At 38.6% G+C, this 218,452-nt stretch overlaps 4 protein-coding genes and 2 long non-coding RNA genes across 27 annotated transcripts; 3 read left to right on the forward strand and 3 right to left on the reverse strand.

Moving 5' to 3' along the window:
- Positions 1-4,899: 4,899 nt before the first annotated feature.
- LOC131831399 (uncharacterized) lies at positions 4,900-14,863 on the reverse strand. 2 transcript variants are annotated; one of them, XR_009353634.1, is made up of 4 exons: positions 14,675-14,863; positions 8,572-8,671; positions 7,867-7,947; positions 4,900-5,658 (listed from the first exon to the last, which is right to left on the reverse strand). It is a non-coding gene; the product is annotated as an uncharacterized LOC131831399 (long non-coding RNA). The 2 variants fall into 2 exon arrangements; XR_009353635.1 differs by lacking the exon at positions 8,572-8,671 and having other exon boundaries at positions 7,867-7,969.
- Positions 14,864-35,071: 20,208 nt separating this feature from the next.
- On the forward strand, positions 35,072-36,834 carry SPZ1 (spermatogenic leucine zipper 1). The gene has a single exon (XM_059173484.1). It carries the CDS (start codon positions 35,366-35,368, stop codon positions 36,473-36,475), a length of 1,110 nt encoding a protein of 369 aa, XP_059029467.1. The 5' UTR covers positions 35,072-35,365; the 3' UTR covers positions 36,476-36,834.
- A 40,429-nt stretch (positions 36,835-77,263) lies between these two features.
- ZFYVE16 (zinc finger FYVE-type containing 16) lies at positions 77,264-129,528 on the forward strand. Of its 6 annotated transcripts, none has more exons than XM_059175345.1 (19): positions 77,264-77,609; positions 80,772-80,821; positions 92,104-92,212; positions 93,052-95,294; positions 96,195-96,291; positions 99,258-99,419; positions 102,893-103,035; positions 105,011-105,389; positions 107,114-107,236; positions 107,913-108,068; positions 108,657-108,881; positions 113,139-113,221; positions 113,974-114,078; positions 114,449-114,596; positions 116,450-116,530; positions 121,206-121,368; positions 122,177-122,282; positions 124,203-124,370; positions 127,383-129,528. In XM_059175345.1, exons 3-19 carry the CDS (start codon positions 92,143-92,145, stop codon positions 127,542-127,544), a joined length of 4,614 nt encoding a protein of 1,537 aa, XP_059031328.1. In that variant the 5' UTR covers positions 77,264-77,609; positions 80,772-80,821; positions 92,104-92,142; the 3' UTR covers positions 127,545-129,528. The 6 variants fall into 6 exon arrangements, 5 of the variants coding, with proteins under 5 accessions (XP_059031328.1, XP_059031329.1, XP_059031327.1 ...); XM_059175343.1 differs by lacking the exon at positions 77,264-77,609 and adding an exon at positions 77,762-77,896; XM_059175346.1 differs by lacking the exon at positions 80,772-80,821.
- On the reverse strand, positions 103,071-141,387 carry LOC131832407 (uncharacterized). 2 transcript variants are annotated; one of them, XR_009354040.1, is made up of 6 exons: positions 141,258-141,387; positions 127,344-127,499; positions 123,415-123,585; positions 121,195-121,258; positions 112,417-112,470; positions 103,071-103,432 (listed from the first exon to the last, which is right to left on the reverse strand). It is a non-coding gene; the product is annotated as an uncharacterized LOC131832407 (long non-coding RNA). The 2 variants fall into 2 exon arrangements; XR_009354039.1 differs by lacking the exon at positions 123,415-123,585 and having other exon boundaries at positions 103,081-103,432.
- Positions 141,388-141,510: 123 nt separating this feature from the next.
- Positions 141,511-174,435, forward strand: FAM151B (family with sequence similarity 151 member B). Its single transcript, XM_059175348.1, has 6 exons — positions 141,511-141,646; positions 147,582-147,707; positions 150,576-150,741; positions 162,082-162,299; positions 165,891-166,026; positions 171,539-174,435. The coding sequence occupies exons 1-6, from the start codon at positions 141,622-141,624 to the stop codon at positions 171,696-171,698; spliced, it is 831 nt and encodes a 276-aa protein (XP_059031331.1). The 5' UTR covers positions 141,511-141,621; the 3' UTR covers positions 171,699-174,435.
- A 7,866-nt stretch (positions 174,436-182,301) lies between these two features.
- ANKRD34B (ankyrin repeat domain 34B) lies at positions 182,302-197,408 on the reverse strand. Of its 15 annotated transcripts, XM_059175353.1 has the most exons (7): positions 196,873-197,408; positions 195,756-195,897; positions 193,886-193,972; positions 192,758-192,832; positions 190,656-190,744; positions 187,558-187,714; positions 182,302-185,544 (listed from the first exon to the last, which is right to left on the reverse strand). In XM_059175353.1, exon 7 carries the CDS (start codon positions 185,520-185,522, stop codon positions 183,978-183,980), a length of 1,545 nt encoding a protein of 514 aa, XP_059031336.1. In that variant the 5' UTR covers positions 185,523-185,544; positions 187,558-187,714; positions 190,656-190,744; positions 192,758-192,832; positions 193,886-193,972; positions 195,756-195,897; positions 196,873-197,408; the 3' UTR covers positions 182,302-183,977. The 15 variants fall into 15 exon arrangements, with proteins under 15 accessions (XP_059031336.1, XP_059031335.1, XP_059031343.1 ...); XM_059175352.1 differs by lacking the exon at positions 187,558-187,714 and having other exon boundaries at positions 193,886-193,969; XM_059175360.1 differs by lacking the exon at positions 192,758-192,832.
- Positions 197,409-218,452: the final 21,044 nt, after the last annotated feature.

Here is a 218,452-nt window from a genome sequence, read left to right on the forward strand (position 1 = left end):
GCATCCCTGCTGCCTTCCTCCCCGACCTCACTTGAAAAAGGGTCCCCAATTGCTCGCTACATACAGAAAATAGCGCCCCTAGTTCTCCCTACCCAAATCTGCTCTCCTCACAGCCACTTGAAGAAGAGGAGTTAGTACGAACTTTGCGTCAAGCCCTTTTACTTAAAACATGTCAGTACCCATTTAGAAATGAGGCACTGAAGCCCAGATACCTTGCCCAAAGCTTCACAGCAAAGCTGAAGAAGCAAAATTCAGACGGAGTTCACTTGCCTGATCCTCTTGCACTCCATGCAAGTCTTGCCCTTAAATGAACTCGCTTCCAAGACAGAGCCTTTGGCCAAGGAGTGTATTGTTGGGCAGGATAGAGGCTCACGCCTGGGTGGTTCAGTGCGTTAAAACCTATGCCTTCAGCTCAGGTCATGATCCCAGGGTCCTGGGATGGAGCCCTGCATCCGGCTCTCTGCTCAGCTGGGAGCCTGCTTCCTCCTCTCTCTCGGCCTGCCTCTCTGCCTACTTGTCATCTCTGTCAAATAAACAAATAAAATCTTAAAAAAAAAAAAAAAGTATATACGCTCAGAGTGGAAGGAAAGTCAGATGGGAACTGGTCCTGAGGTTTTATGAGCTGTGCAGGGTCTCCTTGAATCTCAAACCCTAGAGTTTAGAGGAAGAAAGGTAGAGCAGGACCTACTCAGAGCCACGGAAAGTAATGAGAATTGGCTTTAAAATTCGGAAATAATAACAAAATAGAAAAAAAAAAATTTAAAACAGCAAAAATAGCAGCAGACCAGCCCAGCACCCTGCTCCCTCATGGCCCCGGACTCATCCAAAGCCAAGACCACTCTGGCCCCATTTTGCACCTGGGGAGACTGGTTGGACACCTAGAGTTTCTGTCCAGGTGGGAAGAGCCAGGCAGCTTCTGGGAAAGGGGAGGTGTGACATTTATATGTGTTTGAGCAGTCTGGGATCTAGGCCTCCTATCCAGTTAGAGAAACTGGGGCTCAAGAAGGCAGAGAATTCTCACCAGCAACCTCTGTGATAGAGGCAGAACTGGTAGAAGGATCAGGCCTTCTGACCCTGAATCCCGCGCTCTTTTTGCCAAAGCGATGCCAACATGGGAGGGTTCTGTGACTATATCAATACCAGCCTCCCAGAGAGTTAACGCAAGAATTAATAATAACCCAGGGATTTGGGGCGCCTAGGTGGCTCAGTCAGTTAAGTGGCTGTCTTAGGCTCAGGTCATGATCCCAGGGTCCTGGGATTGAGTCCTGCGTCTGGCTCCTTGCTTTGCAGAGAGCCTGCTTCTCTCTCTCCTTCTGCCTGCCACTCTGCCTGCTTGTGTTCTCTCTCCCTCTGTGTCAAATAAATAAGTAAAATCAAATAATAATAATAACAACCCAGGGATTTGTCAACCCTGCCCTAAGGTATGGAAAAGCAGAGGGGAAGCCTGAGCTTCCAGAGTCACGAAGTTGCAAAATTTAACTCTACAGAAAACTGGCTGGGCCACTTAGTTTCAGTGTTACCATCTGCAAAACAAAGCTAATACACTCTCCACAGATTAGATCAACTCACCGCTACAGACCTTGCTGAACAGGGGCCAGCCTTCTTAAGCACTGACTAAATAACAGCCCCGACTGGTATTAATAAACAAGTTTAAAGGATAAGAAATAATCTATGCAAGCTGATTCCCCCCTCCTTGCTGGAAGATCTCACAAGAATGTGGCCTTGTGTGGAGCTGTACCACCTGCCTTGCTCTGAGCTTGAGCAGTTACTATTTAAGGTCTGGTTGGTACCATCTTTTGCATCTGTGCTCAGTTAACAAGAATAGAGGTAATGTCAGCAGACATAACATAAAACAGTGGCACCGTAATTTTATTTTAAGTGCTCTGAAGACTTCTCCAAGGAAGACAGATGTACATGGTGTTCCTAATGTGTAGATACCTTTACAGTACGTCTCTTTTGATTTGGATTTTTCAGGAACAAGCAGTAATAGGCCTGTTTTAATAAGACTAGCTCTTGGCAGACCATGTAAAATATTTCAACCACAAAAATTTTCTTAAATTAACTAAATTAGCTCCTTTTATGCCATATAATTAGATATGTATAGATGACACATTAAAAATAACCAGTTATAATTTGCTTTTCTTTCCTCCTGAATTTGAAGTGCTTTTTTTGGTTTTTCTTTTTTAGGAAATAGAAGTCAATGTTGAGTTTTAAAACACCACTCACTGAACTGAAAACAGTGGTATACACATATTATTAAAGAAAAAAGCTAGTCATAGACACCCACAAAACTTCTTAATAAATTTAACATCCAGTTCAAATAATGGCTTAAATACAAATAAAATTAATTATTCCAATTCCCTCAAATTTTCTCAACTTTGGGGAAAAAAAAAACCCTAGTGGTGCACACTCTGTTAATTTCGGAGTTTTTTAAGTATTTTTAAAATTTATTTTTATTTATTTTTATTTAAATTCAATTAATGTATTATTGGTTTCAGAGGTAAAGGTCAGTGATTCATCAGTCTTATATAATATCCAGTGCTTATTACGTCACGTGCACTCCTTAATGTGCATCACGCAGTTACCCCATCCCCCACCCCCTTCCCCTCCATAGGAAACAACCTTCGGTTTGTTTCCTATGCTTAAGAGCCTCTTATGGGGGGCGCCTGGGTGGCTCAGCGGGTTAAAGCCTCTGCCTTCGGCCCAGGTCATGATTCCAGGGTGCTGGGATCGAGCCCCGCATCAGGCCCTCTGCTCAGTGCAGAGCCTGCTTCTCTCTCTCTCTGCCTGCCTTTCTGCCTACTTGTGTTCTCTGTCAAATAAATAAATAAAATCTTAAAAAAAAAAAAAAAAGAGCCTCTTATGGTTTATCTCCCTGTGTTAGTTTTTATTTTTAATTACTTTTAAATAATTTTTAAATGAATTTTTAAATTATTCTTAAAGATTTTATTTATCAATTTGTCTATTTGTCAGAGAGAGAGAAGGAGAGCACAAGTGAGGGGTGGGCAGAGGGAGAAGCAGGGTCCCCACTGAGGACGCGGGACTCAATCCCAAGACCCTAGGAACATGACCTGAGCCAAAGGCAGATGCTTAACCCACTGAGCCACCCAGGCGGCCCCTTTCCTCAATTAGTTTTTAAATATAAAAGAAGAGATCTCTCTAATCTTAACTTATAAACTCTCCAGGGACCTCAAAGTAGTACTGGAAGTTTCATTAATTTCAATTACAGTGAACAACAAAGTATTCATTTAGAAATAAAGAGCTATAGGGCGCCTGGGTGGCTCAGTGGGTTAAGCCGCTGCCTTCGGCTCAGGTCATGATCTCAGGGTCCTGGGATCGAGGCCCGCATCGGGCTCTCTGCTCAGCAGGGAGCCTGCTTCCCTCTCTCTCTCTCTGCCTGCCTCTCCATCTACTTGTGATTTCTCTCTGTCAAATAAATAAATAAAATCTTTTTAAAAAAAAAATAAAATAAAGAGCTATAAATTCAGGACCCCAAGCAAAAACTAATCAGAGCCCTGTAGTGCCTCCACCCCACACCTTCTGGGAAGTGCGTGCTCCTTGATTTCTGCTAAATTAACATGTGCCAGTGTTTTTTTTAAATGTCAAAAATATGACAAAATAGAATGAAAAGCAGTATCTCCCTTCTACACACCCTACCTTTCAATCCCCTCTCCAAAGGCAACCACTTTCAATAAGGTTAGTGGTTTTCTCCTATTCACCCCCATATTTTCATTTGTTTAAAAGATTTTTATTTATTTGAGAGAGAGAATGAGAGAGAGAGAGAATGAGAGTGAGCGCACTCACACAAGCAGGGAGAGGAGTGGATGGACAATCAGACTTCCTGATGAGCACAGAGCCTACTGCTGGGATCAGTCCAAGGTCAACCTGAGCCAAAGGCAGACACTTAACCAACTGAGCCACCCAGCCCCCAGGCACCCCTGGAAGGATTTTTTTTTTTTTATGTACTTTTATTTTTCCAAATTTAAGTAATGACTGTAAAGAAATTAACAGTGTGTTGCCTGGTCAAGATTCTTTGTTTAGATGCTTTAGAGAACTGAAGAAATTTTTTGTAATTATCAGTTAGTTTGTCAGTATGGAAAGCTAATGATTCTTTACCACTCGACTGGTGCCTTAAGTGTTTTTCCTCAGTGTTTTAAAGATTCTCCCAGGAACTCATTTTACATTACTAATTTCCTTGGAAAGTCCTGTGAGTATATCTAATACAAAGGAAAATACTCCTTTGAACATCCCAGGGAAACTAAACTCCAAATTAATGAAGAGGGTAGAGGGTTGTTCAATGGGTTTTTCAAAGTTGCTCAACCCTTCTGGGAACAAATTAATTTTTTTCTAAATCCTCAGGTTAATAGCCTAGACTTAGTATCAGTGGGGAGAGAACATATATATGTATCATATATGTGTATATATTTCTGTACCCATCTCTGATTTGTGTGTAGGGGCCAAGGACAGACTGTCCCAAGATGGACCATTTGGCATAAAGATTTTTTGAGTTAACTGGAAAAGAAACCCTCTACCAGGAAGAGAACAATTAACAGAGATCTCTTTCACTAAGGAAAAATCTCCCTGACAGGGCAACCTTTGTTTCCAAACATCTCCTCTCACCTTCTTAGTAGTAGTCTTCCTCCCCTCCCTAACCTCAGGTCCCACACCCTCTCCTTAGCTCAGCATAAGACTCAAGTTGCATGTGTTGGGAATGTGTCTATGTGGATTCCCGGTAGGAAACTACACAGTACATAGGAAACTAAATCTGATTTTCTCCTGTTAACCTGTCTCATGTCAGTTTGATTCTTAGTCCAGCTGGAAGGACCTTGAAGGGCAGTGGAAATTTTTTGGTATCCATTTTCCTCTCTTAAATATTTACGTAAACCAGGCAAATCAACATTGCAGTTACTATTCAACTTTATTATGAACTTTAAAAAACATTTCTGCAAACAGTTCATTTCTGTTCTTCTGCATACCAAGGGAAATTATTCTGACTTCTTTGGTTTTAAAACTCAATCCAAAAATCCTGATTTCAAGTACACACATTCAGAGAGGCTTGAGGTGTAGGGGAGGAGCGGAAGACAAAAGAGAGAGAGCAGGCAACCTTTTCAGTTTTCCTGGTTAATCTTTTCTAATTAATTTTCTGAGGGGAAGAACGAGAGGTGAACCCACTTCTTCAAATAAGAGTACTCTGGGGGTTCCGGGTGCTCAGTCAGTGGAGCATAGGAACCTTCATCTCAGAGTTGTATGTTTGAGACCCATGTTGGGTGTAGAGATTATTTAAACATAAAATCTTAAAAAAAAAAAAAAAAGCACCTTGTATTGTATTGTCTTTTTAATGTGTATTTAAGGAGACTACTCCTGTTGGTTTCTTTTAAATCCCCTTGATATGATGCTTCCTTTGAAGTTAGCCTCTTAGGAGGTGATTGGTTTTAAAAGAGCCACAGAGTGTTGCCTGTGAAACCATCTAGTTTCTTGAAAATCATTAAAAGGCTTTCATTGAGGGTTTCACTTGAAATCTGTTTACTTTGTTCTGTGAAGGATGGAAAAGTGGAAGGAGCTTCCTGAGGTTTCACAGAAAGACAACGTAGCTTATTTATTTGTAATCACATTTCAGTTAGAGAAGAATGTTTAAGATTCAACAATAGAATTTTAAACCTGTAAGAAAAAAATGGTAAGAAAATATTTAAAAACTACTTATTTTTGTTCCCTTTTCAACATAAAAGAGTACACCCAATGAAGAAAGTTAGTGACTCTAAAACTCATGAGAAATTTAAAAATGGCTGCGTTAAGATTTTTTAAAGTATGCATTTATTTTAAAAAGTATGCATTTACTGAACTGACATCAATCAATCATTTTGAGTATTTTCTTTTTGTGTTTTTTTCCCATGACATTTCTACAAATTGAGAGAAAGAGTGAACATTCTTATTTTTTGTTTTATTTTATTTTTTAAGATTTCACTTATTTATTTGAGAGAAAGAGAGAGCACAAGCAGGGGAAGGAGCAGAGGGAGAGGGAGAAGCAGGCTCCCCCCTGAGCAGGAGTCTGATGTGGGGCTCAATCCCAGGGTCCTGGATTCAGGACATGAACATAAGGCAGACACCCAACTGACAGAGCTATCCCGGAGCCCCCGTTTTATTTTTTAAAAGCGGTGGTGTTCTGTTCCATAACCTGACTACATTTTCTGAAGAAACAAATGGAACCTTAGCCCTTTTCATTTCTGACCCATCAGCCAAAGTATAAAATCTGAAATGAGGATGTGTGATCTGAGCCACAGTAAACTGAGATAAGACACAGACACCAAATTTTTGTTTGCTTATTTTGGCCAGGATATGGGACCAAGTAGTAGGAATCGTAGAGTTAAAGCAATGTTATAGTCTTGGGGGTGGAGGAAGAGAGACAAGGGAAGTAGGAGGGAAGGAAAAGATGGGCCATTTAGTGGAGAGAAGGCTGAACAGAAATCTCGCCCCCAGGAAAACCTTAGATACAAGTTTGTGAAAGGCTCCAGCTGTTGTCAAACTGCAGATTCACCATCTTATTCCGGAGAGCCTAATGGTGGTGACTTCATCAAGGAGATAATTTGGGAGGCTTCTCTTTTAGAAATACAAGTTTTTCTGGTGCTGTTATTTTTAAATTCCTTTGAAACACAGAGACTAGGGGGGCATCTGGGTGGCTCTCAGTCACTTAAGCGTCTGCCTTCAACTCAGGTCATGATCCCAGGGTCCTGGGATTGAGCCCCGCATCGGGTTTCCTGCTCAGGGTAGAGTCTTCTTCTCCCTGTCCTTCTATCCCTCCCACCCTGCTCATTCGCTTGTGTGTGCGTGCGCGCTCTCCCTCTCTCTCTCTCTCTCTCTCTCTCTTTGTGTCAAATAAATGTATAAATAAAAATCTAAAAAAAAAAAAAGAAAAGAAAAACAGAATCTTTTGGGAAAATAGGAGACATTTCGATGTCTTAGCTTCTACAACAGGAATAAATGAGGTTTAGTGCTTGGGCAGAAGAAATACCAATAGGTGTAAAGTCTTCTTAGCTTTTATGTTTTAAAAATGTCAAATGGTACCTCTACCTATGTGCCTACTGCAGTCAGATGGGCCCTCATCTTCTATACATAGTTGACCTCTGTCTACCCTCAAGACTTGCCCTGTGGGAATCCCCAAGGGGAAACAACACCTTAATCTGATCAGAGTTCTCTAACTCTGGGGGATCTTTCACACTGGAAGTGCTAGGAGGCAAACAGGTCTTTGAACATCTATTAGTTCACAAAAGATCAAAATTTCAGGATGTGGACCCTGTGGCATCTATTTTACCATAGATATTGGGGACACTGGATTTCAAGGAAGAGCTTGAGTAAAAAACCACCACCTTTTGTATGACAGGAAGCTGGAGCAAGAGAACCAACTACATTGTGTCGCACTGATTTCCAAATCTCCCCAGATTCATCCATTTTAATAAAGCTGGCTATTTTCATTCATTTTCATCAATGTGTATAACATTATACAAATACACCACAATCCACTTATCTATTCTACTTACACTGTATACTGAACTGAAGTCCATACCTGGTGAGTTACAGATACATTACACCAGGTGGTGGTATCACACAAAGAAAACATTTTGAAGCAACTAAGGACTTCAGGGGAACAACTTGCAAAGCCATGACTCCCCAAGTGGAGGTGAATGGGTTTCTTTTACTTAAGCATTAGGATGAATATTCAGAAAAGGAAGTTTAGTCATCGCTTATGAAGGCCAGCATGTGGTTGTGCAGACTTACTTAGAAAATATGCCTATACGTGTATCCTAGGTGTATTAATGATGTTTGTCCTCCTCCTTGGGCAGAGATTTTAACATTATAATGAGGTGGAGGTACCTGTTGTACATTCCAAGGTCTATCTGTGCAGGTGTGTGTCCGTGGTCCCGCTCAAACTGGAGCTCTTCCTGTTGTCTGCCTCTGAAAGATAAGGTTAACATTCCTGTGAAGAAAAGGTTGGGGGGAGGTAGTCAGTGGAGGTCTTGCTGGTGATAGGTTTTTTGTTTGTTTGTTTTAAGATTTTTACTCATTTGTCAGAAAGAGAGAAAGAGCACAAGCAGAGGGAGAAGCAGGCTCCCCACCTAGCAAGGAGCCAGAAGGCAGACACTTAATAGACTGAGCCATCCAGGCATCCTGTTGGTGACAGTTTTAATGTCATTTATCCTATGGGGCATGGTTTCAATATTGGGTATGTCTTGCTTCAGCTTTTCGTTGTTTAAAACAATGGTGCTATAAAAATTCATGTCCATAAGATATGTATATGTTTTCTGGTGCACATGTACAAATATTGTTCTACGTCAGTAGTTCTAAAATGTGGTCTGAGGGCCCATGGTAGTCCTTCTGGGAGATACTTTCTTTTCCAAATATGTTTTTTATGTGAGTCCAAATTTTCTTCATATCCTTTAACCAAAACAATACTTCACAACATATTGAAAGCAGAAGCAGATATGAGAATCTAGCTGTCTTCTATTAAGCAAACATTAAAAAGATTTTTAAAAATATAAAATAGGGGCATGTGGGTCATTTGTTTGGTTAAGCCTCTACCTTCAGCTTGGGTTGTGGTCCCCAGGTCCTGGGATTGAGCTCTGCAGCAGGGAGTCTGTTTCTCACTCTTCCTCTGCCCTTCTACTCCTGCTCTCTCTCTCTTTCAAACAAATGAATAAAGTCATTAAAAAATAGTAATTATTTTGTAGAATATAGTTAGCATACATAAACATATATATTTTAAAACAATAGCCAAGTTATGTATCAGACACATGAAAAAATGTTCATCATCACTAGCCATCAGGGAGGTTCAAATTAAAACCACATTGAGATACCACCTTACACCAGTTAACTGCAAGATAGGAAACAACTTGTGTTGGAAAGGATGTGGAGAAAGGGGAACCCTCTTCCACTGTTGGTGGGAATGCAAGTTGGTACAGCCACTTTGGAGAACAGTGTGGAGATTCCTCAAGACATTAAAAATAGGGACGCCTGGGTGGCTCAGTTGGTTAAGCAGCTGCCTTCGGCTCAGGTCATGATCCCAGCATCCTGGGATCGAGTCCCACATCGGGCTCCTTGCTCGGCGGGGAGCCTGCTTCTCCCTCTGCCTCTGCCTGCCATTCTGTCTGCCTGTGCTCACTCTCTCCCCTCTCTCTCTCTGATAAATAAATAAAATCTTTAAAAAAAAAAAGGAAATTAAAAATAGAGCTTCCCTATGACCCTGCCATTGCACTACTGGGTATTTACCCCAAAGATACAGATGTAGTGAAAAGAAGGGCCATCTGTTTATAGCAGCAATGGCCACAGTCGCCAAACTGTGGAAAGAACCAAGATGCCCTTCAACAGATGAATAGATAAGGAAGATGTGGTCCATATACATTATGGAGTATTATGCCTCCATCAGAAAGGATGAATACCCAGCTTTTGTAGCAACATGGATGGGACTGGAAGAGATTATGCTGAGTGAAATAAGTCAAGCAGAGAGAATCAAGTATCATATGGTTTCACTTATTTGTAGAGCATAACAACATGGAGGACGTAGGGAGATGAAGAGGAGATGGGAGTTGAGGGAAACTGGAAGGGGAGGTGAACCATGAGAGACTATGGACTCTGAAAAACAATCTGAGGGTTTTGAAGGGGCGGGGGGTGGGTGGGAGGTTGGGGGAGCCAGGTAAGGGTATTAAGGAGGGCACGTATTGCATGGAGCACTGCGTGTGGTGCAAAAACAATGAATTCTGTTATGCTGAAAAGGAATAAAAAAATTTTTAAAAATAGCCAAGTTATGGAAGCAATCTAATGCCTATTGATAGATGAATGGATAAGGAAGATATCTTTTATATATATATATGAATATGTATAAATATATATATATATTACACAACCATAAAAAAGGATGAGATCATGCCATTACAACTTGGATAGACCTAGAGGGTATTACGCTAAGTAAAACAAGTCAGAATACCATATGATCTCATTTATATGTTAATTATTTAAAAAGCAGATGAATGAACAAACAAAATGCAGGATCAGACCAATAAATACAGAGAACAAATTAATGGTTGCCATGAGGGGAGAGGGGTAGGGAGATAGCAAGATGGATGAAGATGAGTAGAAGATACAGACTTCCAGTTATGGAATGAAGAAGTCACAGGAACAAAAGGCACAGCATAAGGAAAATAGTCAATGGTACTATAATAGTGTTGTATGGTGACTAATAGCTACAGTTGGGGTGAGCATAGCATAACATACAAATAAGTTGAATTACTATGTTGTATACCTGAAGCTAATATAACATTGTATGTCAACTATACTCAAATTTTAAAAATTTTAAATATCATTTTTGTTAATATGCAATACGTTTATTATTTTTATTTTTAAAATTTTTTGCAATAGGTTTATTATTTTAAAAATGTGTTACATAAATATTTATTTTTTTCTTTTTTCTTTTTTAAGATTTTCTTATTTTTAAGTAACTTCTACATCCAACCTGGGGCTCAAACTTACAACCCAAGATCGAGGGACACATGCACCACTGACTAAATGAGCTGGGCACCCCTAAATTTTTTCTGTTTTAATTACTGATACTATTTCCTGTCAAGAATTCCTATCCCTTTGGGGTGCCTGAGTGGCTCAGTGGGTTAAAGCCTCTGCCTTCAGCTCAGGTGATGATCCCAGGGTCCTGGGATTGAGCGCTGCATCAGGCTCTCTGCTCAGGGGTGAGCCTGCTTCCCCTTCTCTCTCTGCCTGCCTCTCTGCCTACTTGTGATTTCTCTCTCTGTCAAATAAATAAATAAAATATTAAAAAAAAAAAAAAGAATTCCTATCCCCTTAAGAGTCTTTCTTGGTGGACTAAGAGAGATTAATAGGAGAAAATAAAATTTTAATATTTATGGGGAATCCACATAGACATGGAAATTCCAAAGACAGTCAGGCAAAAATATACTTATCTCATTCTGAACTAGAGATTGGGGATAGTGGTCTGGGACTTCTGAGTAAGGGAATGCACTTCCCAGAGCAGTAAGAAGAGCAAATGTCTGGTAATTATATATTTGCCCTACCACACAGTTGGGTCTTTCAGGTAAAATTTATCTCTATCAATAATCCTTATTCTTGGAAATTCTGGGAAAGACTCCCCAATTTAGATTCTTTCGTGTGGTTAAGGGTAGTCAAATTTTTCTCTTGAGCCCAGAAGGTCTCATGCCTTCAGCTCAAAATAATCCACATGCTAAAGTGGGGCATTTGGGCAGCACAGAGGCCCTATTCTGGACCCCTTCACTATAAATAGATTTAACCCATATAAACAAATGCTATTTGGTGTCCTCAATTATCTGTAAGATATTGTAAGGGTCCTGAGACCAAAAAGTTTAAGAATTGATCCTTTAGGTCATGGTCTTCAAAGTAAGTGGACTATCCAGGGAGAAAAAATGTACAGAGAAAATTAAAAGGAGTCTGTTTCCAGATCCCTAATGTCCCTCTGTACTCCATCCCAGCTTCCTTCAATTCTCCTTTCCTGCCTTCCCATTCGCAGTACTACCCCCTCATTGATTCTAAGGCATTCTTTTCCCCCTCCACATGGTAAATTGGTGAATGTTACCATCTATAGCCACCAAGTGGCAGTCTTGTCATAGTTGTCTTTGCCTGGCACCTTCTGGTCAAAATGAGAAAGTGCTAGCATCAAAAGTTGAGTAGATGATGGTGACCTAGAGGAATACCCTCCTGAGACCAGAGTGAAGGGGGGTTTTGGTAGGAACTGCTGCTTCACCAATGTTTTTGATGCCCCCGAGACAACATGTGGGAAAAAGTAAGACATTGACTCTGAGTGGAAGAGCGACTCACATGAGTCACCCTGACACGAAGACAGTTTAAAAATACTTTAGCCTATTTATTTCACAAGGTTAAAAAAAAAAAAAAAATCTGTGTCATAAAGTTTTCTTAAATCTCCTTCCATAAATATAACATTTCAATTTTGTATTACTAATAATTGTCATGTATAAGACAGAGTTTTAAGTTCATAAGAAATTAAATAAAATGAAAATATACACATTTATGTTGCAAAGAATTATGAGAAGTAATATAACAATTTTTAAGCATCAGTACATATTACAGTAGGATAAAATTCTGGGGGAGGAATGTATTGGAAACAACAGTTCAAGGAGAAGAAGTGATATAAAATTTCTCGTTGTTAAAGAGGAGATTGTATATTTTTAAAAGGATGCTGGTGCATTTCAAATCATTACAGTATTTATTTTTTTATTTTTATTTTTTTTAAAGATTTTATTTATTTGACAGAGATCACAAGCAGGCAGAGAGGCAGGCAGAGAGAGGGGGAAGGCTCCCTGCTGAGCAGAGAGCCCGATGCGGGGCTCGATCCCAGGACCCCGAGATCATGACCTGAGCCGAAGGCAGAGGCCTACCTTGCTGAGCCACCCAGGCGCCCCTCATTACAGTATTTAGATGTTATTGGATACATTTGAAAGAACGATGTAGCATATTTATGTCAAAATGCCAATATGTGGGAATTATATTCTATGTACCTAAATGAAATTTGCTGAGAACATTTATCCAAGTAGAAATGTGTGAGGGAGTACATACTTTTCAAAAACTTTTATGTGGAGTATACAAACAAAAAGATTTGAAAAATGCTAATCTAGAACACTTGCAAGCAGGTAAATGTTCACAGAATTCAAACCAGTGCTAAGAAAAAGGGGCATATATCTGAAACTGTGGAATTTATGGGGTTGGAAGGGCTCCATGACTATTTTATCTTTTGTTTTTTACTGGAGCTAGAATTGAGTCCTTAATTCAACAGTTACCTCCCAGATAAAGGAACACTTTAAACCACTGCAACTAGGGCTCAGACTAGCCCTGCGTCCTTGAGCCGGACTGATTGTGAACAGGGAAGGCAGGCAAGGCCCTGATTCGTAGGTAATATGAGACTCCTTTTAGGACAAAAAAGAAGAGGAATTGAGGAATGCAGAAGGCTGGATTGAGGTTGAACTGAGGCCCATTTGAAATAAGAGCTCTGACAAGCACATGCAGGAGGAGAGATAATTCAAGAAATATTTTAAATTTCACTGGACCTTTCTTATAAACACATAAAAACACGCAATTTTTTTCTCCTTTCTGAGTAATGCAACCCAAAACTCTCCCCATTTTCAGCCCATAGAATGTTCCAGATTACTTTGGGATGAAGACAAAAATAATTCACTTCATGTCCCTCCACATTCAATCATTAATTATAGCTTATTTTTCAAGGCACTTATCTTGGCTGAGACTTAGAAGATCCTAGGGCTGGGATCTTATGCTTTTAGGAATAAAAATCCCTCTGGGGACTCCTGGCTGGCTCAGTTGGTAAAGCATGTCTCTCTCTCTCTTTTTTTTTTTTTTTTAAATTTTAATTATTCATTTGAGAGAAAGGGACAAAGACAGCACAAGTAGGGGGAGAGGCAGAGGGAGAGAGAGAAGCAGACTCCCCACCAAGCTGAGAGCCTGATGTGGGGCTTGATCCCCTGAGATCATAACCTGAGCTGAAGGCAGATGTTTAACCATCTGAGCCACCCAGGTGCCCCATGTGACTCTTGATCTCGGGGTTGTAAGTTTGAAATCCACTTTGGGTGTACAGATTACTTAAAAACAAAATCTTAAAAAGAAAGAAAGAATAAGAATCCCCTTTGTTCATGTGAACCTTCTATTTCTGTGACACCCCTTTCCATGTCTCATTCACTCCTTGCACCAGGATGGCAGTGATGCAAGTCATCTATAGCAATAACTTTCACCTTTAAAGAGCTCTCAAATCAGACAAAATCAACACAAGAAAAGAACTTTAAAATTCTATCCCATTGGGAAATCTGGACGGCTCAGTCAGTTAAGTGTCTGCATTTGGCTCAGGTCATGATCTCAGGGTCCTGGAATTGAGCCCCACATTGGACTCCCTGCTCAGTGGGGAGTCTGCTTCTCCCTCTCCCTCTAACTCCCACTTGTGCTCTGTCTCTCTCTCAAATAAAAAAATAAATAAAATCTTTAAAAAGTAATAAAATAAAATTCCATCTCATTTATGAACATACATTGAAAATTCCTTAATGAAGTGCAAGCATCACTTCCACTTGCATTTCACCGGCCAGAACATGTAGTCACATGACCACACCTAGGTGCAGAGAAGGCTGGGAGTTACAGTCTTTACTCCAGGCAGCCTTGTGCCCAAATAAAAATTGATTTCAAATTCCCAAGGAAGGGGTGCATGGATGACTCAGTGGGTTAATGTCTCCCTTTGGCTCAAGTCATGATCCGAGTCCTGGGATCACGCACCACACCCTCACCCCAATTGGGCTCCCCATTCAGCAGGGAGTCGTCTTCTCCCTCTGCCCCTCCCCCTCCCCTGCTCATGCTCTATCTCTTAAATAAATAAATAAAATCTTTAAAAAAATAAAAAATAAATTCCCAAGGAAGTCATTTCCCCTCCTTTCAGTTAGCAAAAAGGTCAAGACAAGCAAGTTTCCCTACTGTGCCCTCTGTGATGTGCATTACTTCTATTCACCCTTATATAAAGCGCTTACCATTTTGCAGACCTAGCTTTACAGAGAAATCTTCCATTAGATTCTGAGAGGGTTTTGTCGCCTCCTCTCCTCTATTATCCTCAAATGTCAAAACTGAAATTCAAACTTACCAGGTTTGGAGATGCCCTGAGGGAGCAATCTGGTTTCTTGCTTCCTCTGAATGTCCACATAGCTGTTTTACTGGGAAATTTGTCCTGGGTATCTGGACACCATCCTGACCAAGTGGAAGTTCACTCTGATATTTTTAGAGGTTTGTTTAATAAAACTTCAAAGGACAGCTAATCTTCATCTTATACAAACTATTTCAAAGAAGAAAAAAAAGAAAGTTACACAACTCATTTTTAAGACTCATGTAATCCTCACACCCAAACCAGGCAAGGTCAACACAAAAAAAGAAAATTAAAAATCATTGTCACTTATAAACATAGATAGAATTGCTGCTGGAATTTTCAGTCAAATGAACCAATAAACTCTCTTTCGTGCTTAAAACATTGTTTATAGGGGCACCTGGCTGGCTCACTTGGTAGAGCCTGTCCATGATTCTTGATCTTAGGATTGTGGGTTCGAGCCCCATGGTAGGTATAGAGATGACTTTAAAAGAGAATCTTTAAAAATAAATAAATAAATATGGGGTTCCTGGGTGGCTCAGTGGGTTAAGCCTCTGCCTTTGGCTCAGGTCATGATCTCAGGGTCCTAGTATCCAGCCCTGCATCGGGCTCTCTGCTCAGCAGGAAGTCAGCTTTCCCCCTCTCTGCCTGCCTCTCTGCCTACTTGTCATCTCTCTCTCTGTCAATAAGTAAATAAAAATCTTTAAATAAATATATAATTAAATATCTAACTAACTAACTAAATAAATAAAACAAAACATTATTTATAAACATAGATGGAAAAGACCTGAATAAAATACAAGCAAATCCAATTCGACAGTATATTTAAAAACCCATGATTTCAAAATAATTCAAGGATGTCTTAATATTAGAAAATCTATCTATATAATTTACCAGATCAACATATTTAAGGATAAAACCACATGATCCTTTCTACTGATGCAGAAAACACATTTGATGAAAGTCAACACTCATTTCCGACAGACTAGAAGTAGAAGAAAACTTCCTTAAGCAACAAATGGACTCCACGTAAGACTTTCAACACTCATTCCTACTGTGGTCAAAATCTGCATAATTAGAGGAACTGGAAGTAGTTCTTGTGGTGTCTAAATGGGGTATCTATCCCGATTGGATGGAGGCCCTGAAATGTGGGGGGAAGATCAGGTGGAAGCCACATGGAAGGTGAAAGAATTCTCCTGAAGCAGAACAAAGGAGATAGAAGTTTATCAAATTTACCAGGAAGGAGCAGCACTGCAGCACAAGAGAGGTTGTCTGCAATGAGGAAGTGGGTAGGGGCAGTTTTTAAGGGGGGAAGTTGAGGAGGTATGGCGACTATGGAATTCTCCCCTTTTGGGGAACTGTGCCTGGTTGTAAGTAGCCCACTGGTCAGTTAGGCCTCTGGCTATTTTGAGGTGGGTCACCTGATGTGCCTGTCCGTATTCAGCCATGTAGTTGCTGGGGGCCCTTTCTACATTCCATGGCTCGAGACCTATTTGCCTAAAAGCGTTCTCTACAGCTCTGACCTTGACATGAAAGCAATGCCAGGAAAGTGCCAAGTTGCTTGTCCAGGTCTAGGTAGTATGGCATGATTCATTCCTCCCACGTGAGCAATTTCTCCCAAGTTATGTCATCCCAGAAAGGCAGTGAACCTGTTTTCAGGTTTCTCACTGTTCCTCAAGTCTGGCCACTAAACCCCGATCACTGGATTCCCACAGAAGGCCACACGTAGAAGCAGCCCTCGTGATCATCCAGCTCAGCATCTTATCCTATAGGGACCTCTCGGAAACTCAGAGTAGAATGCTCAAAGTAAAATGCCAGAGAGCCACATGCTCAGCTAATGGCACATGTGGGACTGGGACCAGGCCTGACACCCAGCCCCATTCTCTTCACACTTCCCTCTCATGAGCAAAAAGAAATTCTTCTCTTTTAAATATCTTGGGTTTCTGGGGTGCCTAGATGGCTCTACCATAGAGCATGCAACTCTTGATCCTAAGATTTTGAGTTCAAGCCCTATATTGGGCATGGAGTCCATTAAGAAATTTATATATATAGAAATTAATATATATATTATATATAGAAATTAATTATATATAGAAATTAATATATAATTTATATATTATATAATATATTATATATTTTATATATCAAATATTTATATAAATATTTAATTTATAAAATATTTATATGTTAAATATTATATATATTAGAGAGAGAGAGAGAGATTTGCTGAATATCCACGATGATGGAGATTTTGCGATCCATCTTGAATAGCAATATGGAAGGGGCTGGAGGAAAGAAAAGGCCAATGGGATTAGATAAACTGAAATCTTTCCCAGAAGGAAGGCAATGTCTACCTCTAGGATCATTCTAGGGCCGGGAGTTCACACTGCAGTGGGCAGGAGGTACCGGTCACTGTGTCTGATTGTACATGTTGTAAATGGCATGTCTTTAGGGAGCACTAGTCACATCATACTCACCATAGATTTGTGCACGTATTATAAAGCCTCGTGGAAGGAGAAACTTGGTATTTTTTAAATTTTTTAGTTATTTTTAAGTAACCTCTATGCCCAGTGTGGGGCTTGAACTCACAACCTCAAGATCAAGAGTCACATGCTCTACGGACTGAGCCAGCCAGGAGCCCTAGAAGTGCCTGTTTTCCCACACTGGTGCTACTGAGTTACTGCGCTGCTGAGGTGGGGGTCTGACTGTAGCAGGGCTAGAGTACAATCCGTGGATGGACCAGCCCTGCCTGACTCCACAGTTAAGATCTGGGTGGCAGGCCGTGTTACAGAACTATAGGGAAGTCTTGGGAGACCAATGGATCTTGAGCTCTAGCTCTTCGTTCTCCTGGACTTTTCATCTCACCTGGTTCTGGTAGGAAATTAGCTTCAACAAGTATACCCACTGCCTGTTCCCAGGCTGGGGCTCCTTTCTCTGGTGCCTGCTGACCTCCGCCTTCTATCTTCTCTGCCACATCACTGTTCCACTCTACAGTCATAGCCTGATACTCTTCCTTCCTTCTTTTCTTTTTTTTCATTTTTTTCTTTCTTTCACATAAACTCTACCCTCAATATGGGCTCAAACTCATGACCCTGAGACTTAGAGTTGTACACTCTACCACCTGAACCAGCCAGATGCCCCTCCACAACCTAATTTTCAAGTGCCTTGGGAATCTATAACCACCATACTGAGAAGTAATTACTTTAGCATTTTCTTTAGGAGCAATGTTTCTGACCATAATGGGAAAAAGATATGAAGCACATTAAAAGAAATTTTAAAACCTCATGGGAGAAAAAAGAAATTCTCAGAGAGTTGTCAAATTATCAATAGATCATGAAAGCTCCAAAGAAGTTTTCTAAGGAACCCGGGATACAAATAAGAATTACCTTGAGGAAGTTGGTTTAAAGATGCAGTTAAATCAAATGCCAGTGATAAATCCATTTGTTATTTTAGGCCCCCCAAAACAGGAAAGTAAGGAACCAGGATAAAATATTACAATGCAAAATCTCAGTGAAAATATCACTGGTTTTTACAAGGGCTTTGGCAAATTGACAGAGATAAGAGGAACTTTTAATGAAGTTAGTCTAAGTAAAGGCACAAGACCTAAATTCCAAAGGGTTAAAAAGAATACACTGGATTTCAGAGACTTGGATACTTGCATCTAGAAGCAAAAGATTGAAATGAGCTCAGTGATCTCATCCAACACTGTCAGGAGTTTCCAAAAGACATAGCAAGTGCGCTTGCTTGCAAATAAAATGAAATTCAAGGTTTGAGTAATGGCATTGTGCAGCTGAAATAGCTGGCAGGTGACCAGACTGAGAAGTTAAAAAATAGATGATAGATGGCCCACGAAGGGCACTTTTGTTAACCATAGTTGAAAAAGATAAAGGCCATTTCCAATCCAAACTGATTGCTGAATTGCTAGCTTGGCAAGGGCTGGAAAACAGAGAACTTGGAACACAAATCTTACTCACTGCTTTAAGCCAAAACTCTACAGGAAAATGAATACAAAACTTTGCATCAGCAAGTTGATATACTTAATAAACTCTTGAACAGAAAGGCAGCATTCTTCCAAAGATTTTTCAGGAAGGTTAAGAATGGGAAGAGAGAAAACAGAAATATCAGCTATAAAGTAGGTAAAATTCTATAGGTGGGAAAAAGCAGGAGATGGAGGATGAAACAAAGAAAACACAGATCTTATGAAACCCAGATTTCTCTTCATGACAACAAAGATCATGGCAGTCGACTGATTGCATGTACTGCAGACTGAGCTGTAGGGAGAAGATGCAAGTGCCTAGTTCCAGACATATATTAATGTGTGTGTATCAAAAGATGATAATTTTTTGACAGCCAGGAAACGTCCAACCAGGACAACCATAAACCAACCCAGGAAGACCATAAAGATAGAAACCTTCTAAGAGAGATTTACTAATTCTAGATAGGTCTTTTAGTTCATCTTTTAAAACTAGTGAAAACCTTTACTGTTACTGATACCAATTCCACCTGGAATTTCTTTCTCTTGTCTTAACCGAATAGATGTGTTTAAGTAAGCCTGGGTCTGTCACTGGTCCCCTATCTGATCCCAGGAGCCATTTCAAGTATCTAAAATAATATCTATTTCTTATCTGCATCTCAGTATATCTTCATCAAAATACCTTACCAGGGAAACTCACCAAGATCTCACATTTATTCATACATTCCACAAACATTTGTAAGTGTCTTTCATGTGCCAGGGATTTATAAGTGCTAAAAATACAAGGAACAAGACAAAATTCTTGGCTTTGCAGACCTTACATTTGAACAAAAAAAACAGGTAAGTAATAAAGAAATGATCATTTAACACAAGGCAGGAGTTACAAAGGACAGTAATCCAGAGAACACCACTTTCATATGGTGATCAGCAAGGCTACACTAAGGATATAACATGTAGGTAGAGAGATGTGAGTGAAGCAAGGAAATGATGATCTAAGAAAGATCCTCTCAGACAGAGGAAATAGCCAGTGCAAAGGCCCTGAGCCAGAATCATGTGTGGTATATTGGAGAAACTACAGATGTTTCAGGTGGAGAACAATATGTTTGAAGGCTGAGACCTGAGACCTGAGACCTGAGAATGGACATAGTAAATGAAATTTCTAATGGCTCCAAGATTGGTAGAAGCTGTTGAAAGGTAAACCCCTGGGAGATGCTCTTGTGCATATAAGTCATGTTAAAGGGTTGGGACTTTACTATATTACTATCATATGTTGAATCCTTACTACATGTCAGACAATGTAATAAAACCTTCACTAGGATTTTTTTACTTGATCCTCATGAATATCCTATGAGTTAAGAACTAATGTGATTTCAATTTTATAGATGAGAAAATTGAGTCACAGAGGGAATAAGTAATTTGAACAAGGACCCAGAGCTAGTATATAGCAAAGCTGACATAGTACTCTATGTACTCATATTACTATGTCAGCTTGGGTCTCAAGCCTGAACTCTTAATCCTCCACTAGTCTGCATTTTTTAATGATCCTAATGACTGAGTGTAATGGAGGATATAGAGAAGAAGGAAACCCTTTAGAGACAGGGATTAAAGGGAGAGATGATGGTAATGGGACCTTGGTAAATGAGAAAGGGACTGAGAAGAAAGAGATGGAAGATTGAGATTTAGGAAGTGGAATGGTTAGGATTTCGTATTTGATTGAATCCAAAGAAGGAGGGAGAGAGGAAGAGAAGAGTCAAAGATTATTTCCAGATTGCTGGTTCATGGAGCTCTGCGGGTACCATTTAAGGAGCCAAGAAACAAAACAGGAAGAGGAGTTTGGGGCTTAGGGAGAAGATGAGTGGTTTGCTAGTGGTTTGCTAGGTTTGCTAGTATATAAGATTAAGAATGGCAGAATAAGGACCTCTGCAAATCCACTCTTTTATGTAAGCAACAAGATTACTTGCAAAGAATTGCCAAATTCTGAAAGTTAACCAAAGGCTTGTGAGAACACAAAGAGCATTCATTCAAGGAAAACAACTGAAACTTTTTTTTTTTTTTTTTTTTTTTTTTGCATTTTAAGTTTTTGTTTAACTCCAATTAGTTGACATAAAGTAGAATAGTAGATTCTGGTATATAATATAGTGATTGAACCATTCCATACATCACCCGGTGCTCTTCATGGTAAGTGCACTCCTTAATCCCCATCACTTACTTTTTTTTTTTTTTTTTTAAAGATTTTATTTATTTATTTGACAGAGAGAGTTCACAGTAGACAGAGAGAGAGAGAGAGGGAAACAGGATCCCTGCTGAGCAGAGATCCCGATGCGGGACTCGATCCCAGAATCCTGAGATCATGACCTGAGCCGAAGGCAGCGGCTTAACCCACTGAGCCACCCAGGCGCCCCCCATCACTTACTTAACTTATCCCCCACCACCCTCCCTGTGGTAACCACCAGTTTGTTCTCTATAATTAAGAATCTGTTTCTTGAGTTGTCTCTCTCTTTTGTTCCCTTTGCTCTGTTTTATTTCTTAAATTCCACATGTGAGTGAAATCAAAAGATACTTGTCTTTCTCTGATTCATTTTGCTTAGTATTATTCTCTTGAGCTCTATCCATGTTGTTGCAAATGGCGAGATTTCATTCTTTTTTGTGAATGAATAATATTCCATTGGGTATACATACACCATGCCTTCTTTATCCATTCATTAATCAACGGACACTTGGATGGCTCCCATGTCTTAGCTATTGTAAATAATGCTGCTGTAAACAAAGGGGTGCATGTATCCTTTTGAATTAGTGTTTTTGTATTTTTGGAGTGGATACCCATAAGTACAATGACTGGATCATAGGGTAATTCTATTTTTAACTTTCTGAGGAACCTCCATACTGTTTTCCACAGTGGTTGCTTGTCATTGCATTCCAGGGCACAGCAGTGTTCCAGTTCTCCACATCCTCACCAACACATATTGTTTCTTGTGGTGTTGATTTTAGCCATTCTGACAGGTATGAGGTGATATCTCATTGTAGTTTTGATTTACATTTCCCTGATGGTAAATGATGATCAATATCTTTTCATGTGTCTGTTGGCCATCTCTGTGTTTTCTCTGGAGAAACATCTATTTGTGCTTTCTGTCCATTTTTAAATTGGGTTATTTGGGTTTTGGATGTTGAGTTTTTAAGTTTTTTATAGATTTGGATACTAACCCTTTATCACATATGTCATTTGCAAATATATTCTCCCATACTGTAGGTTGCCTTTTATTTTTGTTGATTGTTTCCTTTGTTGTGCAGAAGCTTTTTATTTTGATGTATTCCCAGTAGTTTATTTTTGCTTTTGTTTACCCTGCATCAAGAGACATATATAGAAAGAAGTTGCTATGGCTGATGTCAAAAAGTTACTGCCTGTGTTCTCTTCTAGGGTTTTTATGGTTTCAGGTCTCACATTTTGAATTTACTTTTGTGTATGGTGTAAGAAAGTGGTCCAGGGGCTATCTGGCTGGCTCAGTCAGAGGACCATGAGACTCTTGATCTTGGAGTTGTGAATTTGAGCCTCATGTTGGGCACAGAGATTACTTTAAAAAAAATTTTTTTAAATAAAAAATTAAAAAAAATAAAAAAACAAGACAATTCCTTTCATGAAGATGGCACTGAAGGGAAGAAGGAAGCCACCAGACCCCCAAAGCCAAAGCCAAAGCCAAGCCTTTGAAGGCCAAGAAAGTGGTGCTGAAAGACATCCAAAGTCACTAAAAAAAAAAAAGAAGATTCACATGTCACCTACATCGTGATGACACAAGATATTACTTCTCCAAAGGCAGCCCAAGTATCCTGGAAAGAGCACCTTCAGGAGAAACAAGCTTAATCATTATGCCGTCATCAGGTTCCCCCTGACCAATAAGTCAGCCATGAAGAAAACAGAAGACAACAACACACTTGTGTTCATTGTGGATGTCAAGGCCAACAAGCACCAGACCAAACAGGCTGTGAAGAAGCTCTATGATATTGACATGGCCACGGTCAACTTCTTAATCAGGCCTGATGGAGAGAAGAAGGCATATGTTTGATTGGCTCCTGACTATGATGTTTTGGATGTTTACAACAAAATTGGGATCATCTAAACTAAGTCCTACTGGCTAAACGTAAATATAAATTTTTTCACCAAAAAACCAAGAAAGTGGTCTGGTTTCTTTCTTTCACATGTGCTATCCAGTTTTTCCAATACCATTTGTTGAAAAAACATTCTTTTTCCCATTGGATATTCTTTCTTGCTTTGTCTAAGATTAATTCACCATATTTGTGGGTTTATTTCTGGGTTTTTAAGAAAAACAACTCAGGGTCCCCGGGTGGCTCAACTGGTTAATCATCTGACTCTTGATTTTGGCTTGAGTCATGATCTCAGGCTTGTGGAATGGAGCTCCCCACCAGGCTCTGTACTTAGCACAGAACCTGCTTGTCCCTCTCCCTTTGCTCCTCCCCCTGCTCTTTCTCTCTCTTTAAAATAAATAAATAAAACAAAATAAAATTTAAAAAGAGAACAACTGACTCTTAGTAAGAACAGTGAGATTTGTGGTGTGTTAAGTTGCTCCACTCTCATCATCCTCTCCCCAGCTGAGGAGTAGCCTCACAGCTTGAGCAGCTATGAAAACCAGTAATCGAGGAGGAACCATGAGGGGCAGAATAGGTTTGGAGCTCCCAAAAAAGCCCTAGCCCCAGTAGAATTGCCACTATTTATCTATCTAGAAGTTTCCAAAATGCTGCATTCTCAATACCTGTCTTTGCTTCACCTAAAAGCTCACAGTGTGAGGACAGCCCTATCCCCAAGGCATTTATCATAAAACTATTAGCAGCAAGTGTTTGATATTGCAGCTGCCTAAGGGGCTATACCAGCTGAAGCTAATGAGAAACGGGACCAAGAAATTTAAATGGAAAAACTGGGGAATGAGATTTCAGTGGTGGCTTTGAAAAGATAAGACATATTCCTGGGAATCTAGACAGCCATGCATGTAGAAAGGACTGAGTAAGCAACAAGAATAAAGCAGAAAATCCCGGAAGTTGGGGCCATGGAAGAACAAAAAGGAAAATTAAGTCGCAATTTACTGAATGCTTATTGAGTGCCAGCCAGATGCTGTGGTCAGATGCTTACAATTTCCTGTGTCATGGGCACATATAATCACAATTCCCATGGAGCAGTTGAGGAAACCGGGGCTTTATAAGATTAGGTCACTAGCCAAGCTTGCAGGGCTGGTATGTGGCTAAGCCGAGTTTTGAACTCAAGGCTCTCTGACTTCAGAGATTGTTCTGGGCCTGGATGTCTAGAATGTCCAAGGGTGTAAAATGTTGCCGAGGGGACTAGTCAATAAAGATGTAAACTCGTCTTTTGGATTTCTTCAAGGAGGTCTTTGAGGAACTTCTTGATGTTCTGGGGCAAGAAAGAAGATAGAATCTAGTAGTTTGAAGGGGGAGCAGGGATAAGGAAATGCATGTGGTGTTCAGCTGTCTGCTTAGAAAGAGAAAAGAGGTAGGGCCTCACTTGGAGGATGGGTGAGGCTGCGATGTTCTTTTTTATTTTTTGGAGATTCAGCATATGTATACAGTACAATGTAGCCAGTTAAAAAAAGCCTGGTCTTTCAGGGGATAAAAGTCCTGGCATCCTAGGCCCAGAGGAGATAACGGAGAAAGGAGAGTGAAGATGTGAGGCCCAGTAGGGAAGAGAAATCTCACATCTAGAGACAAGCTGCTTGGGTTCTTCTTATTCTCCAGTCGATTTCAAGGCTTGCCCTTTTTACTTTAGAGCTAGAAGCTTGTCTTTAGTAATTAATAAACAAGGCAGAATTTATGACCAAAAAACATCATAGTGAAGGAAGATTAATTATTTACATCATTCAAGTGCCCTGCAATTCTTCTAATGCTGTTACATCATCATTAGTCTTATTAATTACCATAAAAGCATGCCAATGTTAGGTTTATAGCATGTCATCTTGACAATCTGTCTGTCTTCAGAGGTTCCTAGAGACCCTCAGACGCTATGCAGGAGTTGGAAACTGCTTGATCTTACTGAGCAAGCAGTGAGCTCTAACTGAAAACCAGGATGAAGAAGTCTAGAGACTTAATGTACAGGCATGATGACCATACTTAATAATACTGTATTGAACCCCGAAAACATGCTAAAAGAATACATTTCAGGTGCACCAATCATGCACACAAAATGCTAACTATATTAGCTTGACTAGTAAACATTTCATAGTAATAAGTTCATTAAGTGTATATATATAAAATTATTATGTTGTACACCTTAAATAGATACAGTTTTTACTTAAAACATATAAACAAATGAAAACAAATCTATTAAAAGTTAAAAAAAAAAAAACAACAGAGGAAGGACCCTACTGGTTCTTAAACTTGACTGCACATGGACATCTAATGAGGAGCTTTAAAAATTACCTACGTCTGGGTCCCAATCTACAGACTGTATTCAAGTTTAATTGTCCCAATAATGCCTTTCAAAGGTAATTAAAAAAAAAATTAAGGATCACACATTGCACTTAGTTGTCATACTTTTTTGATGCCCTTTGAACAGGTTCTCAGTCCTTTTTCGCTTTTATGATCTTACATTTCTGAAGAGTAAATCCAGTTATAGAATGCCCCACAATTTTTGTTTTTCTGATATTTCTCATGTTTAGTTTCAAAAGATGCATTTCTGGCCATGAATGCTACACAAGCGATGTTGTGTCCTTCTCAGTCCATCCTGGAGGGTAGGAAATTTTATTTGTCCTATTACTGGTGATACTAACTTTAATCACTTGGTTATGGTGGTGGCTGGCTTTTTCCTCCACTGTAAAGTTACTCTTTGTCCTCTTGCTATTAATACCTATCTTTAGGAAGATGCATGGAGATTATGTCAATATTGGGTTTCTACTCAAATTTTCACCCATTAGTTGTTTTTTTTTTTAAAGAAGGATTTTTTTTTTTTTAAGATTTTATTTATTTATTTGACAGACAGAGATGACAAGTAGGCAGAGAGGCAGGCAGAGGGAGAGGAGGGGAAGCAAGCTCCCTGATGAGCAGAGAGCCTGATTCAAGGCTCCATCCCAGGACCAAGAGAGCATGACCTGAGCAGAAGGCAGAGGCTTTAATCCGCTGAGCCACTCAGATGCCCCCACCCATTAGTGTTAATCACACATTGATGATCTTTGTTTGAAGCAACTGTTACTATAGTGATTGCTAAATGGTGATTTTCTTTTTTTTTCTTTTTTGTTCTTTTTAAGGATTTTATTTGTTTATTTGACAGACAGAGATCACAAGTAGACAGAGAAGCAGGCACAGAGAGGAGGAAGCAGGCTTCCCGCTGAGCAGAGAGCCCGATGCTGGACTCGATCCCAGCACTCTGGAATCATGACCTGAACCGAAGGCAGAGGCTTTAACCCACTGAGCCACCCAGGCACCCCCTAAATGGTGATTTTCTAATCCCATCATTACTTTTGCATTTACAGTTGCCATTCTATCATAAGACTTTGTTCTTTATTTACACTTAACTATATATACCACTTACCTATCATCTATCTATATTTGTATGAACTCATGGATTCTTATTTTAGTCTTTGGGTCATTTCTGTTAATACCATTATTTATATTGCACTCAACATCCCATATTTGACAGTGGGAACTCCTTCAAGCCAGCTCTGTGTCCTTTTGACATCTACAACTTTCAGTTACATAGGGCTGAGAAGAAGACATACAAATCAAGCGACACAAAAATTTCAATTTCATAATTAATTGAAATCACATTCTACCATATATCTCAGTGTTGCCAAGTAAGGAATTTGACTAACTTTTTAAAAATAACCTTTTTAATTATTATTTTTATTTTTTTTTTTATTTGACAGAGAGAGATCACAAGTAGGCAGAGAGGCAGGCAGAGACAGAGGGGGAAGCAGGCTCCCCGCTGAGCGGAGAGCCCAATGCAGGGCTCGATCCCAGGACACTGAGATCATGACCTGAGCCCAGGCGCCCCAACCTTTTTTATTTTTGAGTGAAATTTCAGATTTAGAGAAAAGTTGCAGGACGCCTGGGTGGCTCAGTCAGTTAAATGTCTGACTCTTGATTTTGGCTCAGTTTATAATCTCAGGGTCTTGACATTGAGTCCTATGTTGGTCTCTTCCCTGGATGTGGACCCTGATTAAGATTTCCTGTCTCCCTCTACCTCTGCCCCTCCTTGCGTACGCCCCTCCTCTCTCTCTCTCTCTCTCTGAAGAAAGAAAAAAAAGAAAAAAGAAAGGTTGCAAAGACAGTTCAGAGAGTTCTCGTATATCCCTCATCCAGAGTCCTCTGTTGTTAACATCTTATGTCACTATGGCACTTTTACCACAACTGAGAACCAACAATAGTGCATCACTGTTAACTAAAATTACCACTTCATTCCGATCTCACCATTTTCCCCTTGATGTCCTTCTTTCCAGAGTCACATTCGGAATACTACATTACATTTAGTTACCATGTCTCCTAAGGCTACTCTGGTCTGTAACAGTTTCTCAGGTTTTCCTTGCATTTTATGACTGTGATAGTTTTGAAGAACTAGTCAGATAGTTTGTGAATGTGCCTTGATTTGTTTTTTGTCTAATGTTTTCTCATGGTTAGACTAGGGATGATGGGTTTGCAGGAGGAAGACCATAGAGATGAAGGTCCGTTCTCAGTACATCAGGGGTACATGTTAGTACCAGGACTCAGCACTGATGGTAACAGCCCAGAGAGTGTTTACCAGGTTTCTTCAAAGTAAAGTTACTTTATTATTTTTTAAGATTTTATTTATTTATTTGACAGACAGAAATTACAAGTAGGCAGGGAGGCAGGCAGAGAGAGGCAGGAAGTAGGCTCCCCACTGACCAGAGAGCCTGATGTGGGGCTCCATCCCAGGATGGCGAGATCATGACCTGAGCCGAAGGCAGAGGCCTTAACCCACTGAGCTACCCAGGCACCCTGTAAAGTTACTTTCATTCCCTCTGCCCATACTTAACTTTTGGGGGGCAAGTCATTAAGCTTTGTCACAATCTGAATTTCATCCCTGTGTTCTTTGACCTTGTGATTGATTTTTAAAACTTTTTCATACATTGGGGCACCTGGGTGGCTCAGTGGGTTAAAGCCTCTGCCTTCAGCTCAGGAGGGTCCTGGGAACGAGCCCCGCATCGGGCTCTCTGCTCCTCGGGGAGCCTGCTTCCTCCTCTCTGCTTGCCTCTCTGCCTACTTGTGATCTCTATCTGTCAAATAAATAAATAAAATCTTTAAAAAAATTTTTTTTATACATTATTGTTGGCATTTTCTGCTATAGGTTCTATGGGTTATGACAAATCCATAGAATCATGTATTTACTCCCATACAGTTCAATTCTATTACCTAAAGAATATCCTGTGCTTTCCCTAGTTAACCCCTTCTTCTAATCCCTGGAATCCACTGATCTGTTTTCCACCCTACAGTTTTGCCTTTTCCATAATATCTTATGAGCAGAACGATTCAATATATAGTCTTTCCAGACTGGTTTTTTTTTTTTTTCCTTTTCTCAATTAACAAAATACATTTAAGATTCATCTATGTTATTGTGTGAATGAGTAGGGTGCTCCTTCTCCTCTTACTGAGTAGTTTCCCATCATGTATACCAGAGTTTATCCATTTGCTTATTCAAGGACATTTTGGTTGCTTCCAATTTTGGGTGATTATGAATAAAGATGCTATAAACATTCACATGCAGGTTTTTGTGTAGACATAAATGTTCAAATCAGTTGGGTAAACACCTAAGAGTTTGATTGCTCTGTCATTTTGATAAGTCTATGCTAACACTGTAAGAAACTGGGAAATTGTCTTCCAAAGTGTCTGTATCATTTTTGCATTCTCACCAGCAATGGTGAGACAGTACCCTTGTTCCAAATTCTTGACAGCATTTGGTATTGTCATGTTGTGTGTGTGTGTGCGTGTGTGTGTGTGGTGTTTTAATATTCTAATGTTATGTCATGGCATCTCTATTATTTTGCAGTTTGTCTTCCCTAATTACAAATGATGTTCAGCATCTTTTTATATCCTTGTCTTATTTGCCATCCTTATTCTCTTCTTTGCTAAAGTGCTTTGTTCAGATATTTTGTGCAGTTTTTAAATTGGGTTGTTTGTTTTCTTATTGCTGAGCTTTTAAATATAAATAGTGGCTATAGGTCTTTCCTTGCATAAATGATTTACAAATACTTTCTCCCAGTTGGTGGCTTGTCATTTCATTCACTTCACAGTGTCTTTCACTGAATGAAAAGTTTAAATTTCTGAAATTCCAATTCATCAAACTTCAATTTCATGCATTATGTGTTAAGACCAAGTTTTCACGTCCAAGAGACCACCAAGGAGCCAGCACCGATGCAATCACACAAGGGTTTATTTGACAAGCCCAAGTATACCCGACACAGCAGAGTAGGGACTTGGACCCCGAACCAGATTACCGTCAGAGTTTTTAAAGGCAGAGTAGGGGTGGACTCTGTGGTGGGTGAGGACAAAGGGGATATTCAGAAGGGCTATCAGGGTAAAGAAGACTGTCAGGATATTGGAGGCCTGGTTATTATCAAGCCAAGGCCGTTTTCCCCTCTAATGAGGCACTAACATGAAGACTATTGGGAGTTTCCTGGTGGAATGTCACCTTCCTCCTATCAAGCCTCCTTGTTAGTGAGATTTAGCACTGGGACATTTGTAAACCGAGGGAGACTCCTGTCTTGCAGGATTGTGATTTCTGCAAGTTAAGTATTTGTTTTCCTTTTAGGGTAGCTAGGAGTGCCTGAGGAATGCCACGCATGATGCCGAGGGGAGCGGGTGGAGAGGGGGTGCAAGGTGCCAGCTTTTGCTTTGTCAAGATAGCTGTACTTATGTCAGGGCTAGACTCAAGGTGGGTACAGCCTTGTTTTTCTTGGCCTCCAGATATGCTTTGGTATTGTATCTAAAAATTCATCACCAAACACAGGGTACACAGATTTTTTTGTTTTCCTCCAGAAATTTTAGTTTTTACTTTTAAGTATGGGATCCATTTAGAATTAAATTTTATAGGTTTTAATTTAAATTCCAGTTAATTAACATACAGTGTGATACTTGCTTCAGGTATGTAACACAGTGATTTGGCATTTCCCTTCAACAGCCAGTGCTCATCATCACAAGTGCATTCCTTAATCCCCAAAGAGTTACATTTTTTTTGGTGAGATGTCAGGTATGTGTCAAAGTTTGTTTTTTGCACACGGATATCCAATCTGTCCAGCACTATTTGTTCAATTGCCTTTGTATTTTTGATAACCATCAGTTGGCTGTATTTGTGTGGGTCTACTTCAGTGTTCTCTGTTGTGTTCTATTGATCTATGTGTCTATCCCTTCACCAATACCACACTCTTTTGACTACTGTATCTGTAGAGTAAGTCTTAAAATCAGGTCATGTGATGGCACTTGGGTGACTCGGTTCCTTAAGTGTCTGCCTTTGGCTCAGGTCATGATCTTGGAGTCCTGGGATAGAGCCGGCCATGGAGCTCCCTGCTCAGCGGGGAGCCTGCTTCTTCCTCTGCCCTCACCCCATGTCCCACCCCCACTTGTGCTCTTTCTCTCTCTCTCTCAAATAAATAAAATCTTTTTAAAAAATCAGGTCATGTGAATCTTCCTACTGTGTTTTTCTTTTTCATAATTGTTTTGGCTATTTTGGATCCCTTGAATTTCTGTATGAATTTTAGGATCTGCTTGTCAATCTCTGCCAAACAGGGAGCTGGGGTTTTGAAAGAGATTGTACTGACTTTGTAGATCAGTTTGGGAAGTATTGCTATCTTAACAATGTCAAGTCTTCAAATCCATGAACGTGAGATTTTTTTCTATTTATTTGGATCTTCTTTTTTTTAGGATTTTATTTACTTGAGAGAGAGAGAATGAGAAAGAGAAAGAGCATGAGAAGGCGGAAGGTCAGAGGAAGAAGCAGGCTCCCTACCTAGCAGGGAGCCTGACACAGGACTCAGGACCTGATCCCGGGACTCCAGGATCATGACCTGAGCCAAAGGCAGTCGCTTAATCAACTGAGCCACCTAGGTGCCCTATTTGGATCTTTAACTTCTTTCAACAATACTTTGTAGTTTTCAGAATGTAAGTTTTTCACTTTTTTGTTGTTATTTCTATATATAGTCAAATCTTATCCTTTGCAGTAATGTTCTATAAAGTCACTGCCAACATTGAATTAGCAAATACTAAATTATTGCTTTTGTGGGAAATACAAGGTTAGATTGTTGTGAGTCTCTGGTCACATTTTTGTCCATCTGAAATGTCATTCTTGTTACACAGGTTTGTTTGCCAAAATCTTGTAAAACAAGCCAGTCTCATCAGCTTTGAAAACCTGCTTTTCCACATAACCTCTTTCTCATGTAACACTTAGATATTTAAAAATTCTTCCACAGCCTCTTAATCTGCAGAACCTGCTTTCCCTTCTTGTTTAACTCTAATCCCAGGTCTCATCAAAACTAGCTATAACTCAGGGCAAATCACGTAGAATCACCACTCTCAAATTGGGGAGAAAAAAAAAGAAAACTGTGGATGAGACTATTTCTGCAGTATCATTAATTCTGAGTTGGATCTTGAAAAGACAAAAAACAAACAACACCCCCCCCACCAAGCGATTTCTGTGATGTTGGAAGCCAACAGCACCACCTGGTGGTCCAAGAAAAGAGCCCGTGCAGAAGAGCACGACTATACCTATCCAGTTATATCTGTGTTTAGCATGTTTGAATAAAAATTCCACACTTTCAGATAATTTTTCCTCTGACTAGATGCAAGTACACTACTACATATAAAAGCAATCATACAAGTCATTATATTTAAAATCAAACCCTGCCTAGATTCTCCTGTGAGTATAAAGATCTGTAATAGTCCGAATTATTCAGCTGTTGCTTTGGGTTCAAAACAAAATGCAAGGGGCGCCTGGGTGGCTCAGTGGGTTAAAGCCTCTGCCTTCAACTCAGGTCATGATCCCAGGGTCCTGGAATCGAGCCCCACATCGGGCTCTCTGCTCCGTGGGGAGCCTGCTTCCTCCTCTCTCTCTCTGCCTGCCTCTCTGCCTACTTGTGATCTCTGTCAAATAAATAAATAAAATCTTTAAAAAAAAAATGCAACTACTGAACAACTAGAACAATTAGGTAAAGCAAAAATATAGTTTATTATACCACAAATTTTTCATCAAATTAAAATTAATCTTATGTATTTGAGCAAGAAAATAAATTATAGTATTCAATTTTAAGCCCCCAAATAAAATAAATATCTATGAGTCCATATGTATATAAATACGTATTTGAATGAATGAATGAATAAGTAAATACAGGAAAAGAGACAGTTCTTCTTTACAAAATAATTCATAATTCAAAATAATTCAATCAACACATATGAAAGGAATGACAGAAATAGAAAATCACCATTAAATAGATCACCACTGTAATAATTGTTGCAGGAAAAAATATCCACCTCTGCACACTAAAATTATGTTGTATGGGCAAAAGTTTTAGAAGAAACAGAACACTTTCATAGTGTCAAAAAACCTCTCTGTGATATTTGTTAATTACAAAGGGAAAGAGTAACTTTATGGCGGATAAATCCAGCAGATACCACTTAATGAAGTGACCAAGGTTAACATTGCCAGGAGTAAGACCTATTGACAGCATGCATACGGAGATATGAGTTATGCTTTTGTTAAGATAAACTGATTTTATTTTATTTTTTATTAATCACTGTAACCATTTTTTAAAAAGATTTTATTCATTTATTCATGAGAGAGAGAGAGAGATAGAGGGAGAAGCCGTCTTCCAGCAGAGCAGGGAGTCAGCCGCACAGCTCAGTCTCAGGATCCTGTGAGCTGACTGAACCACCAAGCTGCCCTAAGGCAAACTGGTTTTAAAGAGAGAGAAAATTCTATACAAGTTTTCTTCTAATATTTTAGGAACAGCTTTTTGCATTTTAAAAAATGTTTTACTTTAATTCAAGTAGAGTTAACATACATGTAATATTAGCTTCAGGTGTATGTTATGATAATTCAGTACTTCCATACAACACCCAGTGCTCATCTAATCCCCATCACCTGTTTCACCCATGCCCCCACTCACCTCCCCCTCTGGCAATAATTTGTTCTCTATAGTTAAGAGTCTGTTTCTTGGCTTCTCTCTCTCTCTCTCTCTCTCTCTTTCTCTCTCTCTCTTATTTTTTCCCCCTTGCTCGTTTGTTTTGTTTCTTAAATTCCACACATAAGTGAAATCATATGGTATTTGTCTTTCTCTGACAGACTCATTGCAGCATTTCTTTTTTATAAGTCATTAAACTATTGGAAACTTAGTGGACAACAATTGTAAGACAATCTAAATCTGTTTAATATGCATAGTTACCCACTGAGAATATTGGTCAATAAAAAAAAAGAAAGAAAGAAGAAACTTCTCCAGATATCTTTTTTCCTAAGGTTTTATTTATTTATTTGTCAGAGAGGCAGGAAGGGTGAGAGAGAGCACAAGCTGGGGACAGGGAGAAGGAGAAGTCTCCCTACTGAGCAAGGAGCTCAATCCCAGGACTGTGGGATCATGACCTGAGCCAAAGGCAGGTCTTAACTGACTGAGCCACCCAGGCATCCCACTCCAGATATCTCTCAGCATCTACAGTAAACTCAAATTACAATAAAATTAATAGAAACATTATTTGAAATTCATTTAACTTATAAGGAGAAAGGAAATATTTAAATCCTCTTTTGAGGGGAAAAAATTATGTCAGTCTCTTGAGCGAGCCATCTTTAAACCAGTTTCCATAAAAATTAAAAGCTAAGGTAGTATTAGATTTAGGTCCAAAAGCATCGAAAGCCACAAGCACAATAATAAAAAAATACATTAATTTTCAAGTAGCCATGAAACACAAATGAACACTGATAATTAAGCTAAAGAGAAAAGATCAATTTCAAAAGGTAGAAATTCTTTATTTTCTGATTACAATGCAATAAAGCTGGAAATTAATTACCAAATCAGGGGGAAAAATAGCCCTTCCCTTGTTTGTTTGTTTGTTTTTAAAGACTTTATTTATTTATTTGACAGACAGAGGTCACAAGTAGGCAGAAAGGAAGGCAGAGAGAGAGGAGGAAGCAGGCTCCCTGCTGAGCAGAGAGTCTGATTCAGGGCTCGATCCCAGGGCCCTGGGATCCCTGGGATTATGACCTGAGCCAAAGGCAGAGGCTTTAACCTGCTGAGCCACCTAGGAGCCCCCGTTCCCTTGTTTTGAAGGTTAAAGCATTATCTTAAAGGATGGTTTGTATCAAAGGGGAAATAGCAACAAAAGTTGGAACTTAAGACATAGAATGAAAGCATAAGGGCAATTGCCAGTCTCTATGGTATTAACTCGTGAATTAGAAAATGTGCTCCTAGTTCAAGTAGAAGAGAAAGACCTGCACGACTCTCTCCATGGCTCTGAGCCCAGCTGGCTGGAAGACGAGCATGAAGCTCAGGGACATTTAAGACAGAGTGAGTCGGTAGCAATGAAAGAAAAAAAGCATACATTTCTTTTCTTTAAGGCAACACCCCCCCTCCCCCGCGCCGCAAAACCTACTAGAGTATGAGTTTTCCCTTAAGATTGGAAGCAAGCTTGTAGTTAGTGAAGTGCTTGCTGGCAAGATTTTGAAGGCCAAGAAATAGTCTCACTTAAGAAATGTTTTCTTTGAATTTAATATTCTCAAGGTCCTGACTCCTAAGGCAAAAAAGACATAGCCCACTATAGGATTTAGTTGTTTCAGATGCTTTAGATAAATGATGCTACCTTTGGCCAATTCTTGTGAAAAATTATGATTAAAATTTTATACACCTGTAAATGAGTCAGGAGCAAGATTATAAGCCTGTCTTCAAAGATGCCTCTATTGAAGCCAAGAAAATTCCCACTTTGTAATTGTGTTAAGGAAGCATTCATATATTCTCTTTTTACTGCAGTGAAATATTTTCAAATGGAGTGATTTGACATTGTTTCTCTAAACTCAAAAAAACATGAAGCTCTTTTTGGGTTCTATTTTGTAAGGACAACTTTCTTTTATGGCAACATCTCTTCTAGAATGGGAGCAATAAGGTTTCATCTGCTATGGAAAGTCCAGGGAGGATTTCTCACACCATGCACTTTGGTGGTAGAAAGAACATACTGCTGTTAAGTTTGGGGTTGTAAGTAGTGGAGAGGTAGGGAAGTCATCAAATACAGTTAAAATGAGTTGAGTAAAAACCTAGAAAAGTAGGGAGGGAAAGGACTGGCATAAAGATATTTCTGGGGTGAAGAGTAGAAGTCAGTCAATGTTGGTTTTGATTCATGAGTCACTGGGCAGGGGTTTAAGAGGCTTCCATTGTGACAAAAAGAAACAGAAGCTTGGAGATAGGCTACAAGAGTTCAGTGACAGAATAAAGACCTGGTTGCTAGGGTCAGGAATAAACACCAGAAGCTTGGAGAAGGAGAGATGGAGTCCTAGCTCCTGGTCCCCTTTCTCACCACCCCCAATCCTCTAGGTCATCTGAGATGTCACCTTCTACCTAAACATCATCTCCTTGGTTTCAGACCTTAACTGTGGTCTCTGACTTCTGCTTAGTTCCACATTCACTACCCATTTGCACGGAGGACCACCACCTTCTCTTCCTGGAATCTCTGAGGTGTTGCTGCTTGCCACATGCTCTAATCACCAGTCCTGTAACTCAACTGAGATGGATGCATCTACCCTCTCCAAAACTTTTAAGCCTACTCCTGATCTCAATCAAGAGTCTTCGAACTCTAGGATTATCTTCGCCTTATTTGAGATTGAATCACCTTCCTTTGTCTCCTGGGGTTCTTTCCCTTCCCTAAACAATAGTGGCCGTCAAGCAGCTCAACAACAGACTACACAGAAATTTGAAAATCTCTTAAAAGAAATTAAAGAGCTAATTAAAAATGTGACAAGTTGTGAGGAGATCACAGAAGCAAAAGATTCATCTGAGGAAATCAGTATTTCTGAGAATGTATCAGAACTGAAAGAACAAATCAGAGAACTTGAGAAGGTAAACAAAGTATTATTGAACAACTTACTTGGTAGTTCAGACCTAGAGGAAGAACAGAACACAAAAAACGAGGAGATGACCCTGGGACATCAGAACTGCAGCTACATGGTACCAGTTTTTAGAAGGGATTTGGTAAATTGTCCAGAAGAAAATAGAGCCCTTAAAGAAACTCGACTAAGTGAGGAAAAAGCAACATACAGATTCCCTCCTGTTCAAGAAGAAAACATCAAACTTAGGAACAACATGGAGCAGTTACTGCAGGAAGCAGAACACTGGAATATGCAACACACTGAGCTCAGTGAACTGATAAGATCCTATCAGAAATCTCAGAAAGATATACAAGAAACTCTTAGAGATAATGGAGTGCATTTCCAAACTCAACCAAATCACATGTCAGCTAAGCACGACCTGGAGGAACAAGTGAAGAAACTGGAACATGACACTCATTCATTGCATTTGATTGCAGCTTTGCTGGAAAATGAATGTCAGATCTTGCAGCAGAGACTAGAGCTTCTCAAGGAACTTCATGATCAGCAAGAGGGAACTCTGCAAGAGAAGCCAATTCAGATAAACTCTGAACAGGACAAGAAAAACCAGACGCTATCAGAAGTAGAGCATAAACCAAAAATGCAAGAAAGAGAGGGTACATTGCAGAAAAAAGATAACTTCTACAGAGGCCTGGATGCTTCTAGTAAGAAAGCACTTAACAACCACCTCAATACTCATATTGCAAGAGGAGCTCTTGTGGAAAAAAAGAGACCAACCAGCAGCCTATCTTAGAAAATACGAAAGGTAGAAGAGAAGGGAAGTCTTCAAAAACTTAATACCTCAACTCCAGGCATACTCAATTATGAAACCTATGACAGAGCTATTGGTTCAACCAAGAGGGAGCTACAGAGCAAGAAGATTAATGCTTAACATTATTCATTAGTTCAGTAGTTATGTAAGTTTGGTGTTTCATGACCATTAGTGTCAATATCCACTTCAGAACCTGTCATACAATTTCCTTCTTTTGGTAGTTATTAGAGATCCTATGACACTGTAACCAAGAGGGAGAAGTTACAGGTCCAATTAATAAAGATCTAAGTAAAAACTAGAATGAACAATGAAAAGTTTTTTTTTTTCTTCAATCATTTACTGCATATGGGGAGTTCTGGGAAGAAAATGTATTTAATACATTAATTGTGAACCTTTAAAGCTCATGTTTTTTTTTTTTTTTTAAAGATTTTATTTATTTATATTTGACAGAGAGAAATCACAAGTAGATGGAGAGGCAGGCAGAGAGAGAGAGAGGGAAGCAGGCTCCCAGAGAGCCCGATGCGGGACTCGATCCCAGGACCCTGAGATCATGACCTGAGCCGAAGGCAGCGGCTTAACCCACTGAGCCACCCAGGCGCCCTAAAGCTCATGTTTTAAATGCATGTTTCTTTTTCCCTTTTTTTGGTAAGATTTTATTTATTTATTTGGGAGAGAGAGCACCAGCAGGGGCAGAGGCAGAGGGAGAGGGAGAGGCAGAGGGAGAGGGAGAAGCAGCTTCTCACTGAGCAGGGTCAGGGATAGTTCAGAGGACCCTGGGATCATGACCTAAGTTGAAGCCAGACACTTGATGACTGAGCCACCCAGACGCCCCTCCTTTTCCTATTTACTGAAATGTGGGAAGTAGTGATGTAAAGAAGTAAAAAGAAAGAAAGAAAGAAAGAAAGAAAATGCTGATAAATAACCGCAGAACAGGTTTTCTCTTCCCCATTCCTTAGCACTACTTTTCATAATACTTCTTCCTTGCTCCTGTAGTGAACAGTGGGCATATCAAGCAGCAGAGGTCCTTGGGGAAGGATACTTCTGCGGGTTTAGAAGAATAGAGGTAAATTTTGTTCTGTGTTGGCAAAATTCCTCCCTTTCCTCCAGGTGGGGGCAGTAGAGCTGCCCACGGGAAAGAGCCGTGTATCTTCCATTAAGAACTGGACTCCTGATTCCAGAAAAAATAGGCAGATGCATTTCTTCTTATTCCTCCCATTAGGTATGATCAAGACCCCAGACCTTATATATAAAATGAGTATACAAAGACCCTTATAGAGAGAATGAGATAGACTATCCAGAGAGCCTGAGACTTAAGGAAGAGCATGGTGTTGAATTCCTTGGGTTTTCTTCCCTCCCCCCTTTTTAAAAATATTTCATTTATTTGACAGAGAGACAGCAAAAAATGGAATACAAGCAGGGGGAGTGGAAGAATGAGAGGGAGAAGCAGGTATCCTGCTGAGCAGGGAGTTGGATGCAGAGCTCGATCCCAGGACCCTGAGATCATGACCCAAGCCAAGGGCAGACACCCAAGGACTGAGCCATCCAGGCATCCCTCCCCGGGTTTTCTTTTTGTGTCATGTATCCTGGATGGAATGTTGGAGGAGCCCACGACCCAGAAATGCCAATGCACTTAGACCAAAAAAAAAAAAAAAATTGTTCCCCTCCCTTGCTCTCCCTTGGCAACGAATGAGGAAAGAGATAGACAGGAAGAGGACAACTCTAGCCAAACTGCATGGAAAATGCCATGCCTCCACACTCACCCCCACCAGCAAACACTGAGTGCCAAGCCTAGATTTTCGCCTTTGCCTGGTGGTAATGAGGTACTCCTCCCCCTGTCTTTTGGAATGGTACAGAAGAAGCAGAGTGGGGACTCTGAAGTCCCACTCCCACCTGATGGTAACAAGGTGGTCCTCCCTGACCCCCTTCTCTGGTGGATTGTAATGACTTGGAAGACTTAAAAGCCACCTAGATTTTTATACCCTTTTCCTACTGGCACAGCATCAGAGGAGGCCTGCAAAAACAAAAGAGTTAATAAGATCCAGGGTCTCATTACATAATGCTAAAATATCCAGGATACATAGAAAAATCATATATCATACCAAGAACTTTTCTCTTAAATGAGAAAAGACATCAGATGTCAACAATGGGATGACATAGATGTTAGAATTATCAGATAAGGATTTTAAAGCTGTTGTTATAAAAAATATGTCACTGAGCAATTACAAACACATTTGAAACAAATGAAAAAAAAGTCTCAGCAAATAAATAGAAAATATAAAGAAGAAACAAATAGAAATTGTTGCAAAATAAATCCACTCGGTGTGCTCAAAAGTAGAATGTTGATGTCAGAGGAAAAATTCCATGAAATTGAGGATAAAACAATAGATATTACCCACTCTGAACAATAGAGAAAATAAGCTGGGGAAAAAAGATTCGCAAGAACCTGTAGAACATTAACAGAAGATCTAACATTGGTGTCATTGGAGATATCCCCCAAAATGGGTAGAATGTAGCCTGAAAAATAGTCAATGAACATAAGACTGAAAATTCTCCAAATTTAGTGAAAGGCATAAAGATACAGATTCAAGAAATTGAGTGAACTCCAGATATATAAACTCAAATAAGTCTGAGACACTCAAATGAAATTTCTGAAACCTGGGGCCCCTGGGTGGCTCAGTTCGTTAAGTGGCTGCCTTTGGCTCAGATCATGATCTCAGGGCCCTGGGACTGAGCCCCACATTGGGCTCCCTGCTCAGTGGGGTGCCAGCCTGCTTCTGCCTCTCCTTTGCCTTCCATTCCCCCTGCTTGTACTTTCTTTTCTGTCAAATAAATAAAATCTTAAAAAATTTTTTTTTCTGAAGCTTACAGATAAAGTAAAAGTCTTGAAAGTAGAAAAAACTCATTAGACATAAGGGAACAATTATCCAAATGGCAGCAAATTTCTCATCAGAAACCACAGAGGACAGGGGCACCTGGGGGCTGAGTTGGTTAGTCAGTTAATCATCTGTCTTCAGCTCTGGTCCAGATCCTGGAGTTGAGGATCCTGGGCCCCCTGCTCAGCAGGCAGTCTGCTCCTCACCCAGCCCCTCACCCTGCTCATGCATTCTCCCAAACGCGTAATTTTTTTTTTAATCCTAAAAAAAAAAAAAAAAAAAAAAAAAAGGAAAAGGGAAAAAGAAACCACGGAGGCCAGAAGGAAATAACCATTTGTCAAGAACTGAAAGAAATGTGAACCTAGAATTATTTACCCAGTGAAAATATCCTTTAGGAATAAAGGTGAAATCAATACATTCCCAGCTAGAGGGTAACTGAAAGAATTTACCCTAAGGCCACATCTATCTGAAAGCAATTGGGGAAATGTGATTTTTAGCTGGGCAACCATGTTGCCCAGGCAGAAGGAAGAATTAGTTTTGGAACACTGTGAGGTGTTGAGAAAATATTTTTGTGTTTCTGCACAGTTAGGGCTTCCTCAGAAAGTTCCATAGAACCTTGAGATCTTGGACTAAAAGCAAGCTACAGAGATAATTTAGAACTGCATAAATAATTAGAGCTCAAAAGATAAACCTAAATTCGCAGATGTGTGTTTTCATTTCGATTTGGTGTGAGGCCTGGGACTCTGGAGATATCTCTAAGTTATAAAGCTGGAAATATGGGCTTCTCTGGCTCCGGAGAGATTTATTTACATTACAAAAGAGTTAGAGAGAGAACAAGGATTCTTTACATCTTGTCTTCAAGGAGCAAAGTATTTTTTTCTCCCTACTTTTAGAAGGGGAGGACAGCTTTATTTCCTACAAAAATATGATCTCCCTGATATGAGGAAGTGGTGATGCAACATGGAGGCTTAAGTGGGTAGAAGAATAAATGAAACAAGATGGGATTGGGAGGGAGACAAACCATAAGTGACTCTTAATCTCACAAAACAAACTGAGGGTTGCCGGGGGGAGGGGGTTGGGGAGAAGGGGGTGGGATTATGGACATTGGGGAGGGTATGTGATTTGGTGAGTGCTGTGAAGTGTGTAAACCTGGTGATTCACAGACCTGGGGATAAAAATATATGTATATAAAAAATATATGTTTATAAAAAATAAAAAATAAAAAAAAAAAATGCCTAGACTCATTTTCTCACTTACAGTACAGACCCTGTTGTATGTAGGGCTCTCTTTGCATCTCTCCAGAGATAGGAACTGAAGCAAGAGGAACCAGCACAATTAGTTTATGTAAGTAATAATAATCTGTCTCTGATCCAAAAATCTCATGTCTGTGTTCAGGATAAAATAAATATGAATATGAAAAACCCACAAAGACAATCACAATCTGCACCACATATTCTATTACGAATAAAGCATAAGGCATAAGAATTTTTCATATGTTGGAAGTACTGAATATACAATCTGAAACACTGCTTCCTACTCAAAAATTTATGGTTTTAGATACTAAATCATATTTCTTTCCATTTGACTTTCCTTCAAATGGAAACTACCATGTACACTATTCTGTTTTCCAGCCATCTTGATTAATAAAACATGCAGTTCCTTTTTATACTTTACCAGATATATGGTTCATATAGCCAAGAAAGAAATTATTGTTGAAATGAATTACAGCTTTTTAATTAAGCTTCAAATACAGCAAGTCATCTCTGTTATCCCAGACCATCTAGATTTGGCATTACCTTTAACATTTTGTATGTGTAAATACAATTGTTTCCCTACCATGAAAAGCATACACACACACACACACACACACACAATTACACAACATTCAAGTGAGAATTTCTAAAAGCAAGGCATTATTAAAAGTGTTTCATGTGGGTTGCTGTGGGTAATTACCTATTATATTCCTTCAGTCGATGTTAAATGTATTTGGAGATGTATCATGGCATTTTATATGTGGAAATAACTTTAAGGCATCCCTTGTTGGCAGTGAAAAGCCAAGGTGTGACATCATTGAAAATCTGGAACATGAATCAGTACTGATCTAGTCCAGGTTTATTTAACACTATATTCTCTCATACCGGAGATTCAAATTCCAATGAACATCAAACTACATTTTCAGAACTTTCAGATGTCTATTCCTATCATCAGTATACTTATATTCAACAGCAACTTTAAAGATATATTTTATATATCTTATATATAATTCTATATAATGTATTTTATGTATCATAATTTTATATAATTTTTGATACATTTTTGGATAATCTTTCTTAGGAAAAAGGGAAAATCCTTGTCAAATAAACTTTTTCCAATAATTTAATGAGCCTAGAGATTCTTGATTTTAAATTATTTGGATCTCTATAAAATTTTTCCCATCAAGCCATAGGAGTTCCATAGACTTAAAAAAAAAAAAAAAACAACTGTACTTGATAATACTAATATTTTAGCAGTAATAAACATCTTGTTTGCTCTTTAAAATACATTTCATGAGGGGTGCCTGGGTGGCTCAGTGGGTTAAAGCCTCTGCCTTCAGCTCAGGTCATGATCTCGGGGTCCTGGGATCAAGTCCCACATCAGGCTCTCTGCTCAGCGGGGAACCTGCTTCCCCTCTCTGTCTCAGCCTGCCTCTCTGACTACTTGTGATGTCTGTCGAATAAATAAATAAGTAAAATTTTTTAAAAATAGATTTCATGAACTAAAATATTTTTTTAATTTTAGGTCAGGGGCACCTGGGTGGCTCAGTTGATTAAATGTCCCCCTCTTGATTTCAGCTCAGGTTATGATCCCAGGATCATGGGATCGAGTCCTGAGTCAGGCTCCCCACTCAGTGCAGAGTCTGCTAGAGATATTCTTTCTCTCTCTCCCTCTGCTCCTCACCCCTACCTGCTCGCTTGCTTGCTTTCTCCCTCTCTCTCTCAAATAAATAAATTGTAAAAAAGAAATTTAGGTCATAGTAAGGGTTTCCATTTAGGTCAAAGTAAAGGTTTATTTAGTACCTTTTTAACTGAACAAAAATTATGAGGGTCCCCTGGGTGGTGCAGTCGGTTAAGCCTCCAACTTGTGGTTTCAGCTCAGATTGTAATCTTGGAATCAGGAAATCATGAGATCAAGTCCCACCTTGGGCTCCACGCTCAGTGTTCACACTGCCTCTCTGCCCCTTCCTGCTCTTGTGCCCTCTCTCTCTCTCTAAAATAAATAAATCTTTAAAAAAATTATGAAAGATGACAAATATACATTAAAATACATAAAACTTATATGTACAGCTTAACAAATAATTAAAAACTCATTTAACCACCACTTGGGTCATGTCAAACCAATTTACAGCCACCTATCACTGTAAGAGTGTTTCTATTGCCCTGCATTCTCACTAAAATTTGGTACTGTCAGATTGTGTGTGTGTGTGTGTGTGTGTGTGTGTGTGTCTTCTATTATGCCTCTCTGGTTCAGTCCATACAGCATGCAACTCTTGATCTCAGGGTCATGAGTTCAAGCCCCATGTTGGGTATAGAGCCTACTTTAAAAATATATTTTTAAGTTTTCAATTATTTTGTGGGACACATTCCTGGGGGGTGGTCAGACTGTTTAATTTGGTGATTGTGTAATAATATCTCATGGTAGCTTTAATTTGTATTTCCTTAATTATATACTTTTTTTTAAAAAAAAGAATTTTATTTATTTGAGAGAGAGAGAGAGACAGAGAGCACAAGAGTGGGGAGGAGAGGGAGAAGTAGGCTTCCCACTGAGCAGGGAGCCAGATGCAGGACTCCATCCCAGGACCCTGAGATGAAGGCAGAGGCTCAACCCACTGAACCACCCAGATTCCCCTCTATCTATCTATTTAAAGTAGGCTCCACACCCAATGTGGGGCTTAAACTCATGACCTGGAGGTCAAGATTTGGACACTCTACCAATGGAGCCATCCAGGCACCCGCCTAGTCTTCCATCTACAAGCAAATACAATAACCTCTAATCTTAAAACAAAACGAACTGTAGCTCCTTTATCCCATCTCCCACTTCAGCTTGAGTCTAGAGAAAGCAATTTATATTCAGCATCTCTAACTCCTCAGCTTTTACATTTTTTTATCAAACTAATATACACAAAGGCTTAAAAATTATTGCATTAATTGAATGCTTACTATGTGCCTAGTGCTACTTTTAGGCCTTCCTATGTATTATCCTAGTTAATCCTGACACCAGTCTGCAAGGCAGATAAGTTTATCTCCATTTTAGAGATAAAGAAACCAATGTACAAATGCATTTATGAAGAAAAGCACTATTTTCCTCACACCTCTTTTTTTTTTTTTCTCATCAGTTCTGCAGTCTGCAGGCCCCTAATTAAAACTGTTTTCGTAATTTGTTCTTCTTTTGGTTGCCTCCATTTTTGTAAATATGCTTACATTGCTATTAATTGAGTGAACAAATTTAGATATTTTCCTTTGACTTCCCAATGTAAAAGATGAAGATTTAACTCCATTATGTATATTCCCCTTGAAGAAATTTACATCGCCCTTCTCAGTTCCTTCTCTGATCAACTACTATAGCTCTAAGCATCACACTTAACTCTCTTTTGCTCTGTTAGTTATAAGCAACAGTTCTTGACTTTGTTAGATGAAAACATCAGTTCACCCCACCTTACACAGACTCCTCATCTTCTACTTCACAGTGTTACCTCTCTTCCTTGCACTGGAATTCTTGCTGATGTGACTTTCCTATTCTTGAATCCATTGACATTTTGCAATCATTTTTCTCATTTGATCTCTCTGTGGTGTTTGACACCTATTCACTCAACATACTTTTTCCATAGCATTTTGTTCTTAGTTCTCATCTCTTCTTAGATGATCTCATTAGTATATAATCCAGACACCTCACCATACTTTGCCCCCAAAAATTACCTAAAGAATAGACAAATTGGGGTGCCTGGGTGGCTCAGTGGGTTAAGCTGCTGCCTTCGGCTCAGGTCATGATCTCAGAGTCCTGGGATCGAGTCCCGCATCGGGCTCTCTGCTCAGCAGAGAGGCTGCTTCCCTCTCTCTCTCTCTACCTGCCTCTCATCTACATGTGATTTCTCTCTGTCGAATAAATAAATAAAAAAATCTTAAAAAAAAAAAGAATAGACAAATTGGGGAGGGGGGTACCTGGGCGGTTCAGTGGGTTAAGCCACTACCTTCAGCTCAGGTCATGATCTTGGGGTCTTGGGATCGAGCCCTGCATCGGGTTCTCTACTCAACATGGAGTCTGCTTCCCCCTCTCTCTCTGTCTGCCTCTCTGCCTACTTATGATCTGTGTCTGTCAAATAAATAAAATTAAAAAAAAAAAAAGAAGAATAGACAGATTGGGACTGAAAAATAGGGTTGGATATGAATCCCATATCTCACAGGCTATCTATTCTGTGTGACGTGGTGAGGGAGCAAATGTGTACCTCTGGAAAAGTAAGTCAAAGAAAAAAGAAGTTGAAGATAAGACCTAAGTCTTCAACTTCAGCACTGTGTTCCATTCACCACTGCAGGAGGTGAAACAGGTGATGTGGTTTGGAAGGAAATTTAATAAAATCAATTTTGGGGTATGTAATTTCTATGTCTTTATTGTTTTCCACAATGTACAAACTACTGAGAGCATATATTTGAAAACAAAATAGTTCCATAAATGTGGGGTGCCTGGTTGACTCAGTTGGTAGATCATGTGGCTCTTGATCTCAGCATTGTGAGGTCAAACCCTATGTTGGAGCTTATTTCAAAAAAATAATAATTCCCTAAATGAAAGGAAATCTATTGGTTCAACATGTCCACCCTTTTAACAAAAATATGTAGTCATATAGTCAACAAATTTTTATTAAGCACCTATTTTATACCAGACCTTGGGCAGGGTAAATATTAAAGAAACAGAGAAACGTATCATTTGGGAGACAGTTCTTTATGGATTTTTGAAGACTTATGGCAACTTTTACTGACTTGTCTTTTCAGGGATATTTGTATAACAAATAGCCTTAGAAGACTAAGATAGTGTCTTCCTCAAGGTCAGAGAGCAATGTATTTGCTGTCTAGGGCAATAAAGATAATGTTTCCCTCTGTGGGAAAGGTTGGGTAGGTTTTCTAAAAAAACTCCTGGGTGGCTCAGTTGGTTAAACTTCTGACTCTTGCTTTTGGCTCAGGTCATGATCTCAGGGTCATGAGACTGAGTCCTGCATTGGGCTCTGCGCTCAACATGGAGTCTGTTTGAAATCCTCTCACTCCCTCTCCCTTTACCCCTCCCTCTGCTCATGCTTAAACTCTCTCTCAACTAAATAAATTAAATCTTAAAAAAAAAAAAAAAAGATTGGAATTTCATAAATTCAGAGCTCCTTAGTAGGGACACAAACCCATTACATGCACAGCATCCTTTAGGGCTCTTCTCTCTTTCACTCCTGTGGGATCTTGGGGGGCAAGGAAACAGATGCAAGCCTGAAGCTCATGCTGCCTCTGCTATGAATATTAAGGCCTTTTTTGTTGTTATTTCCTGACCTAGGAGTTTCACATCTTTGGTCAGCCCCTCTAAAACTATCAGGTTAACTAGCTTTCTTAGAAGTAGGTCAAAATCTCAAACCATTTATAGTTCTTGACAATGGCCAGCAGATAGTTGGATACATGATCCTGAGTTCAGAAGAAAAATCTGGGTTAAAGATGGCTTTGGGTGTCATCAGCACATACGTGGTAATTAAACCATGGTAGTGGATACCACCATCTAAGCTTGTGTTATCTGGAAAGAGAACTTCTTTCAGAGCTTTGTGAAACTCCAGTATTTAATAATCTCCTAAAAGACGGGAAGTTCAAAGGGGACTTGAAGAAGACTTCAGGTCAGTGTGGTACGAGAGAGCCAAAGGGGAAGAAGGCTTGAAGGAGAAGGGAATGGATTAGTAGATCAATGCTGAGACCATATAAGAACTGGAAACGTCTATTGAACTTAGCAATTTGGAAGTCACTGTGACTTGGCAAGAACAGTAAGGAAACTTTAGTGAACTAATTGGGTAGTGTCTGTCTATTGGATATGGTTGAAGTGAGGAAATGGAGGCATTGAGGGAGGCCCCTCAAGGTTGGCTCTTTTCTACAGAAGAGGAAGAGAAAGAAAGAGGGTCAAGGAAGAGCTTCGGCTTTCAGTTTTATCAACAAAGACTATGCAAATAACACTATCAAAACTCTTCATGGGTGACTGAAAATATTTTCTCTGCTTTCAAAAACATGTTGATTTAGAGAAAGCCCTTTGGTTTGGGGATGAATAGCTACAGAGTCTGCTCGGCTTGTGTGTTCCAAATCAAAAGAGTAATTCCTATTCCATGAGATCTACTGATGCCTTTAGTGTCAAGTTAGAAACAATAAGAAAAACTCAGAAATAGGCTTAATGGAGATATAGGCCATCAACAAAACAGATAAAAACCTAAGAATGAAAGTCCCATTTGGGAAAAATTGGATGAGAAAAATTATTGTTATCAAGATAACTGAAGCCCAGAGGGACTGCTTTGGAGCTCTTAACCTTAGTAGGACACACATAAAGAGATACTCACAAATAAGGAGAAAATACTGTGAAGGGAATGAAGTCCCAAATGAGCCAAATCCCTCCGTGAACTGAGCACCCATTGCAATCACCCTGTAAGGAGCTTTATCTAAAGAGAAGTCTGGACACAAAGTTTCTTTTTTTCCATTTAATGCATAATTTTCTTTAACCTGTCTGCTGTAAATTTTTGTTTAATTTATATAATTAGGGCCTGAAAAGCCAGGTGTTTCTATTCATATTTATTCATTCAATGAAGGTACGGTAAAATCAATATTAAGTTAAATGATACAAAATGGAGGGAAAAAATACATCTTGCATCCTTTAGAATCTATTCTTGACCCAAAAGAATAAACCAAAGATTTACTAACTACTCCACCCCAGGAATGGAATGGAAAATACTACTAAAGTTTGTTGGAAACGCTCTTAGAGAGGTTGGGAATCCTACTCGATTCCAATCTTTACTGAGAGATTAAAAATCATACTTAATACGTACTAAACAGTCAGATACAAAAAGTCACAGACCCTTCTTTCCCTAGATCACATTTAATCTGCTTTGCATTGTTGTGTGTGTGGGGGGGGTGGTAGTCAACCTCAGTAATTTGAGGGCTCCTTCTTCCCCTCCATGGGATTTCACAAGAATTCTGGATTCCTATGTCTCAGAAAGCAGGGTTAGGGCTAGAACTTTGCCTTCAGCAGTTGCATTTTTGCTATTGCTTTGAAGACTTCACAGCCTGGTCCCAGATACTGTCTTTGGGCTCTGAGGTTCCAAGGCATTTTCATGCATGCATTTTGGCTGATTCTCCCCCTACTGACTTTAGATCATGCCCACGTTCTCTGGTTCTCTGCTACCAGATGGTCTCTGTAGTTTCCTGTTGCCTTCCCAGGCCTCAAAGAAGCTTAAAAACTCTCAAAAGCTTTGAGAAACATGATTGATCTCTGCAATGGTGAGTATGAGTAAACAATATGCTAACTCTAGTTTATTTTTTTCTTTTCTTTTGTTTTTAGGGAGCCCTACATCAAGTGTGGGACTTGAATTCATGACCCTGAAACCAAGAGTCACATGCTCTACCAAGTGAGCCAGCCAGGTGCCCCATCCAGTTGATTTTTTTAAATAACCTATCCAGTATAATTTGTATAACTCAAGATTTAGTCATTAGTTTCAACATTCTTTCTCACAAAGTATATTTTCAAGAAAAATAAAAAATAAAAACTGAAGGGCACCTAGCTGGTTCTATCAGAAGAGCATGCGATTGTTGATCTCAGGATGGTGCTTTCCTTGGGTGTAGAGATTAGTGGGGGGAAGGGGAAGGAGAAGGACAGAGTAAATACCCAGTAGTGCAATTGCTGGGTCATAGGGTAGCTCTATTTTCAACTTTTTGAGGAACCTCCATGCTGTTTTCCAGAGTGGCTGCAGCAGCTTGCATTCCCACCAACAGTGTAGGAGGGTTTCTCTTTCTCCGCATCCTCGCCAGCATCTGTTATTTCCTGACTTGTTAATTTTAGCCATTCTGACTGATGTGAGGTGGTATCTCACTGTGGTTTTGATTTGTATTTCCCTGATGCCGAGTGATGTGGAGCACTTTTTCATGTGTCTGTTGATCATCTGGATGTCTTCTTTGCAGAAATGTCTGTTCATGTCCTCTGCCCATTTCTTGATTGGATTATTTGTTCTCTGGGTAGTGAGCTTGATAAGTTCTTTATAGATTTTGGATACTAGCCCTTTATCTGATATGTCGTTTGCAAATATCTTCTCCCATTCTTTCAGTTGTCTTTTGGTTTTGTTAACTGTTTCCTTTGCTGTGCAAAAGCTTTTGATCTTGATGAAGCCCCAATAGCTCATTTTTGCCCTTGCTTCCCTTGTCTTTGATGATTTTTTTTTTAAAGATTTTATTTATTTATTTGACAGAGAGAGATCACAAGTAGGCAGAGAGGCAGGCAGAGAGAGAGAGAGAGAGAGAGGGAAACAGGCTCCCCGCCGAGCAGAGAGCCCGATGCGGGACTCGATCCCAGGACCCTGAGATCACGACCTGAGCCGAAGGCAGAGGCTTAACCCACTGAGCCACCCAGGCGCCCCTTTGATGATGTTTTTAAGAAGAAATTGCTGTAGCTGAGGCCGAAGAGGTTGTTGCCTGTGTTCTTCTCAAGGATTTTGATGGATTCCTGTCTCACATTGAGGTCTTTTATCTATTTTGAGTCTATTTTTGTGTGTGGTGTAAGGAAATGGTCCAGTTCCATTTTTCTGCATGTGGCTGTCCAATTTTCCCAATACCATTTGTTGAAGAGACTGTCTTTTTTCCAGTGAACATTCTTTCCTGCTTTGTCAAAAATTAGTTGACCATGGAGTTGAGGGTCTATTTCTGGGCTCTCTATTCTGTTCCATTGATCTATGTGTCTGTTTTTGTGCCTGTACCATATTGCCTTGATGATGACAGCTTTGTAATAGAGTTTGAAGTCTGGAATTGTGATGCCACCAACTTTGGCTTTGTTTTTCAACATTCCTCTGGCTATTCGGGGTCTTTTCTGGTTCCATATAAATTTTAGGATTATTTCTTCCATTTCTTTGGAAAAAATGGATGGGATTTTGATAGGGATTGCATTAAATGTGTAGATTGCTTTAGGTAGCATAGACATTTTCCCAATATTTGTTCTTCCAGTCCATGAGCATGGAACATTTTTCCGTTTCTTTGTGTCTTCCTCTATTTCTTTCATGAGTACTTTATAGTTTTCTGAGTATAGATTCTTTGCCTCTTTGGTTAGGTTTATTCCTAGGTATCTTATGGTCTTTGGGTTCAATTGTAAATGGATTGACTCCTTAATTTCTCTTTCTTCTGTCTTGCTGTTGGTGTAAAGAAATGCAACTTATTTCTGTGCATTGATTTTATATCCTGACACTTTACTGAATTCCTGTACAAGTTACAGCAGATTTGGAGTGGAGTCTTTTGGGTTTTCCACATATAGTATCATATCATCTGCAAAGAGTGATAGTTTGACTACAAACCTAACAAATTTATAACCAGACTCTTCTGAGATTTGAATTTTACTGACTTTACTTATGGTAATCACAACTTTGAATTGGGATCATGGCAATGGATACTCCTTGTAATTAGTATAGGCAATAGACTTTTGGACAAAGACTTGAAAAATGCCTAGATATACTGAAGATGCAAAATTAGGTCAGATGTCTGATACCATGGAGAACTGAATTAGAATTTAGTGTGACCCTAAAAAATGGTACAAGTGGGGAGAAATTTATGTAATATATATACTTACTAGAAAACTGTAACAAAAGTAATTTAATTTACTTGAGAATGCTTTAGAGAAAGATAATGAGGAAAGATGTGCTTTCATCATGTTACTTGAAATAACGTTATGGGTGACTCACAGAACTTACATAATGATATTGAAGTAGTATATATGAAAACTTTGCTAGAAATATAGCTATCTCCCATTCCAGATTTTATAAACTTAAGCCCAGCAATATATTCATCATTCAAGGCAACTGTAGTTAATAATACAGTGTATTTTTCCCCAATCTTTTTGTCTGTTGATTTTGTTTTACATAGTGTAATCATACTATATATTCAACTTTTGGTTACCTATGTACGATTGTGTAATTTATGGATTATCTACAGAAAAATTCTTTATCACAGTTTAGCTTTTCTTTTATAAAAAGCCATAGTCTTAGCCTCTAGCATTAATTAATATTTGCCAAGAAATAGAAATAGTTTTAATATAAGGAAGTAACTATGCTACCAAAAATTTAAGTGTCCTCACAAAACAAGTGAAATTGCTCTTTAAATTATTCATTCATTATTTCACCACTTCATGAGTACCTGCTGTGTAAGACACTGTGATTGAGCCAGTGAGAATGAGATAGATAATAAATAGATATTTTTGCCCTGAAGGAATAAAGGATTCAAGGAGTTCTTATATCATGGCAATCATTTGGAATTAATGATTATTTTTCTCACCCACATGCTTAGGAAATGACTTCAGATTCTTTGGGGGAGATTTAGAAGAATCTTTCTTCTGTGAAAGAAATTTAAATTTCTATTATTTCATGTGATGATTGAAATGAACTTTGTACATCAGATATAGTACTAAATCAAACATTAATGAAAAAGAATTCTTTGGTGTAATTTGAGAAATAACTGCTAAAAATCATTCCAGGGAAGATCTCATGTATTTCTAACTGCGTATTTGGAGCCCTTGAGGAATTCCTGCTAGTTCTAAAGTATTTGACCAGTTTTTTCTCTCTCAAAACTAGTCATCACTTTATTCATCAACAGCTTCATTATTTTTTTTTAAAGATTTTATTTATTTGACAGAGGTCACAAGTAGGCAGAGAGGCAGGCAGAGAGAGAGGAGGAAGCAGGCTCCCTGCAGAGCAGAGAGCCTGATGCGGGGCTGAATCCCACAACCCTGGGATCATGACCTGAGCCGAAGGCAGAGGCTTTAACCCATTGAGCAACCCAGGTACCCCAACAGCTTCATTATTTTGACTGGTAATCAAATCTTGTTGATGGTTTTAAGAAGCTTAAATTAATAGTGGCATGTTTTTTCCAAATTTCCAAATATTTTACACTGAACACCATATTATTTATGAACTAACTATTTCCTTCATATGTTGCATGAAGAAAATACCAGAAGTATGTAACAGTGAATTATTTGTAGTTTTCCTCTCAATGTTTATTGTTGCTTTCTCTCTTTCTTTCTTTCTTTTTTTTTAAGATTTTAAGTAATCTCCTCACCCAGTGTGGGACTCGAACTCAAAACCTTGAGATCAAGAGTCACATGCTCTATCAACCAAGCCATTCAGGAACCCCTGTTTAGTGTTTTTTTAACTGATCTTCTATAATAAACACTTTTTTAAAAGTAAGCTTTACGCCCAATGTGGGACTTGAACTCATCCCCTAAGATCAAGAGTTGTATGCTCTACTGACTGAGCCAGCCAGACGCCCCTATGATAAACATTTTTAAACAAGGAATTCAAAACACTTCTTGGGTTTGTAGTTGACTATAGGTTTCAATAGTACTTTTGTGTAAGTAGTATGTGTTTCTTTTCTCTTCTTTTTAAAAAAGATTTATTAACTTATTTGTGAGAGATAGAGAGCACATATGACAGCAGGCAGAGGGGCAGAGGGAGGGAGAGAGAAAGAATCCTTGAGTAGACTCCCCCATGAGTGTGGAGCCTGACTCAGAGCTCAATCTCAGGACCCTGAGATCATGACCTGAGCTGAAATCAAGAGTCAGCCATTTAACCAACTGAGCTACCCAAGCACCCCTCGTGGTTCTCTTAAAACAGCTATATTTCAAGAGAAAGAGCTAAAATTATTTTCTGAGAAGAAAGCACCTTTGTTACAAATTATCTTCTGGCCTAAAGCCAGTTCCGTTGGTTAGAATAGAGATACTGAGGAAAAGTAGCCGTGGTTCTAATGATCATAAGAACTTGATTAACTTTGTTCAGTCTCAAAGCAAGAGACTGTAATTCTAACTACATTTTCTTAAACAAGTGTGTTACATGGTAATGCGAGATAAATGAAAAAGCCACTATTCATTTATTTATTTACTTCTAACTGAATCTGCATTTTGTTAATATTTTCTTGGTTTTTAATCTGACTTCCTTTTTTCTGTTCCAGGGTCCCACATTACATCTAGTTGTCCTGTCTCCTTTGATTCCTCTTGTGCCAATTTCTCAGTCTTTGTATGTTTTTGATGACTGACAGTTTTGAAGGGTACTGGTCAGTTGTAATATAGGATGCCTCACTCACAATAGGACTCGCTCTGCATATGTTCCTATGATTAGACTGGGTTATGGGTTTATGAGAGGAAGATCACAGAGGTAAAGTGCCTTTTTCATCACATCATATCAAGCGTACATACTATCAACATAATTTGTGGCTGTTGATATGGACCTTGATCACCTGGCTCAAGTAGTTTTCTCAGGTTTCTCCACAGGAAATTTATTCTCCTCTGCCCCCTTCTCATACTATATGTTCTTTAGGAGGAAGTCACTATGCGCAGGCTGTACTTATCACCATTTACTTTTGGAAAACAATTCAGCGTGCAAGCCTTTCTAACTATTGATTAGTAACAGGTTTTGTTTTCAGTTGTCAAATTATGTGCACTTTGTTGGAAAACTATAACTGAATACTAAAGTAGACTTTGAAAAAAAGATTTATTCACTTATTTTAGAGAGAGAGAGACCACAAGTGGGGGGGCAGAGGGAGAGGGGGAGGAGAGAATATCTCAAGCACACACCACACTGAGCATGAAGCTCAGGGCTCAAACCCATGACCCCCAAATCAAGACCTGAGCCAAAACCAACTGTGTGATGCAGTTGCCCCATTACTAGGGTGGATTTGGGAAAAGTCTCCAATTTTTCTAAAATACCTGAGGAGTGAGCCACAACATATAATTTGTATGAATTATGAATTTTCAAAAATAAAATATAATAAAATATCTTTGCCCCTAAAATTGCACACACTGTTTATCTATTTCTTTGTTTTTATGATTTACAAGATACTTCAGGACCTTACAGTGCATGTACCAGGATCATCAACAGAAACAATTAGATTTAGCTCAACGAGCAATAGATATTTGTTGACTTGGATAACAGATATTCCCAAATTTTACTGAACATGTAGGAAGTATAAAAGTATTGGGGCACCTGGGTGGCTCAGTCATTAAGCGTCTGCCTTCAGCTCAGGTCATGATTCCAGACTCCTGAGATGGAGCCCCGCATCTAGCTTCCTGCTCCACGGGAAGCCTGCTTTTCCCTCTTCCACTCCCCCTGCTTGTGCTCCCTCTCTTGCTGTGTCTCTGTCTGTCAAATAAATAAATGAAATCTTTAAAAAACAAACAAACAAAAGGAAGTATGAAAGGTTTGCATAACATCTGCACTAAATTTTATAACCAGGAAGCCAATAAAATAATTAGCTTATCTTATATTATCTAATTTGTTGCCCCCAACCCCTGGTTATTTGCCTTTTTAATCTTTGGAATATTCCATGTACAAGGGCTTTATCACTCTTCTCAAGGAACTTCAGTGATTATATTGTGGACATTACAAATGTAAACTGTCCTCAGAGAATTGAAAAGTCTCTTACAAGAACCAATACTAAATAACAGGGTTTGGTATAAGGGAACAAGGTGCTATTAGCTCTGTGTTCTTGCATGACTATTTTTCTACTTAACAAACAACTAAACACCATGAAAAATTAGTGATATGTCGGCTTGGGTTACAGCTAAAGACCAAGATTGTTCACAGTCAGGAAGAGTGCAATGAATTGACTCTTGGTATGAGTAATTTTGCATATAAAGCTGATGACTGTAATCAATGGGTAGGAATTGTTTTAGCTCTATTTTGGAATATTGCTGTTCTCAGAGATTTATAGTTTATGATTAAACGTTGTGTGAGCTAACCTGGAAGAAAAGCCTATTTGATTGCAATAGGATTGTCATTTCATTTCTGTGAAAGGACTAAAATTCAAAATCTGAGTTCCTGAATGTAACTTTTTCTGCTTGTTTTGTGAAAGTGAAAGTGAAATGTCTAATAGAAATTAGTAAATTTATTTTAAATATAACTATGTTGATGCCTTTCAGCCAAAACCACCAGGAATACACTTACAGTTAGATTTATTCCTCATTGCTATGAGGGAGAACAGATTATTACAGGAAACTATGGGATGTCACAGGAAAGGGATGTTAGAAAAAACTTACAGGATCTGGCTTATGTTTAGCGATATGAGGGGTTACATGGGTAAGGAAGCCAGGATTTGTTCTGAATTGAAGACTGTTAGGAAGAAGGGTAATTCAATGATTAAGTATCTTTTTTTTTTTTTTTAAGATTTTATTTGTTTATTTGTCAGGGAGAGAGAGAGAACAAGCAGGGGGAGCGGCAGGCAGAGGGAGAAGCAGGCTCCCCACTGAGCAAGGAGCCCAATGTGGGACTCCATCCCAGGACCGGGGGATCATGACCTGAGCTGAAGACAGACACTTGATAGACTGAGCCATCCAGGGATCCCTCAGTGTTTAGGTATCTTAAAAATTCTTATTTAGGAGAAGAGAACATTAGACCCATGCTAACGCTTTCATTGCTAAAAAAGCAGCAGTCACTCATATTAGCCAGGATAGGAGATGTTTGGCATTTTAAGGTTTGGACAATTTCATGTTTTTGTTTATGTTTAGACGTGATCAAGAAAAGGTCTTGTTTCTGTCTAGATCCATCACATCATGGTGTGGCCTTATATAATGTCAGTGTTTTGTGAAATTGTTTATGTTCAACAAGAGAACAAGACCATGGTCTAACTGAGCACCAGGCCAAATCCCATATGTCAGGGGCTGCTTGTTTCTTTCTCAACTATTATGTCATTAATTGGTTAAGTAATCATTGGTTATTTAAATCAAAGATTTTTTCCCCATTATTCTACATGTTTAACAAAATTCAAATATAACTCCTACTCAAAATATGAAGCAGATATCTCAACTATTATGTCATTAATTGGTTAAATAATCATTGATTATTTAAATCAAAGATTTTTTCCCCATTATTCTACATGTTTAACAAAATTCAAATATAACTCCTACTCAAAATATGAAGCAGATATCATTACACTTCTGAAGATCTACTAAATTGTTATAGGTTTTTGTTTTGTTTTGTTTTGTCAACTTCAGAATTACATCCTGTCATTAAGATCTTTGGCACTAAATTTAAGAATGGAGGAGTGGAGTGCCTGGATTGTTCAATCGATTGAGTATTCAACTCTTAATTTCAGCTCAAGTCATGATCTTAGGACCATGAGATCAAGCCCCATATCAGGCTCTGTGCTGGACTTGGAGCCTGCATGGGATTCCCTCTGCCTCTGCCCCTACCTAGCCCTTCTCTTTCCCTCTTTCTAAAAAAGAAAAGAAAAGAATAGAGGAGTGCAAATTTTGTATTTACTCATTTTTTGTTTCTCATTTTATAAAATTTTTATTTGCATACTGCAACAGCCATCTAGTGGTGCATCATTATGGCCCAGTATGTTGTCCTTAGTATTAAAGACTCAGAAACTCAGTATATTAGAATATTCGGATGAGATTGGGTTGTAGGGCGCCAATGCACACTTATCTGAATTATAAGACATTAATGTATCGTAGGAACGCCAGTGCATTGTCACAATAAGAAATATAACCATCAATAGTAATAATAGTTAATTCTCATTGAGTGTCTAGTATGGTAAGCATGTGATGTGAATTTATTCATAAAAACTTTGTAACAGCCTTATGTGAGTTACTGGTTATTTGGAAAACACTGGATTCACCAACTGTTTGTCCCTCCCCTTCCAACAGGAGCCTCCTAACTTGTTTTTAAGTTTATTTATTTATCCAAGCATCTCTACACCCAGCCTGAGGCTCAAACTCATGACCCTGAAATCAAGAGTCATAGATTCCTTGGACTGAGCTAGCCAGGCAACCCTAACTTTTCTAACTCCTCTCTCTCTTACCCCCAAATCTCATTCCCAAGAGTTCTTGCATCTGTACTACTGTCACCTCCACATTCCTGCAATATGTATTCCCTTTTCCCACTGGTGTATTTTCTCATCATTTAGACCAACTGAGGTGGTGGTCTCAAAAACTGAGGGGTTTCCTCCCATCCCGTTTCTTTAAAAAATATGAGATGACCAGAATTTGACAAATACATAATGAGATATATCTATCATGCCATTATTATCCATACTATAATATCTTATAGAGTACTTTCATTTACAGCGCACAGAATTTTGTGTTCTCTGCCTCTTCACTGTTTCTCTCCACCCCCCCCAAAAATCCTGGCAACCAATGATCTTTTTATTATTTTCATAGTTTTGCTCTTTCCAGAACATCATATAGTTGTATTTATACAGTTTGTAGCTTTTTTCAGATTGCCTTCTTGTAATTAGTAATATGTATTTAAGATTTCTCCATGTCTTGTCATGGCTTGCTAGCTTATTTCTTTTTGGCACTGAATAGTATTCCATTGTTTCAATGTACCACTATTTGTTTACCTGTTCACCTACTGAAGCACATCTTCACTGTTTCAGTGGTTTCACAATTATGAATAAAACTGCTATAAATATCTCTGTTAAGCGTTTTTGTTTCGTTTTGTTTTATTTCATGGACATGGATTTTCAACTCCTTCAAGTAAACACCAAGGAGCACAATTGCTGCCTCATATGGTAAGAGTTTGCTTATTTTTGTAAGAAAAAGCCAAAATGCCTTCCAAAGGGGCTGTACCATTTGGTGTTTCTATCACCAATGGATGAGAGTTCCTATTGCTCTACATTCACAACACCACTTGGTGGTATAAAAAATCTTTAAAAATAAATAAATAAATAAATAAAATAAAATATTTTATTTAATTATCTCCACACCCAACTTAGCTCTCAAACTTATGACCCAGAGATCAAGAGTCACATGCTCTACTGACTGAGCCAGACACACATCACTTAAGGCATGTCTTTTTATTGTTTTGTTTTTAAACCCTGTATTAATATGCAAAAATATTTCAAAATACTATATTGTGAATGTATTATCTTTAAAGAAACTCTAAATTAAGGAGTGCTAAATTCTGAAAATGCAAGCAAGTGGAAAGAATGTATATGTAAAATGACTTTTAAAATAGTAGTATTTTTTTAAAGATTTTTATTTACTTATTTGACAGACAGAAATCACAAGCAGGCAGAGAGAGAGGAAGGGAAGCAGGCTCCCTGCTGAGCAGAGAGCCAGATGCAGCCAGATCCCAGGACCCTGGGATCATGACCCGCCCGAGCTGAAGCAGAGGTTTTAACCCACGGAGCCACCCAAGCGCCCCTAAAATAATAGTATTTTTTAAATTGGTTTTATGTGCAGTGTCAGAATACAGTGGATGCATCTTTTAGACGTTGGGAAGGAACATTTACAAAGAGAGACAGTATGAGAATTTGGTAGTAATGTAAAATGATGGAAGACTAAAATGCATCATTTAGTTTGTACAAAATGTAAAGCTATCTGGCAGAGGAAATGATGTTTAAGAAACGTGGACACCTCGGTGACTCAATCTGTTAAGCATCTGCCTTTGGCTCAGGTCATGATCCCCAGGGTCCTGGGATCGAGTCCTGCCTCAGGCTCATGGCTGGTTGGGGAGCCTGCTTCTCTCTCTGCCTGCCGCTCTGCCTGCCTGTGCTTGCTCTCTCTCTCTCAAATAAATCTTTTTAAAAAAGAGAGAAACATATGGACCAAAGGAGCATTTATTCTATAGCTAACTATTCGCCACCATCCAGGCAAGTCTCTTTTAAGTACTCTTTCTAATGCTCAGTAAATTATGAGGTTTTCCAGCCTGACTGGTAGAAATAGGTCCTACTCCTGGCCCTGTGTCAGCTCTGGCTTCTGTTCTGTTGAATCCTATCTGCCCACTACAGGTAGCTGCATCAAATACCCACTCTTGTCAGTCTTTGCCTGAATCTTTGAGGGGACCCCCTCAACTGATCTCTAAGGTTCTCTTCTAAGCAGTTCTGTCCTCTCTGGTATTCTGACCTACGTGTTCCAGCTGCCTTGTGCTCCCCACACTCTCAGCTCTGTCTCTGTAACTTGCGGATTCCACGAGGCTCCATATGGGTGCTCCTTGTCTACATTGTGGCCTAGAAACTTTCTCAAGTCAGGGGTCTGGGAAAACATAGGGCTTGCTTTATCATTTGCCATCTCTAAGGGATCACTGGCTTTCATCACTTGATATCCAAGCTCTTGAACATTGTTTGGTCATTGACGACTACTTTTTGCTAGACTTTTCAGTTGCTTAGAATAAGAGAATAAATCTAGTCCCTTATACTGTGTCTCAGAAACTTTGATCATTAATCCTCTCTCCTTTTCTTTACTTTCTTACTCTCCATAAAAAAAGCAGAGTGTTTGCTATCCAAAAGACAATTTGCCTCAAGAATTAAAAGCTTGGCTTGAGGAATCCCCGTGAAATTTCTTAGTTATTAATTTTCCATCATCCTGAAATTCTCTAAGTAACTTGTCCTTTTTTTCTTGAGAGAGACAGCAGGAGTGAGCAGTGGGGGAAGAACAGAGACTTCCAAGCAGACTCTGAGCTGAGTGCGAACCTTGACACAGGGCTTGATCCCATGACCTTAAGATCATGATCTGAGCCGAAATCAGAGTCGTACATCCAACTAACTGAGCCACCCAGGTCCCTCAATAGCTTGTCTTTTAATATTTCCCCTTTTATTTTTAAAGCCCAGCATTTCACATTATTTCATTTGATACAACTTAAAAAAAAAAAAAAACACTTAATTCCAGTATAGTGATCATACAGTGTTACATTAGTTTCTGGTGTACAATGTAGTGATTCAACAATTCTACACATTACTCAGAGTTCTCATTTGATACAAATTTTAAGATGTAATTCTAGGGTGCAAGATCTGGTTGATGATAAATGATGTGTGCATTTCCTATCAGAAATTATTCTTCATTGGAGCAGCTAAGCTAGATAACACCACTTAGAAACTATTTAACTGAGGTGCGTGGGTGGCTCAGTTGGTTAAGTGACCGACTCTTGATTTTGGCTCAGGTCGTGATCTCAGGGTCGTGAAATCAAGCCCTGCATTTGGCTTCACACTCACTGTGGGGTCTCCTTGAGAATCTTTCTCCCTCTCCCTTTGCCTCTCCGGCCCCACCTGTGTGCATGCTTTCTCTTTCTCTCAGATAAATAAGTAAATATTAAAAAAAGAAAAGAAAAGAAATTTGGGACTGAGGGCATTGGTGAGTACTTCCTCCTTCACTGGTGCATGTTAGTCATGCATAAGGTTCTCAAGCATTAGAGAGAGAATGGGTAGATTCTGTAAGTATTCTAATATACATTTCATTATTTCACATGAAGCCTGTGGACGACATGTAGCTGTGATCATTATTCCATTGCACAGATGTGGAAACTTAAGCTCAGAGAAGTTAAAACACTTTCTCAAGGTGACATGGCTTAGTGGTAGAGCCAGATCTTAAACCCATGTCTGCTGACTCCGGACCAAATGCTGGATCTTTAAAGAATTCATTGTTAACTCCTGCCTGGAATGCTAAGTGCCTTAATACTATGGCCCTCTGAAAAGAAAGTAAATGTCAGCAAAAAAAAAAAAAAAAAAAAAAAAGTCCTAGAGTAAATAAAAAAGGTTTAGCTACTTTTTTAGAGGCAATGCTCAATCATGAGAAATTATGGAAAGTCTTCCCTAGAAGTATCTAAAAATAAGATATAAAATAAGTCCATCTATTTTATAACAAATATATTTTATAGCCAGTAAAAGTCTAGAAAATAATTTTATAATAAGTTCTACATGAAAGTACTTGAAACTTTATAAGCATAGCCTAAAAGGGTGGACAGAAAGTCCCCCATTAAATGGTAGAAATCAGAATTTCTTTCAAGTAAAAATGTATTATGGTTGTTAAGTGAGTATCAAATGAAGGATCCTTTTTTTTTTTTAAGGATCTTTTATTTTTATCACATTTTTGGTGAGTTAGAACTAAATTCCATGTACCTTTATTTTTCACTGGGGTAAAAGAATTACCTTCTGACCTCCTGCGCTAATATAAGGAATTAGGGGCACAAGCATTTTTAGAAGAGGAGATCATCCAAGAAATCTTTTCTTTTTATCTTAAAACGTATGGTAGAACTGTGGACTGTGAGGTGTTTTCTTACCCCCTGGGGTGTGGAATCATAGCAGTTTCCTGCCATTGGTAAATTCCAGGGTGTTGTAATCAACTGTGTATTATAATTCATTTGTCATTTCTTAACATATAGCAGCCAGCACTGGAAGGAATTGGCAACAGTGAATGCCAGGCAGCAGCAAAAAACTGGTATGGAATGTTAATTTGTCACAGAAAATCCTGCAAAGTACAAATCTACATACAGATTATACCCAAATGTTATCTGTGAAATTGGGCCAAATTCTCTCTGAGGATTTGTAACTACTGAAGGTGAATGCCAGGGCTCAAGGACTTGAGATTTAACAGCAAAAGAGGAAAGGTAGGATTGTGTTTCTCTTTCATCTTTCTTTCTTCTTTCTTTTCTTTCTTTCTTTCAAGATCTTATTTAATTATTTATTTATCAGAGAGAGTGCACACAAACAGGGAGGAGAGAGAAAAGCAGGCCCTTTACTGAGCAGGGAGCCTCCGTTTGGGGCTTGATCCCAGGACCCAGAGATCATGACCTGAGCCAAAGACAGCCACTTAACCAGTTAAGCCACCCAGGTGCCCCCTTTCAAAGGTTTTATTTATTTGAGAGAGAGAGAGAACGAGAGAGCAAAGAGAGAGCATGAGTGGGGAAGGGAGATGTTGGGGGACATAGGAAGAGGAAGAAAGCAGACTCCTAACTGAGCAGGGAGCCAGGGATCACGACCGACCGGACTCAAAGGCAGCGAGGCGCCCTCACTTTCTATTTCGAGTAAAATCTATTCTTTCCTCAGTTGTTAACTCTCGCTTGAAATCCTGGCCTCAGCACTCCTTTGTGTCATACTTTCCTTTCCCGTTTCTTTGGACATGATGCTTGAAAAATATTATACAGACTTGTGTGTGCACGCCCTCAAGATTGTAAGCCAATAAAGAAATAGGATTTTTTTTTTTTTTTGAATTAAATCTTGCAGTGCTTAAGAAGTGGCTCCATTATATCCTCTGCTTCTTTGTTAAATGTGGCAGCTTCTTAGGAAGTAGCTTCCTCCATTCAAAACAGGGGTTCAGTAATTAGGTAAAACAGACATTTTGGTTTTGTTTTTCCATTTTTTGTAAAATGAAAGAAAGTACCTGTTCTGGGGGCACCTGGGTGGCCCAGTCATTAAGCATCTGTCTTCGGCTCAGTTTATGATCCCAGGGTCCTGGGATCGAGTCTAGCATCGGGCTCCCTGCTCTGCGGGGAGCCTGCTTCTCCCACTCCGACTTCCCCTGCTTGTGTTCCCTCTCTCTCTCTCTCTGTCAAATAAAGAAATAAAATCTTTAAAAAAAAAAAAAAAGTACCTGGTCTGGACTAACTTCTTTATGGAGCTCAATGGATCCTGAAACATATAATTAGTTTTACATGATAGAATTAACTCATTGATTGAATATTGTTTCCATGGTTCAAGGGAGAAATAGTAGTTGGAATGATGTTTGAAGCCGTGTACAATTGCTGACCTAATCAAGACACAATTAGTTTCCTATGCTTGTATTTGATATTTTCTAAATTCATGTCTCTTTCATGTGGTCCTAAAATTGCTATATAAGTACATAATAAAATCTATTTGTACTTTAACATCACGAGGATGAGCAAACACTGGTTAACTTGAAGGTGGGCATGGAGCGTATTGGAAAAGTAGAGTGGGACAGTTTTTGTTTGTATTAGGCAGATACGTGTGAAGTCAACCTTTACTAAGTATGAGCTATATAATCTAGATCAAGTAGCTTCATTTCTTTTTCTCTGCGCCTCAGTTTTCTCCTTTCATAAACAGGGAGTAGTAACCACTTTACAGGTGATCATGAAGATCTGAGAAAACATTTGTGAAGTCTCTAGCTCAGTATCCAACACGTGATAGGGATTTACCAAAACGAACACTGCTATCCCTGGTCTTGAGAACTAATGCTTAGACTGTGATTCTAAACCTATTTCAGTTTTAAGGAAGGTAGAAAATTTTGTTTTGAACCTTCAGAGTAGTTATGAAAGCAAACAAATATTAGCAATGCATGGGGTGGGGGGGGGGTCTGGTTATAAACATAAAACTAGAGCAGGTATTAGCAGAATATGGCAAGAATTTGAAAGGTGGAGGTATTAGTCAGGGCCCGGGCAGAAAAACAGAACCAAGGTATTTTAGCAGAGAAAATTTAAAGATTTTTCAAAAGTTTTATTTATTTGACAGAGATCACAAGAGAGGCAGGCAGAGAGAAAGGGGGAAGCAGGCTTCCTGCTGAGCAGAGAGCCCAATGCAGGGCTCGATCCCAAGACCCTGAGATCAGGGCCCAAGCTGAAGACAGAGGCTTTAACCCACTGAGCCACCCAGGTTCCCTAGCAGAGAAAATTTAATGTGGGGATCTAGTCACAAAAATGATGGGAGAACTGAGAAGGCAATCAAAGGTCAGTGAGGCAATACTCTGGAATTTACCAATGGCAGGAAACTACTATTGCCCCCACAACCAGAGGGACAAAGGAGAAGGAGTAGAACCAGAAGTTAAGGAGCCTGGAGAGAGATGGAACCATGGTGGAGACGGAGTCCTGCCTGAGATATTATACAGAGCAGAGAGAGAAAGGAGAAATATTCTGGTTTTCCAACTTGTCACTCTCCAATCTCTAGTCATTGTCTCCTCAGCGGTTCCTCTTAACTCAAAACCAGTTGACCAAGAGCCTGGGAATGAAAGTTTGCAGGGGTCAGGGCCTGGCAATACAGAGTAGAATGGGGAAAGGGAAAAAAAATCAGAGGAAAAATAGACAAATGACCAGCACAGTAACAGTCACAGCTATTTTCTGAGGAGTTGTTTGCACAGCCTGCAACAGAATTACAAGGCAGATACTTTAGTGTTTTTTTTTTCCTTACCTTGCCATCAGTGCCCTTCTTCCCTAGATTTGGTATAGGGTAGGCCTAAGGTAGTGAGCTTCAAAATTGTGATTAGATTGGAAGGAGTTGTATAAACCAGAGTATCAATGGTCACATCCAGAGTAGAAGACTATAGCAGGAAAAAACAAAGGCAAGTGGGACTTATTCATCTGAGAAGATAACATACATTCTTTGTTGGCAGACCAAAAATAATGTTAGTAGAACAATCCGCGACAGACTAGAGATTGTGGTGGCTTGCATCAGATCGTGAGACAAGGATATATTTTGAGGGTGGAGGTAAGGAGACTGACTGATAAGTGTAAATGTGAGGGAAAAGAAAAAAAAATGAGTTAATGATGACACCCAAGTTTAGCCTGAGCAAGGAGGATAAAGTCACTGTTTGTCAAAATGGGCAAACTGTGAGAAGAGAAGGATTGGATAGAATAGCCAGAATTTGTGGGTTTTGTTTTTTTTTAATTTATTAATTTATTTTAGAGAAAAAGTGAGAAAGTGTGAGGGAGGGACGGAGGAAGGGACAGAGAAAAAGGGAGAGAGAGAGCCTTCAGCAGACTCTCCGCTGAGTGCAGAAATGGATCTCATGATCTGAGCCGAAACCAAGAGTCTGTTGCTTAACCTATTGAGCCACCCAGGTGCACCTCAGAATTAGGTTTTTATTATTTTTAATTTTTTTTTCATTTTATTTTCTATTTTCAGAATTTGGTTTTTAATATGCTAAATTTCAGAACTTTTTTTGTTTTCTTTTTTTTCCTGAAGATTTTATTTATTTGAGAGAGAGAGAAGGAGCAGGGAGAGGAGGTGGGGGAGAGGCAGAGGGTGATGGAGAAGCAGACTGCCTTCTCTCTGAGCAGGAAGCCTGATGTGGGGCTTAACCCCAGGACCTGATCTGAATCATGACCTGATCATGACCTGAGCTGAAGGCAGACACTTAACTCACTAAGCCACCCAGGTATCCCCCAATTTTTTATTTTCAAAAGTCCTTTTAAAAAACTGCTTTTTGTAATTTTTTACATAATGCAGGAGGCTCAGGAGTGAAACTAGGAAAATTATTAAGTGAAAGTCTGCACATCTAATAATAAAACCCCATCTTTCTTCCCTCCTTTGATTCTGAGAAAGCTGGCAGCAAAGATTTACCCACTCCCTGTCCTTCAATTTTTCCACCAACCCCAGGAAATTGGCATATTACTCTTTGGGATAAATGACTAGCTCAAAAGAAAATTCTTACAGATACCAATAATTAGGATTTCCCACAGGAATTTCTGAGTCCACAATCACCCCAAAGCAATTCCTCATAAATCCCAAGCTCTAATGTCCTTCATATTATTAATTTCACACATTGTATATGAATGGACAAAGATCACAGACTTCCCTAAGCACAGTGTTAGACCCTGAGCCTGCAGGCCAGGAGACCACATCTGCTTATCAGTCTCAGAATTTAGGCAAGGATTATTCTGCGTTTGTCCCTGACACCTGATAAGCATTCTTTCAAAAACAGTTGGAGTATACTCATGTTCATAGCAACATTACTCACAATAGCTAAAACATGGAAGCAATACCATGTCCATTGATAGATGAATGGATAAGCAAAATGTGGAACATTCATGCAATGGAATATTATTCAACCTTAAAAAGGAAGAAAATGGTGACATAAATACTACAATATAGATTAAACTTGAGGACATCATGCTAAGTAAAACAAGCCAGTCATAAGGAAACAAATACTTGGGGCACCTGGGTGGCTCAGTCAGTTAACCATCTACCTTTGGCTTAGGTCATGATCCCCGGGTTCTGGGATCCAGGCCTGCGAGAGGCTCTTGTGCTCCCTGCTCACCGGAGAATCTGCTTCTCCCTCTGCCTCTCACCCACTCATGATTTCTCTCACTCTCTCTCCCTCAAATAAATAAATACAAACTTTTTAAAAAATTAAAAACAGAATACAAATACTGTATGATTCTATATAAAAGAAAAACTTAGAATAGTTAAACTTGTAAAGACACAAAGTATAATGGTGGTTGCCAGGAGCTGGGAGAGCGGAGAATGGGGAGTTAGGATTTAATGGATATAGAGTTTGTTTTACAAGATGAAAAGAGTTATGGTGATGGATAGTGGTGATGGTGGCACAACAATGTGAATGTACTTAGTACCACTGAATTGTACACTTAGACGTGGTTACGATGGTAGGAAATACAGTTGGGAAAAATAAAACACTCTGAAGAAGAGTAAAGAGGAGTTAATATAATGGCAGATATTCTCCAAATTGCCTTTGAACAACAATTCATCAAGAAAAAGAACTATGGGTGCACCTGAATGGCTCAGTTAGTAGATCATAAGACTCTTAATCTTGGGGTTGTGAGTTCCAGTCCCATGTTGGGTATAGAGATTACTTTAAAATGAAATCTTTAAAAAAAGAGAGAGAGAGAGAGAGAGAGAGAGAGAGAATTCTCCAGAAGGAAATGATATTGGTAATATTGACAAAACCCATAGCTGAATTTATCTATCTAATTTATTTAGCCAATACTGAAAATACGTGATTGTGGAGGGAACATTTAAGGGTGACATAAAGTAATCTTGGCTTAACATTTTTTTAACTCTTCTTACTAAAAATGAAATATTGCTGTAGGTAAGAGAAGAGGGAGTATACAGGAATATATATAATATGAACTCTGTACTTTTTTGCTCAATTTTTCTGTAAATCTAAAAACTGCTTTAAAATGTATGGTCTAGGGGCACCTGGGTGGCTCAGTGGGTTAAAGCCTCTGCCTTCAGCTCGGGTCATGATCCCAGGATCCTGGGATCGAGCCCGCATCGGGCTCTCTGCTCCGCGGGGAGCCTGCTTCCTCCTTTCTCTCTCTCTCCCTACCTGTGATCTCTGTCTGTCAAATAAATAAAATCTTAAAAAAAAAAAAGCTTTAAAATGTATGGTCTAATTAATTTAAGACATTTTTAATGCAATGACCCTTTAAAAAATGCTTTTAGCTTTATAAACCCATGAAAATTTTATGGGAATTTGAGCTTTTTTGCATTTCCTAGGAAAAATAAAAAACAGCCTGAGAGAAGAAAATTACAGTTGAAAAGATCTTGCAATTTAAAGAAAGCAGTTCAGGGACGCCTGGGTGGCTCAGTTGGTTAAGCGGCTGCCTTCAGCTCAGGTCATGATCCCAGCGTCCTGGGATCGAGTCCCACATCGGGCTCCTTGCTTGGTGGGGAGCCTGCTTCTCCCTCTGCCTCTGCCTGCCACTCTGTCTGCCTGTGCTTTCTCTCGCTTCTCTCTCTATGACAAATAAATAAATAAAATCTTTAAAAAAAAAATAAAGAAAGAAAGCAGTTCATATTCTTTAGAGATTGTGTCTTTGCTAAGTCTTCAATATATAAAACCATTCTAATCTACCCTATTCAGTAGAATTCATGATGTGTAAATTAGTAATGGAAATCAAATCACACTTTAAATCTATTTGTTGATCATTTTCTAAGAAGATTAAATGGAAATTTAGAATACTTTAAATATTTGTTATTGCAGTATTCACATTCCAAGAGAGTAATCTTAAGTATCTTATTAAATTTCTTAAACCTTTTATCCTCATTCCCATATTTACAATGACTCTCTGAAATGAGAAATTTCTATAAACATTAAAAAACATATACAACACAGGAGAAGAAAAGAAAATCTTTCCTTAACAGATTTTTTATGTGGCTTATCCTAAGGGAGATCTATCTGTTATCTATCATGTATCTGTTTATATACAATAAAATAGAAACAAAAAATCAATCATGAAAGAAAGTAGAAAGTATTATAATGGTGATGGACTTAGTGTGATTGATCATTTGATTTGCCTTTTAACTTCCTGGCAGCCAGTATCAAACTCAAACAGGACCAAAATAAGTCAGATTTCATAACTTTCAGATAGGAAGAAGCATTCCTATTCCTCAATACATATATCACTCAGGTTTTAAGTTTCTAATAGCAATTTCTGACAAAAGACATAAAGAACAATAAAATGACCTCATTGAGGAATGAAATGGCCTAGTTTTACTTAATAACAAAAACAAGATACAATTTTTTATGACTGTTATAGTAATTTTAATAAAAGCTGGGAATTTAAAATTAAAACTCAATGTCATGTTGGTGATTTTGCAAGGGGCTAAGTAATTTAGTTGAAGCGTGCCTTCTCAAAATGTGGTTTAATCCAAGGGAAAAAAAATTACCATACATGATTTCTCAAGAACTACTTCTCTCAACTAAATCTAAGATATGAAGAGTTCACCAGCAGAAAATTCAAATGTAAAATCTGAGGAAGACCTAGGAATATAGGTATTCAGTAGCTGATGATGGGTTCTGATTGGTAGAACATGGTATGCATGGTAGCATAGAAGATCTTCAACTCTGCATGTAAGTAGGTCATATGAGTAGGTATTAGTAGACAAAATCAGTGATATTCTTTTCCTTAGGAAGTAGATTTGGATTTCCTCTAACACTTGAATAGCTACTCACATGCTATGCCTAGGGGAATCCTCAACACACAGTGACTATTGAAGGCTGCAGTGGATAAATTCATTTATGTCTAAGAGCAGAAAAGAGAAGAACTTGGAACTGGACTTTAGAGATCCATTATTTTGTGTTGTGATCAAGGAAAAGCTCACAAAAGGTATTTACAAGGAGACTCTGGAAGAGATTTGTGTCATGGAATTCAACAGAAGAGAGGATTTCTAGAAAAAGAAAACACCAGCATTGCTAGACTCTGAGGAGCCAAGGAAGATGACAGAAAAACACCTGATTAATTTAGTTTTATGGGTTTACTGTTGGCCTTATCAAGAATAGTGGATTAATTAGGGAGAATCCATTCTGAATAAGGTTGAAGATAAATAAAAGAGGTGAAGAAGTGAGTCAGCAAGAGCAGTTACTCCTAAAGATGTGATGAGAGGAAGAAAGAGAAGGGTGGAGGAAAGGTTTTTGTATTTAACATTGTAGGTGAAGATTAAATGCTGACAATGTAATCATTAATAATGTGCTCCAGTGTGACTGAAAAGTTGGCCTTTATTCTGGAGTTACAATAATCATTCCAATCCTGCACAGATCCATGCTGTTTGATAAAATATTACTGTGTTCTTGCAGCAAGGGAGCTCTCAATGGCACCATGGTTCAAATAGAGGGTGGCAGAAACTGCTAATTCCTTCCAATAGCCATTCTTCCATTAGATTTTCCAGCTGGGCACAGGCGTTCCCAAAATGAAGACAATTCCCCATTCTTCCCTTGCAACTGTATGTGGCCAAGAGAGTAAGTTCTGATCAATGGATCTGAGAAAGAATATCCTGTTGCAGCTTCAGAGACCTTTCCTTAAGAAACAGCTTACATGAACCCTTTGACCCACCATGCCTTCTTGCTGGAGCTGAAGATCCATTTTGGACCATGAGGTGACCTTGAGGATAGTGGCCACAGATGATAGAGTGACAAACTAGAAGTATCCAAGGTCTGCATTGACTTCATAGAAGAGAATTCCATGGCAGCTCTAGACCACTGGTATCTGGATGTTAATGCAAAAGAAAAATAAGCATCTAGTTTAAGTCATTAATATGTTGAAGGCTACTAATATCCTTAGCCAAATCTAAATCTAACTATATATAAAAGGAGAGCAAGACAAGCCCAGACTGCAATAGAAATGACAAACCATCATTCAGATGGATTAGAAGTCATTGAAGAAAAAAATAATAGGGTTAATTTAAGACCAGGTATCCTGTCCAGGAGTCCTTGAGGTTAAGAAGGAAATGGGCATGGAAATGACCATGATAGAGAGAAAATGCCACATGAGGAAATGTGGTCCTGTGTTATCCAGTCTCCTTGTGTATCACTGGTTAATCATAGCAGACAATTTTTAAATTAAATTTTTAGTTTTTTTATTAACACATAATGTATTATTAGCCCCAGGGGTACAGGTCTGTGAATCATCAGATTTACACTCTCCACAGTACTCACCTTAGCACATACCCTCCCTAATGTCCATAACCCAACCACCCTCTCCTTATCCCTCTCCCTGCAGCAACCCTGTATGTTTTGTGAGATTAAGAGTCTCTTATGGTTTGTCTCCCTCCCAATCCCATCTTGTTTCATTTTTTTCCTTGCCTACCCCCAAACCCTGCACTCTGCCTAAATTCTTCATATCAGAGAGATCATATGATAATTGTCTTTCTCTGATTGACTTATTTTGCTCTGCATAATACCCTCTAGTTCCATCCATGTCATTGCCAAAGGCAAGATTTCATTTCTTTTGAGGCTGCATAGTATTCCATTGTGTGTGTGTGTGTGTGTGTGTGTGTGTGTATACCGCATCTTCTTTATCCATTCATCTGTTGATAGACATCTAGGTTCTTTCCATAGTTTGGCTATTGTGGACATTGCTGCTATAAACATTCAGGTATACGTGACCCTTCAGATCACTACATTTGTGTCTTTACAGTAAATACCCAGGAGTGCGATTCATAGTAGACAATCTTGGAAAACCTTACTTTAAGAGGGAATATGAAGCTGATGATGATTTCCTCTTCGTATTTAATGCATACTTTCATACTTTGTTTTAAGCTATTTAACTGTGTGTATATATTTTAACCTGTTTAACTATACATATATATCTAACTTGCTTAACTATATATATAAACACACATTATATGTGTATATATGCATGCAGTTTAATTTGTGTTGTAAAAGTCTGCATCCATAATTCTTTTTTTTTTTTTTTTGAGGGAAGGTGCAGAGGGAGAGGAAGAGAATTTTTTTTTTAAGATTTTATTTGTTGAGCTGGAGCAAATAATCTAAAAATTTGTATGGAATCAGAAGAGACCCTGAATCGCTAAGGAAATGTTGAAAAACAAAAACAAAACTGGGGGCATCACGTTACCTGATTTCAAGCTTTATTACAAAGCTGCAATCACCCAGACAGCATGGTACTGGCATAAAAACAGACACATAGACCAGTGGAACAGAGTAGAGAGCCCAGATATGAACCCTCAACTCTATGGGCAAATAATCTTTGACAAAATAGAAAAAATATACAGTGGAAAAAAGACAGTCTTTTCAATAAATGGTGCTGGGAAAACTGGACAGCTATAGGTAGAAGAATGAAACTCGACCATTCTCTTACACCGTACACAAAAATAAACTCAAAATGGATAAAAGACCTCAACGTGAGACAGGAATCCATCAGAATCCTAGAGGAGAATATAGGCAGTAACCTCTTCAATATCAGCCTCAGCAACTTCTTTCAAGATATGTCTCCAAAGGCAAAGGAAACAAAAGCGAAAATGAACTTTTGGGACTTCACCAAAATCAAAAGCTTCTGCACAGCAAAGGAAACAGTCAACCAAACGAAGAGGCAACCCACGAAATGGGAGAAGATATTTGCAAATGACAGTGCAGACAAAAGGTTGATATCCAGGATCTGTAAAGAACTCCTCAAACTCAACACACACAAAACAATCATATCAAAAAACGGGCAGAAGATATGAACAGACACTTCTCCAAAGAAGACATACAAATGGCTATCAGACACATGAAAAAATGTTCATCATCACTAGCCATCAAGGAGATTCAAATTAAAACCACATTGAGATACCACCTTACACCAGTCAGAATGGCCCAAATTAGCAAGACAGGAAACAACATGTGTTGGAGGGGATGTGGAGAAAGGGGAACCCTCTTACACTGTTGGTGGGAATGCAAGTTGGTACAGCCATTTTGGAGAACAGTGTGGAGATTCCTCAAGAAATTAAAAATAGAGCTTCCCTATGACCCTGCCATTGCACTACTGTGCATTTACCCCAAAGATACAGATGTAGTGAAAAGAAGGGCCATCTGTACCCCAATGTTTATAGCAGCAATGGCTATGGTCGCCAAACTGTGGAAAGAACCAAGATGCCCTTCAAAGGACAAATGGATAAGGAAGATGTGGTCCATATATACTATGGAGTATTATGCCTCCATCAGAAAGGATGAATACCCAACTTTTGTAGCAACATGGACGGGACTGGAAGAGATTATGCTGAGTGAGATAAATCAAGCAGAGAGAGTCAATTATCATATGGTTTCACTTATTTGTGGAGCATAACAAATAGCATGGAGGACAAGCGGAGTTAGAGAGGAGAAGGGAGTTGAGGGATATTGGAAGGGGAGGTGAACCATGAGAGACTATGGACTCTAAAAATAATCTGAGGGTTTTGAAGGGGTGGCAGGGGGTGGGAGGTTGGGGGAACCAGGTGGTGGGTATTAGAGAGAGCACGGATTGCATGGAACACTGGGTGTGGTGCAAAAATAATGAATACTGTTACGCTGAAAATAAATTTTAAAAATTTAAAAAAATAAAAAATAAAATTTTAAAAAGATTTTATTTGTTTATTTGACAGACAGAAATCACAAGCAGACAGAGAGGCAGGCAAGGGGTTGGAGGGGGGAAGCAATCTCCCTGCTGAGCCGAGCCCGATATGGGGTTTGATCCCAGGACCCTGGGATCACGACCTGAGCTGAAGGCAGAGGCCTTAACCCACTGAGCCACCCAGGTGCCCCAAGGAAGAGAATCTTAAACAGGCTCCATACCCCACGCAGAGCCTGACACAGGGCTTAATCTCACAACCCTGAGATAACTTGAGCCAAAATCAAGAGTTGGATGCTTAACTGACTAAGCCACCCACGTACCCCATAATTCTATTTTTTTTTTTAATAGTAAGGCACACTGCAAAGTGTGCAGAAAAGATTTTTCTGGTTTTCACTATTTCTTTCTTGATTTGAAGAAGTCAAAAAAAGTATATATAAAAGTTCACTTTGAACTAACTACCCAATCTGTTTGCAAAAAAAGGGGGGGAAAACCTGAAGAAAACATTATTACCTCTCATAATAAGGGCTAGGATTCCTATTCTGCTTATACACCTTTTTTTTTTTTTTTTTTTTTTTTTTAAACCAAGAGATCACTATTAGAGGGGTATCTGGCTGGGTGGGTCAGTACAGCATGCAATTCTTGATCTCGGTGTTGTGAGTTTGAGCCCCACAGTAAGTGTAGAGGTCACTTTAAAAAAAGAGAGAGAGAGAGAGAGAGATCAATATTATAAAATTACATACACTGGGCACGAATTTTATTCCACAATGCCAGGATAAAAGAAATACTACATTCTCTTATTCCCTAAATCAAATATAATCTGTTCTGAAGTTGGAAGGAAAATTCAACCAATCATTTTTGAAACTCCCTTCCCTTTCTTGGGTAGGTCCTACAATAATCCTGGACTTCTGTATCATCAAAATAAGGTGGTCGTGCTTCCTTTTTCTTCAGAATTTAGCCATCTTTGCCTTTGCTCTGTTGCCTGCGAGATGCTGCTGTAGAGCCCCAGAGCCTGCCTCTTGGCTCAGAGATGGATCTCACAGGGGATTTCTCATTCACTTCAGATCCTGCTTCTCATCACCAAGTTCCTGAGAGGGTCATTATATGCCTGCAAGATTTGTTTTCTGCCACCAAGAGTGGGTTCCTTGTCTTTTCTCCAGCTAAAGGAAGCTAAAATTCTCCCAATGTTTGGAAATGTGATCTCTTTTCTCAAATATTCATAAGGAGAGAAGATGATAACCACAATTCATTTTTTTCCTCCTCATTATGGCACAGCGTTAAACTTATGTAACTCAAAAAGCACATTAACATTTGTTTTGAACTTATTCTCAAAAAATATTGTTCAAGCAACTGACAAGGAGAATAATTAATTTCACTTATTTGATTTGAATTTCAGTTCTCTTTCTGCCTCCAGTTTACATGCTAACTGGCGGTGGATTTGGATCATCAACAGTTATTTCCTCTCTCTTTTGAGGGCCTGAAACTGTTGATTCCATCTGAACACATTTGAAACTCTCGCAAGTTTCCTTATGCCAGCTTCAAAATATAAAATCAGTGTAACTGTGTACTAATAATGATATGTCTCAATCTTTAAAATATTTGCAGATGAATTCTGATGTGACTATCCTTAGATATATAAAAGCAACTAATAGTTTGAAAATCTTTTCTTATTGACATGTTTTATGACTCGATAGAAAATATAGAAACATGTCATGTGCCATGACAGGCTAAGCTATGCTGCAGTAACAAATCATCCCCCATAATCTCAGTGGCATATAACCAAGTTTACTTCTTATTCTTTTTTTTTTTTTTTAAGATTTTATTTATTTATTTGACAGAGAGAGAGAGAGAGATCACGAGTAGGCAGAGAGAAAGGAGGAAGCAGGCTCACTGCTGAGCAGAAAGCCCGATGTGGGGCTCGATTCCAGGACGCTGAGACCATTACCTGAGCCGAAGGCAGAGGCTTAACCCACTGAGCCACCCAGGCGCCCCCTACTTCTTATTCTAAAAGTGATCTGTTCACTGGAGTCTCTCAAACACTCACACTGATGGAGAAGCCACAGTATTGTTTGTTGCTGTGCCAGAGGGGAAGTGAGTTCTAGAATATCTTACACTGGTGGGTAAAAAGAACCCAGTCTAGAAAGACACATGTCACTCACTTTTCACAGTTCACTTGCCTGAATCAGTCACATGGCTCTATTCAACCACAAGGGGCCCAGAAATACATTGCCATCATTTGCCCAGAGGAGACAATTAAAAATACTTGGCAAAGAATTCTGACTTCCTTGCTAAGAGAACCTGTGTCATTACGCTGAAGCTGTATCATATATGAGTCCTGGGGATAACTGTATCTTGTTGCCACCTCTAAGACAGTATCTAGACATTTAACATCCTTTTGGGTCATTTCACTCTTAATGACCCATAGTCATGCAGTAGACTGTATCCAGTATGCAATGTATTGATTGCATAAGGAATGTGAAATAATTGGTTGACTCAATTATAAATTTAGAAATACTTTTTTTTATTTTATTTTATTTTTTTTTTAAAGATTTTATTTATTTATTTGACAGAGAGAGATTACAAGTAGGCAGAGAGGCAGGCAGAGAGAGAGAGAGGAGAAAGCAGGCTCCCTGCCGAGCAGAGAGCCCGATGCGGGACTCGATCCCAGGACCCTGAGATCATGACCTGAGCCGAAGGCAGCGGCTTAACCCACTGAGCCACCCAGGCACCCTAGAAATACTTTTTTTAAAGTGTTCTAGTTTCTCCTTGGATTATTAAAGTAATATGTTCTCATTGTAAACACTTGGAAAATATAAAAAAACTAGAAAGAAAGAGGAGAAATCACTCATAATTTCACCTTCCAAAGATAATCAGTATTTTAGTGGATTTCCTTCCAAACTTTTTCTATGCATTTAAAAAAATTGATTCTCATAATCACCAAAACTATAACCATTTCTTCATTAGTGATGTTGCTCCAAATAGCTAATCTAAGTGGCCCTAAGCAGATAATTTTTTTAAAAAAGTTATTTTCCTAATAACATTTAATGCTATCTAACATGTTTAGATAGCATTAAATCCTAATGGTTAACAGTTCCATGTCGCTTTCTGTGTTTGGGAGCAATGAACCCCTAGTTCTAAAATTGCTTGTTAGTATAAGACCAGCCATGAAACAAATGAATAATTGTAACTGTTATTCTCATTTGTTTCTGGTATTTTCGCCATCCAGATTACTAATGGAAAGGGAAGAGCTTTGTAAGTTCACATTACTGTAGAATTTAAGCCTCTTAAAATAATCAAGATTCTGGTTACCTTTCAAAATAATAAAAAATGCTATGGTCTAAGCGATGATTAGTTAAAGTCTAAGGAATAAATTGGCCAAAAAAGTTACAACTAGAATGATTTCCTGAAGTCGAAACCATTTAGTTATAAATTGGGATCTTTAGAGGTCAAATATGACACATGGAGTTTTCCAGTAAGTATTACTCAAACTTTGCAAGGACTCTTTTTCATTAATATTTTTAGTTGACATTGCATTCCATGTGCAGATTTCTTCTTCATTTCAATCAACGAAAGAAATCATAGGAAATTTAATTGACAAAGAAGCTACAAGAAGAGCTTGCAATTTTATTATATTGCAGCAACCTCTCAACTATTTATGTTAGTAAATAAGAGAATGACATGGAATTGTGAACTTCTTAGGGCAAATTTCATGAATTATCCATTTTTGTAATCCTTACAACTCCCAGCACAATGCACTGCACAGAGGAAATACCCATAAACAAATGTGATACAAAGTATAATTGCATTCTTATATGAAAGGCATTCTAGGGGCGCCTGGGTGGCTCAGCGGGTTAAAGCCTCTGCCTTCGGCCCAGGTCATGATCCCAGGACCCTGGGATCGAGCCCCGCATCGGGCTCTCTGCTCAGTGCAGAGCCTGCTTCTCTCTCATTCTCTCTCTGCCTGCCTCTCTGCCTACTTGTGTTCTCTGTCAAATAAATAAATAAAATCTTAAAAAAAAAAAAAAGAAAGGCATTCTAGTTTGGGGGAGTTTGCTTACTTTATTGTTATTTCATATAAATCTTTGTATTCTGCAATATGTTCTTAAAATTTCTAGAAGGGAAATTATTAATTTAGATCATGTGAACATTTCTTGCTCTGATTTGACAAATAACTTTCCAAAATCTTTGTCCTAATTTATATCCCCAAAAGGATGAGTGCTCATTTCACTCTACCTTCACCAGTGGAATATATGCACATTTTAAATGAACTGGCTAATTAGATCCACTGGAAATAATATCTCTTTTGTCTTCATTTCATTATTAATGAGTTTGAACATTAGTAAAATATACAGTAGGCACTGAAATTTCCTGCTTTGTGAACCGACCATTCATGTGTATATTTTTCCTATTAATCTCTAAGATCTCACTGTTTTGTTTCAATTCTTTGTCCTCACACTACATATGTAAGTATGTATTATACTATATGAATAGTTCTATATAAATCCTTCTATCCCAAATAAACATTTGTATATATGAGTCTCTGGTATATATGGTGATTCCATAATGGCAGTTACCCCATTTTATTTCTCTGTAAATAACCCCTAACACATACAGAAAATGCATACTGTACTTGTAGACTTGCTTAGGAATAAATGAGATAATGTAAGCAAAGCATCTAATGCAGTGACTGTCACATAGTAGATGCTCAATTATTTTACGCTATCAATAAGTTTTACTGTTAGACTAAAACAACACAATTCCATTTTAGTAAAATCAAGGCTAGAGAAAAAAAAATCAAGATTTAGTATTTCTGAACAATCACAAACTGTAATTGCAAATTGCAGATTTAGAATTTGAACTGAATCTTAAATCCTTCACCATAAATCACATCTGAATGGAATTCTACTGATATAACTGAAATTTTTTAAAAGAGCTGAGAGAGAGAGAGCTCAAGCACAAACCGGAGGATCACAGGGAGAGGGAAAGACAATGTCAAGCCCATGCTGCACTCAGCTAGGAGCCCCAAACGGGTCTCCATCTCAGGATCCTGGGGATCAGGTCCCCGAAATCATGACCTCCCTGGATTAATTGGGTACCCCGTTCTCCCTAACTCTTGAAATTTTTTTTAAAGACTAGTATGAATTATGAGCTGGTAAAACTTTTTGGCAACAGATGGATTATTCTTACCATAGAGATTATCTCTTCTTCCCTCATTTAAATTTATAGAAAACTTGTAAAAATAGTAAAGCTTAACAAGCACAAACATACATCGCATGAGTAGCATTTATTTCTCCAGTTGGCTAGCTTTTGTTCTTAGACGCGGGGAGGCAGCTGTCCTTGTGGTCACTGTTAGAAAAGCAGAACTAAAGCAACGAGAGGGAAGGGCAGCAGCGCTGGGAACAGGCAGTCAGCTGAAAGGCTTGCAGCTCAGGGGTGGGTGGGAGCATTTTTGTTGCCGCCGAGAAGAAGAGGAGGGTGGCCAGTGTGAAGCAAAAAGGCTTTCAGGGGAGCAGGCCTGGTTAGCTGCCCGGCGGCAGGCGTGTCCGGTACAGGCCGGTGCGCCGCGCCAGCTGCGGAGGGGGGCGGGGGAAGCTGAGTCTAGGTCAACGAAGGGCAAAGGAAGCCGGACACTGACGCAGTCTGCCTCCCGATTCCGGCTTCCAGGCGTCTAGTGGGAAACCGAGTCCTCGTCTAAAGCCGGTCTTCAAGCTGCCTCATCATCCCACAACCTTCCCAGGCACTTCCGGTAAGAAGCTCGGCACCCACAGCCGGGACTCCGCAGAGCAGCGCGCAGGCGCTTCGGGACCTGGCGGAGGCCGTGGACGCAGAGGGAGGAGGGCTGTGAGCCGTAGGAAAGCCTCTTGTGCGCCTGCGCTCTCAGCTCTTCTCCCCCCCCCCGCCCCAACAGGTCGGGGGGAAAAACAAACCCTGAGCCGACGTAGCGCACCCCGGGGTTCCCGGCCGGGGTCGCTCTTCATTCCTCTGCCCCGCGTCGCTTCGAGTCCCCAGAGAGCTCCTCTGGGGTGTGGGGAGGTAAGAGCCCCATTAACAGGCAACTTGGCCTCTCCTCACTCCTGCTGCACTCACGGAGGGGGCGGGGTGGCCGCTGGACCCGTCGACCTGGGTGCCGGCTCTGGCCCTCCTTTTCCTCCAAGGGCCGAGCCTGGGCCCCCGACTTGTTCTCTTTCCCAGGCCGCAGAGTTGAACAGGGAATCACGACCCTCAAACCTCGCGTCCGCTCTGTAGAGCATGGAGGGCCGGACCGGGCAGGGAGGGCAATCTCAGCGGCTTTTTGCCGGGTCCCACCCACCCCGACAGCCTCGAGTCGCCCCGAGTGGTCGGCTACAGGGGAGCGTCCAGGGGGCCGCGGCGGGTGCAGGGAGAAGGGTGTCCCGCCAGGGGAGGGGCTGTGCCTACCTGAAGGGACTGTGGTTCCCGCGGAGAGGTAGTTTCTGCACTGGGAGGACTCGACTTTAGCAGAATCTGTCATCACTGCCCTTGCTCTTTCGCAAACCCTATTCTCGCACCGATGCATTTTCTCATCATTTTGTACAGAAGGATGCGGCGGTGTTCTTCTTTCTCCCCTTTCTTTGGTACCTCTGAAAAATTCTGAAAGATGACCTAACTTTTAAACTATTAACGTACTTGTACTACCGTGATAGCAAATTATTCCAGACTGAGTGTTCTTGTTTGACTCGTATGGAAACCAGTCAGTCCATACACTTGATAAGTTCATCTTTTTCATTTAACAAAATAGGAAATTGGTTCGTCGATTTAGCTTCCTTAAATTATTATTTTGAGCCTGTTGTCTTCTGAATTGGCGGAAGTGTAATGGTTTTTGACCCAGGAAAACTATGTACTTTTTTCACCCCATTTCTCCCTTTTTTCCCCCTCCCGTAGATATTAAACTGCATGCTTAGGGTCCAGAACAAAATCTTAACATAATAAAGATTATGAAAAAATAATAAGCCATAATTTCACCATTTAAAGATAATCAGCCACAGTTAATATTTTGACTTTTTACCTTCCAGGTTTTTTTCTCGTGGCATTTTCTTAATTACAATGATTTTATAGAGTTGGATCACGTGCTTTTCTTGCTTAAATTTAAGTGTTTCCTATGTTTTTAAAAGTCTTAATAAGTATAACTTGATGTTTGATTATACAAGTAATGCATGAGCAAAATATCTTTTGAAACAGTTACATTACAGATAAAGCTCCGTTCCCACTTAATTATAATCCCAATGTTACATAATATGGTAGTATCACAGTTTCTTAACCCAGTGAGTCTCAGTATCCCTTTACAAATTTAAAAATTGAGAACTAAAAGAGTGTCTCTATAATGCAATATATTTAGTATTTTATAAATTAAAACTCAGAAAGTTTCCAAAAATTATGCATTAAAAGCCCTTCACATGTTTAATTAAATAATATTTCTGAAAAATGTATTTAAAATTTAGTGAGACGGGTGGCATTGTTTTTTATTTTTGCAGATCACTAATGTCTGGCTTTGTAGAAGACATTCTCTTATTCTCTTATTTGCTTCTCCCTTTAATCTGGTGGGTTATCTTGTCTGCTAAAGCACATTAGCAAAATCCAGCCATACATAGATAGGTGTTTGGAAAAGGAAGGACCCCACTGACCCCCTAAAAAGTTCTGAGGTCTTCCAGGGGTCCTCAGATCAGTTTGAGAAAGATGATTTAATTATTGTATTAATACGCTGTTAGGTTCTTCTGCAATTTTGCACTATTAGGAACATTTCAAGTTGAAAGTTATTTGTGATGTGTTCCCCCACACAATTGCTACTGTTTCTCTAAAAGTAGAATTACTTTGGATGCCTGGGTAATTTTCTTTTGTGTCCTAATATTGGGGTTTAGATGGTTTCAGTTAATGATTTGATGAAATATCTTTGCATGTTTTCAGTTGCTTTGGATTATTTTCTTAAATTTTTAAAAAGAATTGTTAATATCAAATGGAATCTCTTTGGAACTGTAGATACATGTTGTCACATTGTTTTAATGAGAGGGTATACCCATTTACTTCCTATCCGTAGTATCTGAGATGTTCTTTTTATTGTACTCTTAAAAACACTGAGCACTTTTACTATTAAAAATAAATTATGGGGGTGGCTGACTGGCTCAGTTGATCATGCAACTTTTGATTGTGAGTTTGAGCCTCATGTTGGGTTTAGAGATTGCTAAAAAGAAAAATTGTGTTCTGATTTAGTAGGCAACAAATGATACGTGTTCTAACTCATATTACATTGATACTACCAATTGTGCTTTGAATATTTTTTCATAATTTTATTAGTTGTACTATTTGCCCATTTATAGTCCAGTGTCAATGTGTTTTTCTAACAGATTTTCATTATTTTTTTTAATATTTTAAGGATATGCACTATACTTTCTTTAGGAAAGGAACAAAATTATCTTTTCTCCTTTTACAGAAGTAGTGCATTTAGTGAGAGTGCATTTTGTTTTTGTTTACAAAAACAAAACAAAACTAAAATACTGTAGAGATACATAATGAGGATGTGAAAGACATGCATAATCACAGATACCATCGTTAACAGTTTGGTGTTGGCCCTCCATATTTTTCTTCTGTGTCTTTGCTAATACCTTTTTTTTTTTAACAACTTATTTGTAAAAATGGGTTTGTACTGTGCATGATGTTTTGCAGTTTGGTTTTTTTTTTGTCATTTAGCATTATATATTGGCTATTATCCTATAGAAGTACATATAACTCTGGGAAAGTTTTATCCAGAAGGACATTTATTGTAATCTTTAGTTACCTGATGTCAGGCTCCTGTCCTTTTCTATATTCTCTTCCTAGGTGATCTCATCCGTTAACAGGTATGTGTTGCCAGTTCCCAAATCTTTTATCTATCTCAAACTTTTCTCCTGCATTCCAGATCCTTATATTCAACTGCCTATTGGACATCTCCCCCAGGATGTTCTCAAGGTACTGCAAACAGTAGTCCAAATGTGAACTCATGTTTTCCCTCAGTCCTGCTCTTCTCTGTATCGCCTGTCATGGTCAGTGGTACCACTGTCTACCTAGTCACCCATGATGGAAACCTGGCAGTAATGCTAGCTTTCTCCCTTGCTTTCACCCTCGAGAATTTCCCACTCCTTAGCCACTTTGCTATAATCTCCTTTCCTTCTGCTTTGCCCTCATCATCTCTCATCTGAACCATTTTAGTAGTCTCCTTCCTATTGGTTTTGTTGGTTTTCTGGTTAATCTTCTATGTTGCTGCCACTTTTTTTTTTTTTTTTTTAAATCATGAAGAGATGCTTTAAAACCATTTTTGGTAAAATGCTGTAAATTTTTTATTGTAAATCTGAGAGTACATAAATGGTCAGGTGAGTAGAAATATTACCTAAATAAAATAGGTTATCATATGTACACATAAATAAACTTCTTCAGAATAGGGAGTATATTTTATATTCCTTTTGTATTCTTAGTGTATGTGGTAGATTATTGGCACACTAAGTACATCTTAGTTGAATGAAATGGGAAGTATGTGTAGCTTCAAATTTCATGTTAAAAGGTTTCATATACAGTACTTATATCTTATATAAATTGTTGAATTCTGTTATTATTTATCTTACCTTTTCTGTACCTTTTTAGGCATCTCAGATGACATAAAGCTTAGTAGTACAGTGCTGTATAGAGATAACTCTGTAAATAGGTATTTCATGAATTCCATACTTTTTTAGAAAAATTGTTTTTTTCCTAATGAGAGACTATTTCTAGATTCCTATGATTCTCATTTCTGTGCTTTATGTTTTTAATATGTTCTATATTCAGAGTTCCTTTACTACTTTTTGCTATTTTATTTCTTAATGTAATGTTAATGTTTATCAAAGGGATACTTGTATGTAATTTAAAGAGTAAAATAAGACTACAGGGCTTAAAATGAAAAGTAATAATCTTTTGCCCCAGTCCTCTCTCCTGAATCCCACTCTGCAGAAGCAGCCTTTTTCAATCAGTGTTCCTCATCTGGAACATAAGTTGCAGTGCTGTTTCCTTAACTCCCCCCTTGATGGTTTAAAACTAGTAACACTTTCAAGCATTGGAAAGAAGGTAGTTCCTTACCTAAAATGGATGCCTTAGGGTATTAAGGCTTCATTCTCTTAAAGAACCATTGCTGAGAAAGGCTCCTGCAGAGTGAATAGACTATTCAGCTCTTTATTTTTTGTTCAACTCTTTTTCACCTCTAGGTTTTTAAATAACCTGCTTACTTACACAGCTATCTCCCCATCCTACTGCAGTTTTAAGTATTATTTACCAATTTCCTATTATAGGAGATGAGAATTTAGGTTTGTTACACAAGCCTCCACCTTTAAACACTGCACTTTTCATCACCTCTTATTTGCAGATTAGTTCCATGCTAATTTTTAGTTAAATGACTATTTAGTGTTTACATCATTTAACCATGTGTATAATGTGTACAGGTAAGCCAGGTATATTGTACTATTTGTTTGTAATATAATATTTTGGGTTTTTTCCCTAGAGTTTATAATTACCTTAGTTTTGTTTTGTTTTTTTCTAAGATTTTATTTATTTATTTGTGAGAGAGTGCACAAGCAGGGGGAATGGCAGGCAGAAGGAGAAGCAGGCTCCCTGTTGAGCAAGGAGCCCATGTTGGACTCCATCCCAGGTCATGACCTGAGCTGAAGATAGACGCTTAACTGATTGAGCCACCCGGCTGTCCCTACCTTAGTTCTTCTGTATTATCTACCTCTTATGTATCTTTATGAATGTATGTTTTATATCTTTTTAATGTATCCTATATATTTTAAGATGTTATTTAAGTAATCTCTACCCCCAGTGTGAGGCTCAAACCTGCAACCCCAAGATCAAGACCTTCCACTGACTGAGCCAGCCAGGCACCCTTCCTTTTTAACTTTAATTAATTACTTAATTAATTTTTAAATTTTTAAAAAAAAGATTATATTTATTTATTTGAGAGAGAGACAGTGAGAAAGAGTATAAGGGAGGAGAAGGTCAGAGGGAGCAGCAGACTCCCCATGGAGCTGGGAGCCCAATGCGGAACTCTATCCCGGGACTCTGGAATCTTGACCTGAGCTGGAGGCAGTCGCTTAACCAGCTGAGCCAGCCAGGCACCCATAACTTTATTAACAACCCTTCAGACAAGATATGTAAATCTCCTTTTGGTAGATTCAAAATGTCTGTTGTTTGTTTTGTAACATCTTTCCTGTAATTGCCTACCACTCTGCATCTGTCTTCTTGCCTTGCTCTCTAGGCCTGTTGTTGCACGGCTGTCTTTGAGGTATGTCCTTTTATGATCTTTGCATTGCATTTGTCTCTCCCTGTGTTGAATAGCCTGTTTCCGACTTCAGCCCTTCCTCTTTCTTGTTGTCTCCCTCATGTTGATAGAGTACATATTTTAGTAGGTCCCTGAGAAGGACTGAAGGGGAGGCAGCGTTTTTAGATTCTTTTCTTTCTAAACATGTTTTTAAAAATTCTACCCTCATATTAGCTGAATATAGAATTCTAGGTTGTAAATAATTTACTTTTAGAATTTTGGATGCATGGTTCCATTGTTTTCTACCTTTTAATGTTGCTACTGAGAAGTCCATTGCCAGATATGATAACCATTCCTTTATATGTGACCTGCTGTTGCTCTCTGGAAGCTTTTATATTTATTCACTAGGTTTGTAGTAAGCATAATTTTTGTGGCAGTCATTGCTCAAGATACTTTGAATATATTGGTGAACAAAAATACAAGATATCTACCTTCATGCAGCGTAATTTCTTGGAGGGACGAGTTGTTCCAGATGGTAAACAATATAATAAATATATTATACAAAAAGTTAGAAGGTTGCAAAGTTAATTGAATGCTTTAGAACAGAGACAAAGGTGAGCAGGATGGGATGGGGAGGTCAAGAGTGTAGGGGAAAGGTGGGGGATGCTGTTACAGCCTGAAATGGGCTGATCTTTCTGTAAACCACTCAGGTATTCTGAAATTTCATAATGATGAGGCTCTATAAGGATTTTTCATTCATTGTGTTGGGCCTTGACTGGGCTTTTTCCACCTGGAGATCATATCCTTCAGTTCTGAGGTATTGTATTTGACAATTTCTTCCTTTGTTTATTCCTATACTTTTTTTTCCCCTGGACTTCTTGTTACTTGAGTATCAGACCTCATTAGATTAAATTTCTAATCTTTGTTCTTATTTTCTTTCCCTTTCTTTTTGTTTTACTCTCTAGGATATTTTCTCAAGTTTATTTTCCAATGCCTTCACTTCATTTAAAAAAAATCTTTTTATTTTAGAACAGTTTTAGATTTATAGGATTATTGGGACGATAGTCCAGAGAGTTACCATTTACCCCCCTACCCAGTTTCCCTATTATTACATATTACATTAATATGGTACACTTATCATGATGAATGAACCAGTATTGATACCTTAGTATTAACCAAAGTCCATACTTTATTCACATTTCTTCAATTTTTCCCTAATATGTTCTGATCTAGGAGTTTCCCCAAGATACCACATTATCCTGATTAGTTTTGTCTCCTTTGGTTCCTCTTTGTTGTGACAGTTTCTCAGATGTTCTGTTTTTTATTTTATTGAGAGTTTTGATACTAGTCCACTATTGAGAAGAATGTCACATGTGGTTTCTCTGAGATTTTTCTCATAATTAGATTGGGGTACTGTGTTTTAGGAAGAAGACAACAAGATAAAATGCCATTGTCATCACATCATATCAAGGGTACATTTTGTCAACATGACTTAACACTGTTGATGTTTTCTTTGATCCAATAGCTTGAGGTAGAGTTGGTCAGGTTTCTCCACTGTAAAGTTATTTTTTCTCCCTTTCTGTACTGTACTCTTAAGAAGAAAATATGTGCAGCACACTTAAGGAGCAGGGAGTTATGTTGCACTTCCTTGAGAGCAAAGTATCTATGCAAATTATTTAGAACTTTTCTGTGTGGGAGATTTATCTTGTTCCCTGTTTATTTATCTCAGTATGAGATAATTTTTTTAATGATATGGATAAAAAGCCTGTACTGGTTTATATGTTTATATGTTTTATTGTTCAGATATCTAGCTTTGGCCTTTGGGAGCTCTTCCAGTTGACTCCTGTATCTTTTTGACATACCTCCTTCATTGTATGCATGTATACATCCATGCATGCATGTGTACATGCACTTTATTTCTGGGATTACAAGATTCTCCATGCTCATCTTGTATATTTTCTGCCCCAGTCATAGAATCAGCCATTTCTCCAAAGAGCCTTGGCTCCTTTTGTTGGAGAAACCATGTTCTGGGTGCTAAGTATGATGTCTTGGTTCTAGGCCCTGTCAGCTAACAGAGCAAGAGATATACATGTTTATACTAATATCTGTAAGTATTTCAAGTAAAAAATTAGGACAGATATGTAACCATCTCTATCTATATAAAGCTAGCTATGAGTTTATACCAATGTCTCCAGTTCAAATCCATTACCATGTGGATCATTTTAGGTTCCTTCTCTTTGGCTTATCTAACCTTCCCTTCCAACAGTGAGAAACCTGGCTCCTGTCATCAGCCATCCAGTTCCTTTTAAATCCAGTATATGTGTGTAGTGGTTCAGAATTGTTAACCCATACCCTTTGGGAAACAGCTTTATGAACTAGAGCACAATGCTTGTGTTCCTTTTATCTTCAGCTTTACAGACTCACTCATTTCCAAAGGTAGCACTGTATTCCTCCACCCCTTTCAGGAAGGTTGTTTTATATGTTTGTAATAAATTTGGCCCTTTTCTCACATTCTCCATTCCATTCTGAGATCACCCAGTCTTCTTCTAAATAATTTTTTAATATTTGAGTATGTTAAGGTTTATTCTTTGTGCTATAACCTGACAAATGCTTAATGTCTTATTTTCATCACTATAGTATCGTACAAAATAGTTTCACCACCCTAAAAAAATCCACTATGCTTTACCTGTTCATCCTATCCCTTACCCCAAACCACTAGCAATCACTTACATGTTTTACTTACTCTCTTTGTAGTTTTGACTTTTCCAGAATGTCATACAACTAGAATGGTATGGTATGTAGATGTTTTTTGGTTTTTGGTTTTTGTTGTAGAGAGAATGAGCAAGCAGCTGGGGAAGAGCTGAGGGAATCTTAAGCAGGCTCCCACCCAGCATGGCACCCAGTTCAGGGCTCAAGCTCATGACCCTGAGATCCTGACCTGAGCCAAGAGATCAGATGCTTAACCAACTGAGCGACTCAGGAGTCCTACGTACAGTGTGTAGATTTTAAAAAAAATTTTTTTTTAAGATTTTTATTTATTTGACAGAGGGCAAGCATAAGCAGTGGGGAAGGGGCAAAGGGAGAAGCAGACTCTGCTGAGCAGGGAGCCCAACTCGGGGCTCAGTTCCAGGACCCTGAAATCATGACCTGAGCCAAAGGCAGATGCTTAACTGACTGAGCCACCCAGATGGCCCCAGGGTGTAGATTTTTTAAAATGGGCTTCTTTTACGTAGCAATACATAATTAAAACTATCTATGTCTTTCTGTGGCTTGTTAGCTCATTTCTTTATATCCCTGAATAGTATCCCATTGCATGAATGTAACATAGTTTATTTATCAATTACTTACTGGAGGTCATTTTGAATACTTCGAAATTTTGGCCCTTATAAATAAAGCCATTATAAACAATCACACCTAAGTTCATGTGTGGACGTAAATCTTTATAAACCAGTTGGGTAAATATCTAGTAGTATGAATGCTGGATCATATAGTAAGACTATAGTTTTGTAAGAGACAAACTGTTTTCCAAAGTGGGTGTACCATTTTGCATTCCCACCAGAAGTAAATAGAGTTCCTGCTGATTGGCACCCTTGCAGCATTTGGTATTGTCAGTTGTTTGGATTTTAGCCATTGCAATTGATGTAAAATGGTATCATTGTTTTAATCTGTAGTCCCTAAAGACAAATGATGTGGAGCGTTTTATCATAGGTTTCTTTGATAACTGTGTATCTTCTTTGGTGAGGTGTCTATTTGGAACTTTTGCCCATTTAATTGGATCGTTGGTTTTCTAATTATTTAACATGAGGTGTTTTTTTGTAGACTGGATTCAAGTCCTTTATCAGATAGGTGTCTTGTAAATATTATCTTCCACGATGTGGCTTTTCCTCTCATTCTCTTAACAGTGCCCTTTTCAGAGCAGATGTTTTTAATTTTAAGAAGGTCCAGCTTAATCATTTTTTTTCATGGATCATGCCATTTTTACATTTAAAAACTCATCACCAAACCCAAGCTAATGTAGATTTTCTCTTATGTTTTCCTCAAGAAGTGTTACAATATTGCACTTTACATTTAGGTCTATTATCCATTTTAAAAACATTCAGGTGTAAGGTCTGTTTCTAGGCTCATATTTTTGCATAGGGATGTCCAGTTTTCTCAGCACCATTTGTTGAAAAGACTACCCTTTCTCCTTTGAATGCCTTTGCCCCTTTGGCAAAGATGCATTGACTGTAGTTGTGTGGGTCTATTTCCCAGCTCTCTATTCTTTTCCATTGATGTATATGTCTATTCTTTTGCCAGTCATATATTACCTTGATTATTGTAGCCTTCTAAATCTAAAATCAGAGTGAGTTGTCCCAATATGCTCTTCTTTTTCAGCATTATGTTGGCTATTCTGTCTTCTTTTCCATATACACTTGAGAATTTTTAGTTTCCTAAGTCATACAAAATAGCTTGCTAGCGTCTTGATTGGGTTGCACTGAGAACTGACATCTTGACAATATTGAGTCTACCTCTCCCTGACAATAGAATATATCTCGACCATTTATTTAGATCTTTGATTTTTTTATCAGTATTTTATAGCTTTCCACATATAGGTCCTTTATATATTTTATTAAGTTTATACCTAAGTATTTAATTTTTTTCAGGTGATATCATAAATGGCATTTTTTTAAAAATTCCAAATTCCAGTTGTTACTTGCTCATATATAGGAATGCATTTGATATTTGTTATTAACTTGGTATCCATGCTCTATTCATTACTCTATTTCAGGGGGTGAGTTTTGAGGATTTTCTACATTGAAAATCATGTCATTGCAAATAGAGACAATTTTATTTCTTCCTTTCCAAATGGTGTACTTTTTATTCTCTTTTCCTGTTGCACTGTGTGTGTGGGGGGGTATTTGATTTCAGTACTGTGTTGAATAGGATTTGTGAGAGAAAATATCCTTTCCTTGATCCCAGTCTTTGGTGGAAGGGCATCCAGTTTCTCATCATAATGTATAATGCTAGCAGTAGGTTCTTTCTAAATACTCTTCATCAAATTGAAGAAGTTCCCCTCTGCTCATAATTTTCCGAGAGTTTTTATCATGAGCAGATGTTAGGTTGTCAGATGCCTTTTTTCATTTTTTTTGCATCCATCAATATGATTATATAACTCTTCTTATCCTGTTGATATGGTAGATTATATTAATTAATTTTCAAAGGTTGAACCAACCTTGCATACCTGGATAAATCCCACTTGATTGTCATATATAATTCTTTTTATACATTGTTGGATTCTACTTGCTAATATTTTGTTGAGGATTTTTATGTCTGTGTTCATGAGCAATATTGGTCTGTAGTTTGCCTTTCTTTTTCTTTCTTTCTTTTTTTTTTTTTAAAGATTTTATTTATTTATTTGACAGAGATCACAAGTAGGCGGAGAGGCAGGCAGAGAGAAATGGGGAAGCAGGCTCCCTGCCGAGCAGAGAGCCCGATGCGGGGCTTGATCCCAGAACCTGAGATCATGATCTGAGCTGAAGGCAGAGGCTTTAACCCACTGAGCCACCCAGGAACCCCTGTAGTTTGCCTTTCTTGTAATGTTTTTATTTGGTTTTGGTATTAGAGTAATGCTGGTCTTACAAGTGAATTAGGAAGGGTTCCCTCTTCTTCCTTTTTCTGAAAGAGATTATGAAATATATTTTTCTTCCTTCTTTCAGTGTTTGGTAAAATTCACCAGTGAAGCCACCTGGATCTGGTTATTTGTTTTATGGAAGGTTACTAATTATTGGTTCTGTTTCATTAAGAGATACAGAGCTGTTTGGGTTATCTGTTTCTTTTTCTTTTTCTTTTTCTTTTTTTTTAAGGTTTTATTTATTTATTTGTCAGACAGAGAGTGCATAAGCAAGGAGAGCAGGAGTCAGAGAGAGAGGGAAAAGTAGGCCCCTTGCAGTGTAGGATCATGACCCAAGTGGAAGGCAGACGTTAAACTGACTGAGCCACCCAGGCAGCCCATGGGTTATCTGTTTCTTCCTGTGTGAGTTTTGGTAGCTTATGTCTCCCAAGGAATTGGTTCATTTCATGTGATTATCGAGTTTGTGGGCATAGAGTTGTTAATAATATTCCTTTATTTTCCTTTAAGTGTCCATAGCATCAGTAGTTATATCCCCTCTTTCTTTCTGATACTGGTAACTTGTGTTTCTCTCTTTTCTTGATTAGCCTAGTTTATTAATTTTACTGATTTTTTTCAAAGAAAAAAGTTTTCGGTTTCAGTATTTTTGTTTTTTGGGTTTTTTTTTTTCTGTTTGTCTACTGGTTTCTCTTCTGTTCTTTGTCATCTTTGTTTCTACTTGTTTAGTTCTCCTTGCTCTCCTTTTTCTAGTTTTCCAAGGTGGAAACTTGGACAGTTGATTTTTAGATCTTTCTTTTTTTAACCTGTGCACTTATGTTATAAATGTTTCTCTAAGCACTGCTTTCACTGCATCGAACAGCTCCACTTTGAATTTTAAGATTTTTGCTATCACTTTCCATGATCACTTTTCCCCCCTCCATATATTCTTTATTTGTGGCTTACCATCCTTGTGTCATAGTTGCATTGTTATGTTTCTGAGAATATTAATTAGTTTCTTTGAAGTTTTCTTCTGTTTCATGCATTGTCTTTTTCTCCAAGTTCCTTTTGTTTGTTTTGGTGTCTGCGTTTTTGTATACTATTATATAAGGTATAACCACAATTTAAAAATAGAGGTAAAATAAGTAATGTGCTTTGTTAAATCAGGATGACATACCATTGTTACTGAAAATTCTTCTGAAGTTTACCTGTTGCCAGCATAATTATTGTTCCTTTTAAGGTAAACTTTTCCTAAGGGCACTCAATCTTTGGAGTACAAAAGTTTCACTACAGAGTGGCCACTTGTGAATTTCTCTTTATTTAAATTGCTTGGTATGAGTTACCTGTATCTGTTGAGTTGTGTTTTTCATCAAGTCTAGAAAAATTCCTAGGATTATCTTTTCAAGCATCCTTGTTTCATGCTCTGTAGTTTCTGTACGGGACTCCATTCCCATGATGGATGACTTCTACATCCATGTCTCTTCACCTGTTATATTTTCCTTTTTCTTGTCTTTCTGGGCTCCATTTTAGGTCATTTCTTCAGTTAGGTTTTCCAGTTCTTTCAGGTTTCTCTTAAGCTATTGTTACATCTATTTAACTCACTTTAAAGTATCCTTATTTTTTCTGGACCTCAGGTATTTTCAGTTTATGGCAACTATCTTGTAAAACACTCTCATTTGTTTGTTTTTCTTACTTCTTTTTTTTTTAATTTTTTAAAAATATTTTATTTATTTGACAGACAGAGATCACAAGTAGTCAGGCAGGTAGAGAGAGAGGAAGGGAAGCAGGCTCCCCGCTGATTAGAGAGCCCCATGCGGGGCTTGATGCCAGGACCCTGGGATCATGACCTGAGCTGAAGGCAGAGGCTTTAACCCACTGAGCCACCCAGGCACCCCTATTTCTCACTTCTTACTATTCCTCATCCCAGGCAACTGTTCACATGTGCTTCATAATGTCTGTTTTTCTGTTTGTATGTATTACTGCAAAATTTCTATTGTTTTTATTGAGCTTTACAAAGGTAACAGTATGGAACAGATTGGAAAAAAAATTTTTTTTAAAGGTCATTCGCCAGAGACCATGTAAGGGACATTGCTGTAGAGTCTTTCACTTTCTGGGTTTAGCTGATAGCTTTATTTTGATATCACCTAACTTGTCCCTCTATGCTTGGATTTCCTATAAATACACAGTTCTAAATGCTTGATTAGATTCAGGTTCAGTTTTTTGGGACAGGAATACATTACATGTGATGTTGTATCTTCCACACCAGGCACATAATGTTTGGGTCTTCCACATTTATTGATTGTAAAATTGATTAGTGGAAGTCAGATGTCTTTGCCTATTCCCACCATTATAAAGTTACCCTCCAACCTTTCATCTCACACTTCTAGAATATATTGATAACCATTGCCTAGTATGTTAGTTGCATTAAGGATTTCCAAGAGATAATTTTTAAAATTTTAATACCCATCTGTATTTATTGATTGGAATTCTCATCTAAAGAAATTTCCCTCAGCAGCTACTTTATTAGTCTAAAGTACATTTTGTAAATAAAGAGGTGGATAAATTATTGCTCTTTTCCCTTAATATATGAACTCTCAGAGTAATGAGTTTGTGCCCTGGCAACCCTCTAATGAATGGTGTTACTTGTTTTTGTTTTTAGTATCATTGTGATCTCTTGGTTTTTTATCTATTTGATTTGTGTTCAGTACTTTGTAGCCTTCATTCATTTGATGTTTGGTTGTCCCATTTAAGATGGTAAGAGCCCCCTATCAATTAGGCTCCTTGCCCTTTTGATTTTATCCCTTTAGTCATTGATAGATTCCTTTAAGGTGTCAGGCTCATTTGTGGAGTTGGTTTATCTACTTTATTTGTAAAACTAATTTATTTGTACCTCTTTCGTATGTTCATTTTCTATTTCCTTAACTCCTGCTCTTAGTTTATTAGTCTTTAATCTTTTTTCTGTTCTGATATAAGCATCTAAAGCTCTAAGCATTTGAAGTACCACTTCTGTTGAATCAAACAAGTTTTTGTGTGAAGTATTTTTATTTGTATGTAGTATGTTTTATATTTTTGTCTTATATTTGGCATATGGTACTTATAACTATTTTAAACTTTCAATTATGAATTCTTTGACTTATGTAACTTATATAACATGAGTTACTTAGATAAGTCTTTTAAAATTTACAATAGTGTATTGTATGTTATGTTGTATGTTATGTTGTTACAGTTGGTTTTCATGTCATTTGTATATAAGGAGGCAATTTCCCCAACTAAATTATAGATTACTCAAAGCAATTTGTATCTTTTTCTTATGTTTCTTGGTATTCAGTAGATGGCATAATATTTATATGTTAGAGAATTAAACTTTCATAACTTTTTATTTTCTAGGCATATAAGGATTAAATTCTGAATAAGTGTACAAGAAGGATGGATAGTTATTTTAAAGCAGCAGTCAGTGACTTGGACAAACTCCTTGATGACTTTGAACAGAATCCAGGTTTGTTGGTTTTTAATTTTTGATACTAAAGAAATTTTAAGTGTCTGTGATTCAGTTATCCAGATATAGAGTACTCTTAGCAAAATTTGGTTTCAGTTTTGGTCACATGGTTATATTGTGTAAGTTCACATTTCATTATAACATACTAGTCTGTTCTTACACTGAATAGAACCAATAGCCAAAAATAGAAATAAAGAAAGTAAAACTTTTTTCTACAGACACAAATTTAACCAAAAGACCTTTAAAATCAACATATGAGGGGCCTGGGTGGTTCAGTGGGTTAAGCCTCTGCCTTTGGCTCAGGTCATGATCTCAGGGTTCTGGGATTGAGCCTCATGTGGGCTTTCTGCTCAGAGGGGAGCCTGCTTCCCCCTCCTCTCTGCCTGGCTCTCTGCCCACTTATGATTCCTCTCTGTCAAATAAATAAATAAAATCTTAAAAAAATCAACATATGAGCCAGCTAAAAGCAGCTTAAAAACTATATATAAACTGGCATTTCATTAATATGAGATATTTTACTCATCTAATAATGAAGACTAGGAAACCAGAGAGAGAACCAAGAGGTTGGATTGTTTTTGAGCTCTTCTTCAGTCTGGTTTTTATATTGCAACTGAGTTATTTTGAGTGGAACTTCTATCACACTGTGACATCTACACTGAAAAGTAAAAGCCCCAAGTAGTTTAAATAAAACTACTTTTGGAAGTTATTATAATTTTGTAAGAGAGTAATCTATTTCTGATCTAAACAAAAGTTTAGTTAGTTTAGGAGTCTTAAAAAACGTATTTGTGATAATTTTGCTTTGGCTTTTCTGAATAACATTATATCTCTATTTTAATTAGATGAACAAGATTATCACCAAGATGAGCAAAACGCCTATGATTCTAACCACTGTTCAGTTTCTTCAGAGTTGGCTTCCTCACAGCTGACTTCAGTGCTACCAAAGGATCAACAGTGCATTAATTGTTGTGCCTCATCAGAAACATGCTATGAAACAAATAAGATTTCCCTTAACAAAACACTTGAGGGACTAGCTTCCATACAAAATGAAAAAAATGTAACAGGACTTGATCTCCTTTCTTCTGTTGATGGTGGCACTTCACATGAAATCCAGCCTCTCTATATGGGACGATGTAGTAAACCTGTCTGTGATCTGATAAGTGACATGGGTAACTTAGTTCATGTAACTAATAGTGAAGAAGATATTAAACAGTTATTGCCAGATGATTTTAAGTCTAGTGCAGATTCTTTGATTGGATTGGATTTATCTTCAGCGCCAGAAACTCTTTGTGCTGCTTCAGCGGACCGTGTCAGAGAGGAACAGAATGATGTCAACTCTGAATTACAAAACAGAGAAATTAGTGAGGCTGAAGAATTGGGTACAAAAGTAGATACAGCAACTTCAGATTCATGTAATTACAGTGTGAAAGAGAATTTAAAGGATAAAAAGATCTTTAATCAGTTAGAACCAGTTGTTGATTTTAACATGCCATCTGCTTTGACTCAACAAAGTTCCAAAATGTTTGATGCCAAAGACAGTCTACAGCACAAGGACCAGCCATGTGAATTACTGAAAGCCAATAATGGTTTGGTAAAAGAGGAAGTAGATGTGGCAGTCATAGCTGCCACAGAATGTTTAGTAGAAGGAGACCGCACAAGTGCTTTGCCTTGCAGTTTTCCAAAAAATGAAGATTTATACTTAAATGATTCAAATGCAAAAGATGAAAGTTTGAAATTACCAGACTTTGCCTTTCAGGAAGATAGGACTACTATAGTTATAAAACAGTCTGCAAAAGAAGGCTCAAGAGATGCGGATCTTAAAGATGATAATCAAGATGTAACTCAAGATTCCTCTCCAGCTCTACATGTTTCAGGTGAAGAAATATACTCCTCACTGACCTGTCTTCCAGTACCTGGGTCTTTGTGTGGATCATTAATTGAAAGCAAAGCACATGGTGATTGTTTACCACAGAATGAACACAAAGACAACATACAAGATGCAGTGCCAGTACATGAAGAAATACAGAAGAGTGTTATTCTGGGTGGGGAACCATTGGAGGAGACTAATCTTTTGAAACAAGAAAAATGTAAAAGCATAATGGAACAGGGAAATAGAAAGGTAGAGTCCAACCCGATGATAATCAGAGTTGAGTCTTTGGATCACCCTGGTAATGCAAATCCTTCTACAGCTACAGAATCTCAGATGGAGCCTTCTGGTGCTAATGCCCCAGAGTTTCCTGATCATTGTGATAGTCTCCCTTTTTCAGGCAATGATATTGATGGGCAAGATTTAGATTATTTTAATATTGATGAAGGCATGAAAAGTGGTGCACTAATTAGTGATGCTGAACTTGATGCCTTTCTGACTGAACAGTATCTTCAGACCAGTAACGTAAAATCGTTTGAAGAAAGTGTGAATGACTCAAAATCTCAAATGATTCAGATAGACATGAAAGGCCCAGATGATAGGAACATCAGTAATACATATTTCAATGCTGAAACAGGCGCTACTGGAGAAAGTCCTGGCATTAATATGATTTGTGAAACAGTTGATAAACAGAATACTACAGAAAATGGTGGCCTTTCTTTAGGGGAAAAAAGTACAGTTCCAGTTGAACAAGGGCTATCTAACAGTAAACCTGAGATTACAAATGAATTATCAGTCTCTGATACTAACAGTCAATCTGTTCATGTTGGAGGGGCCAGACCAAAGCAGTTGTTTAACATTCCATCAAGACCAAGGGGTTCAAAAGAACCAAATAAACCAGATGTTCCAAATACGCCTGAAAGTGAGCCCAGCATAGCAAATATGATTGTTCCAACCACTTGTACTACCGATTCTACAACTGATCCTCAGGTTAGCTTCAACTCTAATTACATCGATATGGAGAGTAATTTTGAAGGTGGATCCACTTTTGTAACTGTGAATGAAGAATCTCTACCTGTAAACACTTGCAAAGAAGGCATGGTTTTGGGCCAGAAACAACCTACTTGGGTTCCTGATTCAGAAGCTCCAAACTGTATGAACTGTCAAGTCAAATTTACATTTACAAAACGGCGACACCACTGCCGAGCATGTGGGAAAGTGAGTTATAAAAATCTTTGTCTTTTATTCTTTTCAGACATTTTAAATGAAATTTAATGTGACAGAAAAGCTGATTAAGAGATGATTAAAAGTTTTGGCTAGTTTAAAATCATTTTTCACCTACGTGGAAATATATAAACCACTGTCATTTTATAGATTGCTTGAGGGTGAATGAATGTTACCTTGTCTTGAATATAATGTACTTGGAAATGAGGAATGCTAATTACTAGTTTTTGTGATATCTAAGAATATGTTTTTATCCCTCTAACATTAACACAAGATGTCCCAAATTCAGTCATATCCCCCTGTGTCATTGGATTAATTTCAAGACCACTCTGCAGTTAGTGCTATAGTCTATATCTAGGGAAACATAGAGGGGGAAAAAGCAAATTGGCTGCCACAGCTTCAGAATGTTGAAGCTGACCTGTTTGCATTCTGACTGCTTTGTCTGTAAACTCTAAGGGCTGCCTATAGAAATAACATTGCATTTTTTTATTCAGCAATTTCCAGTATTATATTGGTCTCAGATCAACTCTCCTCTCTTTTAGAATAATAATAATACTCTGCTTTTAAAAGTTTTAAATAAAGGACCACAGAAAGCTTTTTAAATTTACAAACTTATTCATTAAAGAAAATTTTTGTTCTTTTCTAATTAACAGAATTGATTTAAAGCAATTCTTCTTGTCAGAGACACAATTTTAAATTGCAGGAATCTCACTGAAGTAAAACAAAAAAGAACCATTTTAATAACTACCTGTGATTATAGTGATTAGAAAAATTATTTATGTAATCAGAAAAATGGTGTTTGGTTAATTAGATTTTGGACTGCCTCTTCCCCTGCCTTCCATAGGTATAAATATGGTTCACACAAAACCAAATTTGATATTTTATTCTTTATAGGTATTTTGTGGTGTCTGTTGTAATAGGAAATGTAAACTACAATATCTGGAAAAGGAAGCAAGAGTATGTGTAGTCTGCTTTGAGACTATTAGTAAAGGTGAGTATTAACCTGACATATTTTCTTCCAGTAATTGAATATATCATAAAAACAATTGGATTGTGACAAAGATAAACTTCTTTATTTTCTTAAGGCGAGGACCTAGTGTTGACTTATCTGGCTTAGGTGGGACATCCCATGGCTTGGTTTCTCTTCTTTTTGTTCTACTCTCACAATTAATACTACCAGTCTGGAAAGGAAGCATTCAGTTTCTGGAGTGGCAGTTCATTAACTTTTAACAGGTACCAAGTCCCTAAATGCTGCATTTCATCTTCCTATTTGTTTTGTCATCATCATTGCCATTTTTATCATCTTAATCTAAAAATTTACAGAATACTTAACAATAAGTAGAATTCAGTGTTATAAATTAATAGCATAAAGCAAGGTAATATTTCCCACCTTTTTGGAAATTATACCCTAAATGGGAATGCAAAATAAGTTAATAATATTTATGATTTTATAGATAAGTTCATAGGACTGTTACAGTATTGGCACATTTTGTCTCATATATTTTTTTCCCTTCTCAATTTTGGAATTTTGTTTGTATGTATTTCCCATTGTTTTTGGCTCCCTAGCTTAGCTACCATTATCAGCAATAATCTTGGTGGTCTTACTTGTGTTCTCACAGAGTGTGTGTGTATGTGTGTGTATGCATCATATTGTGGGTTTTTTCCCTCAAAGACACATTTGGCCATTGGAGTACTTGGCATTTTCAAAGATTTGTTGACAGTTTAATTCCCAGCAAATAGTACTTGGGACTTTTCAATACCAGACCTGTATAGTAGCTCAGGTACTGCTTCCTGTTAGCTAGGAGAATAAATACCTGATAATAATTTGTTTTTCTCTTTTGAATGAAGATAAATTTTTTCAGCAATTCTCCAAAAAGCTCTGATGTGAGTCTATTAGCCTGAGGTAAGCTGCTTTTCTCCCTGCTGTTGACCTCTGCTCTGGAAGATAATAGAGTGTAAACTTTTTATATTTCCATCTTACCAACCTTGTTTATGAAGAGATTAGTTTAAGACTTTATAGTTGTTTTTTTTTTTTTTCCTGTGCTATTCCAGTAGTCTAGAAGCCTGCTGGGGCTATTAGCCAGACAACCTGCTGGAATTCAGAAATATGAGAGCAAGTTCCCACATAATTCTCCCTCCCCACTTGAAAATAATTAGCCATTAAGATTTGAAACATTACTTGAGTTGACAGTTCAGATTTTTGGGTGAGCATTAAAACATTTTAACTGTAAGGGTCCAGGAGAGGAAAAAGTATAGCCATTAAAGAGACGCAGTAGGATATTGAGATCATGCTTTGGTTTATCAAAGAAAATATCTTGAAATGAATTTGGTTATCTAGTTGTCTGTTTTATTTATTGTGTTATGATATCTTATAGTGTGTATTTTCACTTAGGGTTCTATTTAACACTAATTTCTATACTACAAAAAAACAAATACCAGTTATTTTAATATCAACCTTAAGGTGGAAGATGGTAGAAGTGATCATTTAAAATAATGTTATTAAATAAGTTGAGAAAGATGGCTCAAGGTTTGTAAGACAAATTCCATGAAGGATTAAAAGAAAGATAGTTTAATTAGAGCTTATGGATAATGAGGAAGTTGTGCTGAGACTGTATAAGTTTCAGGGAATCTTGCATGTGAGTGCCATTAGGTAGATTTGGGGCAAGTTGGACATTACTCAAAACCCAGGGTAAGGTATATGGATTTTATTTTGTGAGTTGAAGCCATTTCATGACAGTGCTATCATTCAGGGGTACTCAAGGAGGATTACTTTAGCAATGGTGACATTTATAGCAGATTGGTTTGGAGAAATAATGAGGGGAAAGCTACCAGTGCTGTTCCATGTCATTTGGATGAAAAATCATTCAGCAGTATTCAAGCACTATTTTGCATTTTGGAGTTCCAGCTGTGAACAGAATATAGTCCTGTTCTCATGGAGCTATTTCATGAAGCTTAGGTATGTGGGGAGAGATGGACAGTAAGCAAAGACAATATCAGATGGTGATAATATCCTAAATTAGAGTATAAGAGGGATAGATAGTAACAGATTGGTGGCAAGAGTTGTATTTTTTTTTAAAGATTTTATTTATTTATTTGACAGACAGAGACCACAGTAGTTAGAGAGGCAGGCAGAGAGAGAGAGAAGGAAGGAGGCTCCCCACAGAGCAGATAGCCTGATGCAAGGGCTTGATCTTAGGACTCTGAGATCATGACCCAAGCTGAAGGCCTAGGCCTAACCCACTGAGCCACCCAGGTGCCCCAAGAGGTAGTATTTTTTAATGATAGGCAGAGTTAGGCTTTATGATAATATGACATGTGAGCAGAGACCTGAAGGGAGAAAATAAAGCTATGTGAGTTTTTATGGGAAGAACAGTCCAAATAGAACAGCAAGAGCAAAGACTAGGTGAGTGCTTGCTTGACTTGTTGAAGAACCAGAAGGCCTGGATGGCTGGATCCTAATGAATAATGGGATAGTAGTGACAGATGAGGTCAGAGAGAGAGCTAAGTGGGAAGGCAGAGGAGATAGGGATATAGACTATGTAGGGTTTTGAGAGCCACTGTAACAACTGAAATCTTCACTCCACTTGAGGGCCATTAAAAGATTTTAAACAGAGGAATGATGTGAGAGGGTTTATGTCTTAAAGAAATCACTGTGAACTGTATTGTAAATAAACTATAGGGGTACAAGGACAAAAATAGAGACAGTCATATTAAATAAAGGTTACTTTCTTTAGTAGATAAACGTTTGCCAAATATAATATTGAAGCAATTAATTGGTAGCTTATACTGAAGTGGAGTGCTGCCAACTGGAGAAAAGACATTATTTTTGCCAAGTACTACTTTTTCTTGCTTAGCCATTGATTTCTTTCTCTTCACAACTTGAAAAATAGATAATTTATCATAATTTACTTTGAAGTTCAAAAGTATTTCAATATTTTAATATTTTTCCCTTTCTAGCTCAAGCATTTGAAAGGATGATGAGTCCAACTGGTTCTAATCTTAAATCTAATCATTCTGATGAATGTGCCACCATCCAGCCTCTTCAGGAGACCCAAACATCCAGTGTATCTTCACCTACAACTTTACCGATCTCAGCACTTAAACAACCAAATGTTGAAGGTAACTAGAAGAAAATGATGTGCCTTTGATTAAAGATAATTTTTTTTTAAAGATTTTATTTATTTATTTGACAGATCACAAGTAGGCAGAAAGGCAGGCAGAGAGAGAGGAAGCAGGCTCCCTGCTGAGCAGAGAGCCCGATGCGGGGCTCGATCCCAGGACCCTGGAATCAGGACCTGAGCTGAAGGCAGAGGCTTTAACCCACTGAGCCACCCAGGCACCCCCTAAAGATAATTTTTTAATGGAATTTCTAGTCTGATAAGGTTTAGTGAAGACAGAGAGACCAGACTAGATATCAGAAAAATTTGGCTAACAGATAAATGAAAAAATGTTCATCATCATTAGCCATCAGGGAGATTTAAATCAAAACCACATTAAGATACCACCTTACACCAGTTAGGATGGCCAAAATTAACAAGAGAGGAAACAACAAGTGTTGGAGAAGATGTGGAGAAAGGGGAACCCTCTTACACTGTTGGTGGGAATGCAAATTGGTACAGCTACTTTGGAAAACAGTGTGGAGATTCCTTAAGAAATTAAAAATAGAGCTTTTATGACCCAGCAATTGCACTATTGGGTATTTACCTCGAAGATACAGATGTCATGCAAAGAAGGGCCATTTACACCCCAATGTCATAGCAGCAATGGCCACAATTGCCAAATTTTGGAAAGAGCCAAGATGCCCTTCAACAGACGAGTGGATAAAGAAGATATGGTCCATATATACGATGGAATATTATGCCTCCATCAGAGAGGATGAATAGCCAACTTTTGTATCAACACGGATGGGACTAGAGGAGATTATGCTGAGTGAAATAAGCCAAGAAGAGAGAGTCAGTTATCATATGGTTTCACTTACTTGTAAAGCATAGGGAATAACGTGGAGGACATTAGGAGAAAGAAAGGAAAAGTGAACTGGTGGAAATTGGGGGGTAGATGAAGCATGAGAGACTGTGGACTCTGAGAAACAAAATGAGGGTTTTGGAGGGGAGAGGGATGAGGAATTAGGTGAGCCTGGTGGTGGGTACAGGGAACTGGTACGTATGTGTGTTAGAAGGTTGGAAGAGCAACTCAGAGAGTGAGTCAGAGACTAACTATTGGAAGCAACCACTGCTCCTAGGGTTGGAGTAATGAAAGGTGGAAGGCAATATTCTAGAACTCAGTTCCAGAGTACTAAGAGGTGTTTGGTTCTCAGACCTGGGATTCAGGGTATGCCTGGTGTTATGATTTCTGGAAGAACACCAAATAGCAAATGCTGGAACCATCAAGGGGCTTCATAGGATTGGTGTTCAGTTGAATGAAGGAGTATTCCAGCCTTGATGTATGGAGTACTGCAAATCACAGGGCATGCACCTATATCTGGTGGTACCGCTGCTGCAAGGATCCTGGCAGGAGCTAGAAACAGAATTATTTCTCTTCCCACCTTCCAGTCTCCCACCAGTGCTCTTGGCAGAACGTGACCAGAGCCAGCCAACAAGGGGGTCTGGGAGTTGTACTTTTCCAGACTTCGACCTGGCATCAAAGAGCACCTTATGAAAGGGTGGGCTTGGGTTTGAGAGACAATAGGTAAATAACTGGCATACCTCCCTTTCTTTAAAAATCTGTTTTTAAAATTATATTTTACCACAATAAATATGTTTTCTTTAATCTATTTAAAATTTTTTGGGCTCTCTGTTCTTTTTATATAATCTGTTGTAATTTAGGACCTTGAGTAATGCCTATATACTTTTTTAAAAGAATTTATTTATTTATTTTAGAGAGCGAGAAAATGAGCAAGTTGGGGGAGGGCCAGAGGGAGACAGAGAATCCACTCTCTCAGTGGTGCCCTGATCTCTCAGGATGCCCCACTGAGTGTGGAGCCCAAAGTGGGTTTAATCTCAGGACCCTGAGACTGTGATCTGAGCTAAAACCAAGAGTTGGCTGCTTAAGTGACTGAGCCACACAGGCTCCCCAACCAAGCCTGTGTACATTTTAAAATACAAACTATTAGTCTCTGACTTGCCAGAAAATAACTGTAAATGTCAGTTAAAAACAAATTCAGATACTTCTGATAATTACTTTGGATTTCATTTTATCTAATGTAGCTGTATTCTGTCATTATAACTTAGATAAGGAGATTCAGTATATATGGTTATATGTTACAACTCTAAAATGAATAAATATGCTTTAAAAATATTTACTTGTCCTTGGGACATATGAGTGGCTCAGTCAGTTTTAAGCTTCTGCCTTTGGCTCAGGTCATGATCCCTGGGGCCCTGGGATCAAGTCCCGCATCAGGCTCCTTGCTCAGTGGGGAGCCTGCTTCTCCCTCTCCCTCCGCTCCCCCTGCTTGTACGCTCTCTCTCTCTCTCGACAAATAAATGAATAAAATCTTAAAAAATAAAACAACCAGGGCACATGGGTGGCTCAGTGGGTTAAGCCTCTGCCTTTGGCTCAGGTCACAGTCTCAGGGTCCTGAGATTGAGTCCCCGCATTGGGCTCTCTGCTCAGTGAAGAGCCTGCTCGCCCTCTCTCTTTGCCTGCCTCTGTACCTACTTGTGATCTCTCTCTGTGTCAAATAAATACATTTAAAAAAAAAACCAACAACCAAAAAAAATTTTTTTAAATTTACATGTTCTTTCATATTGACATCCTAAATTACTAAATTATAAAAGGATTGCAAATATCTGAAAGATACCATATTTAGTATGTCTACCCATATTGCAAAAATTGTATGTAATTCCAGTTTTCTCAGTGTTATCTGTATTGTGTTCTGGAAGGCAGATGTTGATCCTTTGATTTTTATATTGTCCTAAAACCATCTGGCAGCTATTTTGATAACCTTCCTCTGTGGTGGATGGATGCTTAGTAACAAAAGAGAACACACATTTATTCTGATACCTACTTACTTCCTCCAAATTTGGGAGGAAAATATTAAAGTTCTGTATCCACATTATAAAAACAAAAAATAACATGTTTCTCTTATTAAATACATTAAAAAGAAATGATCTAATTTAAATAAAGAATTTTAAGAAAATGACCTCTGATGCACAAGTGATCCTATATCTTTTTAAGTCTTTTTATACTTTTTTCTGTTCTTCCTATGTTTTTCTTCGCTTATCTGTCATCTTCCAGTCTACATTTTTTTTACCTTGTGTCTTCGTCTTTAAATTTTATTCATTCTTCACTCATTACCTAGTCATATGGGCTTTAAGTCTGCCCCCAGTGTTTTAAGATATAACCTTTCCGATCCACTCTATTTCTGAATATGTGATTCCTTGGGTTACTCTTGCCTTTTGTATAAAAAAAGGAAAAGACTTCCATTCCAGCTAGATGAATCACAAAAGGCCATTTCTCTAGGCCTTTGCAGCCCTGAGAAGGCAGGTCTTCCCAGTGGATAGCAAAAAGGTTTTGAAAACATTTCCCAATTGATTTAGTATTAAACCATTGCAGTATACCAAATTAAAGTGCTTTACTTTTTAAACTGATTCTAGGATTATGCTCCAAAGAACAGAAGAGAGTATGGTTTGCGGATGGTATACTGCCCAATGGTGAAGTTGCAGATACAACAAAATTATCATCTGGAAATAAAAGATGTTCTGAAGACATGAGCCCTCTCTTACCTGATATGCCCTTGGTAAGGAATCTAAAGAATGACTTGTTAATTTAATAACATTTTATTTTAAATATATTTCGTGTGTGATTATTAGAGTACTTGTTTTAATACCTTCCTAAAATGACAAACATACAATGTAGTAGTATATTATAGATTTTACCTTTTTTAATGTCAGTTTAAGGTAATGATTCTCAAACTTACTGATCTGAAGATCCGTTTATGCTCCTAGAAGCATAAAGGGATAAGAGCATAAAGTTATTAAGAACTTCAAAGAGCTATAGATTATGTGGGTCATACCTAGTGATAATTACCATATTAAAATTAAAATTGTGTGGGGGTGCCTAGATTGCTCAGTCAGTTAAGTGTCCAACTCTTCATCTCAGCTCAGGTCTTGATCTCAGGGTCGTGAGTTCAAGCCCTGCATTGGGCTCCATGCATGGAGCCCATTTAAAAAATAAATAAATTTATTTATCTAATTAAATTAAAATTGGAAAAATTAATTTAAAAATTAGTTATATTAATAGAAATAATATTTTTATGAGCCATATTTTAAACCAGAGTTTAGTGAAAGGAATAACACTGTTTTATATTTTTGCAAAATTCTTTGATGCCTGACGTAATAAAAAGATCCTCACATCTGCTTCTACACTCTGTCTATTGTGATATGTTGTTTGGTTAATTATATGAAGAAAATCCTAGGACCCCACTGACTCCCTGAAAGGGTCTTGGGGACCTCAGAGAACCCTGACCCATATTTTAAGAACCCCTGGTGTAGGGAAATAGAACTTAGATTTAGTAATTTAATTTAGACTAATATTTGTGGAGTTTTTTAATTTTTTAAGATTTTATTTATTTATTTGAGAGAAAGAGCAAGTACGAGCAGGGGGATCAACAGAGGGAGAAGGAGAAGCAGGCTCCCCACTGAGCAGGGAACCCATTGGGGACAGGGGTTCAATCCCAGGACCCTGGGATCATGATCTGAGCTGAAGACAGATGCTTTAACCAACTGAGCCACCCAGATGCCCAGATAATATTTGTTTAATGATTTTAAACATTCACTAAAGGATCTGATAGTGTATTTATGTTTGCATTTACACAAATGTGATAGGTGTTAAAGATATGTAATACAGAATCCCAGCCCACTAAGAACTTTCATTGTAAAGTAGCAAAATACTCATAGAGCGAGTATTCATACATGAAATAGGAATGTATTTATTCAGTAAGCAGATATTTATTGAGCGTCTACTCTGTGCCAGTTGCCTGGTTTATCCTGTGTGTATATATTAGACAAGATAGGTATGTATCCTGCTCTGCTTCACATACCATATAAACCTATGCTGTTTGTCAGGTTTCATGAGCTAGAATTTATAAAATAGCCCTAATTACCATAAGCACCTGTCCTCAATTGATATTTTAACAAAATGAAAGTTCTAAACAGCCTAATAAATTTTACTTGAGTTCATAAATGCTTTTTATTTAATACTAACTCAAGTTTGCCCAGTTTAAAAAGAAAGGGGCTTAACTGAAGCCGGCTTGAAGTGTTTGTGGTTACTGTTGAGGAATACACCTACCACTTTGCTTCCTAACCATTCCCCTTCCTGCCTTCCCCCCACCCCGATCTGTCCCTTTCTACCTATCTCCACTCCAGGCTTTTTGGCTGGTATCTGAAGGAGAGTTGTGTTCAACTAAGTTTGTTTACTGTGTGATACAGTACAGGATACTGAGGTTCTCCTTGCCTCCTCCTCCTAGTCTATAAAATTAAAATCATTAATATCTACATAAGTATATGATATGGTAAAGCTAAACCTTACTTTTCTGAATTTAAAGGAGCAAAGTGGTACTGTTTGTTAGCAAATTTGGCTTCTGAAGAGTTTCTGAGCCCATTTTGGTTTTAGTTATTCTTATTAAAAAGGTATCTTTGGCTATAGAGATCAACATTTCATAGTTGAATAGATAACATGAACTGATGGTTTTTTAAAAATTCCATATTTTACAGACAGTAAACACAGTGGATCATGCCCATTCTACTACAGTGGAAAAAGCAAACAATGAGATAGGAGATATTACAAGAAATGAGATAATTCGGAGTCCTATTTCTCAGGTTCCATCTATGGAAAAACTGCCTAGAAGCACAGGCACTGAAGGATTACCTACTTCTTGTTCTTTTACACTAAGTGATGATGTTTTTGCGGAAGTTGAGGGACCACCTAGTCCTACTGGTGTCTTAGTTCACAGCCATTTACCTGTTGCTAGTACTTCAGATTATAGGTTACTGTGTGGTATTGACAAGAATGTTTGCAATAAGATTAGTCTTCTCCCTAATGATGAGGACAGTTTGCCGCCTCTTCTGGTTGCATCTGGAGAAAAGGGATCAGGTAGGTTAATAGTTATTTAAATTTTAAAGAGGGTCTTCTTTCTTTCTTTCTTTCTTTCTTTTTTCAAAGAATGTACTGGTAAATTTTGTGACATGTGAAATTCATGTTTTTTAAGCTGAGATAGTTTGGTTGAAATATGTACTATTGCTTGGTATCTTTAGTTTACAAAAAGTCTGGTGTGAAACCAAATTCTAAAAAGATCTGAACTTTTAAGTTGAATATGACTCATTTATCTCATTTTGAGTCCCTAATTTAGAATGAGGCAAAAGTTTAGTTTGACAGGGAAACTCATACACTTTAAACCTGAAAATGTTTCCATTTATTAGAGTTTTAACTCCATATCATTTTTTTCTCAGGCTCCCGCTCCATAGCACCTTCTTTTTTTTTTTTTTTTTTAAATAAAGAAAGGAGCATAGTGCCTAAAGAGCGTATTGGATTGGACAGCAAAGCTAGGAATTTTCGTTTCTCATCTGCTACTTAATACATCAATGACCTGAAGCATGTTAATTTCTTTGGGCTTCAGTTTCCTATGTAAAGGAAGAGCACCTATTTGATCTCTATGATCCTTTCCAAGCTGGAGGTTCTCTGACTAGCTCCCATCTCAGAGTAGTTCCCTACGGATACATCCTTGTCACCCCAGGCATTATGCTGCATTGTGCAACACGAAACGATTGTGTTCTGTGCATGATAATATAGGGGAATGAAGTTGAGGATTCTCTGTTCCATCACTGGGAGCCATTTCATGAACGTAGCTATAGTGACAGAAAAACCTTAAGCCCTGTATTTCTCATGGCATACATATTTTCCTGTTATTTTCAAGATCCTTTTGATTCTTGGTCAGTGACAGGGCACATGGCAGCAAGCAGTATGTACAACCTGAGTCTAGACTACTTCAAGAGTTGTAAATTTCAGAATTAATTTATGTATTTATTTTTGTTTTTGTTTTTAAAGATTTTATTTATTTGACAGACAGAGATCACAAGTAGGCAGAGAGACAGGCAGAGAGAGAGAGGAGGAAGCAGGCTCCCCGCTGAGCAGAGCCCAATGCAGGGCTCGATCCCAGTACCTCAGGATCATGACCTGGGCCGAAGGCTGAGGCTTTAATCCACTGAGCCACCCAGGCGCCCCAAATTTCAGAATTTATAATTGGAGTGGCTAGCAGTCTCAAATCCACTTTATAAAAATGTTTATCTTAAAATTGTACAGGGGCGGGGCGCCTGGGTGGCTCAGTGGGTTGGACCGCTGCCTTCGGCTCAGGTCATGATCTCGGGGTCCTGGGATCGAGTCCCGCGTCGGGCTCTTGGGATCGAGTCCCGCGTCGGGCTCTCTGCTCGGCAGGGAGCCTGCTTCCCTCTTTCTCTCTCTCTGCCTGCCTCTCCATCTACTTGTGATTTCTCTCTGTCAAATAAATAAATAAAATCTTTAAAAAAAATTGTACAGGGGCTAAAATTATATAAATATACTATTTAATCAATATATTTGCATATATGTCATATATGTAATTTAATATATCAGGATTTATATGTATTACAATAGTAATATCTTTAAGTAGAAAAGTAAAAATGAGTATATATTAATTGTCTAGGTATTAACTGATTTTTATGAAATGGATTTGCTTTTGTTATTAAGTTTGATCAAGCCATTAGTGAATTTATAATTTTTTTATTGCAAGCATATTTAACAGGAAGTCATATTCTAACTAATACGTTACTTTCATGATTTAGTGCCTGTAGTAGAGGAACACCCATCTCATGAGCGGATCATTTTGCTTCTTGAAGGCAAAAGTTCTCATCCTGTTACATTTGTCCTAAATGCTAATCTACTGGTGAATGTCAAGTTAGTATTTTGTAAGTAATGATTGATCTTTCTTTGCCTAATTGGTATGTGGGATTTCTGAAATTAATTAAATTTTGACTGGCAATCATGAAAAGTAGTCACCTATGGATATTGGTTTGTCAGCCACCTGTGAATATATTTTGCAAATTTATATGCAGTGGGACTTAAAACCAACTTAAAGATTTTTATTAGTGCCCATTCATTCATGGGCTCCTAGCTGTACCTGGTGCTCACGATACAACTGACTATATGAAATATAGCTATATGAAATATAACTTTTTGATAAACTGGAACTTAAGCAAGAATCTTGATTTAGTAACAATAAAGACAATTTTAAAGAAAGCATTTTTTTTATTAAAAATAAGGAAGTAAATAATCCTCAGTACTCATCAATGAATCTCTCAGCTTTTCATTGTCTGAAACAAACTTGATTCTTATCCACACTACATTTCAGCATCTTATTACATCTTTTATTTTTATTTTGGTGTTATTTACTAATTGACTCCAAAGATCCTTTCTCTTTTTTACATTAATCTTAAAACAATTAAGTTGTAAAGGTTTTTTTGTGAGGAGAACTTTGGGAAAATAAGGAATTTGAAAAGTTGTGCTTCATGGAAAATACAACTGTATTAGTTTCTTCAGCTAAGAGAAGTTGGTATTTATAGTTGTATGCCTTTATCGCTTAAGATTCCTCAGACAAATATTGGTACTTCTCGACCAATGGACTGCATGGCTTGGGACAGGCAGAAATTATGATTCTTTTATTATGTTTGCCAAATGAAGATACTATTCCAAAGGACATCTTCAAATTATTTATCACCATCTATAAGGATGCTCTAAAAGGTATAGCGTTTTATTTTGAACTGTTCAGAATGGGGGGATGGATTAATTACAGGCATTTATGTTTTTGGCTAGGCTAACTATACTAAAGATTTATTTTGTGAAGAGACTGATTTCTTAAAAGATCTTAGTTATCATTTTCAGTCTCCTTAAATGTAGCATTTTATGTGATTAGTGTCTTTATACTGATTTTATTTTTTTTAATTTTAGAAATGGAAAGTTAAAATTTTTTTTAATTTTTTTAATGTTAAAGATGGAAATATATTTGCCTTCTTGATTTTTTTTTAATACGTTCTGTATACTTATCTAAGATTGGGAGAGATGATGAATTTTCACATGGTCATGCAGTAAAGAGAAAAATTTAAAACCCCCTATGGTTAGAAACATTTTCAAATTTTTGTTCACAATTTCCAACCTCCAGGAATAACTGAACTTTGTGCAAACAAGTTATTCAATAGCTGCTTCTTCAAGTATGGAAATAAGAAAGAAATCCCACATTGATGTTATTTAAGAAAGTTTATACTGCAACATTCAAACTCAGAATGCCTTTAAAATAACTTAAAGTCTTTTTATTAATGGTTTTATTTCCAGGAAAGTACATAGAAAACTTGGACAATATAACTTTTACTGAGAGTTTTCTCAGTAGTAAGGATCATGGAGGATTTCTGTTTATTACACCTACTTTTCAGAAACTTGATGATCTCCTATTGCCAAGTAATCCTTTTCTTTGTGGAATTCTTATTCAGAAGCTAGAGATTCCCTGGGCTAAGGTGTTTCCTATGCGATTAATGTTAAGACTGGGTGCCGAATATAAAGGTAAGTTTTAGAATAATAAATAACATAGGTTCAGATGTAATAAATGTAAAATAAGAATTTCAGGGATATCATTAAAATAAAATTTTTAATGAATTTAAGGGGACTACCTTTGTTTTGATAAACTTTTAAAATTCCAAGACAGCCCTCTTCTACTTCCAAATGAGTCATCTAGACAACCTTGGTATGTCATGAATTTCTAGATGTTCATAATTATATTAACTTACCTTAAAAAAATTTTTTTTTTGGGGCGCCTGGGTGGCTCAGTGGGTTAAGCCGCTGCCTTCGGCTCAGGTCGTGATCTCAGGGTCCTGGGATCGAGTCCCGCATCGGGCTCTCTGCTCAGCGGGGAGCCTGCTTCCCTCTCTCTCTCTCTGCCTGCCTCTCCATCTACTTGTGATTTCTCTCTGTCAAATAAATAAATAAAATCTTTAAAAAAAAAAAAAATTTTTTTTTAATCTCATAACAAAATACAGAAAACATTGAAAGGCTTTCTTAAAAGCATGTACTGTAGGGAGCTCATTTTGTTATGCTTCCTATATTTGTTATGTTTCCTATATTTCCTAAAGATTTCCCCTCTGAATTTGTATACATCATAAAGCCAAACATGAAGGATTGTGAAATAATGGTCCCAATTTATGTATATGTTTATTTCTAAGTCGAAATCATTTTTCGTGTTAAAATTTTTGAATTCCCACCCTTTATCCTTGACTTTTTTCAAGAAATTATTTATTTATTGCATATAAAGCATATCGAATGAAGTTTTAGGCATTTGATTCTAATTAAATAGGTATTTCCTTGGAGGAAAATAAGATGGATGGGATTTATAAAATTTATAAATATTTCAAAATGGACAAATTCAGTGAAAGAGATATAAATCTCTTTGGCAAATTTAGTAAACTCTTTGATTTTGTGAGGAATGTCTTTACCATTTAGGATTTTTTTTTAAGATTTGTTTATTTATTTTAGAGAGGAGAGGGGAGTGCATGGGAGCCAGGGAAGGGGCAAAGTGAGAGAATCTTAAGCATGCTTGACTCCCCACTGAGCATGGAGCCCAGCTCCAGTCTTGATTTCACAACCCTGACATCATGACCTAAGCTGAAACCAAGAGTTGGATGCTTAACCAACTAAGCCACCCAGGCAGCCCACCATTTAGGTTTTAAATATGTGATGCTGTTGTGTAAAAAATATCAAAATGGAAATGTGATCATAGGTTTTTTACTGTGTAAACTACAGAGCTTATGAAAGTTTATTTTGCATCAAGTGTTTCATCCATTCAGCCTGATATTTTGTCTCTGCTATAAATACTTGAATGCTATTTTTATGGAAAGTTAAGTCAGTATATAATCTCAAGTCATCACATATTATATCGACATATAATTTATAAGTTTGCCCCGTATTTTAGTCAGTATCAGTTCTAGATACTAAATCTGTTTTTCTCACACACAAAGAAGGAAAACCATGTAGCAACTTGTGGGATTTCTCAAAGGATCACAGGGGTTGGAGCTGCAAAGCTATGATGCTGTTTAGTGATGATGAAGATAAAAATCTCCTGTTATACAGGTTTTCCCCACTGTCCAAAAGTAGAACATTCCTGTGAAACCTTTTGTAAGCCAAAATGGCATAAAGCAAAGAAACCATTACCATTTCTTTTTTGTTGTTGTTTAAAGATTTATTTATTTATTTATTTGAGGAGGCAAGGGGCAGAAGGAGAGAGGAGCACAAGCTGATTCTGCACTAAGCATGGAGTCAGATGCAGGACTCCATCCCACCACCCATGAAATCATGACCTGAGCTGAAACCAAGAGCCGAAAGCTCAACCAACAGTGTCACCCAGGCACCCCAGCCAGTACCATTTCATAAACACAAAAACCTATTTCATATTTCTTTCAGTTAGTGAAAACAGGTTCTAACGTGGGTCTTTTGTAAAAGCAAGTGGTATAAAGCAAACTTTTGGATGGGAGGAAGCTTGTACATAGAAATTAATTAGTCTTCGCTATTTTTTGAGTTCATTGTGTACTGCTGGATTTTAGATATACTGACATTTTGATGTTACTGGTGCCCATGCCTCTAGATATGAACTTGCAAATATGATGTATGTATGTATATGTGTTTGTTAGAGATAATGGATGTATGGAAGACTTAATGGCAAAAATTAGAGTCCCAAGGGCACCTGGGTGGCTCAGTGGATTAAGCCGCTGCCTTCGGCTCAGGTCATGATCTCGGGGTCCTGGGATTGGGTCCCGCATCGGTCTCTCTGCTCAGCAGGAGCCTGCTTCCTCCTCTCTCTCTCTCTGTCTGCCTCTCTGCCTACTCTCAAATAAATAAATAAAATCTTTAAAAAAAAAAAAAAAAAATTAGAGTCCCAAGATTAGAGACTGAAAATAGTGGTCTGAAATTAGTAATTTTCAAATGGGGATTATCTACACTTCCATTGAGGTATTTGGAATACCATTCACTGTTGGTTTAAATGATTTATGAGTTCCTTTATAACTCTGACAGAATATCTAAGTCATAACCTTTTGAAAATACTGTTTCAAATAAAATTACCTCAGTCAAGTTGTAAAGGATGTTATGTTCCCTATTCATAAAAGATGGAGTAAGAAGGCATCATTTATCTTAATCATATCTTATCATTTTAATGTCTTTTACCACTAATGCCCCATGTTTTTTCTAGTCTGCAACCTCTGTCTTCTAAATAACATAGTTGTCCTTTTAAAAACTAAAAAATAGAGGCGCCTGGGTGGCTCAGTGAGTTAAAGCCTCTGCCATTGGCTCAGGTCTGATCCCAGGGTCCTCGGATTGAGCCCCTCATTGGGCTCTCTGGTCAACAGGAAGCCTGCTTTTCCCTCTCTCTCTCTCTCTCTCTCTGCCTGCCTCTCTGCCTACTTGTGACCTTTGTCAAATAAATAAATAAAATCTTTTTTAAAATAAATAAATAAATAAAAACTAAAAAATAGGGGCACCTGGGTGGCTCAGTCATTTAAGTGTCTGACTTCAGCTCCAGTCATGATCTCAGTGTCCTGTAATCGAGCCCCATGTCAGGCTCATTGCTTAGTGGGGAGTATGCCTGTCCCACTGCTTGTGTGCACTCTCTCTCTCTCTCAACTAAATAAATAATCTTCAAAAAACAAAACACTTTAAAAAAATATGTTGGTAGTAACAAAGATGTGAGTCACTCTGACTTAATTTTTTTTCTTTTTTTTTTTTTTTTGGACAGAGAGCGTGATCACAAGTAGGCAGAGAGGCAGGCTGTGGGAGGGGGAAGCAGGCTCCCTGCTGAGCAGAGACCCTGCCATGGGGCTCCATCCCATGACCCTGAGACCTGAGCTGAAGGCAGAGGCTAAACCCACTGAGCTACCCAGGTGCCCCCTGACTTAAATTTTTAAAATAGATGTCAGGTATTGTGTTTTCTTAGAATTTTAAGGATATATATTCATATAAAAGATATGAGAGAGGTTTGTTTGCTTAGTGATCTAGGCTGAGAACTGAAGGTTAAAAAGATTTCTGCTTTTTATCATTACAGAAATTGTCTTACCTTCCTTGCCAACCAAATAGCTTTTCCTTTTTGGTGAATAACACTTAGAGTGCCCTAAAGAAAGAGAAAAGTAGTTAGGTGATAGACTTCATGTTCCTTCTATTTCTCTGCACTGACTTCTCTTACTCTCTGTGACCCTTTTATCAGGCTGACCCAGGAACTGTAAAAGTTTACTGTTGTCTATAAATTTGCACGATTTAACATTAATTATACATGCTTTAAAAATCTTGAGTTCTTCATATTTCTTTTTAAATTATAGAACTTTATAGGGTTCTGTCCAGTTACTATAATTTTCCTGTCATCATCCTTTTGTGGAAACAACATGTATAATGAAAAGATGAAATGCTTTGGAATCAGGCAAGCCTAAATTTCAAATCTTTTTCACTGGTTATTAACTTAGCCACCATAAGCAAGTTTATTAATCTCTTATGTCTCTACTTTCCCATTAGTAAAGTAGGAGTAAACATATTTGCCTCACTGAGTTGTTTTAGGGCTTAGATAAGATGTTGTATATAAAGTTCCCAGTTCAGTGTAGCATATAATAGATGCACACTGTAGGTTAATGTATCTCTCGCTTTCCCCAAAGAACTGATTGGCTGGTATTTAGCCATAAAGTTTGATAAATGAGAAGTAAAAGTAATAAATTCAAGACTTTTTTGTTTTTTTGTGGGTTTTTTTTTTTTTTTTTTTGACAGTAACTAGTTTTCCCTTCTTGTGTATAGCATATCCTGCTCCTCTAACGAGTATTAGAGGCCGAAAACCTCTTTTTGGAGAAATAGGACATACTATTATGAACTTACTTGTTGTGAGTAATCAAACTATTAAGTGTCTTTACATTACTATTTTAAAAATTTTGTTTAGCATGTTCTACATATTTATATTTTCCGATTTTAATTTGGCATATTTGGTATAATGGAAGTTCATTTATAATATAACTTAATTTATTTAGCATAAATGGGCTCTGTTTTTAATGAATTGCTTTTTGGAACACATCTCCTAATACATGTGTACCTGACTGTAAATGTTTTTTGATTCATTCTGCTGCAGTGCTTTCACTTGTAGGTAATGTGAGATCTACACAGTTGTTGAAGTGTAGCAAAAGTGTTAGTACACTAAGTCAATCATTTTGGGGATTTTGAGCAAATTGCGGTCCAGATTTCCTCATTTGTAATAGGAAGAATTGGATTGGATAAGCTCAGGTTCCCTTCCACCTCTTTTTTCTGTAATTGTTTAATCTATAACCATAGAAAAGTATTTTAGTGGACTGAACACATGTTTACTTTGAAGACCTAGTTTGGAAGATCTGTAATTGGAAAGTGAGTTCACCCCCAGATACTACAGAATTCTTCCTGAGAATGATATTCTTTATTACTATTGTGGAGTGGTTAGAAGGATTAGTTGTTTTTTTTCAGTTGGCAGTGCTTTCTAGATGGCATTTTGATAGTTATATATCAGAAGTCTTAAAATGCTGGACAGTCTTATAAAAGGATTTAATGAATGGGTAAAATGTTCGTGGATAGTTTAAGATTTATGGAAATATCATTATTTTATATGTAGGACCTTCGAAATTACCAGTATACCTTGCATAATATAGATCAGCTATTGATTCATATGGAAATGGGGAAGAGCTGCATAAAAATACCTCGGAAAAAATACAACGATGTAAGTTTAATTTCTTCATACAGATTTTGAAGATAATTATTGAACATTAGACTTCTTTAAAAGTGTGTTAATTTGTTTTGAATCAGACTGTCTAATACATAATGGCAAAAAAATACTATTTTTGAAATTTTAGATTTATTTCCTAATGGATTTGTTTTATCCTGTTCTTTAAAACTTTTTTCTTTACTGTTTTATGTATTAATTAAGGTAATTTTATCATAAAACTTTGTTTCCATCACATTCTCAGAGTTATCCAAACCAAAGCTTGATAATTCTGAAGCTGGTCAGAAATGTGGCCCTTTGAATGACTATAACTAATAAAGACATAACATGTTAGTAGTGTTTCTAAATGAGTGCTGTTTTTCTCTAGGTAATGAAGGTTATAAATTCTTCCAATGAGCATGTCATTAGCATTGGAGCTAGTTTTAGTACTGAAGCAGATTCTCACCTAGTCTGTATACAAAACGATGGCATTTATCAAACACAGGCCAGCAGTGCCACTGGCCATCCTAGAAAAGGTAAGTCAGTGTTGGTTTCTAGTATTGATCTATAATACTACCTCAATAAATGGAATTCCTTTTAAAGGGGCAATATATATATTTTACTTTTTGCTGATTGATGGTAATCAATCAAAAACTTAGGTTTTTTAAAGACTTGGAACACTGTATTATGATACCTTCAGGTCTAATTTATCCTATTTGTTATGAATCTTATTTTCACTAATTTCTCTCTGGAATGAGGTGTGTGTTACCTTTGTTTGCTCTCTGCTTCAACTCCTCTTAGGGGAGTAAAGCCTGGATAAGGATGAAGAATGGTTTATAAATAACTGTAAGTAGCTGGGGATATAGAAATGGTAAAGATGGTGGAGTAGCACATGTGAGTGACATTACTCTCAGTTCTGGCTGAATGGCCTCAGTGACTTCTGTGATTGTCAAATCCTTGCAGTGGGGGGGCCTAACATACTGAAATTTAAGTAGAAGTGAGTATTTCAGAAAATTAATACATTTTAAAATAACATATTTAACACAGTCTGACATCCTGACTGCTAGTAAAATTAGCAGCTTCTGAGTATAAAGGTAATGTATATTTACTTCGTAAGTTTGAGAAATAAGTTTTAAAAAGTAGTAAAAGAGAAAAAGTGCCAAGATACAGCCATTATGGACATTTGAATATATTTCCTTCTTATATTAGTATATATCTATTAAGTAGATGGCTTTATTTTTTTTTTTTTTTTTTTTTAAAGATTTATTTATTTGACAGAGAGAAATCACAAGTAGACAGAGAGGCAGCCAGAGAGAGAGAGAGAGGGAAGCAGGCTCCCTGCTGAGCAGAGAGCCCGATGCGGGACTCGATCCCAGGATCCTGAGATCATGACCTGAGCCGAAGGCAGCGGCTTAATCCACTGAGCCACCCAGGCGCCCCAGTAGATGGCTTTATATTAGATATTCACACTTTTATATTTTTTTACTTAATGTGTCATTAATACTTTTGTAATTAAAATGTAACAACTATTTAATATTTGTTTGTTGAATAGGTATATGTGTTACAACATTTGAAAGGTATAGGTATCTATAGTATGAAATCTCCTTTCTTCCCTTGACTCCAAGTTTACCCTCTCCTCTTCCCCACAGGCACCAAACCAATGTTATCATTTTTTTTGTATATCCTTTTAGAAACATTTTTGCTTGCATGTATATTTAAGCAAACACACACACATCTTTTCTTCTACTTTTTAATTCTTACTTTAAAAATAATTTTTAGCAAATTTCTTCCACTTTTTTTAAATAAGTCATACCATTTGTTCCATTCTGCACCTGCCTTTTAACACACCTTGGAGATGATTCTTTTAGTATAAAAAGAACTTCTGCATTTTCCATAACTTTTCACTTTATCTGTGTACCTCATATAATTGTCTCATTAATGGACATACGTGTTACCAATTCTTGGTTATTTATAAAAATGCACTATTAATAACCTTGTATATATGTGCAATTCCTAGTTGTGGAATTGGTGTGTCAAAGGAGAGATATATTTATCATTTTAATAGGTAATTATTAAGTTGTCTTCCATAGAGATTCCTCTGATTTATGCTCTTACCAGTAGTATATATTGATTTCCCATATTTCCACTGACAGAGACACAAACATTTTAAGTAGTACAGTAGCTATCAGTTATTATATACAAACATTCCATAACCTTTATTCCATATTTTATCTTGACTTGGTTTAGTTTGCTTTTTTTATTAGCTTTCTAATATAAGTGGTATGGGCATTTATCAAGTACTTAAATATGCCATGCTCCACATTATACATTTAACAAACATAGCATTAAAAAAAGGCAAGTTAAAACATAAATGTATTTTTCTTATCAGTGACAGGTGCAAGTTTTGTGGTATTCAATGGAGCTCTAAAAACATCTTCAGGATTTCTTGCTAAGTCCAGCATAGTTGAAGGTATGAGTTTCATCTTTAGGATTGTTTTAATGTTAAGATGTTTTCCATTTCCTTTGAAAATGAATTTGATACTTATAAAAGAACATATGGGGGTGCCTGGGTGGCTCAGTCAGTTAAGCATCTGCCTTCGGCTCAGGTCATGATTCCAGGGTACTGGGATCAAGCCCCGCGTCAGGCTCCCAGGGAGCCTGCTTCTTCCTCTCCCTCTGCCTGCTGCTCTACTTGTGCTCCCCATCTCTCTGCCAAATAAATAAAATCTTTGAATAAAAAAAAAAAAAATGTCAGTTACAAAACACAGTACCACAAACTTACATGAAATCATTACCCAGCTCAAGAAGTAGAACATGGTCAATATTTGGGTCTACGTTAAGCATAACAACTTTGCCATAACCTGTACTTCCTGCCTGTACGAAGCCTAAAAGTCAGCCTGAGGTAAGAGCCTAGGGCATTTCTTTTTCAAACATCTATGTTTGCATACAGTATTGTACATGTGTGTGGCCTTCTAAATTCCCAGAAATATGTTAAGAGCTTTTCAGAACCCTTATGGACCTCTTATTCACCAGCTTTTCCTTTTTTTAAGTCCTTGGTTAGTCTGTTGTTTGCCTCTGCTATTATCTGCTGCCACAGGTAGCTGAGATGTTAATCATTGGCTTCTAAACTGTTTTTCGCAGATGCTCCCTGAGAAAAAACTTTTTGCACTGGGCAAAATACTCAACATGCAAAACAAAACAAAACAAAACAAATTCTCTGATAATGAGGCTTTGAAGGAGCTCCAGCCTCCATTTGCCCTTTCCAGTGGCTACCAGGCTGTTGGTTTTCACCATGATTCCAGGCTGTTGGTTTTCACCTTCTAAGGCTTCCACTGAGCTATAGAGGAGTGAATGGGAATAGGAAGGTTAAAATGACAAAAAGAACAAAGCTGTTCTTATGAAGATCCAGCCATTTTTCTTAAATAAATACTCCCCAGATTGCTGCAAGCCTTTGTTTAATTTCCAGGGTTCTGAAAAAATTTCTACTGACTTTTTATTAGTTTCATTGTTCTTTAGGAGGAGAGTATTTTTGGAGATTGTTAAGTCTGCTTTATCACTAATGTCATCCTCCATACTATCTCAAACATAGCTTTATGGGAAGACCTTCCATCTCTGATGCCATACACATACTTCTTTCCTTTTTTCAGTAGTGTCTCTAAGCCTTTTGATTTTCCATATTAATTTTAGGATCAAGTTACAGGTTCTAAATGGTCCACTAGAATTTTTATTGGAATTGCATTAAGTCACCAGACCTAATTTTGAGAAAAACTGGTATATTTTCCATTCTCAATGTTCCTATCCATAAAAACAGGCTATCCTCAATTCAGAAAATATTCAGTGTCTTTAAATAAAATTTTATAGGGATATAGGGATGCGTGGCTGACTCAATCAGTAGAGCATGCCACTCTTGATATCAGGGTTGTGGGTTTGAGCCCCATGCTGGATGTAGAGATTACTTAAAAATGAAACATTTTTAAAAATAAAAATTTTACAGTTTTTGTATAGGTCTTACATATCTTTTATTTATTTGAGGAGGGTAGAGGAGGGGCAGGGTGAGGGGACATGGAAGGTGGGGGAGAGTGAGAGAGAGAGAGAGAGAGAGAGAGACTGAAGAATCCCAAGCATGGAGCCTGACTCTGGGGCCAGTCCCACAACCCTGAGATCATGACCTGAGCTGAAATCAAGAGTCAGTCGCTTAACCAAGAGCCACCCACAAGCCCCACATATCTTTTGATTTATTTCTGTAACATAGATTTTATTACTGATGTAAATTTATCTTTTTAAATTAAATTTTTTTCTATTTTGATATATAGAAATTCATTTTTATTTCTGTATTTTTATTTTATAACCAGCTATACTCCTGAACTCTTATTTAAAATAATTAGCCAGGGTACCTGGATGATGGCTCAGTCAGTTAAGTGTCTGCCTTCAGCTCAGGTCATGATCTCAGGGTCTTGGGATCAAGCGCTTCATCAGGCTCCCTAGTCAGTGGGGAGTTTGCTTTTCCCTCTTTCTCCTTCTGCCCCTCCCCCTTGTTTGTGTGCTTGCTCTCTCTCTCTCTCTGTCTGTCTCAAATAAAAATAAATAAAATAGGGCGCCTGGGTGGCTCAGTGGGTTAAGCCGCTGCCTTCGGCTCAGGTCATGATCTCAGGGTCCTGGGATCGAGTCCCGCATCGGGCTCTCTGCTCAGCAGGGAGCCTGCTTCCTCCTCTCTCTGCCTGCCTCTCTGCTTACTTGTAATTTCTCTCTGTCAAATAAATAAAATAAAATCTTTAAAAAAAAAAAAAAAAAAAAAAAAAAAAAAAAAAAAAAAAAAAAATAAATAAAATATTTTTTAAAATAATTATGTTATTGTGTTGACATATTTTTGTTAATTTTTTTTTTTAAGATTTAATTTATTTATTTAGGGGAGAGAGAGAGTTTGCCCTGTGACCTCAGTTCTCTGATCTAAGAGTTGTTCATTTTCAGTTTGTTCAGCATTTGTCTTGTGAGAATGGAAGGGACAACATCCAGGCTCTTTATATGTTGGAGCAGACACAAGAAGTCAGTAGCATTTTTTGTAATATAAGTTGGTTGGCTTTCATTTACCTGAAGCTGTCCTTATTTCATTCTTAGTTTTGAAGGATATTTTTGGTAGTTCTAGAATTCTCTGAAAGTTTTAATTTTCCTTGAAGATGTCATCTCTTCTTTTGGCCTCCGTTGTTTCTAATGAAGTCAGTATAATTTTTTATATTTCTTTCCCTGTACTTAATGTGCCCTTTTCTGCAGTCCGTTTTCAAGATACACTCTTTATCTTTGGTTCTCACCTGTTTACTATGATATGCCCTAGTGTGGTTTTCTTTGTATTTCTCCTGCTTGGTATTTATGGAACTTCTGGATATGTGTGTCAATATTTTTCTTCAAATTTGGAGAATTTCTTACATTATTAATTTTTTAAAATCCCAATCTTTTTCTCCTAGGAGATATCTATATATTTATATATGTATGTATGCATGTGTGTTATCTATATTTATAGATATACCTGTTTTATATCGTTCCTTGGGGTCCTTGATGCTGCTTATTTTTCTTTAATCGTTTTTCTCTAGGTTCGTTCTTCTTTAAGATTTTATTTATTTATTTTTCAGAGAGAGAGAGCATAAGCTGGGGGAGGGGAAGGCAGAGGGAGAAGCTGGCTCCCACTGACCAAGGAGCCCAATGCAGGATTTGATTTTAGGAGCCTGGGATCATAACCTGAGCCCAAGGCAGATGCTTAACCACCTGAGCCACCCAGGTAGCCCCCTCTAGGTTCCTTAGATTGGAATATTTTTATTGATCTTTCTTCATGTTCTCTGAGTCTTTTTCTTGCTATGTTCGGTCTACTGTTAAGCCTATCCATTGAGGTTTCAATTTCATGTTAGACTTTTCAGTTCTACAATGTACCTTTAGGTTTTTTTGTTTCTATTTCTCTGTTAAGATTTTGTAAATCTGTTTATTCATTTAGCCCATATTTGCTTTCCTTTTTTTTTTTTTTTTAATGTTTTGCTTTAGTTCTTTGAATATTTTAGAATAGATGTTTTAAAGTATGTGTGTATTTAATCCACTGTCTTGGCTATCTCATGGTTGGTTACAGTTGTATGGAGGCTCATATTTTCTTATAGTTCTCTCTGGTAATTTTTGATTATGTACTTGTCATTGTTAATAGGTTTTAAGACTTTAGATTCTGTTAGCTTTCTCTGAAGGAGGCTTATTTTGGTTTAAGCAGGCATTTTCATAGCATATCATGTTGAGCTTGTGTAGTCTATATTTTTCACTTTGTTAACAGATGGGTCTGTGGAACTCCTAAGATGTTTACAGTCTGGCAGGACTCATTCTTTGAATCCATTTTGCCTACAGATTTTTTAAGGGCTTTATTTTGCTTTGCCACAGTGTAAGTTAATCAAGTCCTCATAAAGTCTCTCTACTGTGGTTGGCCCATACTGCCAATATCCCCCAGCATTGCTTGATTTCTAGTATCTCTTTTCTGTTCCCAAACCTAATAGCTGTTCTCTTTTAGGAGTCATCTAGTCTCACCCTATTAACGTGTCCCCAATTGTGTCCCAAGTTCTAATCCAAGGACTCAAAGAGACCCTTATACACCGTCTTCTGGTGCCTTCCTCTTCTTCAGTGTCTTGACCCCAGATTCCAGATTCCAGACTTCCCCAAACTTACCTCTGATTTTTCAGGCCAATGTGGCCATTGGAGGTTTAATGGGTCACCAGGCAGAATTGTCTTAAAGCAAGGAGCCTGGGCAGTTGTAGGCTTACCTGTTGAGTTTTCCTCTAGGAGTCACAGTATTGCACTTCCTCTTGTTCAGTATCTGAAAACAACTGCCTTATACATTTTGTCTAGTTTTTTGGCTGGTTGTTATGAAAGGACAGTTTGGCATCAGTAATCTCATTATAGTTGGTAATGAAAAATCTCACCATTATTTAACTGTTTTTTAAAAAAAGAATCCTTAACTTTGAAATATTTTTCATATTTCCTAGTAGAAAACAATCATTAAGATTATTTAACAGATGATGTAAACCTTGTATCTTATGCAGAACATATTTTGATAGCAAATTTTATGGATTAGACATATAAATTGGTATTTAATAAAAGGGATGTGAAACATACCTCATTATTAGATGGCTTGATGGTACAAATAACGCCAGAGACTATGGATGGCTTGCGGCTTGCTCTACGAGAACAAAAAGACTTTAAAATTACATGTGGGAAAGTTGATGCCGTAGACCTAAGAGAATATGTGGATATCTGCTGGGTAGATTCTGAAGAAAATGGAAACAAAGGGTAAGAATTTTCTGTTACTAAAATGTAATTGATTTGATGGAGGGGGAAGGATAAAAATGTCCTAACAAATTAAACATTTTATGAGTAAATGTAGAATTATACCATTAATTTAAATGCTTACACACTAATGAATATAGTCTGTTTTTTCAGACATGTACCTAACCAGCCTCCTGTGTATTTTCTTGGCCAGAATACTATAAACTTTTAAAGGGTGGTCAGTTTGGGAGGAGACCGTGATAAAATGTGCATTGTATAGCAGTGTGACCTCGATGCCAGTGTACTTTTTCTGTTGTTTCGTATCTAGTTTTGTGAAGTAGGTAAAGGATTCCCTTTGAGTGTTTAGTCTGTTTTTTATTGATTCACTGTAAATACAACAACTGAATTAAATAATACACACACTAGAGGCCTCATAGAATATTACTGCCACTCCTTCTTTTCAATTATTATTTTCTTTTTTTTTTTTGGAGATTGGTTAAAGGGTCTACAGAAAATAAGGAAAAAGAGGGCTAATGCTGAGGGCTTCTAAGATAAAGTTTTTAAAATTCATGAGACCACTTTTCTGTTAGGAAACTAAGGCATTTTAAACCTCAGGTCTGAATTGGGCATATGAAAGAGTATATATAAATTGCTATACAATCAGTAAGTCTTGGTAAATGAATGGACTGTAGTTTTAATTATTTTGTATGTAATTGAGTTATCCTAGTGTTATATAGTTTTCATATATTTTCTCCTTATTTGTTCAAATCTAATATTTCATAGAAAGCAATTTGGTATTATTACTACTACTGAATTACATTTTATTCTATAGTGTTATTAGTTCAGTGGATGGAATATCATTACAAGGATTTCCAAGTGAAAAAATAAGACTGGAAGCAGATTTTGAAACTGATGAGAAAACTGTAAAGTGTACAGAGGTAACTGAGAAAGAGGATTCCTTCCCTTTACATATTATATTTGGATATGGCTTTTTAAATTTTTTTTAACTTAGGAGATTTCTCATTGCAGCTTATTAATACTTTTTACATTACATCTTGAAACACACATTTACTTTCAGCCTAGACTGCCTTTTATATACCAGATTTGGGTTTCTATAAGATTATTTCAGGCTATTGTATGCTGGTACTCCCTTCCAGCTCACAATTAAGTTTTGGCAGCATTGCCATCTTTGTACAGTATATGTTATTTGACCATATTATTTTCATTTTGCTCTTAATTTACAAAAAATATATATGTAAATTTTTTAAAACCTTATTTATTTACTTATTTATTTATTTTCAGTAGGCTCCATGCTGGGCCTACTTAATGCAGGGCTTGAACTCACAACCCCAAGATCAAAACCTGAGCTGAGATCAAGAGTCAGTTGCTTAGCTGACTGAATGACCTAGGCACCCCCCAAAATATTTTATAGATAACAGTTTATAGTCAGTATTCACATATGAAAATTATTTTTTCATGTTCCAACTTTTTTTAAACTAAAAGTGTATGAAATTATAGACTCCCAATCCCTTAGTGTACTTCTGTACTCCTACTCACTCTGCCTCCTGGGTCAGGCAATCTGGTACTAATATTTTTTGTATTCTATGTGATTTTTATGCATTACAAGATAGATAGAAACTATAGAGGATATAGAAATTATAGAACATCAGGGCACCTGTGTGGCTCTGTTGGTTGAGCGTCAGCCTTTGGCTCAGGTCATGATCCTGGCCCTAGGATCAAACCCTGGTCAAACTCTCTGCTCAGTGGGGAGTCTCCTCTTTCTCCCTCTGCCTGCTGCTCTCTTTTTGTGCTTTCTCTCTTGGTCAAATGAATAAGTAAAATCTTTAACAACAACAACAATAAAAAGAAATTATAGAACATTATTTCTTTGTTTGATCTTAACTTTATAGAGGTCCTTACAGGAAGGTGATGTTATAGGGTGAACTCATTAGGACACTTCTCTAAACTGAATTAATAGGGCTTTTGTTGCAGCAAGTTAATTTTAGGTCAAAATAGCTAAGTCATGCCATAGTCCATAATCTTTGGTTTTAGGCTTTTAAAAATATTCACAGATAGGGGCGCCTGGGTGGCTCAGTGGGTTAAGCCGCTGCCTTCGGCTCAGGTCATGATCTCAGGGTCCTGGGATCGAGTCCCGCGTCGGGCTCTCTGCTCAGCGGGGAGCCTGCTTCCCTCTCTCTCTCTCTGTCTCTGCCTGCCTCTCTGTCTACTTGTGATCTCACTCTGTCAAATAAATAAATAAAATCTTTAAAAAAAAATACTCACAGATCAAAATATATATTTACACACACAGTGTTGTTGTTGTTTTTAATTTTAAAGATTTTATTTATTTGAGAGAGGGAGAGTGAGCACCAGCAGGGGAATAGGAAAGGAAGAGGGAGAAGCAACCCTCGCCCCCTACTGAGTAGGAAGCCAGACATGGGGCTGGATCCCAGGACCCTGAGATCATGACCTGAGCCAAAGGTAGATGCTTAAATGACTAAGCCACCCAGGTGTCCCCCACACATTGCTTTTAACTAATGAATTTTATGGCATTAACATTAGAATTTTGGGCTGCCTGGGTGGCTCATTGGGTTAAGCCTCTGCCTTCAGCTCAGGTCATGATCTCAGGGTCCTGGGATCAAGCTCCGCATCAGGCTCTCTGCTCGGTGGAGAGCCTGCTTCCCCCCACCCCCTGCCTGCTTCTCTACCTACTTGTGATCTCTTTGTCAAATAAATAAATAAAATCTTTTTAAAAAATTGGAATTTTATTAATAAAGTTAAATTGAAAGTAGCAATTGTACTTTTAAAGCTGCTTTTAATCTTAATCATGACTTGTTTTCTAATTAAATACATTTCAGGTGTTCTACTTTCTTAAGGACCAGGATTTATCTGTTTCAGCAACTCGTTATCAGTTTGCAAAAGAAATAGCCATGGCTTGTAGTGCTGCACTGTGCCCTCACTTGAAAACTCTAAAGAGAGACGGGATGAATAAAATTGGCCTGAGAGTTTCCATTGACACTGATATGGTGAGACATGTTTTTGTGATGTATTTTTGAAATGAATGTATCATATATTAAAATAACCCAATGGGATATTTTTATTTGGGATGAATGAAGAGAACTAAAATGTTGAACATCAGTGTGTGCTACATACTTGCTCTACATTATCACCTTTACTCTCCACAACAGGGATCAACAAACTTTTTTGTAAAAGGCCAGACGGTGCATGTTTTAGGCATTATGGGCTGTATGATATCTTTTATAGCTATTCAGTCCTGCCATTAGAGTGCACAAGTAGCCATAGATAGTATATAACTAATGAGCTTACCATGTTCCAATGAAACTTTGTTTATAAAAATAATTGGTGGGCCACATTGGCCCACAGGCTAGTTTGCTGACCTCTGCACTATAGCAGTCCTGCTTGATAAGTAGGTTTTTGATTTCTTCATTCTGACTTTATTCTAAATTTACGATTTAAAATTACAAAAGTCCAAAAGTGTTAAAAAAGGAAAAACTTAGTCTTTTCCTTCCCATTTAAGGAGAAAGCAGTTCTTCCCTACCTTGGCTTTTTCTTCCTGTGAAATCTCTTTTACTACTCACACAAAATACTTCATTTCTGATACTTCTGGTTACCAAATATATAGAGGGTTTCCCTTTTCCAACAAGCAGTTCTTAGACACCAGCAGGATATCCAGGAATTCAACTCCATTTTGACACTCTCTACCCAGATATCATCAGATGCCACAGGTTAAAGGTTCAGTCCTATAAGACTGCCTGCACATGCCTTTAGGTGCTGATCATAAGCCCTGGTTATTGGCCATGCTTCTGACCAACCAGCTATAGATCAGAAGTTCTAACAACTCCCTCCTTGGGTTTAATTACTTTGCTAGTGCTACTCACAGAACACAGGGAAACACTTTTGCTAACCACTTTATTAAAGGATATACAGATGAAGACATGTACATAGGGTGAGGTTCTCATTTGTCCCATTAGAATTGGGGTATGTCACCCTCCTGTGGGTGTATTAGCTGCCCTGAAACCCTCTAAACCTCCCTCTATAGATATTTTATGGAGACTTCCTCATGTAGGAATGATTTAACCCCATTTTGTAATCCCTCTTCCCTCTCTGGAAGATGAGGGGTAGGACTGAAAAATCTAAAGCTTCTAATTATGGCTTAGTCTTTCTGGTGACCAGTCCCCATCCAGGAGCCCACCCAGAGTCACCTCATTAGAACAAAAGATATTCCTAGTACTCTTATCACTTGGGAATGTACAAGGGTTTTAGGAGCCCTATGCAAATATTAGAACAAGAGATATTTAGAGTGTTCTTATCATTTAAGAAATTACAAGGGTTTCAAGAGCTGGGTACCAGAATCCAGATGTAGAGAACAATATTATTATTTTCTGTTATCTCACAAGTGTGTGTATAATAGAACCATCTTATCCAACATTTCCAAAGAGCAATACTCATGTTGTCATCTCTGTAATGGGTAGCCCCTTGAGATACTGACCCCAGGCTACAATGTACATGGTTCCCAGTAGAGTTATAAAAGGTAATAGCCCTGGAGAGATCTCCTTCCCACTTTTAACTCCCAACTCTGAAATCTGTCTCCATATTCTTCCTCATCCTCCCTTCCTGGTCAGGCAATCAAATATTACCCATTTCTCTGTAGTCTCTGATTTTTTTTGCATATATTATCAAATAAATAGGTAAGTCCTTTTTAATTTCCCCCCACTCTTACTTTTTTTTTTGACCTTGCTTCTTTAAGATATTTTAGAGATACTTCATATTATTATGTATTCTTTTTAATAGGTGGTTGATTATATAAATGTACCATAATTTATTTAACTAGTTTTTATATAAATTTAGTATGCACTGACTGACATTTAGGTTATCCACAGTATTTTGGCTTCTGCATAAGTATGAGTATAACATTCTAAGAAGTAGAATTGCCAGGTCTAAGAATGTACTCAATAGATATTACTATATTGTCTCAAATAGGGGTTTCTACCACAATTTGTTTGAGAAAGTTCTTTTTCCTACATCTTTACCAAAGCAATATGTAATCAAACTTTGGAACTTCATGAATTTTATAGGTGAAAAATGGTACTCTAGTAGTACTTTAATGTTCATTTGTTTCCAGCATCCAATTTAATCTATTTCAAAGCAAGTTTTTCATTAGAATGGTTAATCTAAACATGAATCAGGTCATATACTGAGGGTTTGCTTTTCTTTAATTAGGTTGTGTTAAACTCCTAGTTCTTTTTTTTTTTTTTTTTTTTTTTTAAAGATTTTATTTATTTACTTGAGAGAGAGACAGAGAGAGCATGAGCGAGGAGAAGGTCAGAGGGAGAAGCAGACTCCCCGTGGAGCTGGGAGCCCGATGCGGGACTCGATCCCAGGACTCCAGGATCATGACCTGAGCTGAAGGCAGTCGTCCAACCAACTGAGCCACCCAGGCATCCCTAAACTCCTAGTTCTTTTGTAAAGAACTTACATTTTGATCTCACTGCTAAAAGTTCCTTTTTCAGGGAGGTAATAATTTCTTATTTCAGCAGCCCTGTTAATTTTTTTAGTCAAATGCATTAAAATGTAATTTTCACCAGCAACATTAAGTTCAAATATTAAATATTTTTGCAACAACAAATACAAAACAGTTTAAGTAGATTTTTTAATACTATAGGTTTTTATTAAGTCATGTTGGTAATTATTTAAAACCTTGGTTCACAAAAATAAAAAATAAATAAATAAAACCTTGGTTCTCTAGTGTTTACGTGTGCATTGAGAAGAAATCTAAGGTATGAAGTAGTGGCATTTAAACAATTTTTATGGTATCTGTGGGAGAAAGAATGATAATTTATGTAAAGGATAAAAGAAGTACAGGAGAATGTGAAACAATTTATGAATAAAATATCAAGTATTTTCTTAACATGCTTAAAATGAATGATATATTTTAAAATAATTCATATTTATCTGCTGAGCTAAACAAGATGGCTTACTTTCTGAGGTTGACTTATCAAGATTCTTTTCTTTCCCAGGTTGAATTTCAGGCAGGATCTGAAGGCCAACTTCTTCCTCAACATTATTTAAATGATCTTGATAGTGCTCTAATCCCTGTGATCCATGGTGGGACCTCCAACTCTACTAGTTTACCACTAGAAATAGAATTAGTATTTTTCATTATAGAAAATCTTTTTTAATGAAAGATATGAGTCATATATTGCATACTAATTTGTTAAAACTAAATTCACTAAAGCTGAAATGCCACAAACACTAAATGTTTGCTATTTGAAACATGTAAGTTTTGCTTTTTAGGCAGGAAATTGTCTTTTTAAATCATTAGCACAATATTTAAATCTCTAAAAATTTAAGAGACCCACAGTTTTTGAAGCTTTGACTTAATACAAGTACTAAGATAAGGATTTCTTCTATCTTTAATAAATTTGTAGCATTTACTGTGTTATTTAAATGCAAAGCCAAAGTATCTGCATTTATGTATACCTCGTTATGCCAAGAATGACTTTAATGAAGGCTCTTTTCAGGTGTAACCTTATGAGGGAAATAGCTGTTACATATGCCAGTACAGTTGCTGGTTTCTAAAGTCTGTTAAAAATGAACTTCAGGACACAGTTTTCAGATCTTAGTCTTATATGATGATTCTTCGAGTAAGGCAGATAACTTATTTGTATAATTGGAGTGGAGACCTACCTCCATGATTAGATAAACTCTGATTATTTGGATTAAAAATCAGAATTTTGCCTTTTTTCTTTTCAAATTATTATTATATATATATATATGTTTTTTTTCTTGATTAAATGGGTATTCCTAAAATAATTGTGGGTGCTTCAGAATTTTGTGCTTCTATATTTAAGTACATTGTTTTTATAGCAAGAACATGTGATTCAGTCTGTGTTTTATAAGTCTAATAATTTATAAATAGGTAATATTTTTGTATTGCAGTGCATTATTTTCCTCTTTTCCTTCAAAATATACCCCACATTATTTACCACTTCTAATAGGGATTGACAACAGGCCATATGACCCTTGAAGTAGTCATTATGTAGCAATAAATGAAGCCTAAAACAGGCTTTTTTAACTTCTTTAAATCGTAGAACTTTGTTGGCAAGTTTGCATATTTTCATTGACACCGATGTATTAAATACACATTTTAATGAACTAATTACTTTTGCATATTTAAAATTCTTTATACGGTAATTATTTTTATAACAGGATATTAACATAAGTTAAATTCTATGTATTTGAAACTTACAGAACCTTCCTCTTCAAACAGCAAAACTTTAAGAAGTATGTTGTGTTAAAAAAAGTGTAGGGGATGTTTTAGTTCTGTCATTTACATTATATAAATAAAATACAACCATTATTTTGATGCTTTTTAAATTCTTATATGGTATATGTTTTTGTATCAAAAACACTCATTATATATCTCAAGAAAAAGAAACTACACTAAATAGCCCTGATGTAAGAAAAATACTTATGAAGCATCTCAACATGAAGACCAAGTCAGGGTTATAACTCAGGATCTGAGGTCAGGAGAGACTGCGAATTTTACTCCACTGGTCACATGGTTGTACTGAATCACATCTGTAGTACTAACCAAAAATATCCTGTGAAGGAGATTATCAGTCTTCTGGAAGTAGCTACTTAATAAGCAATGTAAAATGTTGTGGCTATTAAATAAAATGGCAACACAAAGTAACCTGTGAAATGTATTGAAATGGTATAAGATTATTTTTATCAGTTTATGTTTTCTTTACATAGTGTGTGTTTATTTTACAGTATAAGTAGTTGCACAGTCTATGAATACTGAAATTATTTTATTTATTTTTTATTTTAGTAATCTCTACACCCAATATAGGGCTCAAACTCATGACCCCAAGATCAAGAGTCACATGCTTTTCTGACTGAGCCAGCCAGGCACCCCTGAAATTACTTAAAAATAACCAAATGGTGGAGAGCTCTTCCCATGATAGGATAGCTTTAGATTTCTTTCCAAAAAGTCTCTACATTTAATGAAAATTGGAATAATGTGTCTTTGGAGAAACATTTTAAAGTATTCTTTGTAGATGTAGGTTTCTGAATGCAGCTGTTACTTATTTGGTCATGTTCTTCACATTGGTACTTTAAAATTTTTTTAAATGTAAAGAAATAGAATGGTTCTTTGTATTCAGTCTGCAGTGATCTGTTTTTGATCTGAGGCTTTTTAATACTGGTCTCTTTCTCTAAACTCTGAAATATGAAGTAAAATCTAGCCCACTTGTTCTGTGCAACCACCCAGCACACTTTGTCTATATACTTGCTATGTGCAGAGCATTTTGTTAGGCTTCACTAGTTGAAAGATGAGTAAAATAGTTCTTTCCCTATTGGAGCTGAATGTGTGAGTCAGGTAATTAATGAAGTAAAAGTTACTGCTATAATAGAGATATGGTTGGAAAACAACCCAGGAGGCAACCCTCTCAGGTCCTCTCCCCCTTCAGGAGCTTTATACTATCACTCAATAAACTGTGCTGCCCACCAAAAACAAAACAAAACAAAACAAAAAAGGAAAACAACTCAGAAGGCTGGTCATACCAATAAGACGGCGGCTACCTGAGAACTTGTTGGATAGTGGGCATGAAACTTGGCTAGGTAAAAGATAAAAATCTGAAAAGTAGGTAATTGTAAAAAGACTGAACTTTATCTTTTAATGCGATTTGCTTTAGAGAGTCCTCTGTGTTGAATGAGTATCTTACCCTGTGATTTAATCATAAAAGCAAAAGCTTGACTATGGTGTCTCAACTGCCTAATTTTATAACAGCCTAGATTCTGATATTGTTTTATAAGTAAAGAACAGACTTTTCTTTTTTTAGGCACAAGCATAGCTTTGATAACCTAATTCACATTTTAATCGAAGATATCCTGAAATAAACCAGAAACCTATAAACCCATCTTAGGTTTTAATTTTTTCTTTGTGATTAAATAAATGTTTTATATCGGTTCAATCATATATATATATATGGGTGTGTGTGTGTGTGTGTGTTTGTGTGTGTGTGTGTATTTCAGAAATCAGAAAAATAATAAGAAACTTATCAATACAAGTTTTACCTTCTACCTTGTATGTATCTACCTTGTTCTTCCTACCCTCCAGTCTCAACCAAGTAATCCTTTTTATTAGTTTCTTACGTATCTTCCCCTGGTTTAGGTGTAGTAGCAGCAATACAAATAGTATATGTATTCTTTTCTCTTCTCACTTATACAAAGTGTAGCATGGTGTTTACATTAAAGAACACATTGATTCCCTCAATTACTTTGAGTTATGAGGCTCATACTGAGAATCTTAAAGGTTTCATTCCTTCTCAAACCACTTTTGATTGAAAAAAGCATATTACTGGAATTGTGACTATATGTTTCAGTAGGAGGACAGTTTTTCTCATAACAGAATTTTTTATTACTAAGACACTTGCAAGTTTATTTTTTAGTTAGCTATATTTAAAACCTTTTTTTTTCCCTACCAGACACAAAGGCTTGCCATCTAAATTTATCTTTTACCATTTAACTGAGATTTTTTTCACATCAGATTTTTAGTTTTAAATCTTTATATTCTTTCTTTTGGATTTAGCTTGGACAAATTTAATATATAACACTGTTTGGGAAATATTTTGCACATCTGTGTTGATAAAATTACAACCATATTTTCATGCTTTCTACAAATGAAGAAGTGGGTTTAACGCAAGTGCTTTGTAGGAACCTCTGAATATAATAAAGTTTCTCTTTTTTTTTTTTTTTTTGGTCTTTTGGTAAAATACAGTGCTTCCCAACCTCCTCCAAGATAAGTCCCTAGTGATCCCTACCTCCTGGTGTTCATACTGTGTAGTACCTTCCCACATAACATTATTGGTCTTTGTGACCAAAAAAATACAGCAGAGGGGTTGGGATGTCATTTCTTAGATTATGTTGTAAACAGCTATCACTTCCATCTTTGGTGCATTTCTCTCCACGTTCTGTCTTTTGTCCCTTTCTTCCTATCCTTTCCTCTTCCCTATGTCTCTCACTCCCTATTAGATCACTCACTCTTGGGGAAGCTAGCTGCCAGGCTGTTGGGGAGGCCCGCCGGCAAGGGACTGAAGCCAATGGAAATGGATCCTTCAACCCCAATAGTAGCTGCCTTCCAAAGTTTGCAACCTCATGAGAACCACCAAACTAAGCCATTTTCAGATTCTTGAATCTCAGAAATTGTGAGATAATAAATGTTGTATTAAGCTGCTAAGTTTTCTAGTCATTTATGTGCAGCAAGTAATATTAAATAATTAATATAAGATACGTATATTTTTTAAGCGGCTATACATATAAATTGCTAAAAGTAATTACTTGCTGAAAAAATTAAGCATTTTTCCTATCAACACTTATGGATTATATGCCACAAGTAGCATGTGCAAAGTGCAGAGAATACCAATTAAAAGAGTAGGGTTTGCCCAAGTAGGAACAAACATGCAATTGTGGGAAACTTCTTGTTTCTGGGAATTGTATGCTAGGATACGTAGATCTATACTCCTGTTAAAAATAACCCAAAGGTGATTAAAATACAAAAATCATCTGAAAGCATCAAGATATTAAGATAGTAAGGAATGTTCAGTCCAAAAGGAAAGAGAAAGAGAAGTGGGCATAGGGTCCTATTGAGACAATCTTATGGGATGAGGGAACAGACCAAAATTTAAGGCCCATACAATGCTGCAAATCTAATCAGTATCATGAACCTAATCGCTACTTCTCCGTGGCCACCCCCAGCACGCCAAAGTGTTTTTAGCCTTTAGATGAGGATGAACCAGAAGTATAAAGTATTATAAAACTAGTCAAATTTGGAATTGCCTACATCACCCAAAGAATCATAAGCATTTAAACTTGTTTTAGGGTGGTTCCGCACTGGTGATTCCTCTAGGTGCCAGGAGGGAAAAAAAAAACATAGATCCTCCCTTAGAAAAGTAACTTCAATGCAGGCCACAGATTACTTTTCAAATATAACATTTACCAACACAGTTAAAATAGAAACAGTCACATAAGGAAATTACTCCAGAGCCAAAAGTTAGTAGATTAGTAGAAATAATGAAAAACTCCTTTAGACAAGTATTAGATTTTCACTTTCTGTGTTTTAAGAAAGAGTCAAGTATGAGGTACCTGTAGGGAATGGGAAACCATACAAAGTGATGGAGCTAATTGGGGAAAGATGTGAATATACATGGTGCTAGAATATGTAAAAACTGGACTGTTAAGCTCTAATTAAATAGATTTAAATGGCAGAATATAATACAGCCAGTGGGTAGAATTTATAAACAGGGATACAAATCAGGAGAAATTATCCAGAGTACAGCCAGAAAGACAAAAAGATGGAAGGATGGAGAAAAACAGACATACAGAGCAGATAGTGAGAAGCCCTAACATATGCTTATTAGCTGCAGGAGAGAGGAGAAAGGATACAACAAATACTTTTAAATACAAACTTTTCAAAGTCAATGAAAGACCTTACTCCACATGATCTCAGGGTCCTGGGATAGAGCCCTACATTGGGCTCTCTGCTCAGCAGGGAGCCTGCTTCTCCCCCCCCCTCCCCGCCCACCTGTTGCTCTGCCTACTTGTGATCTCTCTCTCTCTGTCAAATAAAAAATTTTTTCAAAATCTTAAAAAAAAATTATAGATACCTAACAGGAAAATGAACTGCCAGCTAGCACAGAGCCCAAGGAACAGTTTGTTCTCTCTAGTCAAAGAAACAGGAAGGGGGTTGAGGGCTGTGAGACAGACTCTGGAATTTATTTGACTTACTCCAGGGGAGCTGCAGAAAGGCAGCACCCCCCTCCCCCTCCTCACACACCCCCTGTGAAGAAGAACCTTGCTGTACACCAAGCTAAAGATAACAAAACGGCATCACTCCTCCCTACCTACAGATGCAGTGGGGGCACACAGTCAGACACTGCAGGGTGGAATACTGGGAATGGTGAAGGGAGGCTTAAAGCCCTGACTTTCTAACAGAAGACTTAGGAGGAAGATCTTGGACCACAGTGTGTGGGGGAAGATCATAGGAAGGAACTAAAGAAAGTGAACCTCCAAATTTGTATATAAAAATCCTGGGAGGGGTGCCTGGGTGGCTCAGTGGGTTGGAGCCTCTGCCTTCGGCTCGGGTCATGATCTCAGGGTCCTGGGATCGAGCCCCGCATCGGGTGCTCTGCTCGGCGGGGAGCCTGCTTCCTCCTCTCTCTCTCTCTGCCTGCCTCTCTGCCTACTTGTGATCTCTGCCTGTCAAATGAATAAATAAAATCTTTAAAAAAAAAAATCCTGGGACCACCCCCAACCTCTGCATGTATGAAACTGACCAGAAGCAGCTGAGCAAGTGTTTTAAACACCAAGCTACACCGTAGGTCACTACAGGCATAACTCAGAGATTTTGTGTATTCTACTGTATAGAGTGAGTATTGCAATAAAGCAAGTCAACTTTGAATTTTTTGGCTTCCCGGTAGATATAAAAAGTTATGTTTATGCTATATTATAGTTCACTAAGTGTATGATTATGTCTAAAAAACAAAGTACATGCCTTAATTTTAAAATATTTTATTAGTGAAAAATGTTGTTAACCATCATCTGAGCTTTCAGTACATCATAATCTTTTTGCTGGTAGGAGGTCTTGCCTGAATATTGATGGCGACTGACTGATTAGGACGGTGGTTACTAAAGGTTGAGGTGGCTGTGGCAGTTTCTTAAAATAAGACAATGAAGAAGTCTGCTGCATTGATTGACTCTTCCTTTCACAATCAATTTCCCTGTAGTGTGTGATGCTGTTTGATAGCATTTTACCCACAACTTTCAAAATGGGAGTCAACACTCCCAAATCACACCTAACCTAAATCTTTAGTGTCACTTCAGTGATCTTTGCAGCATCCCCACCAGGAGTAGATGCCATTTCAAGAAACCACTTTCTTTGCTCATCCTTAAGAAACAACTCCTCATCCATTCAAGTTTTATCATGAGATGGTAGCAATTCAGACATATCTTCAGGCTCCACTACTAATTCTAGTTCTCTTGCTACTTCCACCACAAGATGTTACTTCACTGAAGTCTTGAACCCCTCCAAGTCATCCAAAATGGCTGGAATTAACTTCTTCCAAACTTGTTAATGTTGATACCGTGAACTCTTTCCATGAGTCACAAATGTTCATAATGGCATCTACACCAGAGAATCCTTTCCAGAAGCTTTTCAGTTGACTTGCCCAGATCCAACCAAGGAATCACTATCTAGGCAGCTATAGATAGCCTTACAAAATGTATTTATTAAATAAAACTTGAAAATTGAAATGAATCCTTGATCTATGGGCTGCTGAATGGATACAGTGTTAGCAGGGATGAAAACATTAGTATCATTGTACATGTCCATCAGAGCTCTTGGGTGACCAGGTGCATTGTCAGTGAGTAGTCATTTTGAAAGGAATCTTTTTTTCTAAGCAGTAGTTCTCAACAGTGAGCTTAAGATACTCAGTAAACCATAGTGAGCAAACCAAGTGAACAAATGCTATTAGAAAAGTGGCACTGATAGACTTGCTTGACCCAGGGCTGCCACAAACCTTCAGTTAGTAAAAAACACTATCTGTGAAGTGCAATAATGAGGTATGCTTGTATGCAGGTTTCAGAGTGGCTACTGGGTGGTGCACAATCAGGGCAGATTGGAACCGCACTGCAACGGTGTTGAAAATTAAATTATAATTGAAACCTCAACCCACATAAAGCTGCCCAGGATATGTGTTCTGAACTAATTGGATCACTGCAAGCTAAAACCAAAACAAAACAAAAGCATTCTTTTAAAGACTTAAACAGGACTGACAGTTTCATTATATTCAAAATATCTAGGAAATATGGGCGCCTGGGTCGCTCAGTGGGTTAAAGCCTCTGCCTTCAGCTCGGGTCATGATCCCGGGGTCCTGGCATCGAGCCCCACATCGGGCTCTCTGCTCAGCAGGGAGCCTGCTTTCTCCTCTCTCTCTCTCTGCCTGCCTCTCAGCCTACTTGTGGTCTCTGTCTGTCAGATAAATAAATAAAATCTTTAAATATATATATATATATATATATATATATCTAGGAAATAACTCAAAAGTACTCAACATGTAAAACAAAAGGAAATCTAAACAACTCTCAAGGGAAAAGATAAGGAACAAAAGCTAATTCTCAAATTTAAGAATCATCAGAAAAAGACTTAACATATTATTTTAATTATGTCCCATAAAGCAAGGGTAAACACTATTTAAATGAATGGAAGGGAAGAAGGCTCACCAAAAAAATGGAAGCTATAAAAAGAACCAAATTGAGGAGTACCTGGTGGCTCAGTAGGTTAAGTGTCTGCCTTTAGCCTAGGTCATGCTCCTGGGGTCCCGGGATCAAGCCCCTCATCAGGCTCCCTGCTCCTTGAGGAAGAAGCAGTTTTTTCCTCTCTCACCATCTTCCCCACTAGTGCTCTCTCTCTAGCTTGCTCTCTCTCAGGTAAATAAATAAGTCTTAAAGAAGAACCAAACTGAAATTTTATAAGTGAAAAACACAAATAAAAAAATTTCCCAGAGGGTCTTAATAGGATGGAGACAACCAAGGGAAGAGTCAGCAAATTTAAAGATATTTCAGTAGAAATTATCCTGTCTGAATAACAGAGAAAAAAGTAGAAGAAAAAGAAAAGCTTTGGGGACTTACGGGAAAATAAAAAAATATCTAATATTCATGTTAGAGGAGATGCAAAAGAAGAGGAGAAAGATTGGAAGAAAAAACATTTTAAGAAATAAATGGTAGCTAAAAACTTCCAAAATTTGGTGAAAGAAATAAATTTATATATGTTTACATGAAATTATATTTACAGCCTTTATACTGGCACAGCAAATTGCTAAAAAGTTAAAAACCATACCCAGGCATATCATAACCACACAGATTAAATTAAACATAAAGAAAAGATCTGAAAACAGCCAGAGAAAAATGACACTGTTTACTTTTTGGAGAACAAAGATTTGAATTATGTTGTATTTCTCACCAGAAACCAGAGACAGTGGAACCTTACTTCTAAAGTGCTTTAAAAAAATACTAATAATTATCAACCCAGAATCCTTAACCAGCAAATACATCCTTTAGGAATCAGAGTGAAATAAAGACATTTTCAGAAAAAGGAAGACTAAGATAATTCACTGCCAGTAGAACTGCTATAAAAGAAATGCTGAAGAAAGTTCATAGAGAAGTAAAATGGTATCAAAGGGAACACCAAAATGCCAAGAAAGAACAACAGAAATGGTAATATCTGAATAAATAGAGTATTTTTTCACCTTTTAAGTTTGTTAAAATATGTATAACTAACTGAAATAAAAAATCTGTAACAGTCTGGTGGGATGTTTAACAGAACTAGATCTAATACACATGAGAACAACATCTTAATGGGAGGTGAGTAACAGGACATATATGGTAGTAAGGTTTCTATATTTTACTTGGAGTGGTAAAAAATTCTAAGCAGATTATAAAAAGTTTGGTATAATAACGTTTAGAGGGACACCTGGGTGCCTTAATCCAGTAAGCGTCTACCTTTTGCTTGGGTAGTGATCCTGGGGTCTGGGATCAAGCCCTACATCAGGCTCCCTGCTCAGCAGGGAAACTGCTCCTTCTCCCTGCCTGCCCCCCACTGGTACTCTCTCTCACTCTCTCACTCAAATAAATAAAATCTTAAAAACAAAAAACAAACAAAAAAAAAACTCTGCAGTAATCACTAAAAAATATAGCATGGAGAGATATTTTTAAAAAGCCAATATATAGGGGCACCTGGGTGGCTCAGTGGATTAAGCCGCTGCCTTCGGCTCAGGTCATGATCTCAGGGTCCTAGGATCGAGTCCCGCATCGGGCTCTCTGCTCGGCAGGGAGCCTGCTTCCCTCTCTCTCTCTGCCTGCCTCTCCGTCTACTTGTGATCTCTCTCTATCAAATAAATAAATAAAATCTTAAAAAAAATAAGCCAATATATAACTTAAAATGAAATTCTATAAAATAATTTTAAAAAATTCAAAAGGAGGCCAGAAAGGAAAACAGAACTGGAAAGCAGAGAGAAAGACAATTAATGATAAGTGGTAGACCTAAATCCAACAAAATAAAAAATTAAACTGAAATGGTGTAGTATAGTAATTAAAACACACAGACTAGCTAAAAAAACAAGACTTGATTATACACTATCTACAAGAAACTTTCTGAAACATAGAATATATAGACTAAAAAGTAACTAAACTAAACTAAAACTAAAAAGTAAAAAGAAGAATAAAAAATACACCTTGCAGGGGACGCCTGGGTGGCTCAGTTGGTTGGACGACTGCCTTCGGCTCAGGTCGTGATCCCGGAGTCCCGGGATCGAGTCCCGCATCGGGCTCCTACCTCCATGGGGAGTCTGCTTCTTCCTCTGACCTTCTCGCTCATGCTCTCTCTCTCACTGTCTCTCTCTCAAATGAATAAATAAAATCTTTAAAAAAAAATAAAAATAAAAAAAAAAAAATACACCTTGCAGGCACTTAAATTAAAAAAACACACACACACACACACACACAAAAAAACCCTGGAGTGGCTTTGGTGATTACCAGAGAGAACAGACTTCAGTAAAAGGAAATTTACCTGTGGCTTCTTTATTGCATTTCACAGACAAGATAATAAAAGAATAACTTGCTTAAAGTCACACATCTAGGAACTAACTATTGGAATTTAAGGAGAAACTTTTTAGCAATTAGGACTCTCCAAACTAATCTCTATTAAATTTATGCAGAGTTTTGATGGCTCTGCTTATAATTTCAGAAGCAGAAAAAAAGCATTAAGGTCATCTAATGAAATGTCCCTACTTTCACTAACAAAATGAAATCCTAGTTCAAGGGCACAAAGACTACTTATATAGCTAGAGGTCACATAGCTGAAACTAGGACCCAATGGTCTCCTTCTGACCATTGCTCTTCTCACTATAACCAGTGCTCATATTCTACATGATGTGTAAGGTTTATATATATATATATATATATATATACACACACACATACACACACACAAAGAAACACACATAAGTGCTGACAGGAAAATAAATTCTAAGGCCAGCTATACTTACTCAAGAGTGAGTTATGTATACTAAATCAAAGGTCATACTTCCACAAATGGCTTCACCTTGTATAAAGTTACCACTCCCACCCAGATTAGGTTACTCAGTACTAACAGTACACACTTTATTCCTATTTATACATATGTATCATCAAAAGTATCTTGAAATTCTCAGGTCAATGCTTAATTTTCACACTCTAACCTTGTAAGGCTCTGTTTATCTATTCTTCCTTCAATGTACCATATACTCTTAACATATGAAACCTTTCCTTTGTGCCAAAAAAAAAGTAATCAGATATGTATTTGGTATAAAAATATATTTTCCCCTATACAAAAGTAGAGAAAATAGGATGAGATAACTCCACATGCCCATTCTATGACAAGCCTCAGATTCAACAATTTTCAAGATTTTCTACTTTTGCTTCATCTATCCCTTTATTTCTTTGTTGGAGTACCTTTAACCAAATCTCAGACATCATCATTTCATGCCACACATACTTCAGTGTACAGCTCTCACAAATGAACAGTAAAGAGTAATTTTAATTGAATCAATTCATAACTGTAAAGTCTACGAAAACTGACCTAATACCATAACCAATAGGCCATAAAAACTTCTGAAGTGCAGCTGATAGCATCAAGAAACTGAAACAACAACCTACAAAATGGGAGAAAATATTCGCAAATCATGTATGTTAAGGGACTAGGAGTCAGACCTAATAAAGAATTTTTATAATTCAAGAAAGAAAGCCCACAAATGACCCAACTAAAAATGAGAAAAAAGGGGCACATGGGTGGCTCAGTCGGTTAAGTGTCCGACTCTTGGGGTTTCAGCTCAGGTCATGATCTCAGGTCATGAGACTGAGCCCTGCATCGGGCTCTGCACTCAGCATTGAATATGCTTAGGATTCTCTCTCTCTCCTTCCCTCTGCTCTCCCAGCTTGCATGCTGTCTCTCTCTCTGTCTCTTTCTCAAATAAATAAGTAAATAATATCTCTTTTAAAAATGGGCAAATGATTTGAATAAATATTTATCCAAAGAAAATAGTCAATAAGCACTTGAAAATATGCTCAACATTATTAATCACTAGGGAAATGCAAATCAAGACCAGAATGAGATACTACTTCATTATTCACTTAGATAGCTACAATTTTTTTTTAAAAAATCAACAGATAATAACAATTATTCTTGAGGATATAGAGAAATTAGAACTTTTTTTTTTTAAAGATTTTATTTATTCATTTGACAGATCACAAGCAGGCAGAGAGGCAGGCAGAGAGAGAGGGGGAAGCAGGCTCCCTGCTGAGCAGAGAGCCCGATGCGGGACTCAATCCCAGAACCCTGAGATCATGACCTGAGCCGAAGGCAGAGGCTTAACTCACTGAGCCACCCAGGTGCCCCCAGAAATTGGAACTCTTAATCCTTGCTGGAGAGAATGCAAAAACGGGAGATCTGCCTTTAAAAACTGTTCAGCGGGGTGATGCAGTCAGTTAAGCATCCGATTCTTGATTTCAGCTGAGGTCATGATCTCAGGGTCTTCAGATCAAGCCTTGTGTCAGTCCCCAAACTCAGCATGGAGTCAGCTTGAGATTCTCTCTCTCTCTCTCTGCCCCTCCCGCTCTCTCTCTCAAATAAATAAATAAAATAAAGTAAAATAAAATAAATAAAAACTGTTTGGCAATTCCTCAAAAAGTTAAACATAAGGTTACCATATTAACCAGCAACTCTACTTCAAGAGAAATTCCTTCCACATACTTCCATATAGAATCTATGCAAGAATGCTTATAAGCAGTATTAGTTATTAGCAGTCAGAAAGCGGAAACAATGCAAATGTCCATTAATTGATGAATGGACAAATAAAGTGTGGTATATACAAAAATGGAATTTTACTTGGCTACAAAGAATAAAGTACTGATGCATGCTACAGTACTGAGGGACCTTGCCAAGACATGCCAAGTGAAAGAAGCCAGTCACAAAAGACTAACACTGTATGATTCCACTTAAGTGAAGTGTCCAGCAGAGGCAAATCTACAGAGACAAAGAGTAGATTTGTGGTTGCACAGCGTTGGGGAAGAAATGGAAAGTCACTGCCCTGGGGTGACGAAAATGTTAACTTGATTGTCGTGTGGTTACAAAAATTCTATGAATACACTGTCTTGGACACTTTAAATGGATAACATTTTTATCATCAGGGAACTGCAAATCAAATAGAGGAGTCAACCAACTGTATATCTCAACGATTTAAACACACACACACACACACACTGAAATCATTAGAATTTGGCGTTTTCTGAAACTCTAGAAATCTTTTTGACTCGGCTGGAGAACCTCCAGAGAACACTGGAAGCCTGACTGGAGACAAACTGAAATAATTACAACCCAAGTGGGGAAAGACTCCAATATATTAAAATCTGAAGGGCTGCCATTTGCGTTAAGTGTCGGGTGATGTGTCATCCTAATTTTACGACTGACTGAAATGTATTAGAGTCACAGGGCGAAAAAATGTCAGGGCTCTGACTGAGACCTCCACTGAGGTCTTTTTCTAGTTTCAGCGTGGCTGCGGAAAGTAAAGAGTTGTGGGCAAGAAAAAGGCAAGGCGTGAGAGAATCCAGTTGCTACAAGTGTTTCGTGAGGGAGGAAGTGTTTCGTGAGGGAGGAAGAGGGAGACAGAAAACTTGCACGTTATCACTTTGGTACCCTTGTGAAGAAACACTCGTTTTTAGAGGAAAGGATTCCATGTCATTTTAGGATGTTACTAAAATAAAAAAGAGAAAATATATTCAACTTTGGAAAATCGTACCCCACACCAGTGACTTCTTTCAATTTCCGAGCTTCATCCTCCGCCTTCCCTGGCGTAGAGCTCTTCAGAACTACCCGCTTTCTGACTCTCTCTCAGAGGAGCAACTCGCGCGACACTTGCACGGCGCACGCCAACCTCGAGACTGCGCGCTGGAGAAACTCGAGCCTCAGCCTCTGCGCGTGCGCACCGCTTCTCTTTCCGCCTCCGCTTGGAAACCTCACCTAGGAGGTCTGTGGCCCGAGGGAGGCGGCTCCTTTGTGTGTCGTTTGTTGAGTCGGGTTTCCAGGGTTTCCACGCCACCTGTGAAGGTCAACCGCGGTGGCCCACAGCTCCGCGCCTCTGCGGACTGCGGTTGGCCGTCGCCATGACAGCGACCGCTGGGGGCCCCGGTAAGCGCGGATCCCGCCTCTGTGGGTCCCGGAAGGGCTGCCCGCGATTGGCTCGCAGTCCGGCACTCTCTCTGGCCTCCGACCTATAGTTGGAGCGCTTTGCGAGACTCCTGCGGCAGCACCACGCCCTGTTGCTCTTGGGGGTCCGAGTCCTCACTGCGCGCTCTGTGGTCTGGCTTAGAATCTTGGTTCCTCGCGTGGGTGTTAAAGCCTATGATGCGGCCAAGAATAGCAAGACTATTGGGCCCTTTTAAAAAAAGGAATTCTTTTTTAGGGTGGTTTTGGATTCATCGGATAATTGAGCTGGAAGTCACCGAGATTCTCCATATACCCCTTACCTGAATACGTGCAGAGCCTCTGCTTAATACCAGCATTTCCGATTCTTGTGACTCTACATGGACACATTATAATCGAAGTCCGTAGTTCACCTTTGGGTTCACTGTTGGTGGTGTCTGTTCTTTCGGTTTAGACAGGTGTTTAATGCTTTGTATCCCTCATGGTATCATACAAAATAATTCTACTGATCCCCAAATCCTCTGTGCTCCACTTATTCGCACCCACCTCCTATAACCACTAGTCGTTGTTTTGTCTTTTCTAGAATGTCATATAGTTGGAATCATACAGTATGTAGCCTTTTCAGATTGACCTCTTTCACTTACTAGTGTGCATTTAAGGTTCTTTTCACGACTTGAGAGCTCATTTCTTTTCAGCACTGGAGTAATATTCCTGGTGGTTGTCTGGATATACCAACGTCTATTGATCTATTCATCCACTGAAAGACATGTTGGTTGCTTCTAATTTTTGGCTGTTATGAATAAAGCCAATGTAAACATCCTCGTGCAGGTTTTTGTAACTTGCAAACTTAAGTTTTCAACTTCTCTGGGTAAATATCAAGGAGCACAACCGCTGGATTGTATGATAAGAATATGTTTAGTTTTGTAAGAAACTGCCTAACTTTTAAAGTAGCTGTACCATTTTGCATTCCCACCAACAGTGAATGAAAGTGCCTTTTGCTCCACTCTCACCAGCATTTGGTGTTGTCAGGGTTCCAGCTTTTGGATATTGTAGTAGGTGTGTTGTTGTACCTCATTGTTTTCTGTTTCTCTGAAGACATATTATGACATATTACGACTTTTTCAAATGCTTGGCGTTTCTTTATATATGATGATAAAGTGACCTTTTTTCTAATTTATTTTATTTTTTATAAACATATAATGTATTTTTATCCCCAGGGGTACAGGTCTGTGAATCGCCAGGTTTACATGCTTCACAGTACTCATACCCTCCCCAATGTCCGTAACCCCACCACCCTCTCCCTACCCCCTCCCCCTGCATCCCTCAGTTTGTTTTGTGAGATTAAGCATCTCTTACGATTTGTAAAGTGACCTACTTTTAAAACCACGTTGTTTCTTTTCTTACTGTTGAGATTTAAGTGTTCTTTGTCTATTTTGGATAACAGTCCAATATCAGATATGTTCTTTTGCAAGTATTTTCTGCCAGTCTGTGACTTGTTTTCTCATTTCTTGATACTATCTTTTGTAGAGCAAAAGTTTTTTTCATTTTAGTGAAATCCAGCTTACCTATTCTTTCTTTCATGGGTGATGCCTTTGGTGTTATATCTAAAGAGTCTTCACCATACCCAAGGTCATCTAGGTTTTCTCCTATATTATCTTAAAGGAGTTCTACAGTTTTGCATTTAATTTTTGTGAAGGATGTAAGGTCTGTTTCTAGATTCATTGTTTTCCAGATGGATGTCCAGTTGTTCCCACATCATTGTTAGAAAGATTTTCTTTACTCCATTGTATTTCCTTTGTTCCTTTGCCAAAGATCAGGGCTTTATATTTACAGGGCATTTACTTCAGGGCTCTCTGTTCTATTCCATTGCTCTTTCTGGGGTTTTTGTTGTTGTTGTTGTTGTTTTTCACCAGTATTGCCTGGCCTTGATTACTGTAGCTTTATAGTAAGTCTTGATGTTGGATAGTGTCACCTCATTGTTATTCTCCCTCAGGATTGTGTTGGCTACTTTGGTTTTTATGCCCTCCGTATAAACTTTAGAGTCAGTTTGTCAATATCTGTAAAATAACTTAGTGGGTTTTTATTATGATTGCTCAATCTGTAGATCAAGTTGGAAGAACTGATGTCATGACAGTATTGAGTCTTTCTGTCCATGAACATGGAATATCTCCATTTAGTTCTTTTATTTCGTTATTAGAGTTTTGTGGTTTTCCTTTTATAGATCTTGTACATATTTTGTTAGAGTTATACCTAAGTATTTTTGGGTTTTGGGTGCTAATATAAATGGTATTGCATTTTTCATTTCAAATTCCACTTGTTTTTTGCTGGTAAGCAGAAAAACAGTTGACTTTTAAAAAAAATACCAACCCTGTATCCTTCAAGCTTGCAAAAATCACTTACTAATTCTGGGAGTTTTTGTGTTGATTCCTTCAGATTCTTTGCATATAAAATCATGTCTGTGAACAAAGACTGTTTTATATTTTCTTCCCCAATTTATATACTTTTTATTTACTTTTATTGTCTTAGTGCATAGCTAATATTTCTAGTATGATGTTGCAAAGGAGTGGTGGGGGATAGAAATGTTGCATCTTAAGGTCCTGGTTGAAAGTGACATTTACCTGATCTATAATTTCAGTAGATCGAATTGGAGAGTAGTTTTGGTTAGTCTGATTTCTACTGGAATTGGGCAAGAGTGAGAAGTGAAGACGAAGAGATGTGGCCAAGCATTATTCCAGCTTTTTGTTATACAACTTCCAGAAGCTGGTAACTAGTGTGTCCCTGTCACTTGACCCCAAAGTGGGGAGTCTGCTTCTCCCTCTCCTACTCCCCCTGCTGTATTCTCTCTCTCTCTGTGTCAAATAAATAAATATTTTTTTAAAGGAATGTATAGAAAAAGAAAAATTTAAACCAGGCAGCTCTACTCCAGAAGGTTACAGTATCTTTGTTATTTTTTTAAGATTTATTTATTTATTTGAGAGAGATTCAGGGGTGGGAGGGAGAGGGAGAGAATCTTAAGCAGACTCCCTGCTGAGCAACACTAGATTCCCAGGCCCCTGAGAGCATGACCTGAGCTGAAATCGAGAGTGAGATGTTTAACTGACTGAGCCACTCAGAGGCCCTAACCGATCAAGCCCCACAGGGGCGCCCAGAAGCTTACAGTATTTTTTACATAATCCTAAGTAGTCACATTAGGCAGCTTTGGTGACATATTCTTTTTTCAGCTTAAATTTTTTCCTGATTGTAAATATAATACATGCTCATTATAGAAAATCTGTAGACTATGTTGAAGTAGGAAAAAATGTCCACACAATGCCAATAGTAACTTTTTGATATATTTTCTAATGTGACTGGTAAAATAAAATGGAATAACTTATGTCAAGGGCTTATAAAATGGGGCCATAAGGCAAGGAGGTGCTTATGCACCTTCTCATCAGGTAGAACCTTGAACTTTTAGAACTGGGCTAAACTGCAAATATTCCGGACTCTGCAGGAGTACCTGCAACTTACTACAGTAACAGACTTTTTCTTATTGATAGACTTAGCAACTAACTCTGTTTAGCTAAGATTAATTTTCTGCCCTCAACACCAGTTAAAATTTTTTCTAAAACAATATATAGAAGCATTCTTTGTCTTAAAAAAACCCCTTTGAATTTTTTAAAAACTCCCTAAATTGCAATTCTCAGACCTCAGCTAAATGCTTTTATTTCAGTTCTGCCTCCTCTTTTTGTTGACACTAACAATCCTGAATTTTTTTTTTAAGATTTTATTTATTTATCAGAGAGAGAGAGGGAGCGAGCACAGGCAGACAGAATGGCAGGCAGAGGCAGAGGGAGAAGCAGGCTCCCTGCTGAGCAAGGAGCCCGATGTGGGACTTGATCCCAGGATGCTGGGATCATGACCTGAGCCGAAGGCAGCTGCTTAACCAACTGAGCCACCCAGGCGTCCCAACAATCCTGAATTTTAAGAACATAGTCTACATGCATGCCACCGTATACTATGTATCTCTTTTTTTGTTTTCTCCTACTTTTTAAAAAATATACAGACTACATTTTTTTTAGAGCATTAGTTTTTGTTACTGAAACAACACACATTTATTATGTGTGTCCTTCTGTAGGTCAGAAGTCTAAAATGGTCTCACTGACCTAAAATCAAAGTGGCAGCATGACTGCATTCCTTCTGGAGGCTCTAGGAGAATCTGTGTTTTAGCCTTCACTCTCCTCTAGAGACTGCTTGAGTTCCTTGGCTTTTGGTCTCTTCCCCCATTTCAGATCCAACAATGGCTAGTGAAGTTTTTTGGTTTTTTTGTTTTTTGTTCTTTTTTCATTGTATCACTCTGACACCACTCTCCCGCCTCTCTCTTTCACTTGGGAGAGGGAGAAGCAGGCTTCCTGCCAAGCAGGGATGCAGGGCTTGATCCCAAGACCCTGAGATCATGACCTGAGCCAAAAGAAGATTCTTAACCAGCTGCATCACCCAGGCATCCCATCTCAAAAACTTTTAAAACAACTATATCAGTCACATATTTTATCATGAAGATATACTATGTTTTAATTGTTTTTCCATTGTAGGACATTTCTGTTTTAGCCTATAATTAATGTGCCTTCTAAAAATGCCTAACTCAAGTATTAAAAAAATTGCTATGTATTTTCATCTGAGTCTGAATAGTCTGTGACTGTTGGATATGCTAAATAGAACCATGTAATTTTGGATTATAGTGGATGCTATAGCTAACTCTCACCTTTGTTCTGTAGCTCAGTATACAGAGTGGTTGCTATATTCCATGCATATTAAGAAGTTCACTTATGTCCCTCCATTCTGTAATCAAAATTTGCCTTTTCCTTGATGTCTTAATTGGCAGTTTCTGCTGGCCATTTGTAGGTTTTTAACAGTTTATTAGGCAGAGTTAATAAAAAATTAACAGAAGACATAATCTCATGTATAAGGAATTTGCAGCCAATTGGTAGGCACTAAAATGTTTAAGTGAATAAACAAGAATTGGGTACATAACTATTTTTCTCATTGTTATATTGGGATATGACATAGAATGGAGTAGACTTGGATTCAAGTATTTTAGTCTTAACTCACATATTTTAAGGCTTAATTAATAGAAAATATGGGGAGCCAAAAAGTAGTTGATAGGGAGTTATGTGTATTTTTACATGCTAGATAAACCTATAATTACTAATTCAGAAGCTTAGTCACTCATATAAATATTATTGAGATTCATAATCTGAAGGTGAATATACTTAACATGTGTTGTTTAAGATTCTAAATTGTTATATGAATATAGAATGGGGCCTCAGGTGAAGGAAACAATTAAGTTGCACAAAATTTAAGAAGTTTTAATATAGCTTTTAATATGACTTCATATTCATTTTACTTATTTATAGTCCAAGGTTGGAAACAATATCATGTGAAAATTCTTGCTTTAGAATAACTGCTTCTTGGGGCGCCTGGGTGGCTCAGTGGGTTAAAGCCTCTGCCTTCGGCTCAGGTCATAATCTCAGAGTCCTGGGATCGAGCCCCGCATCAGACTCTCTGCTCAGCAGGGAGCCTACTTCCCCCTCTCACTCACTGCCTGCCTCTCTGACTACTTGTAATCTCTGTCAAATAAATGAAAAAAAAAATCTTTAAAAATAACTGCTTCTTACCATTTGTTTTTCTTCCTCCCTACTTCCTCATGCTTCTGAGTTTCAAATAGACTATCCTGTATGCTTACTAATTATTACTTATATATAGCTAGTTTATATATATAATATACACCTGCCACATCCTGTTTGTTCTCAATTTTTGAAATCTTGTATAATTTCCAGTTTAATTACTTTTTATTCTCCACAAAAATATATTCTGCCCAATATTATTAAAAAATGTTTGCCCCATGAAAAACAATCCATTCATTTTGATTTAAATATTGTTTTAGGATCTTGGAGTGAAAATGTACTAGAATATTTTCTGAGAAATAACCTGATCACAACAGAAGATGGCGCTGAGATCGTCTGGTATCATGCAGCTAACCATAAGGCACAACTGAATGAGGCACTGAAAAGTAAGTCAATACAGTTTCTTGTATTTATACTGGATAATAGATTGATTCAGGTCTTTTTGTGATATGTAGGCATATTTTTGGGTATCAAAGACTTAGATGATCAAAGTGAAAATTGTAGGCTGACATAAGTACTTTTATAAAAGATCTCATTTTGTTTACAAAATGAACAAATTTGCATAATGGAAGAATTTTCTTATTTTCCAGAAGTGATTTACTTTTTCTGTGTCTACTTGAAACTCTCAATATATTATTACACTTGCTTATACATTGTAGTTATTTGAGCAAATTTTTAATATCAGTGTTGTATATCTTACATATTTTTGTGTCCTTCATAGTGTACTAAGGAGAAGTTCAACAAGTATGTTAATGGATGGATGAAGCCATTATGTACTAATTTATAATTAATTGCCTTGGACTAGAAACCAGGACTTTGGTTTACTAACTTAATCTATTTAAGAAAATATATATATATAGATATATATATATATCTCACATGTATGTATTTATCGGTCTATATCTATATCTATCTTTTATCTATTTCTCTATATATCTATATAGGATATATAGTTATATATATGCCTTCATTATAGATGAACACTATAGCAGTTTTTTTAGCTACTTCCTATGAACTACCCATGTTGGCTGCAGCAGCACAGGAGACTGAAAGCATATCACCCAAGAGGTCTAGGGCATAGCTCAAAGTGACCTGGTACAACAAGGAAAATGCCACAGTCCCAAGTTTTATTATAAAAATTAATGCATCTTTTGCATCCTACTCAATTATGTATCTGGATAATGTATCTGAATATATATTTCTTTTACTATAAATATATTTTTTAAATGTTATTCTTTCTCCTCAAAAGGAGGAACTTTGGTTTAATATGGAATCCCTGATACCTAAAACAGTGCCTAGCACATAATAACTACACAGTGATTGTGTAATAAATGAATTTTAGCAAAAGCAACACTGAAGAAAAAGTTGTTTAGTGGATGCCAGGAGCTGGTGGGAGTAGAGAATAGGGAGTGAATGCTAATGGATACAGGGTTTCTTTTTGGGATAATGAAATTTTTCTGGCATTAGGTACTGGTGGTGGTTGCACAGCCTTTTGAATATCCTAGAAAACCACTGAATTGGGGCACCTGGGAGGCTCAGTTGGTTAAGTGTCTACCTTTGGCTCAGGTCATGATCCCAAGGTCCTAGATGGAGCCAACATCAGGCTCCCTGCTCAGCGGGGATCCTGCTTCTCCCTCTTCCTCTGCCTGCTGCTTCTCCTGCTTATGCTCTGTGTGTGTGTGTGTGTGTGTGTGTGAAATAAATAAATTTTTTAAAATCTAAAAAATAAAAAATTATTGAATATATACTTTAAAAGTGGAATTTTATGGTCTGTGAATTATATGTCAATTTTTAAAAGATTTTATTCATTCATTTGAAAGAGAGAGAGGGAGAAAGAGAGCATGAGCAAGGGAAAGGGTCAGAGGGAGAAGCAGACTCTCTGCTAAGTAGGGAGCCCTCGGGATTGGATCCCAGAACCCCAGGATCATGATCCCAGCCAAAAGCAGATGCCTAACCAACTAAGCCACCCAGGCACCCCTATGTTAATTTTTAAAAATGGAAAAAAGGAAGAAATAAAGTACTACTTACAGACATAATGGTTGTATATATAGAAAATCAAAAAATCTCACAGATAAATGATTGAAATTCATGGGTAAATTTAGAAAAATCTCAGGATACAAAGTCAAAACAAAATAAATTTTATTTCTATGTAATAGCAGCTAAAAATTTGGAAAAAATTTGTTAAAAATTTATAATTCATAATAGTATATGCTGAAATCTTATACTAAAAATATAGTATTTTTTATTATACTTTACTAAAAATAGTATAGAGATCAATAGATCAATATATTGATCCAGGAAGTTTTCATAGGTTACTTAGTCTTCAGATAATGTCCTTTTTACATTCTGTTGGGCAAAACCAGAGCCCCATATTTTATAGTTTGGAAATGCTCTTCACAAATCCCTTTTCTCAGCCGTGGTTAGTTTTGTGATTTCTTTTTAGGCTAAAGGAAAAGAGAGAGGATACTAGAGATATGAAGGCTATATTTCAGTGGTTCATCTCATTTCTCCCAGAATATGTAAACATAGTATAACTATTATTAATACATCTGTTTCAGTTTGGTTAACATGGGAAACTGGATTTTCAACAATGTCTATGATTTTAAAAAGAGTACAGGAGAAACAATGTAAAAGTACCACTTGGTATTTATTGCACTGTCAACATATGTAGAGCTCAGAATAGTCAAAGTTGTTACAGAAGTTATTACATATAATGTAATTTTATTTTATGGTTTTAGCATTTAAATTTATTTATTTTTTAACATTTAGATTTTAAATACATTCATATTTAAAAATGTCCTGGTAAGAAACAGAAAACATTGAGTCTTTTTGAGAATAAAATATGTATTTAAAAAAACTTTTGTAATATCTTCAGGAAAAGTATTACTATAAGCAATAAATATCTATAATTTCTAATGTGAGGAGTGAGAAGATAAAAGTACTATTTTATTCTCAGAAACTTCAATGAACACATATTAATCCTTTCTTTTGTATACTCACTTTGCTATGTACTGGAAAGAAATTAATATTTTAACATCAGCTTGAGAGCTGTAGATCTACAGAAAGGCATTTAACTCCTTGTCTGTTTGCTCATCTTTGAAACAAACAAACTTGTGAAGGCCTAGTACAGTACCTGGTACTTAGTAGTTATTCAGTAAATGTTAGTTTTTATCTTCCTCAAAAGACTACTGGACCTGACATCTTCTTCAGTCCCTGTTTTATTAGCATTAACTTAAGTTCTTTTATTTGGACAGGTACTGCTCACATGATAGAGGCTGATGTCCTCCTTCCGAGTGATGGGTCAGAATATAGCCAACCAATCATGGCCCATCCTCCTGAAACAAATAGTGATAATACTTTACAGGAATGGCTGACTGCAGTTATAAAAAGCAATAAAGGCATCAAGCTGGATTTCAAGAGGTATTTGTATAAACATTTTCAGTCTTTTAGTTGCTGTAGAGTAACAATGCAAATAAAAGATTAATAGCTTCATATATCTGTAGTTGACTGTTTATACTTCAAACTGAAAATGGAATTACAAACTAGTATGTTTCAAGAAGGGACCTAAGACCTATTGAGTTGTTCACTTAAATTGTTTCTTAGGAACCCTTTGAAGCTAAAATTAAGTTCATTTTTATAAAGGAATTTATCACAAATGACCATTGTGATAATAGAATGGTAAAATTTAAAATGCTACTTTCACTAAAAGTAGTCCGAAGGGAACCTGGGTGGCTCAGTCAGTTAAGCATCACACTCTTGATTTTAGCTCAGATCATGATCTCAGGGTTGTGAGATCACGTCCCGCATTGCACTAAGTGCTGAGCATGGAGCCTGCATAGGGATTCTCTCTCCCTACCTCCCAACCCTGCCCCCACAACTTACCCTCTTTAAAAAAAAAAAAAAAAAAAAAAAAGTCTGAGAAAGAGGTGGTAGTAGTTTGGGTAGTTAATGCATATCCTACCTGATTTACATTGTATTTGTATATGGGAAGTTATCTAGAAGTCTTTCAATAATCCAGGATTTCCTTATAAATTATATTTTGGAAGCATTGACAGTGAAGAGCAAGATTAAGTGTTATTTCCTTTTCTGTGGCTGTTGTGGAAAATTATACTTTTGGGGTATTTTAGCAGTATAAAAATTATAGGTAAAGCCAGGAATATACTGTGCTACTACAAAAGCTCACCATAAGCCCCATAAAGGGGACTGCTATGAAAGTTTAGGATTTAGGGCACCTGGGTGTCTCAGTGGTTTAAGCATCTGCCTTCGGTTCAGGTCATGATCCCAGTGTGTGGGGATCAAGCCCTGCATCAGGCTCCCCTGCTCAGCGCTGAGTCTGCTTCTCCCTCTCACTTTGCCTCTCCCTCCGCACCCCTCCCCCACCACTTGTACTCTCGCTCCCTGCCTCTGTCAAATAAATAAAATCTAAAAAAAAAAAAAAAAAATCTAGGACTTGTGGTAAAACCTGCCTTATTTATGAACAGTACTTTTAAATGGAATTTTCTCAAGAAATTAATAAAGATTTGGAAATCTTACTTATAGAATTATTAACGTGACTCTGCTTGTTGTAGGACTAAATATGCCAGTAAATCTCACTATACTCTTGGTGAATGATAGAGCTAATTTTTTTAAAGATTTTATTTATTTATTTATTTATTTATTTGAGAGAATAAGCAAGAGAGAGCATAAGCTGGGGGGAGAGATAGAGGGAGAAGCATACTCTCCCCTCTGAGCAGGGAGCTCCCAAGCATGGCTTAATGTTGGGATCCTGGGATCGTGACCTGAGCCCAAGGCAGGTGCTTAGCTGACTGAGCCAACCAGGCCCCGGGAGAGAGCTATTTTAAGATCTTAAAGCTCTTAGAGTGGTGAATGGCCCAACTCTGTTTTATTGACAAAGAGACTTAATCCTAGAGAAGTTAAACAATTGACTCAAGAACAAGAGCTGAATTTGACAGCTGAGCTAGGACAAGAGCCCAGGTTTCCTGGAGCTGGTTCAGTTTTCTCGATACCATGAAATAAAGCATTTGATCTTTAATGTTTTGTGACTCAGAGTTTTAGCTCTCCTTGCCTTTTCATGTATATGTTTACTATTGCCCATTGAATTGTTCTCTCTAATACATTCTGTGGCTCCTCACTAGTCAGATCAGCTCATTCATTCCTAACGGCTACCACACACACACATATGCTGAGCCACTAAGAAATGGGTTTTGCAGATGTTTTGGTCAGAACATATTTGAAGGAAATGAATTTACCTAACAGTTCTATGGACATGTATACTGTGTCTGACACTTTTCTAAGAGCACTGAATGTGTTGATTCATTTGATCCTCATAGCAATCCTAGGAGGTAGCTTATTGCTATCATCCTCATTTCCAGATGAGGAAAGAGGCAGAGAGGAGTCAGTAGACTGCTTATTGTCGCAGAGGTGGTAGGAAATCTGCCAGCCTGGCTGGAGAGTTCACACTGTGAAGGAAGACACTGTGCTACCTCTGTAAAAGGAGTTGATGGATCTATTAGTCAAACTTTACTGGTTCTTATTTTGTAGCTCTAAGTTATTTTGTTTGGTATACAAATAATAATTAAGTACTAAAATTTATCTGAAACATGATGTTATTCTTTGAAGTATACCTCATATGTTGCTGTTGGGCAAAGTGTATCCTCAGCCTTTGACTCCAAAAATGTTATGGCTTTTCCTCAACATTTACTCTTCAAGAAGGATTTTACCATTGTTTTGTCAGCTTTCTGTTCTAGAAAAATAAAAATTACAACACAAAAGGTTTTATTTTCTTCAGTAATGTTTTAGGTTTTTCTTAATTTAATTGGTTTTGTTTTTCTTAAGTTACTGATAAGGGCAAGTAACATTAGCATAGTCTATAGTCAGCAATAATTAAAATATTTACATATAGAATATATATATTAAATCCTTTTTCATTATGTTCTATGTCATAACTCCTTAGGTTTAACTGCACAGTGCTTTGCCATTGTAGACCCTTCATGTATGCAGGTGGGATTTCAATTTTGGGGAGAATATGCTGTCTGCTGATGTTATCCAGTAGTAAGCCATTATTGAATGCCCTATATCACCTTACTAAATTGAGAAAGCCTAAGAATCTCCTCCCTGAATGTAAGCTGGAAATGAGTTTTAATCCAACCTTCGCAGACACCAGATTTCTTAAGAAATCAGAATTCTTGCTGGAAAAACAGATGTTGGTGGCAGATATGTATGAATTAATTCAGGTTTTCTTCCTGTTCCACCCATGAAGAGCAGAACGCCACAGGAACTTGGCTGCTGCTATAGGACTTGCAGATAAGCAAGCTTTGGGGTCACAGGTACAAGTTGCTTGCTACCAAAAATGGGGGTGCCTAATCTCAGAATTGTATTTTAACATGGCACTGATATTAACCAGGGCAGAAAGCATTTGAGACAGAGAAATGATAGCATCTGCAGTCAAATGCTCTACCACTGAGCTATACCCCCATAGAAATGATAGCATCTGAATTAAAGTCTGCAAGGTCCAGCATTAGAGTTTAGTAATCCACTAACATTTAGGGCCTCCACTTCAGAGCTAGAAGAATGAACAAAAAGAAATTCATGGGGCACCTGGGTGGCTCAGTCGGTGGCTCAGGTCATGATCCCAGGGTCCTGGGATTGAGCCCCACATCAGGCTCCCTGCTGGGCAGGAAGCCTGCTTCTCCCTCTCCCTTTGCCCGCTGCTCTGTCTACTTGTGCTCTCTCTCTATCTCTCTAATAAATAAATTAAATAAATAAAATGTATTTTTTTATAAACATATATTTTTATCCCCAGGGGTCTGTGAATCGCCAGGTTTTACACACTTCACAGCACTCACCATAGCACATACCCTCCCCAATGTCCATAACCCCACCCCCCTTCTCCCAACACCCCTCCCCCCAGCAACCCTCAGTTTGTTTTGTGAGATTAAGAGTCACGTATGGTTTGGTTCCCTCCCAATCCCATCTTGTTTCATTGATTCTTCTCCTACCCACTTAAGCCCCCATGTTGCATCACCACTTCCTCATATCAGGGAGATCATATGATAGTTGTCTTTCTCCCCTTGACTTATTTCGCTAAGCATGATACGCTCTAGTTCCATCCATGTTGTCACAAATGGCAAGATTTCATTTCTTTTGATGGCTGCATAGTATTCCATTGTGTATATATACCACATCTTCTTTATCCATTCATCTGTTGATGGACATCTAGGTTCTTTCCATAGTTTGGCTATTGTGGACATTGCTGCTATAAACATTCGGGTGCACGTGCCCCTTTGGATCACTACATTTGTATCTTTAGGGTAAATACCCAGTAGTGCAATTGCTGGGTCATAGGGCAGTTCTATTTTCAACATTTTGAGGAACCTCTATGCTGTTTTCCAGAATGGTGGCACCAGTTTACATTCCCACCAACAGTGTAGGAGGGACTCAATCCCGGGACTCCAGGATCATGACCTGAGCCGAAGGCAGTCGTCCAACCAACTGAGCCACCCAGGCATCCCGGGTTTTCTTTCTTTATCCATTCTGATACCCTGTGTCTTTTGATTGGGGCATTTAGCCCATTAACATTCAGGGTAACTATTGAGAGATATGAATTTAGTGCCATTGTATTGCCTGTACGGTGCCTGTTACTGTATATTGTCTTTGTTCCTTTCTGATCTACCACTTGTAGCCTCTTTCTTTGCTTAGAGGAGCCCTTTCAATATCTCATGTAGAGCTGGTTTGGTGTTTGCAAATTCTTTCAGTTTTTGTTTGTCCTGGAAGCTTTTACTCTCTCCTTCTATTTTCAATGATAGCCTAGCTGGATATAGTATTCTTGGCTGCATGTTTTTCTCGTTTAGTGCTCTGAATATATCATGCCAGCTCTTTCTGGCCTGCCAGGTCTCTGTGGATAAGTCAGCTGCCAATCTAATATTTTTACCATTGTATGTTACAGACTTCTTTCCCGGGCTGCTTTCAGGATTTTCTCTTTGTCACTAAGGCTTGTAAATTTTACTATTAGGTGACGGGGTGTGGGCCTATTCTTATTGATTTTGAGGGGCATTCTCTGAACCTCCTGAATTTTGATGCTCATTCTGTTTGTCATATTGAGGAAATTCTCCCCAATAATTCTCTCCAGTATACCTTCTGCTCGCCTCTCTCTTTCTTCTTCTTCTGGAATCCCAATTATTCTAATGTTGTTTCGTCTTATGGTGTCACTTATCTCTCAAATTCTCCCCTCATGGTTCAGTAGCTGTTTGTCCCTCTTTTGCTCAGCTTCTATATTCTCTGTCATTTGGTCTTCTATATCGCTAATTCTTTCTTCTGCTTCATTTATCCTAGCAGTGAGAGCCTCCATTTTTGATTGCACCTCATTAATAGCTTTTTTTAAATTTCAACTTGGTTAGATCTTAGTTCTTTTATTTCTCCAGAAAGGGCTTTTATATCTCCGGAGAGGGTTTCTCTAATATCTTCCATGCCTTTTTCGAGCCCGGCTAGAACCTTGAGAATTGTCATTCTGAACTCTAGATCTGACATATTACCAATGTCTGTATTGATTAGGTCCCTAGCCTTCGGTACTGCCTCTTGTTCTTTTTTTTGTGGTGAATCTTTCCGCCTTGTCATTTTGTCCAGCTAAGAGTATATCAATGAGCAAGTAAAATACTAAAAGGGTGACAACAACCCCAGGAAAATATGCTTTAACCAAATCAGAAGAGATCCCAAATCGTGAGGGGGGAGAAAAGGGATAAAAAGAGGTTCAAAAAGAAAGAAAGAAAAAGAAAAAAAAAGAATTAAAAAAAAAAGAAAATGAATAAAGAAAAGTATAAAAAAGAAAATATATATATTAGATAAACTAGTTTAAAAACGTTAAAAAAGAAAAGGGTAAAAGTTAAAAAAAATTTAGCAGAAGAAGAGAAAAAAAATGAAAAAGAAAAAAATTATGTGAACTGCAAGATTAAAAAATCACAGGGATAAAGCCATGAGTTCTGTGCTTTGCTTTCTCCTCCTCTGGAATTCTGCTGCTCTCCTTGGTAGGTGAACTTGGTCTTGGCTGGATTTCTTGTTGATCTTCTGGGGGAGGGGCCTGTTGTAGTGATTCTCAAGTGTCTTTGCCCCAGGCGGAATTGCACCACCCTTACCAGGGGCCAGGCTGAGTAATCCCCTCGGGTTTGCTTTCAGGAGCTTTTGTTCCCTGAGTGCTTTCCATAGAGTTCCGGAGGACGGGAATACAAATGGCGGCCTCCTGGTCTCCGGCCTGGAGGAGCCGAGAGCCCTGGGCTTCACTCTTCAGTGCGCCCTCAGAGAACAGCGCCCAGTAACTCCCGTCTGCCTGACCTCTGGCCGCGCTCCGAGCTCACCGAGCCTGTGACTGGTTCAAGGTAACACCGAGCTGTGAGCTTACTGTCAGCTCTGTCTCTGTAGTCGGCTTTCCCGTTCCAATACCCGCAAGCTCTGCGACACTCAGACACCCCCCATCCTTCTGTGACCCTGCAGGACCTGAGGCCACGCTGACCCCGCGTGGGCTTCACCCCAGTTTAGCCTCTGGAGCTATGTCCCTCAGCGGAACAGACTTTTAAAAGTCCTGATTTTGTGCTCCGTTGCTCCGCCGCTTGCCGGGAGCCAGCCCCTCCCCCCGGGGTCAATCTTCCCATCACTTTGGTTTCACTTCTCCACCAGTCCTACCTTTCAGAAAGTGGTTGTTTTTCTCTTTCTAGAATTGCTGTTCTTCTTCTCTTCAATCTGCCGATGGATTTTCAGGTGTTTGCAATCTTTAGATAAGCTATCTAGCTGATCTCCTGCTAGCTGAAGTAGTCTCAGCCTGCTACTTCTCCACCATCTTGACCAATAAAATGTATTTTTAAAAAAGAAGTTCACTACACGGGAGCAGAGTGAAAGAGAGGCTGGAGGCTAGCTTCCTCTGGTTTTAATGAATAGTATCCTTTCTCACTAATAAATATGACCTAATAAATAGGGAAGTTATTACTTTTTCTCCTTATACTAGGAGGCCTGAAAGGAGTGAGTTGGAGAGTGTTGGAAGCATAGGCAGGTGGACTTGAATCCACTAAGAAAGATGGAAATGTGAGGAGAAGATACTGAATGTTCCCCTCTGACAGCCATCTCCCCAACTCTTAGCCTCCCACTGTAGTAGTCACTAAAACCTAATTTTCTCAGAAGCAAACTTAGGCTTTAAAGATTCAGAAGAGATTCAGAATTATAAGTAGTGTAGTAGTCCAGTAAAGTTCATATGTGTATTTTTTAAAAAAGTAAAATTTATGGGGGTGCCTAGGTTGCTCAGTTGGTTAAGCTTCCAACTCTTCATTTCAGCTCAGGTCATGATCTCAGGGTCTTGGGATGGAGTCCTGCATTGGGCTCTGCTCTTAGCAAAGAGTCTACGTGAGGATTCTCTCTCTTCCTTTCCCTCTGCCCCTCACCCTGCTCGCTCTCTCTAAAGTAAATAAATATATCTTTAACAATAAGTAAAATTTGGGGCACCTGGTCGGCTCAGTGGGTTAAGCTGCTGCCTTCGGCTCAGGTCATGATCTCGGGGTCCTGGGATCGAGTCCCATGTCGGGCTCTCTGCTCAGCACGGAGCCTGCTTCCCCCCCTCTCTCTGCCTGCCTCTCTGTCTACTTGTGATCTCTCTGTCAAATAAATAAATAAATAAATCTTTTAAAAAAATAAGTAAAATTTATGTAGGTTGATTAGAACCTTATTGTTTCAGAATCTATAGATGTCATAATAGATGTAGAAAAAAGAGTAAAACTGCTTTTTTATTTAAGTAGTAACTAAGAGGAGACCTGATAGCTCAGTTGGTTAAGTGTCTGCCTTTTAAATGGATGCATTCCTGGAAACCTATAAACTTCCAAGACTGAAACAGGAAGAAATTGACAACCTGAATAGATAAATATCTAGTAATGAGATTGAAGCAGTGATCAAAAACCTCCCCCAAAACAAGAGCCCAGGACCTGACGGATCCCCTGCGGAATACTACCAAACATTCAAAGAAGAAATAATACCTATTCTCCTGAAGCTGTTTCAAAAAATAGAAACAGAAGGAAAACTTCCAGAGTCTTTCTATGAAGCCAGCATTTTTTTTTAAAGATTTTATTTATTTATTTGACATAGAGAGATCACAAGTAGGCAGAGAGGCAGGCAGAGAGAGAGAGAGAGGGAAGCAGGCTCCCTGCCGAGCAGAGAGCCTGATGCGGGACTTGATCCCAGGACCCTGAGATCACGACCTGAGCCGAAGGCAGCGACTTAACCCACTGAGCCACCCAGGCGCCCTCTATGAAGCCAGCATTACCCTGATCCCCAAACCAGGCAAAGACCCCATCAGAAAGGAGAATTTCAGACCAATATCCCTGATGAATATGGATGCCAAGGTTCTCAAAAAGATCCTAGCTTATAGGATCCAACATTACATTCCACCATGACCAGGTGGGATTTATCCCTGGGTTGCAAGGATGGTTCAACATTTGCAAATCAATAAATGTGATAGAACAAATCAATAAGAGAAGAGTGAAGAACCACATGGTCCTCTCAGTTGATGCAGAAAAAGCATTTGACAAAGTATAGCATCCATTCCTGATTAAAATTTCAAAGTATAGGGATCGAGGACCATTTCTCAACTTCATAAAATCTATTTATGAAAAACCCACAGCAAATATCATTCTCAATGGGGAAAAGCTGACAGCCTTCCCTTTGAGATCAGGAACACGACAAGGATGCCCACCCTTGCCACTGTTGTTCAACATCGTACTAAGAGTCCTAGCAACAGCAGTGAGAAAACAAAAAGAAATAAAAGGTATTCAAATTGACAAGAAGTCAAACTCTCTGTCTCCGAGATGACATAATACTTTATATGGAAAACCCATAGAACTCCACCCCCAAACTACTAGAACTCATACAGCAATTCAGTAATGTGGCAGGATTAAAAAATCAATGCTCAGAAATCAGTTGCTTTCTTATACACTAAAAATGAAAACATAGAAAGGGAAATTAGAGAATAGATTGCATTTACTATAGCACCAAGAACCATAAGATACCTTGGAATAAACCTAACCAAAGAGGTAAAGGATCTGTATTGAGGAACTGCAGAACACTCATGAAAGAAATCGAAGAAGACACAAAAAGATGGAAAAGTATTCCATGCTCATGGATCAGAATAAACATTGTTAAAATGTCTATACTGCCCAGAGCAATCTATACTTTCAGTGCCATCCTGATCAAAATTTCACTGGCATTTTTCAAAGTGCTGGAATAAACAATCCTAAATTTTGTATGGAACTAAAAGGACCCCGAATTGCTAAGGAAATGTTGAAAAAGAAAAATGAAACTGGGGACATCATGTTGCCTGATTTCGAGCTTTACTACAAAGCTGTGATCAGCATGACAGCATGGTGCTGGCACAAAAACAGACACATAAACCAGTGGAACAGAATAGAGAGTCCAGATATGGACCTGCAACTCTGTGGTCAAATAATCTTCAACAAAGCAGGAGAAAATATCCAGTGGGAAAAAAAGACAGTCTATTCAATAAATGGTGCTGGGAAAATTGGACAGCTATGTATAGAAGAATGAAACTCGACTATTCTCTTACACCATACACAAAGATAAACTCAAATGGATAAAAGACCTTAATGTGAAGCAGGAATCTTTCAAAATCCTAGAGAAGAACATAGGCAGTAACCTCTTCATCATAGGCCACAGCAACTTCTTTCAAGACATGTCTCCAAAAGCAAAGGAAACAAAAGTAAAAATAAACTTCTAGATTTCATCAAGATAAAAAGCTTCTGCACAGCAAAGGAAAGAGTCAACAAAAGAGGCAACCCACAGAATGGGAGAAGATACTCACAAATGACACTACAGACAAGGTGATAGATCTTGGATATCTATAAAAAACTCCTCAAACTCAATACTCAAAAAACAGATAATCATATAAAAAAATTGGGAAGACATGAATAGACACTTCTCCAAAGAAGACATACAAATGGCCAACAGACACATGAGAAAAAATGTTCATCCTCATTAGCTATCAGGGAGATTCAAATCAGAACCACATTGAGACACAACCTTACACCAGTTAGAATGGCCAAAATTAACAAGACAGGAAACAACAAGTGTTGGAGAGGCTGTGGAGAAAGGGGAACCCTCTTACACTGTTGGTGGGAATGCAAGTTGGTGCAGCCACTTTGGAAAACAGTGTGGAGATTCCTTAAGAAATTAAAAATAGAGCTACCGTATGACCCTGCAATTGCACTACTGGATATTTACCCCCAAGATACAGATGTCTTGAAAAGAACAGCCATATGTACCCCAATGTTCATAGCAGCAGTGGCCACAATAGCCAAAATGTGGAAAGAGCCAAGATGCCCTTCAATAGACAAATGGATAAAGAAGATATGGGCCATATATACAATGGAATATTACACCTCCATCAGAAAGAATAAATACCCAGCTTTTGTATCAACATCGATGAGACTGGAGGAGATTATGCTGAGTGAAATAAGCCAAGAAGAGAAATTATCATATGGTTTCACTTACTTGTGGAGCATAAGGAATATCATGGAGGACATTAGGAGAAGGAAAGGAAAAGTGAATTGGGGGAAATCGGAGGGGGAGTTGAAACATGAGAGACTGTGGACTCTGAGAAGCAAACTGAGTGTTTTGGAAGGGAGAGGGTGGGGGATGGGTGAGCCTGGTGGTATTAAGGAGGGCACATATTGCATGGAGCACTGGGTGTGGTGCATAAACAATAAATCTTGGAACACTGAAAAAATAAAATGAGAAAAAAAAATTGTCTGCCTTCCGCTCAGGTCATGATCCCAGGGCCCTTGCCCTGATCAATAGAGAGTCTGCTTATCCCTCTCCCTCTGCCTGCCACTCCCCTTGCTTGTGCTCTCTCCCTCTCCCTGCCCAGTGAATAAATAAAATCTTTTAAAAAATAAATATAGTAACTAAAATATGGTTGTCTCTAGATTCCAGAAAAGATGTTTATGAAGTGAAAATGAAATTTATAAAAATTTTAAGAGGATGTTATAATTTTATACTTTGCAATCAGTTTTAGAAACATGTTTATGCATCCAAACTTAAAAGATTACATGAAAGAATTGAGGTTCTTTTCTCTGAGGTTATGAGCCCGTAGAGAGACAGTGCCTAGGTATACTGTAGGTATTTTCATAAATGTGAATTTAGGTTATGAGTATATCTAATTTTTAAGTCTTATGTATACATTCTCTGAAGACGGAGTATTTATGTCTTTTTTTTTTAAGATTTTATTTATTTATTTGACAGAGAGAGATTACAAGTAGGCAGAGAGAGAGAGAGAGAGAGGGAAGCAGGCTCCCTGCCGAGCAGAGAGCCCGATGCGGGACTCGATCCCAGGACCCTGAGATCATGACCTGAGCCGAAGGCAGCGGCTTAACCCACTGAGCCACCCAGGCGCCCTTTATGTCTTTTCTTAAATTATTTTATACTGAGTGTTCCTAATACAGTTTTGAAACTTCAGTCTTTCTACAAATAGTGGCATTCTTCATGTGTTTTTAGAACCCTTAAGGTATCCTCATGAATAATAAGTATAAGTCAACAATTTGAGATATGGCATATGTTAACTTCTCCTCTGGTGTTAATGTGATCTTTGATTTTATTTAGTTCAGGCATTATCGTATTACAATTTTGTTAGGAAGTTGAAAACATTGAAACCACTAGTCTAAAAGACCTTTCTACTTTTACTTTAGGAATGTATCTCATTGACAACAACTATGTTTTTAGTCTGGCAGCTGTGGAACCATCCATGATGCTCCTGGAAAATGTGAAGAGGCATCTGAAACGTCCTGTGTGGATTAATGCTGATATTCTTCCTGGTCCAAATGGAAATAGCAGGGTAGTAGATGCAAAACCTTTTATAGACACGGTGACATCCTTCTTTCCAGATGTGACATTTTCTCTGGGTTGGACAACAGGATGGCATCCTGAGAAAGTCAATGAAGGTAATAATTTAAAAAATGTATTTCTTATCGGTCAAATTAAAATCTCAAAATACAAAAATAACATGTTTAAATACAAAATCAAACTCTTATTCCAAAATCTAAGAGCCTAATGGAGATAAAGCTCTGGCCCTAAGGCATCTGTATGCCTCTACTTTCTTTTCTTTCAGATAGACTGCATTTGTTGGTGACATTGTATCACCAAGCTTGGATGGGAAATTTGCATAGTCTAGATTAACCAAAATTGCCTCTACAAAATTTAAGCGAATCCTGAATTGGTCTCTTTGAACTTGCAAATCACTCTATACTCTTTTTTCTTTTGTTTTCTTTTCTTTTTTACCTTGGAGCAAACTTCCTACATCAGATGAACGATAAAGAACTACTCCAGTATGTGAGGCCAGAAGGAGGGGGAGTGTTGTTGAAGAGCCCAGCTTCTACTCCATGGACATTCAGAAGGGCTCCACAGTGTTTGCTGGTTTCATCTATTTGTCTGGACAGGGGAGTGGGAGGCCATGAGACTCTCCTCTAGGCTGGATCCCTTCTTCCCTTTTATCTGTTCACTTCAGGATGGACCTGAATCTCAGCTTTTTTCCCCCCAGTTGAAACTGATAATGCTGTTTGGGTTCATCTTTCTATTTTTTCATACATCCTTAGGCAGTGATTTACAGGTAAACAGCTCGAAAGCCATCAGATGCTCTGGCGCTCCTGTCCACATGGTAAAAATAAATGAAGAAGGTATTTAGAGCCTATGGAGATGTTAGTCTTTACCCTGTGTTCAGGGAATTCACCTTTTATTTATTTTCAGTTACTGGTTTTTTTTAAGCTTTTACATATTCATTTGACACAGAGAGAGAGAGCATAAGCAGTGGGGAGAGCCAGAGGGAGAAGCAGGATCCCCACTGAGCAGAGGGCTGACGTGGGGCTGGATTCCAGGACCCTGGGATCATGACTGAGCTGAAGGCAAAGGCCCAACCAACTGAGCTACTCCTGCAATTATTGTATTTAGATGTTAACTTTTTAGTCCAACATAAGATCAGAGTAACTGATCTAGTTACTGCTAGAGGCACTCCTGCAATTATTGTATTTAGATGTTAGCTTTTTAGTCCAACATAAGATCAGAGTAACTGACCTAGTTACTGCTATCTGTCACTGCTATCTAGTGAGTAGTGACATTTAGGTTCTAACCCTCTGGACCAACAATTGATGTGATTGAGACAAAGAATAATATGCTTATCATAATTCTAATTTTTTAAGCATTTTAATTTTAATTAGCTTCATTAAAGAATATTGCTTGTAATTCAAAGTGTTCAAAGAAAGTAAATGAGAAATAGTTTATTAACTTCCTTACTGATTCTAAACTCCTTTTGTCACTGTTTAGTATAATTCTGGCTTAACCTTAGGTTTTAACTAATTAGACTATATCTGGATTTTGAAGTCATTTTGGTGTTGAATGTGTCCAGTCTGCTTGTCTCCCATCGGCCTCTTGTTATTACCAACATATGCTTTATACTTCCTTACTTTTTTATTTCTTATAAATAAATATTTATTTATTTTAGAGAGAGAGCAAAAGAGAGGGAGTGCTTTTGAGTGAGGGGTGGGGCAGAGGAAGAGGGAGAGAGAGAATCCCAAGCAGACTGCACAGTGAGCTGGAGCCAGATCTCATAACCCCGAGATTGTGACCCAAGCAGAAATCAAGAGTCAGATGCCCGACCGACTGAGCTACCCAGGCACCCCATGTTTCACAGATTTAGAAAAGAGTTTATAAATTTATAGTCATGCAAATGTAGCTTCTGTTAGCAATCCCTTTTACTAATTACAAAGATTTTCAGATTTTTAAGGAAAGCAGAACATTGCCCTTCTTTTATGAGGAATTTAGCTGCAAAACTAACATATTCACATAAGCTTTCTGTAAAACATTCCTTTATTTACCAGTACTTTTTATAGGCTGTTTTTGATAGAGGCTGTTATTTATTTATTTATTTATTTATTTATTCTGTTGGGGAGGGACAGAGGGACAGGGAGATAGGAGTCTCAAGCAGACTCCACACTGAGTGTAGAGCCCAACATGGGGCTCAGTCCTACAACCCTGAGATCACCACCTGAGCAGAAACTAAGAATTGGGCATTTTAGCCCCTGCATCGTGCAGATGCTCCATAGAGGCTATTATTTTGAAAAAAAAAAAAAAATTTTAAGAGACAGAGAGAGAAGATGGGGAGAGAGGCAGAAGGAAAGGGAGAGAAAGAATCATAAGCAGGCTCTACACCCAGTGCAGAGCCTGACAAGGGACTCAGTCTCACAGCCCTGAGATCATGACCTGAGCTGAAGTCCAGAGTTGGTCGCTCAACTGAATGAGCTACCCAGGTGCACCCCAAAATTTTCCCAAAGCTTTTATAAATAAACAAGTGTGTTTTCCACAATCTCTTAACATGATTTAAACCCATATATAAAAGTCATTTTGGGAATGCCTGGTGGCTTATTCAGTTAAGCATCCAACTCTTGATTTTGGCTCAGGTCATCATCTCAGTGACATGGGGTCGAGCCTCATATCAGGCTCCACGCTAAAAGCATGGTCTGCTTGGGATTCTCTCTCTCTCCCTCTAACCCTCCCCCACTTGCATACATGCTTGCTCCCTAAATAAAATTATTTTTAAAAAATGAAAGTCATTTTCTACTATTTCTGCTTTAGGTAAAATGTAAGTAGTTTGGACTAGCCAAAAAATAATCATGAAGATAATTGTTTCTTAAACGTCTACTTCCTAGCAGGCATCTTTCTGTTGGAAAAAAATACTTAAGTAACAAACACAATGGAAAATCTAAGTTTATGTATGTACCTTTTAAAAAAGATTATATTTATTTATTTGAGAGAGAGAGAAAGAGCAAGCATGAGCAGGGGGAGGGGCAGAGAGACAAGCAGACTCCCCACTGAGTACAAACCCCGACATGCTCGAGTCCAGGACCCTGAGATCAGGACCTCAGCTGAAGGCAGATGCCTAGCCAAATGAGCCACCCAGACACCCCCAGAAAATCTAAGTTTATAGAGAATATTAGTGAGGGAGATAAGGTTGCCAGGGTGGCTCAGTTGGTTGGGCCTCTGTCTTTAGCTCAGATCATGATCCCAGTGTCCTGGGATGGAGCCCTTCATCCAACTCCCTGCTCAGCAGGGAGTCAGCTTCCCCCTCCTGCTGCTCTTGTGCTCTCACTCACTCTCTCCCTTTCAAAGAAATAAAATCTTTAAAAAGAAAATGAGGCAGATATACCTAAGGTAAGAGCCTTAGAATCTTTAAGATAAATATAGTATAAAAGTTTGAGGTTTTTGTCCTTGAGAGATTAGTAAACCTTTTTAATATTTTAATGTTTTATTAAATTTGCTCTTAAGTCACTTGTGGCATGATTGTAGACTTGATTTTTTGTCTCTATTTTCCATTCAAAATATTTTCATGTAATAAGTGGTAATTTAATTCACTCTGAATCCGAATAGAGCTTTTTATAAAATACCTATGAATTACCTACTCATATGTAATTTAATTTAGTTTTTTATTTAACTGACTTTTAGGATTCCAGTTATAAAAATTGAATTTCTTTCTTTCATTTCAGGTTACAGTTGGACAATGGTAAAAGAAATGGAGTATATATGTAAGGAGCTAAATCAGCCTGTAACATTTCCTGTCAGAGCAGCTTTAGTCAGGCAGTCTTGTTCTCAGTTACTTTGGCTGTTAAAGAAATCAAACAGGTATGTTTAAGTTTAACAAAATAGCATATGCGTGTGAGATGTGTGAGAAAGAGACAGAGGATGAAAACTGATTATGGAAAGACAGTGCGTGGGGATGCCAGGGTGGCTCAGTAGGTTAAGCGTCTTCCTTTGGCTCACGTCGTGTTCCCAGAGTTGTGGAATCGAGCCCCACATTAGGCTTCCCTCTGCCTCTGCTCCTTCCCCAACTCATACATGCACACTCTCTCTCTTAAAAATAAATGAATAAAATCATAAAAAAAAGACAGTGTGTGTGAGAAAAAGATGGAGACAGAGAATGAACACTGATTGTGTAAGTGAACAGATCCCCTCACTTGAAAGAAGCTCCTGATTAATCTTCACTTACATAACATCATGTCTTTCACCTCCATTCCTCACAAAAGTTTCTGAACACAGGAGGTGCCCAGTAAATGTCCTTTTTCTATTATGTTATAAACTCTCAAAAAGTTTTAAGTCGATAAAATAGTTTCTCTTTGAATTCTCTTAATTTCAGAAGTTCTTTCCATATAAAAATTTTATTTTAATATATAATAAAAATTAGTTGATCCACCTATTAAATATCAAAAGAGATTATAAATGTACAGATATTGAAACAATTTTGATACTGTCTTTTTAATATACTAGTCAGTAGAACAAAGAAAATCCAGAAATAAACCCAAATCTATCATGGAAATTAGTTTAGGGAAAACTAGCATTTCAAATCATTGGTGCAAAAGTTCAGTATGGTATGTGAGAATAGGCCAACTGTGCAGAAAAAAACAAAACAAAACTGGCACCTTTCATTCATCTTTCTTCCAAAATGAATTCCAGGTGAATTAAAGACTTGAAAATCAAGCATTAAATACACAAAGAAAAAATATATTATCTGTAGTTTCAGAGTGGAGAAGACCTTTCTTAGTACGGCACAAAATTTAGAAGCTTTTGTCGCTGCAAAGTTACCAGAGAAAGAGGTCTAATATTAAAAAAAAAAATTTTTTTTTTACTTGAGCTCAAATTAAGATAGCTACCTCAGAAATGCAGGGAAAAAAGTGTTCCAGAGAATGAATGGGTTTATAGGATTATATACTATTTTAATCTTCTAAAATAAATAAAATAATAAATTTAATAATATATTTATAATAAAAATTTATATTTTATAATAATATAATAAATTTATATATTATGTATGATATAATACTGCTACTATACTATACTATAATATAATAAATAATACCCGTTATGTAGGTAAGTTTTGTTAAGAGCAATTTCTGTTAATAGCTCTCTTCCTGGTACAAGTTGGCTGTTGAGGAGGAGGTAAAGAGATTTTCCTGTATCTGCTGGGGTTTTGTTTGTTTTTTAACTCAAAACAATGTGCCATCTTGGGGTGGCCTGCTCTTGGCTCCCATATTTCTATGTCTTTATTTTCTTATTTTCTTTATTTGAGCTTTCCATCTTGTTTCTTGATTAAACTAGATGCACAATAAACTAGAGAAGGCAATATCCTAAGGAAAGCAAGAGCATCAAGATAGGAGTCCTCTGGGTCCTTGACATGTGGAGGCACAAAATCAGCCCTGAATTATTTGTGCTTTCCCAGCTATGTGAGAAATAGAGCTAGGCTTATTTAAGCTATTTTTAATTTAGGTTTCTATTATAACAGCCGAACTATATTCTCATACAATACATGAGCTCATACAAATACCTATATATGAAGCCCTTAAGAAAATCTACAAAGTAAAATAAGATGTTTTCTGATTACAATACAGTAAACCCCGAAACTATAATAAACCCAAAATAAAAAAATAACTCTACTACCTAGATGCCTAAAAAATTTCTCTTAAAACAACTTTTGAGGAAAAACTTACAATTGAGTGATACTTACAAATTGACAATAATGAAAACCTACACAAAAGAAACAATGGGACACTGCTAAAGCAATGGTCAGAGAAAAAAGAAAAGTCTTAAATACTTGCGTTAATAAATTATAAAAATGAAAGTAGAGCATCCAACTCAATAAATTATGAAGCTATATAAAACATAATTTTAAAAGATAAAAGACAGAAATTAGTGAATCATTAATCAAAAACATGAATAAATCTAAGAGCTGGTTTCTAAAAAGAAATAAGTCCATTATCTAGGTTTTATTTTTTAAAGATTTATTTATTTATTTATTTGACAGAGAAAGATCACAAGTAGACAGAGAGGCAGGCAGAGAGAGAGAGAGAGAGGAGGAGGAGGAAACAGGCTCCCTGCTGAGCAGAGAGCCTGATGCGGAACTCTATCCCAGGACCCTGAGATCATGACCCAAGCCAAAGGCAGAAGCCCAACCCACTGAGCCACCCAAGCGCCCCCCCTTTTTAAAATTTCAATGTTTTTAAAATTTATCTGACAGAGAGAGCAAGAGCACAAGCAAGGAGAGCGGCAGAGGGAGGGAGAAGCAGACTCCTCTCTGAGCAGGGAGCCGATGCAGGGCTTGATTCCAGGGTCTTGATATCATGACCTAAGCTGAAGGCAGACGCTTAACTGACTGAGCCACCCAGGCACCCCTCTAAGTAAAATATTTTATCTGTTGCTTAAATTTTGAATTTTGAGTTACTACAGGAATAGTCTGATACCCACAACTATGGCTTTTCCGTGTTCACTCTTTCCTTATCTTCATAGCTTCTTGGGACCAAACCTAATTGAAGAAAGCTTCCACTTGTAGCTCAGGGATGCCATTCCCACTGTTGCAAAATGTTTAGGTGGAATGTGCCCCTCATCTAGCAATGTCTTTGGTAGGCTTTCTCTATCATCTACAGACATGGGCAGATTCTCTTCACCTCTTTACATACAGTTGATTAAGTATTTGCCTTCCGCTTCAGTCAGATCTTGGATCCTGGGATCAATCCCTGAATCAGGCTTCCTGATCGGCTGAGAGTCTACTTCTCCCTCTTCCCCTCCCCCACTTGGTGTAGATGTGCTTGCTCTCTCTGTCTCTCTCCATCTCCCAAATAGATGAAGTCTTAAAAAAAAAAAGGATAAAAAAAAAGGAAGCAAGACCAAAAAAATATTATGCATCATATGATTCCATTTATATAAAATTAGGTAACAGGCAAAAATTAAACTGTACTAGTTAGGGATGGCTATATAGGTAGTAAATAAAAGTAAGAATATGACTACCACAAAGGTCAAGGTTGTGAGCAGTCCAGGGTAGAGGAAATGTTGTGATTACAGAGTGACATATGGGTACTTCCCAGTGTACTGGAGGTTCTCTACTTCTTGATTTGTGTTTTGGTTAACTAGAGTTCATTTTATAATAATTCATTGAAATGCATCTTTATGTATTATGTATTTTTCCTATATAATTTCATTTAAAAAAGGGCTTAAAAATGAAACCTGAGAATCGATTTGAATAAATACAATTTAGGTACCCTGAGGTAATTTTTTTTCCTATTTCACTTTAAATATAATAGAGAGAGAGTTAAAAGAGGCAGAGTAAGACTGGAGAGCTCCTTTTTTTAGCCTGAGTTTATCTGTTTATCATAAGGTTAGTCACAATTGTGTTCAAATAAAATAATAAAGATGCCATTTTAGCAAAAAAAAAAAAAAAATACAGGGTTTTTTTTAGTATTTTTGTTTTATTGAGAAATAAATGAAATTACATCACTGTATAAGTCTTTTTCTAAGATTTATTTATTTATTTGAGAGAAAGAGTGACTCGGCGGGGAGGGATAGAGGGAAAGGGAGAAAGAGTCCTAAGAAGTCTCTGTGCTGAGCGTGGAGCCCAACTTGAGGCTTGATTCCATGATCAAATAAAACATTAAAAAAAAAAAAAAAGAGTGGTGAGAGTAGGCACTCTAGTCTTGTTCCTGATCTTAGAGGAAGAGCTTTTATCCTATCATTATGGAGTATGTTGTTAGCTGTAGACTTGTCATAAATGGCCTTTATTGTTAAGATATGTTCCTTCTGAGCCTAATTTATTGAATTTTTTCATGAGTGGATGTTGAATTTTGTCAGATGCTTTTTCTGCACCTACTAATATGATCATATGATTCTATTCTTTCATTCTATTAAATGTGATGTATAACATTGATTTGTTTGTGTTGAACTATCTTCGCATCACAGGGATAAATCGCACTTGATCATGGTGAATGATTATTTTATTGTGCTGCACAGTTTGGTAGTATTTAATTGAGAATTTTTTCATCTATATTCATCAGGGATATTGACTTAACAGTTTTCTTTACTAATAGTGTCCTTCTCTGGATTCGGTATCAAGATAATGCTGGTCTTGTAAAATAAATTTGGGATTGTTTCTTGCTCTTCAGTTATTTGGAAGAGTTGGAGAAGAATAGGTGTTAATTCTTTACGTTTGGAAATATTCACCAAAAGCCACCTGGTTCTGGGCTTTTCTTCATTGGGAGATTTTTTAATTGTTGATTCAATTTGTTTACTAGTAGTTAATCTATCCAGATTTTTAAATTCTTTCTGATTCAGTCTTTGTAAGTCGTAAAAATATAGATCTTAAAGAAATTCTTATTTGTGTGTGTGTCTGTGTGTGTCCTCACCTGTAGCTTAAAATTTGCTCCTGTGCAGCAAACCAAATGCTGCTGTGGAATAAAATTCCACATAAAATTCAAAGTGCATCTCTAGAATGGTATCACAATCCTTAAGGACAGGAATATGCAAACATAGCAAGAACACATACCGTGGTTAGACTTTCTTAGTAGTAGTTGAAGAAGGACTTTGGAGATTTTTTTCCTGCATTCTGAAATGTTTATGGGGAAAATAAGTGCGGAACTACTTAGGAGCTTTGCATTTTCTTAGACTCTGATGCAATAGTTTTGTAATAGAAGTAATGTCTACTGGAAGAAATGAAAATATATAATTTAAATAACTTTAAAATCCTGAGTATATTCTTAACATCCATGATAAATCTGCTATATATTTATTATTGTTTTCTTTAACGCCCAGAAATGGATCTAAATTTATTCTGTTTGGCATCCTTAGTGACATCCCTTGGCAGTCTTATATCTCCCCCAGAAGGGAGAGTGGGGCCACATGTAAGTGAATATGAATGTTGGTAATGTCAGTGATTTTTGTATCTCTTCATAGTCCCTTACAGTCATGCCTTTGACTACTGAAAAAAAAAACCCAAATTAGAGCTGTAGGTTTTGTGTAGGGAACAAATTCCTTATTCAGCATTATAATCTCTTCAGTTTTTTTGTCCAAAATTTGGCCCATTTTCAGGGTTACCAGTCTGGGTTTCCAAAGCCATTTCACAATCCTATAATTCAGATATAGCAGTTACCTAATTTAGATGATGGCAATGTGAATTTTTTTCTCTCTAGTTCTTTTGATGTTTATGAAGGAATGAAACAGGAACTATATGTTCCAGCACTGCTAATTAATTTTTTTGTCTGTGTGAATTTGGGTTAAAGATAAATGAGAGTAACTATTTTTAGGCTTATTAGAATTCCTCATCACTGTTTCTTATCTTTTACTTTTCACTATAAAATTCTGTTTTATTTTAACACAGGTACAGCCTGACTATTTGGACTGGAAAAAATGATAACTATTCCATTGAAGATTTGCTTTGCATTAGAGACCATTTTGACAAAAAACAAGTTTTCTATGATATCTTGGAACCACAAAACCATGAATTTAAACAAGCCATTGGAGTCAAAGTTAATCTCTAAGAAGATTCTTCTAAATTATTTCATGTTTTGGTTTCATAACCCTCTGCTTTGGTCTGAATTAATTACCATATAAATTGTGATGATGATATGCTCTAATTCATCTAATCAAAAAACACTTAGTGCTTATTTTATTAGGCTTATATCCTTATGATACTGTATGTATTTAAAAGATTTAGAAAGAAAAGATTTCAGTGGGCCTGGTCTAATAATAATTTAGGACAATTATGTTTTAAACCCCTTTATAAAATGTAATTTTGATATATTGAAGGTAATTGAAAGAATTTACATGTCATAACCTATAATCATATTCCATGCAATACAGGTATAAATCACATTTTGGTTGTCCTTGCATTACAGAGATTCTACTAATTTATGGTACCTTCTTTCTTTTTTCCTGAAAAACTGATTATTTCCAAGACTAAGGAAGAGTAAGAGGGCTTTAAAAATGTTCTAATTTTCACAGAGGTGAGCAGCTTTGTCGTAACAGAATAAAATCCATTTACTGAAAACAATATAGATTAAATTAGATGGATCTAGAATTTCCATATTGTTGAGAGCATGCTGACAACTATATATGTTTTTTTATATTCTTTGTTTCAATTGTAGTATTTTATCTGTAGTAAGTACAATACTACTGAAGAGCAGAATTTTAATCCTAGTAACATAACATTTGATTTTCAAGTTTATCACCAGGACCACCTTAGTTCAGGCCCTTGTTTTACTGCGAGAATTTTAAAAAGTTCTTCATGACTTCATTGTTCACATTCTACTCAGAAATATGCTGAGTATTTCTGCTGAAGAAAACTTTTGTAAGCACCTCTTGCCAGATCAGAAAGCTCCAAGGGTCTCTTAAATGTCACTTTATTAAGTTTAACTCTTTCAAGATCTTTCATAATGTAGTCCACTCTAAACATTACTTCAGTGACCTTCAGCATGGTCATCATTTCAAAAATGCCTGCAATAACAATGTCCTCCAGATCTTACTTTAACAGTTAATTTTAACTATTTGATATTATTCACTAATTATGTCATACATGTTAGTTTTATCTGCTCAGCTAGGTTATATAAAGTCCTTCAGGGTAAGTGAACGTTCTTAACTGTCCTTTATGGTGTGTGCCATAATATTAAGCAAGGTACTCAGAAAAACACGTTACTTCTTTCATTATTGAAAAGAAACTTACCAATGAATGTCCTAAGATACATAATTTGTCTTTGTTTATCAACTTTTTCTCCCAGAGAATAGTAGTGTATAGAGAAAAGAGCTTGGGTTTTGAATTCAGATAAACCTCCCTTTCAACCCCACTTCTTAACCTTCCTAGCTATAGATTTTGGGAAATATTTAACCCCACTGAGTCTTGGCTTCCTTACCTAAAAAATGGAGGGAAAATGAGGATTCTTTTGAAGAGTTGTTACGAAGATTGAGATTCACGGAATAGAGGCATCTAGCTCAATGCTTAATACACAGAAGGTACTCAACAAAGTCAGTTCCCTTCTTCTAGACCTGTCATGTGATCATGTCCATTGTAGATAGAGAAGTAAGGGGTGTAACATGAAACACTATAGACATATATTTAAAGAAGACAATTATATTTCCACTTAAAATTTTAGCTCCACTAAATGCAGTGCTATTTATCAAATAACACCTAAAACTTCACTTTCTATGGTTGTTTGCCAAAAGGAAAAATGCAATTTTATAATTATAAAATTTTAACAATAGCAACAAAGAATAACTCTTAAAATTATAGTAAAAATTAATGTTTACTTTATGAATTTTCTAAAATTACCACTCTTTATATTATAGAGTTGAATTTATGAATAAACTGCCTTTTAATGAAGTTTTAAATAAAACTAATTTGTCCAGAAGATTACTTTTGCTACCTGATTGTCTGGCCCTTGATAATACACACACACATATATATTTGTGTGTATGTATGTATGTATATACACACACACACACACACACACACACACATATATTTTAGAGGGAGGTAGAGGTGCAGAAGGAGAGGAAGAGAGAGAGACTTCTTTTTTTTAAGATTTTATTTATTTATTTGACAGAGATCACAAGTAGGAAGAGAAGCAGGCAGAGAGGAGGAAGCAGGCTCCCTGCTGAGCATAGTGCCTGATGCGGGGCTCGATATCAAGACCCTGGGATCATAACCTGAGCTCAAGGCAGAGGCTTTAACCCACTGAGCCACCCAGGTACCCCAAGAGAGAGACTTTTAAGCAGGCTGTATGCCTAGTGTGGAGCCAGACACAGGGCTCAATCTCATGACCGTGAAATCACAAACTGAGATGAAATCAAGAGTCAAATGCTTAGCCAACTGAGTCATCCAGGGAACACATGACCCTTGATAATATTTTTTAAAATACTAATCTTTAGGAAAAATGCTTTTATATTAAGAAATTTATCAGCTGATTATTACTTAGGTTAAGATTTAAAGGTGTATTTTAAATCATTCTTGGGTTGGGGCGCCTAGGTGGCTCAGTGGGTTAAGGCCTCTGCCTTTGGCTCGGGTCATGATTCCAGGATCCTGGGATCGAGCCCCACATCGGGCTCTCTGCTCTGTGGGGAGCCTGCTTCCCCCTCCCCTCTCTGTCTGCCTCTCTGCCTACTTGTGATCTCTGTCTGTCAAATGAATAAATAAAAACTTAAAAAAAAGTCATTCTTGGGAACAAAAATATATAAGGGAATTGTAAAATGTATTCTAATGAAAAATAAATTTTTAATGGATAATCACATGGAAAAAAATAACTGATCTCTACTTCACAGCATATGCAAATGATAATTGGAGTTGGATCTTGGGCCCAAATGTGAAAGATAAAACTAAAGCATTTAGAAGAGGGATGCCTGGGTGGCTCGGTCATTAAACATCTGCCTTTAGCTCAGCAGGAAGCCTGCTTCTCCCTCTTCCACTCCCCCTGCTTGTGTTTCCTCTTGCTCTGTGTCTCTCTCTGTCAAATAAATGAATAAAATCTTAAAACAACAACAACAACAAAACCCAACATTAAATCATTTAGAAGAAAATACAGGAGAATATTTTCATGACTTGAGAGTAGGCAATTTCTTTTTTAAATTTCAGCTTTATAGGAGTATAATTGATATGAAAGTGTAAGGTGTTTCCAATTTTTCCCTATTTCCATACCCAAGGCAATGATTAAAAAAAAAAAAAATTGGGGGGGTGCGCTGTGGGAAGAAGTGCAGAGGAGAGGGAAAGAGAGAATCTTAAGCAGGCTCCACATCTGGTGTGGAGCTCAATCCAGGACTCTGGATCTCACAACCCTGAAATCATGACATGAGCCAAAATCAAGAGTCTGATGCTTAACCAACTGAGCCACCCAGGTGCCCTGGCAATGATTTCCTATAACAGAACACTAATCATAAAAGAAAAAAATTGATTAATGGGTTTTATCAAAATTCAACTCCTCTCATCAAAAGACACCATTAACACATATTTGACAAAGGGTTCATACTCAGAATCTATGGAGAACTCCTATAAATTGATTTTTGAAAAGGAGCTAAATAACCCAGCCAAAAATAGGCAAAAAAACAGATACTTCATAACTTGGTTAATAAATAATAATGATATAAAGGTCTTAATGTGTAAGAATGCAATACAATAGTATATAAACACTGAGAATCTACATTTATTAATATGAAAAGGTGTTATATTGCAGGCAGCAAAACAAATATCTGGTATCATACTATTTATGTAAAATTATATGTCTTTATGTGCATTTGTATACATAGAAAAATATTTGGGAAGAAGTTCCCAGACACAAAATAAGTATAACCTATTTTTCCCCTCCAGGTTCTCAAGTCTAATGTATTGGTGTTGAAAACTCATAGCATCCAAGGGCTATTTCCCACGCCTGGCAGAGTAATCCTGGTCCTAGAAGAGACTTTGGTACGAGATCCAATTTTTCAAAAAATCAGCTTTATAAAGTACAGTAGTTTATGGCCCTATAAAATTGATGTAACTATATTTAGTCAGATATGTACTCATCTATCAAGGAGGGAAATTGCTAAAAATTATTCAGAACAGATTGTTTATTTGCTTGTTTGTTGGAGTTAGGGTCTTAGATTTTTTTCCTTCTAATTATAAAAAATAATTTCCTAGTAAATATATAAAAAATGCCCTATCTTTGTCCTTGAAATTTAAGATATGAGCTTGCCTAGTAGGAGCCTATATTCTGCTAATAATCATAAATTCATGAATCAAGGCAAGAAAAATAGTTGAATGATAGAAGGATGAAGACAGTATTCCAAAAAACTGTTTTTATCTAGAATATGGGAGTATAATGAATGAGTGAAACCATGAAGTTCTGATAACCACTTGGAAGAAGGGGGGCAGGATCGAGGAGTTCTTGGGACTTTAGCAGCAGGAGCTCAGGGTCTTTGTTCTAGTGTCTAGTGTTCCCCATCGGTGTCATTCTTTTACTCATGACTGTGACTGCTCCTCTCTCTTCTTTGTACCTACCATCCAGGGACTGTCATTTGTCTAGTCATTTGTGTCTTCAGGGCTCACTGGGGCGTACTGCAGGAGGGAAGGGGACAGGCACTTAATGGATGTCTGATGTGCCGAGGCTGATAATTCAGATAATTCAGAAATGATTTCTACCAGAAGGATCTTACAGTCTAGGTGGGAGAGAGAGACCCATAAACAGTAAGTTGGATATTTGCCATAACCCCCGTGATGGAGCTATACACCAGGTTGCAGTGACAGCATTTTGCTCAGATTAAGAGAAAACATGTAAGTTGTGTCTTGAGTGATGAGTAAGATTCACCTGGTAGACCAAGAGGAGGAAGGGCCTTTCAGACAGATATATAAGAGCAAAGGAACTCTAATTGGGAAAGAGACTGATCGGTTTGAAAAGTATATGAAGGCACCATGCTGAGGCTGGGCATTTATGCAGAGACCAGATTGATTTTCTCAGCCAAGCAGTTTGCTTCTTTTCTTGTAGGTCATAGGAATCATTGCACCATTTTAAGTAGGGGAGCCTTATTATCAGTATGAGTTAGAAATGTGTTTACCATGCATGAGAAGAAGATTTGGAATTCTAGAAGTGAAAGATGAAACCCTGAGGTAAGGTGATAGCAAAAGGGAATGGAAATGCTCAAGAGGCAGAGGAAAGAGGTTATGAAGGAAGAATTTTTAAGACTTTTTAAACCAGTAGAATGGAGAGTATGGAAGAGAGGCAGGAGTCTACCATATGTGTTTTTCACTTGGGTAACAAAGGGTCAGGTGCTGTTACTAACCCAAACAGAATAGAAAGAGGCCAAGTGAAGCTATATTTTTCAGTGATTTGTTGATATTCCTCCTTTATACCAACTTGGAAAGAAAACTCAAAATCCCATCTGCCTGCCCCTTAACTCACTTACCTCTTACTCTAACTTTAGGAAGGATGCTCTTCTTTATTTAATTCGACCAGTTTCTTAAAGACCCTCTCCCCCAAGTAATTGCTACTTTACTATGTATTTTTTTAAGGATTTTATTTTTTTATTTGACAGACAGAGATCACAAGCAGGCAGAGAGGCAGGCAGAGAGAGAGAGAGAGAGAGGGAGGAAGGAGAAAGCAGGCTCCCCGCTGAGCAGAGAGCAAAGAGCCCAATGCGGGGCTTGATCCCAGGACCCTGAGATCATGACCCGAGCTGAAGGCAGAGGCTTTAACCCACTGAGCCACCCAGGAGCCCCTTTACTATGTATTTTTAATTATTCCATAATTTTAAATAAGCTATTTTTGTAGTCCCACCACCAGTGAAGAGAGAAAACAGTCAGGACTTGAAAGGGGCTCACTTGGCCTTCTACCCTCTAGGGAGGTTCTTGTTTCTGTGTTTCTACCCAGTAAGGGGACTAGTCTGACTAAATCTGGTGGCTGAGCACTTCTGGGTTTGCTTGCTACTACAGAATGTTCATGAACGCTGGTCATTACCTCTTTCTTCTTTATCTTTTCCTTGGGATGAAAGAATGTAATATGAGTTCAGAAAATTTAACTGAAATATTGACTGTGAGAATCTGTTGCTACTTTGTGAATTCAAGAGCTAAACAAAAACTCTGGATTAAAGTAGAAAGGCATGACCTTTTCACAGAGCCTGTTGAGCTCAGCGCCTAAACCAGGGTTACTTTGAGGAGTCTTTTCTAACTTCCCCAGGCAGCCCTGTGGGCTTTCTCCTGAGGCACCTCCTCTGCTAGGGTATAATTATTCTACAGGCTTGTGTTTTTTTCTCATCTGTGTTGTTTTAGAGGAAGAAACTATTCATTTTAATATGATGTCTGGTCAGAATAGCCCCTTAACAAATAGGATGGATGGATGGATGGATGGATTGATGGATGGGTGGATAGATAGTAGACACAAAACCTCAGTAATTATTGTGACCAGCTGTTCTTACCATATGGCTGACAAACCCCTCAGTCCCCCGAGATGCTTTTAGGAGATTCATGAGGTCAGAACCATTTGTGAAATTGTTATTATTCACAAATAATAGCATTTGCCTGTTTCATGTAGAAATTTACACTGATATTAGAAAAACAATGGTAGGTTATATTGTTAATGCCTTAGTATAAATCAAGTTCATGGCATCAACTGATAATCATATTCTTCACTGCCACCACTCACATTAAAAAGGGAAAAAAAAAGACTTAGAAGTATCATCACTGATTCAGCAAAAATTATTAATTTTTGATGCTGAGTCAAGATTAACATCCCTGAGTTAAGATCTTGGGGCACCCTCTTACACTGTTAGTGGGAATGCAAGCTGGTACAGCCACTCTGGAAATCAGTATGGAGGTTCCTCTAGACATTAAAAATAGAAATACCCTATGACCCAGTAATTGCACTATGAGGGATTTACCCCAAAGATACAGATGTAGTGAAAAGAAAGGGCATATGCACCCCAATGTTTATAGCAGCAATGACCACCTATAGCCAAACTATTGAAGGAGCTGAGATGCCCTTCAACAGATGAACAGATAAAGATGTGGCTCATATATACAGTGGAATATTACTCAGCCATCAGAAAGGATGAATACCCACTATTTGCATTGACATAGATGGAGCTGGAGGGGATTATGCTAAGTGAAATAAATCAAGCAGAGAAAGACAATTATCATATGGTTTCATTCATATGTGGGATATAAGGAATAGCACAGAGAACCATAGGCTAGAGAGGGAAAAGTGAATGGGAAGAAATCAGACAGGGAGACAAACCATGAGAGACTCTGGACTCTGGGAACCAAATTGAGGGTTTCAGAAGGGAATGGGTTGCAGGGGGGAGGGGAAACCAGTTGCTGGATATTAAGGAGAGTACATGTGGTGATGAGCACTGGGTGTTATGCACAACTAGTGAATGATTGAACACTACATCAAAAATTAATGATGGCTGGGGGCGCCTGGGTTGCTCAGTGGGTTAAAGCCTCTACCTTCAGCTCAGGTCACAATCCCAGAGTCCAGGGGTCGAGCCCTGCATCAGGCTCTCTGCTTAGCCTGGGTGGCTCAGTAAGTTAAGTGTCTGCCTTCAGCTCAGGTCATGATCCCAGGGTCCTGGGATGGAGCCCTGCATCAGGCTTCCTGCTCCGAGGGGAACCTGCTTCTCCCTCTCCCTCTGCCTGCTGCTCCCCCTACTTCGACTCTCTCTCCTCTCAAATATATAAATAAAAAATCTTTTAAAAAGGAGTCCTTTGGAAATTTGTAGGGGAAAGAATATAACCATTGTTTTACCAATTTATCAAATAATCTTTTCAGTTTTCTGTTTTCCCAAATTCCTTATCCACACATTTATGGTAATGATAAGAAGCAATAAAATTTCAGAGGGTATATTCTATACATATATACATTATACCCAGTAATGCCAGGCACCTTTCTAAAATGCCTCAATGACAATGATGTTATACTGATGAAAAACTGTCTCCCGGGGCACCGGATGGCTCAGTCAGCTAAGCAGGGTCCTTGCTGAGCAGGGAGCTGGATGTGGGGTTCAGTCCCAGGACCCAGAGAACATGACCTGACTTGAAGGCAGTTGCTTAACCGACTAAGACACCCAGGCACCCAGTAACTGATTTTCTTTCTTTCTTTTTTTAAGATTTTATTTATTTATTTGACAGAGATCACAGGTAGGCAGAGAGGCAGCCAGAGAGAGAGGAAGGGAAGCAAGTCCCCACTAAGCAGAGAGGCTGAAGTGGGGCTCGATCCCAGAACCCTGGGATCATGACCTGAGCCGAAGGCAGAGGCTTTAACCCGCTGAGCCACCGAGGCGCCCCAGTAACTGATTTTCAAAACCTAAATGTAGCTTACTCATGATCATTACACTTTGACCCAGTATTCCAGCTAATTGAAAGTCTTATAACTTGTTTTGGTTGCTATTTGTTGTGTTAGCTACTCCTGCCAGATTTTCCTTTCCTGACCTTTCCTTTAAGACTTGTAGACATTTGGAGTGCCTGGGTGGCTCAGTAGTTAAGTGTCTGCCTTCGGCTCAGATCATGATCCCAGGATCCTGGGATCAAGCCCCACATCGGGCTCCCCACTTGGCAGGAAGCCTGCTTCTCCCTCTCCCACTTCTGGTGCTTGTATCCCCTCTCTCATTCTCTCTCTCTCTCTCTGTCAAATAAATAAATAAATAAATAAAATCTTTAAAACAACAACAACAACAACAAAAAACCTTGTAGACATTCAGGGGGGCCTGGCAGGCTTAGTCAGGGGTAGTGTGTTCAAGCTCCATACTGGGTGTAGAAATTACTTACATACATACATACACTTTAAAAAAAAGAATTATAGACATTCAAAGAACGTACACAAGAAGTTAGGATGTCACCTTGGAAAGACCAATGGAAAGCTCCACTAAATCTAGTGGATTTATCATGGTCCATGTTCTGACCCTCTTGGCGACTTGGAAATCACTTAAAAATGTGACTTAGATCTAAGGAATATTGGCATTAAACAAGGCTATATAAACTCAAACATTATTTTATTAAGGATTATGACTTCCAAGAAGACTGTGCCTTCTTGTTTGAAAATGTAGGTTGTTTTATTATTCACATATGTTGAGGCCAACAGGAGACAGTTACATTGAAAATACCATTTGTTACTCACAGTTGTCAAGAGGAGGCAGGGATACCACTTCACACAGGGCCAGGGTAGGAAAGCACCAGGGTCTGCCTGGAGACAGAGTGTGAGGGAAAACTGGGCCAAGACCCTTTATTATAGTTTCTGTAGGAAGGAATGGGTGAGGCAAGGTAATCAGGTTTAGGATTGGCTAGTTTGAATAATTTCAGTGGTTTCTGGGGTGTGGGAGCTGTCACTGGTTGTTTGGTACCTGACCCTGCAGTGACTAGGATGGGGGGTAGTGGCCCTGAGAAGGCCTGTGAGAACCTGATAAAGGAGTTGGTTGGTTGGACTATGGACTCTGAGTTGGCTGGATTGCACATGAAGGATGCATTCTGGGGCAAGTTGTTTTCTATCCCTAGGAATTAGCTAACCCTGGGAGGGGCGGTCTCTCTAGTGTTAGCAAGGCCCCAAAATATCAAAGCATCAGCACATACCAAAACAAAACAAAACAACCCAACAACAACAACAAAAAAAAACCCCAGAAAACAGGGGCACCTGGGTGGCTCAGTGGTTAAAGCCTCTGCTTTCGGCTCAGGTCATGGTCCAAGGGATCCCTGGGATCCAGCCCGGCATCGGGCTCTCTGCTCAGCAGGAGGCCTGCTTCTCTTCCTCTCTCTCTCTGCCTGCCTCTCTGCCTACTTGTGATCTCTGTCTGTCAAATAAATAAATAAAATCTTAAAAAAAAAACAAAACCCAGAAAACAAAACCACCACCAACAACAAAAATCCATGATTAATACAGTTGTCATCACCCTGACAGTTCATTCCTTCCTTTAAACAAGCTATATGGAAATCAAGTTATTAGAAGGCTACATAGTATTTAATCAGAATAAGTATAGTTAATCATTTGAGATTTTAAAAGGTCCAGGTACTGGATAACTGATGGATACATCTCTACCAAAAAATATGCCAGGCAAGTGTTCATCACCTTCCCTGGCACTGCTTGGATGGGACACTGTCAGCAATTGTCTCTGTAACTAGGACTGCCCTATGTCCTCCCTAGGAGGACACAGTGAATCAGTATTAGCTGTACTCTGTGGAAATCCTAGCCACAAGTAACTAGGAATTGTACCTGTAAAACTAATGAATGAAGGTTCATCACATCTTTAAATTAAAGTTAAATCATACTTTTATGTTATGTTAAAATAGAACACATATCTATATATCTGACTCCTGTTACAAACATCTGTGACTTACCTACCATTGGAATCCCAGTGATATATTTCACTTAATAGAGTGAAAAGTCCCATAGGATAGTTTTACAACCTAACTCAAGGAACCTTAGCCCCTAAAATGTTTTCAGGATTGAGAGAAGACTAAAAGCCCTTCCACATACAGCCAACAAAGGTTTAGTCTTATTAAATATTTTTTGCATATTAGGATTAGAATAGCAACAAACATTATTCTCAGTTTCCTATTAAAGTAACATGTGGCACAATTTCTCCTGAGATTATTTTGAAATATTTGTTAGTATTTGAGATAAATAAAAATGATAATCAAAATAACATTTAAAATTTTTATTGATAACATTTTGTTTCTGAACTAATCTATTTACATATTCTTCCAAACTGTATCCTTGCAACTTAAAGCCAAGCACTTTTCTCAATATTAAAACTTGCAAAAAGGGTTTAGCTACTTATAAACATCAGGTACAATTCTAAGTTCTGAATCAAAAAATATTTCTAATGTAATTTACAGTAATGTTCTTTAAAACATTAAATGGAAAACCTCCAATTATTTTACTCAAATGAAAACCACAAAAAAATTAAATAATTACCATGTACATTACAACTTGCTTATATCAAATTACCAAGAAAAGCATCATGCCAATTGTTAGGATCTCCTCTACTAATAGAAGGCAAAGAAATAAAGTTGTATATGTCAGTCATCAAATTAATTCACTCCTGTTTTGTATAATTTGATGTACTCTTTGTTGTAAAACTGCTAGATTGAAATAAGGATTCTTTATATAAACACCACATTTTGAAGTCGTTTAGATAATATAGTCATTTTGTAATATTTTATGATAGTAACATGGTATTCATTTATTTTGTTAGAAGTTATTCACAGGTCCTAAATACTAGATGATTGGAATGTCACACTAAGGAAATTATCCTTATTATATAAATGTCTAATAATTACATGTTAGAAATTAAAAGATATTGTTTAATCTTGACCGAATAGTGTATTTTGTAATTAAGTTTCTACTGGCTTTTCTAATTTTACCTAACCTAAGAGAATCTAATAATCAGTTTTTCTTTTCTAAAATGAAGCAAGCACATAGTTTCTATTTGTGATAAACCCCCAGATTTTTGGTTTTTTGGTTGTCTGTAGAAAGACAAGAATAATTTGATATAAGTAAAGAGGAATGCTGTTAAACTTCTGCTTTTTCTTGTTATTGGGAACCTATGGATAGACTTAAAAAATAATAGCAGGAATTAAAGGATATGAAGAAAGAATTTATGGGATAACATTAAAGACAAAATAAAACCAAGCAAAAAACAACACACTAACACTTAGCATAGATTATTACTAGCTTATAAAACTCCGATCTGTTATTTGACATTGATAAAGCTGACAACATGAATATTAGCTGCCCAGTATACTATAATGGTTAGCCTTTTAAAATTTTAATTAGATTTCATACACTTGCAATCAACATTTTTAAGAATTAGTTCATTCTTTCCTTATACCTTATACCTTTCCTTATACCGTACAGGCTTATTGATCATAGAACACTTTCATTTTTTTTTAATGCTTTTGGCATCTCGGAAAATTACAATCATTTATTGACTTGTAATGTTAAAAATGTTTATTGATTTGAATGCAGTGTTTCCTAATAAAATATTTGAAAAATATGAAATCATCTCCAACATATTTGACCTTCTTTTTTTTACTGATTTTTGTTTAAATTAGAAACTTGGGCCACATGAAGGTTGTTATATATTAGAAATTTTGAGAAATACAGCTTTAATTTTGTTTAAATTTCCTTAGTAGAAACTACATATTATTTGTATGTCCACAGTGCCTAGGACGATACGCAGTATATTTTGATGACCCTAACAATGATGGACTAACCAATTACAAGATTTAAAAGGATGAAAATTTGAGACTTCTTCTGTGGTTCTATATTTCTCTGATGTAGACAACTGAACAAAATGTGCTTTCTAGGCATCTCTTAAAAATTTACTAATTGCTTAATTTGTTCTGTTTGCAATGATTGTCTCCTTAACAACATTTTTTTGCTTTTGAATTCTTTAGGGAACATAGGAACTGTTGGCATAAGCACTTTTTGACCACAAGAAAGGAGGCTGGAAATCTTATTATTGGCATTGATATCCGAAATGGGAGGGTGAGGATTCACATTTAAGGGTGGCAGAAATCCTGGTCTGGCTTGAGTAATATTGTGATCTAAAGAGAAAGCTCCTGACCCACGCCTTTCTAAAAGTGTATGATTTCTCCTGCTCAAGGGACCTGGTGAGATATTCTCCAGCAATTCTCTAGGCCCTGACAGCAAGGAAGGAGATGGCGAGAAGACCTTTTTCTTTCCTATAAGTGCTTTGCCATCTTCTAAAGTTGTAGGGGTAAGACCAGCGGAGAGCTGGGAATCAGAGCTGTAGTGATTTGCCCCTGAGTTTCTTTTTTGAACTATACTTCTTAAGGTAGAAGCAAAGATTGTCTGGTTAGAGTCTGGATCTGGGTCAGCAGGGATTTCAGTGCATTGCTGGTTTCCTTCTGAAAAAAATGCCTGATGATTTATTTCATCGTATGACATCTTTCTTGAGCTGGCCTGATCAAAGGCTCTTAATAAATGTGCTGTGTCTTTTACATCAATACTTTGGTGCCTAGTGATGAAGCGCTTGGAAAGTGCCACCCCATTGGTTTTGTAGGATAATTCTTCCTCTGGAGTAATATCCTGGAGCTCCTCCTGCAAAGAGGCCACCCTGTTTTGGTGCATTAGTAAGGGAGGACTCTTGATCCAGGTTGGAGGTTGGGGTAGCTTGGGCCCATTAGAGGCCACAGCAGGCTTCCTCACAGAGGAGCCTGGATCCTGTGTATCATCACTACTTCCTGAGAGCTCCAGACCTTTAAGGCCAAAAAAGGTCGTTTCAGTTTCAGAAGAATGTGTAAGTGGCAATGAGGCTGTTTTTATGTCTATTTCTGAAGGAGTGGCACAGGAGGCTGGGGAATGACCCCCATCTATATCTACAGGGGGCATATTTAAGTACTGTTTGGTAGTGTGCCTACCAGAGGGGGATTTCGCTGTTGTTATGATAATGACCTCTTTCCCTTTTGCCTTGCAAGCGCTAAGTAGAACTTTCAGGGTTTCTCTATCCTCTGAATTTATAGCATAAACAAGGGCTGAATAACTAGAATGGTCTTGCAGGCTGAGATCAGCCCCACTGTTTAGAAGCAGGGAAACAACTTCAGGACCAGCTTTTTCTAAGCAAGCGTGCATCAAAGCAGTTTTCCCAGATTTGTCCTGTATGTTGGGGTCAGCATTGTTTTCTAATAGGTATTTAACCATTTTGGCTTTACTGACACTCTGGTGATCAACATGTTTCGTCTTACAAGCGATCATTAAAGGTGTTTCTCCACGGTCATTGCTCTCGTTAATGTAGGCACCACCTTCTAGCAAGAGTCTTGTGAGGCGAAGCCGGCTCTGATGGACTGCTTTGATGAGGGAATTTCCATCACTTGAAATTTCTACACCTTCATCCATCTTCAAAAGTCAGAATCAATACCTGGTTATCAAAGAATATGAAGAACAAAAGATCAGCCAGAATCCCAGTCTTCATTCATGTTATTATTCATAACTTCTGAAATATGTATATATAGAGTAACAGGACATAAATGAGATTGTTAATAATACAGAACACAATAGTGAATTGCAGAATTAAAGAAATTTTAGAATAGTAACAGCCTATAGGGAATCACATACTAAAATTTACTTTCAAAATCCACATTGGATATTTATGATATAATACCAGCCTAGTACTTCCCTAAATTGCACATTAATTAAACAGCAATCCATTTACTTTCCACTTGTGAAAAATATTATTAAAATAACACTAAAATGTAGATTTAAGGAAAAATTCCAAAATTCTGTGTAATTGCAACTGAATCAATGAAAATAGATATTTATGGCAGATAAATCTAAATATTTCTTAGGGTCAAATTACTTACATGTGCTTTTTTTTTTTTTTTTTTTTTTTTTACATGTGCTCTTAAGTTAGATAATGCAACTATTATCTAGATTTTCAATTTGAGGAGCTTTTTTTCTTTTTAAAGATTTAAAAATTTTATTTACTTATTTATTTTATTTGACAGACAGAAATCACAAGCAGGCAGAGAGGCAGGCAGAGAGAGAGGAGGAAGCAGGCTCCCCGCCAAGCAGAAAGCCCGATGCCAGACTCGATCCCAGGACCCTGAAATCATGACCTGAGCTGAAGGCAGAGGCTTAACCCACTGAGCCACCCAGGTGCCCCAAGGAAATTTTTTTAAAAAGATTTTATTTATTCATTTGAGAGAGAGAGAGAGCACAAGCAGAGGAGAGAGGCAGAGGGAGAAGCAGACCCCACTGAACACCGATTGAGCCACCCAGGTGTCCCTCGAGGAACATTTTTTTGTTTTTTAAAGGATGAAAAATCATCTGAACTACAAGACATTAAAATATCTGACACAGTGTCTGGAACTCACACTGAGATGGGAATGGTGAACATGTGATTATGCATTTTGCTTGATTTCATTATTTAAATCATATACTAGATTATGGATGGGGTTGGTCACATACTGTTTGGTTAAATTTTGACAGAGTACCTTTTTTTTTTTAAATTTTATTTATTTGACACACAGAGAGAGATCACAAGTAGGCAGAGAGGCAGGCAGAGAGAGAGAGGGGGAAGCAGGATCCCTGCTGAGCAGAGAGTCCAATGTGGAGCTCGATCCCAGGACCCTGAGATCATGACCTGAGCTGAAGACAGAGGCTTAACCCACTGAGCCACCCAGGTGCCCCTTGACAGAGTACCTTTGCTCTGAAAGAGTTTTCTAGGCTAAAAATATGAATAAGGACATGTAGTGTTTATAAACATTTTTCTATCACTAAAACTAAAAATTATGTTTAATTTATTTAAATAATTTAGATTCAAACTCCTTCAACAGATAATTCCATTAGTTGATAAGAATTATGTCTTTGGGGGTGCCTGGCTGGCTCAGGTGGAAGAACATCATAAAACTTTTGATCTCGGGGACATAATTTCAAGCCCCATGTTGGGTGTAGAGCTATTTAAAAAAATTATGTCTTTTATCTAGAGCTGAGAAAATGTTTGTCTCTGAATAATACTTAGAGCTGGGTAGAAAAATCAAATGGAGTTCATATAATATTTAAATCTATTTTATTTAATGAGGTAGGTTTTAGAAATTGAGAAGTAATATTTATTCCATGTATTTACTTTTAAATTAACAGTATGGGACATGAATTTTTTTATTGGATAATGGAATAGATAATAAATATAGTGACCTCTTAGTGGACAGAAAAAGAGATGAAGGGAACAGAAAGAAAATGAAGAGGGGAAAAAAGACATGCATACAGAACTTAGAATCTAAGTGTTAAATAGCTGCAAGCTCCTGTTATGTCCTGGGCACTGGCTACAAGGCACATGCCCTATCCTGCAGAGCTTGCTCAGTCGTTTGGAAGAGATACTAAATAAGCAGCTGGTTATGAGTTAAAGTCATGAAAATATACAGGCTTGGGGCACCTGGGTGGCTCAGTCATTAAGCATCTGCCTTCAGCTCAGGTCATGATCCCCGGTCCTGGGATGGAGCCCCACGTCGGGCTCCCTGCTCCATGGGAAGCCTGCTTCCCCCGCTCCTGCTCCCCTTGCTTGTGTTCCCTCTCTTGCTGTGTCTGTCTCCCTGTCAAATAAATAAATAAAATATTTTTTAAAAAAAGACTGTACAGGCTTTGGTGGTTTGGAGACTGAGGGGCTTCACAGAGGGCAGCCATTTGAGCTGGGTCTTAAAGATTGCACGAGAGTTTGGTAAGCAGATAAAGTAGGAAGAGAGAAGTAGAGAATGTTCTTTGTGCAAAAACCTAAAGGCTCAAAATAGCAGTTATTTATCATAAATCAGGCTCTATTTATGCTGATATAACCAAACTTTAGAAAAATATTTTAGCAGATGGTTATAGTTAGGGTAAATATGGCAGAGCACACACATTTAATTTTGCCTCTTCCTAAACAATCCTCTGAAACTGAAGATTTAATTTTATTTTTTATTTAAAATTTTTTTAAGATTGTATTTTTATTTGTTTAAAGATTTTATTTATTTATTTGAGAGAGAACACAAGCAAGGAGGAGGGGCAGAGGGAGAGGGAGAAGCAGACTCCCCACTGAACAGGGACCTGGATGCAGGGTTCAATCCCAGGACTCTGGGATCATGACCTCAGCCGAAAGCAAATGCTTAACCAACGGAGCCAGCCAGGTGCCCCAAGCTTTTATTTTTAAGTAATCTCTTCACCCAACATGGGTTCCAAGTCATAACCCTGAGATCAAGAGTTGCACATTCCACTGACTGAGCCAGCCAGGTGCCCCAAGAATTTTTTAAAAGACATAAATTCATAAGGATAGCAGGAAAAGGAGACAACGGCAAGATTTTGAAAGCCAGAAAGCAGATGGGCCAGTATTAAGCAAATTAGCCAACCTGAGAAGGCTGTGCCTCAGTTCATTCATGATAAAGTTGAGAACTCAGCCCACATACACTCCAGAATCCTCGCAAGAGGCAGTAACGGCAGAAGTTCTAGAACTGGGCGGGTGGCGTTGGTGGTAGAGAGTATAGCTAAAATAATGAGTACTAGGGGCGCCTGGGTGGCTCAGTGAGTTAAGCCTCTGCCTTCGGCTCAGGTCATGATATCAGGGTCCTCGGATCAAGGCCTGCATCAGACTCTCTGCTCAGCGGGGAGCCTGCTTCCCCCTCTTTCTCTGCCTGCCTCTCTGACTACTTGTGATGTCTCTCTGTCAAATAAATAAATAAAATATTTTTTAAAAAATAATGAGGACTAGGTGAAAAGCTGTTAGGAGAAGCAGTTACATCCCTTGGTCCTCACCAGCCGAAGTGTGATCCTACCTTGGACCAGCAGCTTCACCACCATTACCTGAGGCTTCATCTCAGGTTGCATCTTGGATCTATTGAATCAGAGCCTACATTTTAATTAGATCCTTGGGTGATTTATACATGCATTGAAATTTCGGGGCGCCTGGGTGGCTCAGTGGGTTGAGCCGCTGCCTTCGGCTCGGGTCATGATCTCAGGGTCCTGGGATCGAGTCCCGCGTCGGGCTCTCTGCTCAGCAGGGTGCCTGCTTCCTCCTCTCTCTCTGCCTGCCTCTCTGCCTACTTGTGATCTCTCTCTGTCAAATAAATAAAATCTTTAAAAAAAAAAAAAAAAAAAAAAAAAAAGAAATTTGACTGCCTCAGGTGATTCTTCTACTCCAAGCCAGTAAGAGATAGGATATTAATCCTCCCACTTGAGTTGTTCTTTATTCTGGAGAGACCTTTATTCTTCAGAAATGATGAAATTGGAGGGTCTCTGGACGGGAAGGTACCTGACATATTTGAGGACTAGAAAACAGGGACTAAGTGACTGAAAGCTCACTGATCACTGAATGAAGAGACTCAGAGCCTTCTCCCCAATTCCACTCTAAGCTGGCAGCCTGTACCCTTATTATGCAGCAGAATATTGCTATACTCTTCTGTTGAGAATCTGACCCACTGAAAAGAAAATACGAAGAGTACTAACCACAGGGATTCCCTAACATGCCGCTCAGATCATCCTACAGCAAGGTTTAAGGATTACAAGCCTCACCCATGTGCTCCAGTCTTCTCATCAGCTTTTTAATCCAAGCCCTTTAATCCTGAACAGATAATCAAAATAAAACACAAAACAAAAGAGAAAAGCCTCTTCCATTAGAGACCAGAACACATAGAGAAAAAGCAACTTGGAGGAAACAGATACTAGGAAGATAAAAACTTCAAAAGCTCTTTATCTTTAGATATAAGCTGTTGTAACCATGAAACAAAAACAAAGTTCTAGGCAAAAGAGTATTCGGAGACTATTAAAAAGCATTCGCAAAAGGCAAAAAGAGGCACACCTGGGTGGCTCAGTTGGTTGAGCAACTGCCTTGGGCTCAGGTCATGATCTCAGGGTCGTGGGATTGAGCCCCGCATCGGGCTCTCTGCTCTGTGGGGAGCCTGCTTCCCCCTCTCTCTCTACCTGCCTCTCTGCCTACTTGTGCTCTCTCCCTCTCTGTCAAATAAATAAATAAATAAAATCTTTTGGGGGGGGGAGGCAAAAACACCATACAAACTGCAAAACTAAATAGGTTTGATGACAATATTGATAAAAATCTCTAACAGTTAAACAAAAAGAAAAGAGGGGGAAAAAGGAAAATTAGAGGTCTACACTAGGAAATTCAACATTCAACTACTAGAAGTTCTGCCAAGACAAGCTTGCTGAGCTTGATCCCAGGCCCCAGGGTTCATAACCTGAGCTAAAGGCAGACTGAGCTCCCCAGGTGCCCCATTCCATAATTAAAACTTGAAAGAGTGATATGTTTATGACATCATTCAGTTCTGTGTTATCAATAGTATTTATGCCTACACTTTCAAGGAGTTTCAACTAGGGAGCTCCTGAAAGGCGGTATTCAAAAGAATATACTTATTCATTCTACTCTAGTATCACTCATGATGTTAAGCAAAGAAATATTCCATATATACATACATAAGTACAATGAAAGTGAATGCTACGTTTTTCATTCCCCTGTGCAATATTCTATGAAAGCTGTTCCAAAGCCAGGCATACCTGCAATTTGAGACCTTAGGAATATAGGATTGCTTGACAGCTTGGATCCCACCAGTGGTCTATTCTGACTGCAAAGCATCTGAAAAGAGCTAGCAAAAAACCCCTTCTTTTAGCATTTTTCATATACTAATGTGTTTAATAAAGCAAAGAGATGTAGAGAAATTAGCTGGAACATAATGTCAAATATAGAAACCATTTGGTAACCACAGTTGGAGAAGAGATACAGTATCAGTCACATAAAAACACCTTTGACCAAAAGTGGCATTTGAGAAACATATTCAAATAAGAACAAGTTTGCCAGATAGCAGATTTCTTTTTTAATTTTTTTAGATTTTATTTATGTATATGACAGGGAGAGAGAGAGAGGGAGCACAAAGAGGGGGAGCCGCAAAGAGAGAGGGAGAAGCATGCTCCCCGCCCTACATGGGGCTCAATCCCAGGACCCTGAGCTGAAGGCGGACACTTAACCAACTGAGCCACCCAGGCACCCCATAGATTTCAGTACTGTATTCTCATATAGTTTCTAGTGTCAGGGCCCGTCTTGTTTGTTTTTTAAAAAGTCTTTTTTTTTTTTAAATATTTTATTTATTTGACAGAGAGAGAGATCACAAGTAGGCAGAGAGGCAGGCAGAGAGAGAGGGGGAAGCAGGCTTCCTGCTGAGCAGAGAGCCCGATGCAGGCCTTGATCTGAGGACCCTGAGATCATGACCTGAGCCGAAGGCAGAGGCTTAACCACTGAGCCACCCAGGAGCCCCTGTTTAAAAAAGAAGTCATAAGAATCTTTTGGAAAGACTTTCAAATCTTTTCACTCAACCTCATGTAAATGTTTTCTGCACAACACTAAATCTGACAACTTTCTGTCATAACTTTGTCTCACCAAGGTTAGTGTCAGAAGGTTCTGGGAAAAGAAGAGGAACTGGCAATGTACTGCTGACTAGGCTGCTTGAGGGGTGCAGTGGCCCACTGTGGTCCTGCAGAAAAGGCGGGTGTTGTGGGTCCCAGGGCTCTCTGAAGAAGCTGGGCAATGGCACCAACTAGCTACTGGCAACTAGTGAATCTGTCTTGTGGATGTAGGCATACCCCCTTTAGAACTGTCTAGAATAGGGTGCCTGGGTGGCTCAGTGGATTAAGCCGCTGCCTTTAGCTCAGGTCATGATCTCAGGGTCCTGGGATCGAGTCCCGCATCGGGCTCTCTGCTCGGCAGGGAGCCTGCTTCTCTCTCTCTCTCTGCCTGCCTCTCTGTCTACTTGTGATCTCTCTCTGTCAAATAAATAAATAAAATCTTAAAAAAAAAAAACTATCGGGGCGCCTGGGTGGCTCAGTGGGTTAAGCCGCTGCCTTCGGCTCAGGTCATGATCTCAGGGTCCTGGGATCGAGTCCCGCGTCGGGCTCTCTGCTCAGCAGGGAGCCTGCTTCCCTCTCTCTCTCTCTCTGCCTGCCTCTCTATCTACTTGTGATTTCTCTCTGTCAAATAAATAAATAAAATCTTTAAAAAAAAAAAAAAAACTATCTAGAATAAAAGCAGCAACAACAGAGCCTTACTTTTTGTTCATTTTAAAGGCTTCTAAAGCCCCTTGGGTTGCTCACTTTTTAAACTGTTCACATTTAATAGAACAATTCTAAAACTGTTTAAAGTTCATGGAGCAAAAAGCTGTCAGATATACATGAATTGTCCACATGAATACACGCTTGTGTTCCTAGTGTCTCATATTCAGTTCCTTATTGGGACAATCCCCTTGTCTTTAAGCCTTTTCTCTCTTCCAATTCTTTTATCACGGTCATCCACTTGCACATCAAAAATGCTGAAACTGAAGCTCAATTTTTCTACTCTTCATAAAGCTAAGCCCTACCTGTGACGAAGATTACATCTCTAGCCTACAATTATCCTGGTTCAGGAATGTTCTTGCTTCCTGTCTCATTCTGTGAAACATCCTCACGGAGCACCCACTGCTGACACTGTATTAACATTCAGTCAGACCCTTTGTTATAATATAGCATATAAATAATCCCCACACTCAGCTACACCTTCCAAATAGATAACAGGTCAACTGGAGAAAGTTCTGGACTCAGACCCACATTTCCATCTTGACTCCCCTACTTACGAGCTGTACACCACCATCAGATCTCTTAGCCTCTCAGTCTTGGGTCCCTCTTCTGTAACATGACAAGGATCAAACCTTTATTCAAGGCAGGGAGGGGGTGGTAGGAGGTGATGAAATCAGATGTCTAGAAAAAGACTTTCCTATTGTGCCTCACTACTCAGTGTATTCTTTTTAAAAATTCTATCTCAGAATTTAGCCTTCTTTTATTTTTATCATGTCATTTCACAGGCTACTTAAATAACATAAAATATTAAAAATTTTTTAAAGATCTGTAAATAATGTTTTGTAAACATAAATGGAATCTATTAAGTGAATATGGAAAAAAGATAACCTTAAATGTATTTTCCTTATAACTTCCAAATACAATAATTTCCACATATTATAAGATTAATTATTAAACAGCTGGACAAATTCCTTTTTATTTTAAAATTAGAATGTCTTTAACATCATTTATGATTCATCATGGCATATTTACTATACTCTTTTTGTGCCTCTCTCTACTTCCAAGACTTCACAGAAATTACAGTTTGGTTACTTAAAAATTAAAAATATATATATACTGTGAAGAACGAAAACTTGGGAAGAGATGTATCATCAGATAACAGATACCAGGCAAACTTTGGAAACAGAGTGGGGATGGTGGTGTGGTAAACTGCCTTAGCATAACAGAGGCATAACAGAGGTGGCCCCATGACTAGGAGCCAGGTGACCCACAGGCCCTGGGAAGTTCAGTGCTGAGAGGCCCCACGTGACACAGAAAGTGGTAATGAGGTACAGGGCTGACAGTGAGGATGGTTTGACATCTCTGGACAAATCTACTGGACTCCCAGTTACTTTTCTCCACCCCAAGTAGATAACCACTCTTCTCGGCAAGAAAACAAGATTTATTCTCTGAGCACATCGATCAGAAAGGCTAAAAATAGGGGATAAAGTGATAGTTTACAGGCTGAATTCCCAGACCTCTGCTCTGCTAGCAGGAGACTAGAAGGCCAGGAAAAAAAGGACGTGAAAAAGCACTGGGTCTTAAAATTATGAGCCCTATTAAAAATCTCTGTTGATAAATGAAGCAATTCAAATAACTACATTCGCCCTTCTAGACACCCACTCTAAATGGAAATAGAAAGTTACCTGAAAACGTTATTCAAAATTTCATACTTCACTTATGCCTTTTCTCTCCCTGGATGAGTTTTTTTGTCAGCCAGCTGTCAGTTCCTGCTGAAGGAAATCAAAGCTATTCAGAGTTACATAAATACCAATAATTTGTTCCACACATCTCTCCCCTTCGGAGTCTAGTTTTTAAATTCCTTGTTGAGACATCCCTACAGTGTTTGTTTGGTTAATTACATTTCAGCGATTATGAGTAAAAGTGTCTGGAGTGGATCCCATGCACCGCAGTCCTGTGTATACAGGCCAAGGCTTGCCCTGCAAGGATGCTGGGGTTGAAAGGGCAGCAGCGCTTACCTGGTCCAGCCCTCCCCCACCCCACACCAGTCCACGCAGCTGAGGAGGCCGAGGAAGGAAGGGTGGGAGAACTCCCAGTCATTCCTCTTATTCGCCTGCTCACCAGGACTTAATTAGATCTTCCTGTGTCCTTTCCTTCAGGTTTCTCTTCTGTTTCCTTGCTTCTTGGATACCAGCTTCCCACAGAATAGGGTTTTGTTCTGAGTACCTGATTTGAGTGGTATCAACAATGGTAGTGCCACACGGGCTGAGGTATTTTAGAAGCCTTTTTAGAGATGAAAAGCTTGGCCTTCCCTGTGGCTCTTTCTCTCCAAGCCATCCCATTTTCCTTGCATGCAGAGAGAAATGTTATTTTCCTTTCACATCCTTACCCTACGTCCGAATAGGATTGGTGTTTCCTCCCATAAAGGGCCATGGTGGGAGAGGGTGGCAAGCGGGGGGTGGGGGTGGGGGTGGACAGTAACAAATGGGTTTCAAGCTGGATATTCAGCGCCTCACTCTTGCCCGGGGTCGTCCTGTCTTTGTGCTGCCCACAAGGGGATGGAAGCTCAGAAAGAGCAGCAAGTTGCATGTATCAGAGATTGGGGCTCTGTTTATTCCCAAGTTACCAACCCTTGGGAATCTGATCCTCTGAGGTTCATCCTAAAATGGGTATAGTTATCAACAGAAGATGATTGTGAAAATTTTAGAAGATCCTGATATAATTGCCCTTTAGGAATTAAATAAACGTCCATTTCTAAACATGCATCACTAAATATGAATCCTGGGCTGATGGGGTCTGACAACTGGGAGGCCAAAGTGCCTACACCAATGGGCTTCTTATCTCTGCGGGCGTAATCACATGGAGAGCTTATTACAAATGAGGTTTCAGGCTCCAGTCCCACATAGTCAATAGGGGACACTTCCTAGGCAGACTTGGAGGATATCTGTGACCAACTCTTCCTTCTTCATTCTAGTCTCACTTCCTACTTGCTGTCAAACCCCGCTTCCGGCTGGAATGAGGATGCAAAGGGCAGAGATGATTGCCCCGGCCTAGAGAGGGATGAAGGAGCCCACAGGGCTAGAGAAGAGTACAGCCTTGACTTAGGACGGGCCAGCCCCTGGAGGTTTGCAGTCCCACCTTTCCCAGACAGGTCTGAAAACAAATCCAGAGGTACAGTGGGCAGCCCAAGGCCGGGCTGTGGGGGCTAGTGGCACTTAGAATGAAGCAAGTCGGCCTGCCACAAGCAGAACATGTGTCTTCTTGCCATGCAAGCAAAGGGGCAAAGCCAGAACAAAAGACGCACCAGAGATTGTCCCAGGAAACGTAAAGACTTGCCAAGAAAAGTGTTCTCTGGCACCAGCTTGTAAGAAATATTTCGAAACTGCCCAAGGGAAGGAGTGAGTAGCTAGTAAGGTTTGCTCGGTTTGCTCAGACAAAGCCAAAAAGGGCTGGTGTCTCTTAGTTACTTGTACGTCCCCTAGGCCTCTGGGCTAGGTCCCCACCTCTCTCAGCAGACACCCCTCCCAGCACACACGCAGACACGCAAACCTATACCTCCAAGTCTCCAGGAGCCAAGGTGATCAGATTTCCAAGCTGTTGAGGATTCTGGCAGCGTCTCCACAGTCCCCGCCGGCTCCGGGAACCAAGGTTGTTTCCTCAGTTTGTCCTGAGAGCGAGAGCGAGCGAGTCCGTGGTGCTGTCGGAGAAGGGCAAAGGAAGGTGACTGGGGCGACAGCGCCGGGGCACCGATGGGGGCGGGGTGTGCGTTCTGTCGCCTCGTCTCTGAGACAAGACAGGCAGCCGGCGAGCTGAGGCGATCGCCATCCACGTGAAGGGGTTCTGCCCAGAGCCGCAGCCGAGCGGTGCCCGCACCGCCAGGCCGGAGAACTCGGCCCTCCCTTGGGAAATGGCGCGTCCGAGGGAAGCAGCCATTGCCCCCATCCCTGGGCAGGGGCACCTCTGGACCTCAGACCTCCCGTAAGGGGGTTCAGGGTCCTCGTGCCAAGGCGGTGCGCGCCCGAGAGACGCCGGGACCGGGCTGCCCGCCCCCGTGTGACTCCCATTTGTCGAGCCAGTGATTGCAAACCGCTCGGCAAGCCCCCCGCCCGCCTCCCGCGCCCAGCCAGTACCTCCCGCCTCCCAGCGGCCGGAGGCACCTGCGGAGACGCGCGCAAGTCGGGCCCCCAGACCCGCGCGCTCCTGCGGCCTCGCGCGCGCCGTTCCCGCTGCGGCGCTAACCCGCGCCCGCGAGCCCTTGCCCGGATGCTCCCTGACATCCCGCAGCCGCGGGGCTGCCCCGATCCACTCTCCCGCGCTGCAAGGCCGAGTAGGAGGCGAAACCCGTATCCCCGGCGGGGTGCAAGCCCCTGCAAAGCCCGAGCCAAAAGCAGGCAGGGAATGCGGGAGAGGGGAGAGCAGACTCGGGTGGAGTCTGGACAGGCCCCTGCCCACCAGCAGCCTTCGGTTGACGCCTGGTCTCCGTCCCCGCACAAGGCACTGCAGTGTCAGGGTGCGCGGGAGGTGCGGGCTCCCAGGGCCTGAGCGTACCCGCCGGGGCGCACGGAGGCCGCGGGGCCCCAGGCAGCGCCCTCCATCTCCTCCTCCCGGCAGCCAACACGCCGAACCAAAGTTTCTCCAAGTGCAGCCCGCAGAGACGCCGTCGCACACGAACCTGGGACGCGCTGTCAAGTCGGCGTCGGCGCCTCCCACCCACCGATAGCCTCAGACCTTCCGCGGCTGTCTTCGGACTGCCGTCCGGGCTGGCTTGTCTTCGGGGTCTCCTCGGCGGTTGGACTCACGGATCCCGGTAGGTGCTGCCCTGTCCACGCCCCTGCGCGGCTGAGAGAGCGGGGCGGCGGGCCGGGAGCCGCGAAGCGTCGGAGCGGGGGCCGGGAGGCGCGCACCTCGCCAGATGCCCGGGCTGTGCGGCGTTTCCGCTGGGAGTGACGCGCTGGTTCCCAGCTGCGCGGCAGGTGGGGGCGGCGGGGCCAAAGTCTGTTGGGACCCCGGGGCTAAAGTCTGTCTCTGAAGCTCCGCCCTTTGTCCCCAAAAGTAGCCCCACCACACGCACACATTCACCTCACCGCAGCCGCGGCGCTTTGGCGGGGCCGGCTTTGCCCAGGGCAGTGGCGGCAGGGTCTTCTCCACTGCAGGGAGACCGCCACCCCTACATCCCGGCTTCTGGTTTCCCCTGTCCACACCTGCGTCTCTCCCTCCAGGTCATATTCGACCAGGCTGGCCCTGTATGTGACTCCCACGGCTCCTTCTTCCCCCTTCTCGTCCTTCTACCCGCTTTAGATAGAACCTGAGTCTCGCTTCAGGTTGGGCTGTTGGAGGGAGCAATCGTTCTTGTTTATATGAGTTTATAACTTTAGTACACTGTTATTAAAACATTAATGTAACACTTTAACAAAATGTAACAAAATGTGTATTTTATGTGTTAAACTGTGCTGTAGTGATCTTAACTCTTCATTTACCAGGGATCATCAGGGTGGAGAAAAGGCTATGACCAATTTTTGTTGTTGTTCGGTTAATGTCAATCAAAACTAGTTAGTAGTTTTGAGTTCTCAAAGGGGTAAGTAAACTTATCTGTGGGCAGGCTTCTTTCATTTAGGAAAATAACCCGCTGAAATGGGCCCTTTAGTAAAAATAGGTAAAGCAAGTTCACAGGACATTTTAACTTGGAGTTGGCCACTGTGGAGAGTTGGAATCCTGGATATGGGTTACCGTGTAACCCCGTCCATTTTTGAGGGAAGATTGGAGGGTCCCAAGGGGGCTTCCTTTCCTTCATTAAAAAAAAGTTTTTATTAATGTATAGTACATGTTAAAAGGTGCACTTTTCACAGGCTCAACGGTATTGTGCAAAATGAAGCATCCTTAAGATCAAGGCACAGAACATTAGCAGCTTCCCAGAAGACTTCCTCATATCCTCCCTTTGGAGAGGGCAGGGTAGTAGCTTCACCCAACATAGACTTTTTGCTTATATTTGCACTTTATAACAATCAAATTATATGGAATTTACTCTGTTGTCTGACTTCTTTCACTTGACATTATGTTAAAGAGATGCAAACTGTCTATGGTTATAGTTTGTTCTTTTCTTTCTGTAAAGAATTATGCTGTATGAATTTATCTAAATTTATTAATTATACTACTGATAGACATTTGGGTAATTCTCAGGTTTGAGACATTATAAATAATGCTGCTAGGAATATTATAGTAGATGTCTTTGGTGAAAGTATATACACATTTTTTGTTGGGTATACATTGGAAACAGACATACGTAAATACATACGTGTTCAACTTCTGCAGATATTGCGAAATGGTTTTTCAAAGTAGATGACCTAATTTTCACTCTATTAATTTTCTTTTGCTACTTGTAACAAATTACCATAAACTAAGTGACTTAAAACAACACGAATTTATTGTTTTAAAGTTTTGGAGGTCAGATGTCCTAACTGTTTGCCTTTTCCAGTTTTTAGAAGCTGACTACATTTTTTTGCTTGTGGCCCCTTCTCTGACTTCCAATCTCAATCTCTCTCTCTCTCTCAACTCTGCTGCTCTTGTCACATGTCCTTTTCTCCCTCTGCTTCCTTCTCTCCCTTTGATCCTCTTTGCCTCACTTTTATAAAGACCTTTGGTATATTGGGCTCACTCAGATAATCCACAATAATCTCCCATCTGAAGATCCTTAATTTAATCACATATGCAAAGTTCCTTTGTGATATAAGGTAACATATTCATAGATTCCAGAGACAAGGATGTGAAACTCTTTGGGGGCCATTATTCACTCTACTACACCTATCAGCAGGGTATTGAAACCTGCTATGTTGAATGGGTAGAGAGAAGCTGGACTGGAAAAAAAAAAAAAAAAAAAAAAAAAAAGGGAAAGAGAAAAGGATAATGAAGCCCTGAGCTTCAATTCACCTGGAGGATTACCTCTCTTGCCCTAAGGGCTGTGCCAGGACTGGTAGGCAGGAAAGGGTGCCTGATGCTGGAAAATTACCTCTGACCAATATGATCCTGACCCCACCAAAAGGTCTGGGGCCCAGGGCTTTCATAAAGAGAATGAGAGCCCAGGTCGATTTTGTCTTGGGCACCCTGCCAAGTGAAATGTTAGGGAAGGATTGGTAACAGCAAGAAAACAATGGTGAACAGATCACATTATGCCCTGTGGGTAAGGTCCTATGGTCAGCAGACAGTGACCCACCCCATCCATGTCACTGTCCATCCAACAAGCTCTGGGACTGATTCTTTTCAGGGTTGATGGTGGAATTATGGAGTAAGGTGAGAATGCAATGGGATGGCAGAGGCTGCCAATCTAGGCAGGCATGCCCATGCCTTCATTGTAACTTAAATGTTAAAGGATGATGGAGGGCTTTAACCCTCTAGACTTAAGGATGGGGACATATAGTTTCTTTCTTTTTAAAAAGATTTCATTTAGGGACGCCTGTGTGGCTCAGTTGGTTAAGCGGCTGCCTTCGGCTCGGGTCGTGATCCCAGCATCCTGGGATGGAGACCCACATCGGGCTCCCTGCTCAGTGGGGAGCCTGCTTCTCCCTCTGCCTCTGCCTGCCATTCTGTCTGCCTGTGCTCACTCTCTCTGGCAAATAAATAAAATATTTTTTAAAATTTCATTTAGTTATTTGGGAGCGAGAGAACAAATGGTAGGGAGGGGCAGAGGGAAAGGGAGCGAGAAACAGACTCCCTGCTGAGCAGGAAGCCTGACACCAGGCTCAATCCCAGGACGCAGACATCATGACCTGAGCAGAAGGCAGATGTTTGACCAACTGAGCCACACAGGTGCCCCAAGGACATGTAGTTTCTCTTTCCTTCTGGCCTCATTTTGGTTCAACAACCACACCCTTGAAGGAGCTAGGACAGATGTTATCCCTGTTTTACCAACAAGAGCACCAGGGCTCCAAGCAGCTTTCTGATTTGCTCAAGGAGCCTTAGGAATGGGGCTAGAGCACAGCAATCTTTGTAGCTCTGGTTTCCTTAGTGCTGTCCCATCTAGCTGGTGTGTGAGACCCACTGACACCTGTAGTCATGGGAGCTGAGAGGCAGAGCTGACCCTACAGGCACAAACCAAATTGGACACATCCTACTTTGTGGGTGATATAGTGGGATTACCTGGTTTTATGCCAACAAGAATATGTTTTGGTGGGGTTTTAGGAATAAGTAAAGGTAGGTGCTTGTGTTTGATAAGCATCTTGATCAGAAATCCTTCCACCAATTTTCTGCCTTCCAGAAATAAGCTGAACATTGATCTATTGATGGAACCCCTCCATTTCCCTTCAAAATTATGGTTTACACTACAAGTCATTTACAAATTCAGATCTCAAGACAGAGAGGAGATGTGTGATTAGTCATTTTGAATTTAAAATCCCTTGATTATCATCCTCTTAGTCATAATCATCATTAATAAATGCTCTCCTGTCTTGAATAGCTTCTCCCTAACCTGGCCTTTTCAACTTCCCTTCTACCCCAGCCCCTTAGGTTTCTCTGCCTTTACCACTTACTTAAGTTGTTCCGAGTCCCCAAGGACAGTGTCAAATCGTTGGAATCTCCTTTTACCTCACCCATCTCAAATTTGGGTTGATGGCTTCCTGGGAAGACTGCTCTACTGTCACCCTGGGACCTTGTTCTGTGATTCTCCTGGATGGACCCCATTTTATAGGTCCTGTTTCTTCCTCTCTCTTAATTCACTTCCTCTATTTATGGATAATCTCTCTCTCCAGTAACTTCCTAAAAAGGGTATGTGGAAGGTAAATTTGGAGTCCTTGCTTACCTGAAAATGTCTTTATTCTACCCTAACACTGTTTGATTGCTTATGTGAGTATAAAATTCTAAGACGAAAATAATCATCCTTCAGAAATCTGAAGGCATTCCTTCTTTATTCTCTAGATCCCAGAGTAACTGAGAGAAAATCTGAAGCCATTCTGATTCCTGATCTTTTATTTGGGACACTCCTACCCCTCCTCTCACTCCTCTTTTTGGAAACATGTAAGATTTACTGTTTTTCTACAGTGCTCCAAAATTTCACTATTATTTGTGTTCATCTGGGTTTGTTTATTTATTTAAAAGATTTATTTATTTATCTGAGAGAGATCATGTGAGTGCAAAGGGAGCTCGGCAGAGGGAGAGGGGGAGAATCTCAAGCGGACTCCTCGCTGAGCCAGAATCTGGGCTCAACCCCGAGATCATGACCTGAGTGGCATTCAGAGTGTTAACTGACCGAGCTGCCCAGGCGCCCAAGGCTGGGTTTGTCTTTCTCTAATCTTTTCGGCACTTAGTAAGCCCTTCACATCTGGAAACTCATGTATTTCAGTTCTGGGAAATTTTCTTGGAAAGCAGTGATTAAAGAGTGCGGTGAACAACATGTAGATTTGTCGGAGTGGTGTAAGCACTTGATATTTTAACTTTGAAGACACAACACAGAAGATGTAGTTATGATTGTTGAAGAGACTAACGTTTTATGAATCTCAGTGATGTAAAGTATAGAAGGCAGAGCTGGGGGACGCCTGGGTGGCTCAGTTGGTTAAGCAGCTGCCTTCGGCTCGGGTCATGATCCCAGGGTCCTGGGATCAAGTCCCACATCGGGCTCCTTGCTTGGCAGGGAGCCTGCTTCTCCCTCTGCCTCTGCCTGCCTCTTTGTCTGCCTGTGCTCGCTTGCTCTCTCTCCCTCTGTCTCTTACAAATAAGTAAATAAAATCTTAAAAGAAGGCAGAGCTGGGGGTTCAGAGAAGGAAAGGGAGTGAAAGGAGAGTGGGGTCTGTGATAGCCTCATGTTACAAAATAGGGAGTGACGGTGAAAAGATGCTATCCACATCTGACTGACTAGAAACGACAGATGTAACTACTGGAGACGCTGGACTAGTGACATGATTGTCATGGGAAGCAGTGGTTAGGGATGCTGTAATACTAAGGCCTAATACTAATACTAAGGCTTTAATACTATTTAAAATTAAATACTAGTTTAATACTTCATTAATACTAAACTAAGGTTTGGGGGAAGGAGTGACCCATGAGGGGAGAAGTGCAGAGGGAGCAGCATTTAAACAGGCAACTCTTCTTGACTGCTTTTTCTGCCTCTTTTTCCACAAATCCCATCTAATATCTTTCTTTAAAGAAAAAACAATTTTAAAAAAATTTTATTTATTTATTTGACAGAGAGAGACACAGTGAGAGAGGGAACTCAAGCAGGGATCCCCTGAGCAGGGAGCCTGACCTGGGGCTCCATCCCAGGACCTGAGCTGAAGGCAGATGCTTAACAACTATGCCACCCAGGCGCCTCAAGAAAAAACAATGTTTGAGGTAAAATTCACTCAACAAAATAAACTTTTAAAATGAACTAATTTGGGGTGCCTGGGTGGCTCAGTGGGTTAAGCCGCTGCCTTCGGCTCAGGTCATGATCTCAGAGTCCTGGGATCGAGTCCCGCATCGGGCTCTCTGCTCAGCAGAGAGCCTGCTTCCCTCTCTCTCTCTCTGCCTGCCTCTCCATCTACTTGTGATTTCTCTCTGTCAAATAAATAAATAAAATCTTTAAAAAAAAATAAATAAAATAAAATGAACTAATTTAGGGGCGCCTGGATGGCTCAGTGAGTTAAGCCCCTGCCTTCGGCTCATGTCATGATCTCAGGGTCCTGGGATCAAGCCCTGAGTCAGGCTCTCTGCTCAGCAGGGATCCTGCTTCCTCTTCTCTCTCTCTTTGCCAGCGTCTCTGCCTACTGGCGATCTCTATCTGTCAAATAAATAAAATAAAATAAAATCTTAAAAAAAAAAAAAACAATTCAGAAGTTTCAGAGATGGTTTTTGAAGAGAGCTTTAAGTGGTGTGCCCCAGAACAGTTTTGGCAGACTGGGGACAATGGGTGACCCCACTGAGTGGGTTTGGGAGAGCTCCAGACCCTCCAGCTTCTGGAACCCACTGGGCCTGGCTTGGTGGGCAAGGGAGGCTCTGCCCTGGTCCTTGGGGGGCAGTGGGCGGGGCTATCTCCTTGCTTCCCCTGTCAATGGCCCTGATATTCTCATCCATTCAGGAAAATATTTAGTTTCAGCGCTAGAGATGCAGATACATTTTTCAAGGACTTTTTCATGTGAGAAAAGATCCAAATACAATGAATATTATCTTTTAGGGATGCTTCTCTGTAGGACAGGAAAAGCTATAGGAAAACATTAAACAGTAAGCTCCTTGTCACACTGAGAGAAACAGCCTGTTTTATTCCCTATATTCATCATTTTCTTCCCCCCTGCTTTCTTTCCAGTCATTTTTTCATGTCTCCCTCTTTCTCCATACTGTCCTAGCATAAAGGGAAGCCCCCTGGCTGAGCTTTTCCCCAATATTTTCTAAACCATAACAGCTTAGTGTAGGGATGGATTGCTTGCTATTTCCAAGCTTGCCAGTATTTTTCTGATTCATCTTTGGAATCAGAAAGAAGATTGCTTTCCTGTTCTGGGAAGGAAAAAAAAAAAATACTTCTGATGTGCTTGAAAGATCGTGAGGGCTAACACCTTCATTTTTTTTTTTTTTTTTAGATTTTATTTATTTATTTGACAGAGAGAGACACAGCAAGAGAGAGAGAGAACACAAGAGAGAGAGAGAGAACACAAGCAGGGGGACGTGGGAGAGGGAGAAGCTCCTGCTGAGCAGGGAGCCCGATGTAGGGCTCCATCCCAGGACCCTGGGATCATGCATGACCTAAGCTGAAGGCAGATGCTTAACTACTAAGCCACCCAGGTGCCTCTAACATCTCTATTTAATAGTCTGTGCTTAAAATCTATAAACCTTAGATTTCGATGTGCTCAGTCTCAAAACCCCGAGCTGTCCACAGAAGTCTCCCACACTGTGTGTTTCCTTATAGGAGGAAAGTTGCCTTAAATACTAGTTTTGGGGGTGCCTGCCTGGGTAGCTCAGTGGGTTAAGCCTCTGCCTTCAGCTCAGGTAATGATCTCAGGGTCCTGGGATGGAGTCCCACATCGGACTCTCTGCTTGGCAGGGAGAGCCTGCTTCCTCCTCTCTCTCTCTGCCTGCCTCTCTGCCTACTTGTGATCTCTCTCTGTCAAATAAATAAATAAAATCTTAAAAAAAAAACAAAAACAAAACTAGGGTGCCTGATAAAAAAATTTAGGATGCCTGGATGGTTTGGTCGGTTAAGTATCTGCCTTCTGCTCAGGTCCTGAACCAGAGTCCTGGGATTGAACCCCACATTGGGCTCCCGGCTCAGTGGGGAGCCTGCTTCTCCTTCTTCTTCTGACACACCCTCCCCTACTCATGCTCTCTCTCTCTCTCACTCCCTATCTCAAAAAAATAAATAAAATCTTAAAAGAGAGAAAGAGAGAGAGAATAGTTTCATGATATACTGGAGAACAATAGAATCTGTTTTGTGTGCAACCCTTTGTCCCTCAACAGCAATCCTTAGGCCAGGCAATCTTTTCCCTCGTGGTAGGAGCTGATCCTCTGTATTTGCTCTATATCCTAGCAGAGGAACATGTAAATGGCTCTTTTGGATTGAAGACTGAGTCCTTCAGAGTTGAGAGGCCAATTGTTTTTCATTCCCTCTGCATACTGGCTTCTGTGATATTATGAAAAGGCTAGAATTTTCTAAAATTTAGGAGATACCTGTGAGTCTTTCCTTGAATTTTGTAAATAGCTTAGCAAATACAACTGCAGGGATGGCAGTGAAACAGGGCTACCCAGTTTAAGTGGGTAGATCCAAATCCTCTGCTGGAATTCTGAATTTCAAGACCACGAAGAAGGACTGTGCATTATGATGAGAAAGATTGTCCTTGTTGAGGGTAGACCGGCGCTGGGGCCTGAAATATAGAGAAAATGAGTGTTGGATTCTGAGAAGAAGATACAGGGCCTGATGGAGAGGCCTAAAGGAGAGGCCAGTCGGGGTACCCCTAAAAAGAAGTAATTGACCTGTGGACTTTGGGGCAGTCAGGAACAGGATCTAGTTTTAAGTGTCAGTGAAGATGGCTTTGGGCCCAATTCAAATGGGGGTCTCTCTCTCTCTCTCTCTATCTATCTATATATATATATACACACACACACATACATATATATTCATTCACAGATCAAAGAAATCCATGGCTGGTGCAGCTGATTCTTTCCAACTTCCTGTTCAGCCATCCTCACTTTTCATCTCATGGTCACAAAATGGCTGCTTGACTTCCAGGCATCTTGTCCACATTCCAAAGCTGAAGTAGGCTAAGGGTCAAAGGGCAAAATGTACACCATCTGTATCTCTCCTGTTTTGTTTTTGTTGTTGTTATTGTTGTTATTTGTTTGTTTTAGCAAAACAATAGTTTTCTTTGGTGCCTAACCCCAAACTGGATCATATGGCTACCTCCGCTTGTCAGGGAAGCAAGATCTTTTTTTACAGAGTTCACTGAAATTACAATAAAATCAAGGTTCTGTTGGTAAAACGGGCAGACTAACAGAAGTTTCTATCTGTGACCCTGAACAAATGACTTAACCTCTCTGTTTCCTGGTTTTCTCATCTGTAAACTGGAAATTGGACCATGACTGTGCCTGTCTTGGAGAATTACTGTGAAGATTAAATGAGTCAATTTCCATAAATCACACAAAACTCTATAAAAGTGTTGGTGATTGATTGATCAAGGGGAGAGTGGGCAGTCAGTAGGGCCTACCATTGACCATGGCTGTTCTGCATGGTACTTCTCTTCTGCCAGAACAGCCGTTTGAACATTACAACCTGGTATTAGCTTTTCTTCAGGGATTAAGGGAAGGGCTGCTGCCCTCACTTGGCAGAGGTGCTGGGCAGCAGTCTGGGAAAGCATTGTAAGGTGATCTGTAGAGAGTGGGCCAGGGGCTAACCTCCTTAAAGGAACAAAGCACAACTACAAGAGCAGTAGCAGAGCAGCCCCTGGCATAGAGCTGCCTTTCCCAGCCTCCCTTGCAGCCATTGTGGCCACGTGACCAAGCTTCTGCCAACAGTGAATGAAGGGCAGGGCAGTGCATGGAAGGGAAAATCCCCGGCTTTTGCCTTCTACTCCTTCTCTGACCCAGTGGCGGTGCTGGAGCTCCTCTGTGAAGATGGCAAACGTGCCAGGAAGCCTGGATCTCTGAATGTGCAATACTTAGCCACACATAGGCTTGGACCACCTACCCTGGACGCTTATATGAGAAACAAAGAAACTTCTATTTTTGTTTGAGCCACTGCCTTTGGGACTTATTCATTCCAGCCTTTTACCTCAACTAATACAATGACTATCATCATTTAAAACACTGAAGCTATTTAGGAAATGATAATAGTAACATAGGCTACCTGTAGGGAGAGGAAACTGAGGTGGAGGAGGGGTCGTAGGAGGAAGTGTCCTTTTGTGTTTACTCCTAGAATTGCTGAAATTTGAACCCTATAAATGTAATACTTACTCAAAAATTTAAAATAAAAAATTTCTGAGGTGGAGGAGGGGTCGTAGGAGGAAGTGTCCTTTTGTGTTTACTCCTAGAATTGCTGAAATTTGAACCCTATAAATGTAATACTTACTCAAAAATTTAAAATAAAAAATTTCAACTCTACCTCAATTAAAAAACCTTAAAATGGAAATTATTCAGTTAAGGAGAAAGGTTGATCTGTGGTAGAAGTTTGTCTGATTGGCGCTCAACCAGCACTTGACTGCCTTATCTACGAATTCTATGAACTGGGGAGAGGAGAAAGGGGATGGATAAAGCTGGCAGAATGGAGCAGCCAGGTGAATCCCTGAGGGGAAGGCAGAGCTGCGGCACTCAGCCTGTCTCTGCCCAGGAGTACTCATCTGCATGCCAGCAGTCAGACTCCTCAACCCCCAATTAGACTGTGCATGCAGGAGATGGTTCCTGCATGCAGATTGATGTCACATCCATTTCCTGAGCATCCTAGGTGCCAAGATGGTATCTTTTAATAGGAGGCGCTCCAAGAGACTTGTCCTGAATTTTTGGTTGGATGAGCAAGGTGACATTTTATGCCAACTGAAGGAGAATTTAGTTTTCATCTTCCTAACTTGGGTTGATATTTCCTGCTGCCTGTATTTTATGGTGCTATGAAAGAATGATTTATTGTTTTCCTATTGATGATTTCCAACAAAGCTCCCATTTCAGAGACAAAAGGGAAAAGGCAGTGTAATATTGAGTGATTTTCTCCTTAGGGGCAAAATAGGAGTGTCTTTTTTTGTTTCCTTTTTAAAATATTTTATTCTGGGACGCCTGCGTGGCTCAGTTGGTTAGGCAGCTGCCTTCGGCTCGGGTCATGATCCCAGCGTCCTGGGATCAAGTCCCACATCGGGCTCCTTGCTTGGCGAGGAGCCTGCTTCTCCCTCTGCCTCTGCCTGCCATTCTGTCTGCCTGTGCTCGCTCTCTCTCCCTCTCTCTCTCTGATAAATAAATAAAATCTTTAAAAAAATAAAAATAAATAAATAAATAAAATATTTTATTCATTTACTTGAGAGAGAGAGAGAACATGAGAAGGGGGAGGGTTAGAGGGAGAAGCAGACTCCCTGCTGAGCAGGGAGTGGGATCCTGGGACTCCATGATCATGACCTGAGCCAAAAGGAATTGCTTAATCAACTGAGCCACCCAGGAGATTCCTATTTAATGTGCAGCTAAGAAGGGCATTGTGTGATTGATAGTTCAGTTTCCTCAAAATCTAATGAATATTTGAAATTACTATTTTATTCTTGGCTTTCTATTTTCTTTTACCATACAATGGCTCCTTTTATAAGCTCTGCTCCTGGGAAAACACAGATGGCATTTCCCCCTCCCAGGTGCCCTTGAACTCCATGTATTTCTCCCAGGAGAGTTTGTCAGTTGAAATATTTGGTAAATTAGTAACAGAAAAAAGGAATCAAATAGCTTCAGAAACCACTTTTTTTTTTTTTTTTAAAGATTTTATTTATTTATTTGAGAGAGAGAGACAGTGAGAGAGAGCATGAGCGAGGAGAAGGTCAGAGGGAGAAGCAGACTCCCCATGGAGCTGGGAGCCTGATGTGGGATTCGATCCTGGGACTCCGGGATCATGACCTGAGCCGAAGGCAGTCGTCCAACCAACTGAGCCACCCAGGCATCCCCAGAAACCACTTTTTAATAGTTTGAAAGTGAGAACGTTGAAAGAACCAATGCATTGTTGTTACCAGTTCAATTCCCTCAGTTTAATCACCCCCTTTAGTTCTCAGTTGCCCACCAGACGGAGCTCTGTGCTGGTCCCTGAGGGTCCCTCAGACAGTTGATACAGGCGCTCCTAGCCTTACTGCCCAGCATTCGCTCCGGGATTCATCCAGACCTGTACCAAGACTGAGTGCTGCTGGTTCCTGGGGGGACATAGCCCATGACCTACCCCTCAGGTGCCACCTTGTCATGAAGTAACCTCCTTCCATCAGCCAGACGCTGCAACCACAGCTGGTGGATTTGGATGCCTGTCGCGTAAACTTAGTGGCACAGAGCTAGTCTTAACCATCTTTGCTGCCCTGCAGCCTCTGGCCTGGCACCAGCGCATAGTAGGTGCTTAGGAACATGAATTACACTGAGAGGCATAAGAAATGAAACAAGGCCAGATTCTTCTCCGCCAAAAATGTGCTCTCTGATAGGGCTGGCACACCATAGCCTGCGGGCCAAACCTACCTGCTGCCTTTATTGCAAGGCTCATGAACTAAGAATGCCTCATGTTTTTAAATGGTTGGAAACAATTAAAAGAATATGAAATCATGACATTTGAAAATGAGGTGAAATTTACATTTCAGCATTCATGAATCAAGTTGTATTGGAACCCAGCCACACCTTTAGTTTACATCTTGGTTGTTGCCGCCTTCCTAGTTTTACGGCAGAGTGGAGTCGTGGCGATCATATGGCCCGCCAAATGTGAAATAATTCACTGTCACTTTTCAGGAAGTTTGCCAACCCTGCTCTATAGACTAAGGTCTTCAGTTATACATAAACAATGAATCTTGGAACACTACATTAAAAAGTAATGATGTATTATGTGGTGACTAACATAAAACAATAAAAAAATGGAAATATTTGTTTTTGCTCTTTTTCAAATCCACAGCTGTGCAAGGAGCATAAATGGCTATTATTTCCCCATTTAAAAAATACTGTTTACTTGGGTGCCTGGATGTCTCAGTCGGTTAAGCATCGACTCTTGGTTTTGACTCAGGTCATGATCTCAGGGTTGTGGGTTGGAACCCCGCATCAAGCCCTGGGTTGGGCTCCTTGCTTAACACGGAGTGTTTGTCCCTTCCCTCCACCCCCCACACCTGTGTGCACACACTCTGTCTCATAACTAAATAAAAAAAAATATATAGCATTTACTATTTTGGAATTTTCTGAGCAAGAACCCTATGTATGATAAGCCAGAAGTATTCAGTTCCTGCCACCCTCAAGAACATTCAGCAGAGGTACCATTCAGTACCTCAAATAAGTACCTGTGCTGTGCAGGTGGGGGGTGGCTCTCTGGAGATATGCTGATGAGCAGGATTAACATAGTCCTTACCCTTGTGTTGCTAATGCTAATGTGGAGAAAATTAAACAGTCAATAACACAAAATATGATCATTGTTTTGATAGAGAAGGGACTCAGAGAACAGAAGGTAAGAATACTTTAGCTTGTCTAGGTAACATCAGGGAAGGCTTCTCAGAGGAGGTGACATTTCCAGTGAGACCTGGAGGACAAGTAGGTATCATATTAGTGAAGAGTCTTTTACATGGAAAGAGACAAGCTTCCATCTTATTTAAGCTACTGTTATTCAAGCCTTTTTTATATGCATCCAAACTTGTATCATAATGAATACATTCCTTTTTTTTTTTTTTTTTTTTTTTTTTTTTTTTTTTTTAAAGATTTTATTTATTAATTTGACAGAGAGAAATCACAAGTAGACGGAGAGGCAGCCAGAGAGAGAGAGGGAAGCAGGCTCCCTGCTGAGCAGAGAGCCCGATGCGGGACTCGATCCCAGGACCCTGAGATCATGACCTGAGCCGAAGGCAGCGGCTTAACCCACTGAGCCACCCAGGCGCCCCGAATACATTCCTTTTTTAAAAAGTTTTTATTTTTATGTAATCTCTACACCCAACATGGGGCTCAAGCTCACAATCCTGAGATCAAGAGTTGCACACTCTACTGATGGAGCCAGCCAGGTGCCCCCATTCTGTGTACCACTGTAGACACTTCCTTAAGCAATTGGAAGGACACACTTCTCCTGTGGGACTAGGAGTCCAAACCACTATATGACCCAGTACAGGGAGGAGCTTTGCATTCCAGGATAGAGGACTCTGGGTTGCTGGCTGCTTGGTTCTCTTTAAGGGAGGCTTTCTTTGGTCGACCCCTGAATATCTTAAAAACATAACAAAACTAGAAGGCCTCTTATGTGAGGATGCCTCTGCAGTTTGTCAGACAAGTTCCTCTCTGAACTTAACATTTATTCTAGAAGATTGTCTCAATCTCTGAGCTCCTTGACAAAATTCTCTTTTCTTCTCTCTTCTAAATTTCGCTTCCACGTTGGCCATGGAAGGGGTCCTACTTAATGGCCAGCAACCTGGTGGGAATCTGCATGCCACTTCTGTTTCAGGGTGGAAAAATTGTTTCTGAGGCTTAAGGGACTTGTTTTGGAATGAGGCTGACAGGACTTACCTCTGGTGTCTCTTCCAACATCTGTCACCTAAATTCCAACTAATTCAGACATCCCAGCCGATCTCAAAAACAAGGACAATGCAAAGTCTTAGGGAAATTAACATCATCTCTTTGAAGAACTTTACTAGGACTAAATACCAGATATTACTTTTTACTCTAAAAATCAGTGACAGCTTGTGCTCTGAATGAAGATGTGCTTTTTTCTTCCAGTGGCTCATTATTCATTTCAGATACTCACTTTGTCTTCCAGAGGAGTCAAGTAAATATGAAAAGTCAGCCCAATAAATTGGTCAGTATCCTGATGAATATGTTTTCATTAACTGGACCAACCACTGATTCATATAAATCGATGAAGAGATGAAATAATGCTGGAATAATCGATCAGCTATAAACCTTTCCAGAATATAATTAACCTCTTACAGATGCTTCCAGGATGTGTTGACTTTGTGATCACAAGTGAGAAAACTGTGTAGTGAACATTTGTCATTTTTGGTTGTCCAGCATCTAAACACTCTTTCTATTTTCATGAGTGCAAGATGAATAGAGGTCAGGATCAGGCTTCCTACTCTGGAAGCTGGAGAGGAGCAGATAATCCAGGTTTGGACTCATTGGTCCCATGTATGGATACGTGACCAAGGCTCATCCAAACAGAGGCTTTTCCCCAAGACTTTGGCCCTTCAGGAAGTGGTAATGAGGCCAGAGACAGTCAAAGAGCATTCAAGTGGCTGGACGGAATTAAGACATCTGTGGGTGGTGTGACAAATGTTGGGGGCTGGTGATACCAGAACCAGCACCCTACATGCACTGAACCTCTGGTGGAAACTTGACTGTGCCATGAGTTCCTGTTTCCAAGTCTAATTCTCCAGTTTCCCTGAAATTGACATACCCAATGTCTTTCCAATAAATTTCTTTTTTGTGTAAGTTAGCCAATGTTGGTTTTATTATTCCAAACTGGCTGTTTCATACGCTATGTGAAAATAGGATATGTGATATTTTTCTGTACCTGGTCCATTTCTAGACCAGGAAGAATTAATTTTAAAACTACAGTTACATTAAGGGTCCAACTGACAGGAAAGCATATATTTTACAAAGAATGTTGAGTTGTAACATGTTTGTTCAGTGCACTTAATTGCTACTCATTCTTTGAAAGGACAAAGGACCAATCAGAGACAGGCCACAGTCTCCGAGAGCCTGACAGAAAGGCGGTGGTGTTTTAGGATTCAAAGGGCCCTTTGAAACCATCTCATCCAAACCCTTTATTTTACAAATAAGAAAATTGAGGTTCAGGCTGGCTAAATGATTAACCCCAAATTGCATAGGCAATTATGGAAGAACAGGGATTGTAATCAGACACCCACTCCTAGAGAATTGTTTTATTTGGCAGGAAAGACAGGCAGGGTGAAGAAGGGAGTGGCAAAGACAGGTATCTCGTTTGCAGAACTGGGATCAGAGAGTGTCTGTTTGGTTCCAAGGCAGAACTGGGATCAGAGAGTGTCTGTTTGGTTCCAAGTCACAGAATCAGAGCTTGGGGTCAGAGTGTTACCACACAGAAAGGCTGGCTGGGGGTTGAGATGTTGCTGGAATGCAGGGTTGGCTAAGAACAGGTTAGTCTCAACGCTAGAGCCAAGCCTGAATTTTTCTCATCCCTGAGATGTGTGGACAATTAGCTTAAGTGTTTTAACACCTTTTTTTTTTTTTTTTTAACCCTGTAGGAAATGGTTGCTTTCTGAAACTCTCATGAATCCAACTTTGATACCCTCTTTTTCTGGTTTGATATTGACATGCCTAGTAGAATCTCATTGCAGATGGACTTCTCACTGGTTGGTGACACTATCTAGTTGATAGGTAGAATTATCCCTTCAGTTTGAGATATTTGCTTTACTTTGTTGGGCAGATATTTGTTATATGACACTTCCCCCCCAAATTAACTAATTAATTATTTAGAAGGATGGAATTTGACTCCTTTAGGCTTGACAATCAACATTTTAAAATAAATCTGCTTTGGGGCCCCTGGGTGGCTCAGTCAGTTGAGCATCTGCCTTTGGCTCAGGTCATGATCCCAGGGTCCTGGGATTGAGTTTCACCTCCAGCTCTCTGCTCGGTGGGGAATCTGTTTCTCCCTCTCCCTCTAACCTTCCCCCCACTCTTGTTCTCTCTCTGTCTTTCTCAAGTAAATGGATGAATAGAATCTTTTTTTAAAAGTGGGTTTTATAAAAAAAAAAAAAAGTAATACATAAGCCGCTTTCTTGAGCATCACTACCATACAGCATGCTTTCATGTCACATTATTGACAGATTAATTGTTTCCAAAGCACTGTTGTATTTCAGGATAACTCATCTCTTCTGTATGCTATTGCCACTTAAAGTTGCTTTTTGTTTACCATTTGATACACGCCCAATATAGATCTACTTCCTCTTTTTTAAAGTCACATTGCTGGATGAGCAAAGGATCTGCAACCCAAGCTGGTGACTTTGTTGGGAACAGGGGTCTCCAAGAACAGAGAAGACTAGAGAATCTGGGCAAGACTGGGACAACCTTAGTGGGAGAAGTCCAACACAAGCTTTGCCAGGATGGAGAGCTGAGAAAAGAGTTGTTCTTATAAGGCTGAAGTCATAGACAGCTCCTACTTAACAAATATGCAGAAGGAAGAAAGAAAACTAAGGAGTGAACACCTGGTTAATACACTACATTTAAAAAAAATTTTTTTAAACTTTGAAAATATTTGGTGAGCATTTTTACAATGTAAAATAGTAGTGTGATGAAAACAAGTAATTGTTATATTCTACATTAACATAATGTTTAGGTGATGATAACTAATCATGGTACAATAGGGTTCTTTGATGGCTGATGGATTTAAGTCAGGGGTGTTCCATTTCTTAAAGAATGAGGAGGTTAAGAATGAGAACATTAACTAAGAATTACTATCACTTTCGGTTTTGCTTTCAACTCAAAGGAAAGAATTTTATTTATTTTTTTTTAAGATTTATTTATTTATTTGAGAGAGAGGACGAGTGGGAGGGGTAGAGGGAAAGGGAGAGAGAATCTCTAGCAGACTCCATGCTGAGCGCAGAGCCTGATGTGAGGCTTGATCTTAGATTCCCCGATCCTGAGATCATGACCTGAGCCAAAACCAAGAGTCAGTCGCTCGACCAACTGCGTCACCCAGGTGCCTCTCAAGGGAAATAATTTTAAAGCACAAGCATGCAGTGTTAAAATTAATTATGAAGCCTCATACAAATGTCATACAGTCCATATCTTCAAATTCTGTGGAAAGCTATCTGTGTGTCACGGCTCCCTGGAAAAGAAAGCTCCTTTTCTTTTTGGGCAGAACCCCTTTCTTGTGGATGAATTCTTAGTGTTCCTTGATCCCAGTTAAGGCTGATTATGGTGGGGCGTCTGAGTAGTGCAGTCAGTTAGCTGGTTTCCGCTTTGGTTTTGGCTCAGGTTGTAATCTCAGGGTTGTGAGATCAAGCCCCACCAAGGGCTCTGTGCTTAGCTCAGAGTCTGCTTAAGACCGTCATCCCTCTCCCTGCCCCTTCCGCTTATCTGCTCTCTCTCTCTCTCTCAAATAAACAAATAAATCTTAAAAAATAATAATAAAAAAAGCCCTCTCCTTTCTCTCTGCCCTTCCCATCTGCACTCTCTCTCTCCAAATAAATTAATTAATTAAAAAAATCGATTATGTTTGTGACTAGGTAAGAGAGTTCACCCAGGTATTCTGCGCCGTTTTCAAGATCTTATGCAAGGTAAGACAGTGACTGAATTCTAATGTGAGAAGACCGGGAAGACGTTCCTAGGATTCTAATAGGTTCCAGTTTGCCATCTTGACCAGCATTCGGTAATGCATTTATCAGCGTGGATGGAGTTGCCCCTGGGCAGGTCATTTCTTAGAAGCAGACTGGGCACATTCATTCCTCCGAGCTCTTGCTTGCACATTTTGTCCTTTCCTGCCTCCTCTTCTCCACTGCACTTTTCTAAATCTTGTAGCTCCTTGCCAATGCAGCTCACCTCCTCTGTGGGGACTTTGCTGACTATCTCAGCATACCCCTTTCGTGTGCTCCTATAATACTTGTAAGTAGCAGTCATTTGATCCTCACTTTGTATGCAGACTTCTCTTTATGTGCCTTCTCGGCAAAATGCTAATCTCTAACATCCAGGGTCCTATCTCCCATCTCTCCATGGCTAACAGGACCACCTCAGTGCAGGCAATGAGCAGTGGATGCTTGACTGACAGTCCACTCAGCATAGTGGCTCATTTTAAACTCTGTAGTAGAAAAAAAAAAAAAAAACAGCATGCAGAGAAGAGGGCTGCCTTCAAATTTCCAAATTCAAACTCAGCTTGGCACTTATGTTGGGATTTCCAAGATATTCCCATAATCTAATAATAAATATCCTGTTAGGTTAGGCTGACATGAAAAGGCATCTATTACTTGCCTTAAGAAGACACATGGACCTGACAAAATGACGTAAGGTTCTAGAATGTGGTTATAAAAGGCAATGTCGAACTTTCCAGGTGATCACTGGTTTGAATAGGAAGGCTTGGGAGCACTGGAATTGATTAAACGACTCAGAAAGCTTTTACTGAGTCTTGAGTGTAGGGCAAGATTCTAGTTATCTGAGTATAGCAGATGTTTTCGGAGCTCACGTCATATCCCCTTGGGCCACTCAAATTTTAGTCCAGCCCTAATGACCTAAAAGTGACATTGAGAATGTACAATTTATTATTTTTTTAAAAGATTTTATTTATTTGACAGAGAGAGAGCACAAACAGGGGGAGCAGCAGAAGGAGAGGGAGAAGCAGGATCCCCACTTAGCAAGGAGCACAATGTGGGACTTGATCCCAGGACCCTGCGATCACGACCTGAACTGAAGGCAAACGTTTCACTGACTGAGCCACCCAGGTGCCCTGAGAATGTACCCTTTAAAGAATTTTCATCCTTTTCTGTTTTATTCCCTCATTTCTGCTTTCTAGGATCACATCCCAAACAAACTATGTGTTTCCAGACCTTGTCTAGGCTCTGCGTTAGGGGGATCTTGAGCTAAGACAGAGAGATATATAGGATGTGGTATTTGTTCATAAGGCTCTTATAAGCTTAGATGGAGTATTTGGACACATATTCTTGGAAACAAGGAAAATAAAAGGCAGATTTCAATTAAATGACACACAAGTGGTACATATTCTAGTCCATTATGATTGATATAGATTGTATTAAATTTTAGTAATAATTCTTCCAGCTCTGGTAGCTCTAACTAGGAAGATTTGGTTCTTCCACAATTATTATTTCTTTTGATATTTTATTAATCTCATATCTTACTAAAGTGTTCTGTTCTTAGCTAAGTATGAAGAGGTGGGATTGGGTACATTTTGTACCACATCCTTAGTTATCTGTAATTATATCCTGTCATTCAAATGCTATTCTATTCAACTTTGCAGAGCTTAAACATCTTTTAACATTTTACTTCTAATACTAAATGGAACACTTAGGTGTTCACAAAATTATCTTGGAACATGTCATGAGAATAAACAAAATGAATTGAAGTTATCATTTTGTACTTGGGGCCAATTATTTTAAAGGAAAAAAGAAAGGGAGCTTAATATTTTCATCACAAAACTAATATAATAATATTTTAAAAATTGGGGAATGAATAAATATATCACCCATAGAAACATACTATTAAAGCTTGTTTTATTTTTGCAAATTTTTATGATTGGCCATATTACAGATACGTTTTTTTACACAATTGTAACACTCAAAAATTTTTGGTTTGAATCCTTTATTGAGGCAATTTTGGAGCTTCAAGAAGTCATCTTGAGAAACCTGTTCATCACATATAGTATTCTGGGATTATAGGCCTTCATTATCCACTAGACAGAGTTCTTTTTTTTTTTTTTTTAAAGATTTTATTTATTTATTTGACAGAGAGACAGTGAGAGAGAACATGAGCGAGGAGAAGGTCAGAGAGAGAAGCAGACTCCCCGTGGAGCTGGGAGCCCGATGCAGGACTCAATCCCGGTACTCCGGGACCATGTCCTGAGCTGAAGGCAGTCGTCCAACCAACTGAGCCACCCAGGCGTCCCACTAGACAGAGTTCTAAGGGAAGGTGGTTTTCCTGATTCCCTTTCTTGAGTCACCTATGTCTTCTAGCCTCTTCTAGATCGAAGGATCTTGATAGCCATGTTTATGAAGGAGGTCACTATAAAATTTCTTAAAATACCAAGCTATTAAAATGTTTTAATGATTTTTTTCAAAGCTTTGTTTAAGAGAAATATGCACCATGAAAGCAAAGCATTGCATGGATTTGCATTTCAGAGTCTGGGAAGACCCTTCTTGACTCTTACGTTTTTATTTTTATTTTCTTCCAAGTCTTATGATAAAAAGAATTTACTTTTAGGATGGTGGTACGCCTTAGTGTGGGTCTTCGGCATTTATTTTCACTCTGCTTCAGTGAATTTTTACTATGAATACTCCTGTCCTCAGGAGTTTTTCTTGTATTATTTCTCTAATAGTTTATTTGTTTCCATTTTCTCTATTCTGGTTTTTTTTATCTTATATTTTTAGCATATTAACCCTCCTGAATTAATCATGTATATAATTTCTCTCCTATTACATATCTTTGTCTTTTCTACTTTTGTCAAGATTTTGTCAGATTTATTGAATAGAATATGTGTCCAAATACTCTTTTTAAGAGTTTTATTTCAAGACTACTATTATATTTAAAACTTTTATTCATTAACTTTTAACAACTGAGATTTATTGAAAATATCAGAAGAAAAGACTTTGTATACACAGTTGCCTGCAGAACCAGGCAGCTCAGTAGTCTAATTAAAGGTGGCTTATCAGGCAGTTTGTTGAACGGCATATGCAGCTAGGGAAGCTGAAGCATAACCAGGATACGCTGATCATCAATTTTTTTTCTTTTCTTTTCCTTAATGAGAACTAACACCACATTTTTTAATTTCCAAGAACTCTTTTCCAGCACCTGAATATTTTTTCTCTGTAGCATCGGTCTTTTATTTCACAGATACATTATCTCATTTACTCTAAGGCTATTGATAAGATCGTTTTGAAATTCTCCTCTTTTCATTTCCTCCGAGTTCCTATTTTCCACATCACATTGTCACGATTTTAAATCTACTTTCTTTAACAATGTAAGCAAAATTCCCAGAGTTTGATTTCATGGCCTCTGATGGGCTCCACTTGGGTTATTTGCTCATTTTTGGACCAGGTACTGTGTAGGGAGATGCAGATTTCACAGTTGGTTGGGGGTGGATCAGTGTTCTTCCTCTAGCGCCAGACAGAGAGCTCTATCAGAACTGAAAGTGAGAGAAAAGCCAGCCTTCAAAGAAGCCGAAGAGGCTGTTACTAGGAAAAGAGCCAAGGGATATTGGCTGGCCAAAAATTAGTAAATATGTGCACTGAAGTGCCTGGCATTGGGGTTTCCTCTGCAACACACTGGCCCAGAGCTCAAAAAGCCAGTTTCAGAATTCTGGCAGTGAATTTCAAGGCACCCAGCTAATACCCAGACATCACTACTTTTTCACAAATCTTATATCACGCTGAAGTCTAGCTCCCTTCAGCTTCTTCTGTGATCTCTGTCCTTCGGCAGGCCTTTGAGTTAAGTGAAGGCAGTAC

Source organism: Mustela lutreola, chromosome 5 (genome assembly GCF_030435805.1).
Source record: "Mustela lutreola isolate mMusLut2 chromosome 5, mMusLut2.pri, whole genome shotgun sequence".
Classification (NCBI taxonomy): Eukaryota; Metazoa; Chordata; class Mammalia; order Carnivora; family Mustelidae; genus Mustela; species Mustela lutreola.

Bases quoted from the DNA above. Each gene is read 5' to 3' on its own strand.
- FAM151B (XM_059175348.1), top strand. From the start codon at position 141,622: ATGACAGCGACCGCTGGGGGCCCCG. The intron at 147,708-150,575 runs GTAAGTCAATAC...TTATTTGGACAG, and splicing joins ACTGAATGAGGCACTGAAAA to GTACTGCTCACATGATAGAG. The intron at 166,027-171,538 runs GTATGTTTAAGT...ATTTTAACACAG, and splicing joins CTGTTAAAGAAATCAAACAG to GTACAGCCTGACTATTTGGA.
- ANKRD34B (XM_059175352.1), bottom strand. From the start codon at position 185,522: ATGGATGAAGGTGTAGAAATTTCAAGTGATGGAAATTCCCTCATCAAA.
- ZFYVE16 (XM_059175345.1), top strand. From the start codon at position 92,143: ATGGATAGTTATTTTAAAGCAGCAGTCAGTGACTTGGACAAACTCCTT. The intron at 92,213-93,051 runs GTTTGTTGGTTT...TATTTTAATTAG, and splicing joins TGACTTTGAACAGAATCCAG to ATGAACAAGATTATCACCAA. The intron at 107,237-107,912 runs GTAAGTAATGAT...TTATCGCTTAAG, and splicing joins GAATGTCAAGTTAGTATTTT to ATTCCTCAGACAAATATTGG.
- SPZ1 (XM_059173484.1), top strand. From the start codon at position 35,366: ATGGATGCATCTACCCTCTCCAAAACTTTTAAGCCTACTCCTGATCTC.